Here is a 288,358-nt window from a genome sequence, read left to right as displayed (position 1 = left end):
CGAACCCAGGTCTCCTGCATTGCAGGTGGAATCTTTACCTCCTGAGCCATCAGAGAAGCCCAGTGTAGTATTGGGTTGGCAAAAATTCGTTCAAGTTTTTCTGTAAGAGGTAACAGAAAGACCTGAATGAACTTTTGGCCGAGCTAATATAATGAACATGGTGTCTGGAGTCCAGATTTTAATAGCAGATACCATTTATTGAGCTATTATTGTGTGACAGATGCCATGCTGATGTGTTTTATATGTGTATGTTGACATCTCATATCAATAATATAAAGTGATTGCTATTGTTCATAGATTATAATACTGGGGCTGCCCCAAATCACACAGCTATGTTTCCTGTGCTCCGCAAACCCAAATTTCTGACTCCAAGATACACATTCTTCACAATTCTCATGTTGATCCCTATGACTGCTCATCCCACCATCCACCCCCAGAGCAAATGATCATTCACTAGAAGATATGATGATACTTTTTTATCCTTGTCTTAAGGTAGCTCCGAAATTAGAAATTTCTCACACTACTCACAAAAATATGGTGGTATCTTGGTTCATCTGAAAAGTACTTTTTTCATTCCTTTGTTTTAAATGGGGACACCAGGACACACTGATTTCTATTGCCAAGATATCTTGAAATGTTCTTTCCAGATTTAGGAATCAAGGTCCTTTCTTAGCCTCCAATCAAGAAGTATCATTTGTCCTTTTACAGTCTCATAAATTCTGACCTAATAAACTTGCCCCAAGTTTGAACAGCAGACTATTCTGGAATTATCTATAGACTCCTATAACAGATATGGAGTAAAGGCTGTGCACAAAGGCTATGGCCCCACAGAGGTCTCCAATTTAGGTTTTTTTTCAAACTCTCTGCTCTCATACTCAAAACTATTGAATGAATGAATGAACAAATGAGATTGTCCTATCTATCCAACTTAGAAAAAGAAACTTAGAGAGCAAAGAATTGATTGCCAAATATTTAAAAACTCACAAAAGCACCTAAACCAGGGAGCGGGAGTGGACAAAACAGAGATTAACAAGGTAGGTACTGCACGCAAACAGTTGCCTTGGAATCAGAAGATGCGGGTGTGAATCTTGGCTTTGCCCACTTACTAGTTGAGTAAGTCTTAAGCCCTTAGAGTTGACTTTGCTGCCATCTAGTTCATATTACTGTGGTTCATTTCATTTGGTCATTCATTTAACTAGTAATTCTTGGATGCTGACTATATCCCAGATACTGTACTAGGCAATGAGGCAGAAACAGAGGAATAAAACGAGACCTGGGCTTCTTTCCAAATACAGCCTTTGAAACACATGTATAAATAGAAACAGTATCATGATGACATTTGCTCTTCCTTAATAAAACAGCTCCCACTTATTGATCACTGTGCTAGGAACTCTTCATAAATTATAACATTCCTTAAAAATTGGCATTATCATATTCATTACACATATGAGATAACTCTAGCTCTGCAAGGTTGAGAAGCTTGCCCAAGGTCACACACCCTGTAAGTGGCTGAGCTGGGATTTCAATTCAGGAGAGACTGACTGCATACCCATGCTTTTCCCACCCTATCACACTGCCCATCTGTGATGTGGCTATTAGCCAGATGGCTGCTTGTTTTCCATCAAGCATACAAGTGTTTTTTACCCTACCCAGCTTCTGAAAAGGACAACAAATCTTTATGAACTCAGTCCTGGCACAATGCAAGCTGTCTGAATCATCCCTTAAAACTGACGGTTGAAAATGAAGATGACTAAAATAGTCCAGAGCAAAAAAAGGCACATCAGCCTAATCATGGCCTGATAAGATGACCTGCAGCATTTCCTACCAGTGGAGAGAGAGGCTTGATGGGCATGGTCTCTGGGACTCAGTGTCAGGCCAGTCATGGAATCGAAGGGACAAATGGACTTCCACTTTTCCTTCAGGGATTATCACGATCATTTAGCATCACTGGTGATGGGGCATTCTGGTCAGGATGTAGCATGAGCAGCAGTTTTCTGGTTCACTTGTGTTGATACAGGTCAGTGGACAAAGAAACCTTAACATTCTTTCTCAACATAAGTCATAGTTGCAACCATAAGGTCCAAATTTAATAAGCATTAACTCTTCACTCCTCACTGATTCATAGGCAGACTGGGGTAACATTTCTTCTACAGTAACTGTGTAGCAAGCGGAACCAGAAACTGTGTAAATGATTCAGAGACTGCTCACTGACTCTCAAAGCATCACAAAAGGTCAGGACTGAAAGGAAACTTCAAGAGAATCTGATCCAACTCTCACTTAACAGATGAGAAAACTGGAGCTCAGCACAGGGAAGTGACTTCCTCGTGGTCCTGGTCATTGCTTACAACACATTGATAAAGAAGTCAGGGTGAGAAGGATGAGGTAATGGAGGTGAAATGAATTCTTCATCCTTTTCAGTCAAAAACTAACAACAGCAACAACAAAACCCAGAGGCATATACAATTATTTTGCATTACAGATGTAAGCAGCAGAAGAGCTGAAAAGAAAAGCAGCTCTGATATGGCCGCAGTCTGCGTGACCTTGAATAAATTCCCTGGGCCTCAGTTTTGTCATCTATAAAATGGGGATAACTGCCATTGCCCAGCCCATTTCCTAAAGTTGTTAGGAAGGACAAACAGGTGAGTAAATGTAGGAAATGGTAAGAGTTCTCAGCCCCAAACAAGGCTATATCTAGCCATTTCTCCTGCTCATTTATATAATAGGGTTCCTGGAACAGCCTCCCAAAACCTATATTGGCTTCCTTCCCTAGAATGCCACCCAATATTGTGGTCTATTCTTCCTAGGCTCTGGCTAGAAAAATTTAAATGTGTTAGGGGTAAATGCAATCAGAAAGTATCTGGGGCCTCCCTGGCGGTCCAGTGGTTAAGACTTCACCTTCCAACGCAGAGGCTATGGGTTCAATGCCTGGTTGGGCAGCTAAGATTCCACATGCTACGGGGCCAAAAAACCAAAACATAAACAGAAGCAATATTGTAACAAGTTCAATATAGACTTTAAAAATGATCCATATCAAAAGAAAAAAAAAAATCTAAGGTTCTCTCACCCCTCGAATCCAGGTCTTCTACCTGTTACTAGGTTTTCTCTTTGGGAATTGAGATTCCCTCTTCTAGAAAAGGGAAGAAAAGCCCAAACCTGGTTTCCTGCCCTTTGTCACAGGCATGGAGCAGGGTGTCGATTAATGTCGGAGGACTCATAGCCTTCACTCTAAAGAGTTTTAATTACAAGTTGGCAGAGCATCAGATGCTGGAAGGGCTCAGAATAGTCATCCAGGAATTTGCTGGGGTGCTAACAGGAGAAAAACATCATCTATGCTCCTCTGTCCAGTATTTATTATTCATGAGTCTGAAAGGAACTATGGATTTACCATTCTAATCTCTGGAGACATGCGAAGGTATACACACAGGCAAACACACACCGCATAAGCACACAGGCAGGCGCCCTCCCTGGCTGGGTGAAAAAATGGTTTCTAGCCCTGAGAGGTTTTTTGAATCAATGGATCAGGTAGTCCCACTAGGCAGAAAATCAGAGTGACAACTTTTAGAGAAATGTACACTTATTCAAATTTTCTTATCTAAATCATCCAAAGCCCTTCCACTCTTGATATGGTTCACTTAAAGATCATTACTCATGTTACTGAGTGGGCTGCAGAGAGATCCTGCCTACGCAAGGTACGCTTCTGGGTGCTGGAAAATGACAGGAGTGAGCTACAGTATTGAATGTTCTGAAATTAACTCAAACTTGCCAAGATCTAACAGCACCATAAAAGGGAAGATATTTATCCTGCAGGATATTTATCCTGAAGACAGGAGGAGAAGAGGACAACAAAGGATGAAATGGTTGGATGGCATCACCGACTCAACGGACACAAGTTTGAGTAAGCTCCGCGAGTTGGTGATGAACAGGGAAACCTGCCATGCCGCAGTCCATGGGGTCACAAAGAGTCAGATACAACTGAGCTGAACTCATTTATCCTGCAGCTGAAGTCAGGGCAGGAGGAAGAAGAGGGCTGGGGGCATTAAGCGATTTACAACTGAAAATGTTCAAATCCATACACAGGCTCAAGGTCTCACAGGATGTTGGTAACAATTGACAATACAGCCATTGGTAGCTGTGTTTAATATAAACCAAGAATGCAAAATTAAAAGAGTTTACTAAAAAAAAAAAAGTGTGAATTTCTCCCAACTTCATTATTTTATTTGTCACATAAAGCCTATTTGCCACGTATCATTTATAACTAAGATCAAACAAGCATTATTTTGAAAGAAACAGAAGAAATATCGCCTGAATATGGAGGTAGAAATGATTATTTTTTAAAAGGGAAGCAAAACTCAATTAAAAGCTTCTTGTACCTTATAACACCCCCCATAGAAGTGACTAAGGTCTTAATTAGCTTTCCTCCTTATCTTTGGGAAAACAGGCCCACAAAGTTTTCTGTGTCAGTTCCATTAAGGCATTCAAAAAAATGTGTGCTCACCCATATGGAAGAAGTGTAAGCTCATTTCCATCCTATTTGAGACTTATTGCCAGCAATGTGTGGACGCTTGTACGTTTTGACTAATAATTATGGAAAGTTATGAGAGATGCTGTTAGGAAAATTGGTGCCATTAAATTAGGAAGGAATACTCTTCCACTATGTCTGTAGGCAAGGTCTAATATCAAAATAAGCATGATTTACAAAATAAATTTCAAGTCATTTTAATGGAAATTATTCTCTAAATGAGGATCAGGCACTTTCATTCAGAATCAGCTCCATTTTACTCTTAAAAACACAACCAGAAGTTAATTGAAATGTATTTTGAAAATATGCGATGCATAGAATGGCTCTGTTTTTGAAGAAGGGCCCAAATAAAGGTATTTGCAAACATTCTGTATTGCTTCCCATTCTCTCTTAACTGACTCCAACTTTCTGATATTTTGGTGAACACAGAAGTATGGCATTGCTTCAACTCACAAGACTGTTGCCAATCTTGCCAGATTTATTACCAATTTTGCCAGCCAAAATGCACCAGTGTAAAATCTGACTTCATCTAAAATCACAGAGCTCTTAGAGTCATCAAGACGGTATGGTACTGGCACAAAAACAGAAATATAGACCAATGGAACAAGATAGAAAGCCCAGAAATGAACCCATGCACCTATGCGTATCTTACTTTTCACAAAGGAGGCAAGAATATACAATGGGGCAAAGATAGCCTCTTCAATAAGTGGTGCTTGGAAAACTGGACATTCACATGTAAAAGGATGGAGTTAAACACTTCCTAACACCATACACAAAGATAAACTCAAAATGGATTAAAGACCTAAATGTAAGACCAGAAACTGTAAAACTCTTAGAGGAAAACATAGGCAGAACACTCAATGACATAAATCAAAGCAAGATCCTCTATAACCCACCTCCTAGAGTAATGGAAGTAAAAACAAAAGTAAACAAGTGGGACCTGATTAAACTTAAAAAGCTTTTACACAGCAAAGGAAACTATAAGCAAGGTGAAAAGACAACCCTCAGAATGGGAGAAAATAATAGCTAATGAAACAACTGACAAAGGATTAATTTCCAAAATATACAAGCAGCTCATACAACTCAATATCAGAAAAACAACCACATCGACCACTGCCTCACTTTCAACCCGTGTGGTAGGTAACCCAGGAAGCGATATATCAATTTACTTCTCACAGAATTCAGAGCAGCGCTTTCTACAATGAACTACATGGCAGGCCTGCTTTAACCACCTCCGTCCCACTTAGTAGTTAGTCTTCTTTCATTTTATACAGGTCTCCCTACACACAGATCCCCCTGGAAAAGGGAAATGCTACCCACTCCAGTATTCTGGTCTGGAGAATTCCGTGGACTGTATAGTCCATGGGGTCGCAAAGAGTTGGACACAACTGAGCAACTTTTCACTTTCCCTACACACAGCTGCATCAAGGCAGCCCCAAAGTTTCAAACTCTACCATTTGACTAATCCTCAGTTCAGTTCAGTAACTCAGTCATGTCCAACTCTTTGCGACCATGGACCGCAGCACACCATGCCTCCCTGTCCATCACCAACTCCCGGAGTCCACCCAAATTCATGTCCATTGAGTCAGTGATGCCATCCAACCATCTCATCCTCTGTCGTCCCCTTCTCCTCCTGCCCTCAATCTTTTCCAGCATCAGGGTCTTTTCAAATGAGTCAGCTCTTCACATCAGGTGGCCAAAGTATTGGAGTTTCAGCTTCAACATCAGTCCTTCCAATGAACACCCAAGACTGATCTCCTTTCGGATGGACTGGTTGGATCTCCTTGCAGTCCAAGAGACACTAATCCTCATACACCCTTAAAGTGCTGTTGTTGTTGTTCAATTGCCAAGTAGTGTCTTACTCTCTGCGACCCCATGGACTGCAGCACGCCAGGCTTCCCTAAAGCACTGCTGCCAATAAAGCTAGTGAAGGTGATGGAATTCCAGCAAAGCTATTTAAAATCCTAGAAAATGATGCTGTTAAAGTGCTGCACTTAATATGTCAGCAAATTTGGAAAACCCAGCAGTGGCCACAGGACTGGAAAAGGTCAATCCTCATCCCAATTCCCAAGAAGGGCAGTACTAAAGAATGCTCAAATCAGTGGACAATTGCACTTGTCTCCCATGCTAGTAAGGTTATGCTCAAAATCCTCCAAGCTAGGCTTCAGCATCACATGAACAGAGAATTCCCAAATGTTTAAGCCGGGTTTAGAAAAGGCAGAGGAACCAGATATCATATTGCCAACATTCGCTAGATCATAGCGAAAGCAAGGCAATTCCAGAAAAGTATCTACCTCTGTTTCACTGACTACGTTAAAGCCTTCGACTATGTGGATCATAACAAACCCTGAAAGTAATCACTTTCTGAATACAGAGGGGGAAAAAACTGATTATTCAGTATAATTACTATTATTTGGCATGATAATAACAGTGATAATAGCAGCCATTATCAACTGCTTACGTGGTTCAGACAACATACTACACACTTTATGGACCTTATCTCGTGAAATCCCTACAAAATTCCTGTGAGATCGGTTGCCTTCATTTGACAAATAGGGAAGCTGAGGCTCAGAACCATTAAGTTACTCAAAAATCATAGCAGCTGGTAAGACAGAGAGGTGATTTAAACCTTACTTTGAGGACTTTTCTGGTGGTCTAATGACTAAAGACCCAGGCCTCCCAATGCAGGGACCCAGGTTTGATCCCTGGTTGGGGAACTGGAGCTCACATGCCATAGCTAAAGATCCTGCATGCCACACCTGAGACCCAGTGCAGCCAAATAAATACATTTTTTGTAAATCAGTTAATTAATAAATGCTACTTTGTCTGCTTCCCAAATTCACACTCCTGACCTCCAAGTCTATGAGTCTTAACCTAGTCAGCACATTAGCGTGTGCGCGCTCAGTCGCTCAGTCGTGTCCGACTCTTTGCGACCCCATGAACTGTAGCCCACCAGGCCCCTCTGTCCGTGGGGATTCTCCAGGCAAGAATACTGGAGTGGGTTGCCATGCCCTCCTCCAGGGGATCTTCCCAACCCAGGGATCGAACCCAGACCTCCCACATTGCAGGGAGATTTTCTACCGTCTGAGCCACCAGGGAAGCCCCAGCACATTAGAATCACAATCAAATTTGTATCTCTTGACGTGGGACCCAGGCATCAGTAATTTGTTAGACTCCCCAGGTGTTTCCATAGAGCCAAAAAATTCCTGAAATCTTAACAAAATTTGTATTCCTAAAAATATTTTTGGTACACTTTGGTTACTTATAGGCTGCTGCATTTGAAAAATTCAGTTTCCCACTCATGAGTCTTCTTGGCTACTCACACAAAACACTTCACCAAATGTGTGGAGGTTTCTCCCTACATCAAGCAATTCTCTGCAACCCCAGCTGGATGTTCTACAATTTAACTCAAATCTGATACCACCTACCAGGTGATAGTGTCAGATTCCACACTTTAAGGGCTCAGTCCCACAAGACGAAACATCCCCCCAATACACACACCAACACACACTACAGGCACCGGTTCCAAATCCAGGTTATTACCTGTGCTTCTGATTAGCTGACTATAGATCAGAAGTCCCCACAGCCCCCCTTCTTGACCCACAAGACTCAGGGAAACACTTACCTTTAGCAGTTTATTACAGGTTATGATGAAGGATTCAGACGAACATCCAGCGGAAGGGTTACACGGAGGGAACGTGCTCTCGGCAGACCCACACCTCTGCCCAGATGTCCCCGTGTTCGCTGACCCGGAAGTTCTCCAAACCCCATCCTTTTGGCTTTTATGGAGGCCTCATTATTTAGGCATGCTCGATTAACCACTGCTTTTGAAATTCAACCCCCAAAGGCCTCTCCCCTCCACAGAGGTCAGGGGGTAGAGCTGGGGAGGGGGAGAGGGTGGAGGGAGAAGGGGGACTGAAAGCTCCAACCCTCTAATCATGTGATTTGTTTCCCCTGGCAACCAGCGCCCCCCCCCCCACCATCCTAATTGTTTTCCAAAAGTCACTCTATTAACATAGCAAAAGACACTTTTAAGGCTTAGGAAATTGCAAGGGTTTTAGGAGCTGTGAGCCAATATCTTTTGGTCAGCTAACTGATCAAATCTGTATTTCTTATAAGCCACAATATCTCGGTGGACCCCTTGGTCTTCAAATATGGATCACTAGCAAAACAGTCATAAAAGTCAAAAGAAACTCATTCAGTCATTAGGAATTATCCAGTCCATCATCGTATTGCATGAAATGTCTCCCAGGGCAAGGTCACTCAGCTTTCCAGGCTTCCATTTGATCTTGTCACCTAAGGGGACAGGTTTGATCTTGGGCAAATTATTACTTCTTCCCCTGTCTCACTCTCCTTGTGATGGAGGTGGACTGAATGAGCTCTAAAGATCCCAGGATCCATAGTTTAAATTGAAATTTGGGAAGATCCATTTACTTTAAAACCTAAAGCTACCTAATTTTAGTGGTTATATATTTGGAGCTGTCGACTACAAAAAAAAAGTCACAACATGAAAGTAGAATTTTTTTTATTTGGTGGGAACAGGAGACAGCTCTGAGAAAACTGCTCCAAGGAGGCAAGTGGGGGAGTCAGGCTATATACAAATTTGCAAAAAGGGAGCAGACAGTCTGAACAACAAAGATCAGGTATCAAGTTAAGGAATTTAGCATTCCACTTATGGGAAGATGCAAGCCTCTGGGCTCACTAAATTCACTCCTTTCATATGCACCTCAGCTATCTGGGACCAATCCTGTTTCCTTGTTCACCTTGCTTCCTGATTTCCCCCAGCTCCTCAGCAATCACCATGGGGAGTGGCAGCATCGGCTAAATCGCTGTTTTGGGAGCCCTCATTCACATTTGGAGGCCAGAAATCGCTGATGACTGTGACATTTCTTGTTTACTGATATGGTAGGAGATATTTCCATTTCACAGAGCTATCTCTTTTCAGCACATTCTGATTTTCCCACCTGGACAACACATCCCACCTTCAGTTTCCTGACGCTGGCTAGAATTTCTAGTGACCCTTGCCCATGTTCACACCTACATCCTTACACTTCAGACATAAGCAACCACCACTACCCTCACTGTCATTGTTCTTTTCATTCATTCAACAAATATTTACAGAGTAAATATTCTACACCTAGTTCTGTTCTAGGAGCTGTAAATATAACAATGAACAAACCAGACAAAAATCCTGGAAATTGCAGAATTGATTCTTTCGAACTGTTGTGCTAGAAAGTGAAATTCACTCAGTCGTGTCCAACTCTTTGTGACCCCATGGACTGTTGGAGTTCTCCAGGCCAGAATACTGAAGTGGGTAGCCTTTCCCTTCTCCAGGGGATCTTCCCAACCCAGGGATCGAACCCAGGTCTCCCGCATTGCAGGCATATTCTTTACCAGCTGAGCCAAGACAAGACTCTTGAGAGTCCTTTGGACAGCAAGTACATCAAACCAGTTGGATGGCATCACCAACTCAATGGACAGGAGTTTGAGCAAACTCCAGGAGATGGTGAAGGACAGGGAAGCCTGGCATGCTGCAGTACACAAAGTTGCAAAGAGTCGGACACAACTGAGCAACTGCACAATGACGACAACGATAGTAGAAGGAGATAGACAACAAATGACTAAAGAAATAGTCTCTCTGGTGGTGACAAGTGCTAAGGAGTAAAAGAAGACAGAGCAAGCAGCTAGAAAGGCAAGGGTGCCATTTTGGATAAAATCTTCAGGGTAGGCCTCTCCAAAGAGGGTGTGGTTGAACAGAGGCTGAGTAAAGGGAAAGAACAAGCTCATCTGATGAAAGAATGATCCAGACAGCTGGAACAGAACAGTTTTCTAGAACCACTCTGCACAACTTCAGGGAATACCTCATGGATGAGGGTTGGACAAGGGCTGAAACTGCAGCTGTGCAGTTTGGAGATGAGAATAGTTCATCTTAGCCTAACCTGGCTTTTCAGCTCCTACTTCCAAGGCTTTTGCAATCACATACTTATTGAAATCACCTTTGCAAAAGGTTTGTTTACAGATCACCAGCCCAGGTTGGATGCATGAGACAAGTGTTCAGGGCTGGTGCACTGGGAAGACCCAGAGGGATGGGATGAAGAGGGAGGCGGGAGGGGGGATCAGGATGGGGAACACATGTAAATCCATGGCTGATTCATGTCAATGTATGGCAAAAACCACTACAATATTGTAAAGTAATTAGCCTCCAACTAATAAAAATAAATGGAAAAAAAGAAAAAGAAAAAGGTTTGTTTAGCAAAAGAAGCAGGCTAACAAACACAGTAATTATTCAAATCATACTAGTAAGAGGACAGAGCTACAGTCAAAACAGGCAATCTGATCTCAGCTCTATCTTATAAGAAGGATTTGACCTTAACCAAGATTCATCACTTCTCTGTACCTTAGTTTCCATGTCTGGAAAATAAGGTGGGTAATAAGCAAACAAAAAAAAGTTTTTACAATATCTGGTGTAAAACAATTGCTCAATAAAACGATTATCATAATTCAAAATATGGAGTTGTATGAGAACTAATCCAAAGACATGTGTCCTGGGATGAAGTTCCAGCTCCATCACTTACTAGACACATGCTTAACTTCTCTGCACCCCATATTCCTCATCTATAGACATGGGGATAGTAATTCATGCCCAACCTCATGGTTTGTTACATTTTAAAAAACTGGAAATTGCAGAACACTGTTTAAATATTTAGGGTCTATTTTTTTTTTTCCCAGCTAGATGAGAAAGCACAAAGGCACAGGGTAAGATATGATCTGAGAACTTGTATCAACTCAAAACTCAGGATCATGCATTTAGTGCTTCTTGAAAACACAAACAGCCATTTTAGAATAATTTTTACAGGGACTTCCCTGGTGGTCCAGTGGTTAAGACTCTATGCTTCTACTGCAGGCTGCAAAGGTTCAATCCCTGGTCTGGGAACTAAGATCCCACAAGCCACGCAGTCAAAAGAAAAAAAAAATAGAATAATTTTTGCAAAATCACAACAATGGGTGATTCAGTTCCTCTTTAGCACTAATCCTTAACTTTCACCCAAATTGAAGAAAATTATTTTTTCTATCTGGAACTACTGAAGCACAGATATCTGTAACCAGAGTGATCTTAGAGTTCTTCTGGTCCAATCTTCATACAAATAAGGAAATTGAGGCCCAGAAAGGTAAAGTGTCTAGGCAAAGCCACACAGGAAGCTAGAAGGGACCCAGAAACAAAATCAGATCCCTTGACCTGCCCCCAATTTCCCCTATGCGCCCCCACCTCCACCCCCGCACCCCTGACTTCATATTTGAGGAGTCTTCTTTGTTCCATCCTGTTTCTGAGCCTGAGTCCCACCTATTTCATTGCATTTAGAAAGGAGTCTTTGCTTACAAAGGCACTCCCTGGGTATTTTTCTTAAATAAGAGATCTATGTTTCCTCATCCAATTGTAGCCACATGCACACATGAAAATCTCATATTGCCAATCTCTCCTAACAGTTCACGTTGTTAGTTGAAACGCTATCAACAGTTGGACTGCATTCAATTACACAGTCATTACTCTGAGGCTATTTAAACAGACTACAATAAAACTCCTCTTACCCTTAGAAAAAATCGTATTTGAAGGAAAAAAAAAAAAAAAGGAACAAGTGGCTTTGTCAACCGAAGACCATTAAAACCCACAAATGGGTTCAATTGCCAGAAAAATTCTAGCATGCCCAGAAACAACAAAGCACAGATCTGGCCAAAGGCGGGCCAAATGTGAGGATTCCTGTGGAGAAGAATCGGAAGCACCGTACAGACAGACAAGACTTGTCATCTCAGTTGACACTTTCTTCCAAAGGCCTGGAAGCACATAAGTGGCAGATCTGGTTTTCCCTAATGACACCACGCTGGGGGGGAATAATGAACCCAGGCTTCTCGAATGGTCTCTAAGGAACCCGCAGCATAACAAGCTCAATGGAGATGGTCCTATAAAGCCCAGATTTCACCTCCGGGGAAGTTCCGGTGACAGCATCTGAAAGGCTTGGTCAAGGTGAAGAGGTCAGTGGAGTGTGAGAATGTTCTACAGCATGACACTAACAGAAACTCTCACAGAAACGATTTATTTCCTATCCCTGGAATTCAGGACCAGGTCCATCGTTCAAGAGACTGACATTCGGGGGGGGGCGGTGGGCGGGGGGAACTCTGGAGTTGGAGGATATAGAAAAAATAAAAATACATTGTTACAAAAAAAGAGAGAGAGACTGACACTCTCCAACCTCCTAACTAAGTTAAATTTTAAAACTGTTTCCTGTTGACGCAGCACCTCTTTGTGTAAAACAAAAAAAAAAAAAAAAAATGACCTTAGCCAACACAGTGCTTCCTTCCTGCTCCACCTCCCCCGGTCGATAGGCCTTGTATGCCTGTCCAAAACAATGCTCTCCTCCTCAGAGGCAAAAAGATCACATGTCATTTCAGATGCTGATGCTGAAGGTTATAATATTACTGATCACAATGACAATAGATCATGTTTATTGAACACTTCACTCTGTGCAAAGGGCTCCTAGGAGCTCACTTAATGCATACAGTACTCTCTGAGGTAGATACTACGACATCTTTGTTGCTGTTTAGTTGCTAAGTCGTGTCAGACTCTTCTGCAATCCCATGAACTATAGCCCACCAGGCTCCTCTGTCCATGGGATTCTCCAGGCAAGAATACTAGAGCAGGTTGCCATTTCTTTCTCCAGTTCTTTCCTAAGGGATCTTCCCAACCTAGGGACAGAACCTGCATCTCCTACATTGGCAAATTCTTTACCATCTGAGCCACCAAGAAGCCCCACCATGACATCTTACTTTTACAAATAAAGAAACAGGCTCAAAGAGATGAAGCAACTTGCCTGACGTTACAGAACCAGTGAGTGATGAGTAGGAATTAGTGCTAACTAATATGTGTGCCACCTCATGAGAAGAGTTGACTCATTGGAAAAGACCCTGATGCTGGGAGGGATTGGGAGCAGGAGGAGAAGGGGACGACAGAGGATGAGATGGCTGGATGGCATCACCAACTCGATGGGCATGAGTTTGAGTAAACTCCGGGAGTTTGTGATGGACAAGGAGGCCTGGTGTGCTGCGATTCATGGGGTCGCAAAGGGTCGGACACGACTGAGCGACTGAACTGAACTGAACTGAAAATGTCTACACAACCTACATTTTTAGCTATTAATATTTATCCCTGCTATTAGAGGTCAAATTCTATATAATCTAAAGCTAAGTAGTAACTCAAGCTTAGGGACAAGAACAGAAGACAAAGATTGCTAAGAAGAAACTTCACACTGTCTCCAGATTACCTCCCCTCTGATGGTTCTTATAAATAACATACTCCTCTCAACAGGTTATCACCCTCAAATGTATAGAAATGTAGGTATATCTATTCACAACGTTGTGAATGTACTAAATGCCATGACATTATATACTCTTTTAAGTGGTTAACTTCATGTGATGTGGATTTCACCTCAGTAAAAATGACAGCTGTATTTGAGAAAGATTTTTTCCAGCTTTATGGAGGTACAATGGACAATCAAAAACTATATATACAGGGACTTCCCTGGTGGTTCAGTGGTTAGGACTCTGAGCTTCCACTGCATTGGGCTCAGATTTGACCCCTGGTCAGGGAACTAGAATCCCACATGACCAATGGTGAGACCAAAAAACTCCATATATACAGTTGACCCTTGAACAACATGTTTGAACTCTACATGTCCACCTATACGTGACCTTCTTTAGATAAGTATGTATTATAGCACTACACGATCCATGGTTGGTTGCATATGGAGGGCCCAATTCTTAGGTTATACTGGGATTTTGTGAAGGGCCAGTGCCCCTAACCCTCAAGTTGTTCAAGTGTCAACTGAATGTAACCTATGTAACCTGGTGACCCAATATATGTATACATTGTTAAATATTCACCACAAATCACCCCACACAGTTACCATTTTACTTTTTTATGGAGAGAACTAACCTTTCAGCAAATTTCAAATACACACTACCACATTGCCAACTACACTCATATCACTGCACATTGGTTCTCTAGAACTTATTTTGCATAGTGGAATAAGAAAATGAATATGTCATTTTCATGTATGAGAAACTTCCTCTGCCTCAAAAAGATGAAAGTTTTTCCATACATTTTGAAAAAGTAAATATGGGGCTGGGCAGGGAGAGGTTCTACTTGGAGTCAATTTCCAAACACATGGAGAAGTTCAACAAAGTGATTTCCACTTTGTAGAACCCAGAATCTCAGAATTAGAAAGGGCCATAGAGGTCATCTAAGCAACGTCCTTCCCAAAGCAATAATCCTTCCTGTACTTAATCATCCAGATAATATTCCTTGATACATGATCATCCAGCTTCTGTTTAATATTTCCAATAACTAGCAACCTACCTCTTAAAAGCCAGCTGTTCTATTTGTAAATAGATCCAATTAGGGAAAGGTCATCCTTTATGTTGAATTAAATCTGCTGTCCTGGTGCTTCTGTGCATGTTCCTACTTTAACCTTTTAATCTGTTCTGTCCAATTCACCAGCCAGTAACTGTATATGGCTGTTTGAATCAAAAGTCAATACTATTAAACAAAAATTTAAATAGTGCCTTAGATGCAGTAGCCATATACCAGGTGCTTAATAGCCACATGTGGCTTGTGGCTGCTGTATTGAACAATCAAGTTATATAAGATTTCCATCATATCGAAAACTTTTATTGGATGGTACTGCTCTACAGCAAAAGAAAATGTCTAGTACGTTTTCCACATGAAAAGCTATCCAAATATTCCCCCTCAATCATTTTTTAAATCCATTGTTATTGAAATATAGTTGATCAACAATGTTATATTAGTTTCAGGTGTACAGTAAAGTGAACCAGTTATACATATACATCTATCCACTCTTTTTTAGATTCTTTTCCCATATAGGTCATTACAGAATATTGAGTAGAGTTCCCTGTGTTATACAGTAGGTCTTTACTGTATACCGTGTGCTCAGTCATGTCCAACTCTTTTGTGATCCCGTGGACTGTAGCCTGCCAGGCTCCTCTGTCCATCTGATTTCCCAGGCAAGAATACTGGAGTAGGTTGCCATTTCCTCCTCCAGGGGAATCTTCCTGACCTAGGGATCAAACCCACATCTCCTGCATTGCAAGTGGATTCTTTACTGCTGAGCAACTGGGGAAGCCAAAGTAGCGTGTATTTATGATCAGTTCTTATCCAGAATAAATCACCCTGTTCCTTCAACTTCCAGGAATAATGCATTGGTTTTCTATGGCTGCCTAACAATTACCCCAAACATGGTGGCTTAAAAAGCATTCATGTAGTATCTCATGGGTCTAGAGGTCAGACAGCAACAAGCTCACCTGGGTTCCGTGCTCCAGCGCTCCTCTCAAGGCAAAATCAAACTGTCACCAGATCAGGCTCCTAGCTGGAGGCTCTAGGGAAGACTTGACTTCCAGGTCTAATCAGGTTGTTGGCAAAATCCCAGTTCTATGCGACTCCCAGGGTCACTTGCCTGTTTGCTTGCAGGCTGTCAGCCAGAGCTGCTCTCTTTCTAGAGGCTGCATTCCACACCTTGCGCGTAGGCCTCTCCTTCCCCTCCACCATAAAAGCCAGCAAAGGTGCATCGAATCTTTCTGATGCTTCGAACCCCTGTGAAATTCCTATTAGGCTACCAAGCAGAGAAAACTCTGCTTGTAAACGACTCCTGTGATTAGAATGGTCCCATCTGGATGATGTCCCTTATCATAAAGTCAACTTATAAGGAACCTGCAAAATCTTATTTGCAGATATGTTGTGATAGCCACAGTCTAGGGATTGGAGGAGGAAATCTTGGGGTGCCATCTTAGAATTCAGCCTACCACAGTGATCTCCTGTAACTCTCTAATCATGGCTATGATACTTGAATTTTCTAAAGAGCTGTTGGCATAGCGATTATAGACAATAGTACTGCATTATAAACTTCAAAGTTGTTAAGACACTAGATCTTAATTATTCTCATCACAGGAAAGAAATAATTATGTGACACGGCAGAGATGTTAGTTAACACTACAGTGGTAATCATACTGCAGTATGTAAATGCATCAAATCAGTACATTGTACACGTTAAACTTACACAATTTCTATGTCAATTATATTCCAGCTTAAAAAAAATGTTTTTTTAAATAGCTACTGGGTCCAGGTCATTTCTTCCTTTGTGTTTTACAAAAAAAAGAGGTGCTACCTTATCAGGAAACATTTCTAAACAATTCCAACCAGAACTTTAACTTGCATATGTGCAGTTCAACACATCCTGGAGATGACTAATTAGCCACAGGAATGCAATCAAAACTCAGAAGTAAAGATCTTTTCCCACCAATTCGCTATTCAAATAGCTGAAATAGGATAAGATGGCTGGATGGTATCACCCACTCAATGGACAAGAGTTTGAGCAAACTCTGGAAGATAGCGAAGGAAAGGGAAGCCTGGCATGCTTCAGTTCATGGGGTCACCAAGAGTTGGACACGACTTAGAGACTGAACAACAAGAAATCAGTTATTTAATGATATTAACATGTGCTGAACTCAAGTTCAATTGAAAAAAATCTGAATTTAGAGAGTTTAATGGGATTGGCTTTGTATGCCTAAAACACAAAGCTTATTAAAAGAAAATGCAGCAGATTTTAATAATTAAAAATTGAGCACAAAATCAAGCAAAATTAGTACCCACAGTAGTCTTAGAGAAAGGTTAGCAAAACATTACATTTAGTAATAATATAAAATAATAGCCTTTTCCATCACTCTCACCTGATTACACTTGCTACTCCTTTCAAAATGTCGTTTCACAAAAATATTTCCCTCCTTTGTGGCTTCATGGAAAAGACAGCTACTAGGACTTGGGACACGTTAGAATCAGTGGGATAACATTTTTAAAAGTTTGACACAGATGTAAAGAACAGATTTTTAGACTAAGTGGGAGAAGGCGAGGGTGGGATGTTCAGAGAGAACAGCACTGAAACAAGTATACTATCAAGGGTGAAACAGATCACCAGCCCAGGTTGGATGCATGACACAAGTGCTCAGGGCTGGTGCACTGGGAAGACCCAGAGGGATGGGATGGAGAGGGAGGCAGGAGGGGGATCGGGAAGGGAAACACATGTAAATCCATGGCTGATTCATGTCAATGTATGGCAAAAAACACTACAATATTGTAAAGTAATTAGCCTCCAACTAATAAAAATAAATGGAAAAAAAAAAAAGTTTGAATCCTCCAAGGCAAGAAAATATTCAAATGGTGAGCTAAAAAACGCATTGGTCATAGCAAACACCCTCTCCCAACAACACAAGAGAAGACTCTACACATGGACATCACCAGATGGTCAACACCGAAATCAGATTGATTATATTCTTTGCAGCCAAAGATAGAGAAGCTCTAAACAGTCAGCAAAAACAAGACCGGGAGCTGACTGAGGCTCAGATCATGAACTTCCTATTGCCAAATTCAGACTGAAATTGAAGAAAGTGGAGAAAACCACTAGACCATTCAGGTATGACCTAAATCAAATCCCTTATGAATATACAGTGGAAGTGAGAAATAGATTTAAGGGACTAGATCTGATAGACAGAGAGCCTGATGAACTATGGACAGAGGTTCATGACATTGTACAGGAAACAGGGATCAGGAACATCCCCATGGAAAAGAAATGCAAAAAGCAAAATGGCTATCTGAGGAGGCCTTACAAATAGCTGTGAAAAGGGAAACAAAAATCAAAGGAGAAAATGAAAGATATACCCATTTGAATGCAGAGTTCCAAAGAATAGCAAGGAGAGATAAGAAAGCCTTCCTCATCGATCAATACAAAGAAAGAGAGGAAAACAATAGAATGGGAAAGACTAAAGATCTCTTCAAGAAAATTAGAGATACCAAGGGAACTTTCCATGCAAAGATGGGCTCAATAAAGGACCGAAATGGTAGGGACCCAACAGAAGCAGAATATATTAAGAAGAGGTGGCAAGAATACACAGAAGAACTGTACAAAAAAGATCTTCATGACCCAGATAATCATGATGGTGTGATCACTCACCTAGAGTCAGATATCCTGGAATGTGAAGTCAAGTGGGCCTTAGGAAGCATCACTACAAACAAAGCTAGTGGAGGTGATGGAATTCCAGTTGAGCTCTTTCAAATTCTGAAAGATGATGCTGTGAAAGTGCAGCACTCAATATGCCAGCAAATTTGGAAAACTCAGCAGTGGCCAAAGGACTGAAAAAGGTCAGTTTTTGTTCCAATCCCAAAGAAAGGTAATGCCAAAGAATGCTCAAACTACCGCACAGTTGCACTCATCTCACACGCTAGTAAAGTGATGCTTAAAATTCTCCAAGCCAGGCTTCAGCAATACATGAACTGTGAACTTCCAGATGTTCAAGTTGGTTTTAGAAAAGGCAGAGGAACCAGAAATCAAATTGCCAACATCTGCTGGATCATCGAAAAAGCAAGAGAGTTCCAAAAAAACATCTATTTCTGCTTTATTGACTACGCCAAAGCCTTTGACTGTGTGGATCACAATAAACTGTGGAAAATTCTGAAAGAGATGGGAATATCCGACCACCTGACCTGCCTCTTGAGAAACCTGTATGCAGGTCAGGAAGCAACAGTTAGAACTGAACATGGAACAACAGAGTGGTTCCAAATAGGAAAAGGAGTACGTCAAGGCTGTATATTGTCACCCTGCTTGTTTAACTTATATGCAGAGTACATCATGAGAAACGCTGGGCTGGCTTAAAGCTCAGCAATCAGAAAACTAAGATCATGGCATCTGGTCCCATCACTTCATGGCAAATAGATGGGGAAACAGTGGACACAGTGGCTCACTTTATTTTTCTGGACTCCAAAATCATGACAGATGGTGATTGCAGCCATGAAATTAAAAGATGCTTACTCCTTGGAAGGAAAGTTTATGACCGGCCTAGACAGCATATTAAAAAGCAGAGACATTACTTTGTCAACAAAGGTCCGTCTAGTCAAGGTTATGGTTTTTCCAGTAGTCACATATGGATGTGAGATTTGGACTATAAAGAAAGCTGAGTGCCGAAGAATTGATGCTTTTGAACTGTGGTGTTGGAGAAGACTCTTGAGAGTCCCTTGGACTGCAAGCAGATCCAACCAGTCCATCCTAAAGGAGATCAGTCCTGAGTGTTCATTGGTAGGACTGATGTTGAAGCTGAAACTCCAATACTTTGGCCACCTGATGCAAAGAGCTGACTCATTTGAAAAGACCCTGATGCTGGGAAAGATTGAGGGTAGAAGGAGAAGGGGACGACAGAGGATGAGATGGTTGGATTGCATCACCGACACAATGGACATAGGTTTGGGTGAACTCTGGGTGTTGGTGATGGACAGGGAGGCCTGGCGTGCTGCAGTTCATGGGGTCGCAAAAAGTTGGACAAGACTGAGCGACTAAACTGAACTGAAAGAAAACCTTCTCCCAGCCAAAAGTAACAATTAGGGGAAATATACAAAACATACCTATTGCCACCAGGCTTCCTCCCTTGAATAATTCATGGAGATCCTGTGCATATAGGTTCATGTATGCTCCATGGATCAATGTTTTCTAGAACATTTTCCTCCTTTTTTTTTTTTTTTCATTTTCCTCCTTTTTAAAATGCAGTACAGTGGTCATCTACCTTATCCACCTCATGGGTACAGGGTAGACAAGAAGGAACAAAACAACAATAGTTTGAATGTGCTTTTTTTTCTCTAGCCTTATTGAGGTATTATTGACAAATACAAATACATATATTTAAAGTGTACAGTTTGATGTTTTGATCTACATATACATCTGGAAATGATCATCACAATTAAACTACTTAACATATCCATTGTCTCACAGATTGGCCATTTTCCTTCCTTTCTTGGTGTTGAGAACGCAAGATGTACACTTTCAGAAAATTTCAAGCATACAATACAGTATTGTTCACTGGTATCACATTGCTGTACAGTAGATCTCCAGAACTTACTCACCATGTGTAACTGAAACATTGACTACTATTTTCAGTCCATGGAACAGAGAAGGAAGCTACTTCACTGCATTCCTCCAGTTTCTGGCAAAGTCACAGGAACATGTGTGTGTTGCTTTAGTCATGTCAGACTCTTTGTGACCTATGGACTGTAGCCCCCCAGGCTCCTCTGTCCATGGGATCCTCCAGGCAAGAATGAGGCAAGAATGCTGCCATGCCCTCCTCCAGGAGAACTTCCTGACCCAGGAATAGAACCCATGTCTCTTATGTCTCCTACATTGTCGGGTGGGTTCTTTACCACTAGTGCCACCTGGGAAGCCCCACGGGAACATATTGCTCTGTAATTTCCTCATTTTGAAACTGAAAACAATATATGGATAAATAATTGAAGAATAAACTATAACTTATAATTAACATTGGAAGCCCCACAGAAACATATTGCTCTGTAATTTCCTCATTTTGAAACTGAAAACAATATATGGATAAATAATTGAAGAATAAACTATAACTTATAATTAACATTTTTTTTAAGTTTCCTGGACAACAATGCTGCTTTCAGTGAAAACAGTCCATAAGCACTCTGTGAGTAGATGACACCCAGACAGAGGAGGGATCCTCAATTACCATTCCCAATAGTGTAAGCTGACTCCAACATCCAACAAGACACCACTCCTATTTAGCGGTAATACTTTAGGACTAGTTGTGGCTCTTTTGCAAAGGGCTTTCACCAGATACCAGTATCTCCACAATGTCTGCCAAGTTCTGCTACCTACCTCCAAAGAAGCCGTCCTTTCTTTGACATCCCTGTTTCAGCTTCTCCTAAGGTCCATTATCTTCAACACTGACAGTTGTGTTACAAATAATGCTACAGAATCGCATCACTTACAAGGGTTCTTAAAAATTGGGTCCAATCCCACCTTTCTAAATGAGAAAACTGAGGTACAAAGATGTCAGGGTCATAGAACTCAGTCCGATGATGACACTTATCTATTTGGAATCATCTTTCAGCCTGGACTAAGCTTCTCACTACCTGTATGTGTAAAAGCCTACACAAAGCTGACTAATTCAAAAGGCCAAGGAGTAAACATGGGTCAGGCTAATGCCCTGAAGCAAATAATGAGTTCAGCTCCTGGATGGCCAGTTCATCCATTTTATGTTGTCTAGTAAGATTATGCCTACAGAGACTTTCCTGGCAGTTCAGTGGTGCCTGGGTTCAATCCTGGTCAGGGAACCAATCTTGTATAACTTGCAGTGTGAAAAAAAATAAAAAAGAAAGATTTTGCCTATATATTTCAGATTACTTTTTAACTTACTTTAAAATAATTTTTGATTTACATAAAAGTTGCAAAAATAGTACTCAGAGTTCCTACATACCCTTTACCCAGCTTCCCCTAATGTTAGCACCTTGTATAACCTTAGTGAAACTACCAAAACCAAAAAAATCACATCAGTACAATGCTATTAACTAAACTACAGACCGAATTTATTGAAATTTCACCAGGCTTCTTGCACTGGTGTCCCTTCTCTGTTCTAGGATCCCATCTAGGCCCCAGATTATAATCGCTATTGTGTCTTTTGGGTCCCTTCCAGTCTGTGACAGTCCTTTAGTCTTTCACTGTCCTTCAACATCTTGTCACTTGGGATGAGTACTAGTCAGCTGTATTTTTTTGGTAAGTTTTTTTGTTTTTGTTTTCTGGCTGTGCCACGTGGCTTGTGCGATCATAGTTCCCCAATCAAGGATCAAACCCACGCCCCCTGCATTGGAAGTGCAGAGTCTTAACCACTGGACCATCAGGGAAGTCTGTAATCAGTTGTTTTATTAAATGTCTCTCAGTTGTTTCAGGTCATTTTGTTGCAGGAAGGGGGACCCCTTCCAGGGCCTGAAAGTGGGCTCTTGTCTAACATTCAGAAATGAATTGTCCAAGGAGACATGTGTGCTGACAAACCAAGAGAGTTTATCGGGAAGGGGCACCCGGGCGGAGAGCAGGAGGGTAAGGGAACCCAGGAGGACTGCTGCCATGTGACTTGCAGCCTCATGTTTCATGGTGATAGGTTTAGTTTCCGGGTTGTCTTTAGCCAGTCATTCTGACTCAAGAGTCCTTCCTGGTGGTGCACGCCTTGTTCAGCCAAGATGGATGCCAGAGAGAAGGATTCTGGGAGGTGGTCGGACATGTGGTGTCTCCTTTTGACCTTTCCTGAACTCTTCTGGTTGATGGTGGCTTATTAGTTCCGTGTTCCTTACCAGGACCTCCTGTCATAAAACAACTCATGCAAATGGTTACTATGGTGCCTGGCCAGGTGGGCAGTTTCAGTCAGTGTGCTTCCCCTAACAATTTGAGTCAAGTCCAAATCTCAAACCTTAATGAAGTGGGCCCTCTTTTGCATCTTGGTCAGGCTCATGTTTACTGCTCAGTTAGTACCAGGGTTCTTTTCATTTATGACCATTCCCTAGATGAAAGGAAGACAAATTTGTCATCATTCATTGGCCAAAATTAGACTCACTACTCTTCAGGTGTCTTTGGAGAATTACCTTGTGATGCATCATGAGTAATGAGAAACACTGTCAGAACATACAACGAGAGGCTGATTAATTTGTTAATCATGAGTCTTTGTTGTTATCTTGCCTGGTTTAATTATGACAGAGTACTGTGGTGAAGCTAAACACATGGACACAGGGGTACAGTCAGAAGCCATGAAGAGAGATGGGTGTTACATAGACAGTTCTGGAAGTACTAACTCTAGGAGGGCCAGGCAGGGTTCATTCGAGCCAGTTAGACCCCGAAGCGCCAGAACCTTCAAGCTGGGGAATGTTGGGCATGATGAATGATAGTAAACACTCTGTATACCACCCCACCCTTTGGTACATCATATTCCCATCATATTAATAAAATACAGTGTCCATCGTAAAACAGAGCATGCATGCCTATGGAAAGCAGCTGGGAAGAGGCCTGCCTGGAAAGTGATCTTGGGTCAATTCCTAGTGTCTCTGAAATATCAGCAGTTGGGGCAGAGGACGGAGGGAAAATGAGAGAATATAAAGGAAAAGGCATTGGACTCCATAAAAAACTACAGTGACAGAGTCACATAAAGCACGAATTGGTAACATTCACTATCAAATAATCATCTCTGGCATCAAAATTATGCTCTTTTGGGGACTTCCCTGGTAGTCCAGTGGTTAAGACTCTGTGTTCCCAATGCAGGTGAGAGGGTAACAGGCAGGAAGGCTAGGGGTCCCCAAGCAGAGGAAACAGGCTGCAAGTGTCAGATGTTTCTTTTTTTTCTCTCTTAATCAGCAGGAGAAAACAGACTACAAATGTCAGATTTTTTTTTCCCCTTTTCTATACAAAATTAAAAGGAGGTTTCTTTTAAAATTTTGTGTTGCCGTGACGATACCTGGTTCCACCTGAACTTAACTTTTCTCAAACCTTGAGCTAACCAATGCGTTTTTCTTATGGAAATGTTTTTCTTAAACTATGTTAATGAAACTATGTATTTGCTTGGAAACCTGCCTTTCTTCAAGATTCATGTCAGTCGTTTTATGGCCCAGGATGACTCACCTTGTGCCAATGTTATCTCAAGATGCATGTTGTGGGTGAGCGGCCTGGTGCCACTCTCTGAGGGTTGAGACATTTCCTTTCTCTAATTAGCAGCCTGCTAGTCGGTATCTGCTAAAGACTAGCAGGGGGGCACTCTTTCTGCCCCCTTCTGATGTCTATGTCAGAAGCTTTCTCTATCTCTTTTATACTTTGATAAAATTTGATTACACAAAAGCTCTGAGCGATCAAGCTTTGTCACTGGCCCCGGATTGAATTCCTCTCCTCCAAAGGTCAAGAATCCCAGCATCATTCATGGCTAGTAGCAGCAACCTTTCACAGAGGGCACAGATTCGATCCCTTGTCAGGGAACTAAGATCCCACAAGTCGCATAGAACAGCCAAAAAAAAATGATGCTCTTCAGATACAGCCCCCACCCCAGCACAACTCCAAAGCTCGATCATCTTGCTGACAGTCACTTCCTACCCCTGACGCCAAGCCACTCTCTCTTCCTCTACTGGGTCTCCAGCTCTGGGCACGATCTTTACTGTAGCACCTTTTGTTCAGGTCTGTTTTCCTCCTGACACTGTTAGGGGAAGCACAGTGACTGAAACCTCCCACCCTGGCCAAGCACCATAGTAACCATTTGCATGAGTTGTTTTATGACAGCAGGTCCTGGTAAGGAAAACAGAACTAATAAGCCACCACCAACCAGAAGAGTTCAGGAAAGGTCAAAAGGAGACACCACATGTTCAACCAACTCCCAGAATCCTTCTCTCTGGCATCCATCTTGGCTGAACAAGGCGTGCACCACCAGGAAGGACTCTGAGTCACAATGATTGGCTAAAGACAACCTGGAAACTAATCCCATGACCATGAAACACGAGACTGTGAACCATGTGGCAGCAGTCCTCCTGGGTTCCCTTACCCTCCTGCTCTCCACCCGGGTGCCCCTTTCCCAATAAAATCTCTTGCTTTGTCAGCATATGTGTCTCCTTGGACAATTCATTTCTGAGTGTTAGACAAGAGCCCAGTTTCGGGCCCTGGAAGGGGTCCCCCTTTCTGCAACAACACTGGTGGCTTCTCAGAAGCAGTGGACAAGGCTACTGTTGGGACACATGGTGATCAATGAAGCAGTGGAGAACTGTATCTTGTTTGATCCTCTCAATATTTTTCTGTCTTATGATTTTCTGTTACTATTTTAATTGTCTGTTTTGACCTCAGAAACTGATTTTCTGACCCAGTAAGGAGAGATGACTGGTGGTTTGAAGAACACTGGACTGGAGGGTTCTTTAAGATGTTTTTCTGCTTAATGTTTTAAAAATCAAAGGGGTTAAGTTGGAAACATGGCAAAACCAAATATGTAATATTCATTCACAACCTCAGTCTTCAAATTAAATTAATTAAATTAAAATATTGATCCTCCAAAAAGCAAACAGGACAGATACTGTTTTCATTTTAGGGAGGAACACGAGACTTAAAGAGTTTAAACTACCTGTGTGAGGTTGCACTGTGATTTCCACAGTGCCAGGACCAGAGAAGATAAAGGACCTGAATTAAATGCCAAATTTGTCCCATGCCCTCTGCTAAGCCAAGAGCAGCAAACTCAAATGGCTTTAGAAGTTCAGCAAGTCATTTAATGTGTATAGAGGGTGTCTATGGTAGTTCAGATGGTAAAGAATCTATCTACAATGCAGGAGACCTGGCTTTGATCCCTGGAGAAGGACATGACAACCCAACTCCAGTATTCTTGCCTGGAGAATCCCATTAACGGAGGAGCCTGGTGGGCTACAGTCCCTGGGGTCACAAAGAGTTGGACACGACTGAGCAACTTTCACTTTCACTTTTCACTTTCAGAGGGTGTCAGACCCTACAAGTGGTAGGGACAGTGGCAAAGTGGAGGGTGTGCCGGTGTATGACAAACAGATCATACCTTCAGGTTACATTCAATCCAGGGAACCTGCAGGTCATGACCCCTGTGGGTACCTTTACACCTAGGACCTCATTTGACCCTCATCACAACCTGTAAGGTCTGCATTATCATCCCCCCTTTACAGCTGAGGATGCTGGGGTTTAGAGAGGCTAAGTGCCTGGGTTACCCTCTACTGTGTCCATGGGAAGGGCCATCAAGCCTGGGGCATGATCTAGGGGCCCTTGTCTCCTGTAGCTACAGAATGTCTGACTTTTATAGTTGCTGACAATCTGAGGAAGGTCAAAGAAAGCAATTCAGCCAGACTGAGGAAGTGGATGAATATTACGTATTTGATTTTCCCATGTTTCCAACTTAGCCCTTTTGATTTTTAGAATATTAAGCAGAAAAAGATCTTAAAGACGCTCCAGTCCAGTTCTTCAAACCACCAGTCATCTCTCTTTATAGGGTCAGAAAATCAGTTTCTGAGATCACAACAATTAAAATAATAACATAAAATGATACAGAAAAATATCAGAATCATCACTCATAATTAGTGGTGAGTATTATTTTAGGAAACTTGTTACACACAGTAAAAAAAATTAATTGAAAGAAAAAATTTTAATACTCACTTTGGAAATTCATTTCTCCAATCCAAGCCCTCCACTCCATGGATAGGAGACAATGGGAAAGTTAATGGCAGGGCCAGGACTACAACCCAGATCTCCCAATGCCCAGTTCATGGCTAAGTTCCCTCATTACAGTGCCTGCACAAAGGCATTGTTTGAAAATTCTGGCAATAGGTACAGTATTCTTGCCTGAGAAATCCCATGGACAAACAGTCCATGGGGTTGAAAAAGTGTCAGACAATTGAGCAACTAAACAACAACAACAACCCATCGTCAGCCAGTGTTGCACGAATAAACTTACGTCTTATAAACAATCACTCTGAGGGTGTTCATTTCATGTTCACGCTGTTCAGTCATCATGTTGCATGGAAGAGGGCTCTTGTTTAACACTCGGAAATGAGTTGTCCAGGAGACACGCGTGCTGACAAAGCAAGAGACTTTATTGGGAAGGGTGCCTGGGGCAGAGAGCAGGAGGGTAAGGGAACCTAGGAGGACTGCTCTGCCACGTGGCTCACAGTCTCAGGTTTTATGGTGATGGGATTAGTTTCCAGGTTGTCTCTGGCCAATCATTCTAATCATTCTAACTCTGGGTCCTTCCTAGTGGTGCGTGCTTGCTCAGCCAAGATGGATGCCAGAGAAAAGGATTCTGGGAGGACATATGGACTGGTGTCTTATGTCTCCTTCTGACTTTTTCCAAATTCTTCTGGTTGGTGGTGGCTTGTTATTTCTGTGTTTCTTATCAGGATCTCCTGGTAAACTCACACAAAATGGTTACTATGGTGCCTGGCCGTGGTGGGCAGTTTCAGTCAGTGTTTTTCCTAAGAGTCAGAGTCCCTGCATGTCCAGCTGTTGGATGTGCTTGAATTTAAAGAGAATCCTGTGCCTCTTATAACATTTTGGAGCCAGAATGATCTCTGTCACTCTCTTGAGTACAGAGATGGTGGAAGGTCTGATGTGAGAGTACACTGTGTTGCTGTAGCCCCTAACTGGGCTTCCTTCAGGGGCGTGTGTGAGGATGTCCTTCCTTCAGGGCTTTGAAGGAGCACCCAGATCACTTGATCTGTGGAAGAAGTCCAAGCAGGAGTGGTTGTGTGGGGTGATCTGAGGAAAATACCAGGGGCTCAGAATATGACTGAAGGAGAACTGAGTAGAACTCCTCTCTCTAGAAATTTCTGCAAGAGCAGGGGCAGAACATTCTGGAAGAAGCAAAATGGAGTAGGTAGAGAGAAGACAGGGTCAGAATGTGACTGGTTAAAGGAGAACTCAGCTAAGCATTACCTCCCCTAGGTGCTTCTCTGAAGGCAGAAGAATGAGGACAGAACTTTTTGGAAAAGAGCCATTTCACAGAAGGCAGAGCCTAGCAGAGGCTGTCGCTGGAAGGAAAGAGACTGATTATCATGTATGATCATGAGCCTCAAGGTTCTAAATATATGGTGGACCAACTGCTTTTATATGTTAATTTTCTTTCTCTCTTCTTTCAAAGCTGAGACACTTTCAGCTCATTCTAATTTTTAAGCCACATTTTGAGACCAACTCCATTGTGTTATCTTATTCCCTTTCTGCCTCTCCTTTCTCCCTTTCCATATTTTTAAAAGTATGAACTCTGTATGTCCAGCCCACAGAGAATAGTTTTCAAGGCTCAGACATTCCCTAAACCAGATAGTTATGTGATTTATGGACACCAAATAAAAAAGAACCTAGTCTTGTGGGAAGGGGGATGGGAAAATGGAGGCATAAAGGGGAAGAAGGGACAGAGACTAGAAAAAGGGCAAGGCTGAAGGTTGGGATTCAGCAAAGAAACTGACAGGAGAGAGCTCAGGGGAAATCAAAGGCTCTCAGTCACCATCAGAATGAATCCCAATGATACTTAATCCTTGAAGAAGTATTGATGGGGTCTGATCAATATAAATAAATGCTGATCTCAAGGCAGAAGGGAAATTCATTCCCTAATTATATCCAGTAATGGTTATTTCTCAAATAATTATTGTATTGTCTAATCTATATAAGTAAATGCTTATCTGAAACAGAAAGAGAAAACTACAAAAAAAAGAAAACTGCTACCATCAAAACTAATTCCAGTAAAGAGTTTGACAGTATCTCAAAAAGGTAAACACAGAGGTACCATATGACAGTCATTCCACCCCTAGGGGTATGCCCAAGAGAAATGAAAACAAACATCCACACAAAAACTCATGCATGAATGTTCATAGCAGCATTATTCATAGTAGTCAAGAGGTAGAAATAACCCAAATGTTCATCAATTAATGAATGGATAAACAAAATCTGGTTTATGCCCACAAAATGAAATATTCTTCTGTAATGAAAAGGAATGAAATATCAATACGTGGTACAACATGGATAATCTACAAAAACATTATCGAAGTGATAGAAGGCAGACACAAAGGGCCACATTTTTTTTATTTCATTTATATGAAAGATCTAAAATAGGCAAATGGATAGAAACAGAAAACATATTACTGGTTGTCAGGGGCTGGAGTGGAGGGGAAGGGGAGGTTTAGCAGCTCCAATGGCAAGAGTCAAAGTCAAGTTAACCATAAGCTCAGATTTTAAAATTTATGGTTTCAAAATATGCAACCATCAGTGAGGAAATTGAAAAGTCTTTAATTCATGACAAGTGTGTGCTTTAGCTAAACACACAACATTATTCTTAGTTAAAGACAGAATTCCCCCTATCTCCACACCATAGAAGGAAGAAACAGAAAAAGTGGGTTACCACATTGAGGTTTTCCTTTCATGTATACCTTCATGTGACTGACATTTTATTTAGTCCTCTGAGACAATGAGGGGCTTCCCAGGTGATGCTAGTGGTAAAGAACCCACCTGCAAATGCAGGAGATGTAAGAATCATGGGTTCAATCCCTGGGTTGGGAAGATCCCCTGGAGGACGGCACAGCAACCCACTCCAGCATTCTTGCCTGGAGAGTCCCATGGACAGAGGCGCTAAGGGCTATGGTCCATAGCATCACAAAGAGTCGGACATGGCTTAAGTGACTTAGCACGCATGCACTGAGACAATGATTTTTTTCCCCCTTGAAGCAGAGTACTTGTAATTACAAAGCCCAAAGTGGGAATTGGACCCACCAGGAGACACTCACAGGGCAGATGGGATTTTGTGAATTCCTTCTCTCTGTAAAGTAGCATTTGTGGACCACCCACACTCCACCTGGGAAGCCCGGCAAACACAATCTGACTTCAGTAGGTAGGGTACGGCATATAGATCGTGTTGCCATTGGGAAACCGAACAGTGAGACTGAGTTCGTTCGGATCCAGCACCAGGGCTAATAATTCTAGCAAGAGAGACAGGCCTTTAAAAGGAGAAATATACTAACTTCCCTGGTGGCCCAGTGGCTAAGACTACCCCCTCCCAATGCAGGGACCCTGAGTTCAGTTTCTGGTCAGGGAACTAAATCCCACATGCTGCAACTAAGACGTGGTACAGCCAAATAAAATAAAATTTAAAAGTAAAAGTTTTACCTTTTGCTACCACACCGCTGCCATCATGGGTCGCATGCACGCTCCCGGAAAGGGCCTGTCCCAGCCGGCTCTGCCCTACCGCCGCAGCGTCCCCACCTGGCTGAAGCTCACTTCTGACGACGTGAAGGAGCAGATCTACAAACTGGCCAAGAAGGGCCTGACTCCCTCACAGATCGATGTGACCCCGAGAGACTCTCATGGTGTTGCGCAAGTATGTTTTGTGACAGGCAACAAAATCTTGAGAATTCTTAAGTCCAAAGGACTTGCTCCTGACCTCCCCAAGGATCTCTATCATTTAATTAAGAAAGCTGTTGCTGTTTGAAAGCATCTTGAGAGGAACAGAAAGGATAAAGATTCTAAATTCTGTCTGATTCTGATTGAGAGCCGTATTCACCAATTGGCTCAATATTACAAGACTGAACAAGTCCTGCCCCCCAATTGGAAATAGGAGTCATCCACAGCTTCTGCCCTGGTTGCATAAATTTGTCTATTGTACCAAAGCAATAAAATCATTGTTTAACAGAACAAAAAAAAAAAAGTAAAAGTTTTAAAAATAAATAAATAGAAGGAGAAATATAGGACGTAGGCTTGATAAGACAGCCCATCCTCGATGCATTTGTGGCTTTTCTTCACGTCCAACATCACTGCCCCCTCCACAGACATGGAGCACACAGGGTCCCCTAGCCTGGTGTGTGATCATTTGTCCCATCTCAGATGTGTTTTCCCCCTGAGGGCCATCCTTTTCTAGAGCTCTTGCAGATCAGTTCCTTTCCTATTCCTCCACCAGACTCTGCCAAGTCCCGGGACAGGCGGGCCTCCTTGGTCGAAGAGGTAGGGCTCGTAGGTGCTTAAGGGACACCTCCAGCGCTGCACCTGGGTGCCCTTGGCTGCCCATTCTGTGGAAATCAGTCCTATTAACAAATGCATGCTTGTACCAGACTTTGCTGCGCTCTTGGGATCGTGTGAACTAGTAGCTAGTGGTCACTCACCTTCTACATTGCTCTCCAAACAAGATGGGTTTGCTTTTTTTAAAAAAAAAAAAAAAGAAGATGGTATGGAAGTCTTGCTGCCTCCTGAATGATAACTTCTTCCCGCCTAGGCATACATCTCAGATCTGATTCTAGGAAGAGTCTGATCTGCTCGTCCTCAGTGAGTTACTACAGATTTGGGCAATGGGAGGAGGAACAGGCAGGCAATGGGAAAGGTTCAGAGAGGCTCCAGTTCTGTCTCAGTTCACAAAGGCACCTGAAGCTTTGCTCTTGACCATTAGGGTATGGGTGGCACCTGGAGACAGGCCTTGGTGTGGGTCTTCCAAATCAAATGGTGCCCAAAAGTCTCCCTTGAGCCCCTGGAATTTTCTGCAGGCCTTGCTTTATTTATTTATTTTTAATTTTTATTTATTTGACTGCACTGGTCTTAGTTGCAACACGTGGTATCTAGTTCCCTGACCAGGGATCGAACCCATCCCCCTGCATTGAGAGTGCAAAGTCTTAACCACTGGACAACCAAAGAAATCCCTGCAAGTCCTGCTTTAAAAGCTGAGGAAGTGGGAATTCCCTAGTGAATCAATGGTTAAGATTGTGCTTCCACTGTAGGGAGCGCAGGTTCTATCCCCAGTTGGGGATCTAAGATTCTGCATGCTGTGTGGTTCAGCCAAAAACTAAAAAAAAAAAATAATTAATTAAAAAAATTTTTAAAGTAAAAGCTGAGGAAGTTATCCAGATGGTGTCAGCTGGGTCCCAGAGCTGGGGGAGGCATGGTCATGAAAAGATTGCACCAGAGGGAGACACTGGTCTAGAGTCTCCACCCCAGGTGACCACATGACTCCAGGTGGAGCTAGCGAAAGGGAAGATTTGCCAAGAAAAATAAATCAAGTAAATTAGTTTGTAAACGTTCTGAGGTAGGGCACAGGCAGCCTCCAGTCATTTATAATCATGATAGGCTTCGTTTCCTGGGCCTTTATGGTTGTTATTTGGTCCTAAAGGCAGATTCACAGAAGGAGGTCAGTGCAGGTCTGGGGCACCCATCAGTGGACAGAGAAATGAGGCACACATTTAAGTAGAAGGATTGGTTGGACAGGGTTTGAGAAAAGGAGCCAGTCAAGATGCTGATTTCTAACAAAGGGAAAGCTGACAAGCAGGAGGCCTTTTGAAAGGCAGCTCCCTGCCCAGAGAGCGGTGGGCTAGACATAAGGTCAAGGGAGCAGGCCTTTATTACAAAAGCTAAGGCTACTGAACGGGCAGCCGTCAGTGAGGAAAGATCTAAAATTGTGTAATGCAAGTCAGGTGCTAACGACAAAGAATTAGGCAGCATTATAAATTTCAAATTATTTTCTCTCACCAAAAAAATACATCATGTGGGGGCAGGGGGCAGGCTACCACATAAGCCTTTATACTCTCATGCCAAAGAATTTGTATTTACTTTGCAGAGGAATCGTTTCTATCATGTGGTCAGATCCACATAACTAGGTAGCCCACGAGTATGAAGCCTGCCCAGAGGCAGGTCAGTTGGCCCGACCTAGGGGCCAGTCGTGGCCAGTTATTTAACGATTGCCAAATAACTAGATATTGCTGAGGGAATCGTTCTGCTCAAGGGACACACGGGGCATCATCTGAACTGTGGTTGAAATTGAAGATGTAGATAAAACATGCTCTTCAAAACCACATACAAAAGGGGGAGATTATTTTAAAAATTCCTTTGAAGGGCTGATAACACAGGATGGCATATGTTCCTATATGTGGATCCAGGACATATAATGCAAGACCTCACATTTTAAGGGGCTCGCAATCTGCCTCGAGGAGGGTGAGTGGGCCGACCCAGAAGGTGACAGAAAAAATCTCTGACCTTTCAGGACCCATGGGGGATGACCTTGGCGGATCCGATGAACTGTGCTATTGTCCCAACTGAAGAAACAAACCAATAAAATACAAATAATAATAACAATGATAAAAATAAATAAGGAGGGTGGGAGAAAATTTGCAGAGTTTGACAGACATGTTTATGGCAAAGGTTGTGGTGATGGTTTCATGGGTACATACTTATCTCCAAACTCATCAGGTTTTATCCATTAAATATGCACAGCTTTTGTACACTGGTCAGACCTCAACAAAGTAGATTTTAAAAATAACTGTAAAAACTAGGAAACAGGGACCTACCAGGTGGTCCAGTGGTTAAGAATCCACTTTTGAATGCAGGGGATTCAGGTTCAATCCCTGGTGGGGGAACTAAGATCCTACACGCCATGGGAAAACTAAGTCTGTGCACCACAACTATTGACCCTGTGCTCTAGAGCTCAAGAGCCACAACTACTGAGCCTGCATGCCACAACTAGAGAAGCCTGTACAGTGCAAGAAAGATCCCACATGCCACAACTAGGTTGGATGCAGCCAAACAAACAAATGTTTTTGTTTTTGTTTTTAAAAAAAGTAAATTTTAAAAAAGAAAGAAAAACTAGGGGACAACAGAAGATATGGCTTAAAAGTGGGCTGGCCAGTGTGGCAGTTGTGGGCGACACATGGCTATTGAGCATCTGACGTTTGCCTTAAGTGTAGAAGGCATGTGCTCAGTCGCTCAGTAATGTCTGACTCTTTGCGACCCCAGGGACTGTAGCCCGCCAGGCTCCTCTGTCCATGGGATTCCTCAGGCAAGAATACTGGAGTGGGTTGTCATTTCCTTCCTCCAGGAGTCTTCCCGACCCAGGGATCGAACCCGCATTTCTTGAGTTTCCTGCATTGACAGGGTTCTTTACCACTAGTGTCACCTGGGAAGATGTAGAATGCATCACAGATCTCAAATAATGTATAACTACCTCATTAGTAATGTGAAATGTTGATCATGTGTGGAAATGATATTATTTTGGACATGGTTTAAACAAGTATATTTTTAAAAATAATTTCACCTTTTAAATGTGATTGCTGGAAAATTAAAAATGACACATATGACTTGGCTGGCATTGTTGGCTCACATTGTGTTTCTACCGGACAGCGGTGCATTTGAACGCTACCTCTACCAGGATCTGGTGCAGCCCAGGATGCAGGCACTGCTCCCCTCTGCTTCTCCACTGGGGGTCTGGGGCCCTGGCTCCTTAGGATTTTTCCCACAGCTCACTTGACCTGCATGGATGTTGACTGTGATAGCTTTGAATCTAGAATTCAATTTGGAGCGAACGGCTATCTTAACAATTCTGAGCCTTCAATCTGTGAACATGGCATGTCTTTCCAATTATTTCGGTCTCATCTAATTTAATTTCTCTCAGCAATGTTTTATAGTTTTCATCAGAGTGGTGCTGATAGTCTTTTGTTAAACTGATTACTAGTTATTTTATGTTTCTTGGTATTGCCATAAATGGGATTTGTAAAAATTTCATTTTCCAATTGTTTCTTGCTAGTATATAATACATGAGATTTTTCTATATTAACCTTGGATCCTATGACATTGCTAAGATCATTTATTAGTTCTAGTATTGCATTGTAGAGTCCCTGGAATTTTCAACATAAACAATCAGATGATCTACAGACAGGGACAGTTTTCCTTGTAAAGAAAAACTTGAACAGAAATATTTTAAAAACAGAAAGAAAACCATTTGAAAATGTACTTATCAAAGTTCTGTAAAAGCACTAGAAACCCACAGGAAACACTTAGATTCTCATGACATTATCTGAGGTCTGCTATTATATTCTTTTGGAGGGGTGATGCCACAAGAAACCCACCATTCCGTTTTGTGGCATCAAAATACTGAACAGATTTTTCTGACTTAAGTGATGAGGAAGTGATGGTGGTGAAGAAGAAGGGGTCAGTGGAGATGGCTGATGTCTTAGTAAAAAATACCACTGGCTGGGTTGCTTATAAACAACAGAACTTTGGGGGGAGGGATAAATCAGAAGTTTAGGATTAGCATATACAAGCTACTATATATAATGGGCTTCTCTGATGGCTCAGATGGTAAAGAATCTGCCTGCAATGTGGGAGATCTGGTTCCATCCCCAGGTCAGAAAGATTCCCTGGAGAAGCGAATGGCAACCCACTATAGTATTCTTGCCTGGAGAACTCCATGGAGGCTATAGTCCATGAGGTCACAGTCAGACACAATTGAGTGACTAACACTTTCCCTGTATATAAAATAAACAAAAATAAATAAACAATAAGGACTTACTGTATAGCACAGGAAACTATTCAGTATCTTGCAATAAACTATAATGGAAAAGAATCTTAAAAAGAATAAATATATATAAAACTAAATCACTTCACTGTACACCAGAAATTACCACAACACTGTAAATCAACTATACTTCAATAAAAATAAAATAAACCAAACAAACAACAGAAATTAATTACTCACAGTTCTGGGGCCTGGGAGGTCCAAATCCAGGGTGCTGGCAGATTTGGGGAGAGCTTGCTTCCTGGTTCCTGTCTTCCTTCTTTGCTATCTTTTCTCTGTGTCTTCACGTAACAGAAGGAACAAGCTAGGTCTCTGGAACTTCTTTTTACAAGGATACTAATCCCATTCGTGAGGGCTCTTTCTTTTCTTTTCTTTTTTTTTTTTTTTTGTACTTTATTGTTAATTATGTTTTCTCCATCAGAATGAAAGCTCCTTGAAGGCAGTAACTTTTGTCTGTATTCCCTGATACCTAGAATTGTGCCAGTACACAGCAGGTGTTCCATACAGATTTCTGCTGGAGACTGGATGTAATGAGTTAATCAGAACTCATGTGGGAGGGGGGGGTGGCTTCTGCAGAGTCTGGGACAGGAAAGGGGGAGCTGGAGGGACCCTGCCCCTTGCAACCTCCCCATTTTAACCTTAAGTGTTAAGAAGTGTGGTGGAGCCGGATTCAGTCTGCTGGGTGACAGGGTCAGTGGGGTGCAGAGGGACCCAAAGCAGCCTTTGGGAAGGTGGGGGTGGGGGGCGCTTGACACCTAACTCCAGCCTCCTGGCCTGGGTTGGATCCAGGACCCTGAGACAGAGCATACACATTCTGGGGAGTCACCCCTCCAGTCATCAGTTCCCTGAGGAACCAGAAATTACTCTTCTTGGTTTGAAGGCACTTGGACGGGAGGGGGCATGGCGGGGGGAGGAGGAGGCTGACCCTCTTCCCGCCTCCAGTCTCTGCGAGGTTCCAGGCTCCCCCTGCTCCACGGAGACTTGCCCACCAACCCTTGAAGGCTCAGAGCCCCGACTCCGGTGGTGCCGCTGTCTGGGAGCCATGGAGCCCGAGTGCCGGGTCAGCAGAGGAGTGTGGCCAGTGTAGACACGGTGGTTGGCCGCAGAAGGCCTCGGCCGTCCTGAGCTCAGACTTTGGCTGCCGGCCGCTGAGGCGGTGGCTTCTGTAGCTGGGTCAGCGTGTCTGGCTTCTCGATGGACCGCAGCTGCTGCTTCTTCGCCCGCTTGAGCTTGGCAGGGTTTCGGATCACTTGAACGATCTCTGCCTCCCGCTCCTCCTCCAGGCAGCGTTTCAAGTTCTCCCTGCGGCGACGCTCCTTCTCCTCCTCCAGGTGCCGGGAGAAGTCCTTGGCCAGCTTCCTCTCCTGCCGATCTTTCATCTTCCGCTGCCCGGAATGTGCGCAGGGGCTTGTCCTGAACCGTCTGGGAGAACCTCTTCTTTGAGCGGTCCTTCCACCCGCCCAGACTTGCGCTTCCCCTTCGGGATTATAGGAGTCTCCTCCTCCTTCGGCTTCTTGGACTCAGGGGCCTGGGCCCGACAACTTTTTCGCTTCTTTGGCGCGAGGCCTTCTCTCGCCGGCTGCCTGGCTGGAGCTAGCTTGCTCTACTCATGCTGATCCCGTGGGGAGCCGGGCGACTGGGGTGTCAGCTTCTGTAGTGGCTTCGAGGGCTTGGGACCCAGAGATGCTGACCAGGGTAAGGCTCTAGTGATCCTGAGCCCGGCTGCAACTGATATTCGGGGACCTCGGGGTCGGCTCCTCCTTACTCTTGCACAATTCCGAGGCCGCTTCGCCTTGGTCCTGGGAGAACTTGGGTGACTCCTCATTTGGCTTTGACTGAAGTCGGTGGAATTCAGGACTCGACTTCTGCTGGCTTTGGGGTGATTCCAGGCCTGGATCTCGCTGACCCTGGGGGGAACCTGAGTCCGGTTCCAGTTGCTTTCAAGGGGACCCCAAGCCTGGCCCCTCCTGTAGACTGGGTGATCCCGGTCTTGTTTCTGACTGAGGACTGGGCTCACTCATTTCTTCTGGGTTCGACTGGAACTCCACAAGGGCCCATCTGGCCTGCAGAACTGAGGTGGGGTTCTCGGGAGATTCAGTCTTTACGTCTTCCAGCCGTAGGCTGCGCCTCAGCAGCGTAGCCATTATTTTCAAATCTGAGCCCACCTGCGTGTGAGGGCTCTTATGGCCAGATCACCTCCCAAAGGTTCTACCACCAAATACCATCATCACCTTGGAGATTAGGATTTCAACATATGAATTTGTGGAGATACATCTATTCAGAACCATAGCAACTGGCTTCCAGTGAATCAAAGAGTTGATGTCGTCCCCAGTACACCCCAGTTTAGAAGGAGAGCCTTCGTGTATAACTTTAACATTAAATGAGGTGGAAAACCTGGGTGAGAATCCTGAAGGACACAGGCATTCTGAGACCTTGACCAGGAGACTCAAAATTCCCTCATTCTTGTGCCAAGGCGTGGCCCCAGCCTCCCTGAGGTCTGTTTCTCAGGCCAAGAAGCAGCAGCTGCTGAAGGTGGACTGGACATGAATTTCTATGTATGTCTATGTGTTCCCTGCATTCCAGAAGGACTAGGACCAGGATCCTTCTCAGCGCTTTCAGGCATCCTTGCTAAGCCTTTCTGCAAGTTCCTGGCCTCCCGCACTCAAGCCAGTCCAGCTCCAAGCTGCCTATCTCCCTCTGGGTACATCTTCCACTTCAGCTCTGCCATGGCCTACATCCACCGCATCCTTGATCTTTCTTAAACACTGAGGGTCAGACAGCTCCCCCTGTTATGTGTTGGCACCTTGACAGGTTTCAGGCAACTCACTCAACTCTTTTGCCTTTGATTAGAGACTACACACCTTTCATCTTAGATTCACAGAAAGCAACAGTAGACTCAGATGAATTTGACTGTTTTCCTGCTTCTGTACAGATTGATGGGACCATGTGTATTTTACCTTGGACAAGTCTGAAAACAGTAATAACAGAAATACATTTTTCACTGTCTCTTTGCCTCTCTTTGAAAGTAGAGGACAGATCAACAACAAGGTCCTACTGTGTAGCACAGGGAACTATATTCAATATCCTGTGATAAACCATCATGGAAAAGAATATGAAAAAAAGAATGTGTATATGTACATATAACTGAATCACTTTACTGCACAGCAGAGATTAACACAACATTGTAAATCAACTATATCTTCCCAGGTGGCTCTAGAGGTAAAGAACCTGCCTGCCAATGCATGAGACATGAGAGATGCAGGTTTGATCCCTGGTTTGGGAAGATATCCCTGGAGAAGGGAATGGCAATCCACCAATCCACTACAGTATTCTTGCACGGAGAATCCCATGGACAGAGGAGCCAGGCAGGCTACAGTCCATAGAGTCATAAAAAGTGACTTAGTATGTACAAAAATAAACTATGCTTCAATTAAAAATATCAGTTAAAATGAAATAGAGATTAAAATTGAGGACATTAAGCAAAATAGACTAAGATAAAAATATTACACATATTTTTATATGTGTATTATATTATAAATAATATTGGAAATAGGAACAAGTGATTTGTTAAATGAAAGTGATGAGACATCTATGACCACCTTTTTTGCCAATAAATTAAAAAATAAAAGAAATTGAAAAAAAGTGGAGGGGAGCCCAGTTTTCACTGAGTCGTCATTCCCAACAAAGACTCTATCCTCTGTGCTATGTCAGCAATTGAGAGACTTTCTACCTGTGAGAAGATTCTTGAGAGTCCCTTGGACTACAAGGAGATCAAACCAGTCAATCTTAAAGGAAATAAACCCTGAATAGTCATTGAAAGAACTGATGCTGAAGCTGAAGCTCCAATACTTTGGCCATCTGATGCAAAGAGCTGACTTGTTAGAGAAGACCCTGATTCTGGGGAAGATTGAAGGCAGGAGGAGAAGGGGACGACAGAGGATAAGATGGTTGGATGGCATCACTGACTCCATGGACATGAGTTTGAGCGAACTCCAGGAGATGGTGAAGGACAGGGAAGCCTGGCGTGCTGCAGTCCATGGGGTGGCAAAGAGTTGAACACAACTGAGCGACTGAACAATAGCAACAACAACTGCCTGTGACAATAGTGTCGCCTCTCTTCCCTCCAGTGGCTGGCCTTTCCTCAGGCTCTTATTACTGAGCTAGATCCCTCCAAGGCCAAAGCACTTTCACACGGGCCTCCCTAGTTCTAGTCATGGTCACTATCACCCAGAGGGCAAGTGTTAGGTAAAAAATCCCTCAAGGGATGGTTTCCCCCCTTGCGTTGTTGCTGCTTCCCAAAGAACTCTGACTCGGGCTCTTCTCAACCATTGTGAATGACTGTGGGTCCCTGGCCAAAACCTCTGCCAATATGGGGCTGACTTTCCTTTCCCCTTCTGCTCTCAAGAACCAGGAATAAGGACTTCCTTGGTGGTACAGTGGATACGAATCTGCCTGCCAGTGTAGCGGACACGGATTGATCCCTGGTCTGGGAAGATCCCACGTGCCTCAGAGCAACTCAGCCAGTGCGCCACAACTACTGAGTCCACCCTCGAGAGCCCAGAAACCTCAACTACTGAGCCCATGTGCCACAACCACTGAAGTCCAGGCACCCTAGAGGTCTGCTGTGCAACAAGAGACGCCACTGCAGTGAGAAGCCCGTGCACTGAAACTAAAGAGTAGCCCCTGCTTGCTGCAACTAGAGAAAGCCTGCGCACAGCAACAAAGACCCAGTGCAACCAAAAATAAATAAAAAGAAGTTGAGTAAAGACTCTGTAATCTTTAAAAAAAAAAAAACCTGGAATAAACTTGGGTCCACTCTTAACCAAAGAGCCATTTTTCATAGACATTCGGATAGTGGAAGGGCTCATTGTTCTACAACCCACTGTGGTCTTCTGTCTGTGGGGGCAGTCCACCCTGACCCCACAACACCCCCCAGCCCCCCAGGCCAAGCAACTGTTGGTTTCCTACATATACTTAGAGTCTGAGCACATTAGGTAAGTGGCTCTCTGGGCTCTTGGGTCTCTGTGAGCCTGGATGCTTGCTACATAAAGGAAAAGAGCAGATCGAAAACTTCATGCCAGGTGAGTGAATGAAATGCTTAGTGTGTAGCTTCACTGGAAGACACCCATTGCCCCCTCCTTTAGAATCTGTTGGGACATTTTAATTTTCTATGGTGCCTTCCTGGACTTTTGACGACCACGAGAGAATCCCTGGCCATCCACACAGTGGTGTGAGTGGTGTGGCTAGGATATCCATGACAAATGAGTGCCCAGATCTTATCATGGCCACCCTCGAAAATATCCAAGAACATGGAATATGCAGGACCTGGTCTGTGAGGTGCTCTCTGCTTCACTCCACAAAGAGGTAACTGGCTGATGTGGGGGCACCCTGCCCAATGTGTTCACCATGCAGTTCTCTCTCCTCCCTCACAGCTTTCAGAGTCCTAAGCCCAACCTCCACAATGGGCTCAGCTCTCCCATATGCACATAGCCACCCTACCATCTCATTTCCCTGGTGGCTCAGTGGTAAAGAATCTGCCTGCAATGCAGGAGACTTGGGCTTGATCTTTGGGTTGGGAAGATTCCCCTGGAGGAAGAAATGGCAACCCACTCCAGTATTCTTGCCTGGAGAATTTCATGGAGAGAGGAGTCTGGCGGGCTGCAGTCCACCAGGTCTCACAGAGTCAGAAACAACTGAGTGAATAACACTTTAACTTTCAGCTTGTTTAAAACTCTGACTCCTTGGGACTTCCCTGGTGGTCCAGTCGTTAAGACTTCGCCTTCCAATGCAGGGGGTGAGGGTTCAATCCCTGGTAAGGGAGCTAAGATCCCACATACCTCTTGGCCAGAAAACTAAAACATGAAACAGAAGCAACACAGAAATAACAAATTCAATGAAGACTAAGAATGGTCCACATCAAAAAAATCTTAAAAATAAAAAACAAAAAAACTCTGACTCCTTAACCAGTGACCACACAAGTGTTTCCCTAGGATGCAAAGTTGGGAACGCCTCTCGGATGGATGATTGGATGTTCGTTCACCTTCCAAAGATCCCCACCCTTTCCGTGGACCTCCTCTCTGATCTCTCTCACTCAGATATGCTCCTGGAAAAGAACCAGATCTGCCCACTTCTATGAAGTCACATAGAGAGAGGGTCAAGTAGGAAATCTATCAAAGGGGAGAAAGAGCAGCCAGCAGATGTGACAATGGGCAGTGCTATGGATGCCAGCCATGTCCCAGGTGCCCCCAACACAATATTCCTTGTATGGTCTCTCAGGATGGAGCTCCATTCAGGAGATTTCTTCTCAGATGATAGTAATGGGCATCCTTTGAGTCACTGGCCTCAATGGTCTCAGAATCTCCTTCAGCCTCCAGGCTCAGGACTCAAAATGGTTGGATTCCTACTATAGAATTTAAAGACTGTTTCATTCAATAATAAATGAATATCTGTCGAGCCCCGTGAAACTTCCATACGTGACCTGACCAGACCACAATAGCCATCTCTGCCCCTTGCTGTCTGTACACTGAAGGGCCATGTGTCTAATTCCCTAGACTTCTTGATAAAGAATCTGCTTGCCAATGTAGGAGATACCAGAGATGCGGGTTTAGTCCCTGGGTTGGGAAGATCTGCTGGAGGAGGAAATGGCAACCCACTCCAATATTCTTGCCTAGAGAATCCTATGGACAGAGGAGCCTGGCAGGCTACAGTCCATGGGATCACGAGTCAGTCACAATTGAGCACACACATACCGCACCAGGGACCTTGCCTTCCCAGGCACTCCCAGCTCCTGTCCCACAGAACCATCAGTATCATCAGCCAAGTTCCCCAGTTCATTAAGATTTATCAGCCCAGTGCTAAGTGGAAATGAATGTGAGCTTAAACACGAGGAACCTTAGAAAGCAGAGGGACCGAAAGCAGTCAGAAAATACGATCCTATGACAGAACCCTAAGAGTCTCACAGAAGTAGGTCACTGGGCCTGGCTCTTGAGCCTGTTCCTGTGTTCCCCTAGCCCATGGTGGAGACTGGGGTTTCCTCTTCGGGAGCCTCCTATTGGAAACCCTGGTCCACAGGGTCTGGGCCCTGTTTCAATCATTTTTAAGCAATTTCTCGCTACTAACTCTTGTGCATAACTTTGGGTTCAAAGTTGTTCTCTCACACATAAAAAAAAGCAAATCATGCTTCAGAGCTCATGACTCAGTTTCCCCCTGTATTTTGACAAGAGGAAATTATTATCCACTTGACAAGAGAGTTTCACACTGAATGGACAGAGGTTCTGACTCTGGCACTGGGCTTTAGGAACTCCCCCAGGACTGAGGAGTAGGAGTAAAATTCATGAGTTTTTCCTGCACCTGCTACCCTGATCTTGCAGTCTGAGGTTGTAGCAGATGGGGCTCCCTCATTGATACCTGAAAAAGCAATCTATTCTCGTCCCTTCCCTGACTTCACAGTCTCAAGCCCCGTGAGATCTTTATGACTGACAGACCCTGCATGAGATCCTGCCAGTTCGCTGGCAACAAGCTACCTCTTAAATCAAGGCGATGGGACTCTTGCGCTGTAGCAGCATCTGCTAGTGCTTCACCACAGTTGTTTCTTTCTTCTGAATCCAACCTTAGATTTTGTTTCCTAACCTCTTTGAAAGTCGTATGGGAATTTCTATACCACAACCAGATCTGGCCCCCAAACCCTCTCACTTGGTCCTCAGTTATTCCCTCCCCACCCCCGATTCACCCTCACCAAGCTGAAGATGATCATGGCTATTTGTGAAGTCATAGATGGGAGAGCTGGCTCCTGAGTGATCGCATAGAGCAGAGCCACCCTTGGGCCAGAACACGACGTGCCTGGTATGTGGGTACAAAGTAAACATCTTGACTCTGAGCCATTCTCATCTGGCGGTCTGTTTGTTACAGCAGTTTAACTTACCTTAAGAAAATTTTTTAAAAATCTCTCTTTTTCTCAGTTTTGTACCCAAAGGTGGCCCAGGCCCACTTCTCAGGCTTCTGGCCTCTCTCCTGAGAGCTCTGAAAAAAATGTCAGCCTTCTGAACCTCTGATGAAAAATCCTATTGTTGGAGACATATTCACTGATAATGATCATTAGCCCTTTTGGGCCATTGGTCTATGGCAACTGCTCCCTTTGCTAGAGATCTAGAATATTCAGGGACTGGGCTGGTGGCCCCCTTCCTTCCTGTCTCACTGGCATGTGTTCTAGAATTGTTCTCTTCTATCCAGTCTTCAACAAAGGAGTAAGAGATAGTTGGGGAACAAGCGGACATTTAAATATTTAGTGGACATTTTCATGGATACTGGAGTAAGAAATTATGAATTTTGTTAGCCAGGATAATAGGATTGGTGTTAAGAAGGAAAAAAAATCTCTTAGGTTTAAATATATGTAATGAAGTATTTCGGGCTTCCCAGATGGCTCAGTGGTAAAGAATCCACCTGCCAATGCAGGAGACAGACGTGGGTTCAATCTCTGGGTTGGGAAGATTCCCCTGGAAAAGGGAATGGCACCCCATTCCAGTGCAATACTGGAGAATCCCATGGACAGAGGAGCCTGGCAGGCTACAGTTCATGGGGTCACTAAGAGCCACAACTGAGCACTCACAGCACCACACCAAGGTACTTAGGGAAGAAACATCCTAATGTCCAGAATTTCCTTTAAAATACTTTAACAGAAAATCAGATGCAACAAATGTGACAGAATGTAACTGTTTCACGTAAGGAATGGATCTGCAGGTGTTCATCATACAATTTTCCCTACATGTCAGTATGTTTGAAAATTTTACTAATAAAAATGAAATGTGAAATCAAAAGTTTTCATTTCTGGGAAACAGTCCTCAAATTGAAGACTTCCTGGCACAATTGAGGACACAGCAAACTAGTGTGTCTCTCTCACACCTCCCCCTGATGACCTTGCCCTTCCCAAGCTCATTCAGGCACAGGGAACTATAGTGAATATCTTTTAATAACTTATAATGAAAAATAATTTCAAAAATAATGTATGTGTATATGTATAACTGAATCACCTTGTTGTGCACCTGAAACATTGCAAGTCAACTATAATACAAAATATATATATTAGGAAAAAAAAGTTCACACAAGGAAAAAGGCAGCACATGGGCCCCCCCTCAAAACCTATGCACCTGACTCAGCTCTTCCTGCCAACTCCCTGACTTCAGATACCTGACCTTGGAAGCACACACTCCTGGCGGTGATCACCCCTGCCCTCGGCACTGGATCAGTTGGACAGGCCACCCACCCCCATGCCACCTTACATTGCCATGACTTTGGAAACCTCTCACTCCTGAATCAGCTGTCCCACACATTTTATTCTGGACCCCGAGTTGGTGGAGAAATGCAGTGTTAGTGACTCAGTCGTGTCCGACTCTTTGTGACTCCATGGACTAGGGCCCACTAGGCTCCTCTGTCCATTCAATTTCCCAGGTAAGAATACTGGAGTGGGTAGCCATTCTCTTCTCCAGGGGATATTTCTGACCCAGGGATTGAGCTCAGATCTCTTGCAATGCAAGCAGATATCTTTACCATCTGAGCCGTCAGGGAAGCCCGAATTGGTGGAGTTGTATGGCCTAAGCACACACTTCCTAGAAGCCTCCCAAATGCATGCACACCATCCCTGTAAGCTTCACAATTCCTCTATTAGGATAGAGTCTTATCATCTCTTTTACCAAGGGTATCAAAGACCGAATGGGGAAAATGGGGGAGAGCTTCTAGCACAGAGACAGAAAGGGGACACCAGATATGAAGTCAAGGATATCCAAACCTTTACCAACTCTTGTGGCCACTACGGAGCCTACTCTTCCCGAGTGTGCTGACCACCAGTCACTATAATTGGTCCCAAGGACACAACTCTAGGCCTCTTGACTTTTGCATGCTGTGCCTCAGCTTCTTCTTTCTTGCCTGAGAGCAGGATCTGTCCCTGGCTCAGACGTGCTGACCACTTTTGGGTGCCCTGCTGCTACGTTCCCAGTCTTAGTTCCAAAAGTCTGCTACAGCAACTTCATCACACATTGTTGGTGTTTAACAGCTTGGAGGCTGCCTTTTTTTTTTTTTCTTTTTTTTAAAAGAGAGTCCAAAACACTCACTTGGAGATCCTTGCTCAGATCCTGCCAGGTTTTGTCATTGTGCATTTGTGTCTCTACCTGCACCAAGATGCTGTACAGTGAAGGTGATGGGCAATGAGAGGCAGCAGCCTGAGTTCTGCCTCCCTGACCCCCTCCCGTGAGGTCTTTCTGAAGCAGGCAGGGCTGCTGGAGCCTCAGTGAGGTGGAAGATAGCAGATGGAGAGGTACTTCCTGAGACCTCAGGAGGGCTCAGCCCTTCTGACAAACTCTGTTAGCTTTTGAGAAATATTTGACCTCTTGATTGTCAAACACACACACTCATTTTTCTCTGGACCTGAATGGGGTTACTCTGTGTAGCTTGAACTTTATTATTATTTTTTAAATATTTATATATTTACCTCCGCTGGGTCTTAGTTGCAGCATGTGAGATCTAGTTCCCTGATCAAGGATTGAACCTGCGTTCCCTGCACTGGGAGCACAGAGTCTTAGTTACTGAACCACTAGGGAAGTCCCTGAACTTGTTTTTGTTGACATCAATTTGGGGGACATCTCAACTCAGATTAATTTCCCCATTTACTGGGAGTGTTCCCCTTTCTAGGGATTGAGTCCCTGCCCTCACATTGGTGCCCTGAATCCCTCGTGTATTCATCCAAAAGTAAGTGATCTAAACCTGTCCTGTCTCTGTGCTTCCCAAGGAGTTTTCAACTGATGATGGCAAGAGGGAAGTATTTTCTCCATTGTGGGGAAAAGACAGGTGTTCTCAGGTCACTGCCATGTCAGAGAGGCTGCTTCATGGGAGGAAGCAATGAATCCAGCCCTCAGAGAAAAGCAGAGTCAGAGTGCTGACAGCCTTCGAGTCCTTCTGGTTTTCTCTGTGTTCCAGTGGCAGCTAGGGTCTTCCTATGGTTGTATAGGATGCCCCAATAACTGATCTAATATTTTTATTTGAGAATGAGCTGGTTGGAGTTTGGTTTCTATGGCTTGCAGTGAGGACCTTTTTGCTTTCCCTATTTATTGATGTCTATTATAGAAAGGCATTCAGGAAATGATTTATGTGACGAATCAAAATCATGGGCTGCTGTCATGATTGTGTACCACTTATGATATAGGGTTGGCCACAAACTTCCTTCCAGTTTTTATATGGAAAAACCCAGAAGAACTTTTTGGCCAACCCAATCCATTCAGAGTATGTGCTCTATTCTAATGTGATTTTGCTGCGAATTCTGAAAAAAGTGAAAGAGGAGAGTGAAAAAGTTGGCTTAAAGCTCAACATTCAGAAAACTAACATCATGGTATCCGGTCCCATCACTTCATGGCAAATAGACGGGGAAACAGTGGCTGACTTTATTTTTCTGGCTCCAACATCACAGCAGATGATGATTGCAGCCATGAAATTAAAAGATGCTTACTCCTTGCAAGGAAAGTTAAAACCAACCTAGATAGCATATTAAAAAGAAGAGACATTACTTTGTCAACAAAGGTCTGTCTAGTCAAGGCTATGGTTTTTCCAGTGGTCATGTATGGATGTTAGAGTTGGATTATAAAGAAAGCTGAGTGCCGAAGATTGATGCTTTTGAACTATGGTGTTGGAGAAGACCCTTGAGAGTCCCCTGGACTGCAAGGAGATCCAACCAGTCCATCCTAAAGGAGATCAGTCCTGAGTGTTCATTGGTAGGACAGATGTTGAAGCCGAAACTCCAATACTTTGGCCCCCTGATGCGAAGAGCTGACTCATTTGAAAAGACTCTGATGCTGGGAAAGATTGAGGGCAGGAGGAGAAAGGGACAACGGAGGATGAGATGGCTGGATGGCATCACCGACTCAATGGACATGGGTTTGGGTGGACTCCGCGAGTTTGTGATGGACAGGGAGGCTTGGCGTGCTGCGGTTCATGGGGTCCCAAAGAGTCGGACACGACTGAGCAACTGAACTGAACCTACAAGGCTAGGAGAGAACTTATACATTGTTGTGGCTGCCTGGGTTTAATCACTGAGGGAGTAGGTAGGTTTTCAGATAAGACCTTAAGTGATGTATCTTTTGGAACTTCGCTTTTTGGTGTCAAGACATCAAATAACGCAGGAGTCCACATTAGAACATTCTGTTTATATTGTAACCACACACACACACACACATACAAGTAGTGTTTGGTGGATTTTTTCTTTTGATTAAATACATATATAGTTCAGTTCAGTTCAGTTCAGTTGAGTCACTAAGCCATAAGGGTGGTGTCATCTGCATATCTGAGGTTATTGATACTTCTCCCGACAATCTTAAATCCAGCTTGTGCTTCTTCCAGCCCAGCGTTTCTCATGATGTACTCTTCATATAAGTTAAATAAGCAGGGTGACAATATACAGTCTTGACATACTCCTTTTCCTATTTGGAACCACTCTGTTGTTCCATGTCCAGTTCTAACTGTTACTTCCTGACCTGCATACAGGTTTCTCAAGAGGCAGGTCAGGTGGTCTGGTATTCCCATCTCCTTCAGAATTTTCCACAGTTTATTGTGATCCACACAGTCAAAGGCTTTGGCGTAGTCAGTAAAGCAGAAATAGATATTTTTTTTGGAACTCTCTTGCTTTTTCGATGATCCAGCCGATATTGGCAATTTGATCTCTGGTTCCTCTGCCTTTTCTAAAACCAGCTTGAACATCTGGAAGTTCATGTATTGCTAAAGCCTGGCTTGGAGAATTGTGAGCATTACTTTACTAGCGTGAGATGAGTGTAATTGTGTGGTAGTTTGAGCATTCTTTGGGATTGCCTTTCTTAGGGATTGGAATGAAAGCGGAGCTTTTCCAGTCCTGTGGCCACTGCTGAGTTTTCCAAATTTGCTGGCATATTGAGTGCAGCACTTTCACAGCATCAGCTTTCAGGATTTGAAATAGCGCAACTGGAATTCCATCACATCCACTAGCTTTGTTCTTAGTGATGTTTTCTAAGGCCCACTTGACTTCACATTCCAGGATGTCTGGCTCTAGGTGAGTGATCACATCATTGTGATTATCTGGGTCATGAAGATCTTTTTTGTACAGTTCTTCTGTGTATTCTTGACACCTCTTCTTAATATCTTCTGCTTCTGTTAGGTCCATACCATTTCTGTCCTTTATGGAGCCCATTTTTGCATGAAATGTTCCCTTGGTATCTCTAATTTTCTTGAAGAGATGTCTAGTCTTTCCCATTCTGTTGTTTTCCTCTATTTCTACTGGAGATCAGTGGAGAAATAACTCCAGAAAGAATGAAGGATGGAGCCAAAGCAAAAACAATGCCCAGTTGTGGATGGGACTGGTGATAGAAGCAAGGTCCAATGCTTTAAAGAGCAATAATGCATAGGAACCTGGAATGTTAGGTCCATGAATCAAGGCAAATTGGAAGTGGTCAAACAGGAGATGGCAAGAGTGAATGTCAACATTCTAGGAATCAGCGAACTAAAATGAACAGGAATGGGTGAATTTAACTCAGATGACCATTATATCTACTACTGTGGGCAGGAATCCCTTAGAAGAAATGGAGTAGCCATCATGGTCAACAAAAGTTCCAAAATGCAGTACTTTGATGCAATCTCAAAAACGACAGAATGATCTCTGTTCGTTTCCAAGGCAAACCATTCAATATCATGGTAATCCAAGCCTATGCCCCAACCAGTAATGCTGAAGAAGCCGAAGTTGAACAGTTCTATGAAGACCTACAAGACCTTTTGGAACTAACACCCAAAAAAGATGTCCTTTTTATTATAGGGGACTGGAATGCAAAAGTAGGAAGTCAAGAAACACCTGGAGTAACAGGCAAATTTGGCCTTGGAGTATGGAATGAAGCAGGGCAAAGGCTAATAGCATTTTGCTAAGAGAATGCACTGGTCATAGCAAACACCCTCTTCCAACAACACAAGAGAAGACTCTACAGGTGGACATCACCAGATGGTCAACACCAAAATCAGACTGATTATATTCTTTGCAGTCAAAGATGGAGAAGCTCTATACAGTCAGTAAAAACAAGACCGGGAGCTGACTGTGGCTCAGATCATGAACTCCTTATTGCCAAATTCAGACTTAAACTGAAGAAAGTAGGGATAACCACTAGACCATTCAGGTATGACCTAAATCAAATCCCTTATGACTATACAGTGGAAGTGAGAAATAGATTTAAGGGAGTAGATCTGATAGAGTGCCTGATGAACTATGGACGGAGGTTCGTGACATTGTACAGGAGACAGGGATCAAGATCATCCCCATGGAAAAGAAATGCAAAAAGGCAAAATGGTTGTCTGAGGAGGCCTTACAAATAGCTGTGAAAAAAAGAGAAGCAAAAAGCAAAGGAGAGAAGAAAAGATATTCCCATTTGAATGCAGAGTTCCAAAGAATAGCCAGGAGAGAGAAGAAAGCCTTCCTCAGCGATCAATGCAAAGAAATACATGTATATGTGTATATTTAAATATACACATATACATAGTCAAAAGAAAAATTCACAAAACAATACTTAAATGTGTGATCTAGGGCGTACTCTATTTTTTATTCCATTTCTGTACAAAATGTTTCTAAAATTGATCTTAGACCTCAGCAGTTCTCAAACTTTTGCATCTCAGAACTTCTTTATATTTTTAAATTTTGAGGACACCAGAGATTGTGTTTATGTGTATTACAGCTATTAATGTTTATTGTATTAGAAACGAAGGATGAGAGGTTTTTAAATACAAGAATATACAAGTTCATATACAATTACCTGACAGAGCAATGGCATCACTGTTTGGCCTTCAATCTCTGGAAAAGGCCACCATATACTTGCAAATGAGATCTTAGTATTATGATGAGAATGGTTTTGACTTCTAGAATTCCATGAAGAAGTCTCAGGAACACCAGGTTGCCTGGACCACACTTTGAAAATTTCTGTACTCAGACTTGAAAAATATGAATCTAGAAAAAGCCCAGGCTGATTATGGACAAATGGAACCAAAAAAATCAAATTAGCTACATTTCCTTCTCCATGTTTCCCTCTTGTTCTTCTCAAGTGAGAAAAGTATTATTTATGGTTAATCCCTCAACAATGATTTTGCATCAGATAGTTAATCTAAGCCGATCCATGCACACAGCACTCCCCTAGCAACAGGTCCACGGGCAATCGTGTGTCCTAAGTTGGCTCCAACAGACTAAAGAGAATTTAAATTCCATGATTGAGAGAGAGGTTTTCTCTCTCTCTGGATGTGAACAAGGAATGCTGCTGGCAAAATACAGTGCTTACAAATGTTATTGCAAATAGAGTGGGGATATGAGAGAGAGAAAAAAAAAACAACCTGGGAGTTTGACAACACTGAGCTAATTACATTGTGCCTGGGGCCTCCTTTACCTCCAGTGGGCTTTGCAGCTCTGAGAAAACACATTTCCTTATTGTTAGAGTTGGGGATTTCAGTTACTTGCAGCAGAAAAGATATTGACACACTGAGATTTTCCGGACATCTTGTTAAATATCCCATCCTGCACTTTGCTGGTTACAGAGTATTTTAAAGGGCATGTTGTGTGTGACTCTACCTAGCACAGAACCAGCAAATTGGTAGTTGGGATAATTAGATCCAGTTGACCAGGGGACAGGAGCTAGGGTTTCAAGGACTGACTGCCCCTTCCTTACGCATATTCTTTTATTTATAGCTTTGTAGCAAGAAAAGTTGCATTTTATTAATGCAGACACTCTTTTTTCTTTGTTGATTTCCAGGCATTCATTTTATAAACATCTATTTATGTGATTTGCTCAGATGTGGCTTCTTCACACACCCATCCTAGCCTCGGGCACACCACATTGTAAGCATGATCTACCCAACTAGACTGAGCTCCTTGAGGGTAGGGATTCAGTTTTACTCATCTTTATAGACCCTAGGACTCTTCATTGACTAATATGAAATAGGTTCACAATGAATGTCTGTTGAAAGAATAAATGAATGATAATGAAACATGCTCTTCTAAAATAGAGGTCAGCAAACTCCTGACCATGAACCAAGTCTGGAATGTGGCCTATTATTCTATGGTCCAATAGTTAAGGATATTCTTTATTTTTTTAAATGGCTAAAAATTCAAAAGGAGAGGAATATTTTGTAATTATTACATGATATTCAAATTTCAGTGTCCTAAACTAAAGTTTTATTGGAACACATTGACGGTCATTAAGGAAAATGGAGCTAATAAGCCACCACCAACCAGAAGAGTTCAGGAAAGGTCAAAAGGAGACACCACATGTCCGACCACCTCCCAGAATCCTTCTCACTGGCATCCATCTTGGCTGAACAAGGCGTGCACCACCAAGAAGTACTCTGAGTCAGAATGTTTGGCTAAAGATGACCAATGGCAGAGCAGTCCTCCTGGGTTCCCTTACCCTACTGCTCTCCGCCCGGGTGCCCCTTTCCCAATAAAATCTCTTGCTTTGTCAGCACATGTGTCTCCTTGGACAATTCATTTCTGAGTGTTAGACAAGAGCCCAGTTTCGGGCCCTGGGAGGGGTCCCCCTTCCTGCAACACTAATACTTAATTCAATGGACATCTGATTTGACCACATTAATATTTTAATATTTTTACACTGATATAAGCCCAATATATTGCTGAGCAGTTAAGGCTCATTTAATACAGGGGTTAGAAGTCTTACTCTAAATACTGTATTGACATATTTTGTATCAGTAATTAAAATACACAGATGTTCTAGAATGTATTTCATATCAGGAAATGATATATTAATATATCAAAAAATATATTGTGTTATACAAAGTTATTTATACTGATTTGAAATAATAATAGTGTAAAAGCAAAATACATTTAGCTATAGTTACTGATCTGGGGGGAGACGAATGACTTTTTTCTCCCTTGTATTTACCAATTTTTCTCTATTTTGCCTATTTATAATTACCAAGAGTTTTAAAATACTGCATGATTTGACCCATTTAAAATAAAATTCCTGGAATCCTTGTGAACTTATTTCACATTTACTTTGCTGCCCATGTATTCCAAGAGCTCTCTGATATGGAAAGGACTAAACCTGAGGTCTGATGCCTTGAAAATAAAACACACAATAGCCAAGAATAAAATTAGAGGCAGAGCTAACTTTTCCATAGTAAGGTAAAGGAAGTCTGCTTACCATTTTTGGGCAGGGGGATACACAAAGGCGCTTGAAATGGAAAAAAAAAGGTCACAGGCTAATTAAATAAAACACCACTTAATTGCCTTGTGGGGCACTCAGCTCAGGGGCTCATGAAAGGGAGTTATTTCAGCAACTTCCGAAGAGACAATACATACTTATATATTGTTAAGTCCCTAAAGTAACATGAAAGAGGAAACAGGTTAGGGTCATCATCTTTCTTTTCAGGACAAAACTTGATTATGAGATGAATTTTTTAAAATTCTTGAAATAGGCAAAGTAGCTTTTTTCTTTCATCTTCCACATTTTACCAGCCTTGACCAGGAAGGGAAATGACGACCCTTTTGAGATTTAACACATTAAACATTTAATACATTATATTAACATAACATTAAACATTTAATACATTATAACTCAATAACTCCTTTTTCAAGTAAAACAAGAACCTAAGAAAGGCAAATGTGAGAAATGTTTGTAAAGTCAACCGAGACTGGAAGATATTTTTTATAAAGAAAAATAGTTAATTTGCTATGACGGAAAATGTGTAGTAATTTACCAGCTGTTGGAATTGTTTAATAACAGCACTTGTGTGACATGCATTGCTGTTCTAAATAACATATGGCATGGATGCAGAAAAGGTAAGCTGTCAAACAGAATCTGTGTGCTTTGTTATTCCCTGTGGCAAACTGGGAACAAATCACCGACCCTATTTCCTCTTCTTTCTGGGCATGTGGCTGTCTGATATTTTCTAGTCCTCTTTGGGCTTCTGTGTGGACACAGGACTGATTTCTGATGACCAGCAGAATGCGGGTAGACGTGATGTAAGCCTCTTTCAACCCAACACCCCTCATGCCTTCAATGCTCCATTCTTCTTCTGCTGACTGGATGGAGAGGATTCTGAGGACCCTTAGAGGAGAGTTGCCTGACCAGGAAACTCACACTGGACTCTGGTGGGACCTCAGTCTGTCTTGTAAATGCTCCCACATTTGGGCAGTTGTTAACTCTGTGCAAATGGTTGAATCCATTCTGCCTATAAACAGAGAACTGAAAATATGTGACCAGTTACTGCGACTTAATAGAGACATAGACGTAGAGAACAAATGTATGAATACGAAGGGGGAAAGGGGTAGGGTTGGAGGAATTGGGAGATTGAGATTAACACATACACTATTGATACTATGTATAAAATAGATAACTGATGAGAACCTATTGTATAGCACAGGGAACTCTACTTAATGCACTGTGGTGACCTGAATGCAAAGGCAGTCCAAAAAACAGGAGATATATGTATACATATAGCTGATTCACTTTGCTATACAGTAGAAACTAACACATTATGAAGCAACTATATCCTAATGAAAACTAATTAGAAAAAAGAATAATCCTGCCAAAGAGGGTCTTCACATTCAAACCAGGCCTCTCCTAACATTCAAAAGTACCATTGATGGGAAAATGGTTTTCTTTGTTATGATTAACTCAAGACAAAGGTAGTGACAGGGTACTGCCAATTACCCACTGGTTAAGAACTTTGGTGATACTCGTTGGTCTGAAATAGCTCGAAATTTTTGGCTCAGATTTAACCTGGTCATTTGAAGATGAAGTAGGAAAGATCATACACATGGCCCTAACATAATGATCAAACAATAACCTACAAAAACTTTTTCTTTATACTCCTTGGTTGAGAACAAATCTCTTAGGTTATTTTACATGATCTCTTCTTGTTAAACAAGATGGATCTTCTCGAAGAGCAGGGAAATTGACCTCAGAAATTCCACTGCTTTTGTGATTTAGATATATTACTCTGTGGGGATGGAGAGAGGCCAATAAGCATCTTCTACAAACTATTTTAAGTGAAAGTTGCTCAGTCATGACTGACTCTTTGTGACCCCATGGACTACACAGTCCATGGAATTCTCCAGGCCAGAATACTGGAGTGGGTAGCTTTTCCCTTCTCCAGGGGATCTTCTCAACCCAAGAACTGAACCCAGGTCTCCTGCATTGCAGACTATTTTGGGTTGGCCATAAACTTCATTTGGGCTTTTCTGTAAGATGGTAAGAAAAAACTGAATGAACTTTTTGGCTAACCCAATAACTCCTCAAAAACAACCAACAAGGAGTTTTCACCAATGAAGCTGGACCTGGTCAAATTCTTTCTTCCTTGAATGAAAGATATTAGTATTCAGTAATCCAAGCTGTTCAGTACTCTTAAGTTCTGATCATTTAGATCTTGGCACACTAAAAAAAAAAAGAAAAAGATATTTAATAAAAGGAAGTCAAATCAGACAATAATAGAATATCTCACACCAAAACGACATCAAATGTTTTTTATTGAACAAAAAAGATAGAACATGGAAGTTGAATTCACTGAGCAAAAGCAGCTCATCAGGTGAAGCTGCTATATTGTGTGCTAAATAATCTTATGAACTGAGTATACAGAATACATATAATATGTAAGTTATCTCAACAGCAAAGGAGAAGGTGTAGATTACAGTTTTGGAGGGAAAAATCTGGTCAAATGACAAATTTAGTTGCTCAAAATTTCTAGCCCTTGTCCACCTAAATTCAGTATGATTCTACATATGTGCATTCAGTATGTGTATACTGAATTCCCATTTTAACCGAAGCTGCTTTTTGGAAGAAATTTAAAAGTATTTTTTTTCACATTAATTTGACATTCTAGTCAATTATTAAAAATTTCCTTTTTGACATATATGTGTGTATGTATTTATACACACTTAAAAACCCCCAAACCCTTGTTTACAAGTTGAGGGGTCATGCTGTTTTTTTAAAATTAAGATTGGTGAATTTCAATGATTATTTCTCCTGTGCATCTAAGAAATTTGATGTGTTTTCAATGCACCCCCACAGACAGGAGGGCTGACAGATATGTCAAAAATACTTTATGGAAAGAGGCAGGTAGCTCATGCGAGTTGGCAACCTTTTGTCTGGTGTCTCCTGTTGGAACTGGCTGCCTCCCTTTAACATCTCACAGTCAAAGATGAAAGGAAAACTTTTTACTTTGAAGCCTAGTTAGCACAGTTGCACATTTACTATAATCCACCTTTTAACTTGGTTTATTGGGCTTTTCTAATGTAAGATGACAAATACCTTACACCCAGTACACAGCATCAAGAAGTACTGAAGAAACATCTTATAGACAATACTTTTTTTTTTTCTTGTATGTTAAATATCAGCTTCTATGGGATACATTTCCAGAATGGTTTATTACCACTTTATAAACACTCAAAGCCAAACAAACAGCACAAAGAACATCAATTTCTTTTTTCCAATATTTGTATCAATTACTGGAGGATAATCCTAACATACACTACTTAAGGGGTGGGGGCAAAAGAAGAGAATTCGTGACACACTGCAAAGATAGGACTACAGCATCTTAGTTGCAGGGACGATCTTACGGTGCAGAAAGAGGGGACTCTCTAGAAGGTGATGGTGTGGTTTCTTCAGGTGGAAAAACCGTGAGTGTGCAAGCTCGGATGCCACCCAGGGACTCTGGGAGATCAAACACCTTATGCCATTCATCTTTATCTGGATCATATTTCTGCACGATCTCTACCATACAACGATTATTCCATGAATACCCACCAACCACGTAGATTTTATTTTCAAAGACAGCAACCCCAACATCACTCTGCCCTCTTAACATAGCAGCAATTGGGGTCCACTGGTCAAGGATCGGTGAGTAGTATTCACAGCTTAGGACGTCATCATAATCACTGGTTCCTCTGAAGTGATTGCCGCCGATGACGTAGAGCCTTTCTCCCACGGTGCACATGCAATGCAGACCTCTGACAGTGGTCATTGGCGCCTTCTGGATCCATTTGTCAGTATCAGGGTCAAAGCACATGAGCTCCTTTTGGAAAGTGTCATGAGTAATTCCTCCTAAAGAATGAAAATTACAGGTAGGAGGAAAACAGATTAATATAAAAATGCAAAAGTTAATAGAAGGCTCTCTGTCACAGATAATTAACTTCTAGCCACATATTATGACATTTTAGAGTTTATCAAGTGTGTTCTTATACATGTCTGCCCACTATAACTACTTTCTCTGGATTAAAAATAAAGAAAATAATATTTTCATCTCCTTAAAGAACAAAAGTGTAGCTTATATTATTGTAATGACTTTCTCAAACAGAGACCCAAGGGATTTAAGAGGCTTTACAGAACGAAAATATATTTTGGCCACTTTTTGAGTTAGGTTTACAGTAAATCCCAACTACAAAGCATCATTCACTCCTGTTGCTCTTTAAATGCTAGGTGTTCCCTTCCTCATTTGTCAAATAAGAATGGCCACTCTAGTTCTCGCATTAGGATTTTGATTATGAATTGAAATAAATCACAATGCTTTGGAAAAGTCAAAAGTGTTATGCAACTATACAGGCTTATATGAATATTCAGAACTGTTTTTGTAGACTTTAGGGTGAGGATGGGTAATGTCCTCTCTTAAAAAGTTAAAGAATTAGCTTTCTGGCCTTGGCTGTCTGCGGGGATGTTGCTTTGCTGCAGCTTCGCGTGACTCGGGTAGTCCCGCAGCCAGGCCTCTGAGGGCCGGGGCGCCGGGCAGGACCATGCGGCTTCCCTGAGTCTTGGGAGGCTGCTGCTGAGACCGGACCGGGCAAGATGCTCGTGGGACCTGGACGCGTAGAGGGCAGTGGCCTGCTTTGGCCTCCGCCACGTTGTTGAGACCTCAGGAGGCTCCAAGCGGCCCCGAGTCTGCTTTTCCATGCTAGGAGACGGGGCAATGGGGGTGGGGGCTTTTGAGTTTATCGACTGTGTGTCAGGGAATTTCTAATGCGGGGATTTTGTGCGTGTAAAAGGGCAAGGCTTCACCGTGTACAGCACGTATGCCGACCATGTTGTGGTGTGAAATCAGGTCAACACGAGAGGTGCCATTTCAGGTGTAGATCTTGATAACTATGTCATGGTGCAGAATTTGGCGGAAATGAGTATCACCATCCTTGCAGCTGAGAGATGGACGCTGGAAGCATAGACTGCTGCCAACCGAATACTTAACTATCTGGAAGTGCAAAGATGACCTAAGACTGTCCTTGGTGAGGAATTTGACAACTTGATCTTCAGGAGCTGCTTAGAGTATTTAAAATTTCCAGGATTGCTTTTAAAAAATAGTGCTTTTGGATAGCCCATAAATGTACAAGTAAAGCAGTGGGACTGTAAATAAAATAATGTGCTTCTTGGGGGAAAAAAAAAAGTTAAAGAATTAGAATGCTGAATATACCTGGAATTTTGTATGTACAGTGATTTGTTGCTGATCTATTGAGTCCATATCATCTACAAAACATTTTGAGATCATATTTCAATCAGTCTGTACAATGAAAATATCAAACTATGTGTTCTGCAGATTAGAGAGAAAACTAAACTAAGCTACAGCCACATCATTCAAAGCTCTACTATCTGGGGGCCAGATGGCCATCACTAGGTTGTTGGTTTTTTTTTTTTTTTCTGCTTTTCTGTATTTTTTTCTGTACTTAACTGAGTTCCCAGCAAGCAAAACAGTGCTCTTTGGTTTGAAAATCAGCTGTGGTTTCCAGCCTACTCTTGACTCGGAAGGTCATTTGTGCAATGTATACTAGTTATGCCAAAGCACCACTAGAACAATTCGAATGTCATTTTCTCCCACCAGAGGACCTGCAGCTCTCATTATAATAGCATAGCAGCCACACACATAAAATAGGTAGATGGTGTAAATCATTGATTAGCGGAACATATGATTTCCTGGAAAGCTCTTTCAATATAAGACGTCCCATAGTTTGCTCATAAATTTCACACCAGAAACCTGCCAATCACACACTAAAGGCCTTTCACTGATCCTTCTTGATTACAGATTTCATTAAGGCAGCATTCAGAGACTCAGACCACAAACATCACCTTAATGCTTTTGTTCTCTAATTATGTAGCTGCTGGCTTGGCACTGGCTGACCTTCAAAAGAGGGAAAATTGTCAGAGGTAAACTCTGTCAGGGCCAAATGGTAAGAACCTAACAAAGCCAAATTTAAATACCAGAAGTGAACATTACATTAAAATAGGACTCGTTTCTACATTCTACATAAGGATGATTTGAACACTAACAGTATGTGTTACTGTGTCACAGTAACTGAGTCACAGTGTCACTGTAACAGTAACACAGTGTCACTGAGCCAACTGTAGTCTTTTCAGAATTTTTTATTAGAAAAATATATGTGAATATGGCCAAAATACAGATAATCAGCACAGAATTATTTATGTAATGACACCACAGTAGAACCCAATATAATACTTGGACAAGAGAAACATGTTATAGGTTGCACTAAATTAGGTCTTCCCTCATGGCTCAGTCAGTAAAGAGTGTGCCTGCAATGCGGGAGACCTGGGTTCAATTCCTGGGTCGGGAAGATCCCCTGGAGTAGGAAATGGCAACCCACTCCAGTATTCTTGCCTGGAGAATACCATGGACAGAGGAGCCTAGTGGGCTACAGTCCATAGGGTCACAAAGAGTCAGACACGACTGAGCGACTAACACAAATGAGAAAATGAACATTATTATGCATTATATGTATACTGAAAGCAAGTTTTATGCACAGTAGAGCTTATATGTTATATAATGATGTATTTCCTCATGGAGTTTAGCTGAATTCTAAATAGAAATGAATTAATGGTTGTTATAGAGACTATGAATGGTGGTTATTAGAGTATTAGACTATGGACTAAGGGGGCTGAAAGGCAAGTTGGAGAAGCTGAAAGCTTTCCAATTTCTTCTAAGTATTACAGTAGAATTGGTTGGCTGCTAGTCTTATAAACTTATAAAATACCAAAGGCATTTACATACAAATGTACATAAAAATACATTCTAAAACCTACAAATTATATTTTGATTATCCATTTCCTGGATTATTAACACTATATGGAAAGATGGCAACATAGCTAAAAATCTATGTATTATATGAATTGCATTTGCAATTATTTACCTGATATATACATTACACCTCCATACACAGTTCCAGCATGGCCATAGTGGGGCTCACTCATTTTGGCAACGTAGGTCCATTCATTTGTTCTTGGATTGTAACATTCTACTGTAGCTGTTGTTTAAAAAATAACAAGGAAGAATGAATGGATTTTAAAATATGATTTATAATTTCAAATTTAGCAATAAATTATTTTTCCCTTAGGTGGAACAATAATAATATCCCCATAACTGAAATATTTCTATTTAGGTATGAGATATTCTTGGGGGTCAAATATTAATTACTGAGATTTTGCAATTAATATGAATCATTAATATATTGAGACATGTTACATCAGACTAGCTATTTAATGTAATAATATAACACACTTCTGTCACTGCAGAAATCACTAGACTTTCTTTTCTTCTAGGATCTTGTTACATCTTTATAATTTGACACTTCTCCCATTTCTTTGCTCTAAATATGTGGGAAGAAAAGATGAAAAAAATTACAAGGATGAAAAACACTTTGATTCTATATGATACACCATATAGGAAACAAAAATTAACAGATACGAAGCAAAAGTTTAAGTTGATAATGAAATTATGCACATTGCCTGGTGTATATTTTGATGCCTATTGCTTTATTTCATATCAAGACTACAAAATGGACACTGACAATAATTTTTCAGTAGTTATACATTAAAGCCAATAGTTTACCACTGCAGCCAGTACTGCTCTTAACTTGAAGATGACTGGCAGCATAATACAATTTTTATTAGGGGTACTTCCTCTCAGCAATAAATTTTCATCCTTAACACAAGAGTATTTGAGAAGTGACCTAACTATCAATCTGTTATAACATCAAGACTAGAACCAATGACAGTCCAGACAGATAAAAATGTAATATTTTTTAAAAGGCAGAATAGGGATGTTAGGAGGTCTCTGGTCAACAGCACAAAATTAGGATTGACTTGAAAAGTTTATACTATTTATTGCAGATGCTGCCACTTGTTAATCCAACTGCTTTGTCTTCACTAACCCTGCTTTTTTCTTACTAACAGAACCACAACACTGCTCAGGGAAGCTTTGTGCCAAACTCAAAATAAAATTCAAATCTGCAGGTTCCTGCAGGTCCTGTGAAGCTAGAATCGATGGCATGACATATTTGTAGGCAATGGAATGCAAGCAGGAGGATACAGAGTGGGGCTATTTGATCAAGTCACTAGAATAAAACTTGGCTACTTGCAGCCAAATGCAATCCTAAAGTGATAGGGCATCCTTTGAACAAGTTTTCCTATTTAAAAAATAATAGTACTGTGAGAACAGGCAAAACTATAGACAGATTGAAGAGATTAATTTTCTCTTTTCAATAATTTCATCAAATTCACTACACAAACTATTTACTTCTCCTCTAACAAAACCTATATTATACCACTTCTTATATCCCATTACTGATTTCCTTTTCTACTTTAGTTTTGAATTTTCAGTCTTATTTCAAAGGTTTTTACTATTCCTCTTTTTTTTTTTTAATCTCTTGTTAGTTTTGTTCATTGCTTTGGGCTTGGACCCTTACCAACTCTATTTTTTCTAAATCTTTCCATCAGGTAGCAACATCCTACAAAATCTTTCCCCAAAATAAGGACTATTGCCACAATGAATGACAAGTTAAAACTGCTCTAATACTGTTTGTGATTATTTTCAATCACTGGATGTCTTCTTGAATGTTCAGTTCCATTTGCCTTCAGCATGGCTTTTACCTAACTGACAAACAAAATCCTACTGAATGTATATCATTAGCACCCTCTTTACACTTATAGTGGATCTACTATACTGACTGGCATCAGCAAAGTAGTTAATAGTAGCATTTTATTTGATAAAGGAATACAGTCTAATCACACATCCTATCAGTAAAAGGGTTTTAATGACTTCTGGACATCATCTTTTCCATCTATTTGATGTCAAAGGATAGGTTTTATTATAGTTTCATGCTTTTCTTAATGAAGAATTCTGTGTTGAACTTTGAAATTTCTAGACTGTTACAGTCTTTCCTTATGTCTAATTCAACCTATTTTGAAGTAGTTTCCATTAGTTTCCTCTTATTTTTAAAGGGGAGCTAGAAGTTGAATAGCTATTCACTCTTTCTGGTTATTAAAATCTTCCTATGTAGAAAGATAATGCTATTCTTCTATCAGTGAGTTAACTGCATTTTTTTTTTTGTAATCGGGGTTATAAGAATCCATCCATACTTTCTCATACAGGCGCCCTTTAAGGGTAAGATGGTGATTAAGCACCAATAACACAACACCCCTAAATTGTCTCAGTCTCTGTGGGGTCTCTGGGTCCTGGTGTGCACAAGGTATGTTTGAGCCCTCTGAGCATCTCTGGCGGGTATGGGGTTTGATTCTAAACACGATTGTGCCCCTCCTACTGTCTTGCTGGGGCTTCTCCTTTGTTCAGACTTAAATTGAAGAAAGTAGGGAAAACCACTAGACCATTCAGGTCTGACCTAAATCAAATCCCTTACGATTATACAGTGGAAGTGACAAATAGATTCAAGGGATTAGATCTGATAGACAGAGTGCCTGAAGAATGACGGGCGGAGGTTCGTGACATTGTACAGGAGGCAGTGATCAAGACCATCCCCAAGAAAAAGAAATGCAAAAAGAAAAAATGGTTGTCTGAGGAGGGCTTAGAAATAGCTGTGAAAAGAAAAGAAGCAAAAGGTAAAGGAGAAAAGGAAAGATATACCCATCTGAATGCAGAGTTTCAAACAATAGAAAGGAGAGATAAGAAAGCCTGCCTCAGTGATCAGTGCAAAGAAACAGAGGGAAACAATAGAATGGGAAAGACTAGAGACCTCTTCAAGAAAATTAGAGATACCAAGGGAACATTTCATGCAAAGATGGGCTTGATAAAGGACAGAAATGGTATGGACCTGACAGAAGCAGAAGAGATTAAGAAGAGGTGGCAAGAATACACAGAAGAACTGTACGAAAAAGATCTTCACGACCCAGATAATCACGATGGTGTGATCACTCACCTAGAACCAGACATCCTGGAATGTGAAGCCAAGTGGGCCTTAGGAAGCATCACTACAAACAAAGGTAGTGGAGGTGATGGAATTCCAGTTGAGCTATTTCAAATCCTGAAAGATGATGCTGTGAAAGTGCTGCACTCAATATGCCAGCAAATTTGGGAAACTCAGCAGTGGCCACAGGACTGGAAAAGGTCAGTTTTCATTCCAATCCCTAAGAAAGGTAGTGCCAAAGGATGCTCAAACTACGGCAAAATTGCACTCATCTCACACGCTAGTAAAATAATGCTCAAAATTCTCCAAGCCAGCCTTCAGCAATATGTGAACTGTGAACTTCCAGATGTTCAAGCTGGTTTTAGAAAAGGCAGAGGAACCAGAAATCACATTGACAACATTCGTTGGATCAAAAAAGCAAAAGAGTTCCAGAAAAACATCCATTTCTGCTTTATTGACTATTCCAAAGCCTTTGACTGTGTGGATTACAACAAACTGTGGAAAATTCTTCAAGAGATGGGAATACCAGATCACCTGACCTGCTTCCTGAGAAATCTGTACGCAGGTCAAGAAGCACCAGTTAGAACTGGACACGGAACAACAGACTGGTTCCAAATCGGGAAAGGAGTACGTCAAGGCTGTATATCATCACCCTGCTTATTTAACTTATATGAAGAGTACATCATGAGAAACGTTGGGCTGGAGGAAGCACAAGCTGGAATCAAGATTGCCAGGAGAAAAATCAGTAACCTCGGATATGCAGATGACACCACCCTTATGGCAGAAATCGAAGAAGAACTAAAGAGCCTCTTGGTGAAAGTGAAAGAAGAGAGTGAAAAAGTTGGCTTAAAGCTCAACATTTAGAAAACTAAGATCATGGCATCTGGTCCCATCACTTCATGGCAAATAGATGGGGAAACAGTGGAAACAGTGGCAGACAGTTTTGGGGGGTCTCCAAAATCACTGCGGATGGTGACTGCAGTCATGAAATTAAAAGACGCTTGCTCTTTGGAAGAAAACTTATGACCAACCTAGACAGCATATTAAAAGGCAGAGACATTACTTTGCCAACAGAGGTGCGTCTAGTCAAAGCTACGGTTTTTCCAGTAGTCATGTATAGATGTGAGAGTTGGACTATAAAGAAAGCTGAGCACTGAAGAATTGACGCTTTTGAACTGAGGTGTTAGAGAAGACTCTTGAGAGTCCCTTGGACAGCAAGGGGATCAAACCAGTCCATCCTAAAGGAAATCAGTCCTGAATATTCATTGGAAGGACTGATGCTGGAAACTCCAGTACTTTGGCCACCTGATGCGAAGAACTGACTCATTTGAAAAGACCCTGATGCTGGGAAAGACTGAAGGCGGGAGGAGAAGAGGATGACAGAGGATGAAATGGTCGGATGGCATCACTGACTCAATGGACATGAGTTTGAGTAAACTCCAGGAGTTGGTGATGGACAGGGAGGCCTGGCGTGCTGCAGTCCAGGGGGTCGCAAAGAGTTGGACATGACTGAGCGACTGAACTGAACTGATCCCTAAATCTGTCTTCTTCCAGCTAGATAACCCATCTCCTTTAGCTTTTCCTATCTTTTAATCCTTATTGTCAACCTTTGGCTTTCTCCAGGTAGGACTGTTATTGTCATTAGTAAAATCAATATATTGTTTTAAAATAAAATACATCTAATTAACAACTGTATATGCATATCCTTATTTCTATTTTCCATATTTACAAAGCAACAATATGTTAGTGCCAACCACATTGATGGGGGAGCGGACAAGGGATGAGAAAGCAAGGAGCTGGAGCCACAAAGCAGCAAGTACATCACAGTCTATAACACGTGGGAATGGTAATAAGGTAATTGGGAAAATGTAGAACAGGGAAGGTCAGGCAAACTACAGCCTGTAAGCCAAATCCAATATGTCATCTGCTTTTGTATGGCCCACAAGATAAAAATATGAATTGCTTCCACATTTTTAAATAGCTGGAAAAGAAATCAAAGAAAAATACTTTGTGAAATATGAAAATTATATGGGATTCAAATTTGTGTTCATATATAAAGCTTTATTGGAACACAACTTCACTCATTTGTTTATAAACAAACTGTCTATAGTTGCTTTCACAATACAATGGCAGAGCTGATTAGTTGTGACAGAGATCCTATAGCCTGGAAAGTCAAAAAGATTTCCTTCTTGGCACTGTATTGTCTATTCTAGAGAATCATCTTCAGTAGTCTGGTGGCCTGGTATGTAAATTAGAGATCCTCTCTAATATAAGAAATTCAGTTAGGTTGGTTGTTTCACGTATCTCATTAAGGATTCTGATTTTCTCAGGTGATTCCACTGGAGTTCAGAATTTACTTGTTCTTTGAGATTAGGAAAGAGATTAGTCCTGAAGAAAATTATTTGCATAAATGAGGTCTCTCAGAAAGCGGGGATGGTCTCTAGAATCCTAGAGTGCCAGTTAGTAATATATCATTTAATAAAGAAACTGCAAATCTATTAAGGGATATGGAGGTATCTGATAAATTTCAGTAATTTTATTGCATATTTATTTGGAAATATTTAACACAGGGTTACTTCATTATATGGAACTGTGACTTATTAATATTTAACTGCAGTGAAAGATACCTGAGCTGTCATATTTCTCCTCGATACAGAAAACTTCAATGGAAGATTGACTTCTTATATGACGCAATTTTGAAAGATACCAGAAATAACTGACTGCTTTTTCTCTTAAGTGACAGGTTCTCTAAGCTTTCCTCAGTTTCTCATTGTACCTGACGTTAAAAAAAAGTAGCATTTCCAAGGAATTATATTTTAGCAATAAATCAGGCTCATACACACACACACTAATATTATTGTTTGATGTACTATGGGCTTGGGTCCATACACTCCATGGCAAGATTTTAAAAGGCCAAATCCACTTAAATGATCTAAAATGTCTTGTAGATGCTGCCACTGTCTTCTTTTCATCATTATATAGAGGCAGTGGTTATTGTGTGCATAAAGAATAAATGATGTACTGATACTAATGAACCGGTTAAACTGTGAAATGATTTTCCTATCAATCCATTTTGCCTGACACCCATTCCTATCCCCTTCTCTATTTACACTGACATATGAATATGTCAACATAATCAGTTAAGGTGGGAATATTAAGTTATTACAACAGATGTTAGAGTGGAGTGGAGGGAGGGGGTTTCCATTAAAAACCGCTTACAGAGCAGGATTGAAAGCAAAAGGAGAAGGGGGTGGCAGAGGATGAGATGGTTGGATGGCATCACTGACTCAATGGACATGAGTTTGAGGAAGCTCCGGGAGATGGTGAAGGACAGGGAGGCCTGGTGTGCTGCAGTCCATGGGGTTGCAGAGTCGGACACGACTAAGCAACTGAACAACAGAGCAGGAAAACACATTGATAATGTTTCTCTGGATGGGTTACACTGGGTTTGCTCACCTCAACAATACAGAATGTGACGAGATGCGTCTGTCTATTTCTTACTTCCACGTAGGTATAAAATAGGGGGAACTCAAAGGTGTGGGGTGAGTCAGAAAAAAAAAAACATGAAGCTTCTTGCTACTTGGTTTTATGGCTCTTGGTAATGGCTCTTTTGGGCCTGAAGATTCTCCTGGAGTCAAGACTCTCAACTGAAGTGTACTTAATAAGTCAATCACATGATTTTTAAAAAAAAAACTTCTCATATATTTTAACTTAAAATATGTTCCATAGGGACTTTCCTGGTGATCCAGAGGTTAAGCCTCTGTGTTCCCAATGCAGGAGTCATGGATTTGATTCCTGGTCAGGGAACTAAGATTTTATATGCTGTGTGGCGCAGCCAAAAACAATTAAAACAATATATAACACAGAATGGATTTGCTGGGTATGCTAATTTTAAGGGAAGCAATCCTTGTCTACAAAAGTTTAGTCACTTCTAGATTCTAGGAGACAATTTCTTCAAAGGAAAAGAAATAACAAGTAGTTGGCTTCAGTGGAATTATAGTTGTCTTTTGATAATGAGGGTTTGTATCCATAGTACAATCATATGTCCCTTTATGAAAATGTAGTTGATGAATTAAGATAAAAGTGAACCTATATTTATCATCTAGAGTGGAGAGTATTCTTTTTAGAACATGTAAATCATTATCCTTAGGTTTAAGCTCTGGGTGATTGTGTTTTAAGTCTAACTATAATCCAAGAGTTATAAATTTAGGACTCGCACATGAAAAGCATGATTCTCTTGTATCCTGTAACTTTCAAACTGAAACACAGAATATTGTTTTTAATAAGAGATGAAGGAGGTGATTTCTGAAAGGCAAGGAAGCCAGTCACTTGCCCAACAAGGTAGTCTATTTGTTGTTACCATTGAGTATGATGTGGGAAGAACCAAATAGGGTGAGGCTTAAGTCAGAAGAAGGAAGCCTCTAGCACCTTAGTCTTATGTAATGAGTCTCCTTGGCCTGAAGATGATAAATTCTCAGAAGAATAAGGCCTCTAATTAATATTAGGAAAAATATATTGAAGACTTAATAGCTGCATATTAACAGGGGTGTGAAAACATCACCAAGCAAGCAGTGACTGAAAACTGGAGCTATTTCCTTAGAGAAAAGAAGTTTCAAAATGGCCACTGATTGAGGGGTTTGATGACCTATAAATTGGAAACTTGTAAAGATTATTTTATATAAGTGGTTTCTCTAAGAAAGTGCCAAGTCACCACTTGCCTCTTCTGCTTATTTTAAGATACCATAAATTTAAGAGAGTATAATAACATGTAAATAACATGTGTGGGTTAACTGAGGAAAGGACAGTTCTACACAAAGGGTATTCATGTGTCAAGTGCTTTTAGAAGTCTGATTATTGAAATACACTGGAAAACCTGTCTGCTTCATGATTCTGAAAGCTAGTCCAACAATCTGGGAAGTCTGGCCTTAGAAGAAATATCATTATGACAACAAAGGGAAAAAAAACATGGGTAGAAAACATCAGTAACACTAAGACCATGCCACTAACAAGAAAGAACTTGATAAGCTGAAAAGGATAAGAGCTGAGAGCAGATCTTTTTATCTCCAACAAATAGATTATTTTCAAATCCACTAGACCACAGAGGATGAGATGGTTGGATGGCATCACCGACTCAACGGACATGAGTTTGGGTAAACTCCGGAAGTTGGTGATGGATAGGGAGGCCTGGCGTGCTGCAGTTCATGGGGTCCCAACGAGTTGGACACGACTGAGTGACTGAACTGAACTGAGACCACCTTTTAGTTTTTAGAATACTGAAGAAAAAGATTCTGATAATTACTCTGAATTTATCCAGAGCCAATGCCAATATCTTAAACTTTCACAGGCTTATGGAGCCTGGAATACTGGTCAACTCCAAGGACTCTACTTAGAACAGAGAATAAAGGAAGATGGGTGAAAAAAGGACCAAACAATGATGGTAATGACAGATATGTAAAACATGATATAAAATGAGATCTTCCTGACTTCTTTTTGGACAGCTACCTTATTCCAATTTTATCTAAAATAACAAAATTAGTGTTAATTTACATAGCCAAAGTATTGGTCTCTGTTATTGATCTAAGATCAGTGACTGACTTCAGATTAGGAAGACCAAGAAGGGACTGTCAAATAATCAAGTTTACCAGCTCAGTTTACAGTGAAAAAAACTGTTTGGTATTTCACCAAGATAGAATGAGTTTTGAGACTAATAGCTATATATAATACTCATGGTAAAGTCTGGATAATATTGAACTTTGAACATTTAGTAGATAAATAAAATCATCTTACTGTGTGGCCTAGGATAGGTAACAGATTACATAAAATGACCAACTATAGAAGTCAGTGCTCTGTAAGGAAGGATTTTAACCTCTTCACTGAAATATTCTGTGGGCTTTTAAAAATGGAAAATGAGGAAATATGTCAAAGTTCTGTCCAAGATTCCATTAGAATTTAAATTAGCAGAACATGCTTTTCAGTTAAACCTTTACGATGAAAACCATAGATATTGCACCAGTAAAATATTCTGCCACATATTGAAATATTTGTAGTGTGGCCAACAATATAGGCTCAGATAGTCTCTGACATTTTCTAAGAAAAAGAGTTTAAAATAAAATTCTGGCTACATTTGTTGGTCTTTGATGTTATAAAACTGCTTATTTTATGATCTGACTAAATCTTGGGGTAAAGAAATTAGTCTTTGTGCTTAATAGACATACACACACTTACGCAGTTCACCAGCTGCATTTCGTCCACCAACTGCATACAGGTATCCTTTGAGGGCACTGAGGTGGAAGAAGGTGCGCTTTTCATTTAGAGATGCAACTTGCATCCACTTATTGTATCGTGGATCAAATCTGAAGACTGTATCAACTGCCGTTTTTCCTTTTGTGTCATAATTGCTCTGCCCTCCAACGACGTAGAGGAAATTTCCAATGACGGCAATGCCATGCTGGTACCTCGGAGCATCCATGGGGGCTAAGGACTTCCACTCATGGGCCTTTTCATCATACATGCGCAATTCCTTGCTGACAACCAGCTGCTGCCTCAGCACTCCTCCTAGTGTAACCAAATGAGTGGTGTCAGACCGAATGGCAGTCCTGTCTGACTGCATCACTGGCTGCATATATGGCATCATTTGGTAATTGCTGGCTTCCAAAAGGAGATTCACACACGTATTGTCAGTTCTCATGAAATCCACGGTTTGCACATAATTAATGAGCTCCTGCGGTGTCATCAGTGGAAATCGTATGTTCTTCATTAACTTTGCAGCAAAGTCCATCCGAGGTTCTTCCAGGCGTAGCCAGCGACAGGTAGCCTTAAAGAGCTCAAGTTCAGTGCAATGCTTAAGGCTATTACTGGAAAGCACAAAGGCAAGACGTTCAAAAGGGAGTTTCAAGAACTCCCCGGTGCTCAGCAATGCAGGAAAATTCTTCAAGACGAAACTGTTAACATATTTATCCACTTCTGTCAGATTGTAGGTGTTGGCAATCCGCCCAACTTCGACACAATTGTCTAAAGTGACCTATTAAGCCAATTCAAAAAAAAAAAAAAAAAATTAAAACCCAAATACTTTCATGGCACTCATACCTGGATATATAAATACTTGCTCTAGAATAAGAGTAAATATGCTTTTTACTGTCCATATAGATGAAAATTAAGATTCTTTTTTTCCATATATTAACTATTTAGAGAGAATTCACAACCCACCCTTACCTAATCCAATAGAAAGGAGACTAAAAAGAAAATGCTTGTTCAGAGTCAGTAGATGGAAAGCTACTCTGAGGAACAATGGTATAACTTGACTGTGGCCAATATAATTATTTTCTTTCCTCAAAAATGTGTCCTCACCACTACCCTGCAAATACTAAGAAAGTTCTGGCCAGATGGAAGTTCTGCAAAAATAGAAAGCTATTCTATAATGAATCATCTCAATTCACTTTTCAGTCATGATTCTTAAAAGCAACTCAGCTAGCAGATCCACAAACAGAAAAGCTCTAGTGCCTGATCCCTAAATTTCTCTTTCATATCAACAGGCATCATTCATCACTATCATTCATTTTGATTCCTTCAGAAGTTATTGCTTATAGTGAAGATGATTTAATAGGGCCATTATTCCTAGGGTGAATTTATTTTCCATATTATTTATGTAGAAATAGAAACAAGGGAATCACTTTCTTGAGGAATGGAATGGGTGTTTTTGCATCAAATTATTCATGTAGTTTAGTTTCCAGTAAGTATGCTGATGGCTGGCACCACAGTTTTCCTTAGCTACTCTCTTACTCTCAGCATACTCCAGCACTGCCTGGAGTCCACATTAGCTCCCCACATCTCCCCAGCACAGAGTAAAATACTCTAAAAGCAGAAGTCATGAAAAGGAGACAAGCTATAGAGAGGCCCATCTTTGGCAGGAAGTCTTCTCAATGTTCTAAGGGCTAATTAGTCAAAAGTGAAAATTAGGAAAGTCATATCAGCAAATATGTAAAAGCATAAATCACAAAAACAAGCCTGCCATACAAATCTCTTTGTGATTGTATGTGTGTGTGTGTGTATGTACAAACATAGAGACAAGTCACAGGCAAAGGACTCATAGGTTTTTTTTGCTTTATTTTGTCAGGGTGTGTGTTCACAAATGTCACATAAAGCTCACTGACGCCACTGTACTGTTAACCGACTGGCAGATGGTTAAGAGAAAATTGGCTAATCCTTCTATCATCTTGTTATTGAAAAGCTGAAATGAGATGAAAATCATGACTCCGCTGCATAAAGTCACAGCCCAGTTATGACATAATACCACTGAAAGTTTGAAGGCCAACACATACACACACATGTTGCTATTTTCATAAATTATTACTCAAGAAGAATTTGAACTCTTTTAGGCACTGATTTGCTGCACAAAAATCATCAACAATTTAAAATAGTTGCTATACTTAATACCTATGTATTTAAAAATACCTAAAATAAATTGTCACACAGGAGGACTAGGAAAAATAAATGAACAACTTATGGGCCTTTTCAAACACACAGTTTAATACTATTTGATAACTTCATTAATAAAAAGTACACTTTAATTCACTTTTAGGAGTGGCAGGTTGGTGTCTGACACAATTTTAAAGTTGCGTAAATAAAGTTACAATTAATACCTCATTGCCCAAATCACCCCAGGTGGAAGGGATTCCTGTTTGGGGTAATAGACCTACTTTATGGGGTAAGACATAGTCCTTCCCCAAAGCAAGAGTAATTTTCATTTTTGAAGATGTTTGCTAATATGGATAAGCAAACACTGATGAAAGCACAAATATATTTCCTGAGTATGCAGATTCTTATCATCACTGATATGATTGATTACAAATAAAAAAATTAAAACATCAAAGACTATATTTTAAATGGGCAAAATAATAGCATTGGTTGTTAGTCACCAAAATTAATTATAAATTTATAGTATATTAATATAAACCGAGATTAAAGATTAGAAACCCATCTGTGTAATTCAGAACTGGGATCAAGATATTCAGTTCCTTCCTCTTTTCCTTCTTCAGTATTATTCAATAAGGAAACAGTTTTTAAAACAACAGGATAAAAAAAAAACTACCTTGTATTTAAGGGCATTTTGAAAATCCCTTCTATATATCAGATATACAGATTCTCAGGACTGGGAAAACCTTGACAGATTGCCTAGCTAATATAGTTAGCTGCCTACTCTTTCCTTTAAAAAAAGATCACCAGAGAATGGTATTTCATAACCTTCTGAATAGTCATCTTCTTGATAGAAGGACTAAGTATTTTCTACAGCTCATGTACCATAGCTACCACACTGTGGGTATATAACAAAGGTTAAATGCTATGATTATCAGCAATTTAAAAATTAAAGATGTGATGATAGATACAAGTAAAACTAGAGTATCTGCTGAATTAACACAGCAGATTACTAGAGTCTTATTAATTTTAAAATGAGACTCAGATAAGAAAATATGTAACAGGAAATTAATTTTTATGAAGTGCATGCAATCAAAGCTAAAAAATTAATTGTAGACTATAGGAACTGTAGAAGCACAGTGTAGAATAACAGTTAATATAAGCAGATCAAAAATGATGGAATAACGGTAAACAAGTTTTGGAAAAGTACAGGATTATCCAATTATAGCTCATTGTAATCCATTCTCAGTCATGATTTTTAAAAGTGCTTTAGCTAGCAGAGTCCCAAACATTTAACCTTAGACATTACAAAATAATGAATATGTGCAGTAACATAATATAGAATGCAATTCAGGTACAGAATACATTTGAAAAATGTAAAGTATGAATTTAAAGCTTATTAAAGAAAACCTCATAAGCAGAAAGAACTCTAATTTCATCTGAATATATACCCTGGTCAAAATTCCAAAGAAGAGTCATTACAGAAGTTAAGCCAGGTAATTATATTAAGGGATAGAGAAGCAAAAAAGGACAAAATTTCTCAACTTCTTATGAGAACCAACAGTGTTATTTTAAAAAACAATCAAGTACACATTTAAGTTTCCTTTATATAATTTATAAATTATTCTATTGTAATTGAACAACCTTCATGGTCATCCTAAAGGCAATTCTAAACATCATGATTTTCAATTGTCATTAACATACTGGTACTCATTGCTGCAATATTAAGTTGTTCAAATCACATCTGATGTACCTAATGCTGTGATTAACATAATTTGATATTTTAATGACAGGTTTCATCAGTAATCTGTGATGTTACATTGTTGAAGTTCAGTGTCTTATACAAATAAATTTCCATTTAGGAAAAAAAAAGCAAATGACTATCTGCTTTTGTCCTCTCAATGGAAGAGCAAACACTAAGAAATTCACTGGTAAATCGGGCGGGGGCGGGGGTGGCACTCTTCAGACATTCAATGTACCAAATTCTCTTTGGTGCTATCTAGTTTATTAAAATGACACCCTGACCTCAAGTACAACCAACGCAAAGAGAGAAAGCATGTTCACAGAAAAAGACTGGGAAGTAGTCAAACAAGCTACTTTGAGGGATACAGGACATAACAGGTATCTTCTCCCAAGCTTCCTTCCACAGGTGAGAATACCACAGGACACAAGGAAGGGGCCTTTTGGTAAGAAGAACAAAGAGATGATAAGAAAACTAAAACCTTTCTCTCCCGGTCTTGTTTCTCTTCAGATGACTGACACCATTTGAGGTGAATTGTGAGGATGTGTCCAGCTTGGGAAATCCCATTTTCTTATTCCTTTGCACTTTTCTTTTTTCTTTTTTTTTTTGCACTTTGAATGCACTTGCCCTGGTGGATGCAATATTAGTTATCATAATGGTCTTTGGGGGGATGAGTTGGTTTAGGCCCAGGCTGAGACTCTTCTTTCCCTACAGAATCCCAGATGGGCAAGAATGGGCTGATGAGTTACATGCAGGGATGATATTCAGAATATTTGAGTACCAACTAATCAGAACAGATGCTCAACCATAAACAACTGGTATCTGGGTACTACTTGCTGAGTATCAGCCTTGACAAGAAGAAAAACAAGACTGGTTTAATGGGGAGAGAAACAGTTTTGATTCATTTTAAAATTACCCACAAAATTTTTTCTCTAATTTGCATTGAGCCTCCCCCAAAGCAAAAACATTACCTGGAAAGACACGTTAATTAAGCTTAATGGGTAAATCCAGTCTTTATGAAAGAAAGAATGTCAAATGCATGGACTATACAGAAAATCCTTACATCAAAAAAAACATTCTTTCCCAAAAAGAACATTCCTTAGAAAAACATCCTTGCTGCTGCTATGGTCACAAAGTAGCAGAAGAAGCTGTCTTTTCCAATAACTTCCTCTGATTCCCTTCATTGTTCCCTTAGAGAATTCCTCTGGTCTCCAACAAATGTGCCTCTCTTGTTTTTCACTGTCTCCCACTCTTCATGACCCCAGTCACCTCAATAAATTTCTGAAATAAATTTCATCGTGAGCTCCCCAACCCAATCAGTGACAATAAATGTACAGGTGGAACCAATGATAGACCTGTATCAAGAAAAAAAAAAAAACCTTAAAAAATAATGAGTTTAAAGAAAGTACACCGAGTCTAAAGCACAGAGCAGTTTCATTCTCTGATTAGATATGCTTTTATGTAAAAAGAAAATGATTTCTTGCTCACCTTCATCCTGCTCTGTTTACTCTGTATAACTGTAAACTTAAATTTCAATTTTTTCCAGTTTAATTACAAATTGTTCTATTTCAGTAACCAGACATTAAATTGGGTTTTACGGGCTAGCCTGTAATCTTCCATAATAGTAATACTGTGGGGAAAATGCTAGATGGTACAATTTCCAAACAGCAAACAAATGATAAAAAATTTGACTACAACTTGTTTGTAAATCAGGGGATGGCCACATGGAATTTAGCATGCTGTAGTTATGCAATGTCATAAGGACAAAAGCTAATGCAATTTTTGTAGATATGTAACGAAGAAACAATGGTAATTTTCTATTATGTCCATGATAAATGATAATATTTTTAGTTTTACAGGAAATTTTACAACTCTGCGTTATATCCTTTACTGTCATCCTTCTGTTTTCTTTTCACAGTCCTCTTATAACTACCAAGAAAATAGCATAGCAAGAACAAAATTAAGGTCTATAGGTCTCATAGGCCCTACTACTAGTTACAACCCTAAGAGAAAAGTATTGCTGCAAAAGAAGGCAAAGGTCAGAGCAGAGGGTTCTTGTTCTACTGGGCATGATGCTCCCTTACAGAGAAGGGATGCCTAACCCACCAAAGGCAAATGGGGTTTTATCACTGTATTTGGGGTTTCGGGGGCATTTTTAGCAATACAGAGTGGTTCATTTTATTTTTTTAATTTTATCAGAGTATAGTTGATTTATAATGTTGTATTACTTTCTGCTGTACAGCCAATGTATAACAGTGAATCAGTTATACATATACATATACCCACTGTTTTAGATTCTATTCCCATATCGGTTATTACAAAGTATTGAGTAGAATTCCCTGTGCCAGACAGTAGGTTCTTATTATTTATTTATTTTATGTGTAATAGTGTGTATATGCCAATTATTATCTTATTTAACATTATCATTCAAAATTACCATATCAAGGTTTTGTGGATGATATGCTGACTCATCTTCTATATACCACTGCTCCTCTTCATCCACACAAGTGGTTAAGAACGGATAGAAAAGAACTGTGTTCAAAGCTAATTTTTCTTTCCAGAAATTCAAACCCAAGAAGTGTTTTGGTTATACGAACTATAATCATACTATATCATTAAGAACACAAATCTATTTCCTCAATACAGTTGGGTTAAGTACACGATTGCGAGACTGTTATATTTTTTAATTATAATTAAATTATAATAACTGAGTCTGTGGGGAAATGGAAAACATATTTACCTTTGAAAAGTACTTATATTATCTTGAAACTTTCAGTTCTTATAAACAGGAAAGGTACCCACGGCTACTGTTTTTCCTGATTTACTTGATTGCTGAGAAGATAATAGAGTAAAGCCTAAATATCTAACTAAGATATGGAACGCATGAAAGAAGGATAAAGGAAAAGTTAGATTTTATATAATCCGTAAACTAATAATCCACCAACTTTTCTCAAAAATTACCATGGATTCTGAGAGGGAAGATTTCCAATGTAAAATCACATAGACATATCCTAAGCAAACAAGATGAAAGATAAGAAATAGCATGGTACTAAGAAAAAACTCATAGGCAAGAATGTTTTAAAATGGGAGTAAACTATACTACAAGTAAGCTTTGTCAGGGACATGTCTCTTCTCCTTTAGAAATGGGCTTTAGGATCTCTGCAGAGATACTCAAAATGAAGATTATAATCTTTAAGACAATATTAAGGGTTTATGAAAATAAAGATATTTTCAAAAGGGTAAAAACATACAGTTATAATAAATGCTTCAAGGAAGTTAAGGAACCAACATTCTAATTACAGGAAATTTGTCAAGTATTGCAAATTGGCTATGATATCATCTTGAAATAAATGTGCTTTAAATAAACTCATCCAGAACAAACTTATTTTTTAATTCTGTTATTTTGAGAAATGCATATTTTTATAACTTCATAAATCATGCTTTACCCAGTTTGGTTCTTTTCATTTAGACTAAGGAACTGATCACAAGTATCTCAAGTGATAAGTACTGAACTTGAATATTAGACAATTGGTAGTAGGTCAACAGTGTCTGTTTAGTTTCAAGGAAATCATGACACTGTACCTAATTTGCCCCAGGACAACCACATGTTGCTAAGATCAGTGTAAATATATGTTAAGAGTTTATAAATGTAAGTATTAAGTGCTATTAATTTAAGGGTCTCAACTAAAATGAGGCACTGTCCAAAGGAAGTGGGTGACTATAAGTAGCTCAGTGACTGGTTGCTGTATGTGTCCTCTGTTATCAGTAGGGGATGTGTTGCCATGGAATCAAGAAAATTTACACATAGGTGTTAGTTCTTCTCAAGATCTAGGTCCAATATTTAAAGGAAGAAAAATAAAATGACTTGAGTGTATCTTAAAAGACTTCTAGAACCTCAGATGACTTTCCCACAGAACTCCATTTAAAAAACCTGCTTGTATAAAATCATTAAGCGGAATAAAACTGGATTAAAATATATAATATTATCAAACATGTTAAGGATTTTATTGCTATCAAACCCTTTTACTGTCTAATGTCATTGGATGACACAGAAGGCTTTTCTTAAATGGTTCTATTTTACAAAAATGCACCTGCACTGTTTTCTCCTGAACCTGCTTCCAAACCATACACTGGATGACATCTCTCTCTAAAGGCCAGTTTCAGGCCACAATACTATCCATTGCAGGAAAAGATTTGATTTGAAAATGTCTTACCCCAGATATGAGAAATACTTTGCAGAAGTCCAAAACCGGCAGAATCTGTAGAAAACTGGCAGCTTCCAGTGTGTCTTGAAGGTTGTCCATATTAAGAGAAAGCTTTGCAGTGTAAATGAAGTCAATAATTTTCCTTAAACCGACTTTGCTCACACCATGAAGCTTAATGCACATTAAATCTTGTTCTTTCATTCCACCTTAAATAAAAAGACAGTCAATTAAATGAAGGTGGATAATTTAATTAAGGTCAAACTCACTTCTGCTGCTAATTAGATGCAATAAAATCAGGGAAAATTTTATTCTGTGTAAGCATTTGTATCAGAGTCAAGCTTCTGCATATTTTACAGTTAAAAGAGAGTACTTAAAAAGGAATATCTCTATACTAATGGAGGTGGTATACGATGCAAGTGCCTCCAAAATGTTCTCCTGGCACTTCAGATCTTTTGATGGATTAGAGATTGTACTAGTGACATTGTATTAGTCTCTGATGGCCCATTCAGATATGTGTCTGGAAAAGCAAAGCTATGAAATAAAGGTAGACAGAGGTATAAAAAAGGTATATCCATTTTCCAAGTTAAAAAAGCACCACCCACAAACACACATCAGTTCAGTTCAGTTCAGTTCAGTCCCTCAGTCGTGTCCGACTCTTTGCGACCCCATGAACCGCAGCACGCCAGGCCTCCCTCTCCATCACCAACTCCCGGAGTCTACTCAAACTCATGTCCATCGAGTCAGTGATGCCATACACGTATACTGGTGTCTATTCCTTTTAAACTCTTCTTGTAAAGACACAGAACAAAAGCGCTGAATCTTCCTCTAGCAATGAAAAGATTTAAACACGTATTTTTCTTATTGCTTTAATATGGAGGCAGAGTTTAGAAGGCAAGCTACCTGTGAACATAGCCTTGAAGTAATCACTAGCAGAGGCCATCATGACTCTGTGCACAGGGAAGGCATCATCTGTGTCCCCTGGCATCAGGGTCACGTCACAGAGCAATCCTTCAAGTCGGAGCTGGTCAAATCCCTACAAGAAGAACATGAGATGAGCCACTCATCAAGGTAAAATGGGAACACAAGTTTCTGTGTGCTAAAATTCTCTTGACATATCAATGTCTGCGGAATATATCTGGAACATAAAGCCAGTAGAATAATGACTCAGAAGAAAAAAAAACTCAACAGCTTACTTGATGTGTGACAATAAAGAACAAATAAGGAAAAGAGCATATATGTTCACTTATTTATACAACCATTGGCTTTTATTATTCTGAAAAAAGCTACCATGAAATGTAGTTTTTGAAACTACACTTTCATTTTCCCATGTGCAGAATTAGGGTGTTACACTACCATTCCTTTCCATAATAATATGTTCTATAATATATAGTTCTTTTATTCTTGGTTTTCACTTGCTTATGTTTGTTTGAGGAAGAAAGGTCCAGAGCATCTGTGCTAACTGCAAAATAGGAGTTGCTTTCTGTAAACTAGATTGTTCCACCTCTTACAAAACAAGAAACTGTGTTAGACATCCTTATATTCAGTATTTGATACTAGTATTTGATATACTTGCTCCTGCCTGATCAATTATCTTTCAAGTTTTAAATTTAATTATCTCTGGAAAAAAGTGCCCAGGGAGCTCCAACATGAGACATAATTGTCCCCAAATGCTTAAAGTTTAGTGGAGAATTAATAGGCTGACACCCACAGTTCAGACAAGGGACAGGGCTCTGCTGATAAGAATGCCTGTTGATTAGCTCCACCACCCACTCCCTTGAAGAGCCCAACCAATGATAAGCAGGCAGCTATTCCCTTGGTCTACTCTGGGAAGAATGAAACACTGTAAGATTATAATAGGCTGGTGAAATGCATAAAAAGAAGATAATATACAATTTAACAATGAAGCTCAAAATGAATATTTTTCAAGATGGAGTCTGTAGTTTCAAAAATGGAAATGTACTCTTATAAAAAATCATGAAGATACTCATACAAATTACTCTCAAATAATATAATATAACAAAAACTAACAGCAGGATTAGTCTATCCCCTTCATATTTTAATGACCATACATAAAACTTGTATTTAAAGTTGTGTTTCACGGATTTAAGAAGTAGAAGTCACGACATACTGAAGAATGCAGTTTCAGAAATATTGATCCTGCACATATGTATAATATAAATCTTAGTCTAAACATCTTCTCATCATAATTTTTAAATGGCTTTCTAAAGAAAATGCTTGAATCTACAGAACCAGAACCTCAAAGAGATAATATGATCCAGCCACTTTCTCTCTGGAGAAAGATATAAATATTTTAATTCTAAAAATATTTATACATTACACATATACTTTAGAACAGGATTATGTATCATATTTTTCGCTCTCCAACAGTGATTGACATATGTTTTTGCTCACAAATATCAACTCTTTCACAAATGCCCCTTTTCCATTGTAAATGCAAACATTCTCCCCCAATGCTTCCTCAGTATTTTCCACTGCTAAGTCATCTCCCATCCCTGTTATTTAGAAAAATAGAGGTTAAAAAGAGATGTCCATTTTAGGGAAATATTTACATGCAGAAGGTAAAACGTGGCTCTTTGAAAATTCACATATAGTGTGTAAATTGCAATTAAGTTTAAGTGGAATCGCCTTTTAAACATAAGTGAGCATATGAGCAATGAAAAGTCCTGAACGCAACCACTGGGGCTGCAACTGAAGAGGAGGGAACCATCAGGTAGAAGACTAGGATGGCTGAATTCCCCAGTGCTTGGCACACCGTTGGCACTTCACAAATGTTCAGTGAATGCTTGAACAAACAAGCCAGACTTTACCCAGATGTCATCACTTGGTATTAAAAAAAAAAATCAACATGTAGAACCTGAATTTTGTAACAAGCTAACTAGAAACCAAGAACTTTATTTGTGAACCTACTCTCAATAATAAAATGAATTGTACCTATAGTACTCACTTGTGGTAAACTGTAAAGGTTAAGATGAGAGAACAGGAACTAAATCAGGGTTTAGGCTGAAAAGTTTGGGTTCCCAGGGCTTGGCTTTTTTCTCCTTCAGACAAATTTCAGATTTCAAAAATTTAAATATATGGTTGTGATAAAAATACAGAAGGACATAAACTGAAAACTAAGAGTCCACCTCTTCTACTTACTAAGAGTAACTACTGATAACAGTTTAATATATATACTTCCAGGTCTCTTTCTACAGGTATACGTGATCTACCTTTTGCTTGTATACATACAGGATTTTTAAGAGTGGGATACTCTATGTACTGTTATGCATTTTAAAAATTCACCTGAGCACATGACACGGACAGCTCTGTGTCTCAGTACACACAAAACTACTTTATTCTTTTTAGTGGATGCACAGAATTTCATGGCGTGTGGGGCCAACCACAATTACTCATCCATTCCTTACTTGAGAGACTCAAATGTCTCTCAACTTTTGCTATTACAAGCGATACTGCAATAAACTTCCTTGTACCTATACTTACTTATGAGTAGATCTGTGGGAGATATTTTGAGAAATGGAATTGCTGGTCTGAAGAATATATACTTTTAAAGTTTTAATAACTACTGGCAAGTTAAAGCATATGGTTTTATCTTGGGAGATTTACCATACCTTGGGCAATGTCAAAAAAGAGAGATGTCAAGATATCCATTAGATGAGACTACATACAGTATGTCACCTTTATTTTTATTCAGGAAATAACTTTTGAATTTTCTTCTCTAAGATGTATGTAGATAATATCTTTGAAAGGCAAAAGCTTATTCAGTCAAAAGCAATGATTGTATCTAATCAGTTATTTTCCTCCCCACCTCAAAATCCAAAAACCTTCTTGGCTCATTTGCTGGCCCTCCTGCCTTTAAAATATTCCTACAAATATTTTATACTGGGAATTGAGTAATGTCAGTAGGTTTTTTCCTACTATTGTAGAAAATATATTTATTTATTTGACTGTGCCAGGTCTTCAATGCAGCATACAGGATCTTCAGTCCTGGTTGGGGCATGGTAACTCTTCGTTGCGCCATGTGGGATCTTAGTTCCCCAACCTAGGATTGAACCCAGGTCCCCTGCATTGGGAGCTCGGAGTCTTTGCCTCTGGATCACCAGGAAAGTCCCTTTCCTGCTATTTATTGTTCTTTTTTTTCCCCCTTTGAAAAAAGGCATGGTTAATGTTTCCTTTACCATTACCTGTGTCGTTTCTCATTTGGTCCATATTCCATTAAAACTGCTTGCTGAGATTTGCACTCAATCCTCAAAATCTGGACAGTTTAGCTAAGACCCCAGGAGCTTTTACCCTCTTCACAAATGTGATCATTTTGCTTCCCTTTGCATTCTTAAAAAAGATCCTCTAACTATTCTTAGTACAATCTGGCAGCCCCAAAGAAAGGAAGCTGAGGCTCCTAGACTACTTTTATCAGATTCTGAGTATTTTCTATTCTGTTTAACTTATCTACCTTTGGCAAATTGCTTTTGAGAGGTTTCTGCATTTGTTTTCACTGCATGTAGTTTCCCATTCTACATATTTCATAACCTTTATTTTCAGACACACAGATAGTCCCCCCATCCAATTCCATATTTGCTAACTTTATTCCGGATTATTGCTATCCTCATCCAGATAAGATCTGTCCATTCAGATTGTTTTCATACAGATCTAAATACCTTGTTTGCAAGTTGTTATCTGTATTATCCCAGCTTCATCTAAAGGGAAAAAGACTAAAGTTCCTCTACAACATACTTTGTTGTATAGAAGTACACAGTCATTTCTCTAAATAACTTTTATACTCTAATCTTGTGAAGAATGTACACTTAAAAGAAGGGGGGATCATTTGCTTTCACAATTCTCATCTGCCTTCTATATATCTACTTTTACTTTCACTCATGTAGATTCATGAAGATACCTTGCATACTTAAAATCTGTCCTTTTATTATAAAATCACTTTCTCCCACAAAATCTGTACTTATTCCTCTAGCCATAATTCTATAAACATTTTTGCCTATTTTCACATGATAGTAGTCCATGATACACAGATACAGGTCTGTTTTATACAAAATTGCTTAAAATTTCCAATTAGTCTTTCAGAGTGTCTTTAAACTATTTCTACTGCTTTAAACTATTTCCACTGCTTTAAACTCAACTTCTTTCTAGCTTAATCCTTTAGTTCTATATTTTCCTATTTTTTCTGGGCCTTGGGTTCTATTTATGAGGGCATTGTGGCCTGTTCTCTATTTATTCCTCTTTCCCTCTTCTATAAACGTCCTCATATCTTCTTTTTAAAAATCTCTTCTTCACATTCTTTTGGGAAAAAAATAGGCATTAAAAAAAGGTCCTTTTTAAAAAAAGGTTTCTTTCTGGACTTTTGGACATGGTGTGGGTGGAGAGGAAAGGGTGGGATGAACTGAGATAGTCGCACCGACATATATGCGCTACCATGTGTAAAACAGATAGCTAGTGGGAAGCTACTACATAGCACAGGGAGCTCAACTTCGGGCTCTGTGATGACTCAGAGAGGTGGGATGATGGGAGGGAGGCTCAAGGTGGGAGGATATCTGTTTACATATAACTGATTCACTTCGATGTACAGTAGAAACTAGCACAACATTGTAAAGCAATTATAGCCCAAGTAAAAAAGAAATTTAAACAATCAGAATGTAAATATATAAACACAATGAATATATATTATAAAGGGTTCTTTTCTTCTCTGCAGTAAATTTACCTAATGTATCAAAACTTCAAATACTATTAAACAGAGGGAAATACATACCCTAAAGGACTGAAATTTTTAAATGAGTTTGATAAGTTTTTATTTTTTATTTTTTTTCCATTTATTTTTATTAGTTGGAGGCTAATTACTTTACAATATTGTAGTGTTTTTTGCCATACATTGACATGAATCAGCCATGGATTTACATGTGTTCCCCATCCCGATCCCCCCTCCCGCCTCCCTCTCCATCCCATCCCTCTGGGTCTTCCCAGTGCACCAGCCCCGAGCATTTGTCTCATGCATCCAACCTGGGCTGGTGATCTGTTTCACCCTTGATAGTATACTTGTTTCAATGCTATTATCTCAGAACATCCCACCCTCGCCTTCTCCCACAGAGTCTAAAAGTCTGTTCTGTACATCTGTGTCTTTTTTTCTGTTTTGCATATAGGGTTATCGTTACCATCTTTTTAAATTCCATATATATGCGTTAGTATACTGCATTGGTCTTTATCTTTCTGGCTTACTTCACTCTGTATAATGGGCTCCAGTTTCATCCATCTCATTAGAACTGATTCAAATGAATTCTTTTTAATGGCTGAGTAATATTCCATGGTGTATTTGTACCACAGCTTCCTTATCCATTCGTCTGCTGATGGGCATCTAGGTTGCTTCCATGTCCTGGCTATTATAAATGGTGCTGCGATGAACATTGGGGTGTTTTTAAATGGTCACATTAAAACAGAGGAGGGTATGTGTTGACATTTATAATACAGCTATACTATAGAAATCTGATGAGTTACTAATAATGTATACCAAAAGTTGCTTGAATGTCAACAGCTTTCAAATTAAATATAATGCTACTATGGGAAAAAAGCTAGATTGATACTCTCAGGTATTAAAAAAAATAATCTGATAACCAAATCTCTACAGTAAATTCTGCATTGGAAATAACTTACCAGCATAGTCTATCTAGCTTTGATCAGTATAATTTGGAAAAGGAAGGGGAATAAAAAGGAAATGTATCCTGAGGAGAGCAATAAAAATTATTAACATTAAATATGTTTTATGAACAAAGATTAAGGAACTAAAAGAAGGGAAGGTTGAGGAATACGTTTACTCCACTCTTTAAGTAAATGCAATATATTTGATCAAAGCAACACCATAGTCATGTTTTTATGAGATGTTACTCATTTCATTCAGAGGACAGAAAAGGAACAGATTAATTAAACTTTGTTCTCATTATATAACACTTCTTGGAGTTTAAAAATTGCTAATGGGTTTCTATCACTGCACTATATCATTATATAAGACTTTAAAGATTAATCTGGCCCCAACTCAACTGTTCAGCCTTATTTTTCATTATTTCTCTAAGTACTCAGATAAACTGAGTAGCCATATATATATATATATATGTACATATATATAATTTTCACTGGTAAATTATACTTTACACTTAAGAAAGAAATAACACCAATTTTACAAAAACAGATCCAGAAAATTAAGAAGGAATATGTCCTGATTCATTCTACAAGGCCAGCATTACCCTACCAAAACCAAAGACAATCAAAGAAAACCACGACAAAAATTTCTCATGACCACAGATGCAAAAATTCCTAAAATTCTGGCAAATCAAATTTAATAATATATATAAAAGGATAATACATTATGACCAGTGGGGTTTATTCCTATAAGGCATGGTTGCTTTAGCATGCAAAAATCAATTAATTTAATTCATATTATTAGTAGACTAAAAAAGAAAAATGATAAGACCATCTCAGTAGGTGCAAAAAAGCATTTGACAAAATCCAATATCAATTTATGATTTGAAAAAAAAACAGAACTCTCAACAGACTAGGAACAGAAAGAAACTTCCTCAAACCTATACCTAACATAACACTTAATGGTGAAAGAATGACTGCATGCCTCCCTACTATTAGGACAAAGCAAGAACATACACTCTAACCACTTCTATTCAACATTTTTCTGGAGTTTCTACCCAGTACAATAAGGCAAGTAAAAGAAATAAGAGGCATTAGACTGAAAAGGAAGAAAAAAACTATATTTACAGGCAAAATGGTTATCTATGTAGAAAATTCTACAGAATCCACAAAAACAGCTTCTAGAACTATTAAGTCAGTTTTTCAAGGTCTCAAGACAGAAGATGAATAATCAGTAACAAACAGTATTTTTATATATCAGCAACAAACAATCAGAAATTGAAATTATGTACTTGAGCATATTTAACTCTCAGTTGGTATGTGCTAGTCCTCTCTATCACTTAAAACATGCTAAATAACAAACAACAAAGAAACACATTTGAAAACTCAAGATAATAATATACTAAAGTGGTCTGAAAAGAAAGGAGGTAGACTCTCATCCAACTTATGTACTAAAGATACACACTTAATTGGAAGTATCAAGATAACCTATTGTACCCTAACCTGAGTATCTGAAAAACTATCCCTAAGAAAAACTATATACTCATTTTTCTATAATCTAGGTGACATTCAGGAAACTTAAATAAAAAAATAAAAAGCATCATTTTAATAAAAACTTCAACAATCTGAATTATTTAAGTGCTCCTTTTATAAAATATAACTTATTCTAAAATCATTATGTCTCTATCTTATGTTAATAATATATTTTAAAGATTATCTTATGATCATAAAACTTTTAAATAAGGTATAGTTCATTAACATGACATGACCAGCAACCCAAGCTTTTATTTAGGGTAAGTATTTCATGAAGTTAGCCCACTGGAAAACAGCACAAGTTAATTTAAGTTCTTGAGAAAACCCATTTCTTCAGCATTCTATCACACAGATAATAACTTGAGATGATACAATCAAATCTTTCAGTGACTTTACAACTGGAGTTGGATGAGAAAATAAATAGATAAAATAGAGGAGAGCAATCTGATAGGCACCAATCTTATTATGAGAAAATACTAATTAGCAGCCTAGACATCTGGAGGACAGAGGCATTTTCAAGCTTTTGATAGGCTTGAGTAAGCATAGTCAACAATCAAGAAATGATTTGTTTCCACCTAGATAACTATTCTACAATTAGTATACACTGCCACTCCACTGGCTGAAACATGGTACTTTAGTTATGGCCTCCTTGTTCTAACAGGGGTGTTTCCAAAATGATACTGACTTTTTTCTCTCCGGTCCCACCCCCCATCCCTAGTTTGACAGAGACGAAGAAGGGCAGGTAGGCATGAAGATACTCTGTGTAATTCTGTGATTTCTACTAAGAGCAAAATCTTTACAGTATCATTCATGCCAAATTATCTTCTAACCTCTAATACATGTTTTTATACTTATATTCAGTGAAAACAATATTTAAAGACATTATATTTAAAAACAGAACTGAGCTTAGAGTAAGATTAGAAAAAACACAAGTTTACGTTTAGAAAACCCGTGTTCAAGTCCTAGTTTTTGTCTCTTAGTGGGTGTGAATTTGGGCAAGCTTTCTAACCTCCCTGAGCTTCAGTTTTCCAATCCATAAAATAGGGATAATAATTCTTGGTTTCTACCTGACAAAATTGCTTCAAGTATTAATGAGGCAAGTATATATGAAAGTGATTTATAAGTGTTATCCAAATTCATTTATTCCATAGCAATATCAATAAGAGCAATAAAAAGCATTGAGTACTTCCTCTGTGTCAGGTACTGGGCTAGGGCCTTTATATGTATTCTCTTCCAGTGATGATAATAATATTAATAATAAACAACAATACTTATAATTTATTGACATTTATTAAGCATCTACCCTGTGCCCTGTACTAGATCATAGGCAGACAGAAAAAACAAACTAGATTCTAGATCTTGTGGATCTCACTGGTAGGTGATACTGATGGGCTAAGAGGGTAAAAGAAGGAACTACTAACTCTGCCTAGGTTACACAAATTCCAGCTTTAAACAGCATTGAAATTAGCTGTCAAAAGGACAGATCCATGGGGAGAAACTTTTCAGATGGTTCACTTTGCAGGATTACCCACTGCATAACTGTAGTGGGGAGAATGTGAGTTCAGCCCAAAACTGGAATTCCAGTTTTACAATTTACCATTTAAGATGGATTATTATGAATAAATAAGGGTTTACCAGACCAAAAAATGTTAAGTACTTAAGGCATTCCAGGGAGAAGGGATGAGTGCAAAGACACTTAAGTGTGAAAGAATAACATATGTTTAGAGAATAATGAAAAATCAGAAGTCTTCCAGAAATTTGCCTTGTCTATCTGTCCCGTTAACTCTACTAAGGTAAAGCAGTAGCAAAGATTACATAGTCGAATGGATAAAGAACTGAAGATTGGCAGAATAGTTATGGAAAACCAACAAGGGACCACAAAACTGAAGGTGCTGGGAGAAAATACTTGCAAATCATATATCTGCTAGGAGATTTGTATCTAGAATATATAAAGAACTCCTACCACTGAATAATAAAAAGATAAATAACTCAACTAGCAAATGGAGAACTGATCTGAAGAGACAGTTCTCCATAGGTGATATACAAATGGCCAGTGCAAAAGTGAAAAGATGCTCAATATCATTAGCACTCAGGAAAATACAAATCAAAACCATAAGATGCCATTTCACACCTTCTAGTACGGCTATAATCAAAAAGACAGCTAACACATGTTGGCAAAAACATGAGAAAATTGGGATCCTCATACTATGCCAAAAGGAATTCAAAACACAGCCACTTGAAAAAATACTTTGGCAGTTGTTCAAAAGATTAATCATAGAATGATATATCACCCAGCAATTCCACTCTTAGGTATAAACAAAAGATAAATGAAAACATGTTCATGCAGACACTCGTACATGAATGTTCATAGCATAATTATTCACAATAGCCCCAAAGTGGAGACAATCCTAATGTCCATAAATGGATGAGTGAATTTTTATAAAGGTGGTATATTCATGGAATGGAATATTATTTAGTTGTAAAAAGGAAAGAAGTACTGGTACATGCTACAGTGTGGGGGAACCTTGAAAACACCATGCTGAGTAAAAGAAACCAGTCACAAAAGACTACATAGTATATAATTCCATTTACGTGAAATATTCTGAACAGGCAAAACTATAGAGGTAGATAGTAGACTAATGATTGTCACAGGTTAAGAAAGAGATTATGAGTAGATGGGGAATGACAGCTAATGGATACAGGGTGATAATACAGATAATAATGTTCTACAAAGGACTGTGGTAAATATTTGCAAAACTTTGCGAATATGCTAAAACCCAATCGAATCATACACTTAAAAGGGATGAATTTTATGATAGGTGAATAATATCTCCTTAATGCTGTTATTTTTAAAAGTGAAGGTGTTAGGAAGGGTATGATTTGATGAATCACCATAGGATGGGGCTTAAAAGATGTTAACAACCTAAGATAATAGCATGAAGCCAAAGGATGCAAGTTTTCCATGAGAAATCAACCACAGTTGTAGCAGTAGTAAAGGAGTGAGGGAAGTGAAATAATCCTTGAGTTCATCAATTATTACTTAAGCAAACCCTGGTTCTTACTTGAGTACAAGTATTTTGCACTGTTAACACAAATGAGAATCATGAATTCTCCTGGGATTTATTCAAGATTCTAGGAATCCAAGTGTATTAGGTATCAAAATTATTTCCAGGCACTTTCTTCAACAGCCTTGTTTCCTGGAGCCTATTTACTGGAGACAAATAATCTGCTAGAGCAGATCAAGCCAACCAGATGGGCACCTTATTTGGCACACTCATTACTTCTGATTAATGACATTTCCTCTGACACCTTCCCTGTTTGGTTCAAATGGAAGGAAAATAAATGAATATTTATTATGCACCTTACTGTTCCATAAATTGTTGCATTTAATCTTCACATCTACTACCCACATTACAGATAAGGAAACTGACCCAGAAAGGACAAAGACTTTCCCAAAGTCACACAACTAGCTGTAAGTGGTAAAACTTAGATTCTACTTTTAGCCTAAACTCATGTCCTTGCCACTACAGTTGTGCAGGGGGGTATCCTTCAGAGTGAGACTTCCTTAAATAGTTTCTCCCCATGGATCTATTCCCCTGACAGCTACTTTCAATGCCTTTTGAAGCTGGAGCTTGTGTGATTACTAATTTTAAAACAATGATAACATTTACCCATTAAACACTTCTCTAGCTTGTTCCCTTGACAACCACACACCTAAGATTAGATACCAAAACAAAAAGTCCCTGCTAGTACTTGGACTTAAAAATCTCAGTTAGTGAGAACACAATTTTTAATAGACTTTTAAAGAGAGCATACAAAAAATAAAAATAAAATAAAGGGAGCGTACAATGTTTTTCAATAGCAATATAGAATAGTACCACTACACTACCACAGAAAATATAACATGAAAGAATCAGTTGAAGAAAGAACAAACTCTCGGGTTACTCTCACATATCCATTCCCACCACCAGCCTAGACCAACAAAGGCCGAGCTAAAACGTGACACAGCCAAGTGTCAGCATTCTTATGATTCTAATGTTTCAGCATTCTCTTCTTTCAGCTTACTTAAAACTTCACCTAGGAACTTGTTAGAAATGCGCATTTCTGGGTCCCACCTCGAGAGTTTTTGATTCAAAAACTCTGGGGTGGGGCACAATACTCAGTTTAACAAGCCCTCCTCCTTGTGATTCTGATATGGAATAAGATCTGAGGATTACTGTTCTAAATCTTTTTGACTATACTAGAGTGGCTTTCGTTATTTGATTTAAAGTAAATTTTAAAAATTAGCAGGACCACAAAAATGGGCTTTAATCCATGACTATGGTCATGGATAGGGCAGGAGTATAGTGGAGGGGGTGAGTCTCTTTTTCTTTAGAGAAAGTACTTTAATGTAACAAAAAAACCTCTTCCTTTCATGTTTTTCCTGTTTGACCCCTCATTTTCCTCCTCCCATACTCTTGTAAAACCAACAGTTAAACCATTTAGGTAGAACTTAAGATTCTGGGAGATTGGAAGCTTTTTTCCTTCCTGGCCCTCTCATTTCTGTTGATGAATGAGGAACCATAAAATCCAGCTCCCATTAGAAACTGAAACATGGGGAAAATGAGATGTCAATGAATCACAGATGGGAACTTGAAGAAAATTTAGAAATCTGCTTCCCAAGAGTCATATTTTAGAGATAAGAGAAATGAATCCCAGAGAAGTTAATTGGCCACATAGCAAGTACAAGCCTCTTTCTCTCATTAAGCTATATACTATACTATATACTGCTTGACCATAATGGTTCTTGACCAACGATATGCATGAAATTGATCTGGGGAGACTTCTTTTACCAATATATTTAGAAGGATTTATTTTCCTTACCTTAGTAAGCTGAGAAGATTGATATAACTATATCTAAAAGAAATTTATGGACTTCGAGCATTATACTATATTCTCTAAGTCAGCAACACCCACAGAGGTCAAGGAGTGTCCACAGTACTCAGAAGTACTTGGACTGCTTATCCCTATGTTAAACAGCTCCATATCACACTTTTTGGTGTTCTTTTGGCTTTCTATTGTTTCTATGTTCTTTCCTTTGATGTCAGTTATTACTTCTTGCATGTATCAGTGTGTTTGCCTCCAGAAGCCCTCAACCCTTCTCCCATATCCACAATTGTCAATGTGAGCTGAGACACCAAATAAATACAATCTCAAGAACTATGATAAAGGTGATGGGAAAATAGGTTGTGAGTGAGGAACTAGAAAATTTAATGTGGGGACTTTGTGATATTTACCCTTCCTAAGACAAAATGAAAAGCCAACCTTGCCAGATACAACATTCTGTAAGAAAGCACAAGAGCAAAATCTCCCTTACACAAACGAAATAAACAATGGATTCAGAATATCTTTTAACATCAGGAAGGCATGCAATTTCCCCCCTTCAAGGTTTCTCCTCTGTTTGTTTACTTTTTTTTAATTAGTAAACTTTATTTTTTAAGAGCAGTTTTAGACTTCCTGGTAGTCCAGCGGTCAAAATTCCACACTTCCAATGTGGGAGTGGTGCAGGTTTGATCCCTGGTCAGGGAACTAAGATCCCACATGCCAATAAATATATCCCAGCACAGCCAATAAATAAAATAAAATAATTTTTACAAATTAAAAAATTTTAAGTTTTAAGGTCACAGCAAAGGTATACAGGGTTCCCATAAACCCCTTGTCCATACACAGGCACAACGTCTCCCACTAGTGACATCCCACACCATAAAAACCCTGGGTGGTTTTTGAAACTGTGTAAATAATGTAAAAGGCACAGTGAACTTACCTGTAACACCACAGAACTGTGGGTATTGCTGGTAAAGATGCGTGTGGTTCCTGCCTTGGAAGACTGCAAATGGGAGGAGAGGCCCATTTCGCTGCTTCCAAGGGACAATTTCATGTGCTGGTCTTCCTCTTCCACTAGAGATCTGAAAAGGTTTTTAAATCAGAAGGAAAACCAAATGAAAACATGCCATATAATCCACAATAATGAGATGATTTAAAGAAACACTTATCTGATTATGTGCCAATCATCTGACTATGGAACACACGTGAATGCTGTTGCATTGTATTTTAGGCTTATATCATTCTATATCACAGAAGAAATAGATATATATTCGTAAAAAGCATTCTGAGATCAGAAGAGATAAATGAGAACTGAGAAATCAACCTAACAGCTAACTCAAAACTATAATTACAAAGGGTTTGCTTTTTCAATGCCAGAGTAATTGCTCTGGGATTGTTTTGTTTAGGTACCATCAAATTGTATTATTTGCAGTTAAAATTAATTTGCAATATCTACTTTTAGAAATAAAAATAATATGTCATTTATTGAACAGTCACTGTATATCAGATACTTGTCAAGAATTTTACACACATGATCTCATATAATCCTCAAAGCAATCCACTGCAATAATATTACTATCATCTCCTTTTTATTAAGGAGAGGGAAAATGAGCTACAGAAGGGTTAAAAATTACTTACCTAAGGTCACAAAATTAGTAAAGTGACTGGGCCAGGATCTGAATCTAAACATAGTTTCCAAATTTCAAAGATCCCATAAATAAAAAACAAAGACTAACTGTGATATACTATACATTACTTCCTCTCGTGTTACTGTAGTTCTAATCTACACCAACTGAACAAACAGTTTTACACATGAGGGAATTCCCTGGTGGCCCAGTGGTTAAGACTCTGTGCTTTCACTACTGAGAGTCCAGGTTCGATCCCTGATTGGGAACTAAGATCCCACAAGCTGCAGGGTACAGCCAAATTTTTACACATGAAATTATTTCTTTTTCTTGGAGTATCTCTCACCAAATAATCACTTGGGATTATTTAGCTAAATACCTTCAGCGTGGGCTTCCCTGATAGCTCAGTTGGTAAAGAATACACCTGCAGTGCAGGAGACCTGGGTTTGATCCCTGGGTTTGGAAGATCCCCTGGAGAAGGGAAAGGCTACCCGCTCCAATATTCTGGCCTGGAGAATTCCATAGACTGTATAGTCCATGGGGTTGCAAAGATGGACCTGACTGAGCAACTTTCACTTTCACTTTCCTTCAGCTTTGTGGTTTTCCATCTTTCCAAACCAACAAATAATGAAAATAATAAGTGTATACATCACATTGGCAATTTTTCAGGGGCCATAAAAAGCATTAGAGAACCTGTAGTCAACAGGTCATTTAGTTTCACAGAGAAAATGGCAAAACAATAGTTATAAGGCCTCAGGTTACACTAAAAATTGACCATCATGTACAACCTTTCATTATTCCTTACACTAGGCAACTTCTGTTTACTTAGGTATGTATTGCTTTAATTGTTTCTGAATCACCTGCCTAAGAGTGGGGAGCCTGTGACTCTGAACAGGTTTGTGCATTCATGATACAGACTACTAAAATGGACATTAGGAAGGGAAGAAGGAAGAATGGATTTTCAAGTGCCAGAACTGTGTCTTTTTCCTATTTCTTTCTAACTTTCTGAAGGTTGAAGCACTGGTTTCTCTAACTCAGGTCTATCCAATACCATAAAGATTTCACCTTTCCCCCTACCATACCTATAGTCTACGCTGATCAGTTTTAACAGGAAAACAAGTTTTAAGACTATGCTTTTAATAAAGTTTGTGCTTTCTGAATTCCAACATCAACCAAATGGCTTTAAATCCTGCAATAATTAGCAAAAATCCTGGCCTTCAGGGTGAGGTCACTTCTTCTAAAACATATTAGAGCCATAGTATAACAAAAAAATGAATTAATAACATATAACCATGTTTTATTCAACTCTCATGGATATTTAATAAACAAGAGGAAAATTTGAACAATATTTTAATAAGCATAAAAAATGAATATAGCTTTCCACTAGTTTCGGAAATAGCTTTTTAAAAGAATTAAATTATATACATGATATATAGCCTACACATACTCACAGATACTTTTAACCAGTTTTTGCAGACAGACATTTATAATTACAGAATCAAATGGAAAAGTGGCAAATAGATTGATGGTAACCAATATCCCTAACCAGAAAAAATCCATTCATCCAGGATTATTTTAATGGGATATTCAAGCAGAATGTTTCATTAGTTTCTGTATTCCCGACACAGAACCTGGCACATGAGAGGTTTAATATATCATCATTTCTGTGGGTCAGTCCAGAGACACTTATTTATCATGCAATCCTTTAAAGGACCATCAATTATCATTTTATAGAACCACAGATGTAAACAGGACAGTAGTAAAGCTGAAACCACATTGCCCCTATGACATATCCTGGAAATTGCTTTTTTTGAATAAACTGCAGACAACCACTTGCTTCACGTCAGTGGTCTCTTGCTCCTAAAATTGAAAGGCAGAATATGAAAATACAGCCCTTTCTTGGCAAGATAATTTGTCTGGCTTTCTAATTAATTACTTCAAAAGCTAAAGAAGGCTTTACTAAAATCATCTTCTTCACGACTTTTTATCAACATCTTTTGACTTTTTAACATTCACAACACTCCCTATTATTTCTGCATCAGTAACACCACATGTCATGTCAACCTCAGCAGATTCAATACTCTCTTCTATCTCCTTTTCATTAAGTTTATTGACTGGATGTGAAGCGCATTGTTCTTCAACATTGCAAGGAGGTGAAACCTCTGCAAACCCCAAGCCACAATTACATCAAACTATCCTTAAAGGAATGATTATCTGAGTAATTCCAAGGACAAATAACATTTTTTAATCTTATTTTTTTTTCAAGTTATATTGGTTAGAAGCGAAACAAGGACTAGTGGCCCTCAGTGGAGGGAGGGGAATCAAGGGGATTTTTGCCTCCCACCAGCCCACGCCCATGCTTGGCCGTGTCTGGGCACATTTTACATGGTCGCTAGGTGGAGGCGGGGGTTGCTCCTCTCATCTAGTGGGACACATGAAACATCCTACATCACACAAGAAAGGTCTCCACATCAGAGCTGTACTCAGGCAAAAATTTCAAGAAGGCCAAGATTGAGAAACCCTGATAGAGAGACATAACCTCCTCAGGACAATTTTTCTAAAGAAATTTCATGTTCTAAAAAACTTCTCAGTCTGAGAGTTAACTCCATGAGGTAATGCTAGCAGTCAGAAACACAGTAGAATTATTAATTACCACTATCTCTTCTAAGACTACCTCATAACAGAATATCTCTGCTCTCCTCCAGTCTATCAATCTGAAAAATCAACTGTTTATGGGAGGTAAGTAGGTAACAGTTTTAAAGTGAATAAGACAATTACGCTTCCTAGGTGGCGCTAGTGGTAAAGAACCTTCCTGCCAATGCAGGAGACGTAAGAGACGTAAGGAGACATAAGAGACGCTGGCTTGATCCCTGGGTCCAGAAGATCCCCTGGAGGAGGGTGTGGCAACCCATCCTGTATTCTTGCCTCTTCCCATGGATAGAGGAGCCTAGAGGGCTATAGTCCATAGGGTCACAAAGAGTCGGACACAACTGAAGCGACTTAGCATGCACACAGGATTTTGTTCTTTGCAAACTCATATAAGAATCATTCCTAACTCTGCTTAAAATAAATGTTATTTGGGGAGAAAGAAAACAATTGGTATTTGGATTCACTTTTACATGCCAATTTAGAATTAAGCTAACTCAGTCCAAATAGTCCCATTTCATCAAAATTGTTCAATTATTCATGGGTAAGATTGTGTTCATCAATTTTCTTTTGAAAAGTTCAATCTTTTTCTTATAACATCTATACATTACTACCACACCTTTCCCATCCACCCCACCACCACTGGACACATCTTACTTCCTAAACAATGACCAACCACAGAGCACAAAAGCAATCTTCCACAAAGTGTGCTTAAATCAGTCAACTGTACTTGCTCAAAGGGAACAATTACTTTTTTGAAGAGCATTAGGTAGAGAAAGAAGCACTGTTTGATCATCTTATTAAAAGCATTACAAAGGTGGTCAAACCAAACATACACAGCCTATGGCATTTTTTATACTGTTATTTGAAGACAAAGGAAATAGACAATCTAAGCAATTGTCACACATTGGCAGGGTGACACTAACATTGCAATGCTGTCTCAAAGCCGTCCATATTTTAAAAAATGACCCCAAGGGAAACAGGTGTAAATGATATAAGGACACAATTCATAAATATATAAGTACAAATAATTAACAGATAGAAAATGCTCAACTCCAACCTCATTAGTATTCCAGAATATGCAAATTAAAGCAAACCTCTACACTTAAAGAGTAGAGAAGATATATTCTCAAAACTGCTAGTGCAAACATGTATTAAGCCCTTGCCATCTGCCTGGCACTATTTATTCAATGGATTTTTTAATGAAAATTTAAAAATCATCAAATGTACAAATTCTTTTTCTTTTTACACTGAACACCATGTCAGTGAAGGACTGTGTATTACTAGTAGGTGGGCTAGAGAAAGAGTGGTCTGTCAATCTGGTTCAAATATGTTTCAGCAATGAATAGCTCTGTAGAGCTAATAGTCTGGTAGATGTTCTGTGAAGAACCGTGTACTTAGAATTCTAAGCAGTCAGGTTTGTTGGTATGCCATATGGGGACGGGAAGAGTATCTCATAATTGCATCATTTGACTCCAAAGCCTCAAATAGTCTTAGAACACTCATCAATTTCAATAAAACATGCTGATAGGATATATGTAAGACCATCAGAACAGGTGTCAAGTTGTTCCTTTACTTGTTTTTATTTCTGAGGGAAAAAAATAAGTGAATCAGAAAAAAAACTAGAAACGTAGAAGTATATCAATGCTTTTCTCTCTTTAGTTCCCAATCAGTTTCACAGTACTTCTTACTGCTTGTGACTATTACATTGCAAAGCGATTAAGCCTAACAATGTATGTAATTCTAATAATGTAATAACACTATAACAAAAGAACAGGGGTTTCTGAGTTGGTGTCAAAAGTATTATTCAAATACTGGAATTTCCCAGAGTAATAATACCATTATAATTGAAAGTCAGTGCCATTGGGTTGGTGTGCAAGTAAAGCAACAATAACAAAACAAAAATAAAAGGCATGAATGGTGTAACAACACAACAAGTCAGGTTGGTTAATCAGGCACTGACTCATGCTTTCCACCACCCGTCCCCCAGAAAAATAAAATACATATTTCTCACACTCACAATTTAAAAAGAAAATCAAGAAAAAGGCTTTCTTCAAAGAAGAACTCCCCCGCCATTTGTTTTTCTGCTCTGAAACAGAGAAGTGTCTGCTAGCAGCAGCATTTGCTAAATGAAACATTTCTTGTGATAAAGTTGCATTGGCAGGTGGGGGAAAAATTCAGCCACCTGTTCTCACACTCATTTGAATTTGAGTGCTAAATCCGTCAAGGTATTTCCTTCCCCCATGAGAAATAAATTAAAAACTTAAGATGGTATTAGTCATTTCCCATTGATTTTTCTATATATTCAAAACATGCATTCTGTATTGAATTCTAAAGATATTAATAAGCTTCCTACCTCAAAAATTTAGAACTCTCCTTCACCACCCCATCAAAACCTGAATCATATGCATGCACACACACACACGCACTCAACTTAATGACATTAAGAAAAAAAAGAAAGTACTTTTAAAAATCAGAAAGAAATGTTCCAATTCATGAAGTAAGTTAATATATATATAATAAACTTGGTATTTTCTTTAAAAGAAAAACCCTTTAAAACCTAAAATATTTAAATATATGTCCCAACTAAAATGATCATTTATGGTACCACTGCACAAGGAAGTTATAAACATCATAGCAATTCCTCTTAAGAAAGTGTAAATTAATCACTATTTCAGAAACATGGAGAATGTATCTTCTTAAGAAGGTGCCTGCCTCAAAGAAGCCAAGAAAGATGAAGCTTTTGTTATTTGTATCTTTTAATGACATAAGTACATTATTGTCAGATTGCAATAAATCTGCTAACGGAAATCTTTAGCATAGATGATATAAAATAGCTGCTAAACTTTCCAAGGCTTTCTTTTCTGCTGTAGCAATACCAGAGCCCACAAAAGAAGAGAAAAAGTTCAAGGTGATAGTGTCAGACTCTAAAGCGATTCTCCAAAGTAAAGAAGCTTCTTTATATGCAAATATATGTCACATTTAAAATAAAATCACATTAATAAATAACTGATGTCAGTTTTAACATAGGAATAAGATCATCTACTCAGCACCTGCTGTGTACTAGGCAGAGTGCCAGACATGTTCTCTGTGCCGCTTAATCCTCGTAACAATCCCATTTTAAAGACAGGAAACTGAAGCTCAGTGAGTTTAAGGCCTCACGATGAATCTGGTAACTATGATTTGAACTTGAATCTGATTCCACAGCCCACATTGTTCCCACCACACCAAGCCTAAAAAACAAAGAGCAGAGAGTATAGGCCATGAAGCCTCAAGATGGACATTCCAATGTTTAATTTATAGACATGAGGATCGTTCTGTTACAGGGAACCAATTTGTTGGCTGAATTAGTTCAGGCTAAAATTACCCACTTTTACCACTACTTCCATAACAACCATACCAATGTTAAAAACCTCTTCATGCCATTCTCCCAACACATCTGGGGGTGGGAGGGAGCATATCCTAGGATATAACTCAGATCAAATTTAGGGAGAACTCGACATTACTGATACGAACATCTAAAAGAACAGATTCTGAATTCCAAAGCCATCCAATAGCCATCACAGAAATAGCACTGTGACACAGATGAGGGAATTGGGCTAAACAAATGGGATGACAAATGATATTCCACTCTAACTGGATGAAAGTTAATTATCCAAACCATAAAGCATTTGCATTGAATATCTCAATCCTGTCCTTGAAACACTTTCAATTTAATGTTTGCTCCCTCTATCTATATTTCAAAACTTTAGTCTTCCTTCATCTTTTAAAATCCATATATCAATTAAACTATATCAAGTCTCATGCACCTAGGCTAGAAAATTCTACTGTTTGGAAGCTTGGTTTATATAAATTTCTCATCATATTTGGATGAAAGATACAGATAGAAAGTGAAAGTCGCTAAGTCGTGTCCGACTCTTTGCAACCCCATGGACTCTACTGCCCATGGAACTCTCCAGGCCAGAATACTGGAGTGGGTTGCCGGTCCCTCCTCCAGGGGATCTTCCCAACCCAGGGATCGAACCCAGGTCTCCCACATTGCAGGCGGATTCTTTACCAGCTGAGCCACAAGGGAAGCCCCAGTGGGTAGTTAGATAGATAGATGGTAGATAGATGGATAGACAGACAGATACCTGAAGTAGAAACAAAAAGAATAAGCAAAAGAATGAGTTCTACTTGAAACTAATATAACATTGTAAATCGACCACACTACTTTTTAATAAATGAGTTCTAAATGCTGATTCAGTATTTACTACCTAAAAAAGTTAAGTCCCAGTCAAAACTCCCTTGTCTTAAGAAGCCCTATAAGGTGAGAGTACACAAGTGGTGCTGGTGGGAGGCAGACAGCAACATGGGCAGATGGTTTGGGTGAAGAGCACAGACTCCCATCACAGTCAACAGTTTCCTTCCCAGCACCCGGAAGAAAGAGTTAGAACCCTCTGAAAGGATGCTCCCTGCCCCACTACAGCCAGCACCAGCCCAGCTGTGAAGAAGTTGAGCTATACCTGAGGCCAGGAGCATGCCTTCTCCTTCTTCAATCCCCAAATGAAGAAACTGGAATGGGAACTCTGACATCCCGGCTACCTTTCTATAAAGGAGCTTTTTGCTCCCAGAGGATTTATTAACCAAGGTGTCATTTTACTCCTATTATCTGTAGCTCACCAACATTGAACTTTGACGATGGTGCTATGGTGCGTTTCAAGGGAAAACTGTATTATTAAAGGCTTGGGCTTTTACCTGCCTGAAATTTCAGTTTATGAAATATTCAAACATCCAAGTTATCCAATTTTAGAGTTTATTATAAAGGCAGATTCCACAAGCTCAAAACCAATTAGAAATCACTGAGACAAATCTCTCTGGGATCAGGAGGAACCATTAATCAAGTGGTAAAAATCCAATCCGTTTCTGTCTTTTCTGAATTTCCTAGTTATATTCAACTTTGTGAAGTCAATAATTCATGACCATGTCTTAAGGGAATGTTTATTTCTCTTTTAAAGGGAAACATGATAATAAAAACAAGGAGTAAGACTTTCCAACTTAAAAGTAATAGCCAATTGCACTTCATGTTTTAAGAATTACAATTGGCAGCTCTATGAGTCCCACTGATTCTATCTTCATAGACTATAATAAACGTAACAAATCTCATTCTTGATTTTGCAGTGACCTAGAGGCATCCCTAATTATTTCAATGAATATATCAAATCAATCATTTAAATATGTTTAATATGATTTCATCAAATCAAAGTTTTATTATGACAGCCAATGTTTTTAAGAGAAAAGAAGGTAATACAACAAGAGAAATCAGAAGATAAAGTCTTAACCCCAAGAGTCTGGGAATCACACTAAGGATAGTTCTCCCAAGCCTGTCTCAGATATGAAGCTTGGAGAAGCAAAAAGTGTAATTTTAGTACAATTTTTCATATTGGAATTATTTTCCATTTTGTACATATTTGCCTCACCATTAAAGTTTTTCTTTTGTTTTGTTCTTGTTTCCTTTTTACGGTATTTATTTATTTGGCTGCCCCAGGTCTTAGTTGTGGCATGTGGGAGGGATCTAGTTCTCTGACCAGGCATCAGACCCGGGTCCTCTGCATTGGGAGTGCAGTCCTAGCCACTGGACACCAGGGGAGTCCCCTGTTTTGTTTGTTTTTTGGTCGAACCCTGAAGCATGTGGGAATCATAGTTCCTCAAACAGGGATGGAATCCATCCCCTTTGTATTGGAAGCAAAATCTTAACTACTGGACTACCAGGGAAGTCTCATCATTAAGGCTTTTTAAATGAAACTTTGCTATAAGACTTTGTTATCCATCTTGTACAATGCTTACCATAAAGAAACACAACTGATTACTCGACCTTAAGTTCTTAGGTTGTTAGAAGATGAAAAAAACCTTTACTGTCACAGTCCACTCACCTATCTACACATTCAAGTATATTCTAAGAGGAGAAATGCAGAAATGGCTTCTGATTTTTCTCCTGAAATGCCATCCAGAACCTCCACTTGACTACAGTCCTAGAAAACTATTTTAACTAAGATCACTGTATTGGTCAGTTGCATTCAAGATCACAATACAATTTCATGATCTAGCTACAGATAGCTCTATTAATGTGAGTAACAAAAATTGCTCTATAAAAATACTTTCATAAGATTTTGTCCACTGTGCAGGAAGGAGTCTTTTAAATAAAGTATTTATGTACCATGACTATATTTGTTTACCCCAAATATTAAGTATTCTTGATAAAACTGGTAATGACTTCCTGGAAGGCAGACTGGTTATTTTTTTAAGAGAGTAGATGCAAATTATAATTCATTGAGGAGTTTGCCACTTTGGGGGTAAGGTGCTTCTTTTTAGGAACATAATGGTCTCTGGCTTAAAAAGTTTGTATTCTTGGGTAGAACTCAAAAAGGGTCAAAGCAGACCGTATCAATTAAACAGTATGACCATAGGCATCCAATACTCACGTTTCCCAGTCAACTAAGTGGGAATTCTGAATAGAAGCTAATGGGAGCATTTTCAGACTGTGTGTGTATGTGTCTTGCTGAAGCAATCTATGAATTGTGAAGCTGTAATGAAGTACTGCTTCAAACTGTTTGTGACATATATAACTGAAGGATATTAAGCAAGAGAGAAGCATTCCCTTCCTTTCCTTCCTTCCATACTGTCCTTTAAACTAGCGTTTCATACCCCAATTTATAATTTCTGACTCTCAAATTGCAGGTGAGAAGGAGGCAAAGAAGAGTCACCAAGTAGATGAGGAGAACAGGGTCAAGGTGTCAAGTTTGCTCAGTTAGTTGGAAAATGCTAGCCTAAATGCTATTCCCCCTCAAATCACCCCGTCTATAACAAGCTATTTCTTGAAGCAATAAGTCATTTTTAAAAGTCCAAAATCCAATAATTTTATAGATCATGCTTTAAGGAGAAAACTGGCTTATTTAAAGATACTCTCAATGGAAAAATCTGACTACATAGTTCTTAATGATCATTCCTGGAAGTTTAGTCAGTCAGAAGAAAGTTTAGGAATCTCAAATGTATCTAGATGTCATGCATTCAAGAGAGACATAGATAGGATATTCTGGATTCTAAAAGAAAAGTGTTATCATCAAAATATTTCAGTCATCTTTGACTCCTGGTTCTCTCCCATCTCTGATTTCCAGGCAACTGACAAAGTACTACTAAGCGTCTCTCTAGTACGCATCTATCTTTCACCACCTCTCCACCCTCACTGTCCCTGCCACACTTTGGGTATCTGTTACTTCTTCCTTGGATTTGGTTATTAACATAAATCACATATTTGTTACAGTACAGCTTCTTCACATACTGCAGCTGTATTTATAGCTCTGAAAGTCACTTCCTTGCTCAAAAGTATTCAGTGACTCCTCTCTGCTTGCTGAACAAAAGTCAAATCTTACACTCTTGAATTCCAGGCTTTTTAGACTAGCCCTCTTTAACTAGTTGTACATTCTGGCAAATAATTCAAAGCAAAAATATATTTAATGATTGAGAATAAAAATCTAAATTTATTCACAAACTATCGATTGTTTTGCTTAGAATATGTTGTTTTCATATGTTAGTAACTGCTATGCTTTTTTTTTCTACTGTTAACCAAGTAATGTATAAAAGCATTTATTTAAAATATTTCTGATAGAAGGGAAAGCTAGTTAATTTAAATTTAATATCTGCTGGGAGTTCCCAGATTGCCCAGTGGTTAGGACTCAGTGCCATGGCCCCGGGTTGAACCTCCAGCAGAGGAACTAAGACCCTGCAAGCCGAGGAACACAGCCAAAAAAAAAAAAAAAAAAAAAAAATTATCATCTGTTAAACCTTTGCATTTGGTCTAGCCTCTTTAAGTATAAAACAATTCAGAACATAAGTAAATGTGCATGATTTTTTGAGTACTGATCTTAAATTTACTTCTCCTAAAACCTAGTCAGATTTCTTTTTATCTTATTCAGCCCTTTCTGTTTTCAAACTATACACAGAAAACACATTATCATTTAGGTGCAACCATACTAGTTTTAAAACATAAATTTGTCTAAAATACTTTTCCCCATCATGGTAACGGACATGTGAAAATAAGCCAAACAACTCTTAACTTTAAGAGTAGTTGCTGCCTTGGAAGAGATTATAATCTTACTTTCTTTATCAGATTACAATTTGATGAACCATGACTAAAATATTCTGGTCACTGGTAAATTGCTTCTGCTAAAATTACTTTCAGTCTGAGCCAGCATCATGGTATTTATCAGTAAGCAAGGAGCAGAATCAGGATTTTGGATTAGCTCTTTTCATAGGAAAGATAGCTGTAACTTACTCTCTAATAAGACTGTAATATATTAGATTTCTCTATATATGAAATGAAGATATGCAACACACTTTTAAGTGAAATACTTTGCACAAGACTACAGATCTAAAAATTACTCTCTCTGAATTCGTTGACCAACTCAACATTTGAACACCTGCTATGTGCCAGGCCCTGCACTAGGAGATAGGTATACAACAGCAGGTGAGACACTTGCTTGCAAAGAGATTACAGTAAAAGAGATAATCACTTTGCAAAGGACTAAATTTTTTTTTTAGGACTAAATGTTATAAAAATAATAATAACTTATCAACATTATCTACTAACAAATTCCACATTTCATAATTTATATAAGCTACAGTAACAAAACTAATTACATAGTTGTTCCCTGGTACAGAAGCGTATCAGTTCATATTTAGCATATAAGTGCCAAATTTAAAAAAAGTAAAGAACATTGGATTTCCTTACTGTTATTTAATTTGAAAGGATTATCCATCCCAGATCATGCTGTCTACAAGGCTAGATCAGCAATCAAATAATATCCACTATGCAAAAATATAATCTGTAATTATAATTACAGGAAAGAAAGCCAAACGTATGATGATTGATGGTACATCACATCATTTGAAATAAAGTCTCTATCTATATACTTCAGCAATATGCCTACGAAAGATATGCTAATGAGCCAGGTCACTGATCTACTTAAGATGAAAATTTTGGTTCCAGTTCCATGAACCTTTATTTAGCTGTGAATCATTCAGAAATGATCACACACGCACATCCTTTGAGGGAAAATACTCATAATGAATAAAATGACTTCAATTTGGTGATGCTAAGGAACTGTCTATTGGATAATCTACTTACAACCCAGAATATCCATATACTTTTCAAAACTGTATTTCAAATTTTTTAAAGAATGTTGTTATTTTTTAAATATTTATTTATATGCCTGTGTGAGGACTTAGTTGCAGTATGCAGGATCTTTAATTGCAGCATGTAGGATCTAGTTCCCTGAACAGGGATCAAACCTGCTCCCCTGCATTGGGAGCATCGAGTTTTAGCCACTGGACCACCAGGGGAGTCCCTCAAATATTCTGTAGGTCCACCCAAACTAAAGCTAGGTCAAACTGAGCTAAGCAGGAAAATGGTTCAATGCAATACAAGAGAGAAATCTCTAGTATAATTACATCTATAAAGAGAAATCTAGTTGAGGTTTTTGTACTAAACTGCTTTTTAACACTAATTTGTAATACAATTGATGAAACAGGATGAAATAATAAAAAGGAAATATAAACTAAGACTGGGTTAAATCATCAAATACAAATGTATACAGATGGCAGAAAACTGACCAGACTTAAATATCACATTCTCTTTCTAGGTACAATGGTATGACAAAGAATGATTTCTAAGGTTCCTCCCAGCTCTTGGATTCAAAGAATCCTGAATAAGATACTTAGGCTCTTTTTAAGATGCCATGTTCTGATCTCATGGGTCAGTGACAAGCACTATATTTTTAAAACCAACCAAACAAAAACAACCCAAAGAGTGAAAATAGATGTTACAGGGCAAGTTGTAAATGAACAAAGGTAATTTAGAATTTGTAGAAATATCCTCAGTGAGAGACTTTCAAGTGGGGAAGAAGGAGGGGGGCGGAGAAAGGAAGGACAGAGTGATGGCCAAGGCACTAGTTGAGCCCAGTCGCCACCAACAGATGAGCTCGCCACCTTAATACATCATTCGTGTAATGTTTCATTTTCAAAATTTTATTGTTCTAAAATACCATATTCATGGGACTTGGTAGTCTGGTGGTTAAGACTCCATTCTTCTAGGGCAGGGGGCATGGGTTTGATTCCCTGGTTGGGGAACTAAGAGCTCACATGCTGCGCTAGCTGCCTGGCCAAAACAAACAAACAAACAAACAAATCCCCTGCAGTATTTAAAGTTTTTAAATAAAAATCTCAATCAAGTCCCTGCATCTTCCAATCTAATCACACGTGCCCTTAAAAGTGGAAGAGAAAGGCAGAGGAGGAGGGGTCAGAGAGAGAGAGATGTGAAAAAGATTCTTGCCATTGCTGGCAGTGAAGACGGAGGAAGGGAGCCAGAAGGCAAGGAATGCTGGCGGCCCCTAGAAGCTGAGATCAACTATTGGATTACAGCCAGCAAGAAGATGGGGACCTTGGTGGTCCTACAGCTGCAAAGAACTGAATTCTGTCAGTGATCCAAATGAGCAGGAAATGCAGGCTCCCCTAGAGCCTCAGAAGCAAACACAGCGCTGCCATCACCTTGATTTTAGCCCAGTGTGCAACAGCTACAGCGCTGTCAATGGCCGCTAATTACAGGGGGAGAAAGGTGGGTGGCCAATGAAAGTAGAATAATACTTCAATAAGGAAATAAGAGGTTAATTCCGGTATCATATCAGTTAAGTAAAGATTATTGCCCCAGTATTTTCCTGTAATTTCACCCCTTGACTGTACCACAAAGGAGAGCTATCTTGTTCCTATACCACCATCCAGTTCAAAACAGTGTATCTCATCTGTCATACCTCTTTGTTCTTTGAATCATAGTGAGATATTTCTTAATTAGGAGATGGCATGAAAGTAGCAAAACTCTACGAAAACAAAAAGGCATTAGAGAAGCCAAGATCATTGAAATCAAGACCTGCATTTGAATTCTCACTTCACCTCTTACTTGAAGTGTGACATTGAGCAAATTAATTAACTTCTTGGAACCACCGTGCCCGTAGTGTAAAACAGGGAGAAGACTTACCTTTCTGGAGTGTTTGGGAGGCAGCTGACAAAGTGCTTGGCTTTTTGTTGTTGTTGTTGTTGTTTTCTGGAAAAGGAAGGACTTACTACTTGCAACAAGTAAGGAGAACACCTGGAACCTTTCCCAAAGGAGTGTCTTCCCGGACAGCAAACTTCGGGAAGTTTTAACAAAATGCTTGTACTCTAATATTAGAACTCAATAAATTGTATTACATTTATCTACGCTAAACCAGCACATTTTAAAAATTGGAAATAAATACATTTAGTATGAAATTTATAACATCTGTTATAGAGGTAGATCAAGAGTTCTGAAAGTTGTTTTTATTTACACTGTTCTCATGGAAAGATATTTCATTTCTCCACTGAACCATATAAGAAGTATTGTACAACAAGTTGGCCATGCTCCTGTCTTACCATACCATAAATGTGATAAAATTGGGTAAAAACAACACATACCCTAATCATAGTAAGTCATGCCAGTGAAAATATTTTACTATAGTAGGAAACATAATATAATTTTATGTTTCACTAAGATTATATCACATAGTCTGGGATCAAATTGCTGATGCTTTGTAAGGTAAAGATAGATACACTTGTGTGCACCTAAGCCCTGTCCAACTTAAAGGATGGTACTTCATTCTTGTTTAAAAAGGTGACTCTCAAGTTTAAACATAAATTACATCATTTTCCACCTTATGGAATATGCACTTCCTTTTTTGTTTAAAAACTGGGGTATATGGGAATTCCCTGGTGGTGCAGTGGCTAAGACTCTGAGCTCCTGATACAGGGGGGCTGGGTTCAATCCATGGTCAGGGAACTAGATCCCACATGCCACAACTAAGACTCTATGCAGTCAAATAAATAAAAAAATAAATGTTTAAAAAATAAAAAAAAAATTTTAACTGGGGTATAACTGACATACATTATATTAGTTCCAGGTATACCACATAATGATTCAATACTTGTATATATTGTGAAATGATCACAATAGGAATATGCACTTTAAAATCTGTTATCTATATCCAATGCATATCTTCTCTGTTAGCCCAGACACATTTCTCCTCTGTAGTATTTTTACCATCATTAAATTATTATCATTACTGAAAGTATAGTAAACAAAAATGTTATTTAAACTTGTTTTGGTTTAGAATTTTCACAGCAGTAAAATAAACTAAGCAATTTAACTGTTTATAAATATAGGATGGAAGATAAAGAACAGTCATTCTGAATAACTGCAAGGACTATATCCATAATATCCAGCAGAGTTATGCCTGACACATACCAGGCAGTGAATAATTTCTGAATATCATAAACTCAATATACAGGTGATTGAAAAAGAACTGAGCTCTTTCAAAAGTAGATTGCTCAGTAACTTCTTTATGTAGTTATGCCCAAGAATCTCACATTTATACCACCTCATTCTCAGCCTTGAGGAAATAAAAGCAATACACTGTGGTTGCTTTTTCAATTTAAAATATCAGCATGTACAGTGCTTGTAATTCTTGACTTTTCACCAGAAGTAATAAAGCCATTAATACAAATAAAATACTTGCCTATCAGTTCTTTTTTTTTCCTTCCCCCTAACTTGGCCCTATTTAGGTCTCATCTAAAATTCTAAATTTCAAGCAGAATGTCTAGAATTCTTAGTAACTTCAGACTTCCCATGATGATAAAAGATCTGCATTTCCACCTCTCTTCCCTTTGGGGAAATGTTTTTGTTTTTTGTTTTTTTAATGTTTTTGTTTTTATTTTATTTTATTTTTTTTAATTAGTTGGAGGCTAATTACTTCACAACATTTCAGTGGGTTTTGTCATACATTGATATGAATCAGCCATTGAGTTACACGTATTCCCCATCCCGATCCCCCCTCCCACCTCCCTCTCCACCCGAAATGTTTTGAGCAGTACTTGGAGGTAACGCTCATTTATTTAGACATAAAATACAAGGAATCTAGATAAATTATTGACAAGTAAAATTCTTGGAAATTTCTGAAAGCATCAGAAATACTAGCTTTCTGTCTTGCAAATTTCTTGTGTCTAATTTAAGTCTTCAGTTACATTAAATAACTTTTAAGAGATCCTTTTAAAGACACATACATGCTCAGCACTCAGTCATGTCAGACTCTTTAGGACCCATGGAGTGTAGCCCACTAGGTTCTTCTGTCCATGGGAGTTTTCAGGCAAGATTACTGGAATGGGCTGCCATTCCCTCCTCCATGGGATCTTCCTGACCCAGGGATCAAACCTGAGTCTCTCACATCTCCTGCATTTGAGGCAGATTTTTAACCAATGAGCAACAGGGGAAGCCCCCAAAAGACACATACAATGGGCTTAAAAACAAAATTTAAAAAAATTTTTTAAAGATACAAACAGTGGGCTTTAGAACTAAATTTTAATTTCATTTGCGCATGCCAGACTTTCTCGAAGTAGCCAAGAGAATAATTGCTGACCCATTGTAAACTCTGAAAAGAAGTTTGCAAACTCTGATTAATAACTATGGTTCAGGGTGAATGCTATGATTAAAAAATAATATAATCCCAGGCTCTTTAAGATAAGCATCATGCCAGTATGAAAGGCGACAGGTGTCTTCCTTTAGTCAGACCACATGGGGAGCATCTCATTCAGATGGAGTAATCAATATCTTTTTAAAGACTAACATAAAAAAACTATTGGGTGAGGGACAACCAGCAGAGCAAAGAGTCTGGAAAACCTGTCACATGAGTAATGGTTAAAGAAAGAACATTTCCAGGCTTAAATGTTATGGAAAAAATAATATTTTTCTCCATAGCTCTAAAAGGCCACACTAGGAAGAGGAGATAAAAGAGGAGGAATTGATTTTGCTCAATGCAAGGAAGAGCTGTTCACGAATGAAAGGTGCTACCTTGATGAGGTAGTGGGCTCTCTGTCACTGACAGCGATCAAGGAGAATGTGTATCAGCATCTCTCAGAGGTGTCACAGGAAGGATTCTTGCTTTAAAGGGGGTTTGGATTCTCTAAATGACATCTGAGGTCACTTTTATCTCAATGATTTGCCATTAGTAAGTGTTAAGCTAACCCTTCTGCAAGCTCAGACAATGGAAATTCTCAAGAAACATGCTACTAATACAAAAGTTACACATGAACATTACATTGCTCTGAGGTGTTGTTATTTCTCCACATAATTTTATTAGATGGAGCATATGCAGTAAAAAACAAACTAAGCAGACACAAACAGAAGTTTATGTATATGGTAATTGTGAAAATACTTATTTTCTTTTCTAATTTGAGAATAGCAATTTGGGAAGTATGTGGCTAGATAAAAAAGATTTCTATGGTTTGTTTTATTTTATTTTTGAGGTTGTATTTTATTCACTAAAATGAAAAAAAGAGACAATCTTAGGGGATAAAAAAAACATGTCAAATTTAGAAAATGCATATTTTAATTTTCTCTGTCCTGTGAGTCATCCACAAACAAAGAATATTCATATAGTATGAAAGAATCTAGAAAAATTATTGTCAAGTAAAGTACCATCTTTTCTAGGGAAATCTGGATACTGAATTTTAAAGATAAAATGATAGAAAATGATTGCTATGAAAGTCAGTGTTACTGATATTTTACTCTAAAATATATTTTATATAGTCAACAAAATAATTGTAAACAGGACACTAACTGAATACAAGTGCATTGGCTAAGAGAGGAGAAGTCTCATTCACTAACACTCATTCTACACCCATTGTTTGGCTTGCTAGGATTCACTGTTGCATTGTGCTGGTTAATTCTTACCCATTGTCTTCCTCCTTACTGCCACACCATTATTAGCAAGACTTAGTGCTTCTAAAGAAAAGATAAAAAGATAGCTAATGCTAATTTTGTTCTATTTCTGTGTGTCCTTGGAATCTAATAATACATTAACCCTATAACATCAGCCTGAAGGAACCATCTGCTGTTTGAAAACAGTGAATACCAAATACCAGAAAACCACTTAGAAGTGACTGCCCTTTCAGCTTTATTAATTTAGGCAAAATGACAGGTTAATTTATATGGTTCACACCTGTCAGGAGCAGAGTCTTTACTAATTCAGTTTACACTGACCAGGAGATCCTCCTTCAGGCTAAGGTTGAACTTCAACCTTCTGTTAAACATAGTGGAACACAAACACATCACTCAGATTTCGAGCAAGACAGTCCCTTCAGAATTCCACCTGGATGGCACACCGCCCTTGCAAGTGTTCAAAACTGAAGCTGAAAGAAGACTATCTATCCAATAAAGACTAAGTAAAATCAAGCTATCTGGAGGCCAAAGGATTATTTTCCGGATAATTTCCCCAAATCTTTCACCTTTAAGGTACTCCACTTTACCGGAGTCATATTGTAACACAATTTGAAAAGCACTTTGTACTATATAAAAAACTATTTCCTTCATATTATCATAAACATTGTCTTTATCGTCAATAAGTCTTGAAAATATGGGAAGGTTTTAATTCTCATTCAGGCTCTAAACAAGCAGCAAGCAAGCCAACTTGGACTTTAAATCCACAAGGGGAAGAAGGGAGCTTTTCTATTCAACGTTTGCAGTAAGTAAAACATTCTCTATTGTGGCTTTTACTAGTGGCTAACAGCATTGGCCTATCAATAACGCCAATGCAAGAGTTCAAGTCAGCAGCACCTACGCTGAGTTGAGAAAGAGACCATGAGGAGTCTTTATATTTTCTCCATATTTGCTCCATTACTACAACACACTTTTACTACAAGCAAAAATATTTTATGTTGAAATTTCAGTCTTTGAAAAAGTACCCAAGTCATCAATGAAAATCATGTAATATGTATTTGACAAATCACAGTAAATAATGATAAAGGTTTAAAAACCAATACTGATGCTACACAAGCAAATACACCAAAAGATGCTTATACTAACTGTGAAGAATTCTATATTCAAGATAGTAGTTTTAATGTTTATACATAATTTTACAGGTAAATTCTAAACATCACAGTCTATTAGAGAGTCAGAATTTAGCTACTTCAAATCAATGCAAAGACTTTAGACCTAAAAGACACAACTAACCTTCTAATCTATAATCTGTGTTTGCCAGCCCAACCAATTCTGGAAGCAAGCACAATGTTGCTTGACCTAGTATTCTAAATTAGTCTTTATAATTTCTGAGTGAAAACTATGCTCAATTTAAATATCATTTATGTGTAGAAGTGTTATGGAATATAAGGAAACCCTGATGAGAACAACATGTTAAACATGGTATCTTTATTTCTGGTCCAACAAGGAAATGAACAATTTATTTAAAACACTAATTTAAACTCCCCAAGCTAGTCTTCTTTTCCTATATATAACATATTTTCTCTGCATATTTATATAATATTGTAACCTATTAATTTATTTATAAAAATAAGTTAAGGCCAATTTAATAATACAGACTGTCACAATACCAAAACAGTCCAGGCTAGCACTAGCTCCTCAAATACACTTTTCCATTCTGCATATATGTACTACCAACAATCAGAGCCAACATGCAAGATCTATATTTTCTGGTTTCTATCATCTAAATCAACTCATTCATATCATCAGGTCAAAGAGGTGAGGACTTAAAAGGAAGAAAGTGATTCATTAAAGATGCTGTATTAGGCTGTATCTGAGCTTGTGGCTAGTATGGATTGATAAAATACAAGTATATTTTCACCATCTCTAAAAACTCACAATTCAGCTGCAATAGGGGCTGCATATTGGATCTTTTGGACAGTAAAATGCAGTAAGAATACTTAGAATCATTAGTGACCATTATTAATTATAACCTACTGACTTGACTTTCCTTGGGTGTGTATGTTTTGATGTGTTTTATTTTGATGATAAAGTTGCTTTTGGTAAATCTTTGATCATTTCTCACCAGCTAAGATACATAAAGTCAATAGGCACATCTCATTTTCTCAAATTATTTGAAGGAGCACCATTAACCTGTCACCTCCATTAATTTGCACTTTTAGCAAATACAGCTTTTGAGAGACAAATAGAGCTGATTTTTTCCTTTTTTCTTTTAGAAACATAATTTAAAATTTTAACTTTATAGGAAACAGAATTTAACACCCAGATAGAATAACCTGAAGCATCTCTAAGAAGGAATATACAAAATAATCTGAAAAATGAGAACAGGATTTAACTGAAATGTCATTTTCCCTCGCGTTCCTGGGAATTGCTTCTTTCAGACTGAGAGCACAAGCACACCTCTTCAGCAGTTGAAAGCCTTTCAAAGAACCAGATAGATACCCCTGTGCATCCGCTCCTCATATAAAGCAAAAACTAAGTAGTAAAATGGCAACTCACCAGATTTCTAAACACACAATAAACGTAAAAGTGGAAAGAATTTTCCACATCTGTCCTACTGAAAAATATTTTAAAGGGAATACTTACAGTTACAACAGGCTTTCATTCAAAAGCTTTTCTCATACAATTAATTTTTTTTAAAAAAGTCCAGCTTTCCCTCACTCCTTCTCTATAAAAAAAAGACCACAGGCAATATTCTAATTTACTATATCTCCTAGATTTTGTTTTTAAAGGAACCCTATGCAAGTTAAAAAGATTTTCAAAAATTCAAGAAAGATTTCCCCCAAATATTTCAGTGTATATTTACTTAAATTTCTAAAATAGACATTTGTATAATTTTCAACTCCATGTATATAAATAGCTACTCACAGAACTATAATTTTGCACAAATTCAAAACTTACACTTCAGAATTCAAATTATAAAACTGAAGACAAAATATCAAACTTATTAATATTCATACACAACTCAAGTATAAAAGTCCTGATTAAAAGTCTAATTTTTCTGATCAATGTGTTAATTCTGAAAGTTACCAATTCATCAAAAAAATTATGGAAAGCATTTCCATATTTAATAAACACAATCAATCATCAGTAGTTTTTATGCCATTACAAAAAAGAAGTCATCTTGAGTATTACAGATAAACCAAAATTCAAAAAATCCAACCAATGCAAAAGTTTATCCTTATGCATTTTCTTAGCTATACCTTTAGACTCTCATCTTAGTAATTACATTACCATGAAGCAGTTTAAATGAAAATAGACATAAACTCCCAGAAAAACAAAACAATGGTAAAATGTGGACATGCCAATACAGTTAAATGTCAGCAAGGTCGAGACTTCTCATCTTGTGGGGTTTTGGATGTTGCTGTTTGGGATGCTTATCCCCTTTTGCCACAAGGTTGATTCATGAATGAAATCCCACTTTAATATCCTATTTTCTCTCACTTACATGTATGCTGGAGAAAGTGGAGTTGACCTGGATGTTTTAAGCACAGGAACTGGGAATTTCCAGATAGCAGGAGAGCTCGTTTTCCATTTCAATGGCATGTTGTCACCACGGTACTACAATAACAGTAAACAGCGTTTCCATAACAGACTACCAACTAGGACTTCCATTCCACACTGTACTGACACAGCAGTGGCTGCCGCGGAGAACAAGCCAACGATCCTGCCAGTGCCCTGAAACCGATGCTTCCAATCTGTAAAATAGGGCTGCAAGGCACCTCCTTTAAATCCTCCTGTCCCCTAAAGCCATATGATGATTCTACCGTTCAAACTCCACAATAGTGCCACCTCGTTAGGAAAGCGTTGACTGCAGTACATATATATATATATATATATTTTTTTTTTTTTTTTGTGAAAAGACTGCACTGTGCATACCACACAATGCAGCTTTATTTAATAAAAGCGGCTAGGGTTTGGCTTTTTTCTTTTTTTGGTTTTATTTTCAGCTTGCATGACCATTGTTCCACCTTAACAGGGATACTGCAGCACGGCACTATATTCTGCACCTATTAACCTAATTTCTGACCAATAGTAGCAGGAAAAAGAAAATAGACGGGTTTCATACGAAAATGAAACAACATACCTACTCAGAATACACTTGTCATCCTCTGAACATTCTTCTTTTGAGCTGCAACAATACAAATGGGATATAAACCTCAGCATAGCCTTAGGCCACAGCTAACAGAGATCAGTGACTAAATTCAGCAGCCTGCTTTCCTCCTCTGCAAGCTCTGGCCACACAATACAAGAATGCCATTATGGGAAGAGCCCGTTTAAAAAATGCCAGTCTCTCAGTTTTCCAGTTAGAAGAAGGAAAAAATGTAAGAACAAATATCAACTGCTGCAAAACTCTGCACGCTCTTCCAGTAGCTTCTCATGCAAGTTGCTCTCTTTTCCCTATTCTGAATTCCAAGCCGGGATGAGCAAAAATCTCATACATTTACAACATGCTGTGTGCTAACACGAATACCACTCTGTCTTCTGCAGCAGAGTAGTACAGAATAGCGTGCTCTTAATAGCAGTCCTCGGAGGGACGCTATCAACAATCTAATTCAGTGCTGCCCTCCCCTTCTTCTCTCCCCCTTTCCCTCCCCTTCTCCCCCCTTCACGACTCCCCCGCCCCCAAACAGCTCACAAATTGCCTAGAGGAGAGACACCAAGCAGGTGTCCAGCAGGGACTATTCCAAAGCTCAGCGGCGGGGTCCGGTAACCTCGAGGGGTTAGTGATTGACAAGGAGGTTAAAAAATTAAAGCTGCTGTCAAAGGCAGCTTGACGTATTTCACGAAAGTAACAGCAGAGGCTTCATCTATATTGTTTTAAAATACTGCCAGAAAATAGCATTGTAAATGCCCAGAGAGCGACTGGGTGTTTCAAGTTTCTGTTTAAAGCACCAAACTCACACATTCTCTACAGAGTTCAAAGAAGTGAAAATAGGATAAAGAGGTATTATGCCGAACTCTTTATTTTCAGGATGAAGATTTTTACTTCTTATGTAGGCAAGTCGCCATCACTAAATATCTAACCTTAGAGCACCCTCCCCTTTCTACCTAAAAACCAAATTATCCATCTTCATCAATGCAACCTTAATAAAGGCAGACTGCCATTGACATGAAAGCCATTACCTTTTTAAAAAACTCACTGCAGTGACAAAAAGCTCATATCTACTTTCAAGTTAACATTCAAACAATAAGCTTGTACTTAAAATTTAAGTAGCTGGCTTTTATATGGTCTTTCCAAATTATTCCTAGTTTGGGAAAGATTGAGATTCAGTCCCCTAAGAATCTTTCTCATTTGTATTCAAGAAGCACTGATTTATACAAGAAAGACACTACTTTCAAGAATTTCAAAATATGTAATTTAATATACCAGAAATAGAGCATGAAATCACCTAAGGTAATCACAAGTACCTTTAAGATACACATTAATATTCAAAAGTGTATTTTCCGATGAAATCCAACATATATGTATATGCAGTATATACATTCACAGATATACAGCTATGGAGAGAAAGTTTTTTGAAACATTGACCAGTATTGCATATACTTTATTAAATACTAAATAGGTCTCAGCTATCACTAGCTCACAAATAATTTTTATTCAATCTACCAAACAAACATTGAGCAAAAACTCAGTCAAGCAACTTAAAGGGTTAAATGATATTTCCAGTTCTTTAGTACCCCCACACAAAACTGTCTCACAGAAATCTTCAAAAAAAATCAGAGAAAGGAGTATTTATCAATATCTTAGTGACCAAAATATATTTTAAAAGTTTTCAAAAAGTGCCACTACTACTAGAAACTATAGTCAATATATTTGTGTAATAATTTGTGTAATAATTCTTAACAGTTAAGAAGTAAAAAGGTTCCAGGTACAACTGGCAGTGGTAATTTGTTGGAAACACCAAGAAGAAAATCACACAACACATGTGCACTTGTGCACGCACACACACACACACACACACGTACTCATCAAGCAAGTTTGGAATGTCTCATTCCAAAATCCTGGAGCATTTTCAAACATTAAAAAATATAAAACACAAAACAACTACAAATTAGCTGTATGGAGACGATTTAGATTTTAGAGAGGAAATGCAATCACTTTCCAGCTTATTAAAATATTACAAAGTTGTAATTGCAAATGTAACTTCTCCTTCTGAGAACGAAGACCCCCAAATGTCTGTAAAACCAGGATAGGTTTTGAGTCTTTATCTGTAAAGACTACTTAAATATTTATAAGGGGGAAATAGGGTGAATATAGAGTTTTCCAAATTTCCAAGAGGGTAACCTCCCCACACAGGTGAAGATCACTTTATTGTAAAGGTTCTCAAGTTACTATTATGCTATGAACAATCAGTTGATTCAAAAACCAATATATTGGTCTAATCTCATTCAGCTTCAAAGAAATCAACCAATACCACCAAATCATCTATGTCAATTTTCAGTCTAGATTTCTCTTATACTTAAATGTTTAAAACCTGTTTTTATAGCACTCCAACACTTGTAATATTTGTTCAAAGTGAAAACAAAGTAAGACTGCTTTCCTCCACCTACCCTCAGCACTCTTAAAGATCCCAAACCCTAAAAGCATTGTATCTGATGATGAGAATTTATTTATACTCAGGGTTTTTTTTGCTTTAATAAATTGCTGGAAGTCATTTATAATTATCTCTCGTGAACAAACAACTAATATGCCAAAGGCTTAAAAATAATTCCTTTAAGTAGAAATATAGTCCCTGAAATATACTTCATCCTATTAAAATGCTTAATAACACCATTTCTCATACGTCATTTAGAAATAAACTTCAGCCAGGTAAAGTCACCTCAATTACAAATTAGCAGAGTCCAAATTAATCAGATTTTACTACCCTGACAACGAGTCTAGTAGCAGCTATGGAGTGTAATTACCTTTACATTCCAGAACTAAAAATGTTTTCACCTACAGAATGAAAGGAAGAAAATGATTAAACATATATTTGAAATATAATTTTATGCAGGCTCAGTGGTACCACTACTTTAATATTTACACTGGGAAATGTCAAAAGCCCTAGTTCACATCACAGGAAACACTGATTTCATTTATAGAACACTTGGTTTCTATTATGGACAACTGCATAAACGGGATAGAAAGACAGCATGCATAAAGGCTCTTCAAAGCATTGTATGAACACTAATCATTTAAAAATACCTGTGAAATGCATATTTCAGAGATGTAACAAACAAAGGACAATGCTGGGACTTGGCCAAGGCCACAAAACGAGTCATTCTTGGCCAGATCTCACAACACGGAATTCCCTGGTTCCCAAAGTAGAAAGAGATTTGTAGAACTTTTACAAATCATCTTGCTCAGGACCCTCATTGTATAGATGAAAAAAACTGAAACTCAGAGAAGTTAACTAGTCACACTACTGGACTAGTTATAATAATAGCAGAACTGGAACCAGAAACCAAATTCCAACTCCTAGTCTAGGACTCCTGCTCTAGAATCCCTACTGTCTTTCCCTCTCAGTGAGGCTGTTCCAGAAGATGTTTGCTTCCATATGAAGTGAATCACATTCTACAAATGTCTCAATGTATTCAAAAGAAATAAGAACTACAAAATAATCATTCATTCCTCCAATTATATGTATACTCAAAAGACAGACATGGGAAAGGAACACCCAAAATACAAAAGTGTGCAGAAAGATCACTTCAAAAATCTTAATTCCAGACATCATTTAAGAATGATGAGAGAGGCATTTCCCTGGTAGTCCAGTGGTTAAGACTCTGCACTTTTAAAGCAAGGGGACGTAAGTTTGATTTCTGGTCAGGGAACTAAGATCCCACATGCCATGTGGTCAAAAAAAGAAAAAGAATGATCAGGGAGAAAAAGGTAAGTAAAAATTAAGCCAGTCATAGTGTGAGAGAAAAGTGAAATATACAGCCAAGAGTCTAATTTTTTCTCACTGCAAATGTTTCTAAATAACTTTATATGAAAGTTTAATTTGCTTATTGACTGCAACAGTTTGTCTCTAGTACCACCACTTTGCGAAATGAATTGACTAATATGTCACGTATCTGACCTCTTTCTCCATATTCTCCCAATATCCCCTAAGAATTAACCTACATTTTTCTTGCAAGTTTTAGTTAATCCTGTGATAGTTACAACTAAAGAATAATAGCACTAACCATCATTTGTGTGAGCAGGCACTGTGTAATCTTGACAATGTCCCTTCAGACTAATCTGGGAGATCCATGTTACCCCTGTTGCACAGACAAGACTGTAGATCATGCCCAATTGTGTGCTTTGCTTATGTTCTACCAATCAGTAGAGGTACTTGGATGGCAACCAAGTAGGACTGTTAAACCCTTTAAATACACAAAAAGTTTTGTGTTGTTCTGGACAACAGAACAAAATTCTTAATACATTCAGGGCTTCTCATTATAGGAAATAGAGCTGTTCACATGAATAGCTATACATACTTATGTGTATGTTTCCTCTTTGTTTCAGGAAATTGAATATCAAATATGAGAAACATTTCTTATGAGATACTCACATATGTCACCTTGCTAAGATCAAAATAGAAAATCCCAGACATTTCTCAAAGATAGTTACTTTTGAAAGTCATTGTTTCATCTTTTATAAGCACCTTCTCACAGATTAATTTCCTTAATAGAACTGTGTGGACCCTTAATTCCCACAAAGAATTTACATGGATTATTGTAACTATGACTATGCCTTGGATTACTATAATACCTATCTCCTTCACAATACGAACAAGGAGAAAAACACTTGGTGTGCAGGCACAGACTCACACACATGTGTGTATATATGCACAGAGAATTCCTCAGGCCATGATGGCATAAATAATGTGAAGGGAAGTACTCTTCCAATCTTGAACATTTTCAAAGGAAAACAAGGGTACTAAATGCTTGTTTGTTCCTTTGTTTGTTTTGGGTGAGTCAGCAATAAGAGGATATGGTAAGCTGATAAGACAGGAAACAATAGATAAGGAAACAAAGGAGAAAAAAGTAGAGCAAGGAAGGTAGTGGACTGGCTGGAAGGAGAATGGAAAGCCAGAATGGTAGTGGCTCCTCATGTTTATGTAGTACCTTTTATAACCGGGGAGTCAGATGAAAGGGGTTGTGAGGCTAAGATGGGAGCTGGAGTAGAAGGGACTGAGCAGGCAACAAGGAAGATCCAGTTGTTGGGGACCCAATAACCCACAGATTCTGACTACCCTTAATCTCACTATAGCTGAGAAAAGGATTAACACTGAATGGGAAATTTATAAGTTCTTGCCCTTCCTTTTCCCTTTTGTTTTCTGCAGAATCTCTATTTTTATGGCTTTTTTTTGGGGGGGGGGCTACCCCTGAATTCTTCATTCATATGATTCCCAAATTCATATGCTTAAGTAAGTCTTTATCTATCTTTGACAAGCATGTGTGTGTGTGTTAGTCACTCTGTCGGGTCTGACTCTTTGTGACCCCACGGACTGCAGCCCACCAGGTTTCTGTCCATGGAATTCTCCAGGCAAGAATACTGGAGTGGATTGACATGCACACACTAAAGTGATTCTTAAGTATTCCCATCTATTTAAAAAAATGCCTTAAAACCCAAATCAAAGTGTTTGGGGGTATTATGAGGGGTAATGGTGGAAATCAACGATTTTTACATACATACTATTTATATACCTGATTTTGCATTACCATTTTTAAATTGTTTGAAAACTGTCATTTAGAAAGATGGTTTATAATCATCAAATAGGGATAATCTATCAGTGCTCCAATAAGAGGCCACACTGTTACCATACCTGTACTCCAGCCTTGCCACTTTGCCTGCCTGAGATGCCCTCCCCAAATTCCTGCTCCCCCTTCAAGAAGGAATCCCAATTGGTCACTATTCCTGGCACGTGGGAAAGCACTCAATAAGTATTTGTTAACTAAGTTGAAAGAGCAGTTTTCATAAGCAGAGGGAGTGATTAAATAAGAATTGTGTACCAAAGCCAGGATATATCCTGAAAGGTTTTTAAAATGGTGTTATTGACTCTATTTTTACTAAAAGCAGAGTTCAAGTAACAGGAATATTCATTTGCTAATTTGATAATTTTAGGCTATAGACTCCTTAAAATGAAAAAAATTAAATATACACATTAACTTGTTTAAAATAAGCATACGCTGAAGAAAGTCACCCAGAACACATACTTTCTTAAATAAAATAAAGGTGTCACTTATAGTGATGATGGACTGCTCTAAGGAAAAATCTCTGCTCCCACCTCAAGTAATAATTAAGTGTTTAGTTGTCTCTTAACAACTTCCTAAGTATCTACTTAAATTACATTTGGTAAATAAAATAGCCAAACTATTGTTTCTGATGTGTTTGTACATTAAGCCTCAAACTTATCAAAATAAAAAGCCATTTAAAATGTAGTGTTACTGAAAGAAAAGTTAAGAACACGGCTTTACTGACTGAAAATTCTATGCACAGAAAGCTTTTCAAATAGTTTCATTGCTTTGTGACATCAATGATAGAAGCAAAACTATAAGGTTTCCATGAAAACAATATAATAAACAATATTAAAATCTTAATGTTTATAAATCCTGAACTATGTTGATAAGAGTAAATAATTTCTAATAATGTTTATTTACAATGGTTGAAAAACTTTTTAAAATAAGCACATCACATACCCAGTCTCAAAAGGCATGCCAGTTAAAGAAAGTCAACATTTGCTGTTATGCATGCTTTTAATAAAACCTATATTTTTACAAAAATTTGAGTTGCTTAAAAAAAAAAAATCCTATCCCTTCTCCCAAAGGAATAAATCATGTTTCATAAAAAAAAAAACAAAAAAATTTAAGTTGCTGAAAGACCATTAGAATAAAACAGTAAAACATTTTCTTCAATATCCCAATTAGAATTAATGAAATAATACTTTTATCTTGAAAAAATTATATTTCTATATTTTTATCCAAAGAATTACAATATTCACATGTGCAGAGATCTAGATGATTACTTACTTGTTCCATCTCTTCTCTCTGAGTATTTGTAAATCTTGGTTACAAATACTTGAGTAATCACAATAATATTTTGCTAGCCAGAAGCAAACACTTTCATGAAAAGCTAATCCTAATGACTCATTAAGATTATACAACACTGCTTAAATGCTCCATGATAAAGGGCCCTTGAAACGCAAATGACTTAATTTTGTTTTTACCACTTCCCAGGCCTAATCATTAAAACTTTAAATTTCCTATACATATATCTATATAAACTATTATTATTTAAAAATAAAAGGTATTAGCTATATAATGAATGAGAATATCTTAAACTCCAAAAAAGGCTCAACTTTCAACTTGAACCTTGTGACCCACTGCCATCACATGCGGCCCAACAGTTTTCTTAAAGGTATAAAGTAGAGCTATGGTATTTGCCTACTATGGTGGTATCAAAGAGACTTGGCAGTCAGTTCAATACCTCTATTTTCATGACAATTTTGAGATCCTTTTCATTTTCTAATTTAGAATTCTTCACATGGATAATCTTGAATTCTAAAGAATTTTTGGCCATGTCACATGGCATGTGGGATCTCAGTGGGATCTGTTTCCTGTTCAGGGATTGAATCAGGGCCCAGCAGTGAAAGCACAGAGTCCTAACCACTAGTCATCAGGGAACTCCCTAAAGATATTTTCCTAAAAAAAAAAAAAGGAAAGGAGGGGAGGCATAGAAACATTTATACTGCAAGATTTCAAATACATGGTAGTAAGTCTAAGTTACAGAAGCTAGTCTACAACTAAAATTTGCTATGCCTCAAAAACATATTTAGCAATTCAATGAAAATCCTATGATGGAATACATCATTAACTCATGTTATATAAAGTATTCATGTGTTACGAACTAATGACAGCATTATTTTAGAATTATGTCTAGCTTCATTACTTGGATACAATGGTTGTCCACTGGAGGAAAATCTTTTCTTTTATCTCACATTCTATGACGAACTAAAGTAAATGCAATTCTGATATGAGGGAATGAAAAACAGAATTCCTCTCCTAGGCTGACCCTAGGTTTTGACTAGAGGCAATTTAAATTGGGGGTTCATGACTCCCTTTCTAAGTCCATCTACTTCATCTAGTAGTTGAGAACAACTTCATGTCTTCAAAATCAAATATGTGTTTTAAATAATCAGTTACTTTTCATGGAATTCTGAAGCTACATCATAACACTTAAGTAAAATACATCTTCCCTTTAGCTAGCATATATTTATTCATTCATTCCTTATTCAGCTTGATCTAAGTGGGAGACACTGTGGAGCATTTTTATGAATCTTTCCCTACAGGATCTGGTCATTTTGTTTAAATTCATATGATACTGTCTAGCCAGTAAACAAAAATATTTATGTTTAGAGATTTCCAGAATTGCCAGTTCTTTGAGACTCAGACTTTTAAAGCATAGAACATAACTGTATTCCAAAAAGGGTGAAGAGGCAGCAAGATCGGGCTTAAACTGATCCTCTAAACAGGGAACAAGAATTAAACCAATCGATTAATTAGGATCATGTTTTTGCATTTATCAACTAAAATGCATTTGTTTGGACGGAGGCCCCTATAGTACATTAGTCATTCTTGCCAGTGTCAGATAGACCCTTTGAACTTCACAAACACGAAAATCAATCAACTCACTATGCCAAGCCCAAAATCTGTACAGAAGAGGTACATGCTGAATTCGCTCAATCATCAGTGAGTACTGAGAAGTTATGACTTTGCTAGGTGTTACAAGTATGCAAAAGAACACATGTTCCCCAGCCACAAACCCCACAAAATCTAATTGGACTGACTGCATATTCACATATGAAACGTGAGTTAGCATAAATATATTGCATCCATTAAGCCTTAACTATCCAGAATCCTAGACAGCCTAGTGTTCTAGCCAGTTTTAAAAAATTAAGTTTACAACAACTGAGATGGGTTCTCTTAAAAATATCAAAAGTCACTGATTTTTCACCTTTTGAGGGCAATGTTTCTGCCTTACTTTCTTTTTTTTTGCTTTACCTTCTTTGAGTCTAAAATGAACAGAAGCTTATTTAAAATGCCTCAGTCAACATGATGCACAATAGCTACTGTAATATGCTTCTAATAACGATACGGCAAGGTGTGCAAGCAACCGCTGTCATTCTTCACCCCTGCCTGACTCCCACCCCCATAGGCCTTGACACAGAATTTGGATGCTTTCAAGAAAAAAGGGGCTCTTTTCTTTATCTTCTAATACACATACCAAGAGAAAAACCCTATACCTTTGCAGGCTGAATACTGAAAATGTACAAGTCTAGGGACTTTCCTGGTGGTCCAGTGGTTAAGACTTTGCTTCCCAATGCAAGGTGTACAGGTTCGATCCCTGGGTAGGGAACTAAGATCCCACATGCCTTATGGCCAAAAAAAAATCAAAACAAAAAACAGAAGCAATATTGTAACAAATTCAATAAAGACTTCAAAAAAAAAAAGAAAGAAAGAAAATGTACAAGTCTAGAAGTGAAAAGCAGTACTCTTGCATTTTAAACAAGTACTCTAGCTGATTTTCAGAGTCTAAAGGGCTAACCATTACACCACAGAACCCCACTCCAGCTGATTTTCAGGCCTCATCTATTAAACTTGGAAAAATCCTGCTTTTAAGATCAAAGTAGCCCACCCCCAGGCAAGATGATCCCAGTCAGAGTGGGATTCTCTTTTTTGTCTCAGTGCGGGCCATCCTCAGCATATCAGCTTTGGCTGCTCACCACTAGTTGTCCATCCTTACTGTCCATGGCCATTATCTTGCCCTCCCACACTCCAGATACTTCCAGGTCTGGGAGAGTCTGAAAAGCAAGGTCTCCAGCTGGCTGACAGATATGGAGGCAGACAAACAGACACATGCAAAGTGGGAGACTGTACAGGAATTAGGAAACAGGGTGGTATAATTGATACTGATTGTACAATACAGAGTAGGAGTTAAGGACTTGTGTTAAAACTTTTTCCATGAGGAAGGGTGCAGAAGAGGACAGAGCTGGGCACCTGTGATCTGGTTGTTGCCACAAACTTGGAATCGCTCGTGTTATTTTCCTCATCTGTAAAATAGGGAAGATGCCAACTTTCCTTGCCAGACTCACAGCAGTGTTAGGAAAACCAACTGTACTTGTGTTTATGAAAGCACACTGGACAATATAAAGCACAATACAATGATGCGTGGTATTTCTTTAACAAAATAATTTATTTTTTGTCTTAATAAACACAGTACCCTAGATGTTACTGAAAGTTTCCTGGATGACTGAATGGCTTCTAGTACCTCAGGGTCTTTTTTATGAGGATAAGTTCTCATTGACAAAAAACATAGAAGAAAATGCAGACCCTTACACATACCCTGAAGTTGACTTTTTGAATATATCCTTGAAATCGGCTTGTTTTAAAGATAATTGCCTCCGTCTCCTGAAAGTGGAGTGCAAAAAAAAAAATTTGGTTAATTGTGGCTTTATTGCATGTATTTTAAATTTTTCAAAGCATACTCTGCAAATATTTTAGCTGTAAATTAATAAATCATATATAAATTCTGAACAGTTAAGACCACACAGAGCAACTTTAAAATATGTACAATATCTTCAAAAAAAAAAAAACACCTTAACTAGGAAACCATAGGATTCTATTTGTTTTTAGAAGCTCTCTTAATGTTTCAGAAAGTCTGGAATAGAGATTGACATTAAATACAACATTTATTGGCAGCTGATCTAAAAGACTAAACTGGACAAACTTGGACACAAGGAAACACTTTTCCAATAAATATATACTCAGCCTTGGAATGCTTTGTCATTTTCTAGCTTTTTAAGCCTAAAGTTCAATTCTTTGCTGATATACTGTTTTACCATTAAAACCCCAAAGCAAATGACAAACATTACAAGCTTTCAGAGAACAGATGGCTAATGTTCTTCTAGGTTCATTTACTACATTTTCTTATTTTCATACTGCTTGTAATTAATAAAATCATATAAATAGATGTATTGCCTCCTAACCGGGTGACTCTGTTTTGGTGAAGTTCTGTCATATACCTAACTCCTTTGGGTTAATACAAAGGCAACGACAAACAGACATGCTTGTGGTGCTGCCTCAGGAATGCAGTTTTCAAAATAGAGACTGCTACAGAAGCACTGCAGTATATGCTGTCAACAGTCAACTCGCTTAAAAAATTAAAGTGTGCTCGCAGGTGTTTAAGGAGCTCTAACACAAAATTCAATTTATTTACCTTTATCTCATTTATATTGCTATTACCTTATAGAAAGCAAACATGCTAAGCATCACCCTTGTTTTAACTTTTTAATCAAAATGAACAGATTTGGTATTTTTCTGGGTCATCTCACAAGCACTATGGCATTATTAAAGTCACAACTAAATCAAAGTCACAGTCTCATAGTACCTTTAAAAAGGGCTGGGCAGAAATCTCATCCAGAATGCTATTCTACATCTAATCATTTGTTATGCAAAAGGTAGGTAGCAACTATTTTATTTTTTTAAATGATAAAATCAAAACAGTATTTCCTTAATGGCAATACTATTTCAAAGTCTACTTTTACTATACACATAAAAATTATTTTGAATCATAAAAAGCTACAATGGGTTAAATTCATATTTGTCATATTTCAGCAATAAACCTCACTAAGCAAATAACAATTATATAATTTTTTTGCTTAAAAAATACATTAAAGGATCTTTAAATACAGCTTATTTTATATTCCTATTAATATTATTCCTTTCCTTTGTGTATTTAAGAAGAATCTGGTGTGCCACCTTCTGGTAACTGAGTGAAATTATGTATCTTCACACAAGTCACTATTCTTTATTTTAACTTTTAAAAAATACAGATATTTCTTAACCTGTATTACATTTAAGCTATACAAATAAATCTACACCACAGTCTGCAATAAAGTAAAATTTCCCTAGTGATTTTTTTCCCCAAAATCAAGGTTTATACATGCTTCCTATGATTTTTCCATGGTTACCAATATGTCTCCTGAATTCTACAATACATATAAAATTGATTTCTGTACACCGTTTCCCAGCCACATATGAAAACAACAGGCTTGCTATTTTAATGAATAAGGAACAGTAGTAAATAAAGAAAAAGAAGGTCTCTTACCAATAAGCCCATTTTTCTCTTAAGGTTTGAACTCTCATCATTTGTCATGTTCTTGTGGATCCCTCTCTCATCAAATTCTCTGGAGTTTTAAAGTTGAGAGCTGTGATGCACAGCTAGGCTCGGCTACATCGTAGCGCACCCCAGTGCATCTGCCTGGTATAACACTTCACAGTTGTAGCTCCCAAAAGCAGAAACAAGCTTTCTATATTCAAAACCTATGCACCCCACACCTTCCTTTGATAGGAAACTGTAGTCAGGGTGGCTGAACTGTTTTTATTTCTTAACTCCTGATCAGATATGAAGATCAGAACCACATGAATCGCGAGCCTAGTTATAGTAAACTGAACAGGAACAGTGTGTTCTTCTTCAGAGCAGAGGTGGGCTGAGGCAAATACTAACACCAGGAGATCTGATTGAGGGGGAAAAAAATGTTTATCTTATTTTTCCAAGGGTCACTGTCCTGATATTTGTTGTATTACCTCAAATATTTATTATCTTTAACTCTTCCCTCTCCCAGCCCCTAGTAGCCACTCATTAACTCCTATCCTTTATTCTTTATAAATTTTCCAGGAATCTACCCCCCACTATTTTTTTTCTTTTTGAACAAATGAGCTGTTTCAAAAAATGCGTATAACTGGTCTCTCTGCATTTACCATATTTAATCTAGGAATCCCACTGCTTCTAGACGATTCTCTTAAAAAACAACTGCATATGGTATAAATTAAATGTTCAGCAAATATTTTCTTCAACAAATTTTTGTCAAGAACTTCCTGCATGTTAGGTAGAGACTCAGGTAGGTGATATGGGTGACATGGTGAGTAAGACACAAATCCATGCTTTCAGGAATTTTCTAGTTGAGTGAAGAAAGCAAACATGTACTCTAATAGCATAAAATATGGTGTTTCTATACCTACTTTAGCAGGATTAGGCCAGGATTCTATAGCAGCAGAGGAACCATGATATTAATGCTGCAAATGAGGCTGAAGAATGAGGCATTCACTAGGTGGACTCTAGAAGAAATAGCCTGTGCAGACACAGAGGTTTGAGGATTACAACATGCTGGGAGAATCGGAAAAGTCTTCAGTACAAATGGAAGGAGCTTCAGGTATATGGTGTTGAGGGAGTGGATTTTAAGATATACAGAACCACATAGCAGAAGACCTTATATGCCAGCAAAGAGGTCTGGATTTTATCCCATGAGCTAAGACAAGCCATTTCTTGAATGAATGGATCACTCAAGGAATTAATCAAACCACTACGCCCAGCACACAGAACTCAAGCTGGTCACTCTACTCTTCCAGTTCACTGTCTAGTATCTCCTGACACCAACTTCTCATTCTGTGCCTCACAAGCTTGCTTTGTTCTTTTTCTCCTTTCCTCCAGAGGGCCCCTGCAAGAAATCCTTTCCCCACTCTGCTTTTCTAAACTCAATTCATCCTTCTAGACTGAATTCAAACTGCATTCTTTTCTGTGATGCTTTCCATGGTAATCTGAGTCTACAGTTTATAAATGTTCCTCCATCACATGGACCATGCCATGCATTCTTCCTAAGGCACACAATGCAGACAATGTTCAAGAGATTTTTTTTGACCCTTTACCTCTAAAGTGAAGCAAGATGGCAGGAGATGACAGTAAGGCAAAAGTCAAAACATGAGGGTAAGTGGCCTAAGAAAGTAAACCTCCCCCGACTTCACAGTACACACTAATCTCAGTAACTTTCTTCACCACTCTCAAGCCTAAAAGAAAAGAACAGGGATTTAAGAGAGCTAGATCTGGACTAGGCAGCAACTCTGCAGTACTGTGCAACATTTTTGGCTGTATGCATCATAGCTCTGGTTCAAAATATCCAGAGACTTGATAAGAAATAGATACCAACAGAAGAGCTGAATGATGGATCTGTGATCTCTGGAAAAAATAATGGGGGGGAGCTGTGACTGTGTTTTACTATTGATACTTGGAGTAGAAAAAGAAAATTCACCTGAGGGTCCATACCATAAACAAAAAGAATTCATGAAGACCACAGAGATAGATGGGAGAGTGAGGACAAGGGAACTGGATCCAGAAGATTTAGAATCTCATGAAGTATTAGGGAGAAAATCCAAGTATAAGAAGGGAGTGTGTTTAAAAAAAAAAAGGGCTATTGGTGTGTAGCTGGGAAAGTCATCTAGGACAAGAAGCTTCGCCAGAGAAACGTGTCCTGGGATGTAAATATTTAGTGTTTTCTCCGTGTGGAACCAAACCCCATTATGCTCAGTGTCAAATACAGAACCTCTCATTGAAGTTGGCATTTAGCATTCAGCTTTGTCTTGTCCTTTTTACACATGCATAATCTCTTAGATTTATGCAATAATACAAAAACCATGGTGCTTTCTTTTATGTAGCCAATAAAAAATCTTTTCATCTTCAACCATTTTATGTTAAAGTGGGTTAAGAGAATTCTGCCAATAATTTCAAAAAGCAGCTAATACTTGAAAATATTCTCTCAATGACTTAAAAATGCCCTAGATAAAAGCTGTCTACACCCTCTTTCTTATTTATTGAGTGTGAAAACAGACCACTTTTCCTTTCCACTAACTTGTAAGGAAAAAATTTAAATATGGGAAAAAAGAATGTGATTTTGGATATATGCCACACTTTTCTGAAGAAATCTTCAAAAAAGGACAGTATTTAGGGGACATAAAAATGATTTAATCTACTGGGTCTTTGGAAGAATGTTTTAAAACCATGTATCAATGGTACCATGGATTTTAAAACAGAGAGAAAATGGGCCAGACCATTTTGTCATTTAATTTTGTGGAAAACAGAACTATTGCTGAAGTATTTTCCTTAGGCCTGGCAGAAAAAAGTAATAATCATTTTACATTATGCTTTGAACTAGAATAGGTGTTTTATCCAAATTCACATGAACTAGTTCATCTAGAAGTTGTAAAGGAAAAAAAAAAAGAGGGTAATAACTACCTCCTGGTAGTCTACAGAAGGTCTCTTATATTATTTTTGATGATAGAGTCTACATTAATCAAATATAAATAATTCACTTAACTTTCCAGTTAAAATAGCATCATCGTGTCATCTCTTCCATTAGTAGTACTCTTCTCCTTTCTTCTAGCTTATGTAAAGTGGCTCAGAGCAGGATGAGTTGGGTGGTTTATAGAGTTTTCTGTCATGTGGAAATATTCTTAGATGCTATATTTTGAGAAACACTGAAGGGATGGTCAGGGATATTTATTGGGTAGGCCAAAAAGTTTGTTTGGGTTTTCGATACAATGGTACACTAAGCCCAAATGAATTTTTTGGCCAACCCAATGTATTGAGTGCAATTGCTTGTATTTGTAGAGCCCAGAAGTGCTTATTTCAGGTGAATTATCAGATTCTAGTAGTATCACCACTCAATCTAATGGGAAAGGCAGAGTCTCAAAAGGAAAAAAATGAATGGAAGTGTCTTTTCCTGTTACTAATAACTCTGCCTGTACTGTCATTGGCTTAGGAAAAACAGCAAAGGAAGTAGAAGGTCACAGTTTCATAACCTCCCATTCCTAGCTGAATGAGTCATAACCCTCTTACATATCCCTTAAATGTAACAAAACTCAGGTCATACCACTATACAGTAGCATGAATGATTGAGGTTAAGTCATGAGTAATTCAAACTACCTAAGAGATGTCAGTTATTCAAGGCTAACTATTAAATAGAACAAATCATATCTCACCAACCTAAGTCTTAAAGTCATTACTATGTAATAGCTATAGTGGAAATTGTCAAGAAGCTAAGTTACATATGATAGACCATTGAGAAGAAAGACCATGTTAAGTTCAGAAACATAGACATAAGGTAAATGACACTCCACAGTCAGAAGGGCAGACATATGGAGTTAATAAGAAAGTAAGAATATTTCCACCTGTCAATTACTTTTCAAGTTAACTTTCCCATCTAGATAACCCACGAAATATTTTACTTGTCTTAAACGTTCAGTTATAGCTTCATCCAACAGCATTCCAAGTAAAAAAGTTTATTTACCTCTTAAATTTAAACTTTATATTTATTTTTATTTTTTGGAGATGCTGCACAGCATACAGGAATCCATTTCACCTGCTGTGAAAGTCCTAACCAGTGGACCACCAGAGAATTCCCAATACCTCTTAATTTTTAAGAGTCTCATTTTCATTTCACCCTGACCTTGAAGTAGGCAATGTAAACATTAACATCTCCATTTTGCTAGTGAGAGGCAGTTATTAAATGACTTGGCTCAAGTCACATAGCTGCTAAGAGAACTGGAAAACACGAATTGAGGTCCCCTGACATCTAATTCAATGTTCGTTAGTCACCTCTGTATGATATTAATACTTACTGTAGAGGGAAAAGAGACAAACATGACTCTTAAACATCACCAAAAAGGGGAAAGAGCAGTCTTTTCACCCTGATCATGGGGAAATAAATGGCTAGAAGACAGAATATGTCATGAAGATAGAGGATGCTATATGATTAAGGTGGCAGAATGGTCCATATACACCTATGCCAGAAATCCCTTCCCAAGGCTAATTTGCAGAGCACCCTTATGTACCTCAATTAGCAGTTTCACGGCCCAGACTTCAAGCGTGTCATACTCTCTCATGCTCCAGTGGTCTTGTGTATGACATTCTCTTCACTTGGAACTCTCTACCCTCCTTGTCTACCAAAGCCAATCTTTATTCATACTTAAGTGTCTAAGCACACCTCCTTCCATGAAACCTTCCCTCACATCCCTTAGCAGACTTTGATGTTAGGTTTTCTAAACTCCCATAGCACTTTGAATATGATAGCTCCTGTCACCTTGGATTATAACTTTCTACTAACAACGCACTAGACTACAAACCCCTGACAGTGGTGGTTGGGTCTCTCTTATGTTTTTATTACACCTAACTCAATGCCTGTCACACAGTAACCCAATTAGAGGAGGCAATTTTAATGAAATCAAGTCAGCAGGGATAAGTTCTTCTCTCTTCTAAAACTATGCATTGTTTTCAGATGATTAAGCAAGACATTATGAAAGAGGCTTTATCCTTCTAAAGGGGTTCAGAACAAGCCTCCCCAAAATGTACCACTTTTGTGTAGGATTTTTTTGAGCAAAAGGCAATCAATATTCTGCGGGCTCAAAAGAAACTTTTACCACTCCCTTATGTATCTAGAGGAATTAAAATTGGAGGTCTTTTCCAAAATAAGTGATTACCAGAGAGAAATGTTATCTGAGTGGCCTACTGTCTGTCAGGGTAAACACCTAATTAGTCAAAATCTGGGCTTCCCAGGTGGTGTTAGTGGTAAACAACCCACCTGCCAATGCAGGAGACATAAGAGATGCAGGTTTGATCCCTGGGTTGGGAAGATCCCTGGAGGAGGGCATGGCAACCCACTCCAGTGTTCTTGCCTGAAGGATCCCACGGACAGAGGAGCCTGGTGGACTATAGACTGCACACATACCTAAATGAGGCCTTTTGGTATCTGTGTGACAGACGTCATATGTGCCTACCATGGTGCCTAGAATGGTAGGTACTCTCTATGATGGAAGGGAGGACAAAAAATGTTGCCTGCCATTTCAGTAAGCACAGAATGCTGCCCTCCATCAAGCCATCAGTTGCTGTGCTGCCCTGACAGTACACCCTGAAGGGAATTCAGGATGGAGAAAAACAGGATAACTATCTAAGGAATAAGTCAATGAGCCCAGACTCCTACATCTTCTTTTGCACAGAAAAGCACTAAAATCATTAACTTGAAATGTCTGGGTTTTTTTTTTTTTTTTTTTTTTTTTTTTAGTAGTAGTAATCTTTTGACCTTCGGTTATATGCTCATTTTTTTCAGCAAAAACTATATATCCTGACTCGTCCCTTACCTCAAGGGAACAGTTCCTCAGAGCTCTGAGACTGTCCCCTGGGCTATAGTCCTCAGTAAGGTCCCCCAATAAAACATAAATCACAACTTTTCTTCAGTCAACAGATGCTTGGAGGAGTGAGTGACTGAATAACTCAACTGAGCAAAGGAAATAGCTACTACAAATAAGGGAAATGCCAATTATCATCTGTCTAAGTCAGGATAGTATGGGTAAAGCTAGAAACTGAGGAAATGCATTTCATTGGTTAATCACCAGTGAACACTGGTGATAGTTTAGACCAGTGAACACTGAAAAATGAAAGAGTGTCTCCTAAAATCAGTCATTTCTACAGACTGCTAACTGAAAAGGATAAAAGTATAGTCTTTGGACAGTTACATCCTATTAAATTATTATAACCAGTGATGATGAAATAGTAAATCACAAAATCCAATGTTGACAATAACTGCTCCACTAAATCAAACAACAATAAAAAATAAAACAGTGTATTCAACCAAGCAAGCCATCACCAATACCTAATAACTCAAAAGTTATGCTGAGAAGTCACGAGTAAAATACACAAGTGAAGCACAAGAGGGCCCAACGCTAACAAGCCCCTCCAACTTTAGAAATAGAGAAAAATATACATATTTGATTAAAGACCTATGATGCTTCTGTTTCAATATGAAAATTATAATTTAGGCCTAAGAAAATGTCTCAAATCTCTGTCTCACTCCATTGCCTGGCCTTTCCCCTTATGCAATGGGCAGGGTAGAAATGGCAAAGATATTAACATAATGAACAAAATAAAGAATAAAAGACAAAGCAGTTCCCCATAGGAAAGAGCTGATTCACAATACAGTTAACACATGCATAGGGTTAGGGAGAGGGGGTGATGGCTTCTGCAGTTGTGAGGGCTCACTGACGGAGGATTAACCACTATCTTCCGTGTGTTCTGGGCCACTGTTAGAAAGGCTGGAGGTTTCTTTTTAAACAAAAGTAATGTGGTCTTATAAAAGGGAGTTAGTGTTTTGCTAACACTGGAGTTGAATTTTGCCACTGGTACATAGAAATACAATGAATAACTCCCTATGGACTAGTTGGAAATACAAGAGTCATAAAAGCTTCTAGGATCCTGAATCCTAAAGGAAAGACTGGCTCAGAAGCCACAGAGAACAGTCAGCAGCCAAGGAAACAGACAATAACAATTAAAGGAATAAGTCCCAGAACAATGAAAAATTGGTAGCAAAAAACAGAATTGTGTATTAAGTAATCACATAACAGCCAAGAGTAAATCTGACCTGCCATCTTTTCTAATCTGAAATTTAGACTTAATTATGTCTTCTCTATTGCTTTCATCATCTCAACCTTCCATGACTCCTTGTGTCGATGTAGACTCCACTTTCAAGGTCCCTTCAACTCCAGCCCTTTTATCAGAAAATTTAAGGTTCTGGCTTTGTTGCAAAAGAATTTGGAGATGAAGTGATAGGTAAGAATTGGATTTTTTCAGAGAGAAACACACTCCACAGGCAGAGTGTAGGCCACCTCAGAAGGTGAGAGAGAGCCTCAAAATATGGCATGGCTAGTTTTTCTGGGCTGGCTAATTTCACAGGTTAATGAGTGGGAGGAGTATTCCAATTATTTGGGAGAAAGGGCAGGGATTTCCAGGAATTGGGCCATGACCCACTTTTTGACACTTTATGGTTGGCCTCAGAAGTGTCATGGCATTGGTGGGTGTATCACTGAGCATGCTGATATATTAGAGTGAGCACATAATGAGGCTCAAGGCCGACTGGAAATCGAATCTTCCGCCATCTTGGACCCAGCTGGTTCTAACCAGTCTCTGTCATGTCTTCTGGCCATACCATTCTTTTAAATGCTGTGCCCTGCTCCCTTCCCTCCTGTTTCAGCCCCACCTTATTTATTCAACCCTATTTCCCACTATAAGCCATCCCAGAGTTTCACACAACCAGGAAACACAGAACCCTTTACCCAGAACTGCCATGGGAGTTATAAATTTTTTTTTTAAATTACAACTTAAAATTTCTGTGGATTCAAGAGAAGTCACACAGACATGTTACACAGAAACAATTCAGGGAACGGAGGTCCAGCGGAAAGGGAAATTAGCAGAGGTTTTCCTTGTCCCCAGATATCGTCTCCTACAGGGCCAACTCTTCCTCCAATAAACTTTCTTCCAACTCTTCTGCCTACCTCACCTCTCCTCACTGTTTGCTCTGTACCACTGCCAGAAATTCCAGCAATTACAGGTTCATTTTAGCTAAATAGAAGTTTGTTGAAATTGTACCAAGTACAACTGCTGGGATGAGGTAGCTATCAGTTTTTCACACCTTGGTGTGAATGCACTTAGTTAAATTTCTTCAAATAGCATAGAGCTGCTGACCTCAGGGAATGGGGAAGGCTGGTAGTGAAAGGGAGCCTTCTGGAATCATGGCAACCTTGGGCGGGGTGCTCTTTGAGGGAAGTTGGCAAGGGGCCTTGCTGGATAGAGAAATTTGACTAGAGATAGAGAAAGAAAAACTGAGATAGATAAAATTGCAAAAAGTGTCATAGGAGAACAACACTGCTCAACTTCCAGCACCACGGTGTCTCCAAGTCCAGAATCTACCACGCCTTTCCGGAACCCCTGCTGCCAGACCCTGGAGCCCGAACTAGTACTGCCTATGGACTAGTACTCAAGCAGGTTAAATACAGTGTCTGTGGCAGGGTCAGAAATCTCACCACCATGTATATGATGTATCCTGTTCAGACAAATGATCTGTAAATAAACCTTTAGAATTCATGTCATTGATAGGTTGGGAAATACACGTACTTTTTTTTTTGCTGCACTGCAAGCATGTGGGACCTAAGTTCCCTGGCCAGGGATCAAACCCGCTGCCCCTGCAGTGCAAGTAGTCTTAACTACTGAACCACCAGGGAAGTACCCATACTTCTCAACATTTATCTCCTCTCCTCCAATACACACACCCTTGGCAGGTAGTCTCTTCTATTTTAGAGATGCTTTTTTTTCCTGTCGCCATCCATTCAAGAAACTTGACTGAACTCAAGTGAACACTGCCCTTGCCTGGGTTGTGGCTGTTCCTCTGCTCTTAAGTTCCAAATCAAGCTCTACCTAATTTTGATTCTCCAACACTCACCAAATGCCCTTTTTTAAAACTCTTGCAGCACTCACTTCAGCCTCTGAAATAAAGACTGAAAGCTAACTTTCTACAGGCAGAGGCTATTCATTCATCCTCCCAAACAATTAATAAGCATCTACTTCTGTTGTGTTTAGGCTGGAAGTTCACACCAGAGTAAGTCCAGCTTCCTACAGCCCTAAAGACGGCAGAGCACAGGGAACATCAAGTACAGTCACAATACAACGTGAGATACACTACAGTGGAGGTGACATGAACGCACATGAAGAGTCCTAACTGAGCAGGGAACCAGGCACGTTTCATGGAGGTGACACCTGAGCTGAGTTTTTAAGAATAAGCAGGGATAGGTCAGGCAGTCAAGAGACAGAGAGGGACTGGTGAGGAGGGAGGCAAATTCGTTAAGGCTAACCTGCAATTATGAGAGCATAAAGTCTTGAACTAAACTAGTAGTGGGGGACATTCAAAAAAATGTTAGGAGATAAACAGACAGGACTTACTGATTGGAGATGATGACAGTGGCTAAAGTGTGGATCAATTACCATGTGCTAAACAGTGTTATAAATGCCTTACTCACTAAACAATTTAACTTATCTTTACTATGATCTTATAATGTAGGTACTATTTATATCCCCATTTTACAGAAAAGTAAGGAATAGAAAAATCAAGTGACATGAGGCAGACAATGAGTAAACACTGGAACTGAAATTTGACTTCAAGCAGTGTAGCTCCAAAGACCGCCACTTAAGCCGTACACTATCTTTGAATGTGAGGTTGTGAAGGAGAGGGGAGCCCAGGACAGAGAGAGAAAATGGTCAAATCAGAAAAGGCCACAATCTATGGAACTTGAATACATTATCTGTTGCATTTATTATTTTTGCTCCTTTTTCTTAATGTCAAAAGCAAATTTCTCTGTTCGTTTTCTTTCTATATGTTCTAGTATTTTCTTCGATAGACTGGTAATCCAAAGGTACCTAGTCTTGACCTCTGCCTGTTCTCTCTCTCTCTTTTTCTTTTTTTTTTTTTTTGCACTTGGCATATTCAGCCTCTTCCTAAAATGATTTACCTTTCTGGCTTATCTCCATTATGAGGCTGACAGTATCCAAAAACACATCTTACTCATCTTTGATGAACAGCATCCAGTACCTAATATGTATTCAGTAAATATTAATTGGCTTGAACATAGAATAGCAATGATTCTTGAAGTTCCCTATTCCTCAGTCATCTGTAAATGGATTTTGTCATCTCATTCCTACCTTTATTAGTTTTTTTTTTCCTTTAAATCAACTCTAAAAAATTACGTTTATCTTAAAGGGAAAATGCTATACTTATTACTGCAAATGGAAAACTGCTATAATGTACCATAATGAAAAGGCAACTGTAAAAACAGACACAACTCCTAAAACAAGAAATGCTTAGTTGTACACAAATCAACACCATCCTATTCCCCACGTAATGCCTCACACATGCTATGGAGTAGAGTGAGGTTTTTTCCTATTGAAGTGAAATTCACATACCATAATTAACAATTTTATATTGAACAACTCAATGGCAACTAGCACATTCTGAATGGGGGGCAACTACGACTTCTATCTTGTCCTCAAATGTTTTCATCACCCCCAAATAAAAACCCATATCCATTAAGCAGCTGCTCCTTATCCTCCCATGCCTGAAGCCACTGGCAACTACCAATATGCATTCTGTCTCAATGGATTTATCTATTTTGATATTTCACATAAATGAGAGTCATAAATTATGTGATCCTTTGTGCCAAGCTTCTTTCACTGAGCATAATGTTTTGGAGGTTCATCCACAATGAGAGTATCAGTACTTCATTTCTGTTTATGGTGAAATATTACATTGTACATATATACCACAATTCATTTAGCCATTCATTCATCAACGGACATTTGAGCTGTTTCCATCTTTGGCTCTTATGACTAGCTATGAACATGCATGTACATGCATTTGTTTGCCTACCTGTTTTCCTTTCTTCTGGGGGAGTGGAATTTCTGGGTCATATGTTTAATGTTAAGAGGAAACTTTGGGGTAGATTTGGTATAGCATACTCTTTTTGTGTTTCAAAATAACACGTGGAATTAGAAGATTTCACACCAGGATGTGTGTGTCCAAACAAATGACATGTAAGGAAAGAGGCACATTCTTATCAAACTTATGAAAATACAAATTTTAGATACTTTTCATCATATTTATATGCTAGTTGATTTCTTGGCAGTTAGTCCCTTTACATCAGTAGCAGATGGTTCAGGCAATTACTAAATTAGGTCTTCCTATCTGAAAATACATGACTGATTTCATCAAAATCATGCCCTAGTATGAGCATTTCCTTCACAGTCTAGCACCTTTACATTTTAGAAATTCCATTTTATCCCCTGATCGGTGCTAGTTCAACAACAAAATAGGTGGGGGGGGGGGGGGGCGGGGAGGAAAGCAACCAAATCTAGAGCACAGGCTTAATTACAATTCACAATGACACTTCTGACAAATACTCTGTAGATTTAAAAATCACCATTTCCTGGATATAAAGTTTTGCTCTCTCCTTGAAGTAACTGCAGCCACGCACTGTCAGGCATGCCTGAGCACTGCACTGGTGATGCAGGTGGTGTGGAAGAGATGTTGTTACCTGCTCTGATCTTGACTTCAGCAATCATATCCATGAAATCACAAGTGTAATACACCAGGCTTTTTTACCCTAATAAACATTAAAATGAACAACAAAACTACTGAAATTGAAAGTGTAAGCCTGTGTACTGCCTGGAGTCTTTATACTGCCAGTAGCACACACACCATACTTCAGAAAACACTGTTCTGACAGGAGCTATTGTTTAAAACTGCATGTGCTATACTCACATATTTTGTTTGCCAACAAACAGGAAGTTACTCTCTTGTCTGCAAACTGACAAAGAACAAATGTCCAGCTCAACACAAAGAGTGATCAACAAACACAGCTCAACAAAGGAGTTCTTAAGAAATCTGAAGACTTAGACCTCTTGAGTTCCTAAGAGAAAGGTGAAGGATGTTAGGTGAGCATCTCCTAGAATCCAAGCTGTGAGGACACATGCTTCCAGGACTCACAGTCACTTGCACTTTGCAACATCTTCCACTGGGAGATGCACTCATCCTGTGATTTGAAAGAATCCTTTGTATTCAAAGAGCACCCACCTCTAGTTTAAATAGCAAGCTACCTTGCTTCCTGTAGTCAACTGCGTCACCCAAGTCCCATATGTGCTGTCATGTCCTACTCTTTGTGACTCTATGGACTGTAGTCCTCTGTCCATGGGATTCTTCAGGCAAGAGTACTGGAGTGGGTTGCCATGCCCTCCTCGGGGGATCTTCCTGACCCAGGGATCGAACCCACATTTCCTGCACATTCTGCACTGCAGACAGATTCTTTACCACTGAGCCACTGTGGAAGCCCCACTGACACACCATCTACTGTCCAGAAACAGAGAAGAATTTTTAAACAAATCATTTCCTTTTTTCAATATAAAGATTATCATAGAGAATCTTTATTCTTATTCTAGAGTGAAAGCATTTAACCAACTTTTCAAAAGAAGGTATCCGGCTATATACAAAAACAGAATATACCTTAAAAGCTGCATAAAAAGTAGAATTTTCCAGTTCGAAGACTTTCACTGCTGAAAGTCTACTCACATATAACTGGGTAGAGGGTTAATGAAAAACTAAACCAACAAACAAAAATCTATCTATAGGTCAAATATTTTGAAAATTGGTCTAAGATATAATAAAATAACTTAAGAATATAAGAATAAATATAAAGATTAAATAGGATAATATATGTAAAGTGCCTAGTACATGGCTCCTTTGTGTCACAGCAATTTAACAATTGGCAGTTTAGATCATCCAAGATCAGGTAGCCCTCCCTGCTCCTTGGAACTAAACCACAAATCCTCTGGCCACAATTAAATTACAACTGTCAGGGCTCCCATAATTCTATTTGTTCCCCTATTTTAGCACCCACCATATTCTACCTCATCTAATAATTATATGTATTTATATATCTATTTTATTAGGCTGTAAGCACCTCTGAAGGCTCCTTAAATCTTAAAAGAAAATGCAACTAAAACCACTTAATAAATGTGACTAATATTACTTTACTTTTGTATGATGCTCTACTAATTACAAAGTACTTTCATGTCCTTGATTTCATTAATTAATGATCTTCTATTATCTCTGCCTCACCAAGAAGGAAACTGAAACCCAGGGAGGTCAAGTGATAGCTTATTAAAAGCAAAGCCTGGCTTAGAAAGAGAGTTTACAAAAGCAAATAGGGAGAGAAAGGGAGAAGAGTGACTAAGACATTTCCCAAAAGGATATGTGGAATGTGTGGTCTTGATTTTTTCAACTACAGACACAATAGATAATCTCTTAAGAATCACCTTGCAATTAATACATGGTGGTTCAGAGGGACCTTAAACTGGTTGCATCTGCCTAGGCCTAATCAGGAAAGAAATCAAACAATAATTTGAGCTGAGAGTTTCACAAAAAGAATTATTAGCTGTGACAGGGGATTTGAATAACAGGGAACTGGAGTGATGAGCAATTGACTAGTGTTAGGTAAAGCCAGTTCTAAAAAATATAGGAATGTTAGATGTCAGGAACAACTATTACCCCTAAGGCTGAGATAAAGCATGCAAGTAAGAGATCCCTCCCTCAAGGCTAAGTGTCCAAGGAAGTACCCAACCCAGACCTTATGTGGGGAGGACACAGCTCGCGGAAGGGCAGAGCAGTTGCTATGGGACTCATCTTTGAAATTTCTGGAAAAATGAGGCAGCCTTGGACATTTTCAGAAATTTCAAAGATGAGCCTATTATTTGGAACATACCCAAGATGCACCCTCTAGAAAGTGTCTGACCAGAAGCCCTCTGAAACAACACTAAGGGGGCACCGGGAAAAACTACTGCCGATTGAGTGAAGAAACTAAGCACTAGAGAAGACACCTAATTCGCCTGAACAGTACTGAGCAAGCCCACAGGAACCAGGAAGCAAAACCCTCTCCTCCTGCTATGTCTTTCCAGCACCCTAAACTAACAAAACTTCAATGTCAAGCGGTAAAGAAAGCAAACAGATAAAAGCCTCAGATCTATGTCCACAGAGCAGGCAAAAAGGGTGAATCTGAACCTGAGGGTCAATTAATCAATAACTAGCACACTGGTTAACTGAGAAATACTGTTTGTAAGTAAGAGTCAAATTACAGCACAGCTAGCTACAATAATTGCTTTACAAAGTCTGCATTCTGAACAAATTTGCTAGAATGAGAATTATGTAGTTGTGTTGTTTTGATTCTATTACTTCATGCTATATCAAAGACAAGCTGATCTATACCAACTCATATCCACTTATGAGGTTATAATTAGGTAAAAATGCCTTCACAAAATTTTGAAGGCAGAGTATTAGACTTTGACCTATGTAATCTAACCAGCCAGGATACTGAAGAGAACCTTAAAAGACTATGTAGAATAAAAAGGTAAAAATCACCTCTCCATCCAGAAACCAGAATGGATAATGATACACAATGAATGTATGGTATGAGAGACAATATACTGTAACTATGGAATTATTCCTAAAATAATGATTTTACCTGTTTAGAGTGGTCTTTACTGTCAAAGTGCTTTCACAGCTGCTAACTCATTTTAAACTTGTAAGATGGAAAACTGTGAGCACATTTGATGGACAGGAACATAAACCACAAATACTAAAAATTAACCAGTTAACCTAAGCTCACATAGTAATTTGCCATTGCCCTTCCGCAAGAGATCTACTTACAGGGTCTAAAGTCCACTTAGCTTTTTGACCAAACAGATGTATCCAAGAGGTTCTTTAAGGCTAAAACCAATCCCTATCAGAGAATCTCAACTTATCACTGGTAATTACAGGGGGTTTTCCATTGCAACTTTCTCTCTTCTTCTCATCGCCTAAAAATGCTATAGAATAAACTTAATTTCAATTTACTTTGATCAAAAGTATATTTGAGGGGGACTTCCCTGGTAGTCCAGTGGTTAAGACTTCACCTTCCAATGCAGAGGGTGCAGGTTTGAGCCCTGGTCAGAGAACTAAGATCCCACATGCCTTGCGGGTAGCCAAAAGACTGAAACAAAAAACAGAAGCAATATTGTAACAAAGTCAATAGACTTTATTTAAAAAAAAAGTATATTTGAGGAATCTTGCAACCTGCAGAAATTACATTATCATTGACTAGAGATGAGTATAAAAGTAAAGTTATGTTCACTTCAATGGTGTTCAGGGGAGTGTTTTCCCATGCTTTTTGAGTTTTGTGGACCAGCGAAACGTCAAAAACATTTTGGGGTCCTACAAAGGGTAGCCAACTTAATTTTGCAAAGCAGGAATACTTTCAAAGGCAACTATTAATCCATGACCACTTATCCACAGTTTCAAAATCCAAACAATTGGAAATCAAATGGTTCTTTTTTTGTTCTTGCCTATAACTCAACTCATTTGACAGCAAAATCTGAGCCAACCTGAACTCATCTGGCAGTAAATCCTGACGTGAACAAACCGGAGGCTATCCACAGGTTTTTCTATCTCACTTAGTATAAATATTCTTGCATTTCACTGCAGAAATATTACTCTGATTATGGGTGTCAACTCAGCTCCTACCAGGGCTGTTATGTAATATAGGAGACATGTACTCTATTACCTGTCTGAAAAAAGAACCTAAATTCTGAAACACACCTTGCCTTAAGGTTTTCAGATAATAAGGATACACAACCTCTCATCACCATCATTTCATCATTTCATCTTATCACCATCACTGCATTAAAGAAAAGGCAGATATTTTAACAACCCAAAAGAAAAAAGATAATCTCAGAATAAAGGATGGTTCTTCACAAACAATAAATTCAGCTTTCTGGGAGAAAAAAAAAACCATGAAATGGTTGTCTTTTTATTTCACTTCAGACCTGTGACAATATCCATAACAACCAGCTTTCATGTGCTAACAAGCATCTGGGACCTACCACCAGAAGACTTTCTGCTCAGGTGGCTCCATGCTCACTGCAAGTAGAGAAAAAAGCCTGCATAGCTGTGAAGACCCAGCATCGACAAAAATAAACAAAATTATTAAAAAGAGATGGTCTTTGGAATCTTTTTGTAGTCTGGGACAGGACAGTCATTCCAGGATGGGACCACGTTAAGCATTCTATGACAGCTGTTGGCCACAGCAAAAGATCCAGTGGTCGTGCGGAACTTTAAATGTTTTTAAAATTTAAAATTTAAATTTAATGGAATTTTAAAATGTTTTTCCCCCTTAAACTGCCTTTAGGAAACAGATCAGAAGGTTCTGGCATCTCTGGACCAAATCGAACTGAAAAGGTTCTTTGATTTTTAAAGAATTAATGTAACTGAATGAATATGTATATACAAAAATAAATCTAAAAAAATCTAAACATACATCCTGATTGTGAGAACACTGCACAAGCTGGGAGGAAAACCCACCAGTAAATCATCTTGTTGCTTAAGAATCTTACAGCTTTTGTAGATTGCTTCTTTCTGAGTACCACCTCTTCCTGGAACAGTTTGATGTATTAAAAAAAACTAGAGTACTCAGACATGTCATATTCAATCCCAGTAGATGCTACTGAATCAAGTGTCCTACAGTTTAAGAGAGATCATTTACTCTCTCCTACAAGGGCCACCATCTGCATCTATAAACAAGGCAATAAATTGTTCAGTTCAACAACATTTAATGAGCCTCTACTTTGCATAAGTCACTGGTTTAGATGCAGGCAATGGAAAGCTAGATAGGAGCATGTCATTTTCATCATGGACTCCACAGTCTAGTCCAGAGAGACTATTAAAAAAGTAATTATTATGCCATGTGCTAAGTGATCTGATTGATGCGCAGTCAAACACAGTGCGATCGAATATCATGTAGTTCAGCTGGAGGTAGGGAGCAGAGTTCACAGATCCAGCAAATACAAAGGCACAGAGGGTCTGAATAAATGGAGGGAGGCCTTAATCACAGAAGACTATGGCCTTTCCTCTTGTGTGCCATATTGCCTCTTTACATTCATCCTTATATGTATTTCAAAATATAAATAACTCCATAAATCAGAGGAAAGAAAATCAAAGATAAAGATGAGAATAAATTCTTTATGAGAATAAATCTGATGCTCATGAAATATCAGTACTCTTTTTGCGCCCCCATCACTTGGTACCTGTGCCTACCTGGTGCTCTGAGCACATGCTTTATTACCTATTAGGTAATCAACATCATCACAGAGATAGGAAAGAACGTGGCAAAGGAAAAATACACGGTACAGCAATAGCATAGGTTATAAGAATGAGAAGTAGCAGAAAACGGGGCTAGAAAGACAGCTTGGGAGCTGTCTTTGAAGGGCTTTCTATGCCATGCTGAGGAAATTCAAATTTTTGAACTCATGTCTTTAACCTTCAATAACCAGGAAGAGGTTACTATGTAATACGTTTTAAAATTACCCCCATTCAAGAACAGTTATTATGATGAAGAAGTCATGATTCTATATGTTATCTGAAAAGTCATCTTATTCCCAACTGCGTCATTCTCTGACATTGTATTTCTACAGTATCATCAAATAATAATCCAATCAGAAATGATCACTAACTAGTAAGCTAATGAATATTAATCTGAAGAAAACAACTCAAGTTGACAAGCAAAAATACCATAAAATATAATGAAGAAAATGTGGCTGTTGACTGTATAAAAACACTATTTATAATAACAACAACAGGGGCTTCCCTGGCAGCTCAGTGGTAAAGAATCCACTGGCCCATTGCAAGAGACATGGGTTCGATCCCCGATCCAGGAAGATCCCACATGCTGTGGAGCGACTAAACCTGTGTGCCACAACTACTGAAGCCTGAGCGCTCTAGAGCCCATTCTCCACAAAGAGAGAAGCCACTACAATGAGAAGCTCACACATTGCAACTAGAGAGTAGCCCCTGCTGACCACAACTAGAGAACAGCCCGTGCAACAACGAAGACTCAACACAGCCAAAAATAAATAATTTTTAAAAAGCATTTAAAATTTGTGCAAAACAACAACAAAAGGTGTGTGAGATAACTAAACATCCAATAGAAAGGGAGTAATAATTGACAATTTAGTTTGTGAGGGAAAAAAGTGACAACTGAACAGTCAAAATAAAGTTCATGTCCTTCCGCCTCCTGAACAGTCTGGTCAGAAAGCTCTAAGTAGGGCCAAGCAAAGTAGGTGTCTGTCCTCTGGTGAGGGCAGGGGGGCAGGGTATGAAGAAGGCCCTTTATGGGGCCTCAGAGGATAAACAAGGTGTTACTGCAAGGAAGCAATATCAAGGGGTGGCCTGACATGGCAAGTTGAATTCCAAACAAAATGAGGACAGTATTCATGCAGGCGGAGAGCAGCCACAGTCAGACCTTAAGGCTGGAGGCCGACTTCCGGGGTGGGGAGAGGGCAGGGTGCATCGACAGGACAGGGGCTGCATATGGCACTGGCCGAAGAACAGAAGACACATTTCTTTTTGGCCTTGCCACACAGCTTGTAGGATCTCAGTTCCCCAACAAAGGATCAAACTCAGGTCCTCAGCAGTGAAAGCACCAAGTCTTAGCAGCTGGTCTGAATTCCCTGAGGAGACACAGTTCCTACTATTAGAGATTCAGGGGTGAACACATGGGAAGGGAGGAAGCTAGAATGAACTCTGGTGTTGTATCAGAATTTGAGGTATTGAAAGGAACTCATGGTTTTCAACATAATGAAATAAAGATGTAAAGTTTTACATGTGTGTTATACACACACACATATATTTTCTAGCTCTGCTCACTGACGGGGCCCAGGAACAGCAATACTCTGATAGCAATGAACACACAGCACACAGATTTTAGCTCTAGAAACAATTGTCCACTAAAAGGAACCAGGATGACTGGCAGAGAAAGTATAATATTTTGGTTCTAGAAATAATTCTAGATGATTTCAAAATGTAAGGAAGAATGACGGAGACATGTCAAAACACTTTGAAACCAACATGGATGGGCTCCTACTGCCAAAATCTGGGAACATTTGGCATCAAAATATATAACAGATTATAACTCTTTAGACAACACTAGAACCTATGACTCCATACCAACACAAATAAATAAAATATTAAAAAATGTGATAAGTCCTAATTAGAAATGAAAATGAAAATCACAAAAAGGCATCATTTCACACTGGTCAGAATGGCTAGCCTAAAAAAAAAATCTACAAATAATAAATGCTGAAGAGGGTATGGAGAGAAGGGAACACTCCTACACTGTTGGTGGGAATATAAATTGGTACAGTGACTTTGGAGAACAATATGGAGGTTCCTTAAAAAACTAAAAAGAGAGCAATGATATGAATATTCACTGGAAAGACTGATGCTGAAGCTGAAGCTCCAATACTTAAACCACCTGATGCAAAGAGCAGACTCTTTAGAAAAGACCCTGATACTGAGAAAGATTGAAGGCAGGAGAAGAGGACGACAGAGGATGAGATGGTTGGATGGCATCACTGACTTGATGGACATGAGTTTGAGCAAACTCTGGGAGATAGTGAAGGACAGGGAAGCCTGGCGTGCTGCAGTTCACAAGGCCACAAAGAGTCAGACATGGCTTAGCGAATGAACAAAAATGATCCAGCAATCCCACTCCAGGGCATATAATCAGAAAAGATGAAAACTGTAATTTGAAAAGATACATGCAACCCACTGTCCTTAGCAGCACTATCTACAATAGCCAAGACATGGGAACAATCCAAGTGCCCACCAACAGACGATTGGCTTAAAGAAGATGTGGCATATATATACAATGGAATCTTACTTTGCCATAAAAAAGAATACAATAGTGCCATTTGCAGCAACATGGATGGACCTAGAGATAGTCATACTAAGCGAAGGGAGTCAAACAGAGAAAGACAGATATTATATCACTTATATGTGGAATCTAAAAATAATACAGAATTAGACTAACAGACACAGAAAGCAAACTTATGATTACCAAAGAGGAAATAAAGGAGAGGAGGGATAAATTAGGAATATGGGATTAAGAGGTACAAACCACATAAGATAGATAAGCAACAAAGATTTACTTCACAGTACAGGAAACTACTTTCAATATCTTAAAATAACATATAATGGAAAATAATTTGAAAAAATATATTTATAACTGAATCACTTTACTGCACACCTGAAACTAACACAATACTGCAAATTAAAATTGTACTATACTTCAAGTTAAAAAAAAAAAAAGTTGATGAGGAACAAGATATTTTTAGAGTCTCAAAGTACTCCTACTACCTGCCCAGAAATACCATTAATTAGAAAGGAGAGAAAAAGCAATTTTACCATGGAGAAGCCTGACAGACAGCAGCTTAATCAAGTTAACATCACCAATATGGGACAAATTAAAATCACGTTTTACCTAACAGGATACAATGAGAATACAGTATCATTTCTGTGCAATTCTTGCTGATGAAGGAAGATCTGAATATAATCATGACAAACCATTAGGACTAACTCAAACTGAAGGACATTCTACAAAACAATTGGTCTTCAGTCTTCAAAAGTGCCAAGGCCATGAAAGTCAAGGAAAGACTGAGGAAGTGTTGCATATGAAGAAAACTGAAGCGACATTACAATTAAATGCAATACATGATGGTGAACTGAAACTTTTTGCTATCAAGAATGTTTTGGGGATAATTGGAAATATCTGAATGGGTTTTGCTTAGAATATGGTAATGTATTAATGTCAATTTCCTCATTTTGATGGTTGAATTAAGTTACATGGGAGAATGGTCCCATTTATAGGAATTATACCCTCGAGAATTTGGTGTTAATGGGCATTGTGTTATCAAGTTACTCTAAAATGAGTCAAGAAAAAGAAAAGTTCTGTGTACTTGTTTTATCGTTTTTCTGTAAATTTGAGATTGTTTCAAAATAAAAAGTATTACAAATTGGAAAATGCTAATATAAATTTTGGTACATGTATACAATAAAATAGTATTAGGTTGGTGTAAAAGTGGTTGCGGTTTTGCATTGTTGAAATTTGTAGTTTGATATTGGAAAGCGTTAATCGCTCAGTTGTGTCCAACTCTTTGACACCTCATGGACTGTAGCCCACCAGGCTCCTCTGTCCGTGGAATTCTCCAGGCAAGAGTACTGGAGTGGGTTGCCATTTCCTTCTCCCGGGGTTCTTCCCAACTCCCAACCCAGGGATCGAACCTGGGTCTCCTGTATTGCAGGCAGATTCTTTACAGTCTGAGCCAGAGGTACATTCTTAAATAAATGCGGTAGTGTTATACATCATTTTAATGTGCATTTTTCACTTTATTTTTTTTGCTAATGACTTTTTACTTGCTACTTATTTTATATGCATTTTAGACAATAGAAATGATGTTAGACAAAAAGCAAAGTCAAGCAATTTTTTTTTTTTTAATTCAAGTTCAAAATGGGTCATAAAGCAGGGGAGACAACTTTCAACATCAACAATGCATACGGCCCAGGAACTGCTAACAAACACATAGTGCAGTGGCAGTTCAAGAAGCTTTGCAAATGAGATGAGAGCCTTGAAGATGAGGAGCACAGTGACCAGCCTTTGGAAATTGACAATGACCAGTTGAGAGGATCATCAAAGCTGATCCTCTTACAACTACATGAGAAGCTGACCAAGAACTCAACATTGACCATTCTATGGTCACTCAGCATTTGAAGCAAATTGGAAAAGTGAAAAAGCTCAATAAGTGAGAGCCTCATGAGCTGACTGCAAATAAAAAAAAATCATTATTTTAAAGTGTCATCTTTTCTTATACTATACAACGACAACAAGCCATTTCTTGATCTGATTGGTTTTTTTTCTTGATCTGATTGTGAGGTGTGATGAAAAGTGGATTTTATACAAAAACTGGCAATGACCAGTTCAGTGGTTGGACCGAGAAGAAGCTCCAAAGTACTTCCCAAAGCCAGTTCAATTCAGTTCAGTTGCTCAGTCATATCTGACTCTTTGTGACCCCATGGATTGCAGCACGCCAGGCTTCCCTGTCCATCACCAACGCCCAGAGCTTGCTCAAACTCATGTCCATTGAGTCGGTGATGCCATCCTACCATCTCATCCTCTGTTGTCCCCTTCTCCTCCTGCCTTCAGTATTTCCCAGCATCAGGGTCTTCTCCAATGAGTCAGTTCTTGGCATCAGGTTGCCAAAGTATTGGAGCTTCAGCTTCAGCATCAGTCCTTCCAAAGAACATTCAGGACTGATTTCCTTTAGGATTGACTGGCTGGATCTCCTTGCAGTCCAAGGGACTCTCAAGAATCTTCTCCAGCACCACAGTTCAGAAGCATCAATTTTTCAGTGCTCAGCCTTCTTTATGGTCCGACTCTCACATCCATACATGACTACTGAAAAACCATAGCTTTGACTATATGAACCTTTGTCCCAAAGCCAACTTGCACCAAAAAAAGGTCATGATTACTGTTTGGTGGTCTGCTGCCATTCTGATCCACTACAGTTTTCTGAATCCCTATGAAACCAATACATCTGAGAAGTAGGCTCAGAGAATTTCGATGAGATGCACCAAAAATTGCAATGCCTGCAGCCAGCACAGGTCAACAGAAAGGGCCCAATTCTTCTCCACAACAATGGCTGACTGCCCATCATACAACCAACACTTCAAAAGTTGAATGAATTGGGCTATGAAGTTTTGCCTTATCCGCCATGTTCACCTGACCTCTCGCCAATTGACTACCACTTCTTCAAGCATCTCAACAGCTTTTTGCAGGGAAAATGCTTTCACAGCAGCAGGAGGCACAAAATGCTTTCCAAGACCTCATCGAATCCTGAAGTATGGACTTTTATGCTACAGGAATAAACAAACTTATTTCTCATTGACAAAAATGTGTTGATTGTAATGGTTCCTATTTTGATTAATAAAGATGTCACTGAGCCTCTAGTTATAATGATTTACAATTCACTGTCCGAAACTGCAATTACTTTTTTACCACTAACACTTTTCATCAACCTAACACTTACAACGAGGCTGATGAGAACAATTATAAGAAGGAATATTTGAGTGTTTATTATGTTCCAGATAGCATTTTATAAGCATATGACATTGAGAAATGCTGAAGAGCTATAGGGACATAGAAAGATACACTGATATATTATACGAAAAATGCAAATATAAAATAATATCTATTATATTTTATAAAAACAATCACACATACATTTTATATAAATATAGACCAAAATATTAACCAAGTAGTAAAACAACTGAATGATATAAATTTTCTTTTCATGAAAGTACTAAGTTCTAAAAATAATGAGATATATTAATTTTGCAATATGACTTATTTCAAAATGAACTATTTAAAATATTTAATAGTAATGTTAAAATGAAAGTGTTAGTTGCTCAGTCGTGTCTCTTTGTGAGCCCATGAACTGTAGCCCACCAAGCTCCTCTGCCCATGGAATTCTCCTGGCAAGAATACTGGAGTGGGTTGCCATTTCCTTCTCCAGGGGATCTTTCCAACCCAGGGATCGAACCTGGGTCTCCTACACTGCAGGCAGATTCTTTACCATCTGAGCCACAGGGAAGCCCATATGGGGAAACATTAACACTGCATTATTAGAGAAATACATGACATAAAAATATGTGTAAGGTAGGAGTCTAATTTTGCTTTAAGAAAGAAAGGGAAAAAAATGAGTGAAATATATCTAAATGTTAAAAGAGTAGTTGAATTTAAATAATGAAATTATTTTTTGTTTATACTTTTCTGCATTTTCTCAATTTTATACTATACATAGATCAATTTTATTTTAAAAAAGTTATTTTTTTCACTAGGTGATTATTAAGTAGATGGTTAACAATATGGAAAGTGTTAATGGCATCACTTTGTATAACTGAAAACTGTACACACATGATGATCATGTAAAATATATGCATGGAAAAACAGTTGAAAGGATATATGCCAACACAATAACTGGTTTACCTTAGATAAGGTGGGGTAATGTGAGATTTATTTTCTTTTCTACATTTTTCAAAATTTCTGTAATTTTCATATACATAAATATACATGTATTTCATCTACTATGTGTAAAAATCATCTTAATAAGGTAAGGAAAGTACATGAAGGGCACTGGAATAAGAATTAGGGATAAATGTTTTAGAAAATAATTATTAAAACTGAAAAAGATCCATTATCTTAACACTCTCAAACACACAGCATGGTATTGACAGAGTAGACATGGATACTGAGAGTGGTGAACAAGACAATGGCCTAATCCTTAGGACACTGCCTAATCCCCAGTTTGTGAACATGTTACTTGACATGGTAAAATGAACTACAGATGTGATTAAATTGAGGGCTAGGAAACGCGGAGGGAGGTGTTACACTGGATTATTCAAGTAGGCTCAATGTAACCATAAGCATTCTTAAAATGGAAGAAGGAAGCAGAAGAGGTCCAAGTGATGAGATCTGAGACCAACTCAACCCACTGTTGCTGGCTTTGAAGATGGAGGAAGAGAGCAAAGTAGTGTAGGCAGCCTCTGGAAGATTAGAAAGGCAAGGAAACAGAATTTCCCTTAAAGACTCCAAAAGGAACGCAGTCCTGTCTATACCTTGACTTTAGCCCCATGACCTCCAGAACTGCAAGATAATAAGTCTGTGTTGTTTTAAGCACTGAGATTGTGGTTATTCGTTACAGCAAGAGGAAACTAATACATAGGGCTATATTGTTGTTTAGTCACTAAGTCGTGTCTGACTCTTTGTGACCCCATAGACTGCAGCCCACACCAGGCTCCTCTGTCCATGGGATTTCCCAGGCAAGAATACTGGAGTGGGTTGCCATTTTCTTCCCCAGGGGATCTTCCTGACCCAGGGGTCGAACCCATGTCTCCTGCACTACAGGCAGATTCTTTACCACTGAGCTGCCAGGAAAGCCCATGTGGGGCTATAGACAGCTGTAAAGAAATTGATGATTTTAGCAATCTGTTTTAGAGAAAACAAAATGACTGAGGAAGGGGAATGAGCTGAAATTGAACTAACAATGTTTTTAACAGCAAGAGTTGTGCCTGGATGTGGATATGTCATTAAGTATATGCTTATGTCCAACTAATATGCTAGAATAGCACTCAGTAATGTTCAGGACACAGACGGGGTTAAGATTCCATCTAGTAATATTTTTATCTACCTCCCTGCTTGCCTCTGATTATTAGATGAAGACTTATTCCCTTATTATAATTGATGTAAGTGTTAATTCCCTTATTAATACTTATCCGTCCCACAGAAAAGAAACTACTTGAACTATTTAGCCAAAAGTATTTTTTACATGTAATTATAGACTACATACCAAATTAACTATAAATATAAAATTTATGTACCAAACAATACTGAAAATCTGACAAAAAACATTTTATTATAGAAACTACTTTTTTTTTGCTTTAAATATGCAAAATATAAGTATCTGAAATAAAAATAATACTTTACATCAGAAAACCTGGGTATTGATGTCCTGGATCTTTCCCTTGCTATGTGAACTTGGAAAAGGTCTCTCATCTTTGCAAATCACATTCCTTGCCTTTTTACATTTAAGAGGGTTGAACAACATTTCTATAATCTTTTTCTATCTTTAAAGAAATGCAGTCTCTTTTTTTGTGGAGCCACAACTATTCTTAGAAAAACAAGTAGTCTTAAATCTGTTCTCAACTCCTTTCAAAGATCAACTTGAATTGCTGTAAGGTCGGCCTTCCAGGGAGAAGAAAGTAATTCAAGCATATCATCTCATTAATTTTCAAGACAGGAGAAAGAAAGTATTTCTGTTTGGGAAAAAAAAGAGAGAGAAAGAAAAAGAAATGGGTAGCTTGCTAAATAAATTGCCACTGTTGGCAGAGGCAGGACTAGAAAACAGGGTTTTTTAAACTCAGGATTGCATTCTGCCTTTTCAGCAGAAGGGTCTCTCAGGTAAATGAACTGTCCTTAAAGGGAATGGATAGGAGTATGGGATTAAGAGCTAATAGTTATGTACTTTGCCCTACATGTCACATGGTCAAAGAATAAATGTAACATGAAGAGGCAGACTCTAGGGTCCAGAGATCAAATAGCTCTTCTCTCCCTAGAGGCCTTACTGGTTTTAGCCCTGCCTCAGGGAACCTAGAGAGAAGAGTATGTTCTAAGTGGCCTCCCACTGACTCAAACAGCCACCCAAACTTGAGAAGACAAAATTGGGAGCTAAGCCAAGCCTAAGGGACCTGCCAACTCTGGACAATGGCTGATCTCAGACAAGTTCAGACGAAGTTACATAATACTATTTTCAATAATGTGCCAGGAAAAATAAATGACACTGTCTATATCTATGCACAGCTCCTGTTGAAAACAACAAGTTTAATTCAAATTAACTCTGCTGTCTCTGTTATTTTGTTTCCTGGAAAACAGATTGCTAAAATCACCAGAGGATTTTTTTTTCTAGCTATTGGGAGCTCGTATCTGTGTCAGCTATGTCATGCTGTGCTGATAAAGGAAAATGTCTCCATCTTCAGAAGAATTTACTTCATAATATACCCAGGGAGGGAGAAGGACATATTCCTTTTCCCTCAATGGCAGATTAAGGCCTTGGACTCTAAGAGGAGACCCAAAATAGGGCTGCCTGAGGGTCACAAAGCTTGAAACTGCCATAGCTAAAACCCAAAGGCAGGCACAGAAACTATAATCCAAAGTAAGAGTAGAGCTTCCTTCCAGGAAAAAGAAAAGGTATGACTCTTTTTTTTGTTGTTCATTTTAATTTAAAATAAAGCAATGGTTGGGCAGGGGGATCTTCCCTGGTGGCTCAGTGGCAAAGACTCCATCTGCCAATGCAGGAGATATGGTTTGATCCTTTATCTGGGAAGATCCCACATGCCGAGGAGCAACTAAGCCCATGCTCCACAAGCACCGAGCCTGTGCTCTAGAGCCTGGGAGCCACAACTATTGGGCCCATGCATGCTAGAGCTCCTGCAACTTCTCTGCAACTAGAGAAACCACTGCAATGAGAAGCCTGTACACTGATTGCAACTAGAGAGTAGTCCCCACTCACCACAACTAGAGAAAAGCCAATGCAGCAATAAAGACCCAGCACAGCCAAAATAAAGAAATAAGTAAAATTATTTATAAAACTAAAACAAAACAATGATAGAAAAGCATTAGGAGATAGGAAGTCAACATGTCACACGACAGTGATGACCAGAAGATAAAGGAAAGCTTTGTTGCCTGACTGTATATTTTAAAAAAGCATCCACATCACGTAAGGCTCTGAACTATTTCATGGGTCCCACATAACCCATGACCCAACTGTGATTCAGGAGGCTTTGGAAATTTTATATAATCTTTCAACACTCTCCACGCAACTGCATTTGTTGGGAAGATGAAAAGGGGGAAAAACTGAAAGACAGGAAATGGAGAGAACTGAAAACTTTTTAAAGAAAAGCTTACTTTTGTCAACTTCCAGGTTCCCAATTCATTTATAGCACTTAACCTATTAATTAATATGTACGCACTTTCAAAATACAGCAGAAATGCCTTGACCTTGGGATTTCCCTGGTGGTCCAGGGGCTAAGACTCCACACTCCCAATGCAGGGGGCCCAGGTTCGATTCCCAATCAGGGAACTAGATCTCACATGCCGCAATTAAAGATCCCACCCTACCACCACCATTGAAATGAGTTGTTACTACTATGGGAGTCAAAAGAAAAGAAGACCTCATTCTGTTTGGAAGAGGAATGGAGTTGATGTTAGTGAAGATATTACAGAGGAGTTAAGACCTCTGCTGGGTCTTGAAGGATAAACGGGAGTTGGTTAGGCCAACAACCAGAGAGAAGGCATACCAGAAACAAGGATGGAAATACGAGGCAACGTGTCACCTCCCAATGTTGAGGGAGGCTGCGATATGTGCTGTAGGCAGGAGATGAGGCTGGGGAGGCAGAGAGGAGCTGCATAACAGGCCTTGCCACACTGTAAGGCAGTGAAGAAATCTAAACAAGGAGATGATATGAACACACATATTCACATTCTAGAAGGATCATTACAGCTGCCCCTGTACCTCTCTTGTGCCCATGCCAAGTCAGAAATTACAGCTATTGGAATATACTGGGAAGCCTGTGTGCCAGACTCTGGATACATTCATTTCTTATTACTGCTGTGACAAATGACTACAATCTTAACAGTTTTAAACAACACAAATTGACTCTCTTATAGTTTTGGAGGTCAGAAGTCTAAAATCAAGGTATTGGCGAGGCTAGGGAGGAGAATGTGTCTGTCTTTTCCAGCTTCTAGAGGGCACCTGCATTCTATGGCTCACGATACCTTCCTCCATCTTCAAAAAACATGGCTCCAAACTCTACTTCCTTGATTACATCTCCTTTTCCTGACTCTGAATCCACTTGCATCCCTTTTATGAGGACCCTTGTGATTGCAGTGGGCTCTCCTAGATAATCCAGGATAACTTCCCCATCTCGAGATCCTTAGCTGAGCCATATATGCAAAGTCCATTTTTGCCACATACAATCAGTCCCAGGTTCTGCAGATTAACATGTAGACATCTTTGGAGGGCCACTATTAAGTCTACCACAGGGAGTATTTGCCAGATTTCTTCGCCATAAAGGTACTATGTTTTCCTTTCCACTCTCTTTCCTTTGGAGAGTAAATCATTAACTCCACACTCAAGAAGGGAGACAGATGAAATTCTATCTGCTGGCTGCTGCTGCTAAGTCACTTCAGTCGTGTCTGACTCTGTGCGACCCCATAGATGGCAGCCCACTAGGCTCCCCTGTCCCTGGGATTCTCCAGGCAAGAACACTGGAGTGGGTTGCCATTTCCTTCTCCAATGCATGAAACTGAAAAGTGAAAGTGAAGTTGCTCAGTCGTGTCTGACTCGTAGCGACCCCATGGACTGCAGCCTACCAGGCTTCTCCGTCCATGGGATTTTCCAGGCGAGAGTACTGGAGTGGGGTGCCATTGCCTTCTCCCTATCTGCTGGAGGGGGAAATATATATTGAGTTGGCCAAAAAATCTGTTTGGGTTTTTCTGTAACATCTTATGGGCCCAAACGGACTTTTTGGCCAACACAATACATACAAACACATACACTCATAACATATATATAATTTGGAATTGTCCTTCAAGGAAGAACTGTCTTTCCTTCCTCCTTTATTTATTTCATTTATTTCTACCTGGGTAAAACTCTGAGGAAGGGGTTGGATTAGTACCCTAATAGAGGGGCAATGGTTAATTCATTATTATTAATATCTACTGTACAACTAAAATGTACAAGACATGGTGGTAGGTAATAAAATTAATCAACAAGACAGATAATATCCCTGCCCTCCTACAGCTTCTATTTTAGCAAAAGCGAATAGATAATAAACAAAGAAGGAAAATATCTAATAGTGAAAGTGATGAGTCATGAAGAGAATGGAACTAGGTGAGTGTGACACTAAACAAGTGGCCTCTTCAGAGTGGGTGGTCAAAGAAAAGCTTTAAGTGGATATTTCAGTGGAGACCTGAAAAGAAGAAGAACCAGCCACACAAAGACCATGAGGAAGAACGTTCCAGACAAAGGGAACAGCCATTACAAACGCCATTCAAAGAATCTTTCTTCCTCTGAGAATAAACAAATAGAAAAACAATTAGCATGGGGGTAATGAAAATGTATTGAAAAGCAAGGAAAAGGAGATTTGTCATCATAAAGGCACAGAGAAAGAGCAGAACTCTGCAAATGTTTTCATACAGGAGTCAGAAAACAATGCTGAAAGCTTTTGGCACTTTCAAGAGAACAAGAAAACATTCAGGAGAACAAGAATCAATAAAGCAGGAAGAGGAAGCCAAATAAGATAACATGATCAGATGAGGAAAGCAATAAATTATACTGGCCAACTACCAGGAAACTAAACCAGAGTAACAACAAAAATGCATATCAGAGAAAGTAAAGAGAGAGTCTGATACAGTTTAAAATAAATTCATTAAGTAACGGAAAAAAGATAACAAATATTAAAGTGAGGAGAGAAAATATGATAGATATGGCAGACACTAAAACAAGTAATACTCCCAAAGTGGATCCAACCGAAATATTTAGTGTTAAGAAATCATTTGTACCATTAAAGAGTTTATACTTTGCAGCTATTATAGCTACTACAAATTTTTATTGACAAGTGAAAATGTTCATGATACAACTAAGGAAAACAGATGTGATATAAAGTATAATAAAACAGTAAGTTCTTCCATTTATTGAGAATTTACCATGTACCAGAAATGTGACTGACTTACTAAATTTTATTTTATTCTTAGAACAATCCAAAACAATGACACTCTTTTATTTTATAGATGAGGAAACACATTCAGAGAGGTTAAGAAACTTTCCAAAGTTCACACAGCTTGTAAGTAGTAGAGTTTGATTTGAACCTGTATTTGGAAGATTTCAAAGCTTTTCCTCTAAGCACATATACCATATCACGTTCAATAATCACAACTTCAGTTACATTTTAAAATACACCAAAAAACTAGAGTGAAAATGCATGAAGGGGGTTTAAGAGAGTTACTTATGGTGATTATTTTCTCTGCATACATGTATATAATTTGCTATTTTAAGTGTTCCATAATAAATATGAATTATTTGTAAAGTCAAAACAAATGAACAACTAGTAGAGAGAGGAATACAGAACTTTTTAGTTGAGGACTCATGAAAAAGATTTAAATGTTAAACAGAAATGTTAAGGTCTTCACATACAGTTTGGAATTGAAATAATGGCTGTAGATGAGATGGCCCAGAAAGAATGTGTAGACTATGCATAGAATCATGAACAGGAATATTCAAGATATAGAGAGAGGAATCAGAGTAGTAATTCCTCTCCCCAGAAACAGAGACACTTCCTATGGCCTGGAAAATTCTCTAGAAAGATCAAACAGGCAAACATTACTAACAATTCCATGCCCTTTGTATAAAGATATGTAACTCTTTGGTGAAAGGAACAAATATGCTGATAAACATGCATATACTGCAATATATTACAACAATAATAATAGGTAACCCAAGATCTATAGAATTTCTAAGCCAAAATAAAAGTCCATACTATAAAATGCAATTGGCCTCAGAAATTTATGCATTACCCTCATATTATAATGCTTATAGACAACTTCCAGCCAAAGAGTTAACCTTATTATAATCATTGACTCAATTTAGCAAAGGTAAAGCTAGATTCTCATAAATTTTTAATCTTTAGAAAGCACAGAAAATCATATCTTCATAGAAGTTTAAAAAGTTGAATTGTGAAAAGAGTAATAAAAGGATATCTTCAATGAATGACCATTTTCAAGGTTAATCAAAGACGTGTTGTTTATCAACTACTATGTGCTTAGGTTTAAAGATATAATTCCAGACTTTTAAAACTAAAAGGAAGGTCAGGATCTTCCAATCCTTAAATGTTACAGATGAGACCAGTGCTTGATAAATAGTAAAGGCTCAATATTTTAAACTATCAAATGACCAGATTTAAAGCCCTGTATTCCCTTTACATCATATAGTAAGAAATGATTATAGCTGTTTCTACAGTTTTAAAAACAATTAAGGCTCTATAGAATGCACATACTTTTATATGCTAGCTTTGAGAAGAAAACATAAAATTAACTTTTCCTAATTATGAGTCATATTTTGTTGCAGTAAAATTTCAACATAAAAAAGAAATGATTATACATTAAGCCAGTTTAAAAAGTATGAGCTTATTCCTAGAAATCTGTAATAAATTTCATTAGCCTATTTTACAATTTAATGATTACTGTTTAATATCCAATTATTTAACTCTTAGTAAGAGTTGACTGTGGAAAACAAAACTATCCTAAACAATTTAAGCAAATAAAATCATAAGCAACAAATAATTGTTGATACATGTTATAATGTCTGCAAATATTTGATGAATGCCTATTATGTACAAAACTCTGCATTATATACAATGTGATTTAAATATGTATTAGATGCAGGTAGTCACACTCTGAAAGAGCTCTCTTAATGATGCTGTAAGCAAAGACATGCTCAAATTACTTCAATGCAGAACCAAATATGAGAAAATTCATTACAGGGAATAAATGGTTCACAGACAAAAGAGAGAGACCCTCCTGATCATCTGCCTGGAAAATCCCGTGGACAGAGGAGACTGGCGGGCTACAATCCATAGGAGCACAAAGAGGTGGACACGACTAAGGAATACACTTTCTTTCTTTCTTTTGATCATCTGCTTGGATTGATAGGGAAGGCTGATAGACAGGGCATACAATTTGATGAGGGTCTTGGAGAACAGGGAGGATTTCAATAGCTGGAGCCAGGAAAGTGCAGTTTGGACCACATTATCAGATAAGCAATTTTAAAAGATCATATTGATTGGAATGTGAAGAATCTAGTTGAATACCAAGTATTGTTAAAGTTACCCCAAATATTTCACAACTTCCTCCCCACTCTTCATCATTTCCTCTGCCACCACCTTTGTACAGACTCTCCTCATTTCTTATTTTCCCTACTACAGTAGTCACCTAACTGACAGGGAACCATGTATTATCATTCACTGCCATATCCCTAACACCTTGCACAGTAAGTGGTGCATAATATTTGTTAAAGGGATGAAAAATCCGATTATACAGTGTCTGGCACTCGTTTTCCTGTGTTGCAAATACAAGACAATATTATATGCTCTGTTTTATTTACCAAAGAATACTTTTTAGAAAATTGGAACACTGTCAGAGCTTTCTACATCATTGCAGAAATCCTTACTATAGCTAGGAACCCCAACAGAACACACCACCACACAACACCAACTGGGTGACTCTTACCAAGTGTGCCCTCCCTGACAGTGCCGCAGTGTGTACTGTCAATGTGAGGACAAGGCTCACACTGAGATGATGTTTGCAGTAAAGCAAGTCATATATGGCTGACCTCTCTCTATACCAGATGAATCACTGGAATAAAGCTTTTAACATGGTAAAACATATGATGAATGGTAGACTGCAAGACTAAAAACATCTAAGACTAATAAAAGATTAATGCTATTCTGCACTGCAAACCTCCACCCTTAATTCTTTATCTACCTTGTTTATTAATGTCCTGCATTAACTTTCTCATATATAAATATATATTTGGTTCTTGTCTGACCCCACCCCAATCTCCATCAAAATATAAGTTCAATAAGAACAAAGATTCACAGTTCTAATGAGATGGATGAAACTGGAGCCCATTATACAGAGTGAAGTAAGCCAGAAAGATAAAGAACATTACAGTATACTAACACATATATACGGAATTTAGAAAGATGGTAACGATAACCCTATATGCAGGGCAGAAGAAGAGACGCAGAAGTACAGAACAGACTTTTGAACTCTGTGGGAGAAGGTGAGGGTGGGATGTTTCAAAAGAACAGCATGTATATTATTTGTGGTGAAACAGACCACCAGCCCAGGTGGGATGCATGAGTCAAGTGCTCGGGCCTGGTGGGCTGGGAAGACCCAGAGGAATCGGGTGGAGAGGGAGGTGGGATGGGGGACCGGGATGGGGAATACGTGTAACTCTATGGCTGATTCATATCAATGTATGACAAAACCCACTGAAAAATAAAAAATAAATTAAAAAAAAAATTAAAAAAAAAAAAAAGAACAAAGATTCATCATTTTTAATATAGTCATCATCGAGGCTCCCCTGGTGGCCCAGTGGTTGAGAGTCTGCCTTGCAATGCAGAGTACATGGGTTCAATCCCTGGTCCAGGAAGATCCCACATGCTATGGAGCAACTAAGCCTGTGTGTTGCAACTACTGAGCCCACATGCCCTAGAGCTTTTGCTCTACAACAAGAGACATTACTGCAATGGGAAGCCCAGGCATCATAACTAGAGAGTAGACACTGCTCGTTTTAACTAGAGAAAGTCCGCACACAGCAACGAAGAGCCAGCACAGCCAAAAATAACTAATGAAAACGTTTAGTGCTTAGTAATTACACAATAAATGTTTGCTGAATTATAAGCAGAAAAAATCATTAGAATTTTTTGACCAGTAATTACTACTACACATGCCAGACATTATATTAAACAACGGGAATACATTTCTTCCATACATTTATTATCTTATTGAAAAGTCACTTTGACGTTTTATATTTCCTATTAAGTTTGTATTAAATCTATAAAACAATCTGGGAAGAGCTTGTGCCTTCCCAAAATTTAGTCTTTTAATCAAGGACCATACACTGTCTCTCCATTAAAAAAAAAACAACTTCTTATCTCTCATTGAATTTTTAAAGTTTCTTCATATAGGTCTTAGAAGCTTTTATTGGGTTTATTACTAAAGGGCTTTCCTAGTGGCTCAGTCGGTAAAGAGTCGGCCTGCAATGCGGGAAAGCTGGGTTTGATCCATGGGTCAGGAAGATCCCCTGGAGAAGGAAATGGCAACCCATTCCAGTACTCTTACCTGGAGAAATCCATAGACAGAGGAGCCTGGTGGGCTATAGTCCATGGGGTCACAAAGAGTCGGACACGACTGAGTGACTAACGCTGAACAATTTAATTTTATGGCTTTTGTAAACGGAATGTTTTCCCTTATATATTCTATTTACTTATCTATCTATTTTTGGCTGGGCTGGGTCTTCATTGCTTTGCCCAGGCTTTCTCTAGTTGCAGTGAGTGGAGGCTACTCTTCCTTGCAATGTGCGGGCTTCTCACTGCGGTGGCAGCTCTTATTGTGGAGCACGTGCTCTAGGGCACACAGGCTTCAGAAGTTGCAGCACATAAGCTCAGTACTTGCACCTTCGTGGGCTTTAGAGTGCAGGCTCAGGAGTTGTGGTGCACAGGCTCAATTGCCCCATGGCATGTGGGATCTTCCCGGATAAGGGACTGAATCTGTGTCCCCTGCATGGGCAGGAAGATTCTTATCCACTGCACTACCAGTGAAGTCCCCATTATATATTCTAAATGGCTATGTCTGATACAGATAAAAGGTACTGTTGTGCAATTTTTACCTTATATCCAACTACATTTTAGAACTTATATTAAAATTCTGCGAAAAAAGAAGTTATTTTTAAGTCTTAGCTTTTGTAGGTACATAACCCTATCTTCTAAAACTTGATCATTTTTGTTTCCTCCGTCCAGTGAACTATGCCTCTTTATTGACACTGGCCATAGTTTACAGACGCATATTTTAAAATGGTGATAGAGGGCATCTTTGTTATGTTGCTGCTTATCTTACATCTATCATTAAGTGCAATGCTTGTTTGTTGGTTTCAGACAGATAATTATTTTTCTTGTTAAGAGTACAACTTTCTATCACTCACTAACTCTAAATCTTAAAACAGGCAATGAATTTTCTCAAACACCTTCAGCATTTACTCTATCTTTTATTTCTTATGAAATCTACTGACAGACTGCATCATATGAGTAGCTTTCATGGTATTAAAGAATTTACACTCTGGAATAAAACATTCCTAGTCACAAAGGAACTCTCTTGCTTTTTCTATGATCCAGCAGATGTTGGCAATTTGATCTCTGGTTCCTCTGCCTTTTCTAAAACCAGCTTTTCATCTGGAAGTTCACGGTTCACGTATTGCTGAAGCCCGGCTTGGAGAATTTTGAGCATTACTTTACTAGCGTGTCAGATGAGTGCAACTGTGCGGTAGTTTGAGCATTCTTTGGCATTGCCTTTCTTAGGGATTGGAATGAAAACTGACCTTTTCCAGTCCTGTGGCCACTGCTGAGTTTTCCAAATTTGCTGGCATATTGAGTGCAGCACTTCAACAGCATCATCTTTTAGGATTTGAAATAGCTCAACTGGAATTCCATCACCTCCACTACCTTTGTTCGTAGTGATACTTTCTAAGGCCCACTTGACTTCACACTCCACGATGTCAGGCTCTAGGTGAGTGATCACACCATCGTGATCAACTGGGTCGTGAAGATCTTTTTTGTACAGTTCTTCTGTGTATTCTTGCCACCTCTTCTTAATATCTTCTGCTTCTGTTAGGTCCATACCATTTCTGTCCTTTATCAAGCCCATCTTTGCATAAAATGTTCCCTTGCTATCTCTAATTTTCTTGAAGAGATCTCTAGTCTTTCCCATTCTGTTGTTTTCCTCTATTTCTTTGCATTGATCGCTGCGGAAGGCTTTTTTATCTCTCCTTGCTATTCTTTGGAACTCTGCATTCAGATGGGAATATCTTTCCTTTTCTCCTTTGCTTTTTGCTTCTCTTCTTTTCACAGCTATTTGTAAGGCCTCCTCAGACAACCATTTGGCCTTTTTGCATTTCTTTTCCATGGGGATGTTCCTGATCCCTGTCTCCTGTACAATGTCACGAACCTCCGTCCATAGTGCATCAGGCTCTCTGTCTATCAGATCTAGTCCCTTAAATCTATTTCTCACTTCCACTGTATAATCATAAGGGATTTGATTTAGGTCATACCTGAATGGTCTAGTGGTTTTCCCTACTTTCTTCAATGTAAGTCTGAATTTGGCAATAAGGAGTTCATGATCTGAGCCATAGTCAGCTCCCAGTCTTGTTTTTCTGCTGGATCACAGAAAAAGCAAGAGAGTTCCAGGAAAATATCTATTTCTGCTTTACTGACTATGCCAAAGCCTTTGACTGTAATGGATCACAACAAACTGTGGAAAATTCTGAAAAAGATGGAAATACCAGACCATCTGACCTGCCTCTTGAGAAACCTGTATGCAGGACAGGAAGCAACAGTTAGAACTGGACATGGAACAACAGACTGGTTTCAAATAGGAAAAGGAGTACATCAAGGCTGTATATTGTCACGAAACGCTGGGCTGGAAGAAGCACAAGCTGGAAGCAAGATTGCCAGGAGAAATATCAATAACCTCAGATAAGAAGATGACACCACCCTTATGGCAGAAAGTGAAGAGGAACTGAAAAGCCTCTTGATGAAAGTGAAGGAGGAGAGTAAAAAAGTTGGCTTAAAGCTCAACATTCAGAAAACTAAGATCATGGCATCCAGTCCCATCACTTCATGGCAAATAGATGGGGAAACAGTGGAAACAGTTGCAGACTTTATTTTTCTGGGCTCCAAAATCACTGCAGATGGTGATTGCAGCCATGAAATTAAAAGACGCTTACTCCTTGGAAGCAAAGTTATGACCAATCTGGATAGCATATTAAAAAGCAGAGACATTACTTTGCCAACAAAGGTCCATCTAGTCAAGGCTACAGGTTTTCCAGTAGTCATGTACAGATGTAAGAGTTGGACAGTGAAGAAAGCTGAGCACCGAAGAATTGATGCTTTTGAACTACGGTGTTGGAGAAGACTCTTGAGAGTTCCTTGGACTGCAAGAAGATCCAACCAGTCCATCCTAAAGGAGATCAATCCTGGGTGTTCATTGGGAGGACTGATGTTGAAGCTGAAACTCCAATACTTTGACCACTTCATGTGAAAAGTTGACTCATTGGAAAAGACTCTAATGCTGGGAAGGACTGGGGGCAGGAGGAGAAGGGGACAACAGAGGATGAGATGGCTGGATGGCATCACCAACTCGATGGACATGGGTTTGGGTAGACTTGAGGAGCTGGTGATGGACAGGGAGGCCTGGTGTGCTGCGATTCATGAGGTCACAAAGAGTCGGACACGACTGAGTGACTGAACTGAACTGAGTCACAAAGGGTTAATACTTCTCCTATATTCCTAAATATGTCTGGTTTCTTTTTTATTCAGAATATGAAACTGGTCTACAATTTGTGTACACAAACATGTCATAAGTTCATTTATTTAAGTTTCTGGTCAAGAATGCACTTACAATGCAGGGGCTAAAACATCAGGGAGAAAGCCTGAAATTTGGGAGGGTAAAAATTTTTAGAAAATGCAAAAATTACTGAGCATAAAGAAAAAGTAACAAATTGAACTTCATAAAAATGAAACAAAAATAAAACTGCTCACCAAACGACACAAACAAGAAATGGGATGGAAGCTACAGATTGGAAGAAAATATTCATAATACATCTATCTAAATATCAAGAAAAAATTTAAAAACTCTTAAAACTCAAAGAGAAAAAAAAATCAATTTTTAAATGGGCAAAAGATTTGGATACTTCTAAAAGATAGACAAATAGCTAACAAACATAAAAAAACAAACTCACATCATTCCACATGAGGAAAATGCTAAGTGAACACCACAGTGGGAAACAACTATACACCCAAGAGAATAACTAAAATTAAACACCAAGAGTTTGTAAAGATTCTCACTTTTTATTGATCTGAGAAGAAACTGGTATAACTTCTTTAAAGGTGTTTGGCAGTTTCTAATAATGGCAAATAAATTAAACAAATATATATACACGTATGACCCACCAATTCTATTTCTAGGTATTTAGCCAAAGGAAATGAGTATATATGGCCACAAAAAGATTTGCTAAAAATGTTAACAACAGCTTAATTCATAATAGCCAAATAATGAGTATAACTTAAATGACTCTCAACAAGAAATGGATATTGTGGTATATTTAAACAAGGGACTACTACAGAGCAATACAAAGAAGGAATTACTGATACCTGCAATAATGATGGATTTCAAAAACATTATTTTGAACAACAGAAACCATACACAAAATAATACACAGTGTTAGACTACATTTTCATGAAGTTCAAGAACAAGTAACATGAACCCAAGATACACAAGTCTGTAGGAGGGGAGGAGACACAAACTGGAGAGGGGAACAAGGGAGTTCTCTGAAACGATGGAACTGTTTTATATCTTGACCTCGGTTGTGATTACCTGCATGCTTACATGTATAAAAATAAATACAGATGTATATTTAAATGTATACAATATATTTAATATATTTAAATGTTTATATATAATATATTTAAATGTATTTAATATATTTGTATGTTTGTGCAATGTATTTAAATGCTTGTGTATTTTATGATACGTAATTATATCTCGATAATAATAATGGAAACAAATTCAATTGTGCTATAACTACCTCAGTTATCAACTTGAGCTTAGGAAATACTGCCCTCCTACTAGTTCCTCTTCCAAATGTGTGATACAGACCCCCGGCTTAAGCAGCACATGAACTCTGCAGTCTCAATTTCCCACTAGAAATCTACCCCACAATCTACTCTTCTCTTCTGTGTGGCCATGCAGTATTCCTGCAATGACTTCCTTGTGTCCAGTATCTCTGAATAAGTCTACCTTGCCCACATTCCAACAAGCATGTACTCTTCATATGATTTTCCTCTGATGGGAATACTATGGAAAATTCCTAACATGGTATCTTTCAAATAACAATGACTTTATATATGTCTCCTTCATACGTCAACCTTTCCCCTCCTTCCATAGTCTTTTAATGAGTGAGTGAGTGAGTGAAGTCGCTCAGTCGTGTCCGTGACCCCATGGACTGTAGACTACCAGGCTTCTCTGTCCATGGGATTCTCCAGGCAAGAATACTGGAGTGGGTTGCCATTTCCTTCTCCAGGAGAACTTCCCAACCCAGGGATCAAACTCAGGTCTCCTGCATTGCAGGCAGACGCTTTACCCTCTGAGCCACCAGGGAAGCTATTTTTAAAGTATCTCGGAACTGAGTAACAAAAATATTGTATTTTTGAAATAGTTAAAATCCTACATTTATATTTCAATACAAGCACTGTTATACTTTGAATTATTTGCCAAGCTCCTGCTCTCCACACACACACACGCGCGCGCACACACGCACACAGTAGACATTTATTTAATCCTCAAAATTACTTTGAGATATAGGTATTATTATTACACTCAATTCATAGATGAGGAAGTTAAGGTACAGAGCAACTAAAAAACTTAACCAAGGCTACACGAGTAACTGTCAGAACCATGATATAGACAACTTCAGCGTATTACTTCAAATATTTCACCAGAGATGTACAATTAAAATACTGAGAATAAGAGATACTCTTTCAAACCTACAAAGTAAAGGCCATATTTCTTTTTTCTTTCTTTCTTTCTTTTTTTGCCATATTTCTTTAAACCACAAGTTTAAAATCCTAAATTGACAGAAGCAGCTCTGAATTTCTCATAAATCCCTGAAAAAGTTTTAACTGGAATTTCAAATAACAGCAATGTACACACAATCACAGGCAATACTATTTTTAAAAAATACTTTGCTGAGACATCTATTTGTAAGCAATGGATACCAGTGTTTTATTCACTTATATACTTTAAAACAAAAAATTCATATCAACAGCTCCACTGACTGAATTCCATTCTCCAGGTCATAATACTGGAGTGGGTTGCCACGCCCTCCTCCAGGGGATCTTCCCAACCCAGGGATCAAACCCAGGTCTCCCACATTGCAGGAGGATTCTTTACCATCTGAGTCACCAGGGAAGGCAAGGAATACTGGAGTGGGTAGCCTATCCCTTCCCCAGTGGACCTTCCCGACTCTGGAATAGAACCGGGGTCTCCTGCATTGCAGGAGAATTCTTTACCAGCTGAGCTACCAGGGAAGCCCTATTTATTCATTGATATGCTTTAAAACCAAAAATTCACATCAATAGCTCTACTGACTGAATTCCAGGTGTTCACAATGTCCACCAATTTTGATTTCTAGTTATATTTTCTATTTTTTAATTAGCTCAGAATATAGTCATTAACATTCTCTTCATTCCATTTCTTTGTCACTCAGGCATTCTTCTATTTACTCATATAGCAAATATTTTAATTTTATAACAGGTATTCAACAAATATTTACTGAGTACCAACTTATGTTAGGTAAATAAATAAATGGAAGAGACATTATATAACTTATAAGGTAAACTGCTTCCATAAATATACCGGTTACGGAGTATTGCAGCAATTGATTCCCCTCTATGCAGATGATCCATCACCTCTAAAAGTTGGATAATGACCTGTGCAGGAGGAAAAGAAGTCAATATTTACTATGAAAATCAATACTCGAATTTTCACATTATGCTACCTTTGTAATATTTTACATACTTTGTGATAGGCAAAATGTATATCCATGTACCTAGTGTCCATATTACAGCTTATGAAAATTAAGAAACTGAATCTGCAATAGTCAAAATACCTACAAAATTCAGTACTGAATCATTAAAAGAGTACTGGCTAATTTATTTGAAATCATTAGCCAACAATTAACTATAGAAAAACCGCCATGTAAACAGGAAGTTGGATTAAATGAGAGTCAGAAGACCTGGGGGAGTCTGTGTGACGCTGGGTGAGACACAGAATCTAGAAGCAAAGAGCTGAGGCAAACATTTGACAAGCAGATTCAGAGACGGCATTGAATCCCAAGTTACCAGGGGGCCTTGAGGCCTGTGGGGACCATGTGGAGGGCCCATAATTTTCCAAGTGATTGCTTAAAAGTAAGGATAGAGAGATGCTTTTAAAGACTTTTAAATCTTAAAGATATAAAATAGGTAATGGAGGTAGGAATGTTTTTATGGGAAAGAGCAGGTGGGGCGATAGTAACTATATCTTTTTAGTAGTGTGGATGCTTTGCATTGGCGATAAAGAATGCATTTAATGTATTCTATTAATTTCAAATATATGGGGAAGCAAAAGTATATTTTACATAAATGTTTCTTGTTAATAAAATCAATTTATTGCATTGGGAAGATAAAAATGTACAGTACCCAATTTAGTTTGTTCATATAATTATGCTTGTTACAAAACTACATGAAAACCTAAAATAATGAACCTAGAGGGGAAAATTGTTCCCTGCCTTCTTCCTGTCCCTTAATTTAGGGACAAAAGCAAAAACACCTGAAGAGAAAAAAGTATAGTTGACCCCTGAACAACACAGGTTTGAAATATGTAGGTCCACTTACATGTGGACTTTTTTTCAATAAATATAGTACACACATTTTTATTGTATAGATCTTTAAATTAACTAAGTGTGGGGAAATGTTTGTGTTTGATTACAGATCACAATATGGAATCAAAAGAACTAGGGTTTGAGTCCTGATTCTACCCAAACTGTTTCAACTTCCCATCCATGGGTGCACAATTTATCAATTCTTTTGTTTTTTTGAGACAGAGATAGCAATACGAGAATTTTCAACTGCTTGGGGGCTGGTGCTCCTAACTGCTGTGTTGTATAAGGGTCAACTATACTCTGTTTCTTGGGTCTTCAAAACTAAAAAAGAAACAAATCAAATGAAAACACAGCATTTACACTTATTTGCACAATCACATTTTTCTGCTTATAATCCTGTTATTACAAGTAAAGAAACTGAGTAGCCTAAACAAAATAAAATATTTTAAGCATCTCAAAATCAACTGACTTTTGACTTACCTTTTCTGAAAATGTTTAACCAGTTAGTTTTGAGACATTGAGAAATTTTTCATTTTGCTTATTAGGCTACTTGATTTTTTACAGGATGTGCCAAGAGAAAACCTATTATATCTAGATCACCATTAGGAATCTGGGAATGTGAAAATAACTCATGAAACATCTTACCAATTACATCTAGAGTATAACACAGAGGTCCCCAAATGAGGTATGCGAACTTTCATGTAATCCCATTGTTTTTTTTTTTAGCTTTCTGCTTGAGAATTATTTTTTTATTTTTTATTTTATTTTTTCCATTTATTTTTATTAGTTGGAGGCTAATTACTTTACAATATTGTAGTGGTTTCTGCCATACATTGACATGAATCAGTCATGGATTTACATATGTTCCCCATCCCGATCCCCCATCCCACCTCCCTCCCCATCCCATCCCTCTGGGTCTTCCCAGTGCACCAGCCCTGAGCACTTGTCTCATGCATCCAACCTGGGCTGGTGATCTGTTTCACCCTTGATAATATACATGTTTCGATGCTGTTCTCTCAAAACATCCCACCCTCGCCTTCTCCCACAGAATCCAAAAGTTTGTTTTAAGCAATCCACTTGCTGCACCTGGATCTCTGAGATTGGGGCTCTCCCGTCAAATTTTCCAGATAATAACCCTCTGGTCTCCAGAGGAGCAGAGAAGGGGTACAGGGGACTTTAGCCACTTATTTTAAAGACTTTCAAGGAACAGCCTGTGTTTTCAATCTCATGACTCATTCCTGCCTTTTGCAGACCAGGTGCCTCCAAGTCTTGAAATACTAGGAATTCTATGGGAAGAATGAGTTGGTTTCTCTCAAAAGTTCATGTAGGGGAAGATATTGGAGTTGTAACTTTCTTTGCTAAAAGTAAAAAAAAAATAAAATAAAATAGTTCCAACCTCACATCTGTCAGTGTTTCCACTCCTGTTCTCTTTGTCCTTTTGAATTTTCCATTTCTTTACTCTCATTTTAATGGAGTTAGGAAGAAAGAGGAAGTAAGTGCATGTGAACAACTTATGCAGGATATAAATGAAACCAACTGTTTTTAACCATGGTTTAATATATGTAGTAGAAAATTAACACTGCCTGTAATGTGGGGCTGGATCAGAGACAGAGGGACCAGAAATATGGAGACTGATAAGAAACTACTTCCAAAATCAAGGCATGAAATGAAAGCACAGACAAGGACTATGAGAATAGGCAGGAAGAACTAGGACCTGTGATAGATTACTGACAGATTTTAAAGGGATAAGGAGACATATCAAAGACAAAATCTAAGTAACAGGAAGAAATGGTGAAGACATCGAGTGAGGTAGGGTATAGAAAGAAAGAAAAACATAAAAAACAAGGTCAACAATGGTTTGTATAGACTTACTGAAATAACCCAGAGCACATCATATAGTATCTAACAGAAAATTGGAAATATAGTTCTAGATTTAGGTTGGAAGTAGAAATGAAAACACAGGAATATTTAGCCAGTTAAGTAACAGCTCAAGGGATGAGACAGGGAAATATCACTCAAGTTAAGAGAAAAGTGCAAATCCAACGGACACTTTCATGCAAGAAACAGAGGAAGACAAGCTAGCAAAGAAATGAGACAATAGGTAGGAGGGAAACTAAGAGAAATGTGAAAAGAAGGATAGTTTAGAAGAAGAGTGGTCAGAGAGTATTCAACTGTTTTACTTTCTGCCCAAAGTAATATACAGCTAAATGATTTGACAGCTATAAAGTCCATGATGATCTCTTTTCAAGAGTAGTTCCATATGAGTGTCACACTGCAGTGGTTTGAAAAATAAAACAGAAATAAATCCATTTTTAATAACTTGGGAGTAATTCAAATATACCAGGGAATTACTCTACAGTGAAGGTGGTCTTCAAACAAGCAAGAGAAATAGAGATGATTAAATGATTGGGGGACAATCAGGTAGTCAGTTAGAAAAATATATAGGATGTACACCTCTTCATTTCATACACTGAATAAATTCCAGAAGGATTAAAGATTTAAAAGTAAAAAAGGGAAGCTTTGAAGCAGGACCAAAGAAAACTCAAGTGAAATTATTTATGATTCAGTGGAGAAGGTAAGCAGCACCTAGAGGCCAGGAACCATAAAGGAAAAAAACTATTAAAGCTGATTATAGCAAAAAATTAGAACTCTGTACTTCAAAAATGCCGCAAAGTCAAATGGCATCTGATAAAGTAGGGAAAAAATTCACAATACATAACAGCTAATGATTTTAACTTATACACTTAATCAGTAAAACCAGTAAAACACTATAGAAAAAGTGAGCAAATAATATAAACAGAAGGTGCACAGAAAATATGAATCATTAATAAGCAAACAATTGTAATTTAAAATGAGGCACTGTTCCCACCATAGAATTTACACAAACATGCACACACATGAAGTCTGTTTATATTTTTTATTAGTGAGAAGGGATATGGGTTTTGAAGGTGGCAGGGAGAGATGGTCACTTTTCATCCTAAACTTTTGTATTCAATTTATTTCCAAACAGAGCTAGCAAGAATGCAGCAAAAGGCATGAGAGGGAGTAGCCATAAGGGAGAAGGAAAACCAAAGAGGTGTAGTAATTTAGAAGGTAAACAAAAGTGTTATATGTAATAATTTAGAAGGTAACCAAATGTGTCCAATGCTGCTGATAGGTTAAGTGATAAATCGAGAATAACAACTTGGTGTGGTAACTGGGAGGTCACTGGTCACCTGGATAAGAACTGTTTACATGGAATGGTGGCAAAAAGGCTCATTATTGTGAGTTTGAGAGAGCATGAAGACAGGAAATAAGCACACACAACACTTAGCAAGAGATATAAATAGGTAGTAGCCTGGAAAATCCCATGGACAGAGGAGCCTGGCAGGCTACAGTTCACAGGATCGCAAAGATTCAGACGCAACTGAGCGACCAAGCACAACAACAACAGATGGAATGAGATATAGGATGGAAGTAGATAATGTTTTGTTTTACTTTGTTTTAGTAACAGAGATACTAGAGCAGGTATATCTGAAAAGCATTAAGTTAAAAAAAAAAGCTCCCACAAGAAAACATAGGCAGAACACTCTTTGACATAAACTGATCTTTTTGGATCTGTCTCTTAGGGTAATGGAAATAAAAACAAAAATAAACAAATGGTACCTAATTAAACTCAAAAGCTTTTGTACAGTAAAGGAAACCATAAACAAAACAAAAAGACAATCTACTGAATGGAAGAAAATATTTGCAAATGATGTGACTAACAAGGGATTAATCTCCGAAATATACAAATAGCTTGTACAGCTCGATATTAAAAAAAAATGAACAATTCAATTACAAAAATGGGCAAAAGATGAAAAGCCAATTTCACACCATGTAAGGAAAGCCCTGCTTATGAACTAAGCCAATGTTATATAAAAGAAATTTTAAGAGTTTCTATAATCATAGGTCTTCAACTAAAATTTTGATTAAGTACACTGAGACAAGAAAGCTGACAGAAGATGTAAACAGACATTTCTCTAAAGAAGATATACGGATGGCCAAAGGCACACAAAAAGATGCTCAACACAGGTACTTAGAGGAATGCAAGTCAAAACTACAATGAAGTATCACCTCACACTGGTCAGAATGGCCATCATCAAAGTCTATAAATAATAAATGCTGGAGAGGGTATGGAGAAAAGGGAACCCTTGTAAACTGTTGGTGGGACTATAAACTGGTGTAGCCTCTATGGAGAGCAATATGGAGGTTCCTTTAAAAACTAAAAATAGAGCCACCGTATGATCCTGGAATCCCACTCCATATATCTGCAAAAAGCTGTACTTTGAAAAGATACACATTACACCCCAATGTTTACTGCAGCACTGTTTACAACAGCCAAGACAGGGAAACAATTTAAACATCCACTGACAGATGAATAGATAAAGGAGATGTGGTACATATACACAATGGAATACTACTCAGTCATAAAAAAGAATGAAATAATGCCATTTGGAGCAACATGAATGGACCTAGAGATAGCATACTAAGTGAAGTAAGCCAGGGAAAGAAAAACAAACATTATGATATTGCTTATGTGTAGAACCTAAAAAAAATTATACGAATGAACTTATTAACAAAACAGAAATAAGCCCACTGATACAGAAAACAAACTATGATTACCAAAGGGGAAAGGGGGGAGGAGGGATACATTAGGAATTCTAGATTAACATATAGACACTACTATAAATAAAATATAAGGTCCTACTGTATAACACAGGAAACTATACTTGGTATTTTATAATAAGGGGTAAGAATCTGAAAAAGAATATATGTGTGTTTGTGTGTGTATAACTGAATCATTGTGCTGTACACTTGAAACTAACACATTGTGAATCAACTATACTTCAATTAAAAATTAAGTAAAAATGCAAACTAAAAGAAGTACAATACTATGAAATAAATTTCAAAAGCACATAAGATAATACCAGATGACATACAGACACACACATATACATACATAGAAAAAGCATAAAAATATTCATAGGAATGATAAGAAAATTTGGCATAGTCATTACCTCAAGAGAAGAAGGGTAAGGAATGCAATTGGGGAGGGATACACTGGGAGTTCTGCCTGTATCTAACATCTTGCTACGCATCTGAAACAAAAATGGCAAAACATTAAGATATTGCACAGTTGCTTCCCTGGTGGCTCAGCTGGTAAAGAATCTGCCCGCAATGCAGGAGGCCAGGGTTCGATCCCTGGGATGGGAAGGTCCCCTGGAGAAGGGAAAAGCTACCCACTCCAGTATTCTGGCCTGGAGAACTCCACGGGCTGTATAGTCCATGGGGTTGCAAAGAGTCAGACACGACTGAGCACCTTTCACCGTGTGAGCATTTGTTCTACTGGCCTCTGTGCTTTTCCCTGCAGGGCTTCCTTGGTGGCGAGTTGAATCCACCTGCTAACGCAGGAGATGTGGGTGCAATCCCTGGGTTAGGAAGGTTCTTTGGAGAAGGAAATGGCAACTCACTCCAGTGTTCTTGTCTGGGAAATCCCAGGGAGAAGAGGAGCCTAGTGGACTACAGCCGGGTTGCAGAGTCAGAAACGACTTAGCAACTAAATAACAACTTTTCCCTATGCTTGAAATGTCTTAATAAAAAGAAACAAAAAAAGTATCATATATTATCTCTGCCCTAAAGTAGGGACTGTGTAGACAAGCAGAGGAGACATGACATATAAAGGCCAACATTTAAGGGGGGAAAAAAAAAAAAGGACAGGACAAATATATACCCAGACACATACTGTAAAAAGACACAATTCTCCATGGCCATAAATACTCTGATAAATAAAAGGGAGACTAGTTGTTACTCAGAGCACACACCTGACAAAAACCTAAAATATTCTACTTGGATCACAAGAAATAAAACTGACAAGACTGTTTCTGATAGTTGAGATATCTTGCATAAGCTCAACTAATTTTACTCTCAAGCATTTATTTTAAGTAATTCACAAATCTAATAATTCTTAATCACCTGTCATATACTTAGATAATATTTCAAATAGAGATTCTAGTTTATGACTTAGTATTTGATTAAACCCCACAGTCTCACTTTCCTACCCTATCTAAGAACCAACAGCTTTAAAAATAATGAAATTTGAGATATGCCTAGCCAATTTCACACCATGTAAGGAAAGCCCTGCTTATGAACTAAGCTGATGTTATATAAAAGAAATTTTAAGAGTTTCTATAATCATATGTCTTCAACTAAAATTTTGATAAGTACAGTGAGAAAAGAAAGCTGACAGAAAAGATCAGTGAAAAGTGCTAAACATTACAAAATCAAAACATGGCAACCTGTAGAAAAGTTGTACATAATTGCTCTTCTCTCTAAATCAAGTTATATGTAGCAGTGTCATGAAAAATTCAAAATCATTTTGAAATCCCAAACTTTGGAATTTAAGGAACAGAAATAGTTTGTTACTTAAAGGTTAATTTTTAACATGTCACAGACTATTGAATCCTCCAGCTTTCACACATGACAGACACCACACTCCCCTCCCACCCATGGCACTAAGAGGTCCTACCCTAAAACAATAGAGCAAGAGATTTGAGCTGGGTGATGATTTTTCCCTAGAGAAATTCTGAAACCAACTAGAACCATGTAGAATGTTCCCACATAAGCACCCCTAACAAAATGTGCAAAGGATATCAACAAAGGATAGCAGTTGCACTGTACAAACGGCTGCAGTGACAGCTGATTTCAGAATATACCTTTTATGTAAGAGATCAGCCTGCCTGGCTTCCTCCGACCAAATACACTGGATCCCCACGTTCCATAACCCATAGGTTTCTTCCTTCCCCTGGCTCTATGCCAAGGTGACTGACACACTCTTAATAATTTCACTTTTCTTGCTGCAGTCATGGGGGCAACCTGCCTCACGTGGTCACTACCATCTTGTTCTTTATTGATATACCTACACCATGCAGTTACACTGCTTTCTGCAATAATACCACTCCTTCCTTCTTCAGTGTGATCCAATGGAAGTCCCTTTTCATGTTGACACTTATAAAAGGCTTTATGGATGCCTTTGGGATATATTATTGGTTAATGGAATCATTTGTCTTTTACCAATGTTGAAGGAAGTTATTGTCCTTGTATTAATGCAATTCTATTTGATTTTCTAATAGTTACTGTTTTCACATAATAAGGGCTAAAATTCATCCTAATATACTTAATTTCTCTGACTCAATCAACCTCAGTCTGTGGTTAAGTACACCCCCCCACCCATTCACCTGGTTAAGAAAGTATTCATTTCCCATCATTCCCCTCTCCAGTGTTTCTCTGGAAAGTTACTAATTAGTCTCAAGCTCTTCAAAGTCCATTCTATATAATCCATTCTATGTAACAGACTGTGAACTGTTACATACACATCTTGCAAGAAAATAGAGGTGAGAAGTGAAAATATGGTTAAGAAAAAAACTATCGATTACATCAGTGGTCCTCAAACTTGACTACAGTATTAGAGTTCTCTGGAGAGCAAGATGAACACAGACCACTGGGCTCTACCTCCGAGTTTTTCAGTTAGTTGATGAGGGATGGATCCAGACAATTTGTTTTCTAAGAGGTTCAAGAAGAATGCTGCTGCTGCTAGACCATGGATGACACTTTTAAGATCTAAGATTTACAGATAACATGAAAGTTTTTATGAAAAGTCCAGAAGAATTTTTTAGTTCACTGATTCCTAAAATGTCGACATTCACTCTTGCCATCTCCTGTTTGACCACTTCCAATGTGCCGTCCATTCATGGACCTTACATTCCAGGTTCCTATGCAATATTGCTCTTTACAGCATCGGACCTTGCTTCTATCACCAGTCACATCCACAACTGGGTGTTGTTTTTGCTTTGGCTCTGTCTCTTCATTCTTTCTGGAGTTATTTCTCCACTGATCTCCAGTAGCATATTGGGTACCTACCGACCTGGGGAGTTCATCTTTCAGTATCCTATCTTTTTGCCTTTTCATACTGTTCATGGGGTTCTCAAGGCAAGAATCCTGAAGTGGTTTATCATTCCCTTCTCCAGTGGACCACATTTTGTCAATGCCAAAGAATGCTCAAACTACCACACAATTGCACTCATCTCACACACTAGTAAAGTAATGCTCAAAATTCTTCAAGCGAGGCTTCAACAATATGTGAACTGTGAACTTCCAGATGTTCAAGCTGGTTTTAGAAAAGGCAGAGAAACCAGAGATCAAATTGCTAACATCCATCCACTGGATCATTGAAAAAGCAAGAGAGTTCCAGAAAAACATTTATTTCTGCTTTATGGACTATGCCAAGGCCTTTGACTGTGTGGATCACAATAAACTGTGGAAAACTCTGAAAGAGATGGGAATACCAGACCATCTGACCTATCTCCTGAGAAGCCTGTATGCAGGTCAAGAAGCAACAGTTAGAACTGTACATAGAACAACAGACTGGTTCCAAATTGGGAAAGGAGTACGTCAAGGCTGTATATTGTCACCCTGCTTATTTAACTTAAATGCAGAGTATACCATGAGAAACACTGGGCTGGAGGAAGCACAAGCTGGAGTCAAGATTGCCAGGAGAAATATCAATAACCTCAGATATGCAGATGACACCACCCTTATGGCAGAAAGCAAAGAAGAACTAAAGAGCCTTTTGATGAAAGTGAAAGAGGAGAGTGAAAAAGTTGGCTTAAAGCTCAACATTTAGAAAACTAAGATCACGGCATCCAGTCCCATCACTTCATGGCAAAAAGATGGGTAAACAGTGGAAACAGTGGCTCACTTTATTTTTGAGGGCTCCAAAATCACTGCAGATGGTGATTGCAGCCATGAAATTAAAAGACACTTACTCCTTGGAAGGAAAGTTATGACCAACCTAGACAGCATTTTAAAAAGCAGACATTACTTTGCCAACAAAGGTCCATCTAGTCAAGGCCATGATTTTTCCAGTAGTCGTGTATGGATGTGAGAGTTGGACTATAAAGAAAGCTGAGCGCTGAAGAATTGATGCTTTTGAGCTGTGGTGTTGGAGAAGACTCTTGAACAGTCCCTTGGACTGCAAGGAGATCCAACCAGTCCATCCTAAAGGAGATCAGTCCTGGGTGTTCATTGGAGGAACTGATGTTGAAGCTGAAACTCCAATACTTTGGCCACCTGATGTGAAGAGCTGACTCATTTGAAAAGACCCTGATGCTGGGAAAGATTGAGGGCAGGAGGAGAAGGGGAGGACAGAGGATGAAGACAATTGGATGACATCACCGACTCAAAGGTCATGAGTTTGAATAAACTCTGGGAGTTGGTGCTGGACAGAGAGGCCTGGAGTGCTGCAGTCCATGGGGTCGCAAAGAATCAGACATGACTGAGCAACTGGACTGAACTGAACGGTAGAATTAACTGGAAAACTAACACAGTAAATTGACCACTACAAGAATATCAGTTCCACAAAAACATAGATTTGTAAGATAACTAGGAATAAGCCTAAAAAGAAATGTGAAAGACTTGTAAAAATAAAATTTCACAAAATAATTTTTAAGAAAGTGAGTCACTTAATCATGTCCGACTCTTTGTGACCCTATGGACTGTAGCCTGCCAAGCTCCTCCATCCATGGGCTTCTCCAGGCAAGAATACTGAAGTGACTGCCATGCCCTCCTCCAGGGCATCTTCCCAACCTAGGGATCGAACCCAGGTATTCCACATTGCAGGCAAATTCTTTACCATCTGAGCCCCCAGGGAAGGACCTGAATAAATGAATACATGGACACAGATAACCCACACACAAAGAATATTGAAAAATAGACATTTTACCCAAAATTCATATAGAAATGCAATGCAATCTAAATCAAATAAGCAAATGGTCAGATTTTTCTTGTGGAGGAGGATGGATATTTTACACGTTGAAACTATAGTTCAATGGGAGATGTAACACATAAAAATTGCCCAAATATTTTTTTAAATAAGGGGGGAAGCAACTTCCACTTGATGTACTATTAAGGTACAGTAACTATTAAAACAGTGTGGTACTAGCATGGGAACAGACAGAAGGAGCAATAGAACAGAATCTAAAAATAGATCAAAATAAATATGGTTATTAACTATGGTGAATGTGGTAGTCACAATTAGCAAAAAAAAAAGATGAAATTCTCATAAATATTTGTGAGGAAACTGGATACACTAGTGGGAAAAAATAGAAGTTTTATCTATACCATATATATACACCTCAGAGGAATTAAATCTCTAAATATGAAAAAAATATATAAAAGTAATAGAATAATATAAAGGAGATTTTTTTCCTGTTTAATGTTCACATTTTCAAATTACAGAAAATGCAGTTTATTTTCTTGTTTTTAATTGCAGTTAATATACATTATATTAGTTTCAGGTATACAAAATAGTAAATTAATATTTTATAGAATACACTCCATACAAAAAGGATATTCCCTGTGCTGTAAATTACATACTTGTAACTATTTTATACTTAGTAGTCTGTACCTCTTAAGGGGTTCACCTAGTTTGCTCCTCCTGCCACTTCCTATCCTTGGGTAACAACTAGTTTGTTCTCCATATCTGAGTCTGTTTCTATTTTGTTATAATTGTTCATCTGTTTCATTTTTTAGATTCCACAGATAAGTGAAAACACTGTATTGGACTTTCTCTGTCTGGCTTATTTCACTAGGTACAAAACCATCCAGGTCTATCCATGTTGACATAATTGCAAAATTTCAGTTTTTTTTTTAATTTAATAAAGTTTTATTTTTCAAAATGACTGCATAATATTCCATTGCATATATATACCAAGTCTTCTTTATTAACCCATCTGTTGATGGATAACTGAGTAGTATTCCATTGTATATATATACCAAATTTTTATTAATTCATCTATTGATGGATATTTAGGGTGTTTCCATATCTTGGCTCTTATGAATAATGCTATGAACACTGGGGTGCATATATTTTTTCTAATTAGTATTTTTGTTTTCTTTTGATAAATACCCAGGAATCAAGTTGCTGGATCACATGGTAGTTTTATTTTTTTTTAAGAACATCCATAATATTTTCCACTGTGGCTGCACCAATTTAATTCCCAATGATAGTACACAAAGGTTCCCTTACCTCCACATTCTTGCCAACACTTATCATTTCCTGCTGTTTTGATGACAGCCATCCTGACAGGTGTAAGGTGCTATCTCACTGTGGTTTTGATTTGCATTTTCCTGATGATTGGTGATGTTGAGCATCTTCTCATGTGTCTATTGGCCATCTGTATGTCTTCTATGCAAAAATGCCTATTCAGGTCTTCTGTCCATTTTTTAATCATTGTTTTTTAGATATTGAGGGGTATAGGTTTTTTATACATTTTGGATATTAAACTATAAAACTCCTAGAAGAAAGCAAAGGCAACAGACTCTTTGACCTTGGTCTGAGCAACATGTTTTTGGATCTGTCTCCACAGAAAGGGGAAACAAAAGCAAAAATAAACAAATGGGACCTAATTAAACTTAAAAGCTTTTGCACAAAAAGGAAACTTATCAAGATAAGAAAAAGGCAACCTACTGAATAGGAGAGAGTATCTTTTTAATAAAATATAAAAAAATTCTAAGGGCCAACAAAAAACACAGAAGCCATAAAGAAAATAAAAGTGGTCTATATGGTTGTTAGTTTAGAAAGAAGTTACAAGTTTATATGGTGCAACACACATAAAAGACAAGGGGAAGTGGAGAGGGACTGTAACAACTGCTACAGGCACAAGGTTTTCTTTTTTAATTTTTATTTATGGACTTATTTTTGACTGTGCTGGGTCTCCATTGCTGCTAGGGCTTTTCTCTAGTTGCGGACAGTGGGGGCTACTGCCTAGCTGCTGTGCGCAGGCTTCTCATTGCAGTGGCTTCTCTTGTTGTGGAGCACAGGCTCCAGGGCTTGCAGGCTCAGTAGCTGCGGCTTCAGGACTCTAGAGCACAAGCTCAGCAGTTGGGGCACACGGGCGTAGTTGCTCCACGGCCTGTGGGATCTTCCTGGATCAGGGATCAAACCTGTGTCTCCTGCACTGGCAGGCAGATTCTTTACCACTGAGTCACCAAGGAAGGCCCAGGCAAAAGTTTAACGCTCATCATACATAAAGTAGTCCCCCCAAAATCATTTATAAAGATGAGGAACCCAATGGGCAAGTATTTGAACAGGCCTTTCCGAGAAGAACAACAACAACAAAGAAGCATAAGAAGAGATGCTCAACTTCAATTTGTGTGTGTGCGTGTGTCAGAAACCAAGAGAAACTCAGCATGTTAAAGACACATTATTATCCTTCGCCACATTTTTAAAAAATTTACTGAGTTATAGTCAATATTAGATAAGTTTCAGGTATATAAAAAAGTGATTCACAATTTTTTAAGGTTATGCTCCATCTATAGTTATAAAATATTGGTTATATTCCTTGTACTGTATAATATATTCTTGTATTTTCTTTATTTTATACATAGGAGTCTGTATCTCTTAATCCTTCATTCATATCTTTCCCCTACTTACTTCCCTCTCCCCACTGATAACCACTATTTTGTTCTTTATATCTACAAGTATGTCTCATTTTTTTTACATTCACTAGCTTGTTTCATTTTTTAGATTCTACATATAAGTGATAACAAACAGCCACTGTCTTTCTGTCTGACTTATTTCACTGAACATAATACACTCCAAGTCCATTCATGTTGCTGTAAATGGCAAAACTTTCATTTTAATGCCTACATAGCATTCCTCTGTGTGTGTGTGTGTGTGTGTGTGTGTGTGTGTGTGTGTGTGTGTGTGTGTGTGTGTGTGTGTGTGTGTATCACATCTTTTTATCAGTTCATCTGTTGATGGACACTTCGGTTGTTTCTGTATCTTGGCTATTACAAATAATGCTGTTATGAACACTGGGGTACATGTATCTTTTCAAATTAGTGTTTTCTACTTTTTTCAGATATATACCTAGGAGTGGAACTGCTAGGTATATGGCAGTTCTATTTTTATTTTTTGAGAAACCTCCATACTATTTTCCACATTTTTACATTCAAAAGATAGTAAGACGCTGCTCAGATGCTACTAAAACCATGAAGAATCCTGTATCTTTACTTATACAAATAAGAAAATGACAAAGTAACAGAAACCATAAACAAAATGAAAAGACAACATACAGAATGGGAGAAAGTACTTGCAAATGATGTGACTGACAAGAGATTAATTTCCAAAATATATAAACAGCTCATTTATAGCTCAATATAAAAAACCAAACAACCCAATCAAAACATGGGAAGAAGATCTAAATAGATATTTCTCTAAAGAAGACATACAGATGGCCAAAGGGTACATGAAAAAATGCTCAACATCGCTATTTATTAGAGAAATGCAAGTCAAAACTATAATGAGGTATCACCACACACCAGTCAGAATGGCCATCATCAAAAAGTCTACAAATAATAAATGCTGGGGAGAGTGTGGCAAAAAGGGGACCCTCGCATACTGTAGGTGGGAATGTAAACTGGTGCAACCACCATGGAGAATAGTATGGAAGTTACTTAAGAATCTAAAAATAGAATTACCATAGCACCCAGCTACCCTACGCGTGGGCATATATCCAGACAAAACTATAATTTGAAAAGGAACATGCACCCCAATGTTCACTGCAGCACTATTTACAACAGCCAAGACACAGAAGCAACTAAAATGCCCATCAACAGATGAATGGATAAAGAAGATGTGGTACATATATACAATGAAGTATTACTTAATCATTAAAAAGAATGAAATAATGCAGCAACATGGATGGACCTAGAGATTATCATATTAAGTGAAGTATGACAGAGATAGCCAAACAGAATTATGATATTGCTTATACATCTAAAAAATGATACAAATGAACTTATATACAAAACAGAAATAGACTCATAGACACAGAAAACAAACATGGCTATCAAAGGGGAAAAGTTGGCAGAGGGATTAAATTAGGAGTTTGGTATTAAAATATACATATTACTATTTATAAAATAGATAATCATCAAGGATCTACTGCATAGCATAGGGAATTCTACTCAGTATCTTGTAGTAATGTACAACAAAAAGAATTTTCAAAAGAATATATGTATATGTGAATCACCTTGCTGTACATCTGAAACCAACAGATTATAAATCAACTATATTTCTATAAAAATTTATAAAAACCCTTGGTACAATAAAAATATTATACTTCAAAAGAAAGTGACAAAGTAATGTACAACATGGTGACTATAGTTAATGATACTGTACTGCATTTGAAATTTGCTAAGAGTAAATCTTAAAAGTTCCCATCACAAGAATAAAGAGCTGTAATGATGTACTGTGACAGATGCTAACTAGACTTCCTCAAGTGATCATTTCAAACTATATAGAAATATCGATTCATTAACTGAATTGATTAATTCATTAACTGAATTAATTTCAGTAACTGAAATTAATAATGTAATATGCCGATTATAACTCAATTTTAAAGAGAAGAGAGGGAGCAAGACAATGAAGAAGAAAAAAGTTTACAGAAAACCTTTTAAATGAAATCTTTACAGAAAATCAGAGAAGATAAACAAAAATTTATTGTACATTTTACTGGAGAAGGCAATGAAGTGGGTTCATTATTAAAGCTTCCAGTTTGGGGTTAGTTTAAGAAAGCAGGTGAAGGTTGTGGCTTTTTCCCATCCCCATGCTAGCTGGCCAAAATTGAATTTGTCCTCCATGTTCCAAAGGGTAAAATTCTTAAGTGTTTTTATATTACAGTAATTACCTTATCAGAAAGCTGTTTATCCAAGCAAAATGAGATTCATAAGCTATCTTAAAACAAAAACGCTTTTGTCTCCAATATAATGGAATAATCAAGCTCCAAGTGACTTGAAAAACCCAGATGCAACGCAGTGTTTTTATTACATTATATTTTTCTCGTATTATAAAAGTAAAGAATGAATCATTTTATTGTCTTTGCACTGGAGGCCTTAAAGCTTAAAGATACTAGTTTTCAAATAAATTTATAGCTGAAATCTGAAGTCCATGCTCTAAACACTAAGCAAAACCTAAACAATAGCAAAAGAAATGAAAGTATTTCTTTCCTAGTGGTAAGATCAACATTTTACCACTGATTTCTTTAAAAAGTGTCAATTATTCCCCCAATGATTTAGGTCAATATGAATAGAAGATGCTTATCCTTTGACTATATTTTGGATAAAATATTTATGTGAAAATCTTGAAAAATGTAAACAGGTTTTTAAAAGTCCACTCATATATTACATAATATTTATGTTATATAATATTTGTTATTCTGACCAAGAAGAATGTATTGAATTCTACCCACATGATCAGCTAATTATATTAAGAACTCTAAGATCCACTGTAAGTTATATACCATAATCTAATCAATCTTAGCAAAAAATATATTTAATTGCAATCTGTGTTCTAAAATTTTATTATATTCTTCAACATTAAATTAAAAAAACAAAGAATTTCCTTTTAAAAATATAGAATACTATTAACACACCATTCAGTCATAATCAGCATGAGTCAATTCAATGAAAACAACAAACATCTGGCCCGATCACAATTACTACAGTCCATTTACTAGAGTTTTATCTCTTTTTAGTGAGTGACTTTCAAATATGGTAAAAACCTTTAAATGATAATTCACTAATCAGAGCTCCACAGAAAGCCAACATTCCTGACAAAAACTTTTCCAAAATAAATCTCCACTTTATTAATTAGGTCACTCAACTTACACTGTGCAAGGGATTCAAGGGAGTACACAGAACATGCAGGTCTGGATAAAGATAATAGTTTTCCTGGGCCCCTAACAATAAGTTTAGCAAACTTAACAAAACTAAAGAAGACAGTAAGGGAAGTGTAGGTAGCTCTATACTTTATACAATCTTTCATATCCATAGTATAAGTCATATTATGGGATACATACAGGCCTGAGGTTTGTTGATTAATCAAAAAAGTTAAAATAGGAATCATTTGTGACTTGCCTTATCATGTGATCTAGAGACAAGGCTTTTTCTTTGTATATAAGCCTGCTAACTGTATCTTTTTCCACAAGTTAAACTCACTCAAAACAATGAATGCATGAACTGTGATTTATAGATGTTTTCTTCAAAACAGGAAGAGAAGAAAAAGCCACTTGTACAGTAGAATCCTTAGGAGTTTTTATAATTTCCTTCAAATCTTTTTCAAGTGCAGGTCCAGGACTGAAGTGAATTGAGTGACATCACAGGCTGAAATCTTTCAGGGGTTCCCCAAAACTCAGTAATCAAGATAAATGTTAATTTAATGCAATACTTAATGATGAAAGATTGGATGCCTGTCCTGCACAATCAAGAACAAAACAAGGGTAACTGCTCTTACTATTTCTATTCAATAATGTGCTCAAAGTAGTAGCCAGGGCAAATAGTCAAGAAAAAAATAATAAAAGGCATCAGATTGGAAAGGAGGCAATGAAACTTTCTCTATTAGCAGATGACATGAACTTACACATAGCAAATCCTAAGGAACTGGGTAAAAAGACTGTTAGAATTAATAAATGAGTTCATCAAGGTTACAGGATACAATTTCAATATGTAGAAATCAGTTGTACTTCTATAGTTGAAATAAAAAATATAAAATGGAATTAAGAAAAAATTTCATTAATAATAGTACGCAAAAGGAAAGAACACTTTGGAATAAATTTAACAAAAGAAGCACAAAAGTTGTACTCTGAAAACTACAAAACATCGCTGAAAAATAAGATCTAAATAAATGGGTAAATATCCTATGTTCATGGATTGAATTAATAATGTTAAGATGGCAATGCTCCCCAAACTGATCTGAAGATTTAACATACAGCCTATCAGAATCTCAACAGACTTCCTTGTAGAAACTGTCTAGCTGATTCTAAAGTTCATATATAACTGCAAGGGACTTAGCATAGTCAAAACAATATTGAAAAACAAGAACAAAGTAGAAAGACTCAAATTTCCTAATTTCAAAACTTACTAATAAGCAATGGTAATCAAAACAGTTTGGTACTGGCATAAGAACTGACATAGGGATCAACAGAACAGAACTGATAGTCCAGAAATAAAGCCATGTATCTGAGTTTGAGTAAACTTCAGGAGTTGATAATGGACAGGGAGGCCTGGCGTGCTGCAATCCATGGGGACACAAAGAGTTGGACACAACTGAGCGACTGAACTGAACTGATCTTTGGTAAACTGCTTTTCAATAAGAGTGCTAAGATTATTCAATAGGCAGAGGACAGTCTTTTTAACAAATGGTACTACGCACAATTGGATAGCCACATGCAAAAGAATGAAATTGGACCCTTACTTCATACCATATACAAATACAACTAAAAACAAAAAGTTAAATGTTAGGGTTGAATGATGAAATAGAAGAAAACATAGAGGTAAATCCCTATGTCCTCAGTTTTGGCAAACAATTCCTAACTGTGATACCAAAACCATAAACAACAAAACAAAATATAATTTGAACTTCATCAAAATTAAAAACTTTTATGTACTGAAGTACATTATCAAGAAAAGTGAAAAGACAACCTATAGGATGGGGGGAATACTTGCAATTATGTGTCTGACAAGGGATTAATACATAGAATTCCAACTCATCAACAATAAACAATTCAATCAGGAATTGAACAAAGATCATGAATAGATATTTCTGCAGAGAAGATGCACAATCGACCAAAAAAACATGAAAAGACACTCAACGTCACTAATCACAGGCAAAATGCAAATCAAATTCATATTGAGATACTACTTCTCACCCATTAGGATGGCTATTATGAAAAACAAAACAAAACCAGGTAATAATGAATGTTGGCTAGGGGATGGAGAAATTAGAACCCTTGTAAAGTGTTAGTGGGAATTTTTGCAAAATGGTGCAATTTCTGTGGAATAGTTTTGCAGTTCCAAAATAAGCTGAACATAGAATTACCATATGACTTGCACATCCACTCCTAGGAATCCACCCAAAAGATTTGAAAACAATTTATCAAACAAAAAAACATTTACATATATGTTCATAGCAGCATTATTCAAAATAGTTGAAAGTAGGAAACAATGCCAATGACTATCAGTTTGTGAATGAATAAACAAAATGTGTTATATTTTTATAATGGAATATCATTTAGCCATAAAAAGGAAGGAAGCTCTGATTCATGCTACAACATGGATGACCACTGAATATATTACACTAACTTAAAGAAGCCAGTCAAATAAGGTAACATATTGTATGACTCCATTCATATAAAATGTCCAAAATAAGGCTAACCACAGAGATAGGAAGCAGATTTGTCGCTGCTTATGGCTGAAGAAGATAGGGGGTGGGAGAACTGTTATCTAAAGAGCAGGTGTTTATTTTTCTGGTGATAAAAATATATCAAAATTGACTGGTAATATTTGCACATATCTGTGAATTTACTAAAAATTATGGAATTGTACATCTTTTTTTTATTGAAGTACAGCTGAATCATAATGTCGTGTTAGAGACCACTTCCTCCCTCCACCCCCACCACATGAGGCTGTGGCGCACGGTGTAGAAGTGCCTTTGAGCCCCGACTCTTTGCTTCCCGAGTGGGAGGAAATCTTGTAATGGAGTGGTTCCTATCTCACACTAACAAGTGCCTGATTGCCTCAGGATCGAGGGATTGACGAATGTCCGAAGTTTCCATGGGGTAAGTTCTCTTAAGGAATGTCATCTGGCACGTGGATGCTCACAATAAGATACAGGAGGAATTAGAGAACTGGAGAAACAGATGGAAGATGCTTACTGGGGGACCAAAAGGAAAATGTGACCCAGCAGTTCAAGCCAGATACCTAATGATGGTTTTGATGAAGAAAGTCAAGAGACTATTAGAAGCCAAAGAATGAAATTTCTGGAGCAGTGGATGATGATTTTCTTAAGGCTAAATCCTGGAACAAGTAGTTATATGATTATGAAGCTCATATGCCAGACAGATGGGGTCACAGTGGCTATAAAGAGTTATACCCTCAAGAATCTGAAACAGACAGTGATCAACAAGATAGTACATGCTGTCTAATAGGGAAAAAACGTTTCCCCAGGTAAAATCATCTACCCATGAATCCCACAAACACAAAAAGTCAAAGAAATCCCACAAAAAAATGAGGAAAAAAAAGTCACACAAAAACCAGAAGAAAAGCAAAAAGGAAGCCACAGATAGAACAGCAGATTCCTCAAGTGAGATCTCAGAAGAAACTGGGGCTTCTAGTGCTAGGAAAAGGAGACAACCACAAAAGCACAAGAAAAAATCCAGGGAAGTCTCTCAAGAAATCTGCTTTATTCCTAGAGGCAGAAAGTGACACTTTCCAGTCAGATGATTCTGCATCCAGCAGTTCAGAGGAAAGAGACAGTAAGAAAAGCAAAAGGAAAAAGAGAAAAAAGCCCACATCCCTACAATTCATTCTATTCATTGTACAATGAAATACAAAAAAGGACAAAGGCACAAATTGGAAAGTGGCTACAGATGAAAGGTCTGTTGAGGGTTCAGAGGATAACTAAATGAGAAAGAAACATTCTTGTTTCCTGCATGACTGGATATTTATAGTTCTTATATCTTGGAGTTTGCCAGTGAGGCTATTGCTCAGCACAGGGGGCCTGAGGTCAGAGACCTCCTGTGCCATCTACATGAGTTCTGTCAGACTTCCTGTCTTCTATAAACTTGATCCTCTTACTGTTAATAGGGAATCTGTTATTTTGCTATGAAGGTTTCTTGAAGAGTTTATTTTTGTGATTAATCACATTTAGAATAGAGTGCATATGCAGCAAATTAAAGGACCCAGATATGCAGATGATAGCACTCTCATGGCAGAAAGTGAAGAGGAACTAAAGAGCCTCTTGATGAGGGTGAAAGAGGAGAGTGAAAAACTTGGCTTAAAACTCAACATTCAAAAAACGAAGATCACAGCATCCAGTCCCATCACTTCATGGCAAACAAATGGGGAAACAATGGAAACAGTGACAGATTTTATTTTCTTGAGCTCCAAAAACACTGCAGACGGTGACTGCCGCCATGAAATTAAAAGACGCTTGTTCCTTGGAAGGAAAGCTATGACAAACCTAGACAGTGTATTAAAAAGCAGAGGCACCAATTTGCTGACAAAGGTCCGTATGGTTTTCAAAGCTATGGTTTTTCCAGTAGTCGTGTATGGATGTGAGAGCTGGACCATAAAGAAGGTTGGGTGCCAAAGAATTGATGCTTTCAAATTGTGATGCTGGAGAAGACTCTTGAGGGTCCCTTGGACTGCAAGGAAATCAAATTAGTCAATCCTAAAGAAAATCAACCTTGAATATTTACTGGAAGGACTGATACAGAAGTTGAAACTCCAATACTCTGACCACCTGATGTGAAGAGCCAACTCATCAGAAAATACTCTGATGCTGGGAAAGATTGAGGCAAAAGGAGAAGGGGGCAGCAAAGGATGCGATGGTTTGACAGCATCACCAATTCAATGGACAGGAATTTGAACAAACTCAGGAAGATAGTAGAGGGGAAGGGAGCCTAGCATGCTACAGTCCATGGGGTAACAAAGAGTTGGACACAATTTAGCAACTGAACAACAACAAAGGACCCAGAAAGCTAAATCCAGTAATGACCTGGGTATACTAATTGCAATGTCAAATTTGGGGAAAGCAAGGGCTGGAGTCAAGAGATGGATTGGCGCTCGTGCTGTATAGAATGGTATGATAAAGGAATATTTTGTTGCTCTGTCTGTTTATACAGTAGGTCCCACAACTTGACTTTTTTTGTCTTTAGCCTTGGTGCTTTGATCTTCCTGGATATTGGCCCCACAGGCATGGTCCAGTTTACTTAACAAGGAACTGAACATAAGAACAAACACCTTCCACTCAGGATAACATCCACAGATAGCTGTTACAGGTAGAGACAGGGGGTTTTGTCAAATTTCTCTGCTGGACGGGGTCTGTGGTTACACTTTGTATATACCTAAACATGGTAACTGGATAGGAAAAGGTTTTCTAGTTCCATTGCTTAATGCCTAAATGTACTTGGGTTCAAAATTATTTATTTAGTTGTCATAGGTTAAGTCCTAAACCAAATGAGGAAGAATTAGGCATCAGTCATGCTGTCTAGTGGTGTGTTGAATAGGATTCAGAGCAAGCAACAGTCATTTAAATGTTGTCTTCCTTGCTCATTTCTTAATCTGTTAATGAACTTTAGATTTTCCCTGAAACTAGGTTGAATCAGTTCTAAAATGAAATGGGTTTCTCGGGGACATATCCAATTCTTCCAAGTCTGCCTTTGGATTAAAGGACCAAGCAGAGATCTTGTTATTTCCCTTTGCTATCTACTGTGATCCTACTATGTTAAGTCTTAAGAAACCAAGATATCACTGGAAGACTGGCAGAACACAAATGAATTTTTTTCATTATGGCAGATCAAGTGACTTTGTTTTTTCCTGGCTGTCACTTCATGCACTGAGCAAAAAGCTTGAAAACTCAGGAAAAAAGAAAAATCCCCAGTGTGCTAGTTTCAGGTATAAAGCAAAGTGATTCAAATATACATATATGTATATTCTTTTTCAGATTATTTTCCATTGTAGTTTATTATAGGATATTGAATATAGTTCCCTGTGTTATACAGTAGGACCTCACTGGTTATCTATTTTCTATATAACAGTTTGTATCTGCTAATCCCAAACTACTAATTCATACCTCTCCCACCTTTCCCTTTTGGTAGCCACAAGTTTGTTTTCTACATCTGTGAGCCTGTTTCTGTTCTGTAAATAAGTTCATTTGTATCATTTTGTCAGATTCCACATAAGATATTTGTCTTTATCTACCTTACTTCACTTAATATGATAAGCTCTATGTACATTCAGTTCAGTTTAGTTCAGTTGCTCAGTCATGTCTGACTCTTTGCGACCCCATGGACTGCAGCACGCCAGGCCTCCCTGTCCATCACCAACTCCTGGAGTTTACTCAAGCTCATGTCCATTGAGTCAGTGATGCCATCCAAGTATCTCATCCTCTGTCATCCCCTAGATCCATTCATGTTGCTGTAAATGGCATTATTTTATTCTTCTTCATGGCTGAGTAATATTCCACTGTATAAATGTACCACATCTTCTTTATTCATTCATCTATCAATGGACAATTACATTGTTTCCATGCTTTGTCTATTATAAATTGGAACTGTACATTTTAAATGAATGGATTCTACGGTATGTGAATTAAAGCTCAATAAACCTGCTTTTTTAAAAAAAAAAATCTAAATTAATACAGAAAACCCATGATGAACATTACACCAGTACTTTAAATAAAGACAGCCTCGGTATTACTGACAGTATTACTGATTTTTTTAATTTCCTCAAGCTCCAGTATGGCTCAGCATGGCACTGCATACTCAATGACAACTTTTTAAATCTTAAGCATTTCAATGGACCCCTGAAATTTCAGGAGTCACCCAATACATTCAACTCTCTTTTCTTAGAAATAGCTTCCTTTTCATAGTTACATTTGAATAGTGATTGTGATATTTAAATAATGTAACCATCATAATTAGCACAAATGGCATAAAGAGGTTTTTTCATATCAAACCACTGACTCATGATGACATGGGCAGTGCAAGCAAAATCAAAAGGACAACTAGCGAAGAGATCCCTAGTCAAGAGAATTCAATGCATGGTGGCATCAATTAATATCACTTAAAGGCTTTTGACTTGTTAAATGAGGCTCCTAATATACTTGGTTCGGTGGAGGGTTGCTGGGTAAAATATAGGACCATCCAGTTGAACTCAAATTTTAGATAAACAGCGGGTACATTTTTAGTGTACGAATGTCAACAATACTGCATGAAATTTCCTTATACCAAAGGAAAAAAAAAAGTTGTTTACCTGAAATTCAAATTATCTGAACATCCTGTATTTTTATTTGCTAAATATGGCAGCCCTAATTTGAGGAAATAATTGCTAGTAGAGCAAACCATGAAACTGAAAATAGCCAGTGAGGGTGGCTGTGGATTTTGAATCTGACCTATGAACTACAGTTTCGTGAATTTCTTAATAAGAGTGAAGAAAAATCACTGGAAAAAACAAGAATCCACTCTGAAATATTTTGATTACTTAACATTTCCAACCACTACTCCATCTATCCCAACAGGCTAGAAAACAAAACTTTTACAATTGTTTACATATTTGCTTACAGAAACACACAATGTTTTCTAATATTTTCAACTAAAATATTTCTCCCTTCTTTCCTGAATTTCGTATTACTAATGATAAAAGACAGGTGTAAGGTTTTGGTTTGGGTTAGTATTTAAAAGAGAAAAGAATAAAGTTCAGTTGCAAGTGTCCAGAATGCCAAGGCTTATATTTAGAGCTTCCGTCTCCCTTCAAAGTTCAGGACCCACGCTTAAAAGCCTCCTTTCCTCTAGACTTCATACAGAAAGACTGCCAGCAGTCCAGCTGCGACACCTACAGCCACCCCCAGCACAGAGGCCCAACCTCCCCTTCCTCACCTGGGCAAGAGCCCAGAGGCACTTAATTTCAACCTTTACCTGCTTTCTCAAGGACATAAAACAGTTCACTTAAAAGAGCTTTAACCAAAGTGCTCAGAAATTATGAGAGGGGAAAAAAAGATGAGACAAAGAAAAAGGGGAAAAAAATGTATTTTAAAAAATGTTTCTTCTCACAATGTGTATGAGAAGGGGGAAATATAGCAAGGGACCATATAAGTATGTTGCTTTTAGTAAGTTCATGTCCATCTCAGACTGCTGATCGCTCCGTTAAGCCTGTGTAATCTTTACAACATCTCAATGAAGCAGAGAGGTGTAAGTTATAGCCACTTACAAGTGAGGGGATTGAATAAAACCTTGAGCAAATCATCTGCTATTACAATAACCTATATCATCACGAAAAGGCCAATCATATAGACATTAACTAACTACCAGGTATTTCACATTTTCATTACTGCGCTGGATGTCTTTAAGTTTCATTAAGGTAGAAACTGTCTTAGAGATCCAACTTAATATCTTATTATTATATACATGCTTATATATATATATAGAGGACTTCCCTGGTAGCTCAGATGGTAAAGCGTCTGCCTACAATGCAGGAGACCTGGGTTTGATCCCTGGGTTGGGAAGATCCCCCGGAGAAGGAAATGGCAACCCACTCCAGTATTCTTGCCTGGAAAATCCCATGGACTGAGGATCCAGGCAGGCTACAGTCCGTGGGGTCGCAAAGAGCCAGACACGACTAAACGATTTCACTTCACTTCACTTCACTTTATATATATATATATAATATATATATATACACACACACATATATAAATATATATATACATATATACATATACATATACATATATATATATATACACACATGTCACTGTTCAGTCACTAAGTTGTATCTGACTCTTTGTTACCCCATGGACTGTAGCCTGCCAGGCTCCTCTGTCCATGGGATTCTCCAGGCAAGAAAACTAGAGTGGGTTGCCATGCCCTCCTCCCGGGGATCTTCCCAACCCAGGGATCAAACCCGGGTCTCCTTAGTCTCCTGCATTGGCAGGTGGCTTCTTTACTACTGAGCCACCTGGGAAGTCCCAAATACTGCATGTGTACACAACAGAGTACTAAGCAGCTATAAAACAGAATGAGGAAAATCTCCATATACTACTGCAAAGTTATCTTCAGAATACATTTCTAAGCAAAGCAAAACAAAAGCAAAAAATCCTCAGTGTGTACAGTATGCTCTTGTTTATCTAAGAAAGGAATTGGGATGGCTACCTGTATGAGAAAGAGAGAAAGGTAATAGTTAGACTTCTTTGAATACATCTTCTTTTGTAGACTAGACTTTTGAATTGTGTAAATATCATATACCTAAATCAAAATTGCATTTAAAAACCAATATTAAAATCACAAGTAAAATTAAATAAATGGCCCAAACTGTGTATCCTTGTTAGTTGTATAATTGTATAAACAGAAATTACAATTCAAGTGACTTTAAAACACAACTTAAATGTAGATTTCTAGTGGGATATAAAGACAAAAAAAAAAAAACCTGCCCCAAAGCACAACTGTGCAGACACGCACACACATACACACACATATTGTAAATGGCGTCCAGTAATCACATTGCTGATGGCCGTGTTGGTATTGTTATTCTGAGGCTGTTGTGTATATATGGTGGGATAAACAAAATGATAATTATGTAGGTATCACTGAACCTCTGTATTTGTCAAAAGGGAATACATATATAGTTATCATTGAGGTTAATTAAATTTGAATGGTCATTATCAATAAGAACTCATGATACAGTTTATCCTAAAGAAAAATTATAGTTGTATTAATATATTCAAGAAAGGCTTTAAAACAATGATCCATCTAGTAGAAATAATACTGCTAATAATTATATTGTGATATCTAAATAACATTCCCCTCCAAATAAAGAAACAAGGGCTCCATTTTCTAAATGACTGATAATGGGCTCTAGAGCAGAAATGTACAAGAGGACCCTGGAGCATCTTACACTGAAAAGTAAGGAAGCCATCAAAGACTCCTAGGGCCATGTCAAAAGGACTTCGAAGCCAATATAAATAAGCTTCCATTGTTCAAATATGGGATCATTTGAAGATCAATAAGGGTAATAACTATGAGGACTGAAGCACATCATATACGTCTAAAGGCAAGAGTTCATAATCATGCTAAAAATGATCACTGAGCATTTCTGGAAGGTGGTAAAGAACCAGCGAATTATGTTGGCAGCTGGAAAATAAAGGGGAAGTATAGATCACTCATCTTGTCTTTTCCATGTGATTTCTCCATCAGGATAAATGTACCATAAAAGAGCTAAGTGCAAACACTTGGGAAATTGTGACGACGGTGTCAGCATCAGGTGAAAATTGTGGCGCCCCAACCACAATGTGGAAAACCAGCGGGGAAGTGGAGAGAGTAACAGCAAGACCAGCTTGCAGACTGTCATGACGGTGTAAAGAGAATGACAAAGAGATCTGGAAAAGAAATAGTGGTAATGAGGAAGGAGAAGAGTGGACAGATTTAATCAACTAATTGGATGAATGAGAGGAGTGCAAATTATCAGTAAAGTTTTATACCTTAGGTGATTGATGGATGGTAGTGCCATTAACCAAATTGATGATTCTAAGTGGCAGTGCAAAAATATAATTGACAATTCTAAAGAAAAGCAACACTCTTATCAAATTCCAACAAAATTCAAAATTATCCTTAGAAGAAAATGCACACTGGCCAATTAGGGAATAAGGAAAAAGAGGAAAAGAAGTAAGTTCTGGTATTCCCCTTCTTCTAAGAATCTTTACTTTTCTCATAAGATCCATTTTTACTCCCAATGTATACACATACATTTTTGAATGCTGACTATGTTCATTTTTGGCTTTCGTTTATCAGAAGACACTTCCAATAAGTGATCTATACTCGTTGCTTCAAGGACGAGTCCAAAGTCCTCACTCAACCAATTTCTAGCTCTGTGACTAGAAAAAAACCAAGTAACTGTCAAGTATTCTCCTAGGCAACTAGTATGTACATTTCCAGCAATTCTCAATACCTGGGAAGTCAGATATAATTATCTGAAATTCATCAATGAGGACACTGAGACCCAGAGATCTTAAATAACTTGTCCAATGTCAAAACTGGAATTTAAAATCCAGGAATCTCTTCTGGATCAAGAACTGCAAGGTGCCTAAATGAATGCTGGTCACAGAACGACCACTGAAAATATTTGGGGACTTCTCCCACTTTTCCACAGGATAAATTACAGCACCATTTCTTTCAGTAAAGCAGAAAGAATCTTACTTTCCAATAATATCTGATCATAAAATGTCACGTTTCTATAGCAAATGTCACAATCTATAGCAAAATTACCTGAATATAAAGCCAAACAATCCTTTTTAACACATAAAATGAGAATTTACAGTATCTTACAATACAATGCCTAGAATGAACCAGTTTGGAAGGAACTTCATCTGTTCAAAGTGCAGCAAAGAAATCAGTAAATAAGAGGTCTCAGAGACAAAACACATGTCACGAAGTTGAAGCACAAATGCACATTTATATTAGTAACTAATATGCCCCTTAGTCCTTCTAGTACAATTCCTAAGAAGCTTGGCAGACTGGTTTTAAGCCTGCAACAAATCATTAGGGGGCAAGAAGGGAGCCACACGAAGGCACACTGACAACTGCAATGTATAACATTTGACAGCAATGGAAAGGGGGAAATCATAGAAACCAGCTCAAGGAAGGTTAAGGAGAGCGCACACTTGAGAATCATATATTACAGAAGCGAACAGCACTACAAGTCTCAACAGATCCTAAGGGTGTCTCTAAGAGACTGTTAGTAACAGGTGTAAAGATGCCGCAAATCAGCAAGAACAATATTCAAATGAAGTATTTAAAATGAAAAATATATTGGCGTTAAAGGGGTAAATTGTTATTTAAAAAGAAAAAATTCTAGAATGTTTCATTTGCCAAGGAATCAAGAAATCTGAGGTTTTAACTGTCATGAGCAGCATCTTCACTTTTTATCACCTTTTTTTTTTCATTTATTTTTATTAGTTGGAAGCTAATTACTTTACAATATTGTAGTGGTTTTTGTCATATATTGACAAGAATCAGCCATGGATTTACATGTATTCCCCATCCTGATCCCCCCTCCCACCTCCCTCTCCGCCTTATTTTTAATAAACATATAGCAAATTTCCCTAAAGTTGCATCAACCATTTTAACCCTGCTATTAAAATAAATCTTAGAATGTATAATGAAGTAGTGGGTAATGAAAACATGCATATTAAGAGATCTGGGAGATTATAGCAAGAAAAATTCACTCCTCATCACTATACATTTATTAATGAAGAAAATGCATATGAGAGATGCAGTTTACTATCTGTACCTTCATTACTAGTAGAAATAATACAGAAAAGTGTCCATTAGGATATAACTTCGTTTCCAAGCCTCAGGACACATACACACCCCAGTCTGCCTCCGTATTAGGTGTTCTTCAGGCTCTTGACCCTCACAATGCAATGCTCTACAGTATCTGAGCAACACTACCATACAATCAGTTCAGTTGCTCAGTCGTGTCCTACTCTTTGCGATCCCATGGACTGCAGCATGCCCGACTTCCCTTTCCATCATCAAGTCCCAGAGTTTTCTGAAACTCATGTCCATCAAGTCAGTGATGCCATCCAACCATCTCTTCCTCTATCGTCCCCTTCTCCTCCTGCCTTCAATCTTTCCCAGCATCAGAGTCTTTTCCAATGAGTCAGCTCTTCATATCAGGTGGCCAGAATATTGGAGCTTCAACTTCACCATCAGTTCTTCCAATGAATATTCAGGACTGATCTCCTTTAGGATGGACTGGTTTGATCTCCTTGCAGTCCAAGGGACTCTCAAGAGTCTTCTCCAGCACCACAGTACAAAAGCATCAATATCCCAGATACAACAGCCCTTCCATCCTTTTGGTTAAGAACATGAACTCTGGGTTCAAATTCTAGCTCTGACCACTGAATTGTATGATCTGCGCACTGTACAGATTCTCATCTGTAACATGGACAGTAAGGGACTTCGCTGGTGGTCCAGTGATTAAGAACCTGCCTTCCAATGCGGGGGATGTGTGTTGGATCCCTGACCAGGGAACTAAGACTGCCACATGCCCTGGGACAACTAAGCAGTGCAACCAGAGAGAAGCCTGGGCACAGGAAGATCCCACATGCCACAGCAAAGGTCCCATGTGCCACAACTAAGACCTGATGCAGCCAAAAATAAATAAATAAATATTTTTAAAAAGGAATGATCATAACTTATAAAAACTGGACAAAAAATGTACTTGGCACTTAACATCACTGAAAAAAAGTTAGTGATGTGTAATTTAGAGTACGCCTACAAAGAACCAGGCACTGCGCAGGGCATTAGGGATACTGAGATGAAAAAGGAACAGTCAACACCTTCAAAGAACTCAATCTCTTGGGGAAAACAGACCATTAAAACAGAGCATATATGTGCTGTGAATTAAGGTATGTGTGCTATGGGGCTATGGAACATCAAAAAGGAAGACAACCCAACAGATTCCCAGAGGACAGGTCTCTTGTGTCTTAAAGGAAGTTAGACAAGCAAAACAAAGGCTACCACAATGTCTCCTGAGGCACAGTTAGGTTTAATAACTGCACATCATGTGTAAGTGAATGTGAGGTACTTTCTGTTTGTAAACTGCAAAACATTATATGCACATTATTGACTAAAGCTACTGAAAATACCTAACTGCCCCCAAACCTCTCTGCCATCCACCAATCAGGCAGCCTGAAACTTCACAATAGAGGCTCATCTGCCAAGCATGCCTTACATTCTTTTAGAAAAGGCAAAACACACCTAAAAGTGGAGGCAGATGAAAAGAGAACTAATCGTTAGGAAGTCCTCTAGGTATCATGTACTTTACATTATTTATTTCACCTAATCCTCACAACAACCTGGTGAGGAAGGTATCCTGATCCTCATTTTACAGATTAAAAGAAAAAAAAAAAAAAAAACAAGCAGTTTCGCATGGTTAATTAATGTGCCCAAGGTCACACAACTAAGTGGATGAGCTGGGATTGTAATACTGAAAACTTGAACTGCAATCACTAAATCACACTGCTCTTCTAGTATACTGACCTGGCGGTAACACACATCAAGGGGTCACTGTGTTAGTTTGCTGGAGCTGCCATAATGAAGTACCACCGACAGGGTGGCTCCAGTAACGGAAATGTGTGTCTCACAATTCTGGAGGCTAGAAGTCTGACATCAACGTGTTGTCAAGGTTGATTTCTTCTGAGGCCTCTCTCCTTGAGAGAGACGGCAGATGGCCTGTGTCTTCATACAGTCCTCTCTCTGTGTCTTAATCTCCTCTTCTTATGAGGACATCAGTCATGCTGGATTAGGGCCCACCCTAAAATATCCTATCTCCAAATGTAGTCAAAGTCTGAAATACTGGGGGAATTAGGACTTCCACGTCTGGATTTAGCAGGAATCACAAACAATTCAGCTCCTGGCAGTCACACAGTGAAAAAGATCCTTCTTTGAAAAGTACATGGGGAAGGACCTCAAATGTTTTTAAATCATAAATGAAATCTGTGAAGGTTTTTTTGAGAAATACAGGTATGTACTTACAGCAAGAAAGAGCCAAATGGTCAATGATTACCTAGGGAGTAGTTTGGAAATGTGTTGGGGTGCTTTTACAACCCTTAATTATTGACAGGAACCACTCTGGCAGAGGCCAGAGGCATGGAATGTGGAGCAGTTCCACGTAACAAAGAATCATCCCATATCCCAAAGGAGAAAAATGCTCTGTCAGACTAAACCCAACACAGGTATCAAGAGCACTTGTGCATATACTAATACGAAGTAGAGCTTATTAAAAGTTAAGAGAGAATGCCAAGAATTTAGGAAAAAGACTTTATGGAGCTATAAGTTTCAATCAAATAAAGACATTATCTCAAAATTAAATGATGTACTCACTCCATGCTCTATATATTAGAGCATTTTCAACCTCCCACTTCTTGAAAAGGATTTCAATGCAATAATGGCATTACAGCAAAAGCAATGAAACCTCTGCAAAAAATGTCATGGAGGATATGAGAATCCTTTTATTAAATTTCGAGCAAAACGTTATTAAATTAGTAGCCAGAAAAACCATGTCGATCTCAATAAAAGCTACTTTTAATATTTCAGATGACTGTCACACTATATATTTTTGAGATTTTTTTATAACTCTAAAAGAGCTCTGCTGCGAAAGATGATATTTGAAAGTTGCTTGGGGACTGCCTGTTGTTTTTCAATCTTCTCTGAGTTAGAGACATCTACTGCACAACTTCTGCATAGCTTCTTGTTTTACTGTTTCTCTTTTTAAACCATCCTCTATTCCTCATCACCTAGAGAAGGATATGGTCTTGGAGGACTTCTGAAGTACTGCTGCTGCTAAGTCACTTCAGTCGTGTCTGACTCTGTGCGACCCCATAGACAGAAGCCCACAAGGCTCCTCCGTCCCCGGGATTCTCCAGGCAAGAACACTGGAGTGGGTTGCCATTTCCTTCTCCAATGCATGAAAGTGAAAAGTGAAAGGGAAGTCGCTCAGTCATGTCCGACTCTTGGCGACGCCATGGACTGCAGCCTACCAGGCTCCTCCATCCATGGGCGAAGACTAGGAACCTAAAATATGCCTCGACAGGTGATAATATATTTCAAAATGCAGGATATGCTTTCTGTGATAGCTCAACAGTATCCCGTCCCATATCACAACATAAGAAATTGTTTCATCACTAAACTCATAAATATGGCCCAGGTCATTTATGAGAATACCATACTTCCTCATTTTCTCCATGCTGACAGTCTATAATTTGTCCTGGCATGTTTTCTCTACTTCAAGTGTTTTCTTCTTTCTCTTATCATACACAACAAACAAGTCTGGTTGGTTATCGCTTATTCTAACATTTTTACAGTCCACGTGCATCACTGATTTTCTATTTTCCTGAACTTCTTAGAATTATCTTCCTTCTCACAAACACACTTTCTCCACAGAAGTAGGCACAAGCATCAGTGACTTCATTCTATCCTCTAGGACAATGTGCCCTCATAATTATATCCCCAAACACAGACTGTGTTATGAGTTACACTCATTTAGCCTTTATATTATTATCCCGGTGTCATGCTTTTTTATAACATGTACAGGCAGGTTATATTACCTATGAACTTTATTTCTTACACAACCAAAACTTTATTTAAAAGGGGGAGTTCGAGGAAGACAGGGTTGAGAGCCACAGAGAGTGAGGAAAACTCAGAAACTGTCCCTGAATCTAGTCAAGGCGAAAAGAAAAAAGTTCTTTATTACTAGTACTCTTATAGTTCATCAAACAGAACTAAGAAACAGTAGCCCAGAAATTGGAAGCAACAAAGTTGAAGAAAAAGTGAAGTGCTTTATAAAAACCCAACAATTAAGTGTGACTATGCAAAACTGACTGCTGGTAAAGGTCTTAGACCAAATCCAGCAGCAAACAGAGTCATCAGGGTTGAATAAGAAAGTTAAGATAGAAGATGTTAAGAGAAACTAGAATTTCAATCCTGAAAGAGCAGCAAGCAAGGAGCTGAATTTCTCCAAATAGATCTGTCCTTTAAATAAAGTCTATGGCCCACATAACATGCTCACCATGAGAGCAAAAGCCTAGTTGTACCACAACTGGCCTGTTGTGTGGTCTTATGGTCTGGACATCAGAAGAATAAGAAATGGGGTCAAGAAGTGAGAAAGAATAAAAGGTCAAAGTGGCCACAATACCGAGGGTTTAGCTTCCTAAGAAGAAAATTCTGTTACTAATAAGCTCCCATCCCTGCTTCTAGGCATGGCAATGAGAAAAAACTTTAGTGGCATTTAAAAGAACTGTGGAGGACAATAGGTTCAATCAATTAACACTAAGTGGGCTTCATTTTCCCTAAACCTGGGCCAACAACAGAGTCAGTAATTCAGGGTTACTTTCAATTAAGTACTTTTAGAAGAGAAATGCTGAAATCAGTTGGTCAAGATTCTGATGGCTAAAGCATGTCATGCTTGATTAGTTTGTCCCTTAACTAGAAAAGACAGCTTCTAAAGGAACAAACAAGAAATAAAACAATGATTTGAATTCCTCTTTTCCTGTCCTGAAAGATAGCAACAATATAAATTGTAAAACATCAAAAGCATCTGCATCTCTTGTCTATTTTAAAAAGGTCACTGTGAATTCTTAACAAATAAAGTATTAGGCTAGATTTAATTTATATCAACCTAATCTTAAGTGGTAAGCCTGGGAGACCACATTTCATCTCCTGTAGAGAGACCACATTCTTATCTTTTGCTAGAACTTTAATGAATATTCTTCACCATCCAAACACAAAGCCTACTTATTTTAGGAATCATACCCTAGTCATTGTTTTAAATTTTTTTCAGACTAAGTCTGAAATTACAATAAACCAAATGATTATTCCTTTTCATTTTATCGCCAAAGCCACTTAGGCTGATAAATCAGAAGGTAAACTATCATTAACTCACTGGTAAAAATCACGACTATTTGCCTCTTCAGTCAACATCACCAAGAACAAACGATTTAAATTTGTTTCATCTAACTAAAATGTAAGGAAGCATTTATGTTATAAATACGTCTTCAACAAAAATTTCTAAAATAAGTATTTCTTCTGATTTTTCGCATTAAAAGGGGAAAGCTTAATACTGTCTTATGCAGCTTAGCCAGTCTTTGCTTTCCTCCTCCTATTTATTTAGACTAAGAAAGGTCAGCTTTCCCTTTTTCACTCTCAATTCTCAATTTAGCATGCATTAATCTTTAGAATATAAGGTTAAAAAAACATATATTTTTTTTTCACAAACTGAAGAAGCCACTGCTATTTTTAAACATTGATTTATCAGTTGAATGACCTCTGAAAAATCCAGGTGCTTAAATGACTAAACATTACATAACTAATGTCTTCACTCCAGACATTGGAGAAATGGCTGCCACACGTTTGATGCTGAGATTGAGACTTCAGTATACAGACAAGAGAATGAGCTGGGTGACTCCTATACAGTCCTACTTACAGCTTTCTCTAGAAAGGTTATGTAAATAAATTTTTCATGTTCCTGAAGGCTAGGGTTTGGGAGAGAAGAGACTTGCAACTCATGCAGACCAGAGCTTAAATCCCAGGCCAGCCACATATCAGCAAGTTAAATTTCCCCTGGGTTTGCATTTTGTCATTGGCGATGGGATAAGGACACCTACTTCTCAAAGGGCAGTTATAAGGGCTGAATGGAATAGCATAATGTTAACTACCTAACTAAGCGGAGTCATAATAAACGTTATTTTCCTATCTTCCCTTCGCCATTTGAGGATAATTGTGAATTTTAATATATCTAAACAAAAACTCTTCAAATAAAGTGCTTTCATTCAAACCTCTAGTATCTATTTTCTTTAATCTGGGACTCTCTCATTTGCTGGATCCACAGATATTCTGTATATAAACACCTGACACCTTTTAAAGTAAGGAGCACTTTGGGACTGATACATTTGACTAAATATCTACATGTTATGTAAGTGTAATTATATAAGACATGAAGAAAATAAAAAGAAAAGTCACTCTTGTATGACAGTGTGACTTTTTCTGGTTCTGCAATCCCTAACTTTATTTTTAATATCCTATAAACATTTTATGAACTTCTATATTCTGAAAACTAAATTATTTTAAATACATTTGAAGAGATAAATGTATGCCAACCAACACGTACTGAACCTGCAAGAGACACAACACCCTTGTCGGTTTGTCAGAACTGTGAATCTCTGATGCACAACAATAGACAGGGGTTCTATTTTCTGGTCCCACCAGCTTTGGGCAAAGCTGACTGCAGCCAGGGTGGAACTTGTCTGAAGTCAAACTAATTATACTGTCTCTCCTGGGAATTGGAGCAGAGCAATCCTAGTCTAGCTAAAATTAAACTCAAGGTCTTGGGGCAGTCGTGGGCAAAGAGAATCAGAGAAAGTCTTCAGAGAGAGAGAGAAGGAGAGAAATGAACAACTCACACAAAAAGAAGCAACAACAAAGCCAGTTCAGTACAGTCGTTCAGTCCGGTTCAACTCTTTATGACCCCATGGACTGCAGCACGCCAGGCCTCCCTGTTCATCACCAGCTCCCGGAGTTTACCAAAACACATGTCCATTGAGTTGGTGATGCCATCCAACCATCTCACCCTCTGTCATCTCCTTCTCCTCCCTCCTTCAACCTTTCCCAGCATCAGGGTCTTTACAAATGAGTCAGCTCTTCACATCAGGTGGCCACAGTATTCAAGTTTCAGCTTCAGCATCAGTCCTCCCAATGAACACTCAGGACTGATTTCCTTTTAGGATGGACTGGTTGAATCTCCTTGCAGTCCAAGGGACTCTCAAGAGTCTTCTTCAACACCACAGTTCAAAGGCATCAATTCTTCAGTGCTCAGCTTTCTTTATAGTCCAAATCTCACATCCATACATGACCACCGGAAAAACCATAGCCTTGATTAGACGGACCTTTGTTGGAAAAGTAATGCCTCTGTTTTTTAATATGCTGTCCAGGCTGGTCATAATTTTCCTGCCAAGGAGTAAGCATCTTTTAATTTCACGGCTGCAGTCACCATCTGCAGTGATTTTGGAGCCCAGAAAAACTAAGTCTGTCACTGTTTCCACTATTCGCCATGAAGTGATCGGACCAGATGCCATGATCTTAGTTTTCTGAATGTTGAGCTTTAAGTCAACTTTTTTTACTCTCCTCTTTCACTTTCATCAAGAGGCTCTTCAGTTCTTCTTCACTTTCTGCCATAAGGGTGGTGTCACCTGCATATCTGAGGTTATTGATATTTCTCCTGACAATCTTGATTCCAGCCTGTGCTTCCTCCAGCTCAGCGTTTCTCATGACATACTCTGCGTATAAGTTAAAAAAGCAGGGTGACAATATATGGTCTTGACGTACTCCTTTTCCTATTTGGAACCATTCTGTTGTTCCTTGTCCAGTTCTAACTGTTGCTTCCTGACCTGCATACAAGTTTCTCAAGAGGCAGGTCAGGTGGTCTGGTATTCCCATCTCCTTCAGAATTTTCCAGTTATTGTGATCCACACAGTCAAAGGCTTTGGCATAGTCAATAAAGCAGAAATAAATGTTTTTCTGGAACTCTCTTGCTTTTTTGATGATCCGGCAGATGTTGGCAATTTGATCTCTGGTTCCTCTGCCTTTTCTAAAACCAGCTTGAACATCTGGAAGTTTATGGTTTATGTATTGCTGGCTGTATTGCTGAAGCCTGGCTTGGAGAATTTTGAGTGTTACTTTCCTAGTGTGTGACATGAGTATAATTGTGTGATAGTTTGAACATTCTTTGGTATTGCCTTACTTTGGAATTGGAATGAAAACTGACCTTTTCCAGTCCTGTGGCCACTGCCGAGTTTTCCAAATTTGCTGGCATATTGAGTGCAGCACTTTCACAGCATCATCTTTCAGGATTTGAAATACCCCACTGGAATTCCATCTCCTCCACTAACTTTGTTTGTAGTGGTGCTTCCTAAGGCCCACTTGACTTCACATTCAAGAATGTCTGGTTCTAGGTGAGTGATCACACCATCATGATCATCTAGGTCGTGAAGATCCCTTTTGTACAGTTCTTCTGTGTATTCTTGCCACCTCTTCTTAATATCTTCTGCTTCTGTTAGGTCCATACCATTTCTGTCCTTCATCGAGCCCAGCTTTGCATGAAATGTTCCCTTGGTATCTCTAATTTTCTTGAAGAGATCTATAGTCTTTCCCATTCTGTTGTTTTCCTCTATTTCTTTGCACTGATCACTGAGGAAGGCTTTCTTATCTCTCCTTGCTATTCTTTGGAACTCTGCATTCAAATGGGTATATCTTTCCTTTTCTCCTTTGCCTTTTGCCTCTCTTCTTTCCACAGCTATTTGTAAGGCCTCCTCAGACAACCATTTGGTCTTTCTGCATTTCTTTTTCCTGGGGATGGTCTTGATCCCTGTCTCCTGTACAATGTCACAAATCTCTGTCCATAGTTCATCAGGGACTCTATCAGATATAGTCCCTTAAATCTATTTCTAACTTCCACTGTATAATCTTAAGGGATTTGATTTAGGTCATACCTGAATGGTCTAGTGGTTTTCCCTACTCTCTTCAATTTAAGTCTGAATTTGGCAATAAGGAGTTCATGATTTGAGTCACAGTCAGCAACTGGTCTTGTTTTTGCTGACTGTATAGAGCTTCTCCATCTTTGGCTGCAAAGAATATAATAGAGTTTCTCCATCTTTGACTTTAAAGAATATAACCAATCTGATTTCAGTGTTAACCATCTGGTGATGTCCATGTGTAGAGTCTTCTCTTGTGTTGTTGGAAGAGGGTGTTTGCTATAACTAGTGCATTCTCTTGGGAAAATTCTATTAGCCTTGCCCTGCTTCATTCACAATGAAGCCAATGCAGCCCAAAACACAAATGCTAGCAGTACCTGAGAATAGCTGCCAAGGTTCCTGGGCCCTTGCCCCTTCCCCTCATACTCATCCCTCTCCAGTCCTGTGTTTCTGTTACTTACAATTAAAAGAAACTTGGGGGGTCATGGAAATGGGAAGATGTTGGTCAAAGGGTTATAAGATAAATAAGGTCTAGGAATCTAATATACAGCACTGTGATTATAATTAATGATACTGACTGTATATTTACGGGCTGGATGAAGCACAAGCCAGAATCAAAATTGCTGGGAGAAATATCAATAACCTCAGATATGCAGATGACACCACCCTTATGGCAGAAAGCGAAGAGGCACTAAAGAGCCTCTTGATGAAGGTGAAGGAGGAGAGTGAAAAATCTGGCTTAAAACACAACATTCAAGAAACAAAAATCATGGCATCAGGTCCCATCACTTCATGGCAAATAAATGGGGAAACAATGGAAAAGGTGACAGACTTTTATTTTCTTGGGCTTCAAAATCACTGCAGATGGTGACTGCAGCCATGAAATTAAAAGACACTTGCTCCTTGGAAGAAAAGCTATGACAAATCTAGACAGCGTATTAAAAAGCAGAGACATTACTTTGCTGACAAAGGTCTGTCTAGTCAAAGCTACGGTTTTTCCAGTAGTCATGTATGGATGTGAGAGTTGAACCTTAAAGAAGGCTGAGTGCTGAAGAATTGATGGTTTTGAACTGTAGTGTTGGAGAAGACGCTTGAGAGTCCCTTTGACTGCAAGGAGATCAGACCAGTCAATCCTAAAGGAATTCGGTCCTGAATATTCATTGTAAGGACTGATGCTGAAGCTGAAGCTGCAGCTCCAATACTTTGGCCACCTGATGCGAAGAGCAAGCTCATTGGAAAACACCCTGATGTTGGGAAAGAATGAGGGCAGGAGGAGAAGGGGACGACAGAGGAAGAGATGGTTAGATGGCATCACTGACTCAATGGACATGAGTTTAAGCAAGCTCCGGGAGATGGTTAAAGACAGGGAAGCCTGGCATGCTGCAGTCCATGGGGTCACAAAGAGTCAGACATGACTGAGTGACTGGACAACAGCAACAACACTGTATACTTGAAAGTATAGAAAGAGATTAGATCTTAAATGTTCTCACCATAAAAAGAAATGGTAATTATTTAACATGATGGAGGTGTTAACTAACTCTATGGTGGTAATCACTGCACAATATGTAAGTGTATCAAGATAACATATCAAACTTACACAATATTATGTGTCACTCATATCTCCATCGGAGAAGGCAATAGCACCCCACTCCAGGACTCTTGCCTGGAAAATCCCTTGGACGGAGAAGCCTGGTGGGCTGCAGTTCATGGGGTCGCTAAGAGTCGGACACGACTGAGAAACTTCACTTTCATGCATTGGAGAAGGAAATGGCAACCCACTCCAGTGTTCTTGCCTGGAGAGTCCCAGGGACAGGGGAGCCTGGTGGGCTGCCGTCTATGAGGTCACACAGAGTCGGACACAACTGACGTGACTTAGCAGCAGCAGCAGATCTCAATAAAGCTGGAAAAAATGCTCTACTTACTGTATTTTGTGACAACATGGCTAGCAGTATCATGTAAAAAATGTTTAAGTCATACCAACAATTAAATTATGATTAGAGAAACAATGAAGAGGGTTATTAACAGAAGGAAAAGGGCAATAATTTATGTTTGTAAGTGGAGGTGGTGATGGTTGTGAGTTCCAACTAAGGTAGTTAAGTCAATGTTTTTCAACTGACCTGCTCCCATTAGTGGGATACAAAATCTGTTTAATGGATCAGGACAAGCATTTGTTTTTAATGAAACAGAATTGCTGGGGGAAAAGTCATAAGGGCGAACACTGGTATTTAGGGTAAATATTTTGTCATGAAACTTTTGTTTTAGGTATACTCACTTTTGAGTAACTCACAAAGTCCCCTATATTTCTTGGCAAGGTCAAACAGCTTAAAAGTCATTGACAAATCCATGCTTCCAAAATACCAACCAGAGACAATAGCTCCTACAATTGTACTCCTATAGCATATTTATTCTCTGAGTTAAAACAAATGAAATTATTCCTAGAAAATAAAATTTTAAGCTAACCCAAAATAGATCACAAAACTAAATACAAAATGCAAATCTATAAAACTTCTGGAAGAACAGATAGGAGAAAATCTTCAGTATCTTGGGTTAGGCAAAGATTTTATACCTATACCATGAAGAGCACAATCCAAGAGAGAAAAAATTGATAAACTGGCCTTTATACCATCAAGAGAATGAAAACAAGCCATAAACTAAGGAAAAAATATTTGCAAGCCACAAATCTGATAAAGGATTTGCATCCAGAATCTATAAGGAACAATTACAATTCAACAATAAAAATAATACAATTTTATTTTAATGAGCAAACAATCTGAACACATACTTAACCAAAAGATGTAAGAATAACCAAGAAGCACATGAAAAGATGCTCAAAATCATTTGTCACTAGGGAGATGCAAGTGAATGCAATAAAATAATTCTCTACCCATTTTCCCATTGGGACAAACTTAGGAAGTTTCCAATAGTTCCTCATTACTTGTATTATATTGTACATTATATAAACATTCTGATTCACCATGTGAAAAGGGAATGTTGTGTGCTATTCCAATAAACAAAGAACGTTGCCTACCTCAAGCCATCAGCCATTGCAGCTGGTCCCCCAAAGGTGTGCCCTGAGAGGAATCCAGAAGAAGAAGAAGAAAAAAAAAAGGAAAACATTCTATGCTCTGGATATTGGCCCTAGATAGTTAAGATGCACATCTATGGAATAATTTCAGTGAACCCAGACTCTTGCATCTTCCCATAAAAAAGCACTAAAATCATTAACTTGAGATGTCTGTTTTTTTGTGATTAGCAGTGATCTCTTACCAAGATTAACTATATGTATTTCCCAACACCTAAACTTCACATATATCCTGGCTCCTCCCTTACCTCTTCAGAGCAGTTCCTCAGAGGTATCTGAGAGGCTGTCCCAAACTATAGTCCTCAGTAAGATCCCCCAATAAAACTTAACTTTAGAGACTTCCTGGTGGTCCAGTGGTTAAGGCTTTGCCTTTCAATACAGGGGATACAGGTTTGATCCCTGGCCGAGAAGCAAAGATCCAGATGGCTTGTGGCAAAAAGCCAAAACATAAAACAGAAACAAGACTGTATCGAATTCAATAAAGACTTTACAAATGGTCCACATTTATAAAAAAACAAAAACAAAGAACCTTAACTTTAGGTTGTGCATTTTTCTTCAGTTGACACATACATACAGGTGTACACACAGGTGAAAGGCTATTGGATCCACTCTTCAAAGCAGAATCATTGGAATAAAGGTTGTTTGTATTGTTTATACAAAGAGTAGAAATTGTTCCTAAGGCCATACTAACTGATATCCCCAGGAAGAGTAAGTGAGCTTAATTATTTGCCCATCCCCTGGACTTACCTGATGATACTTTTTTTAAAGCCTCACTGAATTTTTCCTGATATTTCACTAGTGAGGCTGAGTCTTATTGGCTATTCCTCCCTCTTTTTCTGTGGATTTACCATTTCAATCACTTGCGCTGTTTGTGTTTTGCTTTCTTTTTTAAAAACTGTATTTTACTGAAGTTTAACTGATTTGTGCATTTCTTTTCCATTTTTATGAATTATTTTTCTACTTTAGATATACATCCTTAGTCACTTTTATGAGCAACTATCATTTTCCCCAACTTTGTTGCTGGAACTTTTTAAAAATAATCAATTATTGGGTATGATTTACATATTAAAAGTTCATTCATTAAAAAAATACAATGAGATAATACTGGGTTGGCCAAAAAGTTTGCTTGGGTTTTCCCATAAGATGCTATGAAAAAGCCCAAATGAACTTTTTGGCCAACCCAATACTACTACATAATAGAAAAGCTAAAAGTTTAAACAAAACAAAACTAGTAGTGAGGTGCTAGCAAGAATAATTTACATAAAATAGGACTCATTTGCTTAAAAGAAATAAGCACAGTGAGATACCAACACCTACCTACTATAGTGGCTAATTTTTTTTTTTTACCATTTATTTTCATTAGTTGGAGGCTAATTACTTTACAATATTGTAGTGGTTTTTGCCATACACTGACATGAATCAATCATGGATTTACATGTGTTCCCCATCCCGATCCTCCCTCCCCACCCCATCCCTCTGGGTCTTCCCAGTGCACCAGCCCTGAGCACCCGTCTCAAGCATCCAATCTGGGCTGGTGATCTGTTTCACCCTTGATAATATACATGTTTCAATGCTGTTCTCTCTAAACATCCCACCCTCGTCTTCTCCCACAGAGTCCAAAAGTCTGTTCTGTACATCTCTGTCTCTTTTTCTGTTTCGCATATAGGGTTATCGTTACTATCTTTCTAAATTCCATATATATGTGTTAGTATACTGTATTGGTCTTTATCTTTCTGGCTTACTTCACTCTGTATAATGGGCTCCAGTTTCATCCATCTCATTAGAACTGATTCAAATGAATTCTTTTTAATGGCTGACTAATATTCCATGGTGTATATGTACCACAGCTTTCTTATCCATTCATCTGCTGATGGGCATCTAGGTTGCTTCCATGTCCTGGCTATTATAAACAGTGCTGCGATGAACATTGGGGTGCACGTGTCTCTTTCAGATCTGGTTTCCTCGGTGTGTATGCCCAGGAGTGGGATTACTGGGTCATATGGCAGTTCTATTTCCAGTTTTTTAAGAAATCTCCACACTGTTCTCCATAGCGGCTGTACTAGTTTGCATTCCCACCAACAGTGTAAGAGGGTTCCCTTTTCTCCACACCCTCTCCAGCATTTATTGCTTGTAGACTTTTGGATAGCAGCCATCCTGACTGGCGTGTAATGGTACCTCATTGTGGTTTTGATTTGCATTTCTCTGATAATGAGTGATGTTGAGCATCTTTTCATGTGTTTGTTAGTCATCTTTATGTCTTCTTTGGAGAAATGTCTGTTTAGTTCTCTGGCCCATTTTCTGATTGGGTCATTTATTTTTCTGGAATTGAGCTTCAGGAGTTGCTTGTATATTTTTGAGATTAATCCTTTGTCTGTTGCTTCATTTGCTATTATTTTCCCCCATTCTGAAGGCTGTCCCTTTACCTTGCTTATAGTTTCCTTTGTTGTGCAAAAGCTTTTAAGTTTCATTAGGTCCCATTTGTTTATTTTTGCTTTTATTTCCAATATTCTGGGAGGTGGGTCATAGAGGATCCTGCTGTGATTTACGTTGGAGAGTGTTTTGTAGAATGGCTAAAATTTTTTTAAAAAGCAAAAAAAACACATAGTACCACAGTGCTGGCAAAGATGCTGAGAAACTGAAATTCTCATAAATTGCTGATAGAAGTAGAAAAATGGTACCCACTCAGAAAATAACTTTGCTTTTTCTTATAAAGTTAAACACACATATACCATATGATCAATCCTACCCCAAAATATTTATCCTGAGAAATGAAAGCTTGTGTTCAAATAAAAATCTGTAAACAAATGTTTATGGCAGCTCTTTTTATAGTCACCTCAAACTGAAAACAACCCAAGTGTTCTTCAGCAAACAAACTGAGGTACAGTCACACCAAAAAATATTACTCAGTAATAAAGAGGAACAAATTATTGATGCATGCAACAATTCTGATGAATCTCAAAGGTATTATGCTAAGTAAAAGAGCCAGACTCGTAAGACTGAATACTGTATGATTCCATTTATATGATGTTCTGGAAAAGGCAAACAAAAACTGTTGTAAAAGCAGTTATACCAATATTCCACTGCAGAAAGTTAGAGTAAGGTCCTTGCTCAAAAACTTAAATATGACACTAAGAGCACTCACTGTTTCTAGAAAAAGCAACATCACCCTTGTGATAATGCCTGCATCTATTTGTTCAGTCCTTCAGAGTTTATAAAGCACTTTCACAAATACGATCCCACTTGAGTCATTACACAATACCTTCAAGCAAACAAAAAATACTCTCAGAGAATTCCAACAGCCACGTTCACAGGAAGCTGCAGACCCTCATGACCACGAAGAGATAAGCCCTGAGCACAATTATGAAGTAGACTTTTGAATCCCAAGCTGCATTTTTTTTCCATCCCGAGTGACACTGAACCCAAAGGTAAAATGAAGTCAGTCCCAGATAGTATGACAGACCAGACTCAATGATAAGGCTGTGATGTCCCCAGACAGAAGCACCTCTAATGGAAGAAAACCGAAGAGGTGTATACCAGCATTGGTTCACATTCACTCCAACCCGCAGCCACTGAGAGGAAACAGCGGGTTGTCTCTTTTCTAAGGTCCATTTGATTCTGAAGATGTCTCTGTACAGAATGTTCTCTTATTCTCAATGCACTCCCTACTTTCTTAGTCCTGCGTCCCCTCTTTCTGGGATAAGCTCTTAAACAACCTCACTTCCTCTACAAGGCAGAAATTTAAACTCCACCCATTCTTATGGGCCAGCCCAGAAGTCATCACTCCCGGCGAATTTCCTCTGCACAGTTGCTTAGCTCTTCTCCTCCAGAACTGATCACGATCTGCCTTATCTCACAGATGTCTGAGCATTTCGTCTTCAACTCCTCAAGAGCAAAGAGCCTTGTTCATCTGGGAGCCGCCACAAGAGCTAGCAGCGTATCTTGCTGTTCAGTTAGCCCTTGGTATCCTCTGATGCGAACCCCAAGGATCAGAGGTGAGACTGCATTCTCTGTGCTACGCCATTTTCTATAAGGGGCTTGAGCATTGAGGATTTTGGTATCTGTGAGGGTCCCTGGAACCAATCTCCTGCAAATACGGAGGGACGACTGTATACACAGTAAGGTCTCTGCATCTGTATAAAAGTGTGTCACATGATACCAGAAAGCACCAGATAAAAAGGAAACAGAGATAGACACGAAAAGCAAAACACTCAAAATAATAAAGCACAAGTATTTCTGCCCTGTAATAGTCAAGGGTCTCCAGAGAAAAGAAGCAATGAGTAGGCATGTGTGAATATATATAGGTATATAGATACATATATCTGTATAGTGAAAGTGAAGTCTCTCAGTCATGTCCTACTCTTTGCGACCCCATGGACTGTAGCCTACCAGGCTCCTCCCTCCATGGGATTCTCCAGGCAAGAGTACTGGAGTGGGGTGCCATTGCCTTCTCCAGGGGATCTTCCCAACTCAGGGATCGAACCCAGGTCTCCCGCATTCTAGGCAGACGCTTTAACCTCTGAGCCATCTAAGATAGAGTGTTTGTATAATACATAGTATAATACAGAGAGATGTAAAATAGCATATTATATATCTATATATTATAAAGATATGCTACATATTATAAAATATACATGTATATATTTTATATAATATATAAACATATAATTTATATTTTTATTACATATTTTATTATTTTTAAATACACACACACAGATTTTAAGGAACTGACTCACAACTGTGAAGGCTGGAAGGCTGGAGATCCAGGGAAGAGATGATACTGAAACTTGGCCTGGAAGGTAGCCTCTGGGGGACAGAATTCTCTCTTTGTAAGGGGTAAATCAATCTTTTTCTATTCAAATGATTGGATAAGACCCACCTACATTATGCAGTATAATCCACTTTACTCAAGAGTCTACTGATTTATATGCTGCTGCTGCTGCTGCTGCTGCTGCTGCTGCTAAGTCGCTTCAGTAGTGTCCAACTCCGTGCGATCCCATAGACGGCAGCCCACCAGGCTCTCCCATCCCTGGGATTCTCCAGGCAAGAACACGAGTGGGCTGCCATTGCTTTCTCCAGATTTATATGTTAATCTTATGTATAAAAATAACTCCAAGTGAAACATCTAGAATAATGTTTGACCAAACAATCAAACTGACATATAACATTAACCATAGCATCCCCTTTTCTCTAGACAATACTCCACACCTCTCTCCTGCCAGTCCTTCTCCTCAGTACTACTACAGTGTGGGCTATGTTCTTTGAAAAGAAAGCTTTATCTAAGATAAGCTGTACAAGCTCAGGCTAGGTTCTAACTAAATGATAACATTCCAGAAGCCCAAGTGATGGAGATCAGATAAACCAAATTATCCAATGATGAAAATGCCCAAAAGCTCTTTTATAGTTGAAGATAAACCCAAATCATACATAACAATTTATACTGCAATTTTGCTACATTGCAGCACATTAAAAACAAATCACAGAAGGGCTCATTTCAAAATAACTTTACTCCAAGAACACACATTCTCTTCCTATGCTGCTCTTTCCAAATAAGGTAGAAGTGACCTCAACTGAAACTGAGATTTCAATATATCAAGAAGAAACAGAAGAGAGAAAAACAGTCTCAAAATCAAAATGTAAGTATTAATAATCTCAAATGCTAAAATACTCTAGTGCTCAAATAAAACATAAAATTAGAAACTGTCAACTATTTCAACTAAGAATTTTATGACTTCTTTTTTTTTTTTTCCAGTGGGTTTTGTCATACATTGACATGAATCAGCCATATAGTTACACGTATTCCCCATCCCGATCCCCCCTCCCACCTCCCTCTCCACCCGACTCCTCAGGGTCCTCCCAGCCCACCAGGCCCGAGCACTTGACTCATGCATCCCACCTGGGCTGGTGGTCTGTTTCACCATAGACAATATACATGCTGTTCTTTCAAAACATCCCACCCTCACGTTCTCCCCCAGAGTTCAAAAGTCTGTTCTGTACTTCTGTGTCTCTTTTTCTGTTTTGCATATAGGGTTATCGCTACCATCTATCTAAATTCCGTATATATGTGTTAGTATACTGTAATGTTTTTTATCTTTCTGGCTTACTTCACTCTGTATAATGGGCTCCAGTTTCATCCATCTCATTAGAACTGATTCAAATGAATACTTTTTAACGGCTGAATAATATTCCATGGTGTATATGTACCACATATACATGGTGTATATGTTCCACAAATATCTTATGACACAGAGGGAGAATCTAGCAATCACTCTGTCCACCAAATAGTGAGTTGCTAGCAAAGAATACCCAGACTTCAGTTAGCATTTCTCCTAACAGTAAGAGCACATTCAAATTTATTAAGTCAACAAATATTCACTGGATGCTTACTATGTATAAAGTACTGTGGACAATACAAAGATGTCTCCAGTAGAGAAGGCTGGCAAAGCATAATTTATTTTCAAAATAGGGAAGGACATGAAACCGCTCTTATCAACCAAGGTCACTAAGAAGTTCTAGCAGCTAAAATTCACTCAGGTCAATGGGCACGTTCACTCCTTTTTGACCTGTCATCTCTGCAGCATGACATCGAAGACCACTCTCAACAACGCTTTCACCATTATCTAAACCCACTCACAAGAATACACTGAAGAACTGTACAAAAAAGATCTTCATGACTCAGATAATCACGATGGTGTGATCACTGACCTAGAGCCAGACATCCTGGAATGTGAAGTCAGGTGGGCCCTAGAAAGCATCACTACAAAAAAAAACTAGTGGAGGTGATGGAATTCCACTTGAGCTATTTCAAATCCTGAAAGATGATGCTGTGAAAGTGCTGCACTCAATATGCCAGCAAATTTGGAAAACTTGGCAGTGGCCACAGGACTGGAAAAGGTCAGTTTTCATTCCAATCCCTAAGAAAGTCAATCCCAAAGAATGCTCAAACTACCACACAATTGCACTTATCTCACACGGTAGTAAAGTAATGCTCAAAATTCTCCAAACCAGGTTTCAGTAATACGTGAACCGTGAACTTCCAGATGTTCAAGCTGGTTTTAGAAAAGGCAGAGGAACCAGAGATCAAATTGCTAACATCTGCTGGATCATCGAAAAAGCAAGAGAGTTCCAGAAAAACATCTACTTCTGCTTTATTGACTATGCCAAAGCCTTTGACTGTGTGGATCACAATAAACTGTGGAAAATTCTGAAAGAGATGGGAATACCAGACCACCTGACCCACCTCTTGAGAAACCTGTATGCAGGTCAGGAAGCAACACTTAGAACTGGATATGGAACAACAGACTGGTTCCAAACAGGAAAAGGAGTACATCAAGGCTGTATATTGTCACACTGCTTATTTAACTTATATGCAGAGTACATCATGAGAAACGCTGGGCTGGAGGAAGCACAAGCTGGAAGCAAGATTGCCAGGAGAAATATCAATCACCTCAGATATGCAGATGACACCACCCTTATGGCAGAAAGTGAAGAGGAACTAAAAAGCCTCTTGATGAAAGTGAAAGAGGAGAATGAAAAAGTTGACTTAAAGCTCAACATTCAGAAAACTAAGATCATGGCATCTGGTCCCATCACTTCATGGCAAATAGATGGGGAAACAGTGGAAACAGTGGCAGACTTAATTTTTTGGGGCTCCAAAAAATGAAATTAAAAGATGCTTACTTAAAAAAAAAAAGACGCTTACTCCTTGGAATGAAAGTTATGACCAACCTGGACAGCATATTTAAAAGCAGAGATATTACTTTGCCAACAAAGGTCCATGTAGTCAAGGCTATGGTTTTTCCAGTGGTCATGTATGGATGTGAGAGTTGAACTGTGAAGAACGCTGAGCGCCAAAGAATTGATGCTTTTGAACTGTGGTGTTGGAGAAGACTCTTGAGAGTCCCTTGGACTGCAAGAAGATCCAACCAGTCCATCCTGAAGGAAATCAGTCCTGAGTGTTCATTGGGAGGACTGATGCTGAAGCTGAAACTCCAATACTTTGGCCACCTCATGCGAAGAGTTGACTGATTGGAAAAGACCCTGATGCTGGGAGGGATTGGGGGCAGGAGGAGAAGGGAGTGACAGGGGATGAGATGGCTGGATAGCATCACTGACTCGATGGACATGAGTTTGAGTAATCTCTAGGAGTTGGTGATAGACAGGGAGGCCTGGCGTGCTGTGATTCATGGGGTCGCAAAGAGTCGGACACGACTGAGTGACTGAACTGAACTGAACTGAAACTCACTCACTCTTGGTCTTCTGGTTGGACTCATGCCACTGTTTTAGATCTCCATGTCCTCTGCCCAGCTCTATCTACAGTGTTGGTGGTTCCAATAATCTGGTCTTATATTTCTGTCCTTCTCACTTTATATACCTTCCTTAGGCAACCAATCTCATGCATCCCCTTGGCTTTTAGGAGTACTCGCTTGCTGACAACTTCTAAAGTAAGTTTTTTTTAAAGCACTGATTTTATTTTCAAACTATTTTTCCTGTGGTAAAAAACGCATAACATAAAATTATTGTATTTTTTTTTCATTCAAGACTTCTTCTGAGATCCAGAGCCACAGATCCAGCTGTCTACTAGGTAACTTGGGTGGCAGAAAAGTGCTCTGATTTTACCATGTTTCGAATTTAACTCTTCATCCTATCAACATGATTTGATTTTCCCCTCCCTTCTCCTCTTGTATTCTCTGGCACTAGGGATGGCAGATGTTCCAAGCAAGTGCAAGCCAAAAATCTGGGCTTCAATCTTTACTCTTCCCCACTTTCTCACTCCTTCATGCATTCAAGTTGTGAAGCCTTCAACTGGCTTTTAAATCCATCCTTGGGCTTCCCTGGTGACTCAGTGGTGAAGAAACCACTTACCAATGCAAGAGATCTGGGTTTGATCCCTGATCTGGTTAGATCCCACATGCCACAGAGCAACTAAGCCGATGCACCAGAACTATTGAGCCTGTGCTCTAGAACCCAGGAGCCACAACGCAAGCCCACGTGCCCTAGAGCCCATGCTCTGCAACAAGAGAAGCCACCACAATGAGAAGCCTACGCACTGCAACTAGACAGCAGACCCCACTCACTGCAACTAGAGAAAGCCCACGACACAACAAAGACCCAATGCAGCCTAAAATAAATAAAATTATTTTGAAAATCCACCCTCTTCCTCCATCTATACTCTCTTAGATCTTAGATTTGACACTTACCTGTAGCTTAGATTACTGTGTCAACTTTCTAACTAATTTAATTAATCTCTGGACTTTCTTTCCTTCAATTCTTTTCACAAATGGTAGCCTGAGGAGTATTGCTAAAAGGTCATTCTGATATAGATCAATGGAATAGAATAGAAAGCCCAGAGATAAATCCACGAACCTATGGACAGCTTATCTTTGACAAAGGAGGCAAGGATATACAATGGAAAAAAGACAATCTCTTTAACAAGTGGTGCTGGGAAAACTGGTTAACCACTTGTAAAAGAATGAAACTAGAACACTTCCTAACACCATACACAAAAATAAACTCAAAATGGATTAAAGATCTAAATGTAAGACCAGAAACTATAAAACTCCTAGAGGAGAACATAGGCAAAACACTCTCCGACATAAATCACAGCAAGATCTTCTATGACCCACCTCCCAGAATATTGGAAATAAAAGCAAAAATAAACAAATGGGACTTAATGAAAATTAAAAGCTTTTGCACAACAAAGGAAACTATAAGTAAGGTGAAAAGACAGCCCTCAGATTGGGAGAAAATAATAACAAATGAGGAAACAGACAAAGGATTAATCTCAAAAATATACAAGCAACTCCTGAAGCTCAATTCCAGAAAAATAAACGACCCAATCAAAAAATGGGCCAAAGAACTAAACAGACATTTCTCCAAAGAAGACATACAGATGGCTAACAAACACATGAAAAGATGCTCAACATCACTCATCATCAGAGAAATGCAAATCAAAACCACAATGAGGTACCATTACACGCCAGTCAGGATGGCTGCTATCCAAAAGTCTACAAGCAATAAATGCTGGAGAGGGTGTGGAGAAAAGGGAACCCTCTTACACTGTTGGTGGGAATGCAAACTAGTACAGCCACTATGGAAAACAGTGTGGAGATTTCTTAAAAAACTGGAAATAGAACTGCCATATGACCCAGCAATACCACTTCTGGGCATACACACTGAGGAATCCAGATCTGAAAGAGACACGTGCACCCCAATGTTCATCGCAGCACTGTTTATAATAGCCAGGACATGGAAGCAACCTAGATGCCCATCAGCAGATGAATGGATAAGGAAGCTGTGGTACATATACACCATGGAATATTACTCAGCCGTTAAAAAGAATTCATTTGAATCAGTTCTAATGAGATGGATGAAACTGGAGCCCATTATACAGAGTGAAGTAAGTCAGAAAGATAAAGAACATTACAGTATACTAACACATATATACGGAATTTAGATAGATGGTGGCGATAACCCTATATGCAAAACAGAAAAAGAGACACAGAAATACAGAACAGACTTTTGAACTCTGGGGGAGAACGTGAGGGTGGGATGTTTTGAAAGAACAGCATGTATATTATCTATGGTGAAACGGACCACCAGCCCAGGTGGGATACATGAGTCAGGTGCTCGGGCCTGGTGCACTGGGAGGACCCTGAGGAGTCGGGTGGGGAGGGAGGTGGGAGGGGGGATCGGGATGGGGAATACATGTAACTATATGGCTGATTCATGTCAATGTATGACAAAACCCACTGAAATGTTGTAAAGTGATTGGCCTCCAACTAATAAAATAATATTAAAAAAAAAAAAAATAAAAAAATAAAAAAAAAATAAAAGGTCATTCTGAAAGGTACCTCTCCGCTTAATGACATTACAGTGGCTCTCTGGTATCTTCAGTATAAAATCTAAACTCTTTAGAGTTATGTATAAAGCTTTCAGTGAGGACCTGGTCTCTTGCTAATTCTCACCACTCTTCACCCCCAGCACACAAATTGAGTTTCTGGCCCTAGTTCATGCTTTATCTCCCTTATAAGGCTCCGTCAGCCCACAGTGACCCCCACCTCCCCCCATTTTGCCTAGTTAATGCCTACACATTGTCTACTGAAGACTACGATCAGTTTTTGTCACATCTGAGAAGTTTTAAGGACACAAGAACTAACTGGAGTATACTGCACTTGGGAGAAGAGCAAGGATCTGAGACACTGAAACAAACTGAAACAAACTGCCTCCACCATCTGAACACTTCTCTAATTCCAGGGGCGGGACCAGTAGTTCGCCAAGCATTATCTTCTCTCACACTGTCTGCATGTGTAGTGCATTCCATCACCAACTCTCAGTATGCAGAGAGGCTCTCGAGAGGAGAAGGGGAAGCTTAGAGAGAATTAAAAGTATACATGGCAGGGGAGGAGAGCAGAAACAAAAGGAGGAGAACCATCCACACAAGCCGAAGTATATCCTATCAAACTTTCATGCAGAGAGTTGGCAGGGGAAGGGGGTGAATAAAAATGAATTTACTAGAACTCAGTTTTGATATATACATAATAATTATGGGCACAGAGCCTTCACATGGAATTTACAAACTGATGATAAGTTCTTACGAAATCACCAGTGGAAAATGTCTGTCATGGTCTTAAGTTCAATGGCCTGCCTGAAGGATACACAGGACTTACCCTAATGGTAAGGCCATCAGCCCCAGTGAGTTCATATACCAAGCACTACCATAATCCAAAGGAGTGGAACATCCACAGAAAATATCCTGGCAGTTTGCATGATAAGTGAAGAAAAAGCAATTTATTAAGAGCAATACAGTGAAATAGCTATAGCAGAATGAAACCCGACAAATTTATTTCACTAGATAAAATACGTGTGGATGCCTGCTGCCAGGTGAGACTTAATAAACATGCATTTGAATAAGTTCTGGATTCTTTGAGAACCAGCTTTGTCTCAAGTTACAAGAGTGGCTAAACTGAAAAAAGCTGACAGATTTATGGTTGAGGTTCCACTTCACAAACAAACCCTTAGCTAGAACCAACATTTCAGCTGAAGTCATACTGTCCTTTCCTGTCAAAGACAGTCCGAAGACAAAATAGCTTGTAGCAGTTTATATAGGTAGAAGATTTTAGTAATTCAGCAGACTGCCAAGTCTGTGACTTTAATGAGAACCTCAAGTGGAAAAAATCTGAAAATATGGGATGGCGGGGACAGAGAGGGACATTTGATTCTAATCTTCACTCTGCTAAAAGTTGTAACTCTGAAAAAGTTAATTAACCTATCAGAAACTGCATTTCCTTATCTCTAAAATACACTGGGGGTGGGAAGGGACAACTTAAAACATCTGCAAAAGTCTCTTGAAGTTTTGAAACTATATGAATTGATCTACAGTGACCTCCTTGACAGATACACAAGGAAGTGGCACAGGAACAGATGAGCAAAAACACTATCAGCAAGGATGGAAGAGGTAGTGATGGCTGCTAGAAGTGAGCAAAAATTATACAGGGGAGGTGGAGATACAATGGGAGCAGCCAACTTAATACTGTTAGTTAGGAAGCCTTAATCATTGTTTTCCAAACATCCCTCCCCCAACCTTCAGAATTACTTCCCTCAATCTTTTAAGACATTCTTCTGGTGAAAGTCCACATTTGGGGAATTACAAATACTGTGGTTACTACATCCAACAGATGGAGTTGAACTTTCACTCAATCAACTGTCATTTCCACAGCCAGGTGTGTGAAGTGAGGATGCTACTGAAGAAGAAAAGAGAAAGGAGAAGCAGAGTAGATGGAGGTTTCTTCTCCTTTAAACCACATCATGATGAAAGTTTCAATTCACCAGGAAGGTAAAACAATCCTCAGCTTTTATGCACTTAATACACAGCCTGAAAACTGAAAGCGAAACTAACTGAACGAGAATGGGAAACTGAAAAATTCACCTATAAGAATGGAATATTTTGGTTTTTTTTAATTTTTATTAGTTGCTAATTAGAGGCTAATTACTTCACAATATTGCAGTGGGTTTTGTCATACACTGACATGAATCAGCCATGGAGTTACATGTATTCCCCATCCCCATCCCCCCTCCCACCTCCCTCTCCACCCGATTCCTCTGGGTCTTCCCAGTGCACCAGCCCCAAGCGCTTGTCTCATGCATCCCACCTGGGCTGGTGATCTGTTTCACTATAGATAATATTGGAAATAAAAGCAGAAATAAACAAATGGGACCTAATGAAAATTAAAAGCTTTTGCACAACAAAGGTAACTATAAGTAAGGTGAAAAGACAGCCCTCAGATTGGGAGAAAATAATAGCAAATGAAGCAACAGACAAAGGATTAATCTCAAAAATATACAAGCAAGTCCTGAAGCTCAATTCCAGAAAAATAAATGACCCAATCAAAAAATGGGCCAAAGAACTAAACAGACATTTCTCCAAAGAAGACATACAGATGGCTAACAAACACATGAAAAGGATGGAATATTTTAAACCATCTTTCTTAGTAACTGACAAAACAAGTAGACAAAAATAACCGAGTAACATTATATATACTTTGAATACAATTATCAAGAGAACTTCCAGGTATACAAAGTGGGTTTAGAAAAGGCAAAGGAACCAAAGATCAAATTGCCATCATTCGTTGGATCATACAGAAAGCAAGGGAATTCCAGAAAAACATCTACTTCTGCTTCATTGACCATTTGAAAGCCTTTGTGTGGATCACAACAAACTGTGGAAAATTCTTAAAGAGATGGGACTACCAGACCACCTTACCTGTCTCCTGAGAAACCTGTATGTGGGTCAAGAAGCAACAGCTAGAACTTACATGGAACAACTGACTGGTTCCAAATTGAGAAAGAAGGAAGACAAAGCTCGGACAGCAAGGAGATCAAACCAGTCAGTCTTAAATGAAACCAACCCTGAATATTCACTGGAAGACTGATGCTGAAGTTGAAGCTCCAGTGCTTTGGCCACCTGATGTGAAGAGCACTGGGAAAGACCCTGATGCTGGGAAAGACTGAAGGCAAAAGGAGAAGGGAGCAGCAGAGGATGAGATGGTTAGAGAGCATCACTGACTCAATGGACATGAATTTGAGCAAACTATGAGAGAGAGTGAAGGACAGGGAAGCCTAGCGTGCTGCAGTCCACAGGGTTGCAAAAGAGTCAGACAGGACTTAGCAACTGAACAACAAATCAAGTTTAATCTACTGGGTATTCATAGAACATTATTTCAGCAAATGGCAAGAACACATTCTTTTCACAAGCACAGACACAACATCTGCAAAAATGGGCCATTTACTGGGTTCTAAAGTCTCAACAAATATCAAAAGGACTGAAATCAGAGTATATTCTCTAATCAATATGCGATTGTGCTAAAAATGTATAAGTTATAACTAAAAATATATGTTTGAATATTAAGAAAAACTTCTAAACATATAAAGTAGAAATCATAATGGAAATCAGAAAATGCTTAAAATTGAACAAAGAAAAAGCACTACATGGCAAAACCTGTGAGGTGCAGCTAAGCTGAAGCTTAAAAGGAAATTTATAGCCTTAAACATTTACATTATTTTTTTAAAAGGCTAAAAATATATGTACTAGGCACAGTTTAATAAGCTAGAAAAATCCAATATAATAAAATCAAAGCGAGTACCAGTGTAGAAATCATAAAGAACAAAAATAAATGAAATGGAAAACAAAACAATACAAGATCAAGAAAATCAAAAGCTGATTGGTTGGGTTAACAGCAACAAACATCTGGCATAAAGAGTAGGATAACATGAACATTTTAGGAATAAAAGTGAGCATTACAAATGTCACAGAGGTTAAAAAGGTAAGAAAGGTTATGAAAAGACAGATACTCTGAAGCATAAGCTGATGAAATCTCTTTGGAGAGTAATGACGCAACATATAAATCAAAATGAAAAATTACACATACTTTTTGATGTAGCAATTCCACCTCTTAGAATATTATCCCACAAATGTGCACAGAAATGTATATGCAAGGCAGCTTGCAATTTCAGAGTCTCGGCCTAACCTAAATGTCCCTGGGTAGAAGACTATTTAAACTATAGAACATGCACATGGTGGAATATTATGAAGTTATTAAAAATAATAAGGTAAAATGCCACATAAAAACTTATACATGTATGTTCATGGCAGCATTGTTCATAATAGTTTAAAAATGAAAATAACCTAAATGCCTATCAATGAATGACTATATAAACAAAATGTGATATATCCATCAGCTCAGTTCAGTTCAGTCATGTCTGACTCTTTGTGACCCCATGAACTGTAGCACGCCAGGCCTCCCTGTCCATCACCAACTCCTGGAGTTCACTCAAACTCATGTCCATTGAGTCAGTGATGCCATCCAACTACCTCATCCTCTGTCGTCCCCTTCTCCTCCTGCCCTTAATCTTTCCCAGCATCAGGGTCTTTTCCAATGAGTCAGCTCTTCGCATGAGGTGGCCAAAGTATTGGAGTTTCAGTTTCAACATCAGTCTTTCCAATGAACACCCAGGACTGATCTCCTTTAGGATGGACTGGTTGGATCTCCTTGCAGTCCAAGAGACTCTCAAGAGTCTTCTCCAACACCACAGTTCAAAAGCAACAATTCCATACATTGACATGTAATAAAAATAAATGAAAAAAAAAAAAAAGCATCAATTCTTCGGCACTCAGCTTTCTTTATAGTCCAACTCTCACATCCACACATGACTACTGGAAAAACCATAGCCTTGACTAGATGGACCATTGTTGGCAAAGTAACATCTCTGCTTTTTAATATGCTGTCTAGGTTGGTCATAACTTTTTCCCCAAGGAGTTGTAAGAGTCTTTTAATTTCATGACTGCAGTCACCATCTGCAGTGATTTTGGAGTCCAAAAAAATAAAGTGTGCCACTGTTTCCACTGTTTCTCCATCTATGTGCCATGAAGTGATGGGACTGGATGCCATGATCTTTGTTTTCTGAATATATATATCCATACAATGGACTATTAGTCAGAGAAGAAGTTAAGTCCATTATACAACAGAAAGGAACCTTGAAAAAATTTGTGCTAAGTGAGAGAAGTCAGACACAACAGGCCACCTACGTTATGATACCATTTAAAGGAAATGTCCAAAATAAACAAATCCAGAGACAGAAAGCAGATTAGTGATTGTCAGGAAGAGAGGGAGATGAAAATGTTATGGAATTAGTGATAATAGCTGCATAACTTTGGAAGCATACAACAAAAATCACTGTATTGTACACTTGAAAAGGCTGAATTTCATGGTATGTGAATTTTATCTCAATTTTTAAGTTATATGAGGTAAGTATTTATATCCTGATACAGAAAGATCTATAAATATGCATGAAGTCTAAAAAAAAAAAGGCAGGATAGAGAGGTTTGTATCATTTGCTCCCTTTTGTATTTAAAAGAGGGTATACACATTTTTATTTGCATAGAAAACATTTATAAACTTGCAGCCCAAATGAAAAAAAACTAACTGACTTCACTGAGGAAAGAAGATTCATTTCCCAAAGATATCTTTTGGTTTTGGATTTTTTCTAATTGAAGTACAGCTGATTTATAGTGTTAATTTCTGCTGTCTAGCCAAGTAATTCAGTTACACATATATATACATTCTTTTTCTTATTCTTTTCTATTATAGCTTATCACAGGATATTGTATATAGTTTCCTGGGCTATACAGTGTGTGTGTGTTACTTGCTCAATCGTGTCAGACTCTTTGAGACCCCATGGTCTATCCATGGAATTCTCTAGACAAGAATACTGGAGTGGGTTGCCATTTCTTTCTCCAGGGGGGGATCTTCCCGATCCAGGGATTGAAACTGGGTCTCCTGCATTGCAGGCAGATTCTTTATTGTCTGCGCTACTAGGGCTTTGGTGTTTATCAGGGATATCTTTTATTTTTTAAGTGTTTTGCCATATATATGCATTACTCTAATAATAAAGAGTTGGAAGCACCCAAAACATTTACATTGAGAAGGAACATGGAATAATACTGTACTGACCACTACTAGAAAGTAAATGACGGAGAAGGCAATGGCACCCCACTCCAGTACTCTTGCCTGAAAAATCCCATGGATGGAGGAGCCCGGTAGGCTGCAGTCCATGGAGTCGCTAAGAGTTGGACAACTGAGCGACTTCACTTCCACTTTTCACTTTCATGCACTGGAGAAGGAAATGGCACCCCACTCCAGTGTTCTTGCCTGGAGAATCCCAGGGACGGGGGAGCCTGGTGGGCTGCCGTCTATGGGGTCACACAGAGTCGGACACGATTGAAGTGACTGAGCAGCAGCAGAAAGTAAATGAAAACACATTGATGTGACAGTGGTGAATCTCCAGCCCCAATCTGGCCTTAATGTGGCCTTCTGTTTCAATTCCTCCGCTCTGTGAGGCATGTACTAAAATGTGCTAGTGCCATATGTACCTGTGATGATATACAGATTAGGTGACATCCCAGTGTAATACAGTATAATCCCAACATAATGAGAATGTTACTCCACAATGATAGACCTCATTTTTCTTTTCACTGTAAGACATGACACTTAATGGGATTTCCCAGTTGGCTCAGTGGTAAAGAATCTGCCTACCAAGCAGAATATGGGGTTTGCTCCCTGGGTCGGGAAGATTCCCTGGAGAAGGAAATGGCAACCCACTCCAATATTCTTGCCTGGGAAATACCATGGACAAAGGAGCCTGGCAGGCTGCAGTCTTTAGGGTCTCAAAAGAATCAAACACAACTTAGTGACTAAACAACAACAACAACTCTGAATATTTTACTCTCCAAAGTAAAATTTTATCTGTGTGGCCCCCAGTGGACCTTTCTATACCTTTATCAGTGGTATCAGTGGACTTCAACTGAGGAGGAAGACAAGTTTTACTCCTGCTATTATTTTGAAGGCATGCTCTCTAGCTGCCTTCAGAGGAATACCACAGAAAAGATAAAGTACAATCACTGTAAGACACTAAAGAACTGAAAAAATTTATTGTTAAAGCAGAAAGTCTTTGAATCAATTCAATCTATATTTATTGTTTCAAGGCATGCAAAACAATAATGTGTGCCAATATTATATGTCTCCAAAGGATTTTAACGAAAGTTATGTGCTTGCAAGTTAACTGATGCTGTAATAACATGCAAGTTGAATCATTACTTAAGCATTAGAATCACATTAGTTAATTCAATGTAATACTGAGTCCCACATCCTGACTCTAAGATTTTATTCTCTGTGAAATCTGTGTCATTTATACATCCTTCCACTTTTATTGTCCTTATCTCAAACAAGTTGTTTGTTTTAACATAAATTCTTAAAAGGGAAAACAGACTCTTGTCTGTGTGATACACATTCCTTAGACTTAACATTTTCCCTTGTAAACTAAAGAGATGTTGCCTATATAAAGATACCTTTATATAATATTACTGCCAAAGTAGCTAGGTGGCATTAAAAAATCCTCCAAATTCTATGCTGTATTAAGTCTCCAGTTTCAAGTTTTGAGATGTAATTAAACCTTAATAACTAACAAGAATTTAGAAAGGCCAAAATAAGTCAAACATCTGCTGCTGTTATGATAAAGTACATGCGCTTTTCCCTATTATTTCTACAAAGTATAGTTAAAAACCATGGACATCATATTAATATATAAAGCAAGTATAAGAAAACTCTGAAAAGTTGAAAAAAGAGGCAAACTGGCTAGGGATCTCAGGACCAAAATAACAACACAGTGGTAAGTTCCCTGGATTTTCTTTGGGCCTCATATATTCCAGATGTGAAGCTGAAGAGGCTGGCAACCTAGATATGACAGTAAGCTCAGAGAATAAAAAATTATCCTAAAAAAGGCCTGCTCTCTCTAGGCAAGGGATCAGGAAGGGGGCAGCTCCGTAGGACAGAACACTTTTAGACAATAACCACATTATTTCACCTAAATACCACAGAAAACATATCCATGTCACCAAAGAGAGGCTAAACTTGCACCCTCATGAGGATGTAAGGAGGCATACTCCTCCCTCCCAGCTAGGGTGGTGTCAGAGAAGGACTTTCACCACTGCCTGGTGGTGATGTGGCCATCCCCCTTCATGGTATCAGTGGAGGCCATGTAGGAAGCAGTACCAAGGCACTCCTATCCTCTCAGTCAGCAAGGTATCACTGGAGGTCTAATGGGGAACCGGTACTCCCACCCTTACCTATCAGTAATGAGGAAACACCCCCTCAAGTGTCAACAGAGATCAATTGGGCAATGTGGCCGACTAGACCCATCAGGAAGTAATGAGGCAGAGAGTGGAGTCAGAAGACAGCTAAAATTATAAGTTTCAGTAAGATGGACAATCTCATTACATAATGCCCAAAATGTCAGGGTCTCCATCAAAAAAATCACTTGTCATAGCAACAATCAGAAAAAGTTCAAGGTATATGACAAAGGAATCAAAAGAAGTCATAATCAAGATGACAGAGATGTTAAACTTATCTGACAAAGACTTTAAAATAGGCATCATAAAAATCCTGAAAGAAGCAATTATGAACATGCTTGAAACAAATGAATAAACACAGACAGCCCAGTAAAGAAATATACAGATTGACTAAAGAAATAAAAGATATAAAGAAACAAGTGGAACTTTTAAAACTGAAAAATACAATAACTGAAAAAAAAAAAGTACTCAACATATAGGCTCAGATAGCAGAATAGAAAGGACAGAGGAAACAGAGAAGTCAAAGACGGAACAATACCCAACCTGAACAACAGGGAAAGAAACTAAAAAATGCACCAGGGGCTTTAGGGATGATAACAAAAGATCTAACATTCATGCCCTCAGGGTCCCAGAAGGAGAGAGAAAAAGGGTGTGACTAAAAACATACTCAAAGAAATAATGGTCAAGAACTTCCCAAATTTGGCAAAAGAAATAAACCTATAGCTTCAAGAAACTATGTGATTCCGAAAGAGGAAATCTGAAGAAATTTAATCTAACATACATGATAGTCAAACTTTTGACAAAGGAAGAAATCAGAGAGAAAGAGAGAGAAATGACACCTTACTGACAGGGGAAAACAACTCATACGACAGCAGATTTTTCACCAGAAACAATGGCAGCCATAAGGAAGAGACACACAAGATTTTTCAAGTACTGAAAGAAGGAACTGTCAACCCAGACTCCTATATCCAGTGAAAATATCCTTCAGGAATGAAGGGGAAATCAAGACATTCTCAGATGAGGAAAACTAAGAATTGGTAGCCAGCAGACCTACTTTAAAAGAATGGCAAAAGAAAGGCCTCTAAACTGAAAGGAAATGATAAAAGAAGGAATTTTACATGAGAAAGGAAAAATAACGTGGTAAGAAAAATATGGATTAAATACAACAGATTTTCTTTCCTTCCTTCACTTGAGTTGTCCAGTTTATGTTTGTGGTAATGGAATAGTTCTATATCTTGATATGGAGGTGGTTACATGACTCTATGTGATAAATGGTGTAGAACTATCAATGTTGATAAATGGTACAGTCGTATCAATGTCACTTTCTGGGCTTTGATAATGTTCTATAGTTACACTGGGGAAAACTGAATGAAGGGTACATGATGCCTCTCTGTACTATATTTACAAGTTCCTTAAAATATGCAATTATTTCAAAGTTTTTTAAAAGTCTTATCAAAACTAAGCTATTTCCTAAAACAGAGGTAATTGAAAACAAATTCTATCAATGAGAGTCAAAGGCAAAGTCATTCATAGTCTGATGGGTTTTTTTTTTTTTTTTGTCATTTTCTTTATTTGTCCAAATAATTGACAACAATAACAAGTAATTTACCTGCTGAAAACATCCCCTATTACTTGAAGATAATTGAAAGTGTTACTAGCTCTGTTGTGTCTGACTCTTTGTGACCCCATGGACTATAGACCACCAGGCTCCTCTGTCCATGGGATTTTCTGGGCAAAAATCCTGGAGTGGGTTGCCATTCCCTTCTCCAGGGTATCTTCCTATCCCAGGGATCAAACCTGAGTCTCCTGCTTTGCAGGCAGACTCTTTACCATCTGAGCCGCCAGAGAAGTCCTTTTAAATTATTGATATTGTCATCTACCTCACTCTTTTGATATTTCTTTTTCTAGAGAGGCTTGTTTTAAATAAAATAGCTGGAAAAATTTATTGAAACTAACAGCCAAAGTTGTTCTGAAAATCAAATGAAACTATATAAAATAACAACACTCAGCATTCATTGAATCTTACGATATACTAAGGTATAGTGCTAAATATTCACATATGTTATTTTATTTAATTCCTATAAAATCCCTTGTTTCTCCATTTGAGATGAGGCAACCATGACTCAATGAAATTAAGTAACTTGCTCAATTACACACAAACAGCAAGTGGCAGAGTCTGACTTTAAGCCAGGCTTAGAGCCTTAACAGTCTTAACCAGTACCATACTATAACTCTCTAAGTCCACAATGTTCAAGTACTATGTTATGTAATAGATTTTACACAGGCATAAGAAGTTTATGATAGGCTAAAAATTACCAGTGTTTCTAAGACAGTAAAAAAAAAAAATTCATAGAAAAATTATACTTTTTTGTTGAAATGTCTTGAATTTTCAAAAGCCAACATAACATTAACTTTTAATTATGCTGAAGTACAAAAATATTACAGAAAAGACACTGACACCTTTAATTGTACACCATCTGAAACAATGTTTTTGGGGTAAGCATCCTAAAATGTTTCACAAATATACCAGGCTCCAATCAATACAATTTAAGTGAAACTTCACTTAACTGGAAATGTCCCTGTAATTCTTAAGAGAAAGATAAATGATAATAATATAAGCTAATAATATAAATGATAATAAAAATAATAATCATATAGGTCCTTAAAAAACAAGTATTCAATATATGTTTCTGAAGCTGTAAACTTAGAGACTTTCAAAACCCTAAATTAAAGGCTTCCATATCCCTCCATATTCTTTATTGCCCTTAAATAAATATTGAGTTAGCCAAAATGTTCGTTTGTTTTTTTCCATAAGATGGTATGAAAAACCCAAATAAACTTTTGGCCAACCCAATATATTCATCTTTGATGATATAAATGCTTCTTATGTTTAGATAATGTTTTATTTAGTATAGATCTCTGCTTACTGTTCTCTCTTTGCCTATGTTTTATATCAAAATACAACATTCCATTTTAGCTTCATAAAAAACTATTTTTGAACAAAATGGCTCCCAAATGCATTGAGAGTGTTCATGTCAACTTATGCTTCTGTTTTGTTTTGTTTTTTGCCTGACTGGCAAAATAGCAAGGTCCAATGCAGCAGCTGCTACCATGTTCTCAATTACTTCAGGAATTTTTACAGTGTATTGGCGTAACGTGAGAGTTTATACAATTATCTACAGTATGTCATGACTAATACATGCACATTACTAATATTACAGTCTTGTTGCTTGGGCTTACTTTTTCCATTAAGAAAAATGCTGACATTGTTATGTTAATTATCACTGGAATCTATGGTGTATCATGTTTTCACCTTTGAGCTAAAACTTTAGAATCCATCAAGTTTGAATTTTTTAGTTGGCATATTAGACAACATGCCAGTTTCATGACCCATTTTGACCTGCAAACCAGTTCATCTATCAGTGAAATAAAACACGCAAAAATCTTTTTCATAATACCACTCACCTACTCAAAAACTGCTAGTGGTTTCCCTCTGCAGCCTGGTATTCAAGTCTATTTTTCTAGTTCTATTTTTCTGCCGTCTCTTACTACTAAACATCATTCAACAGAACAGATCCCAACAGTCCTGTGTACATCCTTACTTTTTGAACTGTTACTTGTATATTCCCTTCACCTGGAATGTCTTCTCATAGCAAAACCATCAAGGCTCATGTCAAAGCTTAAGTCCTTGATTGAGTCTACCTTTTCTTTTTTTCTAGGTGGGGGGGGGGCTGTGCTGGGACATCTCTCTAATTATAGCGAGTGGGGGCTACTCTTAATTGCAGTGTGTGGACTTCTCATTGTGGTGGCTTCTCGTGTTGTGAAGCATGGGCTCTAGAGTGCGGGCTTCAGTAATTGGTTCCCGGACTCTAGAGCACAGGCTCAACAGTTGTGGCACATGGGCTTAGTTGCTCTAAGGTATGTGGGATCTTCCTGGACTAGGGATTGAACCCGTGTCTTGTGTATTGGCAGGTGGATTCTTGGCAGCCGGATTCTTGGCAGGCGGATTCTTTACCATTGAGCTACCAGAGAAGCCCTGAACCTATCTTGATTAGCCCCATCGTGTCTACTTCTTTGCCAGCACTTGTTTCTCAATTCCCTTTTACATGTCTATAATATCACCTATCCAATGACACTGCAAGCTCCTTGAAGACAGAGGTTCTTGATCAAGTAATTTAACATCAACTTCTCCATTAGATTATATATCTTTTTAAAATTAGAAGGGTTGGATTAAATGATCTCCAGGGGTCATTCTGGGTTTAAAATTTTATACATCTTTTTCTTGCTCTTCTTATACTGTGTATATTGTAGTCATGTGCTAAATATTTTGAGGTGTTTGACTTTATTGATCCTTATTATAAAATTACCCAGTTACAGCTACTGGAAAATATTCTAAATATTGCAATTTCCAGATGGTAATTAGGAAGAGCTTCCAGCTTAATCAAGTAGCCATAATTAGTAAGCTAAATATTTGAGTCATTTTCTCATTCAACCAACATTAATTAAACATCAGGGCCAGGTATCATGCTTGACATGGAGATGACAGACCTGGCCCCTGCCCTCAAGGAACTTGCAATCCAGTGAGAGACACAGAGACACAGCACTATTTATAATAAAGACTGCTAAAGGGAGACACAACTAATACTACAGAAATTATAGAAAAACAGCTAGCAGTGGCTATTAGGTAGAGGAAGCTCAAGGAAATGTTCCCAGGACAGGCAACAACTAAAATGAATCCTGATAGAAACAAGCAGTCAGCATTTCAGGGAGAACACCAAGTACAAAAGTGTGGGAATAAGAGAACATGGTAAGTTGGAGGGTGTGCAATTTAAAATGCAACTTTAGGTTAGGAAGGGTGAAAGAGTAACTAGAGGGACTAGCAAAAGTCAAAATCAAGATGGGCTTGTATGTCACACTGACAAGTTTGGATTTTTATCCTTAAGAAAATGAATATCCAATGTTACAGAAATAATATCCCCAGATAAGTCATGAAATGGACCAAAGATTCAAGTTTGAAACAGTGTACAGCAGACTGTTGGTTATCCCCTAATATCTACGCTTCTCTTCTGATACAGTAATAATAATTTTAGCTGGGCACATGGCCACATAGCTAAGGACCACATTTTCCAGACTCCTTTGCAGCTAGGTGACACCACATGACTAAGGGCTAGCCAATGCGATATTTGTGGAAGTGCTGTAGGAAACCGCTATGTTATATCCTTACATGTAAGGAGTCTCCTTTCTCCTGCCCCTTTTCCCAGCCCATCAGTTGGAATGAGGATGTAATAGTGAGTTACAGTAGCCATCTAGGATCACAAGATGGAAGCTGCTTACTAAGGTGGCAGAGCAAGAAAACAGAAGGAGCCTGAGTACATGGTAATTGAGCAACCACCATCTGACCCTGAACTGCCTACCTGGACTGATATGTGAGAAAGAAATATTTCGTTAAAGACACTGTATGGGGGGGCGGGGGGTCTCTGTTACAGCAGCTTAACTTGTATCCACATGAATACACAGTGGAATTCAAAATTGGGTCTAATGACATATATATATATAGTGGTGGTGGTGGTTTAGTCACTAAGTCACGTCCAACTCTTGCGACTCCATGGACTGAAGCCTGCCAGACTCCTCTGTCCATGGGATTTTCCAGGCAAGAATACTGGAATGGGTTGCCATTTCCTCCTTCAGGGGATCTTCCCAACCCAGGAATCGAACCCCAGTGTCCTGCATTGCAGGCAGATTCTTTACTGACTGAGCTACCACAGAAGTCCATATATATCTATGTCTATATATCTGAATCACTTAGCTCTATACCAGGAACTAACAAAATATTGTTTTGTCAACTATATTGTCAACTATACTTCAATAAAAAAATAAATTTAAAAACTGGATCTAATAGACTTAAGAACTGTACATACATACCAGTAACACCAGACTGAATTTAAAAAGGAGTTCTATAATTCACATCTTTCAAGTTTAAGTGAGAGTGTATAGGTTATCAGAATGTAACTGTGCTAAAACAACTTAAAGTAGTACATGTGAATAGAAGGCAAAATGAGTTATCAACATAAATCACCTAAATAGCATGGTTACAATAGTGGAGCCATAGGCTCATGGTAACCCAGGGACCGAACCTGCATCTCTTAATATCTCCTGCATTGGCAGGCAGGATCTTTAGCACTAGCACCACCTGGGAAGCCCTTAGAAGCCATAGATCTAACCAAATAGTGGAAATCTCAGTTACTTTTGCAAAGAAGTCACATTTTAAAAACAACCACTAGGTGCCCTTCAAATCATGTCATGGAAGCTATCTATTCCTATACAACTCCTTTGGCAGCTCGTATTTCCACTAAATATATTTCTCCAATTGAATGCTAAATGATCATGATTACAACTGTAATTTTATAATTTTCACTTGAGTCACTGGAAAGGGATACAGGTAACAACCTAGAAGCTACTTTGGGCACACAAAGAAAGAACAAGGATTTATAACTAAAGGCAGCACTTCAGCCTGATGGAGCTGGAGGCTAGTTTTCCTCTTCCTCATTGTAGTTATGACTGACTCCCATCAAAGAGTATCAAGAGGGCTTTCCAGGTGGCTCAGTGGTAAAGAATCCGCCTGCCAATGTTGGAGGCACAAGAGACGCAAGTTCAATCCCTGAGTCGGGAAGATACCCTGGAGAAGGAAATGGCAACCCACTCCAGTATTCTTGCCTGAGAATCCCATGGACAGAGGAGCCTGGTAGGCTACAGTTCATGGGGTTGCAAAGAGTCGGACATGACTAAGCGCGTGCACACACCCACCCCAGGCGTTTCCACAGCTCTTGAGGAGAACAAAGACAGCAAATAGGATACTGTGATTGCCTCTGAGAATGAAGACAGAACTTGGCCTTGTTCACCACTGCATCCCTAAGATGTGGGTCAGAAGGTACTTCACTAATTTTTCTTGAATGAATTGATATGAAATGTCTCATTTCTTCTCATCAGACATGATGCTGCCCTACATACTAAGGCTAATTAGAGTCATTGAGTCTCCCCTATTTGCAAATAAAGCAGATTCATCTTCAAAACAGGTAGATGGAAATAACCTGTACTTAGAGCCATTCTAAATCGTTTAAGAGTCTAAACCATTTTTGGCACTAAGTTAAGTAGAAAATCACACTATTGTCAAGTAATAGTTTTAGCATACACTGTAATGGGTTCATTTCTTAAAATCAATGAATGATATCTCCAGTTAAAGAAAACTCAATTTGTACATTACTCTAGATCCTCTTTTCTAAACGGTGTGATACTTTCTCATTCAAAATGACCCTCAAAGCAGACCAATCTGGCTTGCCTTAAACAATCAGGTTTCTAACCCCTTTCCACATAGCTCAGTATCCTAATAGCATAATAATAAAATTAGTAATGAAAAAGATACCAAGTTTCCTAAATCAAAATTCCTAAACTGAACATTTTAATTTCACAGTACCTGATTCCTTGATCCCTATTAATCTCTATGATGAAGATATGCTTCTACCTAGTTATCATAAAGGTGCACTTAGGTGTTCTTCCAGGGACAGCAGTGTCATCTTGTCTGATTCTCTCCTATGCACTAGCAATAAGATCATCCACTGCTGCCATGCATAAAGAGCAGAGACCCATGTACAGCAATGAAAAATATACTTCAGGTTCACAGTAAGCCATTTTGAGTGAACCAAGGCACTTTAGCCTCAAGTGAAGCTACTTGGAGCCCTGAATAGAAATTCAACTCGGGACTTCCCTGGTGGTCCAGTGGCTGGGAATCCATGCTCCCAATTCAGGGAGCCTGGGTTCAATCCCTGGTCAGGGATCTAGATCCTACATGCAGCAACTAAGTATTCACATGCCACAACTAAGACCCAGTGCAGCTGAATAAAAAATAAACATTAAAAAAAAATTCAACTCAGATACATAATAAGCATAGAAAAATATGAAAGAAGTTTTAAAAGACATTTCAAAACTGTTCTGAAAGAAAAAGTAGCAAAGATGAATCCAAGATTAACTCATTTTAAAAGACACCTATGCTCTTCAAGACATCTGATTATGTCCACAGATTATTTTTAATAATAAAAAATATACAGCTATTCTTTAGCCTGAAAGTTAACACTGACTCTACCCTATTACTATAATGAAGAACTGGGAACAGCCCCTCCCTCCCACACTGTGCTCACAGATATTTGGTTTAATAACTCCCACTGGAAAGGAGCTTCCCCAATGGCTCAGCTGGTAAAGAATCCACCTGCAATACAGGAGACACAGGAGACTCGGGTTCGATCCCTGGGTCAGGCAGATCCCCTGGAGCAGGAAATGGCAACCCACTCCAATATTCTTGCCTGGAGAATCCTATGGATTAAGGAGCCTGGTGGGCTACATGTAGTTCATAGGGTCACAAAGAGTTGGACAAGACTGAAGTGGCTGAGCATGCACTAGACAGAATCATAGTACTTGACTATAACAACTGACTATATTTTGGTGAAGTCTGAGTGGCTGAAAAATCATTTTAGATTTTTTCAAAATATTCCAACTATTTCACAATATCTACATATAATATGCAATGTATTTTATTATTTTTTATTTTTATTTTTTTGACTGTTTTGCACAGCTTGCAGGACCTTAGTTCCCTGACCAGGGATCAAACCCTGGCCCAAGGCAGTGGAAGTGCAGTCCTACCCACTGGATCACCAGGGAATTCCCATGCAATGCATTTTATAAGAACTTTTATGTAACACATCACCCCAGTACTATACTCCAGCAAAAACCAACAAACCTTGTTGCTTTTATCTCCACCATCTATGTCAGGCGTAATTTTTGGAAAGATTTTTTAAAATGCCAGTGTATACACATAAAATTTCTTAGGCATCCCTGGCTCCGGCCCATTATAAAAGCACACACAGATAGGGTGGGAGGGAGGTTCAGGATGGGGGACACATGTACACCCATGGCTGATTCATGTCAATGTATGGCAAAACCCACTACAATACTATAAAGTAATTAGCCTCCAATTAAAATAAATTAAAAATTTTTTTAAAAAGCACACAGACAAGGGAGGAGTTATTCACATGAGCGAGTTTAGCAGCTTTATTTGTAAATAAAAATCAGGCTTAGTTATTTAGTACTAATACCAAGTACATTTGTGATAAATACATAATGAGCAGATTTATATCATCAATTTGGGCTGAGAATGCCAAATCAGATAAATACAGAATCCTTTGACAGATCAGTCACTGATCAAAATGAAATTAAAACAAGGCATCCTCTAGCAATTTGGAGCTAGACAACACGAAACAGCAGCAGATCTGTGTTACGCTGAGCACAGCTCTAGACCATTTTGATGGGAAAGCAGAAGTGCCAACAGGCACACTACCTCCAGCCCCTTAGTGGCCACATTTGTTTCAAAGCACAGATTTCTCTTTTGGGGGTGATGAAAGTATTCTAAAACTGACTGTGGTGATGGTTGCACAACCCTGTGCCTATACTAAAAACCACTGAATTGTACATTTTTAATGGGTGAACTGTATGGTAGTTGAATTAGAGTTCAATAAAGTTGTTCCCTATTTTTAAAAACATGTTTGTGGTGCAAAATGTTGCACATAAAAACATAAAAAGGGCTGCCAATATAAAGGATTCTGAATTAGATTTACCCTCAAATTTTTTCCCACTTCAAAATAAACATGTATATAAACTCACATACACCTGCACACACATACACACTCGCACATGCAATATACAGGTACAAAGCTTTGGGTATTAAAATGTCAGAACACTTTCCTTATTTTTCAGTAAAATCCTCTTCAAAAGTATCTTACTTAAAATGCCTTGGAACTTTAATACCCAACTCTGATCACACCTCTAGATTTCTGCAGAATGTCTTCTAATATGCCTTATTTAGCTATCATATTCTTATATAATGTCCCTGTCAGAGAGAGAGAAGAAAACAAAAGGCTGTGGTTCAAAAGCATAGACTCTAAAACTAGACTGCATGGATTTTAATGCTACTGGTTTTACTGATTAGGTATGTAACCCTGGGATTGCTATCTAACTTCTCTCTGCCTCAGTTTTCTTGACTGTAAAATGGGGATAATAATAGCCCTTCCTTCATAGCATCATTCTGTGGTTTCAATGTGTCAGTGTATATACTGCACTTACAATGGTGCCACACTCACAGTATTGTAATACTACTATAAATTATTATTGACTGGCATTAGTATTATTAATAGTATTGACTGGTATCAGGTTGCTGCATGTTGTCTGTTGCCTTTGCTAGGGTAAGGTAGTAAAGTCGCTCAGTCGTGTTCGACTCTTTGTGACCCCACAGACTGTAGCCTACCAGGCTCCTCTGTCCATAGGATTTTCCAGGCAAGAGTACTGGAGTGGGGTGCCATTTCCTTCTCCAGGGGATCTTCCCAACCCAGGGATCGAACCTGGGTCTCCAGCATTGCAGACAGACGCTTTACCGTCTGAGCCACCAGGGAAGCTCAACTGCTAGGGTAGTGGATACATTTTCTCCCTCCTAACAGAATGCTTTACATATAATTACTCCACGATTGCTTCCTCAGAATGTTTAAACATCACGCCTATATGACACCAAACGCACTTAGAAAATTTCATAATAAATCCAAAACTCATTTTGATAAATGTCAGATTGTGCCAGTACATGTGCAGACCTAGAATAATGGTTGGCATCTCGAGACACTGCTGAAGTTTTGGTTCACCCTGTCAACTGAGAGACTAGAGATATGAAAGGATCCTTTAGTTTTCTATATCATTACTGGAAAAGCACTAAGTTACAACCAAGGGCCCTACATTCTGCTCCTAGATCCCTCTTAGACAACGTGACCTTCTGCCGAGTCGCTTAGCAGAGTAAATACGTCCACTGGAGTAAATAAAATAAGGAAAACTACCCATGCTTCAAAAGAAAGATGCGCTAAATAAAGGAAGGCATTATCTTTCATACTGAGCTCACTCCCTGAGGGTAGAGTAAGTCTAATTATTGAAATGAACTTTTGAACATCTTCATGTTCAAATCTGATGCTGCTGCTGCTGGTAATAAATGCAGGTAAAGCTGGTAATAAATAATATATCTCATTAGTGTGGTGAGCTACACTTTTCAGCACTTGAATGTACATTATTGTGATTATCGACACAAAACCCTGTGAATAGACAGCAATGAGTTTCTTGGTTCTTTCCCATCTGTGCACTTACGGCATTCCATAAGCAAGTCCACTACCCAAGGGACATCTGTCTCCTCACGTGTCTGACATGGCAACCAAAGGAGAATGCTGGAAGGTGGAAGAGCAGGCACCTTGCCTTCAGGTACTTCCAACTCAAAAGGTGAGAGTCACTCTGCAACACCTGAAGCTGCTCTCAATAATTTAAACCGAGACATTCACTTATCAAAACTACTATTGAACTGTCATCATTTTTAAGGTAAAAGTTATTTGAGGTAATAAGTTATTACTTAAAAACTTTAAGTAATACTTAATTACTTAAAAACTTAAGTTTAAAAACTTAATTACTTAAAAACTTTAAAAGTTTAAGGTAATAAGTTATTACTTGATTTGCTGCTAGAGTAACTATTATAAAAGCTTAGGATAACCATAACAACTCCAAATCAATAGAACACATTATTCAAAAATACCCTCTTCCCAGTAGTTGAACTACTATGAGTCTTTCAATATTTTCAACTTTGAGGGCTTGAAATCTGGAACAGAGATAAATCAGGGAAATATATTACCTCTCAGATTATCAGAACAAAAGTTTACATGTTTAAAAGACAACATTGCTTGCTGTGCACATTTTCCTGTATCTCTGTTTCCCTTCAAAATGGAGATTAAAATTTAAATCCTGTTAAGCTCAACAGTATTGTATTTACGTATGTGCTGTGCTTAGTCACTCAGTCATGTCTGACTCTTTGCGACCCCATGGACTGTAGCCCGCCAGGCTCCTCCATCCATAGAGATTCTCCAGGCAAGAATACTGGAGTGGGTTGCCATGCCCTCCTACAGGCGATCTTCCCAACCCAGGAATCAAACCCAGGTCTCCCACACTGCAGGCAGATTCTTTACTGTCTGACCCACGAGGGAAGCCCATATTTATGCATATATGGGGTCAATCATATTTTAAAACTGACATTTTCCTCACATTCAAAGTGTTGCCACCTTTGAATAAATAATAAGCCAAACATTTACCACAAACTCTCTTATCTGCCAGAAAACTAGTGCTACCTCTAAATGGTCTCAGTTCAGTTCAGTTCAGTTCAGTTGCTCAGTCGTGTCCGACTCTTTGTGACCCCATGGACTGCAGCATGCCGGGCTTCCCTGTCCATCACCAACTCCAGGAACCTACTCAAACTTATATCCATTGAGTCAGTGAGCCATCCAACCATCTCATCCTCTGTTGTCCCCTTCTCCTCCTGTATTCAATCTTTCCCAGCATCAGGGTCTTTTCCAAAGAGTCAGTTCTTCGTATCAGGTGGCCAAAGTATTGGAGTTTCAGCTTCAGCATCAGTCCTTCCAATGAATATTCAGGACTGATTTCCTTTAGGATGGACTGGTTGGATCGCCTTGCAGTCCAAGGGACTCTCAAGAGTCTTCTCCAACACCACCATTCAAAAGCATCATATTCAGAAAATAGCATTCTCGCTGAGATGAAGGCAGTATCAAGGAAAGATGCAACTTTTCCCTCAGATTTCTGGTTCATATAGAATGTCAAAGCTCCAAGAGTTTTAACCAGTTAGGCCATCAACCTACTAAAAGAGACAATCATAACTATATCTACTATGTGGTTTGAACTGGGCTCAGCACTTTATATGCACTCTTTCACTTAATCCTTACAACCAACAGATGAAGTTGCTTATAGAGGAGGCAAACAAGGCTCAGAGAGGTAAATGGAGCTGCCCCAGATTACACTGCCAACAAAAGGCAGAGTTGGGATTTGAATCCCAGCCTGAGATTCCCAGGCCAAAGATCTTAACCACTGAATTCTACAGCCTTCCCACTGAGAGACAGACAAGAGCGGGACAGAAAACTTGGTTGAAATGAAGCATTCTTTAGAAATAAGTGAGACTACGAAGCAAAGCACTACAACTCTCTTACTCTCTTCTCCTGAAAAGACTATAAATGCATGTCATGCAGAGACTATAAAAACCATTCCTTTAATCACCCCTCTATACCCAGGTCCTTATGATCTTCTGGCAGTAACACATTACAAGTTCAGGCCACGGGAACTGTCATGCAATAGCACTAAGAAGGGTGGGACAGCAATAATAAAAACGAGCTGAAAGATATTACTCTTAGACTTACTCCATTCACATTCACCCCCTTTCTTCACTTGCTTTTCTCTCCATCTTTCTCATCTGGAGGAAAGCAAATCACTGCTTTGTAACAGGCACACCTCTGATGCACTGCCTGCCCCTTTTCAAAACCACCTCAAACTCCAGGAACCTTTTATCAACCTCAAAAGCACATAAGCCGTGATAATTTCCCTCTACTATTAAATATTTCAGTAGCCAGCAACCGGCAATATCATTTGTACAGTGAATGTATTACAAATGAAAGCAGCTTTAAAAAAAAAATTTAGTTGCACTGGGTACCTGCAGCACGTGGGTTCAGTAGCTGCAGAGTGCAAGCTCTAGAGCGCAGGCTCAGTAGTTGTGCTTAGTTGCTCTGTGACATGTGGAAACTTCCCAGACCTGGGATTGAACCCGTGTTCCCTGCATTAGCAGGCAGATTCTTATCCACTGCACCACCAGGGAAGCACTGAAAGCAGCTTTAAAGTTAGCAAAACTGAACTTCCGTCAGTGACACAGGCGAGTGTGCATAGAATGGGGCAAAGCTTCGATCCCATCAATTCTAACACCTTTCTTCTGAAAACAGGAGTCCCTTGGCAGGCCCTTCACTATCAATCATAGCTACTACCCCTCAACATTAGGACCTCAGTTAGCACCTGACACATTTTAAGATTTAGGTCATTTTCAAACAACCAGAGTGTTTCCTTGAACTAAAAGAAATTATACAATATGGGGGCGGGGGTGGGAGGGAGAGAAATGGATGTTTATTGCCTTTTCTGATGTACCCTGGTGGCTCATTGGTAAAGAATCCACCTGCCAATGCAAGAGATGCAGGTTTGATTCCTGGCTTGGGAAGATTCCCCTGGAGAAGGCAATGGCAACTCACTCCAATATTCTTGCCTGGGAAATCACATGGACAGAGGAGCCTGGTGGGTTACAATCCACGGGGTCACAAAAGAGTCGGACACAACTGATCAACTAAACAACAATTACCTTTTCTGTAGGTTATTACAGGATTTTAAGGCTATGAAAATGTATGGGTATTTGACTAAAGGAACAGACTCAAAGGGCACAGTGTGGCCTTAGTGATTTTCAAAGAGTCACCCCAGGGTTATCACAGCTACCCTTACAGGCAGCCTTTCTCTGAAGTATTCGGTTTTACCTCAAAATTTTTATCATGAATACTTCATTCTAAAGCACACTGTATTTGAATTTCTTCTAAATGTGTATAATAAATGCTCCAATGGGACTTCCCTGGTGGTCCAGTGGGTAAGACACCACACTCTCAATGCAGGGGACCCGGGTTTGATCCCTGATCAGGGAACTAGATCCTACATGCCCCAAGGAAGACCTGGCAGAACCAAATAAATAAATTAAAAATATATTTAAAATAAATAAATAAATAAATAAATAAATGCTCCAAGAAAACACCAGCTGCTTTATTTTGTAGCTCCTACTACATACACACTATCATGTCACCACCCTGCTCATCCAGTATACCCAGTGTGCTCCAGATAGATGGAAAGAGCACTGGACAGAGTCCATGTGTGTGAACAAGTGCAATGCCAGGAATATAATAAGTTACTTCGTAAGTATTGATAGTTGTTGAATGAATAGGCAGAATGACTTTGAGGACTAGTTTTCAACTTTAAGAACATTCCAGAAAAAATCTTTTGAGACACTTTATACTCTGAAATCCACAAAAGAAAAAGGACAAAGGAAATATACCAATTATGATTTACAAATATTGATAAAGGAGAACAATAAAAAACATATTTTGCTTAGTCTAGGTGGAAGGAAAAGGCTGCCAGGATGTCATATAGAGATCATATTGTAGGGAGTAGGGAGTAGTTAGGGCAACTAAAAATCAGTTCCATTTAGGGAATACTAAAACGAGTTTTCCACTGACTGTTGTGTTTTCCTTTGTACATTTTAATGATTTCCAACTTACGGAGGAAAATAAGGGATTGTAATGGACACCTGTGTTCCTGTGTAACCATGCATGATGCTGAAACTACTGAAGACCAGGAACCATGCCTCATTTGTTTCATACCTTTCTCTGGCTTTTAATACAGATTTCTATATACATGAAGAGTTCAAGAAATGTTTAACAACTGCACGGAATAAGTGTCTAATCATATTAGATTCTTAACTGCATCCTTTCCACTAACCCCCCCTCAAAAGACTCGCCCTAAAGAAGCATGCGTTGTTTTAAATAACAAAAGAATAACAAAAAAATAAATACTTGTATTGGTACTACATGAAAGACCATTGAAAGACTGGGGTCTTGGCTCCCTTCAATCATGTGACCCAGCCATATCTGTTTTCCTATGATAAAATGAGGCTCATACAGCCGGTCTTGTATCCAGAGTTGTTGCATGAATAAATCAGCATATATTTACATGGTAACCATTGTGAGAGAGGTATTGGGAAGGATAAAACAGCATATTTACCTCCCTAATCCCAACCAACAGCAATGACTTACTTCGTGCAAGGCCTTGATTTAAGCACTGTTGTGTAAGGTATACAATCCCTTATCTGAAAACCTTGGTGCCAGATGTGTTTCCAAATTCAAAAATGTCCAGACTTTTAGGTAGGCAGTAACCTGCATATCCCTGGAGAAGCAAAAGGCTACCCACTCCAGTATTCTGGCCTGCAGAATTCCATGGACCGTATAGTCCATGGGGTCGCAAAGAGTCGGACACAACTGAGCGACTTTCACTTTCACTTCAACCTGCATATATGATATATTATGTAATACCTCAGCAAGGTCTGAGGCACTGCCCCATAAACACATTACTAGTGCTACAACAAAACCAAATAAATATTAACATTAAATAGAATAAAAGCTATCAAATACCCTCACATCGGTTTAAGTCAAATTTTGTCACCACCTGAGTTTTGGCACCTAACTTACCAAATTAAATTTTCATCACACCCTTTTAATTAAAAATTGCAAGTAACAAATTTTAGATGTAACTAACTCATTTAATCCTTCTAAGTACTCTAAGAAGGAAGTTATCTTATTCCTATTTTACAGATGAAAACTATTAGGTATAGAGAGGTTAACTCACACAGTATCCCCCAGCAAGTAAGACTCCTAGCCTGCACTGGAACCCAGACAGCCAAGCTCCACAGTTGTGCTCTCAACAACTATGATCTATGGCCTCTCTCAGAAACTGCTTGATGGCACCAGACAAACATGTGATAAGTTAAACAGTGATAAACAATTAAAGTATCCAAAACAATAATAGGTAAAACGGCACAAAGCAGCATTTATTCCTTATTCAACAACTATTTATAGAGGATATACCACATGCCAGGTGCTCCGGAGATGACGACACATGAACCAGACAAGGTTCATGCAGGTTGCCTTCATGCAGCCAGAGCCCAGTGGGGAAATAGCCCAGCATCAAATAAAGATGATTATGACATGCAAGATGGTAAGTGTGTAGGACTGCTGTTCACATCTAGAGGAGAGCAGGTCGGGGTCAGGGGTAATAAGATATAAAATTTGAACTGTTCCTTGACTAGCATTGGGATTTGCAAGGACAGAAATGAAAAGAGAGGGCTTTTGAAATGGATGATGGCATGGCATCCATTCAAAAGGCCGCTACTGTGCACCTACTCCATGCCAAGAATAATGCTAAGCACAAAAGTTCCAAACTAGGTAAAATCCATTTAAACCAACAGAGAATTTCTTGTTAAGAGAATAAGAAGGACAATTGGGATAGTAGGCCTATGTTCTATCATGTGGAGAAGGCAATGGCAACCCACTCCAGTGTTCTTGCCTGGAGAATCCCAAGGACGGTGGAGTCTGGTGGGCTGCTGTCTATGGGGTCGCACAGAGTCAGACACGGCTGAAGCGACTTAGCAGGAGCAGCAGTAGCAGTCCTATCATGGCGAATCCTTGAGTGTTAAGTTGAGGAGTTGGAATTTGACCCTGCAGGAGTCACTGAAGGTTATTTGGCAGGTTTCTGCTTCACAATATTCAGATTTATCCCTATGGAATGTCAATGACTATCTACATTCTTATTTGGGGCCAATTAGACCTCCAAGCTGGACTGCTTTCAAGCAAGAGCTCAGGGCAACAAAATAAATGCCAAGTGTAAATTCATTTAATCCTCAAGGAATAGAGAAAACTCTAATCTCTCAAAGAATAAAGCCATGACAATTTGAAAACATTGGAGAAGGCAACAGCTAAAGGAAAGTGGCAAGCTCCTCTTAAAATCCCAAAGGCCATTTCTAAAACCTAAGTTGTTTCTTCACATGCAAATAAAATTTCCAACCTTCCAAAGTATATTTCCATGAGAAAAAAAATTTTTACAATTCTTTATTTTACCATATTTCTTTATTTGGCTGTGTCCCAGGTGGCACAGTGGTGAAGAATCCACCTGCCAATGTAGAGGATGCAAGGGTTCAATTCCTGGGTTGGGAAGATCTCTTGGAGTAGGAAATGGCAACCCACTCCAGTATCCTTGCCCAGAAAATTCTATGGACAGAGGAGCCTGGCAGGCTACAGTCCACGGGGTTACAAAGAGTAGGACATGACCCACCCACACACACACACCCACACACACACACACACAAATGCTGGGTCTTAGTTGCAGCATATGGGGTCTAGTTCCCTAAACAGATATCAAACCCAGGCCTCCAGCACTGGGAGCACAGGGTCTTAGCCACTGAATCATCAGGGAAGTCCCAAACAAATTCTTAAGTTGAACGATGATCTGATCTTTAATGAGGCTGGTGACAACTTACCGCAGGGCTCTGGCGGACAATGTGACAGTACAAACTCAACTGCTTCATAACTTACTCACCTTGGAGTTCCCATCCCCTTACTCCTTTATCTAAGCAGAGGGAAAGAAGTCAATTACCTATTTTATACATATCAAAGATTTTCATTCTCTTAAACAATTGAGTAGCTAGATATTCTATTTACCCTCTGCAAAACAAATTTTATTTAAATCCACTAATTTTTTTTTCAGTCATTGACCTTCCACAGAAAAGTAGGTAACAAAGACTCTCCAATGGTTTCCCGCTATTTTTGAGAATCAAATTATTTCTCAGACTCTGTAGGCCCTGCATTACCTATTACTGACTCCTTCCAGGCTCCCTAACTCCTTTAAAGCTCACTAGGTTCCATCCATCCTGGCTTGTTTTCTGTTCTTCAAATATCTCAAGTTTGTTTTTCTGCCTCAAGGTCTTGGCTCTTACTCTTCTCTCAGCTCTTGATGAGGTAAGCTGACAAGGTAAGAGAGATCTCTCTTCTTTTACATCTCTGTCCAAAGGTCACCTTTGGAAAGGGTGGCCTTTCCAAACCACCCTTGCTAAAAAGGCCCTTTCCAGTTCTCCATCTCATAGTATTTCCACCATTGTTCTCACTACCATCTATAAGGATCTTCATTTGTTTCCTTACCTACTGTCCATATTCTCTGGTGGAATATAGCCTCTGTGAGACTCCAGAAGATCAAGGATTACACCTCTTATAATTTGCCATTGTGGCTAGCACAGGGCCTGGCAAATAGAAGGTGCCCAACAGATTTTGTAAAATAAATTATTAAATGAATGAAGAATATATTTAAGAGCTGACTGCTATGAATGTCAGTAACTTGAGAAAACCTTTTCATCTAATTTTGAGATGTTTCCTCTAGAGTTGTTCATTTTTCAAAATTCTTTCTACATTTTTTTTCTGAGCTCTGAGGATACCTGACAAGTTGTTGTGCTAGTTCACGGCAAGAAAAATATACCAGCTCCAACCAATGGATTTAAGAGAAGATACTTCAAGGAGACTGTAGCAGTTTATTAAACATCAATAAAATCAAACAATTAAAAAAATTGGTTAGTCTCATTTCACTAATGTAAGTCAAATTACATGAAGAAAAGTAATTTAAAATGTAAAGAAATGAAAAAGAGAATTGAGTAGCAAAGTGCAATTATGTTCAATTATGTTTACTAACATCGGAAATATCTGGTTTGATAACTCCTGGATGTACCAGGTGGATTATCAAACACATTTTGAGTAAGAGTCTAAAGATTCAGAGCAAAATGCCTAAGACAAACTCATATCCACCTTTATTTTTTTCTGGCAAACATAAATAGTTCATATTAGGGCAATCTTAGCTTAGACTTAGTATCAGTAATAATTACAAAAGGAAAAAAAAAATGACATAGTAACATAAACTCTTTTCTTTGAAACAGTTGGCAAGTTTGTATATCTTTCCAGAAAGGGTTGCCAAGAAAATTACAGATTTAGAAGGGTAGGCCTATTGGTATAAATCCCTTTTCCCAAGTATATCCATTTTTCAAAAGAACTAAGGAGAAGTCAGAAATTTAGCAAATGAATGAGGGAAATTACATATCAACTGAAAGCCATATAACTAAACTGATGATCAGCTAATATTTATATTAACTTTAATATATAAATATTCTTTAATATTCTTGTGAAGACCACTTTCCTCAGAGCATCACCATAAACTCGATACTGTCACACCACCCTTTCTTAAAAGGTGCTTATAAAAATGGCAGATTAAAAGCATTGGGAATTTGAGACTCTTATTTATCTATTTTAAAAATACATCATTTGATATTGCAGCAGAAACAACATGCATTGTCTCCTGGCCAAAAAAAAATGCTCCCAGGACAGTGAAATTTAGCTGTCACTTTCATTCACAACTTGGTTTTTTCTGAGATGATTGCCAATTAGTGCACACTGTGTCAATGACAACACCTGGTCACACACCAAGTAAACAATTCTATCACTGCTAAATGTAAGGAGATTAATTTTAAAAATGCAGACAAGGAAGCTAATATTTTTAAATGTAAAATGATGTCATACCTATAACTACTTAATGAATTATTTCATTTTTCTCAGTTTTCAAACTTCAACACTGGATACAGCCCATTTCCAGGAACACAGCCGCCAAGGTCGGCCTGTGCTAGTTCACTGTATCTGCCTCCACGTCCAGCTTCTTCATTCAATTTTCTTCACGAGCTAATTAGAGCATGGAAGTGAGTAAACGAACCTCAGTATGGGAGCACGGGGAGAAGGCAGTAGGCTGGTGCTGTGTGAAACTAACTTCAGCAAACAGAAAAGTCGTCCCTTTGACATGGTTTTTAAATTTTGCTTCTTGAGGGTACATACAAATATGTGATCTGCAGTAAGAAATTTTGGCTTCTTAAAAAAAAAAAAAGGCAGGGACCCTCCCAACAGAGACAGTTTTTAAACCCTAGAGTCTGTCAGTTCCAATTCAGTGGGTTTGGTAGCTAGCTTAGGCTAACTTGAGTGACTTTATCCCAAACTACTAGTCCTCTGACAACACCGAAACGCTGAACACGCCAGTTTGCAGGAGAAATGGAGCCAAGCATCAAGGTCCCTCCCACTGTCTCTCTCTACGGCCTGCTTGGCAGCGTGGGAAGAATCAGACGGAGGACCATGTGCTAGGATTAAAGACAAACATACATACATCCATTCTCAGTGCTGGTGGTTCTTGGACTAAGTTACTGAACACTAGGGAAAAAACAAACTTGCAAGTTCTTTAGATGATGTTTACTAAAGGCTCGTTCCCATCACTTTCAGTACACAGTACAGTAGACTGGAAGCTTCCAAAAAATCATTAGCGAACTGTGATTAATCCAAAGCAGCCGAGACTTTTTAGAGATGAAGACGCTCAAAGCAGAGTTAAAAGCTTCGAGGAAGAGAGGAGGGTGCTCCTGACTCGGGAGCCAGCAGCGAAGCCTCCCAAGTTAGAAGATTCGGAGGGAGGGATGGATTAGGAGCCACAAAGCAGAAACTGTAGGAAGGCAAGAGACAGCGGGGCCCGCGGAGGGCAGAGAGACCCCAGAGCGTCAAGGGCAGCGACAGCCCCGGAGGAGGAGATCTTAGAGGGGTAACAAAGAAGGAAAGGAAAACTAGGCGCAGTGGTCCTCCAAGAACCTAGGCGACGGGCGGAGCCAGCGAGTCGGGGAGGGAGCGATGAGAGGTGCGGGCAGGAGGGCGTACACCCGCAAGTGAGAGAAAACGGGTTGTGGGGACGGAGGGAGGGCGTGCAAGGAGCGGAGGTAACCCCCTGTCCGCCTGCAGGTCGCAACTCCGGACCGCGCGCCGCCTGGCCTCGCCGGGTCCCCGGGGCGCGAAGGCGGCCGAGGAAGCCGCTGCCACGCCAGGACCCTGCCTCACCTTGTTTGCCGCGTCCCGGCGTCCCGCCGCCCGTCCGCCTGCCGCTGCGCTCCGAGGGCCGACCAGCGAGTCGCGCGCGGCGCAGCCGGGGCTCCGTCCTGCGGCGAGGCAGCGGCCCCCCAGTCCTCCGTACCCCCTCGCTCGCCGGGGTCACTTCGCCTCGCTCTCCGGTAGGCGGAGAGCACGGACCCTACCTCGAACGCCGCTCCGCTGATTTGAAACGCTCCGTCCCCAGGGTTCCCCGGAATAGGAGCGGCGCTGCTGCGGCCGCAGCGGCGGAGCCTCCGCCTGACCTCACCGGGGGAGGGGGGGCGGGGGGGCGGGCGGTAGGGGGAGGGGGCGGGAGCCCAGCTGAGGAGGGGAGGGGGAGGGAGCGCGCGGGCGGGGGCAACATGGCGGCGGGGGCGGCCCCGGCGGCGCCTGCGCGGGAGGCGGGGGAGCTGGGGTAGGACCCAGTGTAGGGTCCGAGCGCAACTCCGCGGCCGCCCGCTGCGTGGCGAGGAGGGGCGGGAGGCGGGCGGGCCGCGCAGTGGCCCCCACGCCTCGGAAACCAGGACACTCGGCTTAGAGCACACACGGCCCCTGGGACCCAAGACAGAAGAGGTGAAAACTGTCAAATACCCGGGGACACGGCGCGCCAGCCAGGAGGAGCGCCCCCGCCCCGAGCCTCCTGCCCGCGCTTGTCGCGGCCCCTCGTGGTCGCTGAGGGCCCGGGCGCAAGGTGTCCGCTCCCGCCGCTTCACCTCGGTGGGGCGCGCACCTCAGAAGGAGCCTGACCCGGGATGTCACGCAACTACTGTTCATCCCTCTTCAAATGCGCTTCTTCTTTTCCCCCCGCGGGAGGTACAGACAATTAAGAAAGAAGAACATATACGACCCTTTACCCAGCGTCTGCTAAGCACCCAGCGCTGAATTACGAACGCACTGAACTCTCACACCTACTCCGCAAGGTCCACAGGTAGTGTTATCTCCATTTCACAACTGCCCAGACTGAGGTGTCAAAGACAAATTATTACTTGCCCAAGGTTACATAATTGGTAAGGGGCAGAACAGGGCCCAGGATCCCAAGCAGCGTGATTCCAGCGCCCAAGTTCTTAACCGCTGTGCCACGCTCTTTCCAAACTGGTAGAGCTGCTATTCTGAGTCACAGTCTTGACTCTCTCCCCCCAGTTCTGCCAGCCAAGCCCCCAACAAAAACCCCAGTCAAGCCTGTTTTTCCCCCTTGCAGGTCTTCTATTCATTCTTTGCCTTCTGGACGGTTATAGCCTGGGGCCACCTTCTTACACTTCTTCCTTTGCCTTTTCTTATAATTCCAGACTTCTCCTCAGAAAAATAATGGGAGAGTGCTGTTAGCAACCAGTTCACTCACTGTTTGTTTTTTAAGGAAAGGGATGGGGTGGGTGTGGGACGGTAGTTCTTTATGTTTTCTAGTATTTCTCTTTGCCTACCAGTAAACTGGTCAGGTGTCTGAGAGCTTAACGTTGCTGACTTGGTATTTCAAATTCCCTCCACTGAAATTCTAGTAGTGCGTTTTAAGTAGCTTTTTTTTTTTTTTTTTTTTTTTAGTGGGGGCGCCAGGACCAACGATCACCAGCTGCCCCATTAGCAAAAATTATGCTTCCGAAATCTCTTGATGTCGATTCCGCACGCAGAGCAAACGAGCTGCCCTACTTGTGCCACTCAGGACAGAAGCTTTTTTTAAGTAACTTTGAAATAATCAGTTACTCAAAAACTGACAAGAACTAAAGCTATCACCACATTGTTATACTTTACCATACTGGTAAAAAGAGAGAACTCCAAATGCACGTGGAATTTATATTATCTTTTACCTGCGTGTCAGTGGATTCAACACAGTGCATCTTTGTTAACAGACATGCATGCATTCATTGGCTTCTCCACCATGCTTATTTAATAATTATCACCATATACCTATGTTACACACAAAATGCCTCTTAGGTAGAAAGCACCTGTTAGGAGAGTTTACAGTCTCATTGATGAGATGTGTTTAAAGCAATTGATTTCAGTGTGTGTGAAAAATCTGGCACGTTAAGTTAAAAATAAACAAGTAAATACAACAGGGTGAAATACATCCAAGATACTGCTTCATCCTGGCCATAAAAAAGTTTAAGTGGGGTAGTTTTACAATACGTTTTCAAACAGAAATAATGGGAAAATAGGGTAATCACGTGTGGCCATAGCCTCCCCAATTCACACTATGAGAAAATCCTCCAGATACATAGCAAGGATGGGGGCAGTTATAGAATCTGCATTTGAACAATCGGATAGGAATGAAATAGATTACAAATAGACTTATCTGATAGGAATTAGTTGCTGTTTGGGTTAGAATGCTTTGAATAGTTAATCTAGCAGACAGAGCACCCTGACTTGGAGTCAGAAGACATGAGCTATGTTACGTTAGCACCACCATTTCTCTTGAATGCGTCTTCCTGAATTTAGAGTGGGGTGATGAAGATATTGGACTGATCTGCCTCATAGCATTGTTCCAGGTTTCAAAAAAAAAAAAAAAAAACAGTCATGTGAAAGTACCTTGTAAACTTGTAAAAATTATATATAAAATGTAAAATAATGTTTTTCTTAGACTGATTGGCCACTAAAAGCTAGGGATGTAATTATGAAAGATGTCACAAGTTACCCTGTAGCCAAAACTGTCAAGAATTAGACAGAGTTTGTAATAAAATAGGACAAACTCTGAAGAATGGGGAGATGTAACTGAGGTTCAAGAAATAAGAACACAAGTGAAAACAAAATAATAATGGTGAAAAGAATGCTGAAAATGGTGATGGCTATTGTGTGCTGTGGGCTTCCCCTGTGGCTCAGCGGTAATGAACCTGCCTGCAATGCAGGGGACGAGGCTTTGATCCCTGGGTTGGGAAGATCCCCTAGAGGAGGGAATGGCAACCCACTCCAGTATTCTTACCTGGAGAATCTCTGGACAGAGGAGACTGGCAGGCTACCGTCCTTGGGGTTGCAAAGAGTTAGAGCACACACACACACCTTATGGGCTGAACTGTACCCCAGCCCCCAAATTCATATGTTGAATCTTAAGTATCTCAGAATGTTAATGTTATTTGGAGATAAACTATTTAAATAGGTAATCAAATTAAGATGAGATCTTTAGGGTGGGCCCTAATCACTCATGACTGTTGTCCTTATGAGAGGAAATTAGGATACACACAGGCATACACACTGACCATGTAAGGACACAGTGGGAAGGCAGCCATCTGCAAGACAAGGAAAGAAGCCTCAGAGGAAACCAAACCTGTTGACACCTCAGTCTCAGACACACAGGCTCTATGAGAACTGTGAGAAAATAAATTTCTCCTTATTGTTGTTTAAGCCATCCAGTCTGTGCTACTTTGTTGTATCTACTGTAACAAGCCTAATATAACAGTGAAAAATTGAAATGGCAGCTGGATATCCTCTGTATTAGTTAACTGTTAATTGCTGCATAACAAATTGCCACAAACCTGGTACTGGTCTCAAACTACACACATGTATTATCTCAGTTTCTGGGGGTCAGAAGTCTAAGCAGAGCAGAGCTGGGTGTGATGCTCAGAGTCTCACAAAGTTGAAATCAAGGTGTCAGCCAGGCAGCATTAACCTGTGGAGCTCAGAGTCTTCTTTACAGCTCATTCAGGTGATTGGATTCAGTTCCTCAGGGTGGTAGGGTTGACACCCTGGGCATCTCCAGGCTCTAGAGACTGCCCCTCTCCATAGTCAGCTTACAACAGGGCTGTTCATTTCATCGTGCTCAACAGGAGAACTTCTCTCTCCTCCAGAAGGGACTTTAATTATGTCTTCAAAATCTGTTCACTGTTTTCTTATAAAGTAACCTAATCATCACAGTGGGACTTCCCTGGTGGCCCTGCCAATGCAGGAGGCACAGGAGATATGAGTTCAATCCCTGGGTTGGGAAGATCCCCTGGAGAAAGGCACAGCAACCCACACTAGTATTCTTGCCTGGAGAATCCCATGGACAGAGGAGCCTGGTGGACTACAATCCATGGGGTCACAAAGAGTTGGACATAACTTATCAACTAAACAGCAACAGTTATCAGAGTGGTCACCAAGCATATCCATAGATATCGACTACACTCAGGGGGAAGGGAATATACAGGGTGTGTAAACCTGAGGGGAAGAATCTTGGAGGTTATCTTAGAATTCTGCCACCAAGTCCCCTAGTGGTTTGACAAGATGAATTTAATTATATATTTATAGAAATTCAAGAAGACAGAGACCATGCAGGCAGATATGGACACGCACATACACACGCGCACACATGCCACAGAGCACCCAGCCACAGCTGAGGCCTAGTCCCTCAGGAAGCATTTGCCAGCTTACTGTGTGCCTAATAGATGTGAAACTAAGGGGATTCGATTGCATTAACTCTGATTAGAGAACAAACTGAAAAGTATCAGGACACCTTTTTTAGCCTCTCTGCTCAATTTGCATTTCTTTAAAACACTCTTCTGGTCCGTTATTGAATGGAACTGTTATTTAAGGAGAGTCCACAGGGGGCCTGCTTAAGCCCCTGACTTACTCCAAAGAGTGAATTAAGAAACAGAATAAGGAAGAAGGTTTCTATTCCCCTGTGGCTCACAAAATAACCTAGACAAGTAGCCTAGTCGGGTGGGGTGTGTGTTTAAATATAGAAATAAATATGGACTTTCTAAGTGAAACAAACATGTTTCATCCCCTTAGAGCAGTGAGCTCTTCACTGGGCTTCAAGGAGAGATCAAGATTGAGCTCAAAGCCAGGAAAGGACCTAAAGAAGCTGTACAGATTTTCTAACATCAAGGATGACATTAGCCATAAACGACATGAACTCTATCTTGCATGCAGGACTCTGGGAAGACTCTAACCCTGCCCTCTTCTGTCAAAACTTTTCAGAGCTGGCTTCTCAACACAGCTTCTATGCATTTCATTCTTACAGGAGCTCAAATTGGGAGGGTCAGAAGTAAAAAATGTCCTGGGCACTTTGGGATCAAAGGGTTCTAAAAATAGAACTATAGGATGAGTGCAAAGGATACCACTGAGTGTTCTGAAGTGTGAGAGTGATAAGAAGCAATGTCTGTTTGAGAATCAGCATGACTTCTCTGAGTCGGACAGGGGCAAAGGCAAAAGCAGTGAGACTGGTAGGAAGAGCTGCAGTAGGCAGACAAGTGACGATGCAGCTTAGAATAGGGTGGTAGCAGAAGAGACTAAAAAAAAAAGGCGGAGAGAACAGAAATATATTTAAGAGGATGACCCAGCAACTAGGAAGACCCATTCAACTAGATGAAAGATGATGTCATTCACAATGCTGAGAAAGACTGAAGAAACCAGATTTTTGAGGGTTTTTTTTTGGGGGGGGTGGGGGACTGTATTGCGTAAGGATGTCCATTTGAGACATGTTACCTTTGTTACTGAGATACTCAAGAGGAGAGATCAAGCAGGCAGTGACATATGCACCAAAGGCTCAGAATAAATTCTGTGTGATGGAGAGGCTTCATTGGCACGCTTCTACAGAAAGTGGTGCTCAAGTGTTGTCTGTCTCCCCAGAGTGCTACAACCCGATATACTTAACAACCTGGATGGATCTCAAAAGAATTATTCTAAGTGAAAGATGCCACACAAAAAGGGGCACATACCATATGATTCAATTCATATAAAATTCTAGAAAATGAAAACAAACCTGGAGTGGTAGGAAGCAGGTAAGTGATTGCCTGGGGATGTGCACCTCATTTGTCCATTCATTCAGTAACTATTTATTGAACGTTTCCCATATGAAAGGCCAACGCTAAATTCTATGAGAGACACAAATAAATATAAGATCTGGTCTCAAAATTAATAAAATCATTTTGAGGTGACATGTCAAAGTTCAAGTAACCACTATACCAAGCACGTGTGATGTGTCGTATGTGTGACACAAGCAATGGAAATTCATACAATCACACTTTGTCATATCAGTAAATTGGAAATAAAATCCTAACATCAGATATTTGGTTAAATATATGAATATATAACTGAATACTCCACACTCTTTCAAAAATAATACATGATTTTATCTGTTGAAATGGAAAGATACTCATGATAGATTACAAAATGGTACTATGATACCCCTCCCACAATAAACACACACACACACACACGTATACACATACAGAGAAATAGTTAAGAAAACTATACAATAGGATACTAACAGTGATTATTCTTTCAGGTATGAGATTATGTGGGTTCTATTCTTTTTTTCAATTTTATTTTACTTTTATTTATTTATTTTGGCCACACCATGCAGCTTATGGGAATCTTAGTTCCCTCACCAGGGATCTAACACAGGCCCTCAGCACTGGAATCCCAGAGTCCTAACCACTAGACTGCCAGGGAATTTCTGGGGATTATTATATTCTTTTACTTTTATGTACTTTCTGATTTTTCTATATTGAGACTAAAAGAAGGAAATAATGTGACTTTTTTCTAATAAATAGGAAAGGCTTTAGAGAAATTTTGATGCAGAGTCATGTTTTAGCCAAGTCATTTTTAAATTTTTTTACTGAGATTTGACACATAGCATTACATTAGTTTCAAGTGTGCAACAAATGATTTGATATTTGCATACATTGTGAAATAATGACCACAATACATCTAGTTAACATCCATCACCATACATAGTTACAAAAAATTTTTTCTTGTGATGAGGACTTTAAGATCTACTCTCTTAGCAACTTTCAAATGTGCAATATAGTATTATTAACTATAGTCACCATGCTGTACATTATATCTCTGTGACTTATTTATTTTATAACTGAAATTTTGTACCTTTTGACCCCCTTCACCCACTTTGCCCCCCTAAACCCCTCGAGGCATGTCATTTCTAAATGAGACTATATCTACTAGAGATACACAACTAGAGCAGTTAATTAGAATATATTTCTGGAGAGATGGTAGTTAAAACAATGGAAACAGTTAAGAAAACTCAGAGGAAACTAGACTCATGAAAGACTTAGTTATCACTTAAGACTTAGTTACAATCGGTGCATGCTCAGGTGTGTCTGACTCTTTGTGACCTCATGGACTGTAGCCCACCAGGCTCCTCTGTCCATGGGATTCTCCAGGCAAGAATACTGGAGTGGGTAGCCATTCCCTTCTCCAGAAGATCTTCCTGACCAGGGATTGAACGGTCTCCTGCATCTCCTGCATTGCAGGAAGATTTTTAACCCACTGAGCCACCTGGGAAGCCCTTAGTTACTAGAGGAGACACCAAAAGAACAATGGGGAAAAAAGAGGTCACTTCCCAAGTGAGAAACAAGAAAACATTAGAAGGAACAGAGAGGTAGGTGTGCTAAGCATAAGAGAGTGGGAGGTACTTACTCCAAGTGCCTGTAGGACTTACAGTGACATTCTTTAAGTAGAAGTGTCCAAAGCAAGTATAGAATTTAAAGCTGAAAAAAAAAAAAAAAAACAACTGAAGACGCCTTTTTAAAAAAATGTACCATGATACTACCTTATAAAATGTGTCGTCTTTCTCAAATGCAAATCTAAATATGTCATTTAATGTCAAATTGCTTCTTCTTTGCACATTAGAACTCATAGAAATCAGGAGACTGGAGCTAGAAAGGAATGCAAAGACCATTTCATTTTGGCCTTTGATTTCACAGATGAGAAAATTGAGGCCCAGAGAATCTGCCCAGGGTTACACAACTGATTTGCCCAGGGTTACACAACCAGTGACTTAAATACAGTTACGATTTTTCAGCTGTCTGTGCTAAAGGGGAATGCAGGAGCCTTGGTAAATGAATCCTTAGATATTGCACTAATCTCACTTTGTCAACAGTTTTAAGGTTCCTCCTTTCACAATCATTTCCTTTTCCTGTAACTAGGCTTGGGCCTAATCTATGCCCCTTCTTTCCACCTTCCCCTCTCCTTTTCCCTAAACCTGTCTCTTTTGTGGGGACTGCTTTATTTTGCCAGGACTCTGCTCCTATGATCATCATCATAAGAATGCCCCCTTCTTTGCATCCTAGCAAACAGCTTCTCCTTTTATCAGACTCAGAGCTAATGTCACTTTCCCTAGAAAGTATTTTCTGTCCACCCAGGGGACAGTGCACACACCTCAGTGCAGTAGTGAAGAGCTAAGTTTGTCTGGGTTTGTCCAAGTTCTGCTACTCACTGTGACCTTGGGCAAATGACTGAATCTCTTTTTGCCCACCTGTATTTTGTAACCTGGGGATCCTAATAATTCCTTATCTATTGGATTCTAAGTTACTGTACATGAAAGCACTTAGAACTATACCTGGTACACAGGAAGTGCTACAGAAGTCCTAGAAACTATAGGGACCTCCCTGGTGGTCCAGTGGTTAAGACTTCACCTTCCAACGTGGGGAGTACAGGTTCGATCCCTGGTTGAGGAGCTAGGATCCCACATGCCTCATGGCCACCAAAAAAACAAAACATAAGACAGAAACAATATTATAACATACTCAATAAAGACTTTTTAAAAATGGTCCACAGGAAAACATCTTAAAAAAAAAAAAAGAAGTCTTAGATACTGTCATTATCTCAAACCCACTCCTCTCACCAGAGCACCTGAAATACTCTCTGGTATTCTGTCCATACCTGCCTCCCCCTACTGGACTATAAGCAGTTACTTAGCACGCACGCAGAGCCATAAGCAGTTAAGGGGTACACAAAATAATTAGCTGCGAAATATGATGTCAAAACTACTTTTGAAAAGACTTCCATATCACTTCTTCCATGTGAATAGGTGAGCTCCCTTAAATACTATGTCATTTGGGCAAGTCTTTTACATTCTCTGACTCTTCTCCAACATGTAAATAGGATAGTAACACACTATTCAACATTTCACAAACTGTAATGAATAGCAAATTAATATTACTAAGGTACTTCAAGATGAAAAGCACTACAGAACTGCACGGTATTTTTTAACAGGGTTTGCCTTCTTCATTCTTTTTTTTTTTTTTTTTTTAAAGATAAAAATCAATAGACCTTTTATTACACTTCAAATCTCATGAAATTGGTGCCACCAATTTGCAAGACCTATCACACAAGGGGTAAACCTGCAAAGAAAGCAAAAGTACATAACTTTCTGGTATTTCTACCATTTGTATCTCCAATTTGTATAGTGTATTAATTTACATTTAAGCCAAGGACATTTCCATACTTCCCATTCATTTACTTCTTTTTTTTTTTTTTTTTTTTAAATATTATTTTATTAGTTGGAGGCCAATCACTTTACAACATTTCAGTGGGTTTTGTCATACATTGACATGAATCAGCCATATAGTTACACGTATTCCCCATCCCGATCCCCCCCCCACCTCCCTCCCCACCCGACTCCTCTGGGTCCTCCCAGTGCACCAGGCCCGAGCACTTTACTCATGCATCCCACCTGGGCTGGTGGTCCGTTTCACCATAGATAATATACATGCAGTTCTTTCAAAACATCCCACCCTCACGTTCTCCCCCAGAGTTCAAAAGTCTGTTCTGTACTTCTGCGTCTCTTCTTCTGCCCTGCATATAGGGCCATCGTTACCATCTTTCTAAATTCCGTATATATGTGTTAGTATACTGTAATGTTCTTTATCTTTCTGGCTTACTTCACTCTGTATAATGGGCTCCAGTTTCATCCATCTCATTAGAACTGATTCAAATGAATTCTTTTTAACGGCTGAGTAATATTCCATGGTGTATATGTACCACAGCTTCCTTATCCATTCATCTGCTGATGGGCATCTGGGTTGCTTCCATGTCCTGGCTATTATAAACAGTGCTGCAATGAACATTGGGGTGCACGTGTCTCTTTCAGATCTGGATTCCTCAGTGTGTATGCCTAGAAGTGGTATTGCTGGGTCATATGGCAGTTCTATTTCCAGTTTTTTAAGAAATCTCCACACTGTTTTCCATAGTGGCTGTACTAGTTTGCATTCCCACCAACAGTGTAAGAGGGTTCCCTTTTCTCCACACCCTCTCCAGCATTTATTGCTTGTAGACTTTTGGATAGCAGCCATCCTGACTGGCGTGTAATGGTACCTCATTGTGGTTTTGATTTGCATTTCTCTGATGATGAGTGATGTTGAGCATCTTTTCATGTGTTTGTTAGCCATCTGTATGTCTTCTTTGGAGAAATGTCTGTTTAGTTCTTTGGCCCATTTTTTGATTGGGTCGTTTATTTTTCTGGAATTGAGCTTCAGGAGTTGCTTGTATATTTTTGAGATTAATCCTTTGTCTGTTTCCTCATTTGTTATTATTTTCTCCCAATCTGAGGGCTGTCTTTTCACCTTACTTATAGTTTCCTTTGTTGTGCAGAAGCTTTTAATTTTCATTAGGTCCCATTTGTTTATTTTTGCTTTTATTTCCAATATTCTGGGAGGTGGGTCATAGAAGATCTTGCTGTGATTTATGTCGGAGAGTGTTTTGCCTATGTTCTCCTCTAGGAGTTTTATAGTTTCTGGTCTTACATTTAGATCTTTAATATAGTAAATGGGACTATAGGAACTTGTTTATAGGGAGGCTCACCTTCTATTTTTTCAGGTTAGCTTTCTTTTACATTAGAAGATTTCAACGGCAAAGTAAGTAGCAGGAGCTTCTTGGGAACAATGGTCCCAGTTTCATAAACATGCATTGTGGGGGGTCTCTGCCTCTTATCGTTAGGTGAGACCTGCACAGCATCTGATCAAGTTTCTTTCTCCAGTCTTTCAGTCCAACAAAGTCTCCATTGCATCCGCAGTTGTTGATCAGTTTCGGTAACTGATTCTATCCAAAAGTCAAACCTTCTCTAATCAGCAGTGATGATGCCTCATGCCTACTAATAGCCACAGAACAACTTCAGACTAGCCTCAGCCTCCGCTAACACCCACAAAATAAAAAAGTCTAAAGCAGCACCAGCCAACAGAAATACAATGTGAGCCAAAAACATTAGCCACACATGCAATTTTAAATTGCCAAATAGCTACATTTTAAAAAGTAAAAGGAAACAGGTGAAATTAATAACATTTTATCTAAGTCAATGAAATAAAAATATTTTCAACAAGTGATCATTACAAAAAAGAATTAATGAGATATTTTATATTACTCTTTTTTTGTCCTAAGCCTTTGAAATCCAGTGTGTATTTTATACTTACAGCACATCTTAACTTGGACTGGCTACATTCTAGCTACTCAATAGTCACATGTGGCTAGTGGCTACTGTATTGGACATGGTAAGTTTAGAGATCTGGTTTACTGACCTGAAATAACCTAAAATTATATACTTACATATACCAGAGAACTGTCTCCAGCAGCACTCTCCTTGCACAATACCCTACGAGTGTAAGAAATGACATAGAAGATGTAGTTTTTATTATCTACACATTAAAGGTTTTGCTAAGTACTACTAATTAACTACAAAGGCATTATGTAGTAATATGATAGAATGGCAAATGTGATAGTACAGAAAAATATGAAAATTCTAAAGGATTAATTGCATATGGAAGACCGTTACATTTTTGACCAATCAGAAGAGAAATAGGGAGCAGGAATTACCCATTGAGTGTATCAAGTTTAGAACAGAAGACATTTTAAAAATAAAAGCAATGCTTTGTTTGAATTTGAGAGGATTTGGAATCACATGGATATTTTTAAAGAAAAACAATTTTATTACTTTCAAGTATATAGAGAAGTGCAAATTAGACTGGCAAAGAGTTCGTAGAAACCCTTGATAGACCCACTCTATTAATCAGGCAGACAGTCAGCCAACTAAGGGCATCTAATACTTCCTATATGCTATTTCTTCTGTCTAAGCACGCCATGCTCCAAGTCCTTTTTTCCCAAGCAACTTCTGCTAATCTCTAGATCTCAGATTAATGTTTTTCTCCAGATGACTTTTTCTCATATCTTAGACTAGAATGGATATTTCTGTAATATTCCCACAGCACCCTGTACTCAAATAGTATCACCCCATTAATGTAAGCCATTATTTGCCTTCGTGCTAGAATGTAAACCTCATGGAGGAACGAACTAGGCGTGTCTTGCTTGTTGGTGAACCCCAGTGTCTCAAATGAAGCCTGGCACATTGGAAGCACACAAATATTGTTAAGTCATTAACTCAAGTCACTAATAATTATGTTTTGTTATGGACAACTGTTGGGTTGGTGAAAAAGTTCATTCAGGGTTTTCTTGGACAACTTTTTAGACAGCTCAATGTATTAGCATACCAGTTGCACGTAGAAGAGGGCATCAACAGTGTTTATTACTTTAAGTACTTTATACTCTTCTAATACAGTCATATTTATAATACTGATGTTCTTGACAATGTTTTTATTTTTCCATGAAAAGTGAAAGTCACTCAGTCGTGTCTGACTCTTTGAGACCCCATGGATTGTAGCCTGCCAGGCTCCCCTGTCCGTGGAATTCTCCTGGCAAGAATCCTGGAGTGGGTAGTCGTTGCCTTCTCCAGGGGATCTTCCCGACCCAGGGATCAAACTGGGGTCTCCTGCATTGAAGGCAGATTCTTTACTAACTGAGCTTCCAGGGAAAGCCCTATTTTTTTTTTCCATGAAGAGGGCAAAATCTCAGTTTTGGTCTGCATATTCTCAGATTCTCAATCAGTAAAGTGCATACTAATGAAGCTGTCCTGTATTATGATTAAATGATCCTTGGATCTTCACACCACCCACTTCATCTCAGGGATTAAAGTTTTAGAATGTGATTTATCTACCTGACATAAATGGTTTTAAGGTTGCCTCTCTTTTTAATGCAGGCCCTAAGGACTGGAACTACCTAATACAGTGAGTGAAACTTGCTTAGTCGTGTCCGACTCTTTGTGACCCCATGGACTATACAGTCCATGGAATTCTCTAGGCCAGAATACTGGAATGGGCAGCCTTTTCCTTCTCCAACCTAATACAGAGTTTGGATATAAACCCCACATTATATCCATATATATGTAGGGTTTATATCCAAACTCCACATATATATGTGGGGTTTATATCCAAACTCCATGTATAACATTCATGACACGGGAAACTGTATTTCACTTGAATTTTAACTTTCCTGACATTCTTGGAAAAACTAATTTTTTAACAACTATTTCCCCACACATGAAATATGTATAGCCAGGAGCTACCCCATTAAGTAGCCACACCCATCTTGCCCAACTCCAACACTTTGCTAGTAATTAGCACTGCAGCCTCAGGAATGTTACAAAGGTTCTAAACTCTTTTAAGTTTCCCATCTCACTCTAGGACATTTTTGCTTGTCATTCTTTGATGTGACACACACTACTGTTTCCCTTATTACTCTCAAAGACTAGAGTTAATATTTGTTGAGTGCTATGGTGGACCAGGTACTGTGCTAAGCTCTTTAGAAACATTATCTCATTTAATCCTCACAGCAATCCTATGAGGTAGGTGTCATGAGTGTCCTCATTTCAGAAAGGTGCAATGTGAAGCACCGAAGGTTAAATAACTTCCATAAGGATTCACAGGTATTAAGAGGCAGAGCTGAACACTGATCCTGAGCAGAGTGGCTCCAGAATTTAGGCTACATCATTTTGATGAAAATGTTAGTATTCTAGTGCCTCTGCCTTGCTCTGGCCTTCTCAGTGGAAAATGAAAAAGCTATTATATGTAATTTTTACTCAAGATACTTGAGTATATATCAGATCATCACATTTATACACTTTAAACTTACATAATGTTATATGTCAATTAAATCTTAATAAAACTAAAAAAATGTTTTAAGATACTTTGGGTAATGATATAGTAAAAAGAATGTCTATTAGTTTTTTTCAACTTAAGTTACACTATCATTCCTCTTCCTAAACTCTATCTACCTTTTTTATATATTTGAAATCACTACAACAAATTTTTTTCCAACAGGAAACAGTTAAGAAATAGTATATATATTTAATAAATGCATATTTATTACCATGATCCTTGTTATAGACAGCTTTTCCCCCTCTGCTCAAAATTCATCTAAAACTTGAGTTATATGAATGGGAAGTATAAAATTTCTGAGTTGGAAAGGATCTTAGAGACCCAACCTCCTCATCTTAAAAGCAAGGATTCCTGGGTCAAGACTGAATATGTTAGGCCTTTAGTTCATTTATTCATTAATTCTGCAAATATTTATTGAGTATTGAGTATCTGCTGTGTGTTCTACCAGCTTCCCAGGTGGCGCTCGTGTTAAAGAACCTCCTGCCAATGCAGAAGACACAGAGTTTGATTCCTGGATCGGGAAGACCCCCTGGAGGAGGGCATGGCAATGCACTCTAGTATTCTTGCCAGAGAAATCCCATGGACAGAGAAGCTGGGCGGGATACAATCCATGCAGTCGTGAAAGAGTCACGCCCGACTTAGCAACTAAACAGCAACAACAAATACAACTGAATAAGCAAGATAATTTCGGGCAATAAGAAGTGTCACGAAGAAAAAATGAAGAAATGAGGACTTCCCTGGGGGGCAGTGGATAAGAATCTGCTTGCCAATGCAGGGGACACTAGTTTGATCCTTGGAAGATGCCACCTGCCACAGAGCAAGTAAGTCCGTGCGCCAAGAGAGCCGAGCCTACCGTGCTGCAACTACTGAAGCCCATGTGCCTAGAGCTTGTGCTCCACAACGAAGAGTAGCACCCACTCACTGCAACTAGAGAAAGCCTGAGCAAAGCAACCAAAAGTCAGTGCAGCCAAGAATAAATAAATAAATTTTAAAAAATTCTTTAAAAACAAAACAAAAAACCTGAAAACAAGAGAAGTGAGATAGTGATTTGAGATGGGAGGAGCTATTTCTAAAGAAATGGTCAGGAAATAATGCTCTTAGGAAGCAAAATTTGCACTGAGCCCTGAATGAAGAGAAGAAGCCACCCAATCTAAGATCTGAGGGAAAGCCATTCCAGGAAGGAAATGGCAAGTGAAAAACGCTGAAATGGGGATGAATTGGATGGATTAAAGTAATAGAAGAATAGCCATTATAGCTGAAGGACAGTAAGCTAAGGGCTGAGTGGTATAGAGCATGATACTGTGAAAACGTGGATAAAAACAAAACTGCTGACAGCCTGTGGCCTGTGTCAAGAAATTTTAATATTATTCTAACTGTAATAAGAAGCGGTGATAAGATGTCTTAGTTTTTTCCATAATAATATTAAGTGCTGTTAAAGCTTTAAATCAGAGTACAATGTGTGTGTGTTAGCCGCTCAGTCATGTCTGACTCTTTGGTGACCCCATGGACTGTAGCCCACCAGGCTTCTCTGTCCATGGAATTCTCCAGGCAAGAATACTGGAGTATGTTGCCATTTCCTTCTGCAGGGGATATTCCTGACCCAGAGATTGAACCTGGGTCTCTTGCATTGCTGATAAGATGCTTTACCATCTGAGCTACTAGGGAAGCACAAATCAAAGTACAACAGCTATAACTTATCATTAGTTCTCAGTTGTATACAGAATTGCTAGACCATGAGTTGAGTTTGTTTAATATCAATGCTTTGAGAAAATAATGGAAATTTTTTAGAATGGTAGCAATTACTGTTATAGTAATGTCCCCCATTGAATCACACCTCCCTGGACCCATGGTCTTCCTGTAGTCCTTTAACACAGTAACTCTGAGCTTGGCCTCTCACATTGTCTCTGTGACTTGCTTTGGCTAGTGGGACATAAGCAAGCATGTCACCAGCAGAGGCTTGCAAAGCACGTACGCATTGGAGCCTGCTCTCCCTTGCTACTGGTAGAACCCATCAACCATATGAAGAAGTTCAGGGTAGCCTACTGGAGTGTGAGTGACCCTTGGCCCAGATTCTTCCACCACGCCAGCTGACAGTCAGCCAACCACCACCAGACAAATGAATAAACCCAACCACAGACATAAACCCTACTAACACTCCACCCAGATAAACCCAACCCAGACCTAACCCAGATCACAATGGGTGCATGCTCATTCGTGTCCAACTTGTTGTGGTCCCATGAACTGTAGCCCACCAGGCTCCTCTGTCCATGGGATTCTTCAGGCAAGACTACTGGAGTGGGTTGCCATGTCCTCCTCTAGGGGATCTTCACAACCCAGGCACTGAACCCTCAACTTCTGTGTCTCCTGTACTGCAGGCAAATTCTTTACCACAGACCACTGGGGAAACCTGCCAGATCACAGGCTAGTGAGCAAATCAAACATTTTAAGCCTCTAAATTTGGGGGTAATTTGTTGTGCAGAAATGAGTAATTGAGGCAGCTATATAAATAGAATCCCATTTCATAAGCTTAAAGGCAACCAAGATTTGTGCATTACTGTATTTAAACTACTTTATTTTAGTGCTTCTTTTTTTCTGAGCCACAGTGCACTCCATATGGAATCTTAGTTCCCCAACCAGGGATCAAACCTGGGCCTCCTGCAGTGGAAGTGTGGAGTCTTAACCACTGGACCACCAGGGAAGTCCCCAATCTAAACTATTTTTAAGTGACACTTTGTAAAATGATTCAATTGGTTTCAAGGTACTTAAGGCAGTTTAAAATAATACATTCACAAAATATCAATGATACATATTTTAAAAACCATCCCAAACCTATTAATATTATAGTTACTCCTGTACAGATATTCAAATACAGTTATTATATATAAATATCATTCCAAAAGGATACGTTTTTATTAGTTTAGTGGCTATTTCTTGAGAAGGGACTTATCCACCTTATTCATGCAATTAGTCTTTTCTTCTTTTTTTATAATTATATTTATTTATTTTTAATTAATTGATGATTGCTTTACAATATTGGTTTGATTTCTATCATACATCAACATGAATTAGCCATACGTATACATATGTCCCCTCCCTCTTAGTTTCTTTCTTTAAGTTTTGAATAACAATTTCACAAGGTTCAAAACCAAAAAAGTCATAAACTGATATCCAGTTAAAAGTTCTTCCCATTTCTGTCATATCCATCTACTACCCCCATCCCACACAACCATTATGATTCATTTCTTATATATGCTTCCAGGGTTTATGATTTTTTTATTCAAGAACTAAAACAGCAAAGCTATATTTGTATGTATTTTAAAGTTGCAAATGGGAGAAAAGGGGAGGATATAATGGTATTTGTTAAAACAGAACTCTTTCTGCACAGGATGGTTGCCATTCTCTTTATCATCAATTTTTGCTTGGGTTTTATCAACTAAATTAATTGAAGAAGTATTTGTTGAGTCTCCTCTCAAACACAATTCTAGGTTCTGGCTCTGTATGTAGCCCAGATAAGAACATCATCAGTACACTCTAGTGAAACCAAAAGTAGCTTTTAATGGATGACTCTAATGTCACAATAAAACAATAGTTTTTATAAATGTAGTAGTCTCTAACCAAGAAATCCAGTTTTTTTTTACTGAACTTGTTAAAGGAAATTGAATATTTAGAAAACAACTGATCAAAACAAACAGCTGGAAACAGCAAACATGAAGCCAAAGAAAAGAAAAATACAAGAAACTTGAGAAAACAGCTTTAGGAATGTCCACAGTTATTAGCTTTCAACCACCAGGAAGATGTCCAACCAAAACTAAGATTTAAATGCCTTCAGGGAAAAAGGAGTTTCAACACTTAGCAACTTCATTACTAAGAAAGTATCTGACCTAAATTCACAGGGGAACCACTCATATTTTAAGTTACCTCATACTAATCTATTTCCCAAGCTTATAAATATATTGGTGATGTGATGGACTCAAAAGCATCTTAAAGACCACACATGAACTTTAATATTAACTTGTACTTAGATAACAAACTAAAAACTAAATAATGTTGTCCCGTGAGAAGTCACAACTCTAAGCAACAACACAGCATTCTGCTACATAGAAAGCCAGAAGGCAGGCTTGGTCAACCATGAGATCACCACTTGCATTTTTATGTATCCCCCTCCCAGTATTTGAAAGAACTTGCACAACTGAAATCAGTTCAAACAAGTCTGTCCACAACATCCTTTAATAGCCTTCAGTGTTGAACATTTTATTCTCAAATGACTACTTTTCCACACATCGTTATGATGATGGTCAGTTTTGATGTTGAAAACAAACAGGTCTTGAAAGCAGATGTGTTTCAAAATGTGTTAATATATAAAGTTTCTCAGCTCTGCAACTTTTTTTCTATTACCCTTATCATAGAACCAGGTGAAGGAAAAGGCTAGAGATGCTCTTAATAGAATAGCTCGGAAGAAAATATAGCATAAGCAAATGATGCCCTTCATTGATGTGAAATTCATGTAACTTCATAATGGAAAACTATGTTAGTCAGTGTTGTCCAGAAAGACAGAACTAGTAAGGTATAAATATTATATATATATATATATACACAGACACACATACATACAAGATATGTTTATATATACATATCACATGGGCTTCCCAGGTGGCACTAGTGGTAAAGAACCTGCCTGCCAAAGCAGGAGATGTAAGAAACTGTGGTTCAATCCCTGGGTCAGGAATATCCCCTGAAGGAGGGCATGGCGACCCACTCCTGTATTCTTGCCTGGAGAATCCCATGGACAGAGGAGTCTGGTCGGCTATAGTCCACAGGGTTGCAAAGAGTTGGACACAACTGAAGTGACTTAGCATGCACCCATATGTATCATATATATAAGGTTATATATTAATATACATTGGGTTGACTAAAAAGTTTGTTTGGCTTTTTCCATCAGCCAGTATGGAAAAACCTGAAGGAACATTATTGCCAGCCTAATATATAAGAGCTATCTAGAGACTGGTTGATTAATTTAAGGAATTGTTTCACACAATTGTGGAGACCCACAGGCTAGAGAGCCAAGGAAGAGTTGATGTTGAAGTTCAGGTCAATCTCCTGGCAGAATTCCTTCTTCCTGGAAGGAGGTCAAAATTTGTCTTATTAAGGCCTTCAACTGATTGGATGAGGCCCACCCACTGGGCCTGTTACTGAGTAACATGCTTTATTCAAAGTCTACTGATTTAAATGTTAATCTCACCTCCAAAATACCTTGTGAGCAATATCTAGAATAATACTTGAATAAATATCTGGATACCTAGGCCTAGCCAAGATGGGACATAAAACTATCACACCAATGAACCCTCAACAAATACCTCTTGAGCAATACAGATGGTCCTAGGAAATGGTACATAAAATGGATGTTTATATATAGAAGCCCCATAACTTCTCAAACTGATGCTACTTTTAACTTGTGGTTTGGCTCTGCTAGTCCCTGTGGCATTCCAACGAGAGGCAAACAATAACCCAATAGATAGTCAGGTTCAGCCTATGAAGACTTGAGACCTAGAGGATTCATAGTTGAAAGAACTGTTGATCTTCTTAAACTGGCAGACCTGAAGGGAAGCCTGAACATGCTCACATGAGTTCTCCTGCTAATCCCCAGTGGGGTTGCTCAGTCTAGAAAAGTGACCTCCTGCCCTAGATTCTTGCTTTATCCTCCAGTTCCTCAATGAGCCTCAATGCCTGCCCTGACCTCAACTTACTTGACCAGAGCCCAAACACTCTCTGTGCACCATGAACTGGGGCTGCTTCCACATACCAAGAGCAACTATCTATCTGATTCCAAACATCAGCACATGGATGGTCTTCAGCGCTGGGGCTTGTTGTGTCCCTTTGAACACTTAATCTGGGTTCTGAACCCAATTCCAATGTGTGTTTCAGTGTGTGTGTGTGTGTGTGTGTGTGTGTGTGTGTGTGTGTGTGTGTGTGTGTGGTGGTGGTGGGGGCAGGTCTTATCCCTCAAAGCAGCAAACAACTCTCCACACACCACCTGGCTGCCCTACAATTCAGCTCAATGTTGACACTATCCACCCAGAGATAGCATCAGATTCTACAAGGTAAGGGCTCAGTCCCACAAAACTGTCCCGTCCCCCAACTTCAGGTTATCACCTGTGCTTCTGAGCAACCAGTTATAGAGTGTAGGTTCCAACAATCTTCTCCTGGGGGTCAGTTAATTTAATAGAGTGGCTCACAGAATTTGAGAGAAACTGTTACTAGATTTTACTAGATTAGCAGCTTATGATAAAAGAATAGAATTCAGAAACAGCCAGAGGGAAGAGATGCACATGGAAAGGTATGGGCAAAGGATGAGGAGCTTCCTATGCTCTCTCAGGCTGCCACTGTCCCCAAAACTCCCAAATTTACCAACCCAGCAGCTTTCTAAATTCTGGCTTTTCAGGTTTCTCTGGAAGCCTCATTACATGGGCATGAATGATCAAATCATTAGCCAATGACCACTGAATCAACCTCCAGGTCCTCTCCTTTCCCTGGACGCCAAGAGGTGGGACTGAAAATTACAACCCTTTAATCACATGGTTGGTTCTCCTGGCAACCTACCCCCATCTTCAAACAGGATCCAAAAGTCACTTCATTGACATAACAAAAGACACCTTTATTGCTCTCCTCCCAGGAACTTCCAAGGCTTTTAGCAGCAATGAGAGTGAAAAGCAAATATATATTTCTCCTTAGAAATCACAGTGCGTGCGTGTTCAGTCCCTTCAGTCGTGTCCGACTCATTGCAACTCCATGGACTATAGCCCACCAGGCTCCTCCATCCATGGGATTCTCCAGGCAAGAATACTGGAGTGGGTTGCCATGCCCTCCTTCAGGGGATATTCCTGACCCAGGGATTGATATTCCTGACCCAGGGATTGAACTCGCATCTGCCTGCATCTCCTGCATTGCAGGCGGATTCCTTACCCACTGAGTCATGTGGGAAGCCCAGAAGTCACAGTATCACAACATTTTGGGAATGCTTTCTCCACCAGCACTCATTCTATTTCAATTTCCTTATCCTTGGGAGCCATTATACAGACGGCTAAATTCTCCTAGTTCTTCTTGTCCTTCCTCAGGTTCTACTACTTCCCCGCTAACCTGTGCCTGCTTGAACAGTTTATGGCAGTAGATGAAAAGGAAGAAAAGTAAAAGTGAATGATCCTCCTATCCATTCTGCAAGATCAGATTCCTGAGTATCATATTTTCATAGAACTGAATGTATCAGGTTTGAGTATGGCTTCTGCTGCATCTTGTAGAACAAAAGTATGAAAAGTATACACTATAACTACAATACAATCATGATATTTCTGCTGTAAGTCTCAGTTTTCTTTGTATGAGAATCACATATTCTAAAATTATGATCTTAATAGCAGAATGAGCAATGAAAAATATTTTTAAGTGGTTAAAATAAGAAAAACTGATCTTGAAATTATTTTTTAAGTATCTATAAAGCATGAAACCACACAGCTCAGACTGGGACTTGAATCTGTGAACTGGAACTTGAACCCACTATCTTTTTTTTTTTTTTGGCTGTGCTATGCAGCATGTGGGATCTTAGTTCCCTGACCAAGGATCAAACCTGTGCCCTTTGCATTGGGAGCATGGAGACTTAAGCACTGGACCACCAGGGAAGTCCAAACCCACTGTCTTTTAATTGAGATCATACATCTGGTCTCAGGACTTAATGAAGCTCAGGTTTTTTATGTTTCATCACAGAAAGAATTCAGTGAAAGACAAAGTCACAAGTAAGAAGTGCATTTATTTAGAGAGATACACATTCCATAGACAGAATGAGGTCCATCTCAAAGGCAAGAATGACCTTGGGAGAAACACTCCACAGACAGTATGTGGGCCATCTCAGAAGGTAAGAGGCCCCCAAATATGGGGTGGTTAGTTGTATGGGCTGGTTAATTTCATAGGCTAATGAGTGGGAGGATTATTCTAAATATTTGGGGGAAGGGGCAGAAATTTCCAAGAATTGGGCCACTGCCCACTTTTGACCTTCTATGGTTAGCCTCAGGACTGCCATGGCACCTATAGGTATATCATTTAGATGCTAATATATTACAGTGAGATATAATGAGGCTCAAGGACAACTGGAAGTCGAATCTTCCTCCATTTTGGTCCTAGTTGGTTCTAAACAGTTTATGTCATATCCTCAAGGGCTATATCATTCTTTTAAAGGTTATGCCCTGCTCCCTTTCCTCCTGTTTCAAAACCAGGTCTTCTAAGAGTGTCTTCCTTGCCTGTAAATCAGGCACCTTTGAAAGATATACTTGTTTCAACTGATGTATATTTTTATAAATACCAGAAGACAATTTTACTGCTCCAGGCCAACTTGGCCCAGCAGGCCGGGCCGCCAGATCCACCGTTCTCTGGCATTGGGATTTTCGTTTTCAGATGCATTGAGTTTGTTGGTTGGTATGTGTATAACGAGTGCACGCTCGATACCTACCAGTCATTCCTTGCTCTGTGTGTGTGTGTGTGTGTGTGTGTGTGTGTGTGTTCCCTGTGGGCAGCAAGACAAGTCATATAATTTGTATTGGTTAGCACTCCCCTACTCACACCCTGTCCTCACCCTGGGCCACCATGATTGACTTATCTAGACATAATTCAGATGTGAGCAAGCATTAGGAACCCACTGGACAGGAAAACTGGATCAAGAAGGAAGTACTGTCACCGGAGGCAACAGGGAACCCCAGGACCAAAATGAGGGGCTGAGTCAGAAAGGATGTCAGTCAGCCAAAGTCCAAATGCCAAAGGGAAAGTCAGGAAAAAGATTAAGTCCTGGAAGGAACAGAGATGGGAATGATCACAATCAGAGTACACAGTCAAGGAAAGAAACAGGAAGACAAGATAAAGTAAAATCAAATCAAGACTAATTAGGGACAAGAGAAGGCACATCAATTGATTAGAATGCCTGCTAACTACTGGGGGTGGCTTCAGAGAGGCCCATAGGGACGTGTTAAAAAGAAGGGCAGGTAAGTCAGCCCAATGTAAAGAGTCAGGAAGGAGGTGGATTAATATTTCCTATGGTACCTTTCACAAAGTAAATTCTCAGTTAATATTAACTGAGCTAGTCAAGCAGTAATTAGGTACACACAATCCTGGTGGTCTGAATGTGTCATATTAGCATGCACAAGAATAAACCAGACCAAAGTTTAGGGCATGCCACTGAAAAGATCATGGGGCATTTTTATTAATAACAGTGAAACAAGGGCTGCTTCACAGTCTGACAGCCCAAGACCAGACTGGACCAGTTTTGAAGAGGTACATGGAAGAAGAAAGGAAAGAAAGAAAGAGAAGCTCATGCTTACTGAATACCAATGCCCTTATGTACTTTGCTTAATTCAATTGCCAAGGGGTATGAGGTATTTATGATTTCACAGATGATGAAATTGGAGAATGGTTAAGTATCTTTCCTAAGGTCACGCAGTCAGAATTCAAATGCAGAAAGGATTCCAAAATCTAGGCTCTTTTTGAATATTCCACCCTCCACCTTATGAACCAGGTTGGGAAGACACACAGACTAGTCAGTGGAAAATCAGAGAGAGCAGCACCCTGTCAGGAGCAGGACAAGAAGGCTCTCTGAAGGAGAGGGTCTGTCACTTCTTGAAAAGATAATGCAGTTGAACTCTGCTCCTTGTGACTTTGCTTGGTTGACTTGCAATAACCAAGCCATGATCCAGGTAGCAGTAGATACTATTTACTGGAAATCTGCTGTGTACTCACACCCTATGCTAGGTACATATATTAAGCACTATCATTTCCAAAACATTTTCATAGCCATTGTTTCACTTGGCCAAGACAAGGACTCAGATACATGGCAGAAAGCCAAAAAGCCCAGATTTCAGAAATGGGAAGCAAGTTAAGGCAACATTGATATTTTAATACTGAAAACTAGATGGCTAGGCTGGAACTGCCTGGCTTGTTGTTCAATCGCTCAGTTGTGTCTGACTCTTTGCAACCCCATGGATTGCAGCCCACCAGATTGCAGTTCATGGGATTCTCCAGGCAAGAATACTGGAGTGGCCTGGTTTATTCTTGTCTAAAATCAGGATTGGTCTGGGGACTCAGGTGGGACTGAGTTTGCAGGTAGAAGGCCAAGTAACCCCGGACTTGGAGGAAGAAAAGCAACAAGTTTATGAAATAGGCAACTTCTGATGGCAATTTTATTCAAAACTATCAGGCAGCTCTACCTGAAGGAAACAAAAGCACTAATTAGAAAAGATACATACACCCCTATGTTCATAGGAGCATTATTTACAATTGCTAAGATATGGAAGTGCCCATCAATAGACGGGTGGATAAAGAATATGTGGTATATATGCAATGGAATATTACTCAGCCATAAAAATGAAATCTTGCTATTTGCAACAACAAGGAAGGACCCAGAGGGTATTATGCTAAGTGAAATGTCAGACAAAGACAAATACCATATGATTTCACTTAAATGTGGAATCCAAAAAACAAATGAACAAACATAACAAAATAGGAACAGAGTCATAGATACGGAGAACAAGTGGTGGCTGCCAGAAGGGAGGGGCTGGGAGGAGGAAAGAAATAGGTGAGGGAGCTTAATAGCCTCATGGATAGAATCCCAGCTCTGCCACATCCCAGCTATGCCATCTTGGGCAAGTCTCTTCACTTCTGTGAGCTTCAGTTTTTTTCACAGGTTAAGTGGGGATAATAACTGTAGCTACCCCATTCACATAGGGTTCTGAAGATTCAATGACAAAGTGTAGAAAAACCCTTTATAGCAGTGCTTAACACACAGTAAGTGCAACATGATAGCTTTTAAATATTATCTATAGTCAGACTTAGCCAGACACCAATTCATTCTCCATGCTGTAGCCAAAGTGGCATTTTCTGAAATAAATATGCTCACATCCTCCCCACCACCACCACACACAAGGACCCAAAGAACAGTCTAATGGATTACCATTGCCCTTAGGATAACGTCAAAATTCCCTAACACAGACTAGAGAAAGTAGTGTGTGAATTACCACAGCATGAAACCAGAACCGTTTCCCACTATGCCTTTCTAGAAACTTCCTGCTACCCCACTGCCCTTCTCTTAGTCCCTTTCACTCAACTTGCTCCCTCTCACCTCAAGGCCATGTTCTACCTGCCTGGATGCTCCCGATCCTTTTTCCTAACTGTTTCCCATTCTGCAGTTCTCAGCTCAAACCTTACTTCCCCAAAGAACTTTTCCTTGACTGGTCATTTCTGAATGCTCTCAAATTGTCACATACCTATCCTGTACTGCATATATCACAGTGGCTGTTTTTATTTCTTTGTGTGATTATAGGATTAGTGTCTACATCCCCTACCTGACTATGAGCTCTGTAACAGTAAGGAACTTGTTTTTGATCACGGCTACCTGAGCAGCAGGTAGTATGTGTCTGGCACGTAATAAATGTTCAACAAATTGCTAGACTCAATGAATGAAAAGAATGACTAAATCTCACTTGCTGTGCAGAGGCTCAAATAGAAGAAAAAATAAATTGAAACCATAAGACTGCAGATAACATTGTAAAATGGTCTGGGCCTTGAAACAGTTATGAGGTTGTGGAAGCAAAAGTTCTTAGACCAAAATTGTGTTTAAAGGAAAATAAGACAGAAAAAAAATATGGAGTTTAAGATAATGGAAAAGGCAGGAAGGAAGGGGGAGAATTACTGAATCCACTGAGTCAAGACAAGGCAATTAAACAGGATTTTTTAAAGTTAGGGTACACACATACACTTCATAGTCTTTAAACTTAAAAACACACCCAAGTTATTTTTGATAGGAAAAGAAAAATCTGGAAAAAAGGAGAGTTCCTGGAATAGGAGAGATACCAACGCCCACCTAGCCTTCTGTACTGCCAGCCTCATTTCCAGGCAGTTGATCCCTGTTTCTATTTTTCCCCTTTCTTTGTTTTTCATTAAGACTGCTAGAATGACCCAGCTCTGAACTTGATGCTATTACCTTCAGAACTCAGTATTTCTGAATCAAGGCCCTCTCCTCCCCATCCCTCGTGCTCTTGATCTGCCTCATCTCTGCTATTTAGTGTCCTAAAAGTAGCTGCCATTTGGCCATTGCCCAGCCTTTTTGTTTACTCCTCACTGACCACACCACCGCCCTTGGTGGGAAGGTTCAGGGCTGCTTTGTGGTCTAGCCCAGGGATTTTCAAGCCATAGGACAGACCCAGCAGTGAATTTAGTGAGTCAAGATGAGACTAGTTTTTAGTGGAATTAAATAGAATGGAAAAATAAATATCAGAGTGCATTGTACATAGTAAGGTGTGTCTTATTAAACTTTCTAAATTCAATCATGTCTGTATGTATTAAAAATGTTTGATAGCTACTGTGATTTAGTGCTGCTTCAGCATGCTAGACTCTATAGTGTTTGGTGTATGAATCAGACAACCAATTTTCCCCCAAGAAGTTTTGTTCAGTAGTTTAGCCTTAATGTAAATAACTCTGATATCAGACAGACAGTAATAAGTATCACAAGGCAGCCATAAATAAAGCTTACAGATAATGATAATAACTTAGTGTCTATAATAATAAAATGCTATTTATAGTGTTTATTGAGCACATTTGTGCCGGGCCTTAGCTCATTTGGTCCTCTTAACAACACTATGAAATAGGCCCTATTCTCACCCTCATGTTATAGAAGTAAAAATGGAGGCTCAGAAACATTATGCAACTTGTCCTGGTTCCCACAGTTGGTTACATGGCTGAACCATGACTGAACAGCAGTGTCACTCGAGTTCAACACCTGTATTTTTATGCCACTAAATGCTACCATCTTTGTAATCCAACAAATTGCCCTTCCCCCATTATTCTAATAATACCCATTAATAATATTTCTATTTCTGCCACCTCTAATAATACCAATAAAATATTCATGGTAGCCCCTTCCTATTATTGAATGAAGTGAAGTCGCTCAGTCGTATCCGACTCTTTGCAACCCTATGGACTGTAGCCTACCAGGTTCCTCTGTCCATGGGATTTTCCAGGCAAGAATAGTGGAGTGGGTTGCCATTTCCTTCTCCAGGAGATCTTCCCGACCCAGGGATTGAACCCGGGTCTCCCACATTGTAGGCAGACGCTTTACCGTCTGAGCCACCAGGGAAGTCTCCTATTATTGAATGGTTATAGCTAAATTCTTGGACCACAGCAAAGTCTCAAAAAAAGTCCCACTTCTACTTATCAGTTGCAAAATAGTTGATCTCCCACTAAAAGAGAGCTTCTCTTATCATAACCCCCTAATTACAAAACAAAAACAATGAAGGAGGGAGAGGACCATTATGTGGTATGCCCTTGGTTGCCTCACAGAATTGACTTTTACTGTCTCTGGGTCCATAACATGAGCAGGTATACATTAATACTTTTCCTAAAGGCAATCAACTAATTCCTGCATAAATATTCTTTTACCTCCAGGGAGTTCACAGTAAATGTAAATGGTGCTTAAGCTATTAAATGTTAACACACTTAGCTCATTAAATCTTCTCAGGAATAATTTGTACTGAGGGAGGGTCTGTTAACATCCACATGCCTACCTGAATGTGTGCCAGGGGTGTATATGGTACCCAAAGAAACACTGGCAAGCCTTCGCCAAAGCATAACCTGAGTGTGAATGCTGCTACGTGGGGCACCTGCTGCCAGTCATAGGGGCACTCAAGTGCTAAATTCAAGAGGTCATAGTGGATGGGGCTCTTGAAAAACAAACTGGCTGAGACATATGAAGAAGAAAAGGGAGAAGGAGGCAAGGATTACAACTTGAATTATCCTTATATGATACTCTTTTTTTTTTCAAAATGCTTCCAGATCATTGTAATTTTTAATTATTAAATATTGGATACCTTTAAAGAAATCTCTTTAACATAGGTGTAAATTAGAAAGCATCCTCACAACACCTGGGAACCCACTCTCTAGCAGAGATGCTGGAAGTCTGGTTTTGGAGTCTGTATTTGGGGAAAATCTGTTATTTGGTTTTGGTTTTGATCTAGATCCTTGGAAGGCTGAATAGACCATGCTCACATCAACACCATTTTTGTTTGTCTGTACTTGCACATGACCAAGGCTCAACATTTGGAAGTAGCATGAGTATCAAAACATTGTTTCAAATATAGGTAGGCATTCTAGATGATACATGCATTGAAAATTCCCTTACTATTGTAAGAACAAAATGCTGCACTATAAATGATAGCTATATAAATGAGCTGCTAAGTTTATGTACAATAATTATGAACATCAAATAATTAAACAGGGCAATCGATAAAGAATATGAATATTAAAAAAGCATGCTGATTAAATTAGTCTATGAAGAAAATTATATACTTAGATATAATATAATAACTAATGAATGTTATAAAAATATAATAATTCAAGTTCAGTCAGTATAGGTTAGATCATATAATTCTAATATTTTTGAATTGTTTGGTGTATTTCTATTTCTAACATGAAACAAAATAATCTTCAAGGACTAAATTTTATTTTCAGGTATCTAACTCCATTCAGGCCATAAACCTTTCAAGAAAAAGTTCTGTTTGAGAATGCTTTACATTTTCTGAGTTTGAATTAACAATGGCATATCAACATTATCACCTCAAAATTTCATAAGAAAAAACTCCCAAATCATCTGTGACAAAGCATCTTCAATCCTGTAGGTAAAAGTGAATATGAAGAGTATGTGCTCAGTCACTCAGTCGTGTCTGACTCTTTGTGACCCCGTGGACTATAGCCCACCAGGTTCCTCTGACCCTGGGATTTTCCAGGCAAGAATGCTGGAGTGGGTTGCCATTTCCTTCTCCAGGGGATCTTCCTGACTCAGGGATTGAACTCACATCTCTTGCATCTCCTCCATTGGCAAGCAGGTTCTTTACCACTAGTGCCACCTGGGAAGCCAAAAAAGAGTATAGTAAAGAAGAAAACACTAAACAAAGTTGAGTCACCTTAAAAATATTTTGTCTTTGCGCTGACCTCGGTGGACAATGATATCTATTTAGTTTCACAAATGTGCAGCTCAGTGTTCACAGAAGTTGACAGTGTTTTAAAAAAATTGTTCTGATTCTGAATGTAAAAAAATATTTTTAAATCTAAAGTGATAACTAATGGACATATAGCAAGAATTGATTCTTAAAATGAAGTTGCAGGTTTGTTCTTATATCTCACAAGTTCATTCTAAAATGGTGATATTTGGTTTGGGCTAAATATTGATATTACACTAGGCCCTTGGCATTTTGTAATTGTCAATCTCATTTTTATTAATTGCTTCACCACATATTGGTTCAATGGTAAAGAAACCTCCTGAAATACAGTACAATGTACAAGATGCAGGTTCGATCCCTAGGTTGGGAACATCCTCTGGGGAGGAAAAGGCAACCCACTCCATATTCTTGCCTGGAGAATCCCATAGACAGAGGAGCCTGGTGAGCTATAGTCCATGGGGTCGCAAAGAGCTGGACATGACGTAGTGACTAAACAACAAAACCACATATTGCTTAGCTTTGCTTATAAACAAACTTTCTGTAGATGATATTAATTAGTCCTTTTGCTTTTTTGCTCAACATTGTCTTAATGGGATTTGTTTTCTTTGCTGTGGCATACTCTAATTTATACAAATGTTTCAATTTATTGATCCATCTTTTCAATGAATATTGAGGTTATTTCTCTCTCTCCTTTTTTTATTGCTACATTGGCAAAGCTTCTCTGAATATTCCAGTGCATGCCTCTTTATGTACATGTGTAATAATTGTAGAGTATATGACTAAGAGTTGAACTGCTGGGTCAAAAGTAATGTGGTTTTTTTTTTGACCACACCTCCTGGCTTGCAGGATCCTAGTTCCCTGACCAGGGATCTAGCATGGGCCCCTGCAGTGGAAGCAGAGTCCTAACCACTGGAACACAGGGAATTCCCAGAGGATGTGCATTTTTAGTAGACAATGGCAATGTTTTTTCCAAAGTGGTAGCACTTGTGCTTCAACCACAGCGTCCATCTCTATTCTTTCCCTGTGATTTTACAGCAATCTTGTGATACTACTAAGGCTCACAGAGAGAAAGAAGAAGGGAATTGTGAAAAGAGAATTATTACAAATGCCAGCAAATCCTCTACTAATTTCCTTGTAGATGAGTTACTTAACCTTTGGAAGGCTTCCCAGGTGGCACGGTAGTAAAGTATCCACCTGCCAATGCAGGAGACTTAGGAGGCCCAGGTTTGATCCCTGGGTCAGAAAGACCCCCTGCAGAAGGAAATGGCAACCCACTCCAGTATTCTTATTGTGATAATGAATCGTTTGCCTTGGAAACGAACAGAGATCGTTCTGTCGTTTTTGAGATTGCACCCAAGTACTGCATTTCAGACTCTTTTGTTCACTATGATGGCTACTCCATTTCTTCTAAGGGATTCCTGCCCACAGTAGTAGATATAATGGTCATCTGAGTTAAATTCACCCATTCCAGTCCATTTTAGTTCACTGATTCCTAAAACGTCTATGTTTTGCCATCTCCTGTTTGACCACTTCCAATTTGCCTTGATTTGTGGGCCTAACATTCCAGGTTCCTGTGCAATATTGTTCTTTACTGCATCAGACTTTACTTTCACCACCAGACACATCCACAACTGAGCATTGTTTCCACTTTGGCTCAGCTTCTTCATTCCTTCTGGAGCTATTTCTCCACTAGTCTCTAGTGCATATTGGACAACTACCAACCTGGGGTGTTGTTATCTTTCAGTGTCATTTCTCTTTGCCTTTTCATATTGTTCATGGGGTTCTCAAGGAAAAAATACTGAAGTCTATGCCCCGACCAGTAATCAGTGCAAAGAAACAGAGGAAAACAATAGAATGGGAAAGACAAGAGATCTCTTCAAGAAAATCAGAGATACTAAGGGAACATTTCATGCAAAGATGGGCACAATAAAGGACAAAAATGGTATGGACATAACAGAAGCAGGAGACATTAATAAGAGGTGGCAAGAATACCCAGAAGAACTATACAAAAAAGATCTTCATGACCCAGATAATCACGATGGTGTGATCACTCACCTAGAGCCAGATATCCTTGAACGTGAAGTCAAGTGGGCCTTAGGAAGAATCACTACAAACAAAGTTAGTGGAGGTGATGGAATTTCAGTTGAGCTATTTCAAACCCTGAAAGATGATGCTGTGAAAGTGCTGCACTCAATATGGCAGCAAATTTGGAAAACTCAGCAGTGGCCACAGGACTGGAAGAGGTCAGTTTTCATTCCAATCCCTAAGAAAGGCAATGACAAAGAATGTTCAAACTACTGCACAATTGCACTCATCTCACACGCTAGCAAAGTATTGCTCAAAATTCTCAAAGCCGGGCTTCAATAGTATGTGAACCATGAACTTCCAGATGTTCAAGCTGGTTTTAGAAAAGGCAGAAAAACCAGAGATCAAATTGCCAACATCCGCATCCTCTGGATCATCAAAAAAGCAAGAGAGTTCCAGAAAAACATCTACTTCTGCTTTACTGACTATACCAAAGCCTTTGACTGTGTGGATCACAATAAACTGTGGAAAATTCTGAAAGAGATGAGAATACCAGACCACCTGACCTGCCTCCTGAGAAATCTGTATGCAGGTCAAGAAGCAACAGTTAGAACTGGACATGGAACAACAGACTGGTTCCAAATAGGAAAAGGAGTACACCAAGGCTGTATATTGTCACCCTGCTTATTTAACTTATATGCAGAGTACATCATGAGAAATGCTGGACTGGAGGAAGCACAAGCTGGAATCAAGATTGCCGGGAGAAATATCAATAACCTCAGATATGCAGATGACACCACCCTCATGGCAGAAAGTGAAGAACTAAAGAGCCTCTTGATGAAAGTGAAAGAGGAGAGTGAAAAAGTTGGCTTAAAGCTCAACATTCAGAAAACTAAGATCATGGCATCCAGTCCCATCACTTCATGGCAAATAGATGGGGAAACAATGGAAACAGTGTCAGACTTTACTTTTTTGGGCTCCAAAATCATTGTAGATGGTGACTGCAGCCATGAAATGAAAAGATGCTTGCTCCTTGGAAGGAAAGCTATGATCAACCTAGACAGCATATTAAAAAGCAGAGACATTACTTTGCCAACAACGGTCCATATAGTCAAGGCTATGGTTTTTCCAGTAGTATAGATGTGAGAGTTGGACTATAAAGAAAGCTGAGCGCTGAAGAATTGATACTTTTGAACTGTGGTGTTGGAGAAGACTCTTCAGAGTCCCTTGGACAGCAAGGAGATCCAACCAGTCCATCCTAAAGGAAATCAGCCCTGAATATTCATTGGAAGGACTGATGCTGAAGCTGAAACTCCAATGCTTTGGCCACTTGATGAGAAGAACTGACTCACTAGAAAAGACCTTGATGCTGGGAAAGATTGAAGGCAGGAGGAAAAGGGGACAACAGAGGATGAGATGGTTGGATGGCATCACTGACTCAATGGACATGAGTTTGAGTAAGCTCCCGGAGCTGGTGATGGACAGGGAAGCCTGCAGTCCATGGGGTCTCAAAGAGTTGGACACAACTGAGCAACTGGACTGACTGACTGATCCAGTATCCTTGTCTGGAAAATTCCATGGACAGAGGAGCCTGGTGGGCTATTGTCTGTGGAGTCACAAAGAGTCAGACATTACTGAGGGATTTCACTTTCACTTTCAGTATCTAGCACAGAAGCTGTCACAGAATAGTCCCTGGATAAATATTTATGAACTGAATGAAGACTATCAATACCTTATCATCCTGAAACATATTTACAGTTCACAAAATGCTGCTGTATACATTATCTTCATTGATCTTATCAGGTCCTTTTGGTACAATCAAAACAGATGGGGTTGAGAAACAGTCCCTCCATTGGCAAGTATCAGAAAAGATTAAGGAAAACCTAACAAAGTCATTGTTATTTCAATGATATGAATTGGATCCTCTTAGCAGGCAGTTCCTACACAAGAAATACCTGTTAAGTAGGGAAGGTTAGATTTGCAATGGAAAAAAAAACTCCCTCTCAAATGCAGTGTCCTTCATCACACCTTCCTGCGAAGAAAACAACTGTGTCCCATCAAATGCATGAGGCATTCTCTTCCATATTACTGTCCTGCCTGTTTGGCCTGTATATGCTCAAGAAATCAGAAAACAGACATAGGGCGAATTGCTGTGAAAAATCAATGCCTGTCATTTTCTATTTTTATCATAACAATGAATGCTGGATTGTTGCATCTGAGCACAAGAATGGGAATTGTTCATGTAGAAGAAATCAAACATGAAACAAAGGGCCACTCTGTGAGAAGGACGGGCTTGAGCATTTCTGAACTAGAACCACTGCCTGAGACAGCCCCTCAGTTTTCCATTCCTACCTTCTTTTTCGGCAAAGTTGAAGTGCTGCCTGGGAGTTATATTTCTTTTTATACTTGTTCTTGATCTTCGTATTGACCCAAACAGTGTCTCTGGGAAATCGTGGAAGCAGTGTCTGCTGCTTTCCCAATCTAAATAGTTCTTGGGTTATCTCTTAGCACCTTGTGGGCTGCCCTCCTGATCCTTATCACAGACCAGCTCACCTGGGGTGAGGGTCTAAAATCAGCATATGAAGTGAAAAGAGTAGAAACAAAATTTCCATTATCAACCACTTCAATCTCCCAGAAAGTGCCATATGGGTGGTTTGCATATACTACCCTGTCCCTGGGTTGGGAAGATCCCCTGAAGGAGGAAATGGCAACCCACCCCAGTATTCTTTCTTGCCGGGGGAATCCCATGGACAGAGGAGCCTGGCGGGCTACAGTCCACAGGGTCGCAAAGAGTCAGACACGACTTAGCAACTAAACAACAATATATATGAATAAATGTATTATGTGCATAGGAATATCCTGTATGTGACATTATGTAGGCAGAATATATCTCTCGGTATTTTAATTACATACAAAGGAGAATGTTCAGAACAGAAACCACAGAAGTGCACAATGCCACAGCTCTGTTTCTTGGCAGAATTATGTAATGCTTATCATTCCCAGTACTCTCTAATCTCCATTAAGCCATGGAACCTGCCCTATTTTGTTGGCTTCTCTTATCCTCTCTATGAACGCCTAGCTCAGTTCAGCCTAATAAATAGATGTCAACTGACTAACTTAAAGGTGAGCTGGGAGGACAGAGGCAGGATGAGATCTGGCCCAGAACCAGTCTGCTCTGCTACCATGATGACCTCAACAATGACAATGCGTCCTACCAGCCGGCAGGCCCTCCAGGCCACCCTGCTGATAAGCAACTCCTGCGGAGCACTGAGCCACTCTGCTCCCTTCCTATCTGTCTGGGAGAGATGACATTTGAACTCCTAAAAGCCAAGTGATATCAATCTGTCCCACAGTTTTACTTCGTGAACTTCAATGTTTAATGTTTTTTAAACTAATTATATGTGCATTTCATTAAAAACAGGCACCACAAAAGGGACTGGGATAGGGAATGAGTTTTGTTTCCTTTCTCACACTTTTCTGTATTTCTTTTCTCTTGGTCGAGCATGTAGGATTTGGGTTCCCAGACCAGGAATCGAACCTGCACCCACCCTGCATTGGAAGTGCAGAGTCTTAACCATTGGATTGCCAGGGAAATCCCTTTCCCATACTTTTTTATTTTTTATTATTTTATTTTATTTTATTTTAGTAACACTCCATCTTTTATTTTTTTAATTTTTTAATTATTTTTAATTGTTTTTATTTTTTTTCCATTTATTTTTATTAGTTGGAGGCTAATTACTTCCCATACTTTTTAAAAATATTAAGTATCACATAATCTAGCACCTGTTTTAAGCTACTTTAACCTCTTCTGGACTACGAAGACTCAGTATTACACAGCTGAGGCTTGTGATAAAAATTGAGACACACTATTTGAAAAAGTAACTGTGAACTTTCCAAATACTTTAATTGTGAAAGTGTATTATTTGATGGCTTCTAACTTAGTGCCACTCTTATTAAAAGCCAATCTCTTTCAGTTGGACAAAATTGCATTCTCATTGCTTTAATAAAAAGATCGATCATCTCTTGACTTAAGTTTGTCTTAAGTTGTCTTCACCCCTCTGAGGTAAGTACTATTTCTAGGATGTTATAAATGGGGTTGAATAAATGTCAGGGGAAAAAGAGGGAGATGAGCTACTCTGCTTAGTTTCCACACATTTCATGTGACCACCACTGTTCCATCATAGATCCCTTAATTTTTAGTACTTTGACATTTTAACAGAGATAATTTCCTTGCAGATTTAGCTATCACTTGTATAATCTACACTCTCCAACTGTCCTATATACAAATGCATACAAGAAGAAATAATAAAGAAGCTGATCCACAAAGGTAAAAGGCTATAGAATGATTGCATCTCCCGTCAGGTCAAGCACTGCTTGATATGTATACATCCTTTTACAGATAAGGCTAATTGCCCCTAGTGCTGGGTATCTGGATCACTGAATTAGAGGACTACTGTCCGTGCATGTGTGCGTGGGTGCTCACTCAGTCGTGTCCGACTCTTTGGTGACCCCATGGACTGCAGCCCTCCAGGCTTCTCTGTCCGTGGAATTTTTCAGGCAAGAATATTGGAGTGGGTTGCCATTTTGTTACAAAATAAAGGAATGGAATTAGATCAAACACAATATCCTGGGAAGCACAGTGGACTAACCTGAATATTGAGCTCTGCTACCAAGTATAATTTTGGGCTAATTGTTAAATTAGAAACTTGAGCTGGAATAACATGCCATTTGAGTTCCAAAGTTCCATTATTTATCAGATTGCGGCTTGTAAGCATATCACAGTAATAACTCTGTTCAGAAAATAATTAGTTTTCTTTAGCAGCACTGGGATTTTTGTCTGATGCTTGTAATTCACATCATTCTGGCACTAGATAAATATTCCTACTACTGAAACATAAGCCTCTTGTAGTCAGTGGCAGATTTGAGATATGGTTGTATTATCTTCAGCTGTGATCCTCTTAGGGCTTCCCAGCTCTCCAAGGTCAAGGCTCTGACATGGGTCTTGCAAGGTCTACCTAGGTTCTGCCATAAACACTCTATAATTTAAGCTGGAAAACCACTACTTCAAGTAATAAGTCACTATTTGGCACAGACTGGGAGAAACTGTTTCATTTTAAATGAAACAAAAAAAATTTAATTGGTATCCTATGCCTTTTGACTTGTATTGACCAAAATAGTAACACATAATCTAATTATGGGGCTTCCCAGGTGGCTCTCCGAGAAAGCAATGGCAACCTACTCTAGCACTCTTGCCTAGAAAATCCCATGGACTGAGGAGCCTGGTGGGCTGCAGTCCATGGGGTCGCTAAGAGTCGGACATGAGCGACTTCACTTTCACTTTCCACTTGCCTGCATTGGAAAAGGAAATGGCAACCCACTCCAGTGTTCTTACCTGGAGAATCCCAGGGACGGGGGAGCCTGGTGGGCTGCTGTCTATGGGGTCGCACAGAGTCGAACACGACTGAAGTGACTTAGCAGCGGCAGCAGCCAGGTGGCTCTAGCAGTAAAGAATCTGCCTGCCAATACAGGAGACATAAGAGATGCTGGTTCAGTCCCTGAATAGGAAAGATCCCCTGGAGAAGGAAATGGCAACCCACTCCAGTATTATTGCCTGGAAAATTCCATGGACAGAGAAACCTGGTGGGCTATAGTCCACGGAGTCACAGAATCAGACACAATTGAGCAACTGAGCAGAGAGCAGAGAATCTAATTATACTACTATTGACAGTTTACAGTAGGAATTTTGGAGCTTCATGGATTCTCACTGGATCCATCCCAAATCTCTAGCTCCATGTCCAGCTCAGAACAATCTCCTGAGCTCTAGACCCATATAATCCAGCTGTTGATTGGATATCTCTCCCTCTTTTTTTTACGCACAAACACTTGAAATCAGTGTATCCCAAACTGAACTCATCACCTCCCGAATCTGCCGCTCTCTCTTTGTCTAAGATCTAGAAAACAGGACTGCGATTGTCTTGGGAGCTTCTGTTTGAAACCTCAGCATTCATCTTTGACTCTCCTCTCTCAGTCCTAATCAGCCTGTCAAGTGAATCCCACATTCAGCGTTTCTCCCATCCATCTTCTCCACCCCATGTCTACTGTCTTATCCCCTAGTTTAGACCCTATTCACTGTCAGCTATACTTCTGAAGTGATCTTTTAAAAAAAAATTATTGATTGATTTTATTTTAGGCTGTGCTGAGTCTTCGTTGCTGCACATGCTTTCTCTAGTTGTTGCAAGTAGGGGCTACTCTCTAGTTACAGTGCACAGGCTTCTCACTGCGGTGGGTTCTCTTGTTGAAAAGCACAGGATCTAGAGTACTTGGGCTTCCATGTTTAATTGGGGCACACGGACTCAGTAGTTGTGGCAGACAGGCTTAGGTGCTCCGAGGCATGTGGTATCTTCCCAAACCAGAGATTGAATCCATGTCCCCTGCGTTGGCAGGCAGACTCCTAACCACTGTACCACCAGCAAAGTCCCCCTGAAGTGATCTTCTAACTGGGCTCCCTGATTTTGGCCTGCACCCTTTCCCTTTCAATCCGTCACTCACACAGCTGCCAGATAGACTGCAAAGATTTAAGATTTATACTCTTCTACCCTAAAGCTTTCAGAGGCTCCCTTATTCCTATTGATTATTAGCTTTCAGACTTAAAAAAAAAATCACTGATTATCGATTTATTTAAAAGGTTGATTTAAGTATCTGCAATGGTGACTTCAACCTTGACTCCTGGCCCAATACTGATGGAAGCTTAAAAATCTCAGAGTGGCTATGCAAGACAACAAGCACTTGTGGGTCCTCATCTGAAAATGATCCCAAGTCTTAAAACCTCTCACCATGAAGACTTTTCCTTGTAGTTATTCTTAGAGTCTCAGTAGGCATCCCACCTGGTCCTTTTACTTTGAGGTTCTTTTTCTTCATGCCTCTGATCAAGTCAGCATACAGCTTCTACAAAGATTTTGTGTTGTGGCTGGTTAAGATCATTCAAATTCGATGAGTTGCTACTTTTGGTTCCAGGGGAGTCTTTAAAAGGCAAGACTGCAGCATGGTTTCCTGGTCTGGTGAACCAGGGCTCAGAGGCAGCAATGACTGCATCTTTCTCAAAGAACCAGCCTTTACAATTTTCCAAGTCAGATGAATGCTTTCATAGACAAAAATCTGACACAGACCTCAATGTATAAAACAAATAAAAAAGGATATTTTATTAATATGAATTTATTTTCCAAGTTAAAAATCATTACATTTATGTATCACAAAATCAACCAATGAGGAAAAATGAGGCTCTCTGGATAAACACAAAAGTCTGAAATCAAGGGTAAGGGAACTACATTCTTATATTAACATTGCACTTATTTTATTTATTTTTTATTTTGGTTTTATTGTATTGAGACAATTTATACACAGTCATGCATGCTAAGTCACTTCAGTTGTATCTGACTCTTTGCAACCCTAAGGACTGTAGCCCACCAGGTTCTTCTGTCCATGGTATTTTCTAGGCAGGAATACTGGAGTGGGTTGCCATTTCTTACTCCAGGAGATCTTCCTGACCCAGGGATCAAACCTAGGTCTCCTGAGTCTCCTGCATTGGCAGGAGAATTCTTTACCACTAATACCACCTGGAAAGAATACTGGAGTGAGTAGCCATTCCCTTCTTCAGGGGATCTTCCCGACCCAGGGATCGAACCTGGGTCTCCAGATTCTTTGCCATCTGAATCATCAGGGAAGCCATACACAGTCAAGCAAAGACAAATGCTAACAGCTTTAATAGTTCATCTTCTAACAGATCTTATTTGCACAAGAATGTAAAAGTAGCTTTCCTCTAAAGTCTGCACCAAAATAAGTGGTAACATATAATTTTAATGCTTCTGATATATTAATATTTGTGTATTATATATTTAAACATGTATATAGTTTCAAATTATATATTTCAACAAATATTTTTAATGTAGAAAATTAGATCAAATATCTATGGAACTCTTAAAACGTGTGTATAGAATCTTTGAGTTCATGAGATAAGTTGAAACTCTTGCCATAAAAAAAGGTGCTTGGTGATCTAGCTTCAATCTGTTCTTCTGAACTTGGCCTCTACTGCCTTTTACACAGACTTAAAAAGAATGAAAACCTGTTATGTTCTGTACACCAGATTACTAGCATTAGAATACATGTAGAAGAAAACACACTAAATACAGAAAGAACGAAATGGAGAAAAATTACCCCACATCCCTTCATCCAAGGCTGACTACTACAAATGTTTTATTATAATTTCTTTTGCTCTTTTACCTTTCATAGTAAGATGGATAGTTATACAGGCCTGTGCCAAGCACTTAAATAGATGATCTCATTTAATACTTGCAAACACCCTCTTAGACAATTAATATTATTCATTACATTGAACACGCAGGAAACAGAGGATCAAATAGGTCACACAGTAAAGTGCAAGGCTAACTTTCAATTCACTCTCTGCCTGACTCCAGAGACTACGGACTAAACCACAATAGCATCACTTCTCTTCCCATGGCCTCTTTCTCTCACTCTAGTTCTACCCACTTTGTTTATTTATTTAGCTGTGCTGGGTCTTAGTTGCGGCGCGTGGGATCTAGTTCCCTGACCAGGGATCGAAACTACATTGGGAGCTAACCACTGGACCACTGGGGAAGTCCCTCTGCCCACCGTTATTTACTGTTCCTTGAAGACATCTTCCTTGGTGTGTGCTATTTCCTTTGCTAGGTTGTTCCTTTTCCCTTTCCGCTTAGCCAAATCCTGCTGACCATTCAAATGCCAACTCCTCCTTAAAGCTTCCTGAATCCACCCTCAGCTCACTTCCTAGAACTCCTGATGCTTTTTCCTGTACTCAATCTACTTTTCCTCCCATCTCAACCTCCTTGCCTTCCCCTGCCTTCCACACTAACATAGGCAGCAGGACTTTCCTCTGTCAGTATTGAGTGACCAATGGCCCTATTCCAGTTCCCAGGCTTTGGACCCAGGACTGAGCAGTTCCTCCAGGATGTAGCCACATGGGGCTGGACGCCTGGCCCTCTGTCACTAAGCAAAGTGCAAGGTCCTTTGCACACGAGTCACAAAAATCATTCCTTCTGTGATCTAGGCAGAACCAATCTGCTGCCCCTCCTCTCAGGGCTACCTGTTGCATTTTTTATTTCTTTTCCCCTCAAGGCTGCCCTAGACGTTACTTTGAAGGGGATTTCCTCTTGATAAAGTCATTCATGATGTGGGATAAAGCCAGCTTTGTGATCTGCCCCAGGTTCTTCGAAGGCAGCCTGGGTAGCTAAACAAGTTTTCTTTGCTTTATTCCAAAGTTTTTTGTGGCCCCCTAAGGAGGCCATTGGCATTTGAAAAGCAACTCTCTGGATCGGAGATTATGAGACCTAGTTCCATGGAACTGTGGTTCTGAGCTTCACAAGTTATCCCTTGGGGTCCTTGAGAGAAAGTGTGGACATGTTTATCTAACCCACTTGGTTAAGGGTGAGAGCAAAAGATTGTCTATAAACATGCCAAATGGAATGTTGCCTCAAGTGACCGGGACTGGAAACCATGAACTCTCTGGATGCATGCCATTTGTAGAAAGATGATTTGCCAATGTATTTCTGATACACCACATCCTTACTACAGGGGTGTGGGAAAATGTGAACTCTCCAGCCTGAACTGTGTCCTAAATTCAAGATTCACACGTCCAACTGCCTACCAGACATCCTTACCTAGGTGTATGACAAAAGTATTCAATTCCACAAGTCAAAATCAGCTCCTAATAGTCCCTCTAACCTGCAGAACCCTAATCTTCCAGTTGCTCAGATCATTCTTAGCTCTTTTGTTTTTTTCTCACATTCCACCTCTGGCCCGGAGTAAATCCTGTTGGCCCCATGGGCAGAGGTTCACCATCCCATTGCCACCATTCTGTCCCAGGTCACCCCCTTTTCTCTTCTGGATTATCACAGGGCCTGCTAGTAGGTTTCTTCACTGTCTCCTCCCCCACGTTCAGTCTAGTCTCCAAACAGCAGCCAGGGTGACATCTTTGAAACTTAGAGTCAACTCAAAACCCTCCAGGGACTTATTATTTCACTCACAGTGAAAGCCTCACTGTTCCTTGAAGCTGCCAAGCACACTCTCACCTCAGGGCTCCGCACTTGCTCTTTCCTCCACCTGGGAGGTTTTTTCACCAAATCTCTGCAGGACTACCTTCTCCATCTCCTTTAAGTCTTTACTCAAAATTCATTTTCTCATCTCTTTCTCAATACCTTCCCCGGCC

At 38.9% G+C, this 288,358-nt stretch overlaps 1 protein-coding gene, 1 non-coding gene and 4 pseudogenes across 6 annotated transcripts; 3 read left to right on the top strand and 3 right to left on the bottom strand.

Moving 5' to 3' along the window:
- The first annotated feature begins 30,092 nt into the window (after window positions 1–30,092).
- LOC136153940 (small ribosomal subunit protein uS15-like) lies at window positions 30,093–30,568 on the top strand (annotated as a pseudogene).
- Window positions 30,569–36,372: 5,804 nt separating this feature from the next.
- LOC136153400 (coiled-coil domain-containing protein 86 pseudogene) lies at window positions 36,373–37,389 on the bottom strand (annotated as a pseudogene).
- A 15,401-nt stretch (window positions 37,390–52,790) lies between these two features.
- KLHL13 (kelch like family member 13) lies at window positions 52,791–247,626 on the bottom strand. Of its 5 annotated transcripts, none has more exons than XM_065916153.1 (9): window positions 247,344–247,475; window positions 165,927–166,000; window positions 123,345–123,410; window positions 90,772–90,913; window positions 77,682–77,814; window positions 76,791–76,987; window positions 68,649–69,444; window positions 59,415–59,528; window positions 52,791–56,334 (listed from the first exon to the last, which is right to left on the bottom strand). In XM_065916153.1, exons 2-9 carry the CDS (start codon window positions 165,974–165,976, stop codon window positions 55,847–55,849), a joined length of 1,986 nt encoding a protein of 661 aa, XP_065772225.1. In that variant the 5' UTR covers window positions 165,977–166,000; window positions 247,344–247,475; the 3' UTR covers window positions 52,791–55,846. The 5 variants fall into 5 exon arrangements, with proteins under 5 accessions (XP_065772225.1, XP_065772224.1, XP_065772227.1 ...); XM_065916152.1 differs by lacking the exon at window positions 247,344–247,475 and adding an exon at window positions 178,034–178,167; XM_065916155.1 differs by lacking the exon at window positions 123,345–123,410.
- On the top strand, window positions 56,342–57,524 carry LOC136153859 (uncharacterized; annotated as a pseudogene).
- On the top strand, window positions 185,608–186,472 carry LOC136154778 (uncharacterized protein NKAPD1 pseudogene; annotated as a pseudogene).
- Window positions 247,627–248,910: 1,284 nt separating the features above from the next.
- On the bottom strand, window positions 248,911–249,043 carry LOC136154968 (U11 spliceosomal RNA). The gene has a single exon (XR_010660662.1). It is a non-coding gene; the product is annotated as a U11 spliceosomal RNA (small nuclear RNA).
- Window positions 249,044–288,358: the final 39,315 nt, after the last annotated feature.

Source organism: Muntiacus reevesi, chromosome X (assembly GCF_963930625.1).
Source record: "Muntiacus reevesi chromosome X, mMunRee1.1, whole genome shotgun sequence".
Classification (NCBI taxonomy): domain Eukaryota; kingdom Metazoa; phylum Chordata; class Mammalia; order Artiodactyla; family Cervidae; genus Muntiacus; species Muntiacus reevesi.
Note: the sequence above shows the minus strand (reverse complement) of the source record. Positions and strands in the feature narration are given on the sequence as shown.

Coding starts and splice junctions, on each gene's coding strand:
- KLHL13 (XM_065916152.1), bottom strand. CDS start 178,060: ATGATAAGTGTTGGCAAGAATGTGGAG. Junction 76,988..77,681: donor CTTCAAGGCTATGTTCACAG/GTAGCTTGCCTT, acceptor TTTTTATTTAAG/GTGGAATGAAAGAACAAGAT. Junction 59,529..68,648: donor AAATGCAGCTGGTGAACTGC/GTAAGTGTGTGT, acceptor TTTAAACAACAG/CTACAGTAGAATGTTACAAT.